The following is a 247,652-nucleotide window of genomic DNA, read 5'->3' as shown; positions in this document are numbered from 1 at the left end:
CCTTGCTCCGTACCTCTCCCTTCTCCTCACTTCCTGAGTCACTGGCTCCACCTCGAACACCACCCTGCATCTGACCACTTCTGGCCACCCCCAGTTCTGCCACCTGGTCCAGGGACCCTCAACTCAGCTGGACCACGGCCACAGCCTCCTGATAACTTCCTCACTTTATCCCTAAAGGCTTTCTTCACACACCGGACAATACTCTCCTTGTAACAAAGATCAGCTTGTTTAACACGCTCCCACCTGTTGGCTTAACACTCTCAAAGATTTTCCTTCACATTTAGAATATAAACTATACTCCTCCCTTTGGTCTACAGGGCCCTAAGCCATCTGGTCTCTGCCCAGCTTCACCTCTGTCACTTTCCCCTTTCCCCGCTACTCTTCAGTCGCACTGCCCTTTTTACTGCTCATCTAACACACCAAGCTCATTCTTGCCACAAGTCCTTTGCACTTTCTGTTTCATCTTCTGTTCACTGCCTGGCTCTTTCTCATCTTTCAGGTCAGCTCAAATGTCACGACCTTAGAGAGGTCTTTCCTGACAGCCCTGGGTAAAGGAGCCACCATCTCTGAAATTTGGTTTTGATATTAGCTTAATATCTCCATATTAATATTAGCTTAATATATGCTGACAAATGTCCATCTAGTCAAAGCTATGGTTTTTCCAGTAGTCATGTATGGATGTGAGAGTCAGACTATAAAGAAGGCTGAGTGCCAAAGAATTGATGCTTTTGAACTGTGGTGTTGGAAAAGACTCTTGAGAGCCCCTTGGAGAGCAAGGAGATCAAACCAGTCAGTCCTAAAGGAAATCAACCCTGTATTCATTGGCAGGACCGATGCTGAGGCTCCAGTACTTTGGCCACTTGATGCAAAGAGTTGACTCATTAGAAAAGACCCTGATGCTGAAGAAGTTTGAGGGCAGGAGGGGAAGGGGACGACAGAGGATGAGATGGTTGGATGGCACCATTGACTCAATGGACATGAGTCTGAGCAAATTCTGGGTGATAGTGAAGGACAGGGAAGCCTGGCGTGATGCAGTTCATGGGGTCACCAAGAGTTGGACATGACTTAGTGACTGAACAACAAATATCTCCATAGGGTATTATTTTGCTTACATATTTGTTTATTATAACCTGAATGTAAGTTTCATGAAGGTAGACACTTGTGTATCTTCCTGACTACTGCAGATCTTTTGCCTAGAGCAGTGCTCGGCATATAAGCAAGCCCTCAGCAAATATTTGTCGAGGAAATAAATGAGTGAAGGCTCAGAGAGGTCAAGTGACTTTCCAAAGTCACCCAGCCAGGAAGTACAAGAACTGGAGTTATAACCCAGACCTAATTCCTGGTCTAGACATTTGGGATTCAGCCCAACTGGGTGAGACCCAGTATAAATGTGGGGGATGTATTCAGGGCCTGTATTCAGGGATGAATACATTCAGGGATGTATTCAGCCACCCCAAAAGAGGTGGCTTTGGGGGCAAAATGGGGGAGTGCCCCAGTTCCTTCTTTTCTTTTGCTCATGGTGTTTCCATTGCCTGAAGTGCCTGCTGTTGCTCCAGGAGCCATCTGTTCTATGAAATGGACATCACAGCGCCCACATTATTTTACTGAGAAGGACCAGGACCTTCCAACTAGGAGGTCTTTCTGTGCTCACCAGCAAGGCTCCCCTTCCCTTGATCTCAGAGCTCTTGCTTTGCTTCCTCACCTATGAGCGATGGTCCACCGGGGATTGTGACAGCTATCCCTCACCTCCCAGAGGCCTGGTTTCATATGCAGGTTGGCCCACTAGCTTCCCAAGTGACCAAATGTTGCAGCAGCTATGTCTGGCAAAGTATTCCCCTCAAATATTGTCCCTTGCCTTATATCTACATAGCTAAGAGAGCCACTCAACGCTACCTCTTGGAGTACCAAAGTTCTCAGTTTTAGAAACAGCACAATTGTGATTGTCCTTTTTCTCTACCCTCCATTTTCAGTGAGTTTTCAAAAGCTGAGGCTATTAGGTGTTCGACTAATGAATGAACCCCCAGTGGATCTGCACAACACTCCTAGACAGCATGAAGCCTAAATTCTCCCATCTCCTGCCTGCCTGCATTAGGGGGTCAGAGCTTCAGGAGCCACCCAGCAGGGACTGCTCCCTGCAGATGTGGCTCCCTTTCTGGTCAAGGTCAAGGGACATGGTGCAATGTCATATTTAAAAGTGGGAACTCTCTGGCTTGAAGCGGTTCCTAACGGCCAAATTTGGGACAATTTGAGCATCAGAAGAAATAACAGTAAACATGGGTTATGACCTGCTGAACAAGAGAAGAATCCATGAGTCCATATAATACGAATAAATAAATAAAGAGAAGAGAAAGCTCCACCTTCAAGTAAAAAGAAAGATAGGGACTTCCCTGGTGGTCCAGTGGCTAAGATTCCACACTCAATGCTGGGGCCTATATTTGATCCCTGGTCAGGGAACTAAAGCCTACGTACATGCTGCAACTAAGAGTTCACATGCCACAACTTAAAAAAAATCCTATATGCTTCAACTAAAACCTGGCGTAGCCAAACAAATACATAAACAAAATATTAAAAAACAAAACACTGACGTGTTCAGAGGTAAGAGGCATCTGTCTGCAATTTACTGTCATATGGAGTGGGAGGGTGGATTATAGATAAAATGTGATAAAATATTAACAACTGAGGAATCTGGGTGAAGAGCATATAGAAATTAGATATTGTTCCTGCAATTTTTGTTTTAATTAAAAAAGTAGGATTTTGTTTCTTTGCTTGTTCTAAGTAGGGGCTAAGTAGGGGCTCTCAAGTCAGCCTACAAGCTCAAATCCCAGCCTCACCCCTCGCCCCTCCCCCCACAACTGAGTGACTTAACCACTCTCTGCCTCCTTTTTAAACTGGGTTCACTGTTGATAATAGTGCTTGCTCTGTGGCTTATGAAACAATTTATTGGGTTTGCCCTGAGAAGCATTGGGTGCAGTGCCTAGTACACAATAAGAGATCAGTAAATAAATACTGGGTTAGAGAGAGATGAGTCCTCCCGAGTCCCCTAGGACACTCCCTCTGAGAAACCTGCTTCTCCCCTAGATGAGTGATGCAAAGCCAGTGGGGACCCCACCCTGCCCGGAGACCCCTCCTCCTGTCAACAGGGAGGAACCTTGTGGCCTGTGCCCAGGGAGGGAGCCGCCCTTTGCCAGCAAGGTCCAGCAGACCTTCAACCGGCCCAGCTAGTCTCTGTTCACCTGCCTGAGGGTCCAAAATACCAAATAGCACTGCACCAGGTCCCGGCGGGGCCCTGGCCCACAGTGGGTGCTGTGCCTAATAGTGGTTGCTCAGTAACCAAGCTTGACCCAAGCCAGGGGCTGCAGCTCGGAACTCACCCCTGGCTGCCCCCAGAGTGGGGCATTCCTTCCTCCCAGCCTCAGTCTTTCCCACCTGCAGAGTGAGAGTGTAGAATCAGGTCAGTGGTTTTTCAACAACCTCAAACCACAGTGAACTTTCTTCAAATGAAATTTGACTCTGCAGTGTGTCCTGCCTTGTAAACCATCAGAAGCCAGGCTGCCACGGAGGAGACCTGGGCTGGTTTTAAGTTTTCCCTTCTTGGGTGTTTTCTGGAGACCCTTCTTGCCCTGAGATTTGATTTCCAGGCCCCCATGAGCTCCTGCCCCTGGACCCTCGGGCTTTCCCTGCTTTGATTTGCAGGGTGGCCCCATCAGTTGGGCCAGGTCCCACATTTCTCATGGATCCCTCTACCTGGTGGGAGTAATCATCAGAGGCATCCCTTTCAGCACCTTCAGGCACCTTATCTTGTCCCAGCTCCTCCACCCATCACATACACCATGTGTGCGTGTATGTATGCTCGGTCGCTCAGTTGTGTCCAACTCTTTGTGACTGCATGGACTGTAGCCCACCAGGCTCCTCTGTCCATGGAATTATCCTGGCAAGAATACTGGAGTGGATTGCCATTTCTTCCTCCAGAGGGTCTTCCTGACCTAGGGATCCAACCCAAGTCTCCTGCATCTCCCGCATTGGCAGGAGAATTCTTTACCACTGAGCCACCTGGGAAGCACCTCAGATGCCTTCTACCAGTTTCTTACTACTGCTTATCACTTCTTTTTCTTCTTCTTCTTAAAATATTTATTTGGCTGTGCCAGGTCTTAGTCGTGGCATTTGGAATCTAGTTCTGAACTGGGAACTAGTTCCCAGACCAGGGATCAAACCCTGGGCCCCCTTCATTGAGAGTGTGCAGTCTTAGCCACTGGACCCCCAGGGAAGTCCCATTGCTTATTACTTCTGACTCTACTTATGTCTATTATGTTTATGAAATGCTTCCTTTGAGCCAGACACTGTGCTAAATGCCTAAGACCTATTTATATAATATATATTTTCCCAGAGAATATCTCTTCTTCCACTGCTAAACAAACCAATCATCAAAAAAATTTTCTGTACTTTTATCACATTTTAGTGTCTTCATAACTTCAATGTCTCTTTCTTACAGTATCCTTCTCCAATGAGGTGGAATGTGATACAGAAATGATCAGCCCCATCAGGTTTATGGGTTCACCAAATGCCTTGGGAGTCCCCCCATTGCCGGGTATGGTGTGCCTGTTCCCCTTAACCCCCTCTCCCCATCTTAGAAGTTAGGTATTATCATTGCTATGTTGCAGGTGAGGAAATTGTTGTTGTTTTTTTTTTTTCCATTTATTTTTATTAGTTGGAGGCTAATTACTTTACATCATTACAGTAGTTTTTGTTATACATTGAAATGAATTAGCCATGGATTTACATGTATTCCCCGTCCCAGTCCCCCCTCCCACCTCCCTCTCCACCTGATCCCTCTGGGTCTTCCCAGTGCACCAGGCCCGAGCACTTGTCTCATGTACCCAACCTGGGCTGGTTATCTGTTTCACCCTAGATAATATACATGTTTCAATGCTGTTCTCTTGAAACATCCCACCCTCGCCTTCTCCCAGAGTCCACAAGTCTGTTCTATACATCTGAGTCTCTTTTTCTGTTTTGCATATAGGGTTATCGTTACCATCTTTCTAAAGTCCATATATATGTGTTAGTATACTGTAATGGTCTTTATCTTTCTGGCTTACTTCGCTCTGTATAATGGGCTCCAGTTTCATCCATCTCATTAGAACTGATTCAAATGAATTCTTTTTAATGGCTGAGTAATATTCCATGGTGTATATGTACCACAGCTTCCGCAGGTGAGGAAATTGAAACCCAGAGAGGTGAGGAAACTCGCCCACCATCACACTAGTCCCTGGCAAGAGGAGGACTTGAACTCGGGTTTATCTGACTCAGGGGCCATGCTCTCTGCTGTTGCCCCATCAGGAAAAACCCTGGGCTTTGCTGGAGAGAAATGAGCTATTGCACCTGGGCCACTCCTCCTGTGGGAGGAATCTTCCCCCTCTTTTTCCCTCCTACTTTTAAATCATAAGAAAACTGGGCGGCGGGGGGAGGCGTGACAGATGGTGTCCCTACACTGGGCTGCTGTCTGCGGGGGTCCTGGGTCTGGGCAACAGACTGCCTGTGTGTGCTTAGTTGCTCCGTCATGTCTGACTCCTTGCGAACCCATGGACCCCCCACCAGGCTGCTCTGTCCATGGAGATTCTCCAGGCAAGAATACTGAAGTGGGTTGCCATGCTCTCCTCCAGGGGGTCTTCCCAACCCAGGGATTGAACCTAGGTCTGCCACACTGCTGGCGGATTCTTTACCCTCTGAGACACTGGGAAAGACAACAAGGAGAAAAATGAATTAGAACAAATTCTATTTGTTGTCCTGTTTATGAGACATTTCCTCTGTGAATCTTTTATCTCACAAAACGCTATGAAGTGTCTTTCTTGTCCCCACTTCAAGAGATGGGAATACCAGACCATCTGATCTGTCTCCTGAGAAATCTGTATGCAGGTCAAGAAGCAACAGTTAGAACCGGACATGGAACAACGGCCTGGTTCCAAATTGGGACAGGAGTACATCAAGGCTGTATATTGTCACCCTGCTTATTTAACTTATATGCAGAGTATATCATTCGAAATGCCAGGCTGGATGAAGCACAGGCTGGAATCAAGATTGCAGGGAGAAATATCAATAACCTCAGATATGCAGATGACACCACTCTTTTTTTGGGGGGGGATTGTAAATGATCTTTATTATTATTATTATTATTTTGCTTTACAATATTGTATTGGTTTTGCCATACATTGACATGAATCCACCATGGGTGTACATGTGTTCCCCATCCTGAACCCCCCTCCCACCTCTGTCCCCATACCATCCCTCTGGGTCATCCCAATGCACCAGCCCCAAGCACCCTGTATCATGTGTCGAACCTGCACTGGCGATTCGTTACACATATGATAATATACATGTTTCAATGTCATTCTCCCAAATCATCCCACCCTCACCCTTTCCCACAGAGTCCAAAAGACTGTTCTATACATCTGTGTCTCTTTTGCTGTCTCGAATACAGGGTTATCATTACCATCTTTCTAAATTCCATATATATGCATTAGTATACTGTATTGGTGTTTTTCTTTCTGGCTTACTTCACTCTGTATAATAGGCTCCAGTTTCACCCACCTCATTAGAACTGATTCAAATGTATTCTTTTTAATGGCTGACTAATATTCCATCGTGTATATGTACCACAGCTTTCTTATCCATTCATCTGCTGATGGGCATCTAGGTTGCTTCCATGTCCTGGCTGTTATAAACAGTGCTGCGATGAACACTGGGGTACACATGTCTCTTTCAATTCTGGTTTCCTCGGTGTGTATGCCTGAGTGGGATTGCTGGGTCATATGGCAGTTCTATTCCCAGTTTTCTAAGGAATCTCCACACTGTTCTCCATAGTGGCTGTACTAGTTTGCATTCCCACCAACAGCACTCTTAAGGCAGAAACCGAAGAGGAACTAAAGAGCCTGTTGATGAAAGTGAAAGAGGAGAATAAAAACGTTGGCTTAAAACTCAACATTTAAAAGCTGAAGATCACGGCATTTGGTCCCATCACTTGGTGGCAAATAAATGGGGAAACAATGGAAAGAGTGACAGACTCTCTCCGTTGGAGCTCCAAAATCTCTGCAGGTGGTGACTGCAGCTATGCAATTAGAAGACGCTTGCTCCTTGGAAGAAAAGCTATGACTAACCTAGACAGCATATTAAAAAGCAGACATTACTTTACCAGCAAAGGTCTGTCTAGTCAAAGCTATGGCTTTTCCAGTAGTCATGTATGAATGTGAGAGTTGGACCATAAAGAAAGCTGAGTGCCCAAGAATTGATGCTTTTGAATTGTGGTGTTGGAGAAGACTCTTAAGAGTCCCTTGGGCTGCAAGGAGATCCTAAAGGAAATCAGTCCTGAATATTCATTGGAAGGACTGATGCTGAAGCTGAAGTTCCAATACTTTGGCCAGCTGATGGGAAGAACTGACTCACTGGAAAAGATCCTGATGCTGGGAAAGATTAGAGGTGGGAGGAGAAGGGGACAACAGAGGATGAGATGGTTGGATGGCATCAGTGACTTGATGGACATGAGTTTGAGCAAGCTCTCTGAGTTGGTGATGGACAGGGAAACCTGGTGTGCTGCAGTCCATGGGGGTCTGAAAGAGTTGGACACGACTGAGCGAGTGAACTGAACTGAATTTTCTACGCAAATGACATCGTCTTCTTTAAATTTACATTTCTCTGAATATGAATGAGCTTGGTTACATTCTTTTAGTCATCAGTTGGGTTTCTTCTCTGTGAACTGTCTATTCATGTACTTTGCAAACTGATACTTTTGGGCCCTCTCCCTCCCTCCATCATATTTTCCCTCTAAAACCTTTTCCCCCAACAGCTTCAACATACTTGCAAATGTGCCACTAGCAGCCTGAGTCCCCTCCATGCCCAGAGCTTGTAAACCCATAACCCTGGGCAGCTCCAGTTTGTCTTCTGCCCTTCTGCACCCCAGCTGCTCTGGGCTTCGGAGAGAAACAACTACTGTGAACACCCACAACAACAGTCTGCTTTAAGCTCATTCTCCAGACACAACCGGGTGCTTGGGGGCCCTAATCATCGCTCTCCCTTCTCCAATCCCCCCTCATCCTTGCCCCCACTGAGGAGGGGCAGGACCATCCTCGAGGCCAGCCTCAGCTCCCTACACTGTTTGTCCCCTCCCTCCCTGTCCTGGCACAAGCTGTCCCTCCTCTAGCTCCAAAGCCACTTCTTCTTTCTGGAGGCTCATGCTCACCCTCCACTCCTGTCTTCTCTCTCAGTCCTGACCACGTGGCCGTTATCTCTAACCGCCACCCCCCCCTCCCACTCGTCTACCACCCCAGCCCCACCTTTGCCTTTTCTTCCCTTTTATGGCTAAAAGTGAAGTCGTGTCTGACTCTTTGCGACCCCATGGACTGGGGCCTGCCAGGATCCTCCATCCATGGGATCCTCCGTCCAGGCAAGAATACTGGACTGGGTTGCTATTTCCTTCTCCAGGGTACCCTCCCAGTCCAGGGATCGAACCCGGGTCTCCTGCATTGTAGGGAGTTGCTTTACCATCTGAGTCACCGAGGAAGTCAAACTCTTATGGCCAAACCCTTGAGTTATCTTCAATCATTCCCTCTGAGCCCTCCCTTCCCTGCCCCTCCCAGCCTGAGTCCTGCCCCCACAGTCCTCTGAAGGGATCCTTGCTGAGGTCCCCACCACCTCTTTGTTGCTAAATCTCAGGGTCCATTTCCCTTCCTAATCTGTCTCGTCTTTCGGCAGCTCTGGACCTTGCTGCTTTCTCCTCTCCTCCTTTGGATACACACTGCCTCCTGCATTCCAAGGTGTGGGTTTCCCTCCTCCTTCTTCAGTCTGCATCCCTGGTTCCTCTCAACCTCTCAGTGATTGGTGATGCCCATGTTTCTTCTCCCAAGGGAATCTTATTCCTTTTCAAAAGTTCAGGCGGCATCTGTGCTGATGACTCCAAATCTCTCAGCGGCTCACCTCTTGTTTCTCAGGGGCCAGATCTGCTCAAACATCTGCACAGTAGGTGTGGATTTCCCCTCCTCTCTCCCTGAACAGCCAACGCCCACAGTCACAACGCCAGTCACTGTCCCCCTTCCATTCCAAGTGCACCCCCTGTATTTCTCAAACTGTCCAGTGATACCACCTTCCACTCAGTCACCCTAGAGAGGAGCCAGGCCACCATGCCTGTCTCCTCCCCCTCCCTCCCTCCCACAGCTAACCCATCACCAGGTCCCCGTGACGTGCTCTCATCTCCATAGCGCCCCTCTGTCTTCACTCTCTCCCCTCATCTGTGGCCTCAGTTCAAGTCACAGCAACTTTCTTCCTGGACGTTGGCAACAGCCTCCTGCCTGGTCTCCTTGCCTCCAGCACCTTCTAAACCTGCCTCCACACGGAAGATTAAAACCTAAGTTTGGTCAGGACACTCCTGCGCTCAGAAGCTCCCATGGCTCCCCACTGCCTTCAGAACAAAGTTCAGACTCTTCACAGATCTTCTAGGTCTGGTCTCTCGCCTCCCTTACCCGCTCAGCTCTCACCACCCTCTCTGAGCTTTTCTGTACCCCCACACTTCAGTTCTTGCAGACCCCTCAACAGGAAACCCCCTCCCCAGTTTCAGCTTGTCTTTCAATACCAGTCCACAGGTCGCCTTCTTCTTCCTCGAGCTTCCAGAATAACCCCCAGGGGGACTCAGGCTCCTGCACTCACAGGAGGGACGGCTGCCCGCATCTCCCTCTGTGACGGCGATTCTCCCTCCAAGTTGGTGTTCTCTGTGTGTGTGTGTGTGTTTCGGTTGCACCTTGTGGAATGTGGGAAACTTCTGCCTCAAGGCCTTTGCTCTTCCTCTTCCCTCCATCTAGAACATTCTCTCCTGGGTTATTACAGGGCTTGCTCCCTCATCTCCTTCAGGTTTTTTGTTATTTCTTTTTAAACATTCATTTATTTGACATTATTTACTTGGACATGAGTTTAAACAAGCTCCGGGAGTTCGTGATGGACAGGGAAGCCTGGAACACTGCAGTCCACGGGGTCACAAGGAGTCGGATACAGTCGAGCAACTGAACTGAACTATGTGGCTGCACTCATGTCTTAGCTGAGGCATGCAGGATCTAGTTCCCTGACCAGGGATCAAACCCAGGTCCCTTGCATTGGGAGCATTGAGTCTTAATCACTGGATCACCACAGAAATCCCTCCCTCAGGCTTTTATTTAAATGTTTCCTTTCTCAGTCAGGCCTTCCCTGACCACTCTTTTAAAACTTTTAATCCTCTCCGTCTCCCCTCCTTGCTTTTACCCCATAGCATTTGTCACCCTCTAACACACTGTATCTTTTCCCAACTCTTCAATTATAAAAATGTTCAAACACACAGAAAATGGAAGGAAAAGTACAAAGGCACTCATGTACAAACCCCAGATTCAACACACTAGATTTTTGGAAAGACGCTAATATCATGACACTTCACCCAAAGACTTTGGCCAAACACTCTTATGCCTGACTTCTGTAGCCTGATTACTGTCTATCTTTCCCCTGCAACTGTGCACACCGTGAGGGCAGGGATTTCAGTCTACTGTTTTCACTATGATTTCCTCAGCACCAAGAACACTGCCTGACACACAGTGGGTCCTCCTATAGTTTAGGGAAAGAAAAGTCAAGACAGGTCTTGATTCTAGATCTGCTTCTCACAGACATGCGACTGTAAATCATCTCCCTGCACAGAATCTTGGTTTGTCTGTCTAGAGATATTAGAATTATTTCTCAGGATTGTTGTGAGGATCAAACAAGTTAAAAGTGTAAAACTGCACTGCGAGCACGCTAGTTCATTTCAACCTGAGGGAGGGTACTTGGTTGACCCTTTGGGCTCTGGGGTGATTTTAGCTGCAGGGCCTAGACAGCCCCTCAGAGCAGCTCTTTGACTTGAACTGCTCTGATGCAAAATCTAGCAGAAACCCAAAGGGTTCCGTATTACTAGCCCCTCCGTTTCCACTGCTTGCTCACTCAGTGCTACCTACTAACTCCTATTCTTCATCTCTTGCTAAATCCACTCATTTAACAGTTTTCACCAGAAATACCTTATGGGAGGGGCACTCAATTTCATCAGGCATTGAACATATTGTATCATTTTCTTCTATTTATTACTTTCTTCTGACCCTATTTTATTAATTTCTTTAGTGGATCTTAGAGTGTTTCTGAAGATTGATCCAGGTGACTGATCTCTCTCCCTTTGCCTTTTCTGCATTTCAGATTCAGCTGTGTGTTTGTGTTGCCAAATCTGCCTTGTAGACTCACCTTGAGTACAGGAGCGTATTTGCTGAAGAATGGGACCCATCCTGTTGAACCTATGAGGTTTCTCAGGTCAGATTGCTCAGCAGTAGGTGGAACACCCAACCTTTTGCAAGCTCCCTGATAACCATCATTTTAACGTCAATTGTTTGAGGTGTGGAGGGCAAGATATTTTCATTGAGAATTCTGAGTCTCCTTCCCATTCTCTCAACTCAAAGCTGACACTTCTTAACAAAATTTTAATCTTTGTTTAAAAGAAGTTTCTTCACCTGTGAAAGTAGGAATAAGAGTAACTATATTCTCCAGATGGTAGATATGAAGTCCTGTTACTTTGTAACTGATAAAGCTCTGTACAAATAGTAGTTACTGTCCTTAGTCTTATTAACTGGTCTGCATTCTTAACTAAATGTTGTCCCCATGGCATTTGCAGCCCCCAGTCCAGGAACTAATATCTTGGGACAGACAGGCAGAAATATTTTTCTATTCACAGGAATGCCAAACAGCAATCACTTTTCCCAGGCCAACAGAGAGCAGTTTGGAGAATTTATCTAGATCTAGAGTTGGGGAATTGTTAAGGGAAGAAAACTTGTCCAACTAAGCCTGGCAGACTGGAGAGGAGACATGATCTATTCAGTCAGAAGCAGAACTGTGACTAAACTCCAGCCTCCTCCCTTCTTTTTAAAGCATTCGCAGCATTACTAATGATAACAACTGTCATTTATTGAAATCCCAGTATTGTGCAGGCACCCGGTCTTATTTATTTCTAGTCATCATAATAACCCTGTGCTTACTTCTCAGATGAGGAGTTCGCAGAGACCAAGTCATTTGCCCAGTTCAGTTCAGTTGCTCAGTCATGTCCAACTCTTTGCAACCCCATGGGTCCAACGCCAGGCTTCCCTGTCCATCACCAACTCACAGAGCTTGCTCAAATTCATGTCCATTCGAGTTGCTGATGCCATCCAACCATCTCATCCTCTGTTATCCCCTTCTTCTCCTACTTCAATCTTTCCCGACATCAGGGTCTTTTCCACTGAGTCAGTTCTTCACATCAGGTGACCAAAGTATTGGAGCTTCAGCTTCAGCATCAGTCCTTCCAATGAATATTCAGGACTGATTTCCTTTAGGATTAACTGGTTTGATCTCCTTGCAGTCCAAGGACTCTCAAGAGTCTTCTCCAACACCACAGTTCAAAAGCATCAATTCTTCCGCCCTCAGCTTTCTTTATGGTCCAACTCTCACATCCATTCATGACTACTGGAAAAACCATAGCTTTCACTAGACAGACCTTTGCTGGCAAAGTAATGTCTCTGCTTTCTAATATGCTGTCCGGGTTTATCATAGCTTTCATTTGCCCAAGTTTCTACTAAAAGCGCTGAGATATTTCCTGAGATTGTCTTGGGATAGGGCTGCCGGGAACAACCAAGGAACAATTTTTAAAGCATAACTACACCTAGGATTTTTTGCTTATACTAAAAAAAAATCATTTTTTGTTCAGCTGAAACCCAAATTTAATTCATTTGCTAAATTTGGCAACCTTAGCTTGTAGGAACACGGCAAAATCAAAGCAGTTTCCTGCTTGTTATGCCCTGCACATCTTTGCTGGTTTTATTTTTATCTTTACGAGCCGTACTTTAAGTCACGTTCAGCCTTCGTTTCAGGAGGTCGAGAACACTGAGACTCCGGCCCGACATTAACATGTCTGCCCCGGATTCGTCACGCGGACCTTTCTCCTCTCACAGCCGTGGCCACGCCCCGCCGCCGAGGATTGGCTCTAGCCCAAAGCCCGGCCTCCCTCGGCGATGGGAGCCCCTTCCATTGGGCAGTTATAAAACATGGCGGAGCCCAGCCCCCGCCTTACTCTCGCGAAGCACAGGCTTCAGTGATTGGCGGAGAGCAGCGGCCGGGTTGTCACGTGGCCTGGACCCGTCTGTTTGCGGAAGTGGAAGGAAGCCGAAGTGCTGAGTCAGCCGAGGTGAGTGACGGCGCTGGGAAGGCGGGGCCAGGGAGGGGGGGGCCCTTTCCCAAACCTCTACGCCCCAGACTCCTTGGGCTTCATCGGGACAGTCCTTCGGGCCCCCAGCTTGTTCACCGATCCTGAGGCCTGTCCTCCATTAACCCTGATTGCCCCCTCAGTGCCTCCAGCTTCCACCCTTTGATCCCCGACCGTCCCCAACTCCCATCCGGTGGCCGCTTCCGTCTCATCTCTTAACCTGTGTCCCCTCAGGGACTCAGGTCCGATCCTGGGTACCCCCTCCTCAGCGCGTCTTCCCTGGGCGTCTCTCCTCTATCCCTCACTTCCTGCTTGAGTCAGCCCCTTCCCTTCATCCCCCGACTCTGCGTCTCTTAGTGCTCCCGGCTTTCAGTTTGGTTCCCATTCATTGTCCGCAGTTTCCTTCCGTGCCTTTCTAAGTGCTCTCGATTTGTCCGCCTCAGTGTGTTCCTGCCCGATTCCCCACTTCACCTCTCTGCTGTGTCTGTCTCTCCGTGTTCTCTGTCATGCATCCGCTTTTCTGACCTCCTGCTTCTCCCTGCTTATCGTCTCCCATGTGCCTCCAGATTTCGTCGCTGCCTGCTTTCCCGCGTGCTCCATCCTCTCCACTAGCCTGTTACCCCAGAGTTCTCCCTGTCCCCCAAACCTCTGTCCACCCCCTGTGCCCACCGGTGACTTGGAAGCTGGTGACAGAAAGTGTGTGACCTTTGTGACCATGTGACTGCAACAGGCAGGCCAGTGGGTGTGGAACAGGGATCTGTGCCCTTTTTTTTTTTTTAATGCACTACTCACATGACCCCCAAAACAAATACTTTCCCTTCCCCTAAACTTCTGAGTCTTTCCCTCACCTGCCCTCTTACCCACCCAACAGGATGTCAGGCAGGTTTGGTTTGGCAACACAGATGCTCCACCCTGGAGCTGAATGCGGTGTTTTTGTTATTGTCCCTGCCTTAAAAATTTCCTGGAGTTGGTAGGCTGTTTCCTGTCTGAGTCTCAGTTGCCTCATCTGTGACAGGGGGATTGTATTTCTTGCGCTCCTAAACCTGCTATGAGGTTCAAAATTTGAGAAAATGTCGAAAGCAAAGCTTTGTAAACAGCATGGCATGGGTTTGCTGTTGTGTCATCAGCAGGAAAGGGGAAGGGATGAAATGAAAAATCAAGGAGGGAAAGACAAGTCTTTCATTTAGCATTTGGCAGATTTATTGACCATCGGCCATGAGTCGGGCTCTTTTACCATGTATTCATTCATTCCTCCTTGTTTAACAAATATTAGTGAACTGTTTACTGTATTCTAGGCTACCTTCTAGCCAATGTTATTCCCATTTAACATAATAAGAAAGGCAATTGAGCTGCCTGATTCACACTGATTGATGTGGTTGGAGCTGAAATTTGAATATAGTACTTTATATTAAACACCAGAGTCTGTGGGGTGATTGCTCTGCTCTGTAAGGGTCCCTACTGTTGTCTCAGTGCCCAGGGCACTTTTTCTCCCTTCTGTGGGCTACTTTCTTGTTAAATGACAGTCACCTCCAAAGGGAATTTCCTTCTCAGCAGAATGACATCACCAAGAGATAGAGGAAAGGGGAATTTAAATGTGTGTGTGTTTGCACATATATACTGGGTGTGTGTAGGGAGAAACTGGGAGCTGTGGTGAAGGGGAAACCTTGTGTTATGAGCTTCACTTTTTTTTTTTTAATTTTAATTTTTATTGGAGTATAGTTGATTTATGGGCTTCCCAGATGGCACTAGTGGTAAAGAACCCGCCTGCCAATGCAGGAGACAGAAGAAACACAGGTTTGATCCCTGGGTTGAGAAGATTCCCTGGTGGAGGGCATGGCATCCCACTCCCGTATTCCTTCCTGGAGAGTCCTATGGCCAAAGGAGCCTGGTGGGCTACAGTCCATAGGGTCACAAAGAGTCTGACACGACTGAAGTGACTTAGCATGCATGCATGTGTAGTTGATTAAAATGTGTTAGTTTCAAGTGTAAAGCAGAGTGAATCAGTTATATATATATATATATATATATATATATATATATATCTCCAGTCTTGTTTAAGAGTATTGAATAGAGTTCCCTCTGCTATGCAGTAGTCCTTATTGTCTGTTTTATATATAGTAGTGTGTATATATCAATGTCAGTCTCCCAGCTTATCCCTCCCCTCCCCTTAATCCTGGTAACTGTAAGTTTGTTTTCTACATCTGCGATCCTACCTCTGTCTTGTAGATAAGTTTATTTGTACCGCTCTTTTAAAGAAAATTCCACATATAAATGATATCATATGATATTTGTCTTTCTCTGTCTAACTTACTTCACTGAGTATACAGTCTCTAGGTCCATCTATGTTGCTGCAAACGGCTTTATTTTGTTCTTTTTTATGGTGGAGTAATAATATTCCGTTGTATATATATGTACCACATCTTCTTTTTCCATTCCTTCGTTGATGGACATTTAGGTTTCTTCCATGACCTGGCTATTGTAAATAGTGCTGTAATGAACACTGGGGTGCGTGTATCTTTTTGAATTATAGTTTTCTCCAGGTATGTGTCTAGGAGTGGGATTGCTGATCATATGGTAATTCTGTTTTTAGTTTTTTAAAGAAATACCATACCGTTCTCCCTAGTGGCTGCACCAGTTTACACTCCAGTCAACAATGTAGAAGGGTTCCCTTTTCTACATACATTTATTGTTTGTAGTTTTTTTGATGATAGCCATTCTGAATGGTGTGAGGTGGTACCTCCTTGTCATTTTGATTTGCATTTCTCTAATAATTAGTGCTGTTGAGAGGAGCTTCACTTTGGCGAGTGTGACTTATGAGAGCGTTGTAACTGTTCTGTGCCTTAAATGTTCTCTTCCCTGGTTTTGTCCATTCTCTTTTTTTTGCTGATCTCATTCAGTGGCATAGCTTTAAGTACTGTTTCTACTCTGACTCCAACTCCCAATTTATATCTCTAGCCCATTCCAGACATTTCCCCTAAATGATTGACACTTACATAGTTGCTACGTCAGTGTCTCAAACTTAGGCCTTTCAGGTACTTGGTATTTAGCTTCAGCTATCCATCCCCTCCCTGGTAGGTCAGTCGGTAAAGAATCTGCCTACAGTACAGGAGACCTGGGTTCAATCCCCACCCAGGTCGGGAAGATCCCTTGGAGAAGGAAATGGCAACCCACTCCAGTATTCTTGCCTGGAAAATCCCATTGACAGAGGAGCCTGGCAGGCTGCAGTCCATGGGGTCACAGGAGTTGGACCCAAGTTAGTGACTAAACCACCACCACCACCATCCATCCCCTTTGGGCTTTCCTGGTGGGGCTCAGTGATAAATAATCTGCCTGCCTGCCAGTGCAGGAGACATGGGTTTGATCCCTGGGTCAGGAAGATCTGGAGAAGGAAATGGCAACTTACTCCAGTATTTTTGCCTGGGAAATCCCATGGACAGAGGAGCCTGGCAGGCTACAGTTCATGAGGTTGCAAAAGAGTCTGACACAGCTGAGCGACTAAACAACAACAATCCATCCCCTTCATCCCGTCCCTCACCCTCCACCAAAATCTGTCCCTCTCACACACTTTCCCATCTTTGGGAAATGGCAGTATTCTTCTTTCAGTTGCTCTGCCTAAAACTGTAAGATGATCCTTACAGTTTTGTCTGTATTATCTATATTATCTCTGCATCCCGCATCCAGCCAGAGTTAATGTCACTCCTTTGCTCCAAGCCCTGTAACAGCTTCTCCTTTCACTGTACCTGCCTGGCTATCTGTTACCTCTTTGATCTTACTGACTTCCTTGCTATCCCTGGAACTCACCAGGCATGGTCCAGCCCCAGGGCCTTTGCACATTCTCTTCCCTCTGCCTGAAATACTCTTCACCTATATATCCATATGACTTTTGCTCCCATTTCTTTTAAGTCTTTATTCAGAGTCAAGTTCTTGGTGAGGATTGGTTAACCCTATCTAAAGTTTTAACCCCCACCTGGATGCATCCTATCTCCCTTCTCTCATTTATTTTTCTTCTTGACATCTAATCAGTATTCTGAATTCAGTATGTCTATATTTTGCCTATGTATCTTCTTCATTATGTTGTTGTTCAGTTGCTATGTTCGACTCTTTGCAACCCCTGCAGAGGACTGCAGCACATCAGGTTTCCCTGTCCATCACAGTCTCTCGGAGTTTGCTCAAACTCATGTCCATTGAGTCAGTGATGCCATCCAACCGTCTCGTCCTCTGTTGTCCCCCTCTCCTCTCTAAAAAGAAGTTCTCGGAGGGCAGGGATTGTGTCTGTTTTGTTCACTAGTGTGTTCTTGGTGTTGTAACAATGCCTACCACAGAATAGGTCCTCAGTAAATACAGGCAGAGTGAATCATAAGAGGGGTCACCCTGTACCGCGCCACCAGCCCAGAGACCTCCTGAGGTCCTGGGGGTTTCCGGTGCTGGGAGCTCCAGCAGCAGCTCTGGGCAGTTCACTTCTAGCTGTTTGCTGTGCAGCTAAACAGATTGGATGAAAAAGATACCTTTTCCATTCTGGAAAGGCCGTTTTGCTCTGGGTCTTATGAATGACAGCGCACTGTTCTGTGAGGACCTCAGCTTTTGGTGCACAGGGCTCTGCTCATCAAACCTTGTCCAGCCACGTTCCATTCAGGCTTTGTCCTGAAGGCAGCTCGAGGACTACGAGCTGGGGCTGTGGATTCCAAAGAACTGGGTTCAGATCCTGGAAAATTACATCACCTCCTTGCCTCAGCTTGCTGTGTGTGACCTGGGGAGAAGCATACCTTCTCTTATCAGTGTTTTGAGGAATGAAGATGCTCATTATCTTAAAATTTGGTGAGGTGTCTGATACTTGGCACTGGATGAAAGGGTGGGTGCTGGGTGCGAGGTGAGGGGAGCTAGCCCTCCGCTGTTCCTTGATGGCTTATGGAAGAGTTTGGAATGAGCTGGGGTCAGGGGGAGCATTTGGAGGGAGTTTTTTAAAAAAATATTTATGTATTTATTTGACTGTGTCAGGTCTTAGCTGCAGCAGGCAGGGTCTTTCTTTGCCATGCCTGGGCTCTCTAGGATGGTGCTTGGGTTTAGTTTGCTCTGAGGCATGTGGGATCTTCAGTTAGTCCCTCACCAGGGTTTGAACCCACAACCCTAATGTTGGAAGGTGGATTCTTCACACTGGACTGCCTGGGATGTCCTTAGAGGGACATTTTGTTTGGAGGCGGCCTCAGAGGTCCAGAGGCTCTGGTGGGAGGTGGAAATGACATTTGACCTGATGCCTGTCTTCATCCCGTCTTTCCTCGTGCACTAATTGAGCACCTGTGCACTGTGTGCGGGTCCTGAGTCCAAGGAAGAAGGTGTGAGTCCAGCTGCCAGGCAGCACCTCGCATTTCCTTTCCCTGGGCCTTGTTACCCGGTATGGCCAAACGGCGATCCTGATGGCACTACCCCTGTCTCATGGGTGTTTGCGACCTCCGAGGCAGCTAACAGAACGTGAAAAGCTCCTGCCAGCCATAAAGCGAGGTGGACCCAAGAGAGTACATGCCGTGGGCCAGCGTGTGGTGGTGCACTCGTGCTCTGGGAGGCGCAGATGGTGAGCGCTGCAGGAAGGAACTCCGTGGGGGTCAGGGCAGGTGGGGTGCTCTGATCTGACCCCGTGTTCTCGTACCATCCAGCCAGAGCAGGGCATGGGGGTGACATTGGCCACACAGGAGGCTGTCCTGTGCGAGTTGTTCCAATCACGGGACATCCTGTCATAAGCAGCCAGGACTCGCAAAGCCCAATTTCCAACTCAAGCAGTTCCGCATGTGCTTCCAGAAGCCCCCATGTGGCCAGTCCCGTGAGGTCAGCTTCCTGGCTGGGGCGCCTCTGGGCTCCTGGCACGTACCTCCCGGACCGCTGCCCTGCTTCTCTGGTCCAGCAGCAAGCTTGACGCATTTCCTTGCTTGGAGTATGAATGAGCTCAGCTTCAAACACCGAATTTTCCAGATGCAAGCCCAGCAGATGCCCTGTCAAGGTTCCCCTGGTGCCAGGGTGAGCTTCTGAAGGTTTCTATCGTGGTCAGAGTGGGTGAGGAGTGGGGTATGTGGTCTGTCACCACTGCGTGGGGAGAAGAGAGGATGGAGGGGTGCCACAGAGGGACTGGGCCCCCCCACCACACCTCCGACCTCCAGGTGGTTCATTCATTTCTTCTCATTCATCCACCAAACATTCATGAAATGCCCACTGTGAGGCAGGAACAGTATGCTAGGTGCTTGGATAAACCAATATAAAGCAGGGGATGGCCCCCCAGCCCGCAGATTCTCTATCACTATCCCAGGAGAAGTGGTCACTGGGCATGTACTGGGCAGGGTAGGGCACAGAGGAAGGTACCCGGGGCTGGGAGGAAGGGAGGCACCAGGTATGTTTCTTAGAGGAGGTGGAAGGTAAAGTGAGTCTTGAAGGTCTAGAAGGGGTTTATTCACTTGTCTGACAGCCCTGTCTTGAAAGTAGGCTCTGGGGCAGGTGAAGGTGAGGAGGGCAGTTCAGGTGGGGGTTGGGGATGTGGGTGGGAGGTTGAGATGAGGGGCTGCACGTGGGTCCCCCACACTTAGAGTGGCAACTGCTCCCCAGCCCAGCACCCGTCCCTGCAGCTGTACCAGAAAGAACCAGGGCTCTGGGGTCAGAGGTGGTGGGGACGGGAAGAAGGGGACAGAAATGAGGCCGGCCTGTTACGATCGGTCCAGGATGTGGCCCAGGGTGTTCATTTCCTCTCTTCCACCTCGTGATGACAGTGGCCACTGTTTGTGTGCCCACAGTGGCTGGCGTCCCACTTTCCCTCTGCTGTGTCATTTCATCCTCACGCCTACCCTGGAAGACTGGAGGAGGGCCAAGTCTGTCCTTTGTGGGGCCAGGCTGCTGACAGTGTGTGTAGGGGGGCACCCTTGCCACTGACCCTGGGACCCTGAGGACAGGGGCTCTCCTTGGGGATGGGGCATCTTCCCTCCATTAAGCGTGACCCCCATGGTGACTCCTCCTTAACCCAGGTGGGCCCTGGGTGCTGGGTGCTCCTGACGCCCCCACTCTCTTCACACCAGAAGCGAGCACTCCTGGTGCTCGGCCTGCCTTCTGGGAAGCTATGCAGCTGCTCTAAGCCAGGCCTGACCCCCACATTCCCTCCAGCTCCCCAGATGCAGGCTCCAGGGGCTCAGCCTATATTCCTACTTTCTTTAAAAAATATGACTCATTACCATTTGGAAAATAAAGGTGGGGGGGATTGCTCATAAACCTAATACTCTCAGCTGCCTTTAGTATTTTGGAATGTTTTCTATCAATTTTGTTTGTTTATTCTGCATAATTTTTACTCAGTTAAGTTATATCTTAACAAACTTTCTCTGGGCTGAGTCTTGTGCTACGGTTGAGTGTGTAGAAGTGAAAAGATCCAGTACCCACCCTTAAGAAACTCAGTCTCCAGAGCCTGCCCAGCTGGGCTTCCCTCCTCCACCTACTAGCTGTGTGACTTTGGGCCCGTTACTTTACCTCACTGTTTCTTGCTTGTCTCATGTGTAGAAAGAATGAGGATAACAATGGTAGCAATTTCATAGGTGCTGGTGCAGATGAAAACGATTAATATGTGCAGAGGTCTTGGAACGGGGCCAGAGGACAGAATGAGGTACACATGTGCTTGATGTGGTTTGTGTTATGAAGTGTTCCAGCTAGAAATGGAGACAAAAGATATTCTAGGTAGACTAAGCAGTGCAGACAGGCAAGATGGTGTGAAACAACACTGTTTTCTGGAATCATGGACAGTTTGGAGCCAACAGCAGGGACTGACAGGGAGAGGCTGCAGGGGGAGGCAGGGGCTTCGCAGGCCGAGCTTGCAGCCCTGAAGAGCACAGTGGGGTGGACTGAGCCTATGACAACACCACGTGCTTTTCCTGAGTTGTTATGATCTTCACAGCAGCAACTTTTACTGACCACATGGTGTCTCTAGGGTAAATGGGTCATAATTTACAATTCCCCTAATGCTGGATACTGAAATTGCTTCCATTTCTGTGTCAAAACAAAGATTGTTATAATGCACTGTGACGTGTGTGCTGTGTGTTCCGTTTTGGGGGATTCTTTTTTTGGAATCCAGTCCCCTTGGCTGTCTTTAGTGTCCCGCCCCGCTCCCCTGGCTGTAGGTGCCCCAGCTCCTCTGTCCTTTCGACTCCCAAGTGTGGAAGAAAGAAGGATCTTGACATAGGATAGGTCTAAGCATTCTCATGAGATGCTCATTTAATCCTTACAACATAGGAGAGGGGAGTGTTGTCCTTGTGTTAAAGGAGAAGAAACTGACTCACAGTCTGCTCACATATCTTAAAAGGAAAGACATTATAAAACTTTACAGTCTTTTCAAAGCTTTTTAATCATGTTCTGTAAGCCTCAGTTTCCTTATCTGTAAAAGAGGGGTGATGGAACTAAAGAGGGCTAGTGCTGAATATTTACTACCTGCCTGGTTCTATTATCCAAGACTGGGAGCTGACTGTGGCTCAGATCATGAACTCCTTATTGCCAAATTCAAACTTAAGTTGAAGAAAGTAGGGAAAACCACTAGACCATTCAGGTATGACCTAAATCAAATCCCTTATGATTATACAGTGGAAGTGACAAGTAGATTCAAAGGATTAGGTCTGATAGAGTGCCTGAAGAACTATGAACAGAGGTTCATGACATGGTACAGGAGACAGTGATCAGAACCAACCCCAAGAAAAATACAAAAAGGCAAAATGGTTGTCTGAGGAGGCCTTACAAATATCTGAGAAAAGAATAGAAGCAAAAGGCAAAGGAGAAAAGGAAAGATATATCCATTTGAATTCAGAGTTCCAAACAATAACAAGGAGAGATAAGAAAGCCTTCCTAAGTGATCAATGCAAAGAGATAGAAGAAAACAATAGAATGGAAAAGACTAGAGATCTCTTCAAGAAAATTAGAGATACCAAGGGAACATTTCATGCAAAGATGGGCATAATAAAGGACTGAAATAGTAAGGACCTAACAGAAGCTGAAGATATTAAGAAGAGGTGGCAAGAATACGTAAAAGAATTATACAAAAAGGATTTTAATGACCTAGATAACCATGATGGTGTGATCACTCACTTAGAGTCAGACATCCTGGAGTGCGAAGTCAAGTGGGTCTAAGGAAGCATCACTATGAACAAAGCTAGTGAAGGGGATGGGATTCCAGCTGAGCTATTTCAAATCCTAAAAGATGATGCTGTGAAAGTGCTGCACTTAATATGCTAGCAAATTTGAAAAACTCAGCAGTGGCCACAGGACTGGAAAAGGTCAGTTTTCATTCCAATCCCAAAGAAAGTCAATGCCAAAGAATGTTCAAAGTACTGCACAATTGTACTTATCTCACATGCTAGCAAAGTAATGCTCAAAATTCTTCAAGTGAGGCTTCAATGGTACGTGAACTGAGAATTGAGATGTTCAAGCTGGAATTAGAAGAGGCAGAGGAACCAGAGATCAAATTGTCAACATCTGTTGGATCATCAAAAAGCAATAGAGTTCCAGAAAAACATCTACTTCTGCTTCATTGACTATGCTAAAGCCTCTAACTGTGTGGATCACAACAAACTGGAAAATTCTCAAGGAGACAGGAATACCAGACCACCTGACCTGCATCCTGAGAAGTCTGTATACAGGTCAAGAAGAAACAGTTAGAATCTGTCATGGAACAAAGGACAGGTTCCAAATTGGGAAAGGAGTACGTCAAGGCTGCATATTGTCACCCTGTTTATTTAACTTATATGCAGAGTACATCATGCAAAATGCCGCGCTGGATGAAGCACAAGCTGGAATCGAAATTGCAGAGAGAAATGTCAATAACCTCAGATATGCAGATAACACCACCCTTAATGGCAGAAAGTGAAGAGGAGCTAAAGAGCCTCATAATGAAAGTGAAAGAGGAGAATGAAAAAGCTTGCTTAAAGCTCAACATTCAAAATACGAAGATCATGGCATCTGGTCCTACTACTTCATGGCAAATAGATGGGGAAACAATAGAAACTGTGACAGACTTTATTTTCTTGAGCTCCAAAATCACTGCAGATGGTGACTGCAGCCATGAAATTAAAAGACACTTACTCCTTGGAAGAAAAGCTATGACAAACCTAGATAGCACATTAAAAAGTAGAGACATTTCTTTGCCAACAAAGGTCTGTGTAGTCAAAGCTATGGTTTTTCCAGTAGTCATGTATGGATGTGAGAGTTAGATCATAAAGAAAGCTGAGTGCCGAAGAACTGATGCTTTTGAACTGTGGTGTTGGAGAAGACTCTTGAGAGTCCCTTGGACTGCAAGGAGATCAAACCAGTCAATCCTAAAGGAAATCAGTCCTGAATATTCATTGGAAGGACTGATGCTGAAGCTGAAGCTCCACCTGGTGTAAAGAACTGACTCACTGGAAAAAACCCTGATGCTGGGAAAGATTGGAGGTGGGAGGAGAAGGGGACAACAGAGGATAAGATGGTTGGATGGCATCAGTGACTCGATGGACATGAGTTTGAGCAAGCTCCGGGAGTTGGTGGTGGACAGGGAAACCTGGTATGCTGCAGTCCATGGGGTCCCGAAGAGTTGGACACGACTGAGCGACTGAACTGAGGTTCTATTATTAGGCCCAGTTGTGGTCCACGTGTTGTGGTTGAGGAAACTGACTTAGAGAGAGGTTGAGTAACTTACCCAGGGTCAGTGGTGAGGACAGGATCTGAATGCACTTTTGCTCCAGAGTTGTATTCTGTGCCTGGGCCATCTGCCTCAGATGGTTTGTGAGAATTAAGGGAGACTGCTAAGTGCTTACTTAGCTCAGGGCCTACTGCCTTGTAAGGGCTTAGTATCTCCTGATGTGGAGATTATTACTGACCCTACCTCCCTGTTTTGATGATTCTTTGTAGGCCTCTTACTCTTCCTATCATGCCTGCGGTCGGTCCTCCGTCCGTACACAGACCAGAGTGCCCACTCTCCTCCAGGACACCCACACTGTGTCCTGCATCTCACCCGCCCTTTGCCAGGTGTCGTCCTAGCACAGAGGCAGAAATTTGGTGGCACTGCCTGAGGAAGGTAGGGTGTTTTCTGGGAACGTAGGAAATAACATCTAATTCTGTCATCCAAACTGGGAACAATTTCCATGGCAGACAGTGTGACCCTGTGAGTATGAAACAGAATTTCCACGCAAACCTGTGCTACTCCTTCTGAGTCTTTATGGTCACGCTCATTTCTGAGGAGCGTGCTTTTGTGTTCTCTCAGAAGGCCAAGGGAAGCCTGAGACAGCAGGCATGGAAGGTTTTATTTTTTATTTTATTTTCTGGCCGCACCTGGTGGCATGCGGATCTTAACTACCCTGACCAGGGATCAAACCTGTGTCCCCTGAAGTGGAAGTGCTTAGTCCGACTGCAGGAAAGTCCCCACCGAAGATTTGAGACAAATGGCCCTGATGGAGTGTGAGGTGACCCTGGTCTCCTTGTGGCATCCAGTGGAGAGGTGACACTGGTTTTGTTTGTGGACTCAAAAGGAGTCACGCCAAGCTCTTTGAGTTCCCAAAAGTCGATTCCATACTTTGCAGAGTGAGAACCGCCCCGACCCCTTTTGCACAGGGAAGTGTCGCTGGTCACGTGTGTTCACGGCTGCCGCCTTCTGTGATCATGGCAGCCCTGCACCGCAGATGAGGAAACTGAGTCTCTGTTGGGGAAACTGGGTTGGGAGGCAGGACGGCACTGTTCGCTTGTGCACAGTGGCAGCTCTGGAACTTTCCATCAGCCCCCCTTCTGTCCCACTCAGTGCTGTTTCTCTTTCTTTCCCCCTCTTCTTTCCAGGTCCCTCCAGGCCCAGGATCCGGGGGACAGCACTGGTGGGGAGCCAGCGGGGTGCCGTGCAGGAAGCTGCCACACGTGGTGAGGTGGGCATGGGAGAGCGCGCCCGGCTGACCCGAGACTCCATTTTCTTCCAGACCGAGGGGGAAGGTGGTGGGGCCTCCCCACCGGCCCCCCAGAGGATGCAGTTCTTCGGCCGCCTGGTCAACACCCTCAGCAGCGTCACCAACTTGTTTGTGAACCCATTCCGGGTGAAGGAGGTGGCCGTTGAGGACTACCACTCACGCCGCCGGGTCCAAGAGGAAGGGCAGCTGATTCTGTTCCAGAACTCTCCCAACCGCACGTGGGACTGCATCCTGGTCAACCCCAGGAACCCCCAGAGTGGATTCCGGTGGGTAATGGTCAGTCGCCCCCTCCCCACCCCCACTTTGCTCCCTTGACTCCTTCCAGGTCTCAGCCTGGAGGTCCCCTGACCCACAGCAACTTCTTCCAGTCGACATCTGAGGGGTCTGTGATGGATGGGGTGGCCGCTCTTAGAAAGGAGGGAGGGACTTCTGGCCTGGATAACTTCTGGCCCATCAGGGTCCTGGCTGCAGGGACTGTGGCTGGAGCTGGATGACTCTTTCCTGCCCTGAGACTTGACCCACGTGGATGGAGGGAGGGAGGAAGGATGAGGAAGTGGAGAAAGTCACATAGGGAAAGGTCCAGGGAGCACCGGTAGTCCTGGGTCGTTAAGGCATAACTGTCCTTGTAGGGGCTGGTTGGCCGAGGTTTGTTGGGGGGAGCCTGGAAGGGGTGGACACCTGTACTTCTCAGGGTGTGCTGGGCCCCCTCCGTGGGCTAGGGGAAAAGGTAGGAAGCCAGGACAGGGCTGAGGGAACCGAGCAGATGCAGAGCTGGTTGAGAAAAGGGGAGAGGAAGAGGCCAAGGACCCAGAAGGCAAGGAACTTGGGGGAGCTTGGCAGACTGGCATCACGTTGGGCTGATGCTGATGGCCCTTCTTCATTGGTTTCACCTGGCAGGTTGTCTTATGATCCAGGGAGTGAGCTGGGAGGTGGGAAGTGGAGGTTAGAGGGTGGAATGCTGGAGCTGGGGTCTGGAAGAGCTGCAGAAATGGTGATGCTAAGGCCTGGGAGTGACCAGGAGTGAGGGCTGCGGCAAGGGCTTGCTGTGCCTGACCCTAGGCTTCTCACTGGGGGTTGTCATTGTGGTGGGGGTGGGGGTGCACCCCACTGCTCCGAACACCCTGCACTTTGTGGAGAGCAGGCTTGGGGTACTGGACTTCCTCTTCAAGGGGTCAAGATTCTGTCTTTTAAGTCTCCTCCTTTCCTTGCTGGAGGGCTTTGAACGATGGCCAAAGTACTTAAATGTGTGGGATGGGGCTGTCAGGACCCTGCTTCCAGGTGGAGGTGCTCCTATTCTATAGCTGCAGAGCTCCGGGGTAGGGGAGGGGGTTGGGGTCTTCTGAATCCTCAGGTTTTATTTCCAGAGGCCTGGGAGTCCTACAGCATCCCTATGGATGGAGAGCTGGATGCTGGCTGGTATAGATGCAACTCTGATAGCATTGAGTTATATTAGTGTGTGTGAGGCACTGGTCTGACTCTCAGCTCCTTTTACCCTCATGAACGTCCCCCAAGGCAGGGCTGTCACTGAGCCCTTCTTACAGAGGAGGAAACGCGGCTCGGAGAATTTAAGTAACTTGCTGAAGTCACGAAGCCGCTGGATAGCAGAGCCGGGCTTCAGACCCAGTCGTTCTAGCTCGACGACCCACCTCTTCCTTGCGGGCCCCTTCGCAGTGGGATGAGCTGGGGGGTGCGGGGTGCAGCTCCCCCGGGCCCATCCTGGGCCCCCAGCCTGGCATGTGGTCCAGGCGCCGCGCTCTTCTGGGGTGAGCCCTGTGGTGGTCACCTGCAGCACCGCTGTGTACATTGTGATAACGTCCACACTTCTCTTCCTGGTGCGAGTTAATCATTTGCTGCTGACATTGACTTGTGACATATGGCCCTTGATGAGCCCCACCAGCCTCCCACTGGTATCTCAGCAGAAGCAGGGCTGCACTTCCCTGGAATCCTGGGAGGAATTGATCAAAGCACATGTGACACATGACCTTCTCTTCTCAAAAGGGGACTGAGTTGTTTTTTTTTTTTCTTTCTAATTATTTATTTGGCTGCACTGTGTCTTAGTTGTGGCATTTGAACTCTTGATTGCTACATGTAGGATCTAGTTCCTTGACCAGTAATTGAACCCAGAATCCCTGCATTGGGAGCGTGAAGTCTTAGCCACTGGACCACCAAGGAAGGGGGTTGACTTTTGAGGCCCTCTGTGCTGGGGCTTTGCCTGGACACATACCCTGGAGTTTACCCATTCACTGTTTATCCAGCCCATAGCCTGTCTCCACCAAGGGCAGGTCTGTGCCCTCTAGGAGCTCAGGTAGTAGCCAGAAAATGTGAATTAGGACCCGCGTTCGGTGGACTGAATGTCCTAACAGGCTTGTGTGAGACTCGTGTTCCCTGCACAGACCTCATCTTGCTGTAATTTCTCTTTACCCTGGTGCTCTCCCCACACTCCTTGGCCCGCGACTCTTGGGCACCTGCTCTGTGAGCCTGTGCTTGCCCTTCTCTTCTCCCTCACCACTGTCTGAATTTCTGTCCGCTCCTCTTATTTTAGACAGCCCATCTGTCTCCGCCACCAGCCCGCAGAGCTCCAGAAGGACAGGGCCTGGGTCTGAGTCATTTCTGTTAATGCCCAGCTACTATCCAGTACTTGGCAGGTGTTTGAACTCTGGGGCTCTGTCCTCGGAGGTCCGCTGAACTACAACCATCAGTCTATGAAACTTGCTGTCTGTCTCCGAATGAAGGTTACCATAAGAACAACATTTAACACTGTAACCATCTCAGAGGAGGTGACGCAAAGTGTGCACGGTTTCAGTGTACATACCGTCCACCTTTCCCTGGGTTCTGTATATAAGCCTTGAAAAAAGAAATGGCAACCCACTCCAGTATTCTTGCCTGGAGAATCCCATGGCCAGAGGAGCCTGGCGGACTACATATAGTCCATGAGGTCGCAAGGAGTTGAACATGACTGAACAACTACACAGCAGTAAACTTTGGTTGACTGGATGGACCAACCCATGACCACTGAAGGTCAAAGTGTGCATGACAGGAGAGATGAGAAAGGCTTCTCTGGGGTGGTCAGGTTAGAGATGGCCTAGAGGGTGAGGAAGATTTCAACAGGAGAAGGCCTGAGAGCGCATCAGAGCAAAATCACCAAGGGAGAGAGGAGGGGGAGAGGAGGGAGAGAGTTAGAAACCCCTCTAACCCAATGGGGAGAAGCACATGGTGACCCACTCCAGTATTCTTGCCTGGAGAATCCCAGGGACAGAGGAGCCTGGTGGGCTGCCGTCTGTGGGGTCGCACAGAGTTGGACACGACTAAAGTGACTTAGCAGAAGCAGCAGCAGTAACCCAGTGGTTCTTGGCCATTTTTCCGTCCAGGACCCCCTTGAGAGTCTCAGGGTTCCCTGTCCCCCCTGCTAAATGCATACCCATGCACTTGCCTGCCATTTCCCAAATCATGGCCCCCCTGAAGCTTATCCACAGGCCCCTTCCACCAAAGCAGAGTCTTCCCCGCGCTGATGCCAGGGTGCTTTAGTCTGCAGGCTCAGTTTTAGAAGAGAGAAAAGACACAGCCCCACAGGTCTGCTAGATCCTCCCGTTTTCTATAGATCTTTCTTTCACCTCCTTGTTCTAACCTGGCCCTGACTTTACCCGAGGGCGCTGCTTTTCTGAAGGCCTCCCAAGAGTTTTCCCTCCCAGGTTCCCTCCCACTGGGCCTGGAGGTGGGGTCATGTCTTCTTCATCCCTCAGCCGTGAAGCACACCGCATCCTAGGTTAACAGCCACTCTCTTCCCTGACGGTAGGCATCTCCCCCAGATCCTCGAAGACGTGAGCCCCTGGCTCAGACCTCCCTTGCGCCATCACTGCTCCTGTCTTGACTCTTGGTGACTGTTTTCATTCACAGGGTGCCACTCCTCACACCCAGGGCTCTTGGTGCCTGACCTTTTCTGGTCCACATGGCCATTGCCTGAGCCCAGTCATCACCAGTAACAGCAGCTCTTTCATAGATACAAACCCCAAGCATCCCACTTTCTGACCTCTGCCTCCTGACTTTCCCGCTCCTTCCCTCTGGTACTCTGAATGCAAGGTGCCCACCCTGCAGATGGGGCAATGACCCTGCTGCCTTTTCACCGTCCCCACCCCTATTGTGAATTTCACTCCAGTTCAGTTGCCCAGTCGTGTCCAACTCTTTGCAACCCCATGGACTGCAGCACGTCAGGCTCCCTGTCCATTGCCAACTCCCGGAGTTTACTCAAACTCATGTCCATTGAGTCAGTGATGCCATCCAACCATCTCATCCTCTGTCATGCCATCCTCTGTTGTCCCCTTCTCCTCCCACCCTCAATCTTTCCCAGCATCAGAGTATTTTCAAATGAGTCAGTTCTTCACATCAGGTGGCCAAAGTATTGGAGTTTCAGCTTCAACGTCAGTCCTGCCAATGAACACTCAGGACTGATATCCTTTAGGATGGACTGGTTGGATCTCATTGCAGTCCAAGGGACCCAAGGTGTGGAGTCTTCTCCAACACCACAGTTCAAAAGCATCAATTCTTGGGCGCTCAGCTTTCTTTATAGTCCAACTCTCACATCCATACATGAATACTGGAAAAACCATAGCTTTGACTAGACGGACCTTTGTTGGCAAAGTAATGTCTCTGCTTTTTAATATGCTGTCTAGGTTGGTCATAACTTTCCTTCCAAGGATAAACATCTTTTAATTTCATGGCTGCAGTCACCATCTGCAGTGATTTTGGAGCCCCCCAAAATAAAGTCTGTCACTATTTCCCCTCTATTTGCCATGATCTTACTTTTCTGAATGTTCAGTTTTAAGCCAACTTTTTCACTCTCCTTGATCTTAGTTTTCTGAATGTTCAGTTTTAAGCCAACTTTATCACTCTCCTATTTCACTTTCGTCAACAGGCTCTTTAGTTCTTCTTCGCTTTCTGCTATAAGGTTTGTGTTATCTGCATATCTGAGGTTATTGATATTTCTCCTGGAAGTCTTGATTCCAGTTTGTGCTTCATCCAGCCTAGCGTTTCTCATGATGTACCCTGCATATACGTTAAATAAGCAGGGTGACAATATACAGCCTTGACATGCTCCTTTCCCAATTTGGAACCAGTCTGTTGTTCCATGTTCAGTTCTAACTGTTGCTTCCTGACCTGCATACAAATCTCTCAAGAGGCAGGTCAGGTGGTCTGGTATTCCTATCTCTTTCAGAATTTTCCAGAGTTTGTTGTGGTCCACAGAGTTAAAGGCTTTGGCGTAGTCAATAAAGCAGAAGTAGATATTTTCCCAAAACTCTCTTGCTTTTTTGTTGATCCAATGGATGTTGGCAATTTGATCTCTGGTTCCTCTGCCTTTTCTAAAACTGGCTTGAGCATCTGGAAGTTCACAGTTGATGTACTGTTGAAGCCTGGCTTGGAGATTTTTGAGCATTACTTTACTAGTGTCTGAGATGAGTGCAATTGTGCGGTAGTTTGAGCATTCTTTGGCATTGCCTTTCTTTGGGATTGGAGTGAAAACTGACCTTTTCCAGTCTTGTGGCCACTGCTGAGTTTTCCAAATTTCACTCCTTACCTAGTGTAAACTCCACAGCACATCACTGTCTTTACACACTTGCATACACTGCTTTCCTGTTGTCCTGTCTGTTCATCATGTTTACTTGGCAAAACCCCAACACAAGTTAATTCCAATTCTCCACCATGGCTGGAGGAACACCCCTCCATACTGACCGCTCTCACTTTCAGATCTCAGGGTGGATGGGCTGGATGCGAGCCTGTGCGTTTGGCAAGCCCACATGTAGGGACTTTCCTAGTGGTCCAGTGGTTAAGAATCTTCCTCGCATTGCAGAAGACACCGGTTCCATCCCTGGTCAGGATGCCATGAGATCACTAAGCCCCCATGCCACGACTAAGATCTAGTGCCTCCAAATTAATAAAGAATCTCTCTGGTTCTCTTGGAAGGCACATCTGGTCCTCCCTCCTCCACCTCCCTCCTCCACCTCCAGTCCCTCCTGTCCGTGCTCACTCTCCGCTGATGACCTGGCTTCTGTCTCACTAAGAAAGCAGAAACCAGGGGAAGAGGAGAAGAGCTCCCTCCACTCCGTCGACTCCAGCCTGTATCCACATCCAGACCCTTCCCCGTCGTGACTTGAGACACACCAGCCATGCGTCTGACCGAGGCCCTTCCCGCCTCCAGGTCATCGTCCCTTCTCATCCACGTCAGGACATCAGTTTACCAGTTCTTTCCTCTCTCTCCTACATAATTCCGTCCTCTTCACTAGATATTTCTTATTGCTGTACAAATAAGCTTTTAAAAAAATCTCCTTAACTCCACTTTCCCCCTCAGGCACAGCCTGCATTCAGGCAGTTTTCTTCTGTTTGACATATTTCACCATCATTTCCTCTCCTCCTGTTTATTCTCTTTGTTTTTTTATTTTCTGGGTTTTTTTTTTAAGTCTAGTTGATTTACAGTTTCAGGTTTATGACATAGTGGTTCAATATATTTATAGACTATAATCCATTTAAAGTTATTACAAAACAGTGACTTTATTTCCCTGTGCTGTATAATATATCCTTGTTTCCATCTATTTTATACGTAATTATTTTTTTAATATTTATTTATTTGGCCACACTAGGTCTTAATTGTGGCATAGGGGCTGAGTTGCCCTGTGGCATGTGGGATCTTAGTTCCCCAACCAGGGATGAAACCTGTGTCCACTGCATTGCAAGACAGATTCTTAACCACTGGACCACTGTGGAAGTCCCTAAATGTAGTTGTTTGTATCCCTTAATCCCCTTCCCCTATTTTGCCCCTCCTCTCTTCATGCTCCCCATTGGTAACCAATAGTTTGTTCTCTGCATCTGTAAATCTGTTTCTGTTTTGATACATACATTCATTTTATTTTTTAGATTCCATAGATAAGTGATAACATCTTGGCTTGTGTTTGTCTTTCTCCGTCTGACTTATCTCACTAAGCATAATACTTTATAGGTCCACCTTTGTTGCAAATGGCAGGATTTCATTCTTTTTTATGGCTGAGTAGTATTCCATTGTTCATCTGTTGATGCACATGTAGGTTTCTTCCATATCTTGGCAATTGTAAATAATGCTGCCGTGAGCATTGGTGCACATGTATCTCTTTGAATTAGTGCTTTCATTTTTTTTTTTGATATATACGCAGGAGTGATGGTTACTGAGGTATTTGTGACAAATCACACCACCCTTGTCAAGAAGGAGAGCACTGTGGCACCCTGGAAGACTTTCTTCCCCCCCACAAGGTGGTCATTAATCTGACTTTTGTAATTGCTTTTGTGTCTGGCTCCTTTGACCAGCATTTGTCTGGAGGTTTGTGTTTTGCACACTGCTGTGTCAGTCATTTTCAGTGCAGTGGAATCCCATTGTATAACTACAGCCTAACTTTATGTATGACCAACCTAGATAGCATATTAAAAAGCAGAGACATTACTTTGCCAACAAAGGTCCATCTGGTCAAGGCTATGGTTTTTCCAGTGGTCATGTGTGGATGTGAGAGTTGGACTGTGAAGAAAGCTGAGTGCTGAAAAATTGATGCTTTTGAACTGTGGTGTTGGAGAAGACTCTTGAGAGTCCCTTGGACTGCAAGGAGATCCAACCAGTCCATCCTGAAGGAGATCAGTCCTGGGTGTTCATTGGAAGGACTGATGCTGAAGCTGAAACTTCAATACTTTGGCCACCTCATGCGAAGAGTTGACTCATTGGAAAAGACCCTGATTCTGGGAGGGATTGGGGGCAGGAGGAGAAGGATATGACAGAGGATGAGATGGTTGGATGGCATCACTGACTCAATGGACATGAGTTTGAGTAAACTCCGGGAGTTTGTGATGGACAGGGAGGCCTGGTGTGCTGCGATTCATGGGGTCGCAAAGAGTCGGACACGACTGAGCGACTGAACTGAACTGAACTGAACTTTATGTATTTGTTGGTGTTATCAGATATTTGGGTTGTCTCTGGTTTTGGTGCATACATGCCTGTCTTTCTGCTGGGCATCTATCCAGGAATGGAATTGGTGGGTCAATGCAGTACATATTCTCAACGTCCATGAATAATGCCCATCTCATATCCTACCAGCAGCAAGTGAGATTTCCTGTTACATCACATCCTCTGATCCATTGGATCTGTACTAGTACGTAATTATGGTTTTAATTTGCCTTTTATTGATGACGTGCAGTTGAGCCCCTTCGATCGGGCAACTACCTGCTCAATTGTCTTGAACATTTAAAACATAAAGTTCTTTTCCTTATAGCATTTTGGCAGGGGTATTTTGTATGTCTGTATTTCAAGATTGTGTGGATTCTTTACCACTTGTGTGGATTAAGTGGTAAAGTATCTGCCCACCAATACAGGAGATGCAGGAGATGTGAGTTCGATCCTTGGGTCGGAAAGATTCCCTGAAGAAGGAAATGGCAACCCACTCCAGTATTCTTGTCTGGGAAATCCCATGGACACAGGAGCCTGGTGGGCTACAATCCATGGGGTCATAAGATTCGGATGTGTCTTAGTGACTAAGCAAGAGGATGAGCGTGATTCCAGATAACACACCCTAGAAAAATTACTAGAGCTAATCTATGAATTTAGTAAAGTTGCAGGATTCAAAAGTAATACCCAGATACACACTTTTGTTGGTTCCATGTGTTGTTCTGTTGCATTGTGAATGTTCCTTTTTATTCCCAGCTTTCTGAGAGCTTTCATTTTAATCATACAGTCTTATGAATCTGACTTTTTTCACTTAGCATAGTGCTTTTGCAATTCATGATTGAATGTTTTCTTCTTATTATTCCATTTTACCCATCTCTATTAGCTTGGAAATCTATACTCTATTATTATCTTTTAATGATATCTTTTGGGAGGTAGTTCTCCATGGGCCTTTTGTGTTTTTGTGCATCTTACAAGCAGAGACTCTGACTGCCTTTGTTCTACACTATCTTTACAAGGATGTTTGTCTCGTAAATAGCCATGGAAGATAGAGGCAGGGTCTTTTTCTAGAGCAAAGTGTAGGTTTGCTTACTCTTCTGTGTAATCAAGATAATATTTTCCTCCAGAGCAAAGCTTAGACAGATGTTCTCATTGATGATTTTTAACAGATTCAAGTTCCCTGCTCTCAGGGTTTCTCTCTTCTAAGGCAACATGAGCAGGTGTCACCTGACCCTCTTCTTGTCACCCTCTGGGAAATGGGTACCAGAGAATTGGCGCAAATGCTGATCCTCTGGCACAAATGCTATTGCTGTGAGTAATAAGTTGCCCTTTATCTTTGATCCAGGAATCTTGTGTCTTCTGCCAGCATCCATGAAACTGTGTCAGACAGACTTGTTAGTTTGCAACTAGGGTAAAATCTGAAACCCTTCACAGTTCTTGATAGAACCCTAGAGATTGTAACATACATCCTTGACCTTCAGTTCAGTTCAGTTCAGTTCAGTTGCTCAGTCGTGTCTGATTCTTTACGACCCCATGGACTGCAGCATGGTAATCCTCCCTGTCCATCACCAACTCCCGGAGTTTACTCAAACTCATGTCCATTGAGTCAGTGATGCCATCCAACCATCTCATCCTCTGTCATCCCCTTCTCCTCTCACCTCAACCTTTCCCAGCATCAGTGTCTTTTCAAAGGAGTCAGCTCTTCGCATCAGGTGGCCAAAGTATTGGAGATTCAGCTTCAACGTCAGTCCTGCCAATGAACACCCAGGACTAATTTCCTTTAGGATGGACTGGTTGGATCTCCTTGCAGTCCAAGGGACTCTCAAGAGTCTTCTCCAACACCACAGTTCAAAGCATCAATTCTTCTGCATTCAGCTTTCTTTATAGTCCAACTCTCATATCCATAAATGACCACTGGAAAGACCATAGCCTTGACTAGACGGACCTTTGTTGGCAAAATAATGTCTCTGCTTTTTAATATGCTGTCTAGGTTGGTCATAACTTTCCTTCCAAGGATAAGCGTCTTTTAATTTCAAGGCTGCAGTCACTATCTGCAGTGATTTTGGAGCCCCCAAAAATAAAGTCTGCCACTGTTTCCACTGTTTCTCCATCTATTTGCCATGAAGTGATAGGACAGGATGCCATGATCTTTGTTTTCTGAATGTTGAGCTTTAAGCCAACTTTTTCATTCTCCTCTTTCACTTTCATCAAGAGGCTATTTAGGTCTTTTTCACTTTCTGCCATAAGGGTCATCTGCTTATCTGAGGTTACTGATATTTCTCCCAGCAATCCTGACTCCAGCTTGTGCTTCATCCAGCCCAGCGTTTCTCATGATGTACTCTGCATATAAGTTAAATAAGAAGGGTGACAATATACAGCCTTGACATACTCCTTTTCCTATTTGGCAGTCTGTTTTTCCACGTCCAGTTCTAACTGTTGCTTCCTGACCTGCATACAAATTTCTCAAGAGGCAGGTCAAATGGTCTGATATTCCCCTCTCTTTCATAATTTTCCACAGTTTATTGTAGTCTACACAGTCAAAGGCTTTGGCATAGTCAATAAAGCAGAAATAGATGTTTTTTTGGAACTCTCTTGCTTTTTTGATGATCCTTGACCTTACAGAACTACAATTGATACTTTGACAGCTTCCAGAACAATAAAGGGGTCTTATAACCCTTTAATTCCATTTATCGCCCTTAAGACTTCTATGCCATCTATTCTTTTTATAGTATTTTAATTTAAATCCAATAAGACATTACACTGTCAGTATTTATTTAGATTCACTGCCATATTTACCATTTTTGTGGTGCTTAATTTTTTTTTTCCTGCCTCTTTGACCACCACCTAGGGTCAAGATCCTTCTACCTGAAAAGAATCCATTTATATTTCCTTTTGTTTGGGTCCACTAATGAAACAATCGACCTGTTTCCTTTTCTGTCTTTTTTTATCCTTTGTTTGATGAAATATTTTAATTTCAAATTCATACTTGAAATTTTTTTCTGGATGTGGGATTCTTAATGCAATTTATTTTCTTTTAATTCTTTAGGATGTCATCTCATTATCTCTGACTTCCATTGTTGAGCTTGTTGTTGAGCTTCATTGTTGAGTCTGATGCTTGCCTTCTAAAGACAGTTTTTTTCCTCTTTCCCTTTTTTACTGTTTTCTCTTTGCATTTTGTTTTTAGCAGCTGTAATGTGGCACATGTGTCAATTATTGCCACATTACAATATGTTGACCAATATATGTTACTCTCTGTTATTGCTATGCAACAGACTCCTCCAAAACTTAGTGGCTTAAAATAGTATGTTATTTAGCCCACAGATCTGTGAGTTGAGCACACCTTAGTTGGGAAAGGCTCAGTTTGATTCTATTGGGTTGGCCAAAAAGTATGTTTGAACCCAAATGAACTTTTTGGCCAACTCAGTACATGGTATTATCTGGGGTGACTTGACTGCATGATCCAGTTCTAAGATGACTGACAACTGGCAAGTTGGTGCTGGCTGTTGACTGGATTGGGAAGATCCCCTGGAAAAGGAAATGGCAACCCAGTCCAGTACTCTTGCCTGGAGAATCCCATGGACAGAGGAGCCTGGCGGGCTACAGTCCACGGGGTCGCAAAGAGTCAGACATGACTGAACGACTTCACTGTACTGTACTGTACTGTCGACTGGGAGTTCATTCAGCATTAAGGTTTCAAGGCCCAGAGTCATCCCCATAGGTGCTTCAGCTTCCCTGCAGTGTGGTGGTTGAGTTCCAAGAAAAAAGAGATAGAGGCTTCCAGTCTCTTAAAGCCTTGATCCAGAAACTAGGACAGCATAACTTCCACCATACTGTCTTGGTAAAACAGTTACAAAGCAAGATTAAAGGGTAAAAAGTGAAAGATAGTTGCTCAGTTGTGTCTGACTTTTTGCAGTCCCATGTACTATAGCTCACCAGGCTCCTCTGTCCGTGGAATTCCCCAGGCAAGAATACTGGAGTGGGTAGCCATTCCCTTCTCCAGGGGATCTTCCTGACCCCCAGGGGATCAAAACTGGGTCTCCTGCACTGCAGGCAGATCCTTTACCATCTGAACCACCAGGGAAGATTAAAGAATAAAGACATATACATTACCACTGCTCAGTGGCCCAGTGGGAGCAGTGTAAGTGTGAGTTTGGTGAGGGGGTAGATTAGTAATTTAGGATTTAGGATATTTTATATCCTATATATATAAGATATCTAAAATTGATGGAATAATGCTTTCCATCAGTTTTGGAAAGTTCATAGTCCTTAACTCTTCAAGTGTGGTTTCTGTACAGTTCTCTTTCTTTTTTAAAAAATTAAGTAACTAATTTTGGTTTTGGTTGCCCTGGGTCTTGCTGTGTGCAGGCTTTCTGTCATTGCAGAGGGTGGGTGCTACCCTCTGGTTGTGGCGAGTGGGCTTCTCATTGTGGTGGCTTCTCTTGTGGTCAGGTGTAGGTTCTAGTGCACGGGCTCCAGCAGTTGCAGCACAAAGGCTCAGTAGTTGCAATTCATGAGCTCTAGAGCAAAGGTTCAGTAACTGTCGCACATAGGCTTAGTCGCTCCGAAGCGCGTAGAACCTTCTCAGACCAGGGATTGAACCCATGTCCCCTGCATTGACAGGCAGATTCTTATCCACTGTAGCACCAGAAAAGTCCTATGTAATTCTTTTTCTATTCCATTTTTGTGGCTCCATCTATATGTGTGCTAGATCTTTTCATTTTATATTCTATGTGCTTAGTCACTCAGTCATGTCTGACTTTGTGGCCCCACAGACTGTAGCCTGCCAGGCTCCTCTGGTCATGGGGATTTATGTCTTTTATCTATTTTCCTGTATTTTCCAAGATTCTATCTCTCCTTGCTTTATTCTACATACTCTCTTCTGACCTATCTTCCTTTTCACTAATTTTCTATTCAGCCTTGTCCAGTCTGCTACTCTACCTAGCCATTGAGCTCTTAATTTTGGCTATTGTATTTGTCAGTTCTTCAATTTCCACTTGGTTGGTTCTTGTTTTTAATAGTTTAAGGTGATTTGCCAAAATTGTCTATTTTGTCCTCTTGAATATTATCACAGTTATTTTAACGTCTGTGTCAGATAGCTTCAGTGTTTGCAGCCCCACCCCCACCCCTACTTAGAGATCTATTTCTGTTGTATATTGTTTCTGTTGGTTTTCCTTCATATTTTCTTATCTCCTCATATGCCTGGTGAGTTTTGATTACATGCCGGGCCATGGGTATGCAGCAGTGCTTGTGAAAATATATGTGATGTTATTTTTTAAAAAAGAAAGAAAAGTAAATCCATGGCTGATTCATGTCAATGTATGACAAAAACCACTACAATATTGTAAAGTAATTAGCCTCCAACTAATAAAAATAAATGAAAAAAGAAAGAAAGAAAGAAAAGACAGGAAATCTTTTCAGATAAAAAGGAAGCACCACCTCCATGTAAGGGTGTGTGTGGGAGGAAGGAGAGTCCAGCTGGAGCAGGTCAGTCCACACCTGGAAGCAGGCAGGGACCTGTTTGAGGGGATGCAAGTCTTCGGATTCCATCAAGGGCACGGACTGAGGGCCTCTCCTGGCTGATTTTCATGTCTTCCTCCTCTGCCCTGCCTCCTCAGACTCTTCCAGCTGGAGATAGAGGCCGACGCCCTGGTGAACTTCCAGCAGTATTCTTCCCAGTTGCCACCCTTCTACGAGAGCTCCACCCACATCCTGCAAGCTGAGGTCCTGCAGCAGCTGACCGACCTCATACGCAACCACCCCAGCTGGTCGGTGGCCCACCTGGCGGTGGAGTTGGGCATCCGAGAGTGCTTCCATCACAGCCGCATCATCAGGTGGGCGGGGGACCTGACCAGGTTGGGTGGGAGGGCAGGACCCTGAAGACACTGGGCGTGGGGATGGGGAGTTCTCAGTCCTGCCTCAGTTCCCCTCCACAACATCAGAGGTGGCCCAGAACGTGTGACTTGAAAAGTGGGCAGCACTGCCTCTGGGTTGGAGTGGAGGAATGCTGACTGAAGTCAGAGAGAGCACTGTAACGTTTCTGGAGTGGCTACCAGGTGCCAGATCCCTGGTTGCTGTTTTCGACACACCATGAATCCTCTCGACATGCCCATGAGGTAGTGTCACGTCAGTGAGAGGTTATGTGTCTCGTAAGGTCACTCAGCTGACGAGGCTCCAGTTCCTTGGTGTCACCTTCCAAAGGCCTGGTTACCCTTCTAAAGCTGCAGCACTTTCATTGGTATATCCGTTCGGCCAACGCATATGTCAGTGGATAGCCCTGGTGAGGGCCCCGTGCCGGCCAGAGGGCTCCAAGCTTGCCATCCTGCCCTGAGGTGGCCACACCTCCAGTTTTCCGCCTCAGACAGCTTGCTTCCGCTCCCAGCCCCAAAGTTCAAAACCCTTCACTGTCCTTGACAGCTTAGCAGACTGTTCTCAGACATCATGATGTTTCATCTCACAATAGTTCTGTTTCCTAGGGCAGGCCTGGCAGGTTTTATTTTTTATAGTTTTTTATAGTTTTGCAGATAAGGTGATTGAAGCCTAGAAAAAGCTTGAGTGAATTGCCCATGGTTGGTGAGATTTCTGCCTTCTGCGATTCTTTCTACACCACCGCACTGCCCATTTCAGGCCGAGGTGGCCTTCAGGCACGTCCCTCATGCAGGTGTGCACAGTGAACTAAAAATGGAGGAGACGAGTGACATCAGATACAATAACACGGTGACTCAGCCCTGGGATTGAACCAGACGGCTGAGCAGGGCACGCAGGCTCGTGGACTCCTCGCCCACCTCCCTCGAGCGTGTCCTTGGCTTTCTTAGCACTCCGCCCACTTGGTGCCACGCCCCTCACCCCCCCAGCCCTCCCTCCCCTGCAGCTGTGCAAATAGCAAGGAGAATGAGGAGGGCTGCACGCCCCTGCACCTGGCCTGCCGCAAGGGCGACACCGAGATCCTGGTGGAGCTTGTGCAGTACTGCCACGCCCACATGGATGTCACCGACAACAGCGGAGAGACTGCCTTCCACTACGCGGTCCAGGGTGACAATTCCCAGGTGCTGCAGGTGAGCAGGTGTGGGGACAGGGCAACTGGTGCTGGCCACACCTTACTGTGCCCACGGCTGTTTTTGGGACCCTGGGCTCAGGTGTCACTGCCCCCACCTTGATCCTTGAGGCCCGAGCTCCTCCATGGTGGGTCTGCCCCCCATCCCACTCTTTCCTCTGCAAGCTTGTCACAGAGACACATCCTTGACCCCTTTGGTCCAATGACCCAGGGAAAGTCCTCCAGCCCAGCAAACTGAGCTCAAAGTCCAGACCCGCCCATCAGTTTAATTCAGTTTATCCCAAACACCCGCCATAGGCCTGACCCCTGGGCCGGGTGAATGCATTTCAGCTCCTGCCTCGAGGTGCCCATGGTCCAGCAGGACCTGGGGCTTAACTTTTTACAGGAACTCAAGCAAACAAAACTCCATTGGGCTGCTGTGGAATTTGTGCCAGAGAGACTCCTTCTGTTAAAGTTTTGATTAGCTGGGCAGAAAAATAAAAAATAAAAGTTGTGGGCAAGTAGATCAAGTGACGAAAAAGCTACCTTCTATATCAGAAGAGACAGAATACTGGGCTGTATTTTATTGCCTAGAATTAGAAGATTCTTCCAAAGGTTATATCCTCTCTGCCCTTGGCATTAGAATGGAACCACATTATTCCAGAAAATGTGTATTCCTGTCTTATGATTAGTGCTCTGAGGGAAGGGAATTCTGCACCCACTGTTGAACTTCACCCTTACTGAGACCCCACTGTGGGCCCAGCACAGTGCCACATGGAGCCTGGCTCCAAGCAGAGAGTGGGACACACTCTTATCAATACCTGTCCTTTATCGCTGGTCTTGTATCTGGCCCTGTAGTCTAATTAATTCTCTGTGGATAGGGGCTCTTGTCCTCTCCTCACCAAGGAGACAGAGGTTCAGTGAAGTTAAGAAATGTGCCCAGGGAGGCTCACAGAGCTGTGAGCAGCAGAACTGCCCTCGAGTCAGGCCTGGATACCAGCACCTCAGCTTCCCTGCTGGGTCCCCAACCTGTTCTCAGACCCAGCCAATCACAAGGGTCCACAGGGGTCATAATTAACCTCAGGGAGACAACTTTCAGCCACAACCAAGGAAATAAAATCCTTGCAGTTGTCTTGTGAATACTGGTATCTTGTTTTGTTTTCTTTTAGTTAAATCATACCTACACAGAGCAAAACAATATTCAGGCAGGATAGAAGGATATGCAGTGAAAAGCAAGTCTTCCTACCACCCAAACCCCCAGTGCCCATCCCAGATACAACCTGTTTTTAAGTTTCCTGATTGAGAAATTTTTCATGCATACCATAGGCAGGCCAGACCAATGCCCCAGCCAACACTGGCACAGCCGGCTTCTCCCTGCTCCTGGAGCCTCCTTTCTTTGTTGCTTCTCTTAAAGTTCTTGTCTGGGTTCTCACTGAGTCCAGCTTCCCTTTCCCTGAAACCCCAGAGGGGGACGGCCACGGTGGTGGGTGTTAGGGGAGGGACAGGTCGGGGGCCTCACTGTGTGTGACTCTCCTGCCCACCCCCGATCTTGCCATCAGCTCCTAGGGAAGAATGCGTCTGGCGGCCTGAACCAGGTGAACAACCAGGGGCTGACCCCACTGCACCTGGCCTGCCGGCTGGGGAAGCAGGAGATGGTCCGCGTGCTGCTGCTGTGCAACGCTCGCTGCAACATCATGGGACCCGGTGGCTACCCCATCCACACGGCCATGAAGTTCTCCCAGAAGGGGTGAGAGCCCGCCCTGCCCGGCACGGTCCGCTGGGCCTCTTGTCTGCAGGGCCAGCCCTTCCACTCAGGCAAACAGTGGCCCCCCTCATTAGACGGCGTCAGATCTGAGTGCCAGGAGCTGCCCTGGCACAAAGAAAGTATGAATATCTGATAAATGGGGAGTGGTGGTGGTGTGTGAATCTCAGTCTACCAACTCTCCCATGCAGGAAGGAATAGGACTTTCAAAGTTGTTCAATGATGCGCCTAAATTTCTGAACAGGAAACTCCCTCTACCAAACTGGAGAAAAACAATTTTAAACTTTTCAGGGGGGTCCCGTTTCCTGCTTCCCCAGGTGGTGCCCCAGTGCAGGAGGCCCCCCCTTACCTGACCTGGATCGTCTTTCATCCAAGCCCTTCAGTCTGATCTGCACAACACCTTCACGGCTGCAGGGCTCTATGGCTTCTGCGCCCAGCTGGAAGCCTAGGAATGTTTGGTATAGTGGCCCCAGGTCTCATCCACCTCATGTGTCCTTCCTTCCTGGCTGGTGGCATGGCTGAGATGCAGGTGCCAGGCCCTTGTCTTGGGTAGCTCTGGACCACTCTTTTTTTTTTTTTTTAAATAGAACTTAGCTGTTTTATTTATTTATGATTGTGCCATGTGGCTTGTGGGATCTTAGCTCCCCAACACGAGATTGAGTCTGCACCCCTTGCATTGGAAGCATGGAGTCTTAGCTGCCAGGGGAGTCCCTAGACCATTCATTCGTTCCTTTCTCCCCAGCCCTAGAAAGCCCTGTCTCAAGAAAATTCTCCACGATTGGTGTGTGTGTGTGTGGTGGATGTGGGGGGCTGGGGTAAAAGAGATGACTGTTTAAAAATCTTACCCAGCAGGTACAGTATCTAGAATGAACGAACGAGTGAGTGAGTCAGCTGGTCCCTTAGTTCCCGGGCACTGTGCTAAGCACTGGCCTTACAGAGATGGATGAGAGAAGCCCAGGACAGGGGACACAGAAGTTACACAGCACCTTCCAGTACCTTCCATCTACCTTGGTGCTAGATAAACATTGAGAAAGAACAGGGAGAGGCCCCCCTCGAGTGGAGGGCAGGCACTCTCACCCTCCTTCAGAGTTTTCCTCCCACTGGGGTTTGCACCCACCTCGCTGGCCTCTGAAGGATCTTGCTGTCCCCTCGAAGGTCTGGTCCAAGCTCAGCAAACCCTCCTTCCCTTGATTCTCAACTTGCACAGCCAAAACAAACTAGAACTTTCAGAAAGACCTGACCAAATGGTTGGAGACAATCCTAACACCCTCCTCCCGCCCCTTAGTCACCAGGTTACCAAGTTGCTGATCCAAATGGGCACATGTGATGGGTGATGCTCTCCCATACCCAAGGGCTGGCACGGCAGCCCCACTCCGGCTTGACTGTAGCCGCCCTACTGGCCCCAGGAACCTGCTTGTTCTAGGTTACTTCCAAGATACTGTCCAGGTTGCTCCCTCCTCCAACAGCTGCAGCCACATCCCAGGCCTCCCGTGTGGATCGTTGCACATAAGACAACACCAGTTGTCTCAGCCCTCAGTGTGCCCTGCACGCAGCCACATGCCCCTCAGGACCCCCAGGAGGCACATCCCTCTGCCACCACACGGCAGCCCCAGCAGTTGCACTCTGAGAATCACAAGTGTTAGGATTACTGGGACTGATTCCATCCCAACCCTAATCTGGAGGCCCCTCTGCTGTTGGCGTCAGCTCTGCTGAGCTTCATAGAGAGCTGGGTCTGTGAAGCTCCAGTTTCACTTCGCCTAATGTCTTCAAGGTTCATTAGTGTCATCGCAGGTGTTAAAATGCCCCTCCTTTTTAAGGCAGAGTAGTCCTCCGTAGTATTAATCTATCCCACACCCTGCCTACCGCCTCCTACAGGATGCAGCCCCTGCTTGAAACACCAGGGAGGTGGGGGAGGATGGAGGGTGGCCGTGTGCCAGGCGCAGGACCAGGTGCTGGAATATCTTTTATCCTTTAATCCTCCTTTATTCCTCATCCCATCCTGTTAGGACGGTTCCCATGTTGCAGACAGGCCGGCCACTTTTCAGAGGTCACCAGCAGGAAGCTGGGGCTTAACCTCAAGCCTGTCCAACACTGCAGCCAGCACCAATGAGAGAGATCATTGCTGACTGAAGTCATCAAGGAAGGCTTCCTGGAGGAGGGGGTTTGAGCTGTGCCTTGAGGGACTCGGGATACCATTGAAATGCCGTGACATGCATGCTGGCTGGTTTTGTTGCAACTCTGTTTGCAGGAGCTTTCCCTCACCATTTGATGAAGTCATGACCTCTTTCAATGTCAGATCGCCCCCGCCAGCCTTCTTCATTCCCACATGCCTTCTCTCTCCCCAGGTGTGCTGAAATGATTGTCAGCATGGACAGCAGCCAGATTCATAGCAAAGACCCTCGCTATGGAGCCAGCCCCCTCCACTGGGCCAAGAATGCAGAGGTAGGCAGGGTCTAAGGATGAGCTGGGTGGGCAGGGTTGAGGGTCCTGGAGCCCCTGGTTCCTTAGCTGCCAACAGGAAGGGGGTTCCTGAGAGGCCTGACACTCAGGGGATTGATCGCACAGTGGGCCCACCAGGCAGGTAAGCCTGAGGAGAGATGACATCCTGGTGTGTCCCCTCCGTGGTTTCCTCATGTGTGAACTGGGGGTCCATGGCCTACCTTTGGAGGTATTGTGAAGTCATCAAAGCAGTGCATGAGAAGATTTTCATAAATTGTCAAGTAGCTTGCAAATCGAAGATGGTGAATGGTGGTGGTGATGGTGGTGGCTGTAACTTCTTCAGAGAGCCTGGCCGAGCATCTCCTCTGAGGCCTGTCCCTGAGCCAGACTCTGACCCCCTGGGAGGGTGGAGGCCTCTGATCTCTCATCTCCAGGAAGCACAGCCCAGCAGTGCACTGGGTGCCCTCAAAGGCCATGGCCTGCTTGTAAATGTGACGGGCCAGGAGGAAGGAGCCTCCCAGCCACTGTGGGCCCCTTCATGCAGGAGCCAGACACCAAGTCAGGCCCTCCTAAAGGACTTTTGTTCACTCTGTGAGGTGGGAACTCGCATCCCCGTTTTCACAGCAGAGGAAACTGAGGTGCAGGGGGTGCAGTGGCCTTTCCCAGCTCAGACAGTGGGGACGAAGAAAGGCTGAGCTTTGGGCTCAGGTCTGTTGGGTTCCAAAGCCCAGGCCCCCCAGGACTGTTGGTGAGCAGGGGTGCATGTTGCCAAGGCGCAGAGAGGGGGTCCTACCTCTGCAGGGTCCCGGGCAGGGTCATAGGGAGTGGGGCTGTTCTGGGGCAGGGCCCAGAGGAAGCGTTGCAAGGAAGGACGGGGTCCTGTGAACTCCAGGAAAGGACTCAGAAGCCCCTTTCAAGTCACCACATCTTTAGCTTTTTGTCCCCCCGTTCCTGAGGGGTGTGGAAGGCAAGGTCTGGGGCCACCTGCCACCCGGGCTCTTCCTGCTGCTGGAGCTTTCCAGAGGCCCAAGGCCTGAGGAAGTGGCTGTGCCCAGGTGCCATCAGGTGCCACAGGCCACAGCCACTCTGGCTGCCCAGCTGACCGGGGCTGGGACTCTTGTCTCCATAGATGGCCCGCCTGCTGCTGAAACGGGGTTGTGATGTGAACAGCACCAGCTCCGCGGGGAACACAGCCCTGCACGTGGCCGTCATGCGCAACCGCTTCGACTGTGTCATGGCGCTGCTGACCCACGGGGCCAACGCCGACGCCCGAGGCGAGCACGGCAACACCCCGCTGCACCTGGCCATGTCGGTGAGCCCCAGGTTGGCTGCCCATGCGGCAGGGGTCAGGTCCCCCTCTGAGTCCAGAATAAAAATCCCTTCCTCTGCGCTCCGGGACCTCTCATTCCCATGCCTCCATGTGACATCTGGACACTGTGAGAGGGGAAAATACAGCTCTGGCTCCTGACTTTGGCCCTGGGCAACTCACGTCATCTCTGCCAGACTTGACTTCCTCATGTGGAGGATGGAGGTGTCAGTAACCCGCTTGGCAGAGGTGTTGAGTGGATTCAGTGGTAGACACCCTGTAACTCTATGAGGGATATCTAAGCAGCACATGTAACACCCAGCACAGAGTGAGCATCCCTAGGATGTTCGTTCTCATCCCGGCATCATCAGGGCAAACTTGATCTGCATGTTACTCTTATCTCCCTGGAAGGCTCTAAGCTTCTGGAAGGCAGGCCTACGTACACATCTTGGTGGCCCATGGCAGGCACTGGTCACCTTTGTTGGTTTATCATAGAACACAGTTTCTGCCCTTAAAGCGCCTGCAGTCTAGTTAGAAAACTACAGCATGAACATATTAAATGCAGGGGAGGGAGTGTTATTTGTTACAGATGTGTGTGTGTGTGTGCGTGCGTGTGTGTGTGTGTGTGTGTGTGTGTGTGTGTGTGATTGTACCCGTAATTCATAAACCATAGATACCCATAATTCTGTTCAACTTGTCTTAGAGTCATAGACTAGGAAATCTCTCTGGGACTCTAAAAGAAGTAGATTTAGGACAGATTCAAAGACATCCTGTTTTATACCAAAGGTCATAATTGTAGAGGGGATGTTGCCCAAGAGACTGAAACTGTAAATAGAACTGTGAACATTTTTAGAACTGAATGGGCCCTTTGAATTATGTAGTTGAACAGTTCTCAAACTTTTTGGTCTGTCTGATCCTTTTATACTCTTAAAAACTATTGAGAATCTCATACACTTTATTTGAATTTTATCTATCCATATTGACCATATTAAAAGTTACAAGTGAGGGATTTTCAAGATACTTATGAATTCATTTAAAAATAACAATGATTAGTTCTTCCCTGGTGGTCCAGTAGCTAAGCCTGTGCTCCCAAAGCAGGTTTGACCCTTGGTCAAGGAACTAGATCCCACATGCCACAACTAAAGATTCTGTATGCTGCAACAAAGATCAAAGATCCCGCATGCCACAACTAAGACCTGGTGCAGCCAAAGAAAAGAAAGAAAAATAATTTTTTTTACTTAAAAAAAAAAACAAGAATGATTTACCAAGCCTATGCTATTGTAAGTAACATATTTATGGAAAATCAACTTTATTTTCCAAAACAGAAAATAATAGAAACCAGTTGCTATTGTTTTATATTTTTGTGAATCGTTTTAATGCCTGGCTTCAGAGAAGGCCTGGATTTTCCCGTCTTCTGCTGCATTTATTCTGTTGTAGTATGTTGTTGAATGTGTTAAAAATATGAAGAAAATCTAGCCTCACATAGATGTATATATAGTTGGAAAGTATAGGTTAACTGTACCTTTTCAGATAATTGTGGATATTCTTTGTTGTTGTTCAGTCCCTAAGTCATGTCTGATTGTTTGTGACCCCATGGACTGCAACACACCAGGCTTCCCTGTCCTTCACTATCTCCCAGAGTTTGCTCAGATTCATGGTCTGCACCGAACTTGACAAGGGGTAGTTTCTGACAAGTTGAGCGCAGTGGACACTCTGAAGCCATTTCCTTGGACTTTTCACACTTTGTTGCAGTCAAATCTATTGGCATCTCTTGCACTTTGCATGGATCTTTTAACATATGCACGACTCTGTGTCATCTTTGGAAAATACTAGTTCACTGAGTATGCCCAGCTTCCAAATGTTGACTCTTTCATTTTACAGTCTCAACACCCCCACATTTGTAAATATCACCATGATTTCATTAGAACAGTTTCTAAATTTGGGGAAACCATTGAAGCTCATCATGGTGTATATCAGTTTTCTAGAATTCCAGTTTTTGTTTGAAAGCTTGAGTTTTATCACTGGCACAAAATACTGCCAGCTGTTTTTCTTGAAGTGACAACTCACTGCATTCATTTTTGAGAAAATGTCTCCTAGATACCCAAAGCTGAACAATTATAGTTTGCCTGCTAGTCGTTTCTCAAGTGAAAACAGTGTTTCATGAAAAACAGCTCACGACTCAGACAGTCACATGGGAATTTTCCTGAGACAACCGTCATACTTGGTTATGCCACAGACACGCCGTGTGCACACTCTCCATTTTATGACACTGAAAACACCAGTGTAGAAATGTAGTAAGATTAACATTTCTTAGTGCTTCATCAAGAGACTGGCTTTTTTTTTTTAATTTTTTGACCACACCTTGCAGCACGTGGGATCTTGGTTCCCTAACCAGGGGTTGAACCTGTGTCCCCTGAATTGGGAGTGCAGAGTCTTAACAATGGACCACCAGGGAAGTCCCCCGAAGCTGGCTTTTTAATGAATGAATTTACTTTTTACTTGAGCACGTGGCAGAGAAGAAAACCATGACAACAGTCAGTCTGTGGACACTGCTTTGCTTCATGCTTAAGGCACCACGAGTTTTATCCATAGTTGTTTTTACACCATGGGTACAAAAGTCAGCCATGGGACTTCCCTGGTGGTCCAGTGGCTAAGACTCCCGAGTTCCCAATACAGGGGACCCGGGGTTTGATCCCTGGTCAAGGAACTAGATCCCACATGCCGCAAATAATAGTGTGCGTGTTGTTGTTGTTTAGTTGCTAAATCGTGTCTGACTCTTTTGCGACCCCATGGATTGTAGCCCACCAGGCTTCTTTGTCCTTGGGATTTCCCAGGGGAGAACACTGGAGTGGATTGCCCTTTCCTTCTCCAAGTCTAGGGATTGAACTCACGTCTCTTGCATTAGCAGGTGGAGTCTTAGCTGAGCCACCTGGGAAACCTAAGAGTTTGCTTGTCACAACTGAAAAATCCCCCATGCCACAGCTAAGCCAAAAAGAAAACAAACAATTATATAAAAATCAGCAAACAGCATCTTGATATTTTTATGAAACAGTTCTAAGCTCTGGAGCCCTCTAAAGGGTCTCCATATTCATGGGGGGTCCACAGTTCCTACCTTGAGAAGTGCTAACCTAGGCCACTGCTTCCATACTTGCATCACCTGCATTCCATCTGCACAGTTTCTGGCAGATTCATGAACCACTTTTACAATTATGTACTTAATCATTGCTTTAAGTTGGCTTGCTTTTGCTGCTGCTGCTGCTTAGTCACTTGGAAAGAAAGTGAAGTGAAGTCACTCACTCGTGTCCGACTCTTTGCGACCCCATGGACTGTAGCCTACCAGGCTCCTCGGCCCATGGGATTTTCCAGGCAAGAATACTGGGGTGGGTTGCCATTTCCTTCTCCAGAGGATCTTCCCGACCCAGGGATCGAACCTGGGTCTCCCACATTGTAGGCAGATGCTTTACCACTGAGCTACCAGAGAAACCCTGGCTTGCTTTCAAACTTACTTAAACCGACACTTATTGGAGAAGGAAATGACAACCCACTCCAGTATTCTTGCCTGGAGAATCCCAGGGATGGAGGAGCCTGGTGGGCTGCTGTCTATGGGGCTGCACAGAGTCGGACACGGCTGAAGCGACTTAGCAGCAGCAGCAGCAAACCGATACTTGAAGGATCGGTTCTATTACCACCATAGGTGGTAAACCAGGGCCACAGATAAAAGGTAACCAAAGAAGGAATACATAACTAATAGTTAAAACATACACATTTACCTGTGCCCATATACCTTCTAATGGGGTGTGAACAGCCGTTTGGAAAACAGCATCCTAGACACACCTCTTCATGCTTAAGGCACGGGAATCCACCCCAAGAGGGAGACGTAAGCCCAGTGCTCAGGTCTCCTGGCAGCCGGCCTGTTGGTGTGTCCTGGGAACTGTGCCCAGCCATCCCCGCTGCCCCACCTCCAGACGTTCACTGCACATGCTCTGGGGAGGGGGCTGCCATCAGGGAAGACATGTGCTCAGTTTTCTCCTGACTCAGCCAGCCCCCCTGGACTCAATGGCAGGCCTTTCCTTGATCATGCTTTCCTGCTACTCTTACAAGCAATCAGCAGCTGACCTTTCAGTGTTCCCGTGTCCCTGGGGACACAGGTCATAGATGCATTGCTTCCTTTGAGAAGGAGCTGGCAGGCTAGGGGAGGGGGGTGTCATTCCAGGTTCTACCTGGGTTCTTAGATTCTCACCTATGGGGATACTCATAAGCCTATTTGTCACGGCACTGGCCTTCCAACTGTAGACTTTGCAATATGGGATTGACTGCGAGTGGAGGTCAGAAGGGTTTCAGTGTCTCTTCCCATCCTGGTGAAAGGCCCCCCAAGGTGATGGGTTGTGGGGTGAAGAGGCTGAGGTCCTTTCTCTCCACGTGTCACTGAGCTGTTGCCTATTCCCACCCCCCCTCACTCCATCCCCCAACAGAAAGACAACATAGAGATGATCAAGGCCCTCATCGTGTTTGGTGCAGAGGTGGACACCCCGAATGACTTTGGAGAAACCCCTGCGTTCATAGCCTCCAGGATCAGCAAACGTATGTGCTCTGCACTCTGGGACCAGAGTTGGAGGGGTGTGGGGGGGTTGCAGGGAGGAGGGAGTCCTAGCCATTAGGTGCCTGCATCCTGTCTACCCCCACCCCCAACTGTTCCCTGCAGGGAGCACCTCGGAGCACCTGGGAGGCCCCGAGGGGAAGCTTCTGGTTCCCAAGGACAGGGGCCCTGACCACTAGATTGAGGCCCTAGGGGGCTTGCCGAGTCAGTTCCCTCTTCCCTGTGACCCCCATGCCACCTCAGGGTCCCAAGACTGGGGGTGGGAGTGGGGAAGGCAGTGGGAGCAGCCTTCTTACCGCTCGTGGAGACTTCACTGATGGAATCACTTGTAAGGACAGCCTCGGGCTGGCGCGTTGCTGCCTGACACGTGTGCTCCCCCCCCCGCTTGTACACAGGCATGTGCATGGCACGCGTGCCCCTTGTACCCTGACATGTGCTGCCTGACATGTGTGCCCCCCTTGCACACTGGCACGGTGTATGCACTGCGTGCTCACTCAGTGAGCCTTGGCTTCTGGGCTGGAAAGAGCAGATCCTCCTTACCAGCCGCCTGGAGCCCTCTGGAAGGTTCTGGGGAGCTGTGGAGGTTGCTGTGGGTGATACTTCATAGTGTGTGCCAGCGAGCATGCATGCGTGCGCATGGTGCGTTTTCAGTGATCCCATCCGGTAGGTGGGAGTAGATACCCACTGGCTGTTCACCCCTGTTGAGCTCTAAAAGACTTGAGAATTGCTCAACATGGAGGTGGGAGTCCTGCTTTCTTGACTGGCATAGAAGGGAAAGGGGGGGTTCCTCAAACACCAGCCTTCGCATCCATGTTCCAAGTTCGAGACCCCAGAAGCTGCTTTGGGTGTAACAGACTAGAGTCCACATGCTGTGTCAGGGTGGGGTGGGCTCTAGGGCACCCCCAAGGTGCCACCCCTAGGTGGCCTGGGATAGGGGACCAGGTGCAGAAAGGTGGGACCTCTCATTTGCGTCCGGTCGGTTTCTGATCCTGTGCGATCTCCCCCTCCCCACACATGACAAGTCGTCACCAGGAAGGCGCTCCTCACTCTGCTGAGAACTGTGGGGGCCGACTACCGCTTCCCACTCACGCAAGGGCTCTCGATGGAGCAGTGCTCCGCGGCAGCTCCCTCCTTCTCCATGGAAAGATCTCATCCCCCACCGATCAGCTTAAACAACCTAGGTAGGCCTCACCCCTCCCATGCCCCCTCCTCTCCACCTGGTTCCCAGGTCCCTGGGTCAGGCAATGCCAAAAGAAAGAAACAGGGCTCAGGGAAGAGGTTGTTAAAGGAAGCAAGGGGCAATGGGCAGCATTTGTCAGCCTCGGGGGGCAGCCAGCAACTCATAGAGTCTGGAGACTGCTGGGGTCGCTGGCTAATGGCCTGTGGTCCGTTTCCTCTGACAGGGTTCCTTGGACACCTATAAGGTGGGCGCTTTGTTGACCTCTCTATGCCCTGGGAGCTCAGGTGGGCAGCGAGGAGTGCTCTTGGGGGCTCAGAGCTGTTGGGGGTTCTCTGGCTTCTCCCAGGAGCCTTTCTGCCATGCTGCTGCGTCTCCATCAGGCCCGGAGCCAGTGTGCGCCTCTTCCAGTCCCTTCAGTGACCTACTGGCCAGGCTATTAGCATGTGCCCCTGTGCATCCTCGGTATCCATGGAGACGGCCCCCAAGGAGGCGGAGACCTTCCCTGGGCTTCCTGTGGGCCTGGCCCACCCCGAACCCTGGATTGTTTAGGAGTGGGGGTTCCCTGAACAGGGCAGCCAGGGACCAATTCTTCGTAAGCCAGCACTATTCTTAAACTCTTGGGGAATCAGACACCAGCATCTTTAGACAGGATAGCCTGGCCAACCCTGAACTCAGGACAGGGCAGAGCAGGCAGCCACAGTTAGTCCCTCTGGCTCTGCATCTCTCCACCCTGCCCCTCTCCCCCCACCCCATCATTATCTCTCAATTTTACAGGCAATCAGTCACCCACGCCAGGCCGGATGGTGGGCCTGGGGCGCAGCATCAGATGGGTAATGTCCTGGGCCTAGAGGAGCCACAGGGACCGCTGTGCCCTGAGTTAGATGCAGCTCTAGTCCCTGTTCTCCTTTGTCTCAGCCACACGTCCCACTCCCTGGCGCTCTGTCCACCACCTCTCCCGGGCAGGCTTGCGCTTATCTCGTCCACTCTGGCCCCTTGCCCTGGTGAGGGGGAGATACATTGCCTGGCAGCCTGCTATCCTGCTTCGCTGCTTCTAAGACTCCACGCACAGTGGTGGGACGGGCCTGTCAGAATCCGGATGATGAGGTCCTGCAGGGCCAGGCTGCTTGTCAGGAGAGCAGCTAATGCATTCAGTGGGCGCGGGGTGGGCCTCGGACCCAGGCATAACATGCATGCTGCGGGTGAGGGCACCGCTCTGAGGCAGCTGAGGAAGTTTCCAGACTGGGGATCAGAACAAGAGATGTCTGGGAAGCAGTCAGGCTATCTCTGTTCCTTCAAGGAGTCAAACCCCAGGGAATGTCCTGACTCAGCCCTTTTGGCTAAATGAGCCTCATCTGTAAATCGGGGATAAGGATTCTGGAGAAGGTGGTTGTCCGCAGCACCGGCTGGCATGCATGAAGAAATGCTCTGAAGTGCTCACACAGCATGCAGGGCAGGGGTGCTTGTGCTCTGGGGCTCTGGGTGGAAAACAGGAAAATCGAGAGCTGGCTGGGCTGGGTGGGGGGCCATTCCTGGAGCAGTGGGCTCCCCTCCGCATTCCAAGCTCACTGCTCCCCAAGGGGCCAGTTGTATTCTTGGATGAAGAGCCCTTGCAGGGGGTGGGAGGCAGACGCTCCCGCCAGGGACAGATGGCTGAGGGCACAGCTCCAGGTTTGCCCCCAGGACCCGTGGAGTGGGGGCGGGGGACCAGCACCTGCTTGGCCCCTGCCCACCCTGCCCTGTGCCCCACAGAACTGCAGGACATCACGCAGATCTCCCGGGCCCGGAAGCCAGCCTTCATCCTGAGCTCCATGAGGGACGAGAAGAGGACGTGAGTGTTGGGGACGGGGCGAGGTCGGGGGAGGCACACATGTGTGAGGCCTCTGGCGGGGCCGCCCAGCGTGCTTGGGACTGTTGTTAGTCTGCATCTGGCTCTGGGAGGTGGCTCGCGCCCTCTGCAGTTCGCAGCAAAGAGACTGAGTCTTCAGAGAGCCTGGGTCCACTTCCATCAATCGCCCTGCAGGCTCCTGGTCACACGATGGAGCTGGCTGTGGCCCTGTCACTTCTCTCCTCGCCCCTGTCCTGGGTCGTCAGGGGATCTGGCCCAGATCTCCTCTGGAGAGAGCCCTCAGTGGCCTCAGTGCTGAGCCTGCTTCCCTCTGATTCCCCCCGCTCCCAACCCTACCTCCCTCCCAACCCTACCTCCCTCCAACAGCCAGTAGGGTGGGCTGGCGTCCCAAGCCCCTGCTGTCCACCCAGGCCCATTCTAGGAGGCAGCCCGGGGTGATGGGTGCAAACAGAGGCCTGGGCCCTGTCCCCGTAGACAGTCCCTGCTGACCTCGGTTGTCAGAACCCATGCCCGCCAGCTCGGCGAGTTCCCAGAACAAACATGCCTCCCTTCGGCTGTGCTCTCTCCACCCTTCCCTTTAATAATAGAGGTGGTTTATCTGTTAATCTGTTTTTGTTTTTATTTTTTTTACTATTCTGTGTTCCTAACAGCCTTCCTCGGGAGGCACTCATTAGTAACCTCGCTTGGCAGATGCAGAACGTGAGGGGAAGTCACTTGCTCGGGGTCACAGAGTTGGTGTCAGAGCAGCCCAGGGCTTCCGCAGTCCGTGCCCTTTCTGCCCCCCACGGGCTCTCTCCTGGCTGCACCCCGTGCCTGCCCCTGCAGAGAAAGCCCTTCCCTCCTGGAAGCAGAGGCAGCCCCGGCTCTCGGGACCGGGAGGCCATATCGGTGGTTCCGCCTCTCCTCCTCTGAAGGGTCGGCTTCCCCTCAGAAGCTGTAGCCCACTCGTTTCCTCAGCCACCCTGGAACGGGCACCCTGGGAGTGTGCCTGCTCTAGCAGCCTTCTCACGCTTCCCTCCTTGCACACCTACACACGCACACACACACCAGTGCAGGGGCTGAGGGGTTCCCGAGGGAAGACCAACAGGTCCCTTGCAGTGAGAGGAGGGAGGGTGCAGATGCTCCAGCAGGGCCAGGGGAGTCTGTCCAACCCTCAGAGCCTCCCCTTCCCCCAGAGGAGGAGTGAGGAGAGAGTCAGGACACGCCGTGGGGCCCTCCCCGCGCAGTCCGCAAGCCGCACAGCTTAGCCCTGCTTCCTCCGGGTTGATCCCGCTGTTGCCAGTCCTACATCTTCAGAAGGGTCTCTTGTCCATTTTTTCCAGTCTCCCTGGTCAGGGGCCCCACAGGCCTCCAGCGACAGCACAGCTTGCTCTACCACGTTCCAGGCTTGCTGCAAGGCTGGGCAGCTTGTCCAGGAAAAGACGAGGGACCCCGGAGGCGGGTGTCACAGGCTCTCACATTTACCAGCTGTGGGGGTTGGGACGGTTATGGACGCTTTACCAGGTCTTACCCACCCCCGCTGCCCTTACCTGCCTGGATCCTCTTCTCTCTTGCACCTCTGGTCTCCTGAAGTCCCGTCTTTACTCCTGTGCTGACTGTGTTGCCCACCCCCAGCCCCCACCCCCAGGCCCCAGTAGCACTTGAGCTCTGCGGGGCTTGGTCTCCAGGGCTCAAGCCGCTGCCAGGCAGGCACCTCAGCAGATGCTGGGCATATGCTCAGGGACACGGCCCGCAAAGTGCCGGCTGTAACGGGACCCTCTTCTCTCCCGCTGCTGTTCCCACCGCAGCCACGACCACCTGCTCTGCCTGGACGGAGGGGGCGTGAAAGGCCTCGTCATCATCCAGCTGCTCATCGCCATTGAGAAGGCCTCGGGCGTCGCCACCAAGGACCTCTTCGACTGGGTGGCGGGGACCAGCACGGGGGGCATCCTGGCCCTGGCCATCCTGCACAGTGAGGGCCGCCCCTGGGCCGCAGGGCGAGGCGGGGCAGGGCCGAGACCGCCCTCCGGTTTGGCTGAGTTTGTTTTCAGAGCTCTGCAGAGAAGGTCATGGGGGAGGGGGGCGACCCGAACGCCCTCTGTAGGGGGTGGGGGCGCAGAGGTTGTTGGGGTCTGAGGCTGGGAGGAGAAGGGCTGAGGGTGGGCCACGGTGATGGCCTCCCAGTGCAGAGGACAGAGCTGGTTCCCCTCCCTTTCATTGTTAGGAGCCACCTTGAGTCACAGACAAGGGGTAGGCCTTGTCTCAACTCACAGGATGTCTCCTTCGTGGAGCTGCTGTCTGGCTGCGCGATGCTGCCTATAGGGGGCCCTCTCAGAGCCAGCTACCACCCCACGGGAATTACCTCAGCCTCCCTGCCGGGGTCAGGTTCTAGGCCCTCCAACTCGTCCTCCAGACCTGAAGGCACCAGGAGAGGACCCTCCCCCTCCTTGGCATCTGCCAGGCCTGTGCTCGGCGCCATGGGGGCAGGACGGAGCACGCCTCACCTCAGGGAGCCCCCAGTCCCGTGGGGGATGCATGGGCATTAGGTGTTCACTGTGTGAGGAGGCTGTGGCCCGGCCGTCCAGGGTGTGGGGGGACAGGGGACATGGCCAGCCCAGGAGGTGGCCTAGAGCAGTGTCCACGGCGCTCCGGGAAGAGGAGGATTGTCAGGCAGCGGCTGCTGGGACCTCTCTTCCTGGCCTTTGGGGCCCCGTGTCCCTTCTCTGCCCAGAGGTCATGAGGTCTGGGGATGGAGCAGAGTGGGCACAGGCCCTCACTTCTCCACAGCCCCCCGCTTGCACACCCCTGGCCTGACTGAGGGGTGCTTAGCGGTTTACTTGTCCCATGAGGTGCAGCCTGCCCCTGGGACAGGGCCAGTCCTTCTATTCTGTGACAAATGGGGTGGATCTAGATTTATAAGCTTTCACACTTTCAGGGCCTGTCATTAAAGAAAAAAACACAAATTACGAATATAAAATTAAGTTCTGGGCCGTGGGGCCGCTGAAGGGGATTTCTGCCTGGCTGGGAAGCTGCAGAGGAGGGTCCCAGGGGCCTCGGCTCGGTCGGTGCCCCCTCGCACCCGCTGTTCCTGCGCCCAGGCCCCTGTCAGGGCAGCCCTCACGTCTTCTCCCCCGCTCCGCCCTCCTCGTTCCTAGGCAAGTCCATGGCCTACATGCGTGGTGTGTACTTTCGCATGAAGGATGAGGTTTTCCGGGGCTCTCGGCCCTACGAGTCGGGGCCCCTGGAGGAGTTCCTGAAGCGGGAGTTTGGAGAGCACACCAAGATGACGGACGTCAAGAAGCCCAAGTAAGCCTCCTGGGTGGGACCTAGGGGGCTTTGGTGCCAGCCATGCACCCCTTTTGGCCCTTCCTGGGGCAGAAGTCTCCCTGGCCTGGTCTGATTAAAGCTGAGCGGGGAGGGGTGGGGGCGGTGCTGGGGAACACAGGTGCAGAACACCCTCCACCCATGTCTGATGTTTTTCCATCCACACAGCACATCCCTGGGTCAGAGCGGGTTGATTCTTGTCCATCACACACATACTTGCTGAGCATGGCTCTGCATGTGTGTGTGTGTGTGTGTGTGTGTGTGTGTGTGTGTGAGATGTGGTGATGCAACCATCAGGTGGGAAGGTTTATGGTCTGATTGGGAGAGAAGTGACCTAAAAAATTGGCAACCACGCAAAGCACCATGTGCTTGAGAGCTTCCAGAAGCACCTGCAGTACCACCACTTCTTTGTAGTATTTATTTTCCACCCTGGAATTACTTGATTTTCTGCCTCATGCCTTGTTTGCCTTCCAGACTGTGAGCTCCCTGAACTAGGAATGTGACGGTCTTGTTTTTTGTAGCCCCAGCATCTAGCGCAATGGCTGCCTCAGAGCAGGCCCTGAAAAGTGTTCAGCAACTGAGTCTCTGTAGGACCAAGAGGGGGAACAAAGACTGCGGACAAAGTGGTCAGGGAGGGCTTCCTGGAGGAAGTGAGGTGTGAACAAGCTCTGGAGGATTAGGAGGATTTCTTTTCATAATAATGCTTTTTTTTTTTTCATTTAAGAATAATACATAGTCTTTTAAGAAAGTTTGGGAGATACAGAAAGTAAAAAGAAGAGGAAATATCTCATCCGTGATTTATTAACTGAAAGATAATGTTTTGAAAAATGTTTTTTATTTTATTCCTAGACATTTTTTTCTTTTTTATGGTGAAACAGAACATTTGGAAAAGTACATTAAACAGTTCCATGAATAAATCTAAAGCAGACACTGATGTTTGACCACCAGCAAAGTCCAAAAGCCCTTGTGCATTTGCCCTGCCCCTATCACAGCTCCCACTCCCCACCCCCCACGAGGGTAACCGCTATCTTGACTAGTGTGAACTGGATTTCCCAGATTTTCTATCTAGCTTTGGCACCCGATTGCAGCCCCCAGCATGGTTTCGGTCCTGCCTGTCTCTGGGTTTGGATGGAATCATTTTGCGTTTTATCCTTCCTTTCCTCAATGCCACGTTGGTCAGCCTGGTGCCTGCTGTTGGGTGAAGTTCTATGCCTCATTCATTCTCGTTGCTCATGTGACTACACACACCCCCACAGTTTATTTCTCCAAACACCTTTGATGGGCACCTGGGTTCTTTCCTATTTAGACCTCTTGAGTCTTCAGTGGACATTTTGGGCCTCGTTTTCTGACCCTGTGGAGCACATGCCTAGGAGTAGAGGTGCCAAGTCTTGGAGGAGGCATGGCCTCAACCCTTTGATTCTGCTCTGTGGTTTTTCAAAGTGTTGGTTTCTGTTTCTACTCCCCTTAGGCATGTTTGAGAGTTCCTGGTGCTCTACATGGGCTTTCCAGGTAAAGAAGCTGCTTGCCGATGCAGGAAGAGACTTGAGACTTGAGACCTAAGAGACTTGGGTTCGAAATTCTGGGTTGGGAAGATCCCCTGGAGGAGGACATGGCAACCCACTCCAGTATTCCTGTCTGGAGAATACCATGGACAGAGGAGCCTGGTGGGCTATAGTTCATAGGGTCGCAGAGTCAGACACGACTGAAGCGACTTAGCATGCATGCATGGTGCTCTGCATTCTTGCTAACAATGATGATTGTCAAAGCAGTTTAACTTTGTAATGTTTATATCTTTATAAACTGGGGGAGGGATATAAGATGCTGTCTATGTTGGTTTGAATTTTCACTTTTCTGATTAGTGAGGTTGAACACCTTTTCATATGTTTAAAGACCATCTGATTTCTTCTTTTGTAAAGTTTCAGTTCAAGTGTTTTACTCATTTTTGGCACAGTTGAGTTGAGTGATCTGGGGGTTATGAGGCTTCCTAATTATCTTTTTTATGTTTTGAAACCTAGGCCTTTGATTGATACATGGATTTGAAATTTCCCATTCTAGTCTTGTCTTTTCACTCTCCTTACAATGTTTTGTTGATCAACAGATGTTCTTAATGCAGTAGAATTTATAAATATTTTACTTTTTATAACTTGTGCTTTTCCTATCCATTCAATAACCCTTTCTAACTGGAAGCAGGAAATTTGTCTCCTGTGTCCAGTTGCAAAACTCCCTCATTCTGCCTTTTATCAATCAAAATCTTTTATTAACTTAGGTCTTTTAGCTACCTGGAATTGATTTTTGTATCAGGAGAGATCCAATTTCTTGTTTTTTCCACATGAACAGTTTCCCCAGTCTCATTAGTGAAAAGTCTGTCTTTCCCTCCATATTGCAGGCCTTGCATCCAAGCCAAGAGTCTGGGAACCTTCCTGGGTCTGTTTTTGAAATGAAGCCCTAATTCTACAGCAAGTTTATAGCAGGGCTTCCTACCTTGTCCTTCTTCAGGGCTATTCTTGGAGGCCCTTTAGAGAAGTGGTTAAGAGCTTGGACCCTGACATTTCCTTTTCTCAAAAATGGGAATAATATACTACCTGCTTCCCAGGGCTTTCATGAGAAGTAAAAACGTTATGTTTAAGAAAAGCACCTAGCATGTAGAAGTGCTGTGTAGGATACAGGTTACTTGTTGCTATTTGCACTTCCATAGAAACTGTATCAGTGGAATCAGACTGTCAAATTCTGCAGAAAAGCAAATCCTATTGGGATTTTTACTGTGATTACATTGAATCTGTTTGATTACTTTTTTTTTATTACTTTTTTATTGAAGTATATTTGGAGCTTCCCTGGTAGCTCAGATGGTAGAGAATCTGCCTGCAATGTGGGAGATCCAGGTTCAATTCCTGGGTCTGGAAGATCCCCCTGGAGATAGGAATGGCAGCCCACTCCAGTATTCTTGCCTAGAGAATCCCACAGACAGAGAAGCCTGGCAGGCTACAGTCCATGGGGTTGCCAAGAGTCAGGACTGAAAGACTACACTATTATTGCTACTAAACTTGATTTACAATGTTTCATTAGTTTCTGGTATACAGCCAAGTAATTCAGTTAACACACCCACCCACACATATTCTTTTCCATTATGCTTTATTTCAGGATATTGAATATAGTTCCCTGTGCTATACAGTTGGATCCTGTTGCTTATTTTAGATATAATAATTTGTTGTAAACTTATTTAGGGGAGAATTGACACATTAAAACACCAAGTCTTCCAATTAGAGAATATAGGAAAACATTCCATTTGTTTTTAGTTTCTTAGTACAGTTTTAAAATTTTATCTATAGCAATCTTACACATGTGTTATTCTTAGGTACCTGCATATATTTTGTGCTACTGTAAATTATGCATTTTTAAGCATTTAATTTTCTAATTGTGACTGGTATTTAGAAATACCATTTGTTTATTTTTTAAATTTTAATTGTGGTGAGATACATATAACATAAAATTAACTCTTAATCATTTTTTCCCTTTAACCACTTTTCAATTTAGTAGTGACAAGTATATTCATCTTGTCCTGCAGCTAATCTCCTGACCTCTTTCTTCTTGTAAAACTGAAACTCTGTACCCATTAAAGAGTAGCTCCCCATCCATCCCCTCCCCCAGCCCCGGTCAACTACCATTCTACTTTCTGTCTGCATGAGTTGACTGTTCTAAGTAGTCATGTAAGTGGGACCATATAGTGTCTGTCTTTTTAAAGCTGGCTTATTTCACTTAGCATAATATCTTTAAGGTTCATACGTATTACAGCATGTGACAAAATTTCCTTTTCTTTAAAGACTGAATAATATTTTATTGCATTTATAGACCACATTTTGTTTATCCATTCATCTTTTGATGGACATCTGGTTTGTTTCCATCTATTAGCTACTGTGAATAATGCTGCTGTGTGCCTGGGTGTGTGTGTGTGTGTGTGTGTGTGTGTGTGTGTGAAAGTTGCTCAGTCGTAACCATATCTATCTTTGCTTTCACTTCCTGGTGCCTTTTACAGAGAGGATTCTTATGGGCTTAAATCACTCAAATATGCTAACTTTTAAAAAGTATATATATATATAATATTTATTTATTTGTTTGGCTGCATTGGATCTTAGTTGTGGCACGCAGGATCTTTTTTTTTTTTAGTTACGGCATGCGAATTCTTAGTTGCGACATGTGGGATCTAATTCCCTGACTAGGGATCAAACCTGGGCCCCCTGCATTGGGAGAGCGAACGAGCCTTAGCCACTGGGCCACCAGGGAAGTGTCCCTATGCTCATATTTTGTTAGGATTTTTGTATCCATGTTCATGAGTAAGATTGACTTGTTTATCCCCATTTTTAGGTTGCAAGGTTTTGATTTCAAGGGAGTATCTCTCTCTTTTTTTTTTTTTTTTCCTGTTTTCCAGAAAAGTTCATATAACAGTGAGTTATTTCTTCCTTGACTATTTGGTAGAACTTACCAGTGAAGTCATCTAGTACTGGGGTTTGGTTGGTAGGAAAATTTTTAATGATGGAATCAATTTCTTTAATGTTTATAAAACTCTTCAGGGTTTCCAAATGTCTTTTTGAGTTAGTTTTGGTTAAGTTACGTTTTTCTAGGAATATGTTCATTTCATATACATCTTCAAATTTGTTGGCATAGAGTTGTTAAAAAATTCTCGTATTATCTTTAATGTCTGAAGCATGTTGTTATGGCCCTCTTCATTCCTGATGATTTACACCTCCACTTTTCATGTTGTCAGTCTTGCTACTACAAGCTTTTTAATTGGATTAGTATTTCAAAAAAGTAACTTTAGGCTATTTATTGGTTCTCTATTATATCTACATTTTCTGTTTCATTAATTTCTGTACGTATATTTATTCCTTCTTGTACTTTTTAAAGTCTATATGGCTGTTTTGGTTTTTTTTTTAACTTCTTGAAATAAATGTCTTGCTCATTGATTTTTCTGGCCTTTTTTTTTCTTGTACTATATAAGTATGCATGTTATATGTGTGTGTGTTTGTAAATCTAAACGTTTTCCTCCATAGAATTCCCTGGTGATCCAGTGGTTAGGGCTGTACACTTCCATTGCAGGGGGAATGGGTTCAATCCCTGGTTGGGGAACTAAGATCCCTTACGCTGTGCTGCACAGCCAAAAACCAAAAAAAAGAAATAAACATTTTCCTTCTTTAATTATATCCCATAAGTGCGTTTAGAATATGATTATTCAGTTCAAAATATTTTCTACTTTTCAGCATTATTCTTTAACCATTGTGATTATTATTAATAAATGGCATTTCTCAGTTTCTAAACTTAGAAATTTGCAAGTTATCTTTTTATTATTAATTGCTTTGTAGCCAGAGGACATGCTCTGTTTGATTTTGGTCCTTTAAAATTACTGAGACTTGATTTGTGGCCTTTTACAGTCAGCTTTTATAGATGTTCCATGAATAATTTAAAAGAATATGGATTCTTCATTTGTTGAATGCCAGTATCTATACATGTTGATTAAGTCATGCTGGCTAGGTACATTTATTTAAAAGTTTCAAATCTTCTGTATCTGTACTAATGTTTCTATCCACTTCTTCTGTCAGTTACTGAGAAAGATAAAGTCTTCCAGTCTGGGAATTTGTCTTTTGACTTCTCTGTCAATTTTTACATTAATATTTTGATACTGTATGATGAAGTACATATAAATTTAAACTTTTAGGAATCTTTCTGGTGATTGAAAGCAGCTTTCTTTATCTCTAAGAATGTTTTTTGCCTTAAAGTTTATTTTGCCTGATGGTAATACAGTTATATTAGCTCTCATGGTTATATTTGCATGCTATGTCTGTGCTCATGCTTTAAATCAGCCTTCTTGATCCATATGTTTTAGATGTCTTTCTTGAAAATAGCCTATATAGTTGAATTTGTTCTTTATCTTATCTGTGCGTTGTCTATTTATAGATTTTATTGCATAGTAATATATTTAAGTTATTTAATTAGTTGCCTGATTTAGCTGTTTTGTTTGACTGTCAGAACCTTCATATAGTTAATCTAACAGTTTATATTGTTGATCCATTTATATTGACATAATTACTCATATTTTGGGGTTGACATATGCCATCCTATTTTGTTCTGTGTTTCTTGCCTTCTTTTGGATTTACTGAATAGTTGTAATCATTACACTGCACCCCAACCCCAATAGTTTGAAATTTATGCACTTATTTCTGTTTTTTTTTCAGTGTGTAGTATAAAAGTCTAAATTTAATTGATACCGTTACCCACACCCTCAGATAATCAAGGATTTTTAAATGTTTTAATTCTATTTTCTTTCCCCTATCTTATTTATAGTGACTTTTCTGTATTTTAAATCTTTTTTTTTAATTTCACAAGATACTGTATTTTGAAGTTGATGTTTATATTTATCTAGTGGTGCACTCGTCAACTCGATCTCTTAGCAGGGGAAAAACCCTGGTTTGTATTGTTTGCCAATTCCCATGGTGAAAATACTCCCACTATGGCTGAATTCAAGCTACCAACATTTTAACAACCAGCCCATGAGATTTAGCAATAGGTTCTCACAAGCCAGTATGAGCTGGCCTCAGCACACCATTGGGTATGTATGTGTGTATGTATATGAGTATGCATATTTGTGTGTATATATGTGTATCACATCTTTGCTTTACAGTCTTTTCTGCAACCACCTTCCTTCTGCATAAAGTACATTCATTTGTTTTTCCCATAGAGATGGTCTGCTGGTAGTGAATTCTCCACTAGCAGAGTTGTTTGAAAATAGGTTCTTTTCATCCTCATCATTTAAAACTAATTTTATTTCACCCTCATCAATTGACATTCTTTCCTTTCTCTCTTATTCTTGTTGAGTATAGAATTCTAGGCTGGTGATTTTCTTGAAGAGCATGAAAGATAGCTTTCTATATCTTTTAGCATCCATTGTTGCACTTGTAAAGTCAATTTCAGTTTAGCTCTCACTCCTTTGAAAGTAAGTAGTCTTTTTCCTTTGGGTGCTTTTATTTATGTGTTTATTTGTTTTTGGTGCTCTGCAGTTGTACTATGCTGTATCTTGATATGAATTCCTTCTAATTTATCCTGCATTGGATTTCTTGGCCTTCTTGAATCTTTGGATTGCTGTCTTTCTTCGGTTCTGGAAGCCTGACTCTATCTGTTCAACCTTGCCTCTGCCTAAATTTCTCTTGCCTTTCCTTCTGGAACTCCAATGAAAAATGTTAGAGCTTTTCTGTCTTTCATGTCTTTTAACTTCTCCTATATATTCTTTCATTTTATCTGTGTTGGATTCTGGTTAATTTCTTCTTACCTATTTTCTTCTTACCTATTTTCCAATTCACTAATTCTCTCTTTAACATTATCTGATTTTCCATTTAAATCATTCAAGTATTTATTTATTTATTTAAATTTCTAGAAGTACTCTTTGGTTTATCTTCAAATCTTCTAGGTCATTACTTGTAGTTTTCTATTCTCTGAAAATATTATCAAGCTTGTCCTTGATGTCTTTCAACATTATAAGCATAGCTGATTTATAATCTTGTCTCAGGATTCAAATAACTGCTGTCTATATAAGTATGTTTTTCTGTCTGTGTTGGTTTATGCTTATTCTCATCCATGGTATTTTATTTCATGATGTTACCCCTCTTCATCATTTTTGAAACTGTGTGGTATTCCTTAATGTTGAGATATGATATGTGCAGATTCTATGGAGCTTAGAATGAGGGTATCTTCTTTCATGTTATATCTTCCAGGTACCCATGTACAGTACCATCTAGGGTCACTGTAACTAAATCCTTGGCATGAAGGTTTTGGAACTCCCCCCTCCCCCAGGTGGTGTGAATTTAGTCTACAGATCTGCAGAAGGATTAGTTTGTGGTCATACATTTTCAGGGATTTTTTTTCTCCTTCCTTTGTTCAATGCCAACTTTACTCACAGCTTCCAGGAGTGGGAAGGAGGCGGGTTTATTTTTGGTTTACCCTTATCCAAAGGTAAAGTGGGTAGTCCTTTGGGGTTACAATCTAATGTGGGGAGGGTCTTCCATTGCATCCCTAACCTTGGTGAACTCTGGATTTTGACTTCTGTCCATCTGGCTCAGTGAGACTATCAGCAGTTCAACTGAAGTTCAGATTGACAGTTTGGTGTCTGCCTTCAGGTCGAAGCTGGGTTTGTGCTCCTTTTACCTCTCTGGGTTCTAGCTTATCCTTAGTTTACCCTGGTCTTTCCTTTCTATTTTGTCAGATCATCTGTGCTTTTAAGATTTGTTTATTTTTTTATTTTTCCACCATTAGTTTTTTGTTCAGTGGGAGAAATGTTCAAATAACCCTTCCACAAGATTCTTCAAAGTGGAAAACTAATCTTATTTTCCTATGCAGAGTTTTTTTGTTCCCTTTTCTTTATATTTTTCGATGTAACAAATACATTTCAGTATTAGACTAAACTCCTTGGTAGCCATTTGAAACAGCTGCAGAACATTCCATTGTTTAGACACTCTCTCCTATTGTTTCCATGTAGACCATTCATTTTTCACTGTAATAAATTACACTGCATGAATAGCCTTAAACAAAAAGCTTTCATTGTAACTAAGATTATTCTTTCAGGCTAAATTTTCCAGAATGGAATTCCCAGATCAAAGAGCAAGGACATTTGTAAGGGTCTGAATACATACTAGTTTCCAGGGGGATTGTGTCAGTCTACACTCCCCTCAGTATTTAAGAATGTCTGTCTCTTGAGACAGTTAGGAGTCTTCTTTAATAGATTGTAGACTCACATGGCAGAACATTGATAAACTATCAGAGATGACACTCTGAAAATTCTCCCCTGACTCCAGTCTGGGAGTTTCAGCTCCCAAGCAGTCCCGTGCCCCGGAGGCAGCTCACTGTTACATGGGTCCTTCCAGAGTTACTGTCTGACCCTCTAGAGGTGAGAAGGGAGCAAATAGGTACATGGAGTCTTTTGGGGTTTGTTTTTTACAAATGGTGGCATATTACACATGGGCTTCCCAGGTGGTGCTAGTGGTAAAGAACCCGCCTGCCAGTGCAGGAGATGTGGGTTCGATCCCTGGGTTGGGAAGGTCCCCTGGAGAAGGGCATGGCAACCCACTCCAGTATTCTTGCCTGGAGAATCCCAGGGACAGGGGAGCCTGGCGGGCTGTAGTCCATGGGGATACAAAGAGTCGGACACAACTGAAGCCACTTAGCACACATGCACACACACACACACTGTCCTGAACCCTGCTTTTTCCACTTAAACACTCGGTGCTGACCACCGTTAGTACATGGAGCACTGCCTCAGCCGCTCTCCAGCAGCACGGACCCCCTGACCCCTTCTGCTGATGGACGTTCAGTTGTTTCCAGTCATTAGCTTTAAGGTCATTAATGGCCTAGTGTTTGCCCATCTCCCACATGTGTGGGAGCATCTTAGGATGGGTTCCCAGAAGCTGGAATGCTGGGTTTAAGGATTAGTGCATGGGCACTTTGGATAAGGATCGCCAAGGGTGGATTGTCAAGGATAGGTGGGTCGGTGGCTTCAGCATCCTGCTCCTTGTTTCTCCAGGGTGATGCTCACAGGGACGCTATCCGACCGGCAGCCAGCTGAACTCCATCTCTTCCGGAATTACGAGGCTCCAGAGTGTGTTCGGGAGCCTCGATTCAGCCAGAACACTAACCTCAAGCCTCCAATGCATCCCTCAGGTGAAAACCATGTTTGATGCATCTGTGGGAAGTGATTGGCCTCAGAGGCTGTGGGGTGGTGGGTGGGATTCGCAGCCTGGCTGCCAGGCACCCCCAGCCCACCACTGTCGTTGCCCTGGTTTGCCTTCCTGAGTGTATCAGCTGAGGGCAGGCAGAGCTGGGGAGCCATCAGGCTTCAGGCAGGCTGCACCCCACCTTCCACCAAGCATGGGCCGTCCATCCTGTTTCTAGAGTCCCCAGCCTCTCCATCTTCACACAGCATCATGTGTACATACACACAAACACACTCACACCCTGAGATCTGAAATGCAACATCTCTTGTGCCACTGAACCCCCTCCTCCCCCACCCCCAGAGCAGCTGGTGTGGCGGGCAGCCCGGAGCAGTGGGGCAGCCCCTACCTACTTCCGACCCAACGGGCGCTTCCTGGACGGTGGGCTGCTGGCCAACAACCCCACTCTGGACGCCATGACCGAGATCCATGAGTACAACCAGGACTTGATCCGTAAGGTGAGAGCCACCGCAGGTTGGGGGAGCTGGATGTGACCGCTCTTGGCAGTTTGTTTCTGCAAATCTTACTAAGGACTGATTCCTGGGAGAGCAAGTATCTTTTATTCATGCGATCATTCTTCCATGCCCTTGATGGCAATTTTATCTCACTCTTGAACCTGCTTGGTGTCTGCCCAAAGCACTGTGCTAAGAGGGATTCTGAGGTGCAGTCCAGACCAGGTGGTGAAGGGTGTTAATGATCAGTTAACAGCATCTGCTGTTTGTGGGGTGAACAGCATGCAGACTGGTCTGTCGGTCACAGGCCTAGCCACACTGCCCACCCTGGAGACACATGCTTGCCCTTGGGGCACTCATATTTAGGGAAAACAGTCCCTAAACAAGCACACGTCCATCCAAGTGTTTCAGATGCTTGTGACAGAGAATGGTGCAGGGCCCAGGAGCATCCCCCACCACCAGAGGCCTGGGGGCTCAGAAAGGTCTCGCGGAGGAAGAAAGCCCATCCCAAGGCCTTTGGGGAGGGGACAGTGCAGAGTCAGTGATCCGGAGGAAAAGAAGCGGCCCTGAGCCCAAGTAGCCTAGTGCAGAGGCGGGCAAGGCCCAAGCATGTTAGGAGAGGCAGTGTGGGGCCTGGCTCTGCCCATGCTTCACTTCAGCCTCTGCCTGGGGCTGCTGATAGAACCTGCCTGGGGGCTGTTGTGAGGCTTCCACGGGCTTTTATCTGCAAAGGGTTTAGGACAGTGCCTGTCCGTGAGTGTCCTATATCCCTACTGGCTGTGGTTGTCACTGCCTCCAGCACCAAGCCCCCGAGGCAGCCACAAGGTGCAGAGAGACGAGTGCCCTCTAGAGGCCAGATGAAGAAGGGCAGGGGGAGAGGGATTCACTGAGAGACTGTGAGATGGGGAAGGGTCCTCAGACGTCACCTGTCTTAGTGAATGAGGAGCCTGGGTAGGTGGGTCACCAAGGTCGCCCAGAAGATTGGCAGCAGAACTTGTTCCGAAGCGAAGGAGAAGCAAAGCAAAGGAGAAGCTGTGCTTCTGCCATCAGAGTTCTGTCCCCCGTCCTCTACCCCTGGGTGTCCCCATCCGTGGAAAGGTCCACCAAGGGGAAGGCCTGCTCTGACCTGTCCTGCTCCCACAGGGTCAGGACAGCAAGGTGAAGAAGCTGTCCCTTGTCGTCTCCTTGGGGACAGGGAGGTCCCCGCAGGTGCCTGTGACCTGTGTGGACGTCTTCCGACCCAGCAACCCCTGGGAACTGGCCAAGACTGTGTTTGGGGCCAAGGAGCTGGGCAGGATGGTGGTGGACTGTGTGAGTATGGCCTCTCCCCAGCCCACTCCCCTCGGGGTCTCAGCCCCAGGGTGAGGCTTCCAGTGGGAACCCTGGGTGTTGGGGAGATGGCAGGGCTCTGTGGACCCTCCTTAGCCAGCTCAGAGGAGGGGGGGTCCCCAGTACAGAGTCTCAGTGCTGGCAGGACCCTCGGTGACCACCTACAGCGGGGTGTTCAGTTATTGTTTAGCTGAGGATTCTTTCCTTCATGCATGGCCCATGTGGAAGCCCAAAATGTCAGATGGACAAAGGCTGAGGGGGCCGGGAGATGGAGACCTGTCCACTCAGCCCTTCCATGCTCACTGACCCTAAACTCTGCCGAGCCACCTGTCCTGGCCACAGCCCGTGCCCCTCTGATTGCGTAGCTGGGACAGGCTACATAGCACAGAGCAGGGGGATTTGTCCAAAGTCACCCTGCTGATGGGGAGCTAAGCCACCCTGGGACCTGCGGAGCCTGGGCAGGGGCTGTGGGTGCCGTGTGGGCTGAACACTCACAGGGGCCTCTTCTCACCAGTGCACGGATCCGGACGGGCGGGCCGTGGACCGGGCCCAGGCCTGGTGCGAGATGGTCGGCATCCAGTACTTCAGGTGAGGGCTCGGCCGGCCCCAGCCCCCAGCCCCGAGGCTGGACTGTCCCTTTCCCCGAGGGGCCACTATGTGTCCTAAGCCCACCCCAGTCCTAGCTCTCGTCCCCTGACCCGGGCCAAGTGTCCTGGGGTCATGACCCCTCCTCCTTTCCCCGGACAGATTGAACCCCCAGCTGGGGACGGACATCATGCTAGACGAGGTCAACGACACGGTGCTGGTCAACGCCCTCTGGGAGACTGAGGTCTACATCTACGAGCATCGGGAGCAGTTCCAGAAGCTCGTCCAGCTGCTGCTCTCGCCGTGAGGCTGCCAGGCCCCCAAATCCCCCTTCCAGCCCCCCCTCCCCCCCGCCACCATACTGCCGCTGGGCAGAGCTGGGCCCAGGCTGCTCTGGGTCCACAGGCCCGGCCTGGGGGAGCCGGGCTTCTGGCCTGAGGCTGGTCCTAAGGCCTCTCTCCACCTCGGTCCTTACCTCCTGGCATCTTGTGTCACTCCAGGCTTAGAAAGCCTCGAGCCTCACTCCGGCCACTCCCTGACCGGATGCTGCCGGTCATCCAAGGATGACCCTCGGGCCCCTTGCCCTGGCGGCTCAAACACTAAGGGCGCCAGGGCTGGTGCCCAGCACTGGCCTCCACAAGGGCCCCAGGCTCCTCCTGGTCCCTGGGGCTGCAGTGACCTCTTCCACCCTTGGCCCTCTCGCCTGGGGTGAGGCTCGAGAAGCGGGCCGTCACCGCCCCTTCAGGAGGGAGCCCCGGAGTGGGGTGTCCCATTCGACTTTGCCCCTCTGCACACCCCAGCCATCCTCTCGCTCAGAGACACCCCACCCACGAGCTCTCCACTGCTCTCAAAGGTCACTCCTGTGACTTCAGTTATTCCTCCTGCCTGGAAGTAGTTTATGTGTAGAGCGGGCTCCGGGAGACAGCCCCTAACTGTGAAATAAACGGTTTGATTCCCGTTGGCCTGTGTTGTGTGTGTGAGTGGTGTGAGTGCCCCCCACCCACCAGCCCCCGTCAGCCTTGACCGTCATCTGCCTGGGTCCATGCCGGACAGACGGAAGCTCTGTTTCCCAGGCTCCCCAGGGTGGGGACACCTCTTCCCTTTAAGTCTCCCCCAAACCGGCCTGAAGGGTGTCCAGAGGCGGCAGCCAGGCCCACCTGGCCCACAGTGGAGGGCAGGGGAGAGCCCCACTTGCTAGAAGAGGGGATGAGACCCAGAGAGGGCAAGGGGCTCAGGCACCGTCACACAGCCAGTGAGCAGCTGTGCCCTCAGGTCAGTGTGACTCCGGAGTTTGTGCCGCCCCGTCTCCAGCATGTGGAGGAAGCAGGGTGCATACGGCAGCAGAGGTGGGAGCCTCAGCCCTTGGGGTGCAAGTCTGAGGGGCTCGGGGAAGAGAAGGGGCTGAGAACAGTGACGAGATGTGGGTGTGTTCCACCCGCAGGGAGGGGCTGTCAGGGAGGGTCCGGGGTGGTCACTGCACAGCTTGAGCCCAATAGGGTGAGCACTGCCCAGTGTAGGCAGATGGGAGGGCGGGGGGCCCCCCATGACCAGGGATCCCTGCAGGCCCGCGCAAGGCTCTTCCTGGAGGCGGTGACCTGGGAGAGTGACCATCCACGCGTGCCCACTGGTCCGCAGCTCAGGGGTAAATAATTGAAGGGCAGGTCACATGAACCCACCCGCGTCACAGGATGCCTTCCCCGCTGGGTCTGGTTACACCCCAGATCGCATTCTGACATCCCTGGCTGGTGAATAATTAAGCTGTCACCTCCTCCTTGGCCGGCCCTCCCTCGCTGGGTCCCGCTCTGCTGCTTCCTTCGCTGCCCGCCAAGCCGTGGCCCTCGGAGGGTGCCGACCCCCAGTGCTCCCAGCCCTGCCAACACCTGCTCAGTGCCCGGGCACGCCCACTCCATGGCCCCCGAGATGGACCAGTTCTACAGATCCACCATGGCCATCTACAAGGTGAGTGTGTGGGCCGGGCCCCCTCCCAGGGCTCGAAGTTCAGCCTGCTCTGGAAGACAGAGGGTGAGCAGGGCGGCAGCTTGTTCTGGGAAAGAAGGCCCAGAACCAGCCTGGGCTGAGCTGTGGGCCTGGGGGTGGGGTCCCTTGGGGGCAGTTGGCCCTCCAGCCCCAACCTGAGCCTCCCAGAGCAGAGGTTCATCCCATGAGTGACAGGCCTGCTGAGATAGCACTCAACTGGAGCCCCCAATTCCCAAACACTGGATGCAGCAAGACAGGACCCAGGGTGGCCTTAGCTGGGAGCAGGGGACCCAAAGAGTCACCTGGACCCCCAGGGTGGAGGAGTCTCTCTGTCCCTTTCTGTCTGGGTCTCCCTATCTGTGCCTCTCTGTCTCTCTGGTTTCCGAGCCCCACACTCAAACTTCCTACCCCACTCCAGAGGGGTTGCTGCAGTCTCCATAGACATATATTGAGCACCTCTGGTGTATAGGACCCTTACAACCTGTAAACCTCACAAAACACCACCTGTGGAGTAGAAAATAATCACTCCATTTGACAGATAAGAAAAATGAGGCCAGAGAGGTGAAACACCTTGCTCAAAGACATCAAGGGAGGAAGAGGGCCTGCTGGGATTTGAATCAAGACCCAAGTCTTAAGTTCATCACCCAGGGCGCTCTCCACTGGCCGTGTGGCGGCCCACATGACCCGGCCGAAGCCTGGCTCCTGAGGGGCCCTTCTCTGAGCAGGGCAAGCTCTGCCCCTGCCCCAGAGGGCGGTCAGCAGCCCACAGGTCCTGAACTCAGGGCAGGTTGAGTCGTGCCCAGCTGGGTGTTGTGACAGACCGTAGGCTTCAGCCCAGTGGGAGGAGAACCTTCTAGGCGCAAGTGCCCACTGGCCAGGTGGTGAGCAGGAGATGGTCAAGGGGACGCTGGCCTGGATCCTGGCCTCTGAGGCCCTTGCAGCCAAAAGCCAGGATTCTGGGTGACTTCAGGGTTCTAAGCGGGCTCGCCCAAGTCAGGCTTCACTGGGGCTGGGGGGGACACCCTGATCCTGAGGCCCATCCTTCATTTGGTCTTCTGCTCCCCGCCTCCACCCTCCCTCCCCCTGCCCTCGGACTCCAGAGCATCCTGGAGCAGTTCAACCCCGCCCTGGAGAACCTGGTGTACCTGGGGAACAACTACCTCCGGGCCTTCCGCGGTGAGTGCCCGGCCCCACCCATGCGATCACACGTTGCACTGTAATCTTTGCACCCCATGAAGCCTTGTCCCTACACACTCCCATGCGTCACAGTCACCCTCACGCCCTGCAGCCAGAGACCCCTCACACACCTTCATGTGCCCCTTAGATGCTCCCAGAGATGCAGCGCCTGGCCCCGCAGGCTCACAGGACCTCAACCACACACACTTCTACATGTCACCCCACAGTGCCAGCTGTTGAGCCCACCGCCATACTCAGACCACCTCGGCACCCCTAGTCTGACACCCTGGCCAGCCCCCCATCCACCCACCTACAGCCAAATCTCGCCCCCTGACTCAGTGCCTGTGCAAACAGTTCCCGTCCCCACCATTTCCCAACATCCCCGCCCTACCCCCAGCACTAATCAGCAGAGGGTTGTGAGCTCTGAAGCAGATGGACAAGCCGGGGACACACCCAGGGCTGAGCGTCACCCAACCCCTCCCTGCTCTTTAGGACTTTAAAGTCCTCACACCAGCGACCTGAGCCCATGCCACCCCCACTTTGAGCCTCTACACCTGCGCCTCCTGACACCCCTGCCGACACCCGCCTTCTGACCGACATAGATGCCTGCACCCCCACCCACAGGGTCCTGCCCCCCAGGGAGAGCCCCCACCCCTGCTTCTCCTCTGGCCAACGCTACCTCTCCACACACACGTGCATGTGCGCGCGCGCACACACACACACACACACACACACACACGGCCCAGGCGCCCCCTCCCTCTTCCCCCCCCGCCCCCCCCCCCGCCCAGAGCCCCCCAAACTCTCCTGACTGAAGGAGAGCCCTCTAGAATGGGGGGTGGGGAGCACACAGTGGAGGAGCTGCGGCTGGACGCCTCCCCTTCTCCACGCAGCTCTGTCCGAGGCGGCCGAGGTGTACTTCAACGCCATCCAGAAGATTGGGGAGCAGGCCCTGCAGAGTTCCACCTCGCAGATTCTGGGTGAGGCATGCCCCTTCCCCTATCGCTCTGCTGACCTCTGGGGCCTGGGGGACACGCCTCACCGCCCCACCTCCCCACCAACCTCTTCGTGTGGTCCAGGCTCTGCCTCCTGGCGCCTCCCTTCAGGCCGAGGGCCTGCCTTGCCCCAGATTCGCGGGTCCCAGAGAGGGTTCCTTTTACAGCCTGGCTCTTCCAGGAAGTCCTCCCCAAAGACACGGGCCTGGCAGCCCAAGGGCCCAGTGCCCAGACTCTCCTTCTGGAACCCATGCCCCTCCTCACCCCTCCCCGCAGGAGTTCTCCAGGGTAGGACAGGTGCTGCCAGAGTCCCAGAGTCGTGTGGGAAATCCCTGGACTTTGGTCCCCAAACCCAGCTTGGGCAGGCCCTTCTGGTGGGAAGGGGGTGACGGGACAAGCCCCCCCCAGCTGAAGCCATGCCCCTCCGTGCCTCCAGGTGAGATCTTGGTGCAGATGTCCGACACCCAGCGGCACTTGAATTCTGACCTCGAGGTGGTGGTGAGTCTCAGACCCCGCGGCCCGGTGGGGTCACTCGGGAGAGTGGGCGGCGTTCTGTGGAGGACCAGGGCCCAACCTCCACGCCCTTTCTCAGAGAGGACTCTGGTAACATGACAGCCATGGCTGCCCTTGGGCGCCCCTGCCTGCGCCAGGCTCTGCCGGGCACGTTCACCTGCACATCAGCGATCTGGGAGGCAGGTGCATTTCCATCTCCATTTCACAGAGGAGGAAACTGAGTCAGGGATCTAGTCACTCACCCAAGATTCCACAGTGAGTGGAGGAGCCAGGAAGAGAAAGGTCGGTCACCCAGGTGCATCAGGCCCAGGGCTCTGCCCCTACCGGCCTCCCTAACCCCTCCCTCCACTCTCCCAGGGAGCAGCCAGTGATCTGACCTTATCACTCCTGGGAGAAAACGTTTCCACACCCCCGTGACCTGAGAACTACACTCAGCCACTTGTAAGGGATTCCTGGCCCTGCTGACCCAGCAGCCGCCCTGGTAACCCAGTCACAGCCCAGACCCTCCGAAGAGCTGCCCTCTTGCAGACACGGCCTGGTCTTCCCACCGCAGGCTGCTGTCACACCATTCTCCAGCTGAGGACCCACTCACCCCAACCCTTGCCAGCCAGCACTGTCGTCCCCTCCTCCAGGAAGTCTTTCCTGATACCTGGGCAAGTTCAGTCTCTCCTCCTCTGGACTCCAACAGATGCTTCTGTCTGTTCTTAGGCTTCCCTGACGGCTCAAGTAGTAAAGAATCCGCCTGCAAGGCAGGAGACGCAGGCTTGATCCCTGAGTTGGAAAGATCCCCTGGTGGAGGAAATGGCAACCCACTCCAGTATTCTTGCCTGGGAAATCCCAGGGACAGAGGAGCCTGGAGGGCTGCAGTCCATGGGGTTGCAAACAGTCAGACATGGCAGAGCGAGAACACACACACATCCGTTCTTAGCAAGTGGTGGTGAAGAAAACCAGCTCTGCACCACAGCACCTGGGTTCAAAGCCCAGCCTCGTTAGTTGCTGGCTTTGAGACCTCGGACAAGCTACTTAACCTCAGTGCCTCAGTTTATCTGTCTGTGAAATGGAGATAATAAAAACTGCCTTATAGCATTCTTAGGAGGATAAGTATTAATTATTGACGCTGGCACCTGTAGCCCTCTATGTACCTTAGCTATGATTAGAAGCAGGATTGACGCCCTGTCTTTGCCCCTGCCAAGACTGGGAGCTGTGCCAGGGCTGGGATGTGGTCTTCTCTGTAGCTCCAAGGCCTGGGATGGGGACCTGGCATTGAGCAGGGCTTCACTGCCTGGGAAGGAGAGAACAAGCTTTGAAAAGGGAGCAGGGTTGGACCAGAGGGAGAGGAGAAGAGAGGGCCTTCCAGGGGGTGCTGTGGGCTGAGCATGCGCAAAGCATGGCATCCGGCAGAAAAGAGTTGGGGATGGAGCTGGTGGAGAGGAGAGGTGGGTGTGGCTGGGTATGAAGGGCCTTGGGAAGCTCAGAAAGAAATTTCAACTAACCGTGACTGCATGGCTCCCAAATGTGTGTGTGGGAAAACACTGGACGTCCGGGTGCAATTTGGGGAACACCATAAAATACTCACCAGTTTGATAGCCGCGGCAAAATGGGGAAGAGTTTCACCAGCAGAAAACAAGCATCCATCTCCACTTGATAAAACCATATCCCTGGCCCATTTCCCAGATACTCTTGAGGCTTAGTGCTAAGCCTGTGTCATCTCCCGGGGCTTGGGCGGGGACTTACAGAGCACAGGCCACCCTGGCAGCCTGTGACTTCCTCTCCTTGTGTCTGATGGCTGTCATGTCACTCGTGGCACGCCTGGGCTGGATGGAGATGAGTGTCCCCCAGGCTCACTCTGTAAGGAGAGTTGCCCTCTTTGGGTACCAGTGTCTCGGCTGTGATAACAAGGCAGGGCCCTCGGCCAGAGCCACACTGGGCCCAACACACCAGAGGCCATCTCCCCTTCGGGCTCACTCATTTGACAACTATTCACCACCCTATGCCAGGCACTTCAATGGGCACTGCAGGGGATACAGCGGACAAAACCCCCTGCTCTCCCCAAGGGGGAGCCAGACAAAACCCAGGACAAATAAGTGAGCATATGTGTGATGGGTTAGATGCAAAATGCACTATGGAGGACAAGAGAACAGGGAAGGGAGTAGAAAGTATTGGAGGGATGTGATTTTTAACAGATATTCAAGACAACAACTCTAGAGAGGTGACTTTGAGAAGCGGCCTGAAGGAGGTAGGGAGTAAGCAGGGGACAACTGCGGGAAGTGTTCTAGGCAGAGGAGTCGGCACACAGGAAGGCTTGAAGAAGCCCGCATGGCTGGAGTGGAGGCATGGAGGGCCAGTGTGGAGATGACCCCTGGCTAACAGGGGCCAGGCCCTGTGGACGTTGTCAGGACTCTGGCCATGCCTGTGAGTGTGTTGAGCAAAGGAATGGCAGGATCTGGGCTGTTTGTTTTTTTTTTTTTAAACCAAAACTTTTTTTATTGTAAACTAAAATAACTCTTTGCTTCCAGTGCTGGGGGCATGGGTTTGATCCCTGGAACTAAGATCCTACATGGCTTGTGGCCAAAAAATAAAACAAAATACCGGCACAGAAAATGTCATGGAACAAATTCAAGCTCAGTGAATCATTATCAGGCAGATTGCCTTTGAAACTCCCACCCAGGTCAGGAACTTTGTCAGCCTCCCTGAAGCCCTTCCACAGGTCCCCGTCAAATCACAGGCCCTCTCTTCCTCCAAAAATGACCACTGTTCTGACACTGCCTTGTGTTTCTGCATAACTGATCACCCAGTCGTATGTACCCAGACACTAGAATTTGTCTTGCTCTCTCTCTTTTTTAAAATATGTTCTTGAGTCTCTTTTAATCTTGTGGTTCCTCCACCATCCCTTTCTTGTCCTTACAATTTATCCATCGAAGGACTTGGGGCCTTTTGACTTGGTTTTCTGAACAATCCTGGCGCAGCTCAGCTTGTTCCTTTGTTCCCTGGATCCAGAGGATGGCTCAGACTCAGGTTCCATCCATTTGGCATGACTAGAGAGGATGTGTTTTACTCCTTTGCAGTCATTATTTCACTGAAGTTGACAGTGTTCCCTCTTTGACCAGCAGCAGCCTCTTCAGTCTGGCACGTGAATTCTTTGGCACAACCCTCATGGTCTGACAGCTTCCTTGCTATCTAGCCTGACAAGATTGTTCTCATCTGGTACTTCTGCTGCTCTGCAAACAGAATCAGTCATCTCTCCATGAAGCCCTTTTAAAGAATTTTTTGCTTTTAGTGGGAAGTGATATTCAAGACCATTATCTACTCACTGGGGGTGTCCATTGCTACTGGGTTCATCACTGTTTCTAGACTTTTTCAGTGGCCAATGCTATACATAAAAACATATGTGTATATAATAGATAGGATACATATGCCTAGATACATACACAGATGCGTGCATATATAGATACATATATACATTTGTACAAACCACATATATATACACACGTATGTATATAAAGATAGAATTCTTCATAATTAATACTGATACTTCCAATGCAGATTTAGCACCAGGTTTTTAGTTAGCCTCTTCTTTATTCCACTGGCATCTCTTTTGTTCCACATCAAGAGTCCTGATAGTCAGGAATTCCCTGGCAGTCCATTGGTTAGGACTCCATGCTTTCATTGCCAAGGGTGTAGATTCAATCCCTGGTCAGAGAACTAAGATCCTGCAAGCTGCACAATGTGTCTCCCCCCGCACCCCCACAAAAGTCCTGATTCCCAAGCACTCAGAAAAAGAAGAAGAATATCCCACAGTTACCATTTGCTATATCATGTTACATATACACAACAGCCGCTGAATAATGATACTGATTCTACCACCACCAATATGATTTCTGAAAACAGTTAAAATCTGTTTTACATTTGCTCTCTGCAGCCTCCCGCCCCACTTTCAAAGGCATGCTCTGGAGACATTGTGGGTTCTGTTCCAGACCACTGCAAAAAAGCAAATGCCACAATAAAGTGAGTCACGTTTTTTGGTTTCCCAGTGCATGTAAAAGTTATGTTTGCACAACACTGTAGTCTATTAAGTGTGCAATAGTATTATGTCAAAAAACCCCACTGTACATACCTTAATTTAAAAGTACTTTGTTGCTAAAAATGTTAGCCATCATCTGAGCCTTCAGCAAGTCACAATTTTTTGTGAGAGTAACATCAAAGATCACTGATCATAGATCACCTTAACAGATTTTGACAATAAAGTTTGACCTATTGAGAGAATTACTAACATGTGACACAGAGACATGCAGTGAGTAGATGCTATTGGAAAGATGGTGCCAATAGGCTTGCTCGACATAAAGTTGCCATAAATCTTCAACATGTGAAAAGCACAGTATCTGCAGCTGTGTTCTGCCTACATTGTCAGAACCCAGAGCCACTACACCGTGCCTGCTCCCCTTTCACCCTGGCTGATCTTTGTTTACAAGTAGCTATGCTTTTAATATTCACCTCCAACCCCATGTCCATGTCTTGATTGCTGTTTTGGTCTTGTTCTCTGATTGTCCCCACAGGAAGAGCTCATGTGATCAATGTTCTGAGTTGTGACACTGAGATAATAGCTTGTTCTCTTTGTACTGGGGGAAGTCAGTTTTGCTGGATATAAAATCCTTGCCTCACATTCCTTCCTTCCTTCTCTCCTCTTTCACTCACTCCCTTCTTCCTCCCCTTTCTTTCTTTCTCCTTTTTCCTTTATCTTTCATCTTGAATGTTGCCACTGAAAAATAGTCTAATAATCTATATTCTCCACTGTAAATCATTTGCTTTTTTTGCCTTTGTTGTTCAGTCACTAAGTTGTGTCCAACTCTTTGCGAACCCGTGAACTGCAGCCTGCCAGGCTTCCCTGTCCTCCACTATCTCCCAGAGTTTGCTCAAACTCATGTCCATTGAGTCATGAATCATGAGCGATGCCATCCAACCATCTTTTTTGCCTTAGATGACCCCAATTTTTTTTCTTTTTCTTAAGTCTAGTTATTTTTCCAGAATATATCTTGATATTAGTCAGTCTGGGACAATATTCTTTGTTATGCGTACTCTTTCAATATGTAGTTTGTTATTTTTTTTCTTTAATTTCAGTTTTTTAGAAAATTTTTTGTTCTCTTTCTTTGCATTTCTTTCTCAGGGATTCTTGTTATCTGTATGTTATATTAATACCTTCGTAGTCTATCTTCAGTATTGGCCTCTTTCTCTTTCTGAATGGAGCCCAAATAATGTATGGATGAGACTGGAATTTTGGGGAAGGTCTGGGTAGGGATATCTATCTGGGAGTCAGCAGCCTGTGGACTGCACGGGTTCACCATGTAGACAGAGAAGGGAAGAGGCCCACAGCCTGAGCCCCAGGGCAACTCAACCTTCGGGGACCAGAGAGATGAGGGGGAATCAGAAAAAGATGGAGAAGAGCAGTCAGGGGGTGATGCAAGGGAAACAAGGATGGGGCGTGGGCTGCAAGCTGAGGGAGGAAGGTGTCTCAGGAAGAGGGCGTGTTCAGCCGTGTCTGATGATGATGACAGGAGAAGTTGGGTGCGTCCTTAAAATTGATCATGGGACTTAGCGATGTGGATGGTGATTTTGACAACACTCTTGTGGTGTAGTTGGTGGGGCCGTAGCCTGAAGGAGGGTGCTCAAGAGCAAATGGGAGGAGGAGAGTTGTGGTCAGCCCACACAGACAGTTCTTTGAAAGGGGTTTTTCCTGTTTTGATGGATGCAGTTACTGAACTACCTCGAAACATGGAACTTACAGTGCACGTTCGTGACAGCGGGTCTGCTCTCATCTTCTGTATGGAGGAGCTCACAGGACCTGCTAACGGAGCATATCCCATGGGGAGGGGAGCAGGGGACCGCACTCTCTGTTCCGATTTGCTGGGAATTCTCAGCCTGCGCTGGAGTAGGCGACTTCCTTGTTTCAGAAGTACCTGCTTAATTATAGGCAGCCCTCTGGTTCCCCAAGAGCAAGAGCTCAAAGGTCTCTTCAAGTATCAAACTTCTTATTAGATCCATTCTTTAGGAGCTTGATGACGACTTTCCTTTAACCCAGTGGTGCCAGCGCCCTGTCCAATTGAGGCATCCTGGGTCTGTGTCCTCTACACTCTCGGTGATCACAGCCAAGCCCTGGTCATGGGAAGAATTGCAATCCACCTGTCCTGCCCTAACACTCATTTCTGTGGTTTGACTCAGTTCCTACGTGGCTGGAAGCAGAAGGAGCCATATCCTATGACATGGGAGTGGCTTGTTCAGATGTGATGTCTCCTAGTTATGGAGGAGGGGAACAGGGCAAACAGAAATAAGAAGAAGGGGAAAGCCCCCAACTTGTCACTGCACTGACAGCAAGAGCCCTTTAAGCTGTATTTTAAGAACATTTTAAAAGAGCTCCTGCACCCAGGCCTCCCTGGGGAGAGCAAGGCTCCGAGCCTCCCAGGTCTAAGCTGGGAGCAGGTGTCACCGCCTCCCACGCTCCCCGTGGTGACAGCCCCACCGCCGCCTGTGTTGCCTCAGCATGCCAGCTCTGCAGTAATTAAGGTGTTGCCGGTGTGTCCTTTCTGTTGGTCTCGTGCATTTTTAATCTTTTCTGTGGCCTTTGTTGTGGTTCAAGCTCATCCCTCCAGCACCATTCATGGTCTCTATTAGTGCTCTGGTTGCCAGGGTTTCGAGGGTCGGCCCCAACCCTGCATCTTCCATAAGCCCTGTTTTTATATTGGGTGGTTTTGCCAGATGTGGGAATTTTCAGGAACAGACATCTCGTGTTTGAGCAGAAACCTTGAACTGGGATGTCCTGCGGGTACAGATCCGAAGTCTCCATTCCTTATTGCCTGGATCCAGCAAAAAAGGGCTCCTCTGGGGCAGAAACGGGGACTCAGAGCGGCCTGAAACACTCCCACCCCCAGCACACACACTGTGAGCCACAGTCAGGGATGTAAGGCCTGGCCAGCCCCAAGTAGGTCACACCCAAGCTCCCTTATAGACCGGTTAACAAGGTTTCAGAAACAATTGTGGAAGAAACACTGAAAAGTTTTCTAATTTGCTGGCCTTTCTGATTACCAGCATTCCTTTTCCCGAGGGACAGAGCTCCCACAGCACAGCCTGGGGACCCTTGGGGCGGGAGGCGGGATCCCCTGAGGGTTCCTGAGCAGGGCTTCTCCAGGGAAAGACGGGGCAGACGGAGAAGGCTGAGCAGAGGGGGAATGGTCCCCCAAGGTGGCAGTGGGCAGCCTGAGCCTGAGAGCAGAGGTGGCAGCTGGGAAGATTTAGGTGAAATGTCCCAACAACACTGAGTGACCCAGGGAGCGATGATGGGGGACAAAGGGGAACGTGCCAGCTGATCACCAAGGCCCACAGAATTAAAGTTCATTGGGTTCTAGAGCTGAACTATAGTGAGCATCTGGCCAAAGCTCTCCCATTACAGATGGGGAAACAGAGGCCCAGAGAGGGACAGCAACTCGTCCAAAGTTACAGGGCAAATTGGAGGAGGAACTAAAACTTCTAGAATGAAGCTCTTCTGAGCCTGAGCCCAATAGCCCTCCTGGTCTTCCTGATCACCCGGATGGTCAGCCAGCTCCTTCCCACCTGCCATGGGAACCTGCCACCCCTGTGAACAGTTGTGAGCACTTTCACTGGGCCAGGCCCAGCCCATGGTGCCAGGAATACAGAGACGGAACATACCTGTTTCCTGCTAGTCCCACAAATGGGGCTATGACCAGGGGCCCAGCAACAAATTCCATCCTGAGGCTGGAGGAATGAACAATGACCAATGATGTTGTACGCATTCTAGAAACAACATGAAAGAATAATGGCTTCTGCCTAAGGAGTCAGGAGGGCCTCCCAGCAGAGGGGGTAAGGAAGTTGGTATTTGAAGACTGGCAGGCATAATCAAGGCACAGCGAAACGGAAGGTATCAAGACATTTATGGAGGGTGTGTTTCAAGCTAGGTACTGCACTAAATATTTTGTATGTTTAACTGTTTAATCCTGCGTCCAACCAGGTCTCTTGTTTTACCCATTTCTGTGATGGTTGGTCAGGAGCCTGGTGTGTCAGGAGCACAGTGAGCAATGGAACACCGGGGCCAGGGGATGATCGGGTCGCCCTGATCAACCCCACCCTGCACTCGACACAGGTGCAGACATTCCATGGAGACCTGCTGCAGCACATGGAGAAGAACACCAAGCTGGACATGCAGTTCATCAAAGTGAGTCTGGCCACCCATCCTGGCCCCCCTAGCCCATCGCCAGCAGGACTGCCTCTCCCCATTTGACAGATGGGCGCACTGAGGCCAGTGCTGGGCACTGACTGGGCCCAGGATGTACACGTTCCCAGCTGAGCCCCCTGCCCCTGTCCAGCGCTCTGGCCCATAGGCCAGGTGCCTTGAGCCCTTGGACACGGGGGTCTCCCTCCTCTCTCCACCCCATCCAAGGACAGCCGCCAGCACTACGAGATGGAGTACCGCCACCGAGCCGCCAACCTAGAGAAGAGCATGTCCCAGCTGTGGCGGATGGAGCGCAAGAGGGACAAGAACGCACGGGAGATGAAGGTGCAGGGGCTAGGGACAACCCTGGGCTTCTCAGGGACCCCCGACACCCACCTGAGCTCCCCTACCCAGCACCGGCCCTACTCCAGGAGTGTGGTTTGCCCCACCCCATGTGGTGAGCACAGCTGGAGGGGTCAGCCGGCCCCTGGCAGGCATCCCTGGTCACAGGGACACCATCAACAGTGCTCCTTGCCTAGTCACTGTGTGGCCCTCCTCGCATTCCCTTGGCTTCCCCGCCTTCTCCTATTTCACTGGGAAAACCTGAGGTCCTCAGTCACGCTGCCCCTAGTCACAGTGCAAAGGCGTAACCCACCAGCAGCCCCGTCACTCTCCCCGCACACACGCCTCCTGCCCCCTGGCTAAGCCCAGCCCCTGCACCCTAGTCAGGGCCTGCGCCTGGCCTCCCTCTCTAAGACCTCATCTCCTCTCCTGCCTCCTCTCCTGGCTCCTTTACTAAGCTCATCTCTCTCCTCTTTGGAATCTTTTCTCCCAAGCAGGAGGTTATTAATCCATTAATTTGCATTTTCATTAAACCAACTTCCCTAGGCCTCACTTCTGGGCTCAGCCCTGTGCCCCGTTCTGGGGACAGAGGGGTGGCTCAGACACCAGCCTGACCTGGGAGAAGTGCCCTAGGGCTGGAGGGCAGGCAAAGCCCAGACTCACAGGAGAAGGCAGGCTCTGAAGGGAGGGTGGGGGCTGGGTGCTCAGGGGAGGCCTCCAGGAGGAGGTGGCTGGTTTGGGAAGGAGAGGGAGGCCTCAGACAGCTGGCACTTGGGGCTGGATGAGGGACCCACCCCCGGCCTCCAGCCAGAATTCCCTTTTCCCCAGGAGAGCGTGAACCGGCTGCACTCTCAGATGCAGGCCTTCGTGTCAGAGAGTCAGCGGGCGGCTGAACTGGAGGAGAAACGGCGCTACCGCTTCCTGGCCGAGAAGCACCTGCTACTTTCCAACACCTTCCTGCAGTTTTTTGGCCGGGTGAGCTGGGGCTGGGGAACCACTAATGGAACCTTCTAGGGGCTGTGCTCTCTGTGAGCTGGCAGTGCATTGGAATTCCCCTCCCTCCCTCCCCATCCCCTTCTTTCCTTCCACTCTGTAGATATTAGATATTTACTTTATTTATTCTTTTTCTTTATTTGTATCATCAGATAGTCATTCATTTATTGTCTTTTTTGTTTGTTTGTCTGCCACACTGCATGGTATGTAGGATCTTAGTTCCCCAACCAGGGATTGAACCCACGCCCCCTGCATTGGAAGCTTGGAGTCTTAGCCACTGGGACATCAGGGAAGTCCCGATTTCTTTGTGGTCTTGTTTAGTTTCTCTTTCCATTTCCTTGCATTCTTCTTTAGTCTTCCAAATACTGCACCCTGCCTGCAAATTCACGCAAGTGAGTCTGAGTCTTATTTTCTTATCTGGAAAAGAAGGGAAATAATCGCCCTTGCAGAAGGTTGGCACAAGGGTGGAGCTTGGCATAGGCAGGAGCCCAGTGGGATTAGGGCCTGCTGCCCCTGCTCTCTCCCCTCCAAAGATGAAAACAAAGGCTGCCATTCAGGAGACCCGACTCCTTGCAGTCAGCTGCCCCCAGCAGCCAGCAGCCAACTCCTGCCTCTCCACCTCAGCGTCCTCACCGTTCCAGGCCCTCTCTGAGTCTCTGTTTCTGAACCCAGGGGCCCTCTGGCGCTGAGCAGAGGTAGGAGACCTGAATGGATCCAGTGACTAATTTCCATTATTTATGTATTTATTTGGCTGCTCCGGGTCTTAGTTGGGGCCCGCGGAATCTTTAGTTGTGGCGTGTGAACTCTTAGTTGCAGCATGTGAGATCTATTAATAGTTCCCTGATCAAGGATTGCTTCCATCACTGGTGCTTCATTCACTGGTGACTGGCGATGGAAGTAAGGTCCGATGCTGTAGAGAGCAATATTGCATAGGAACCTGGAATGTTAGGTCCAAGAATCAAGGCAAATGCAGTTCAGTTCAGTTCAGTCATTCAGTCGTGTCTGACTCTTTGTGACCCCATGAACCGCAGCACGCCAGGCCTCCCTGTCCATTACCAACTCCCAGAGTCCACCCAAATCCATGTTGATCAAGTCGGTGATGCCATCCAACCATCTCATCCTCTGTTGTCCCCTTCTCCCTCTGCCCTCAATCTTTCCCAGGATCAGGGTCTTTTCCAATGAGTCAGCTCTTCACATCAAGTGGCCAAAGTACTGGAGTTTCAGCTTCAACATAGTCCTTCCAATGAATACCCAGGACTGATCTCCTTTAGGATGGACTGGTTGGCTCTCCTTGTAGTCCAAGGGACTCTCAAGAGTCTTCTCCAACACCACAGTTCAAAAGCATCAATTCTTCCGCGCTCAGCTTTCATTATAATCCAACTCTCACATCCATACATGACCACTAGAAAAAACATAGCCTTGACTAGACGGACCTTTGTTAGCAAAGTAATGTCTTTGCTTTTTAATATGCTGTTTAGGTTGATCATAACTTTCCTTCCAAGGAGTAAACATCTTTTCATTTCATGGCTGTAGTCACCATCTGCAGTGATTTTAGAGCCCAGAAAAATAAAGTCTGCCACTATTTCAACTGTTTCCCCATCTATTTGCCATGAAGTGATGGGACCGGATGCCATGATCTTAGTTTTCTGAATGTTGAGCTTTAAGCCAACTTTTTCACTCTCCTCTTTCACTTTCATCAAGAGGCTCTTTAGTTCTTCTTCACTTTCTGCCATAAGGGTGGTGTCATCTGCATATCTGAGGTTATTGATATTACTTCTGGCAATCTTGATTCCAGCTTCTGCTTCCTCCAGCCCAGTGTTTCTCATGATGCACTCTGCATATAAGTTAAATAAGCAGGGTGACAATATACAGCCTTGTATAGCCTTGTAGCTCAGTTGGTAAAGAATCTGTCTGGAATGCTGGAGACCTGGGTTTGATTCCTGGGTTGGGAAGATCATATAAAAGGAATCATACAATATTTGGCCCTTTGTGACTGACTTCTTTCACTAAGCATCATGTTTTTCAAGTTCTTCGGTGTTGGTGTTGTATCCATACACCATTCCATTTTATGCCAAATAGGATCCCATCATCTGGATATACCACATTTATTTATCCATTCATCAGTTGATGGACAGCTGGCTTGTTTCTGCAGTTTGGTTATTATGAATGATGCTGCTATGGGTATCCGTAGAAGTTTTTCTGTGGATGTATGTTTTCATTTCGTATGGGTATATAGGAGTGGAATTGCTGGGTCATATGGTAACTTTGTTTAAGGAACTCTGTTTGAGGAACTTCCGGACTCTTTTACCATTTTACATTCCTACCAGCAGTTTATGAGGTTTCTAATTTCTCTACATCCTTGCAAACACTTGTTGGCACTTTTTTAAAAAAAGATTTATTTATTTATTTTTGACTGTTCTGAGTCTTCACTGCTGCAGGCGGGCTTTCTCTAGTAGCAGTGAGTGGGGGCTACTCCTCATTGCAGCACACGGGCTTCTCTTTGGGTGGTTTATCTTGTTGCAGAGCATGGACGCTATGGTCTGTGGGATCTTCCCAGAGCAGGGATCAAACCTGTGTCCTACTGCACTGGCAGGCAGATTCTTAACCACTGGGCCACCAGGGAAGGCCCTGGGGCTTTTTGATTATAGCCATCCTAGTGAGTATGGAGTGGTATCTCATTGTGGTTTTGATTTGCACTTCCCTGATGGCTGATGACAGAGTATCTTTCACGTACTTGTTCAGTTCAGTTCAGTCGCTCAGTCGCGTCTGACTCTTTGTGATCCCATGGACTGCAGCATGCCAGGTTTCCCTGTCCATCGCCAACTCCTGGAGCTTGTTCAAACTCATGTCCACCAAGCTGGTGATGCTATCCAACCATCTCATCCTCTGTCATCCCCTTCTCCTCCTGCTTTCACTCTTTTCCAGCTTCAGGGTCTTTTCCAGGGAGTCAGTTCTTCACATCAGGTAGCCAAAGTATTGGAGTTTCAGCTTCAGCATCAATCCTTCCAATGAAAATTCAGGACTGATTTCCTTTAGGATAGACTGGTTGGATCACCTTGCAGTCCAAGGGACTCTCAAGAGTCTTCTCCAACACCACAGTTCTAAAGCATCAGTTATTCAGCACTCAGCTTTCTTTATAGTCCAACTCTCACATCCATAAATGACTACTGGAAAAACCATAGCCGTGACTAGATGGACCTTTGTTGGCAAAGTAATGTCTCTGCTTTTTAATATGCTGTCTAGGTTGGTCATAGCTTTTCTTCCAAGAAGCAAGCATCTTTTAATTTCATGGCTGCAGTTACCATCAGAAGTGATTTTGGAGCCCCCCCCCAAATAAAGTCTGTCACTGTTTCCACTGTTTCCCCATCTATTTGCCATGAGGTGATGGGACTGGATGCCACAATCTTCATTTTTTGGATGTTGAGTTTTAACCCAGCTTTTTCACTCTCCTCTTTTACTTCATCAAGAGACCCTTTAGTTCTTCTTTGTTTTCTGCCATAAGGGTGGTGTCATCTGCATATCTGAGGTTATTGATATTTCTCCCAGTGATCTTGATTCCAGCTTCTGCTTCCTCCAGCCCGGCATTTCTCGTGATGTACTCTGCATATAAGTTAAATAAGCAGGGTGACAATATACAGCCTTGATGCACTCCTTTTCCTATTTGGAACCAGTCTGTTGTTCCATGTCCAGTTCTAACTGTTGCTTCTTGACCTGCATACAGGTTTCTCAGGAGGCAGGTAAGGTGGTCTGGTTTTCGCATCTCTTGAAGAATTTTCCAGTTTGTTGTGATCTACACAGTCAAAGGCTTTGGCGTAATCAATAAAGCAGATGTTTTTCTGGAACTCTCTTGCTTTTTTGATGATCCAACCTACTTGTTGGCCATGTATGAATCTTCTTTGGAAGGAAACTCCTCTTTCTGCCTGTATCCTGAACAGTTAACTGCAGCATTAAGAGGAGAGCTGACCCCTCCATTGGCTGATTCCTGTTGAGTGATCATCTCTCAGGAGGAAGCAGTTGATTGAATGAACCAGACTTCCTGTAGGTGTGGCGGAATATGTAGCATGTTTTCTGAAGCAGCTGGGCTTTAGGACATACAAGATCTAACTCCTAAGACAGTTAACTATAAATACGTACCTGCTAAGTATTTTTATACGCAGGATTCACAAAATTTGAAAGAACTCTAAGTGCCAAAGCTCAATAAGGTGTCTTTCTCCTCTGTCTCCAGTGATCAATCCTTGCTTAGCCCAAGTCTAATCAATAACACGCTTTTATACCCTGGGTTTATTGCAGTTGTGCAAGTAGATCTCTAGGATAAGTACCTAGAAATGGGATTGGTGAGTCCAGGGATAGAAACATTGGCTATACCAATTTACATTTCCACCAGCAAGGGCGGAGATTCCGTTTCCTTGACAACAGTGATCTTCACTAATCAAAAAGGTAAAAATGGTATCTCAGTGTAGTTTTACATTACACTTGTCTTATAAGTGAGATTGACATCTTTTCATGTTTCAGAGCCATTTGATTTCCTTTACTGTGACAGGTCAGTATCTTTTCCTCCATTTTTTAATGAATTTATAGGAACTCTTGATGTGTTACTGAAACTAGGCCTTTCTTGGTGATGAGTTGCAAACATTTTTCCCAGTTTGTCATTGATCATTTGATTTTGCTTACTGTGAGTTTTGCCATGTTAACAAATTTTTTTTTTTTAGTTAGATTTACCAGTCTTTTATAGTATAGGGGAGTTGTCTCATACTTAGAATGGCTTTTGCACTCCGTTATGATTTTTTAAATTCTCCCATGGTCTCCTCTATGTTTCTTCCCAACCACTGACTAAACTGCCTAAATGCAGGGCTGAAGGGAGCCACTCAAGTTGAGTCTTGTCCAGGACAGGACTCTGAGAATCCCCTAGTACCCTGGCAGGTACTCTCAAATTGGACAAAAACCCTTCTTTATGGGAAGCAAACCCGTATGCTCTTGCTTTGCTTACTGAGTCCGAAACAAGTGTACAAAGGCCTTTGGCATTTTCTCTTCCTGTTGTTTTGCTAATTAATTATGCAAGGCAAAGAGGAGGTGGACACCTAGTGACCAACTGGACTAGTTGCTCCTGTGACGTGAGCTCTGTTTTGCTGCCTGAGATCAGATTTTCAGCAACTGGGCCAGCCTGAGGGAAGCAATCATTGAAAAGTACAGTCACAGGAAGCTTCCTCAGGACAGGCCACTCCATTGCTTACTGGATGCAAAACCTTGAGACAGTCATTAACTGCTCTCACCCTCAGCGTCTTCTTTTGTAATAATGACACCTACCTCCCAGGCCATTAGGAGAATCTAGTAAGATAATGGAGGTAAAGCCTTTAACCCAGGCCTGGCACAGAGCTGATGCTCAACAAAGGGAAGCTTGCTTTTTACTTTTTAAAATTTGGCCATTCCTGGTCTTAGTTGTGGCACATGGGATCTTTAGTTTTGCCGTGCGAACTCTTGGTTTGTGGTGTGTATGCTAAGTCGCTTCAGTCGTTTCCGACTCTTTGCGACCCTATGGACTGTACGCCAACCAGGCTCCTTGGTCCATGGGATTCTCCAGAAAAGAATACTGGAGTGTGTTGCCATGCCCTCCTCCAGGGGTTTTTCCAGACCTGGGGATCAAACCCAAGTCTCTTACATCTCCTGCACTGGCAGGTGGCTTTTTTACCACTAATGTCACTGGGAAAGCCCTTGGTTGCCACTGGTGGGATCTAGTTCCCTGACCAAAGGTGAACTCTGACCCCCTGTATTAGAAGCACAGAGTCTTAGCGACTGGACCACCAGGGAGGTCCCCAAAGAGAAGCTTTTGTTTTTCCTAAGGCAACAGTCCTGAACTTGGCCTTGAGGGAGCGAGTGTTTGAATAGAAAGTGGAGAGACATTTATAACTGGAGAGCAGGGTGCTCTGATTGTACCTAGGATGACCTGAGTGATCACACAGAGAGATCCATGCCACTGAAAGAAGTTGTATTACATATCACACTCCCCAAGAGAAACGGCCATGCCATGCCACACAGGGCCATGTTGGGGTAGCACCAGGGTTTGGTCAAGAGGCAGAAGGAGCCAAGGGAAAGTATGACTCAGAACCTTGATTATGTTTTCTGTGAGAAGGGATGGGTGAAGCAGAGTAGGCAAGTTTAGGACTAGATGATTTGAATGATTTCAGTGAGCTCTGGGCTATAGGAGTTGTCTCTAGTTGTCCAGTACCTGGCTTGCATGATCTAGGGCAGGGGAAATACTGGCTTGGTGTGTGAGTTAGAAGGAGGTAATTGAGGATACGGACTTTTTCATTTGTTTTTGTTTTTGTCACTGCATCACCCAGCACAGCAGATTTTAGTTCCCTGGACCAGGGATCTAACCAGCGCCCCCTGCAGTGGAAGTGTGGAGTCTTAACCACTGGACCCCCAGGGAAGTCCCAGGATGTGGGGTTTTGATTGGTTGATGAAAAGTGTGCTCAAATTGTTTACTATCTCTAGGAATTATCTAGCCCTGTGAGGGGCAGTCTTTTCAGAATTAGCAAGGCCCAGGATGTCAAAGCATTATCTGGCAACTCGCTCCAGTATCCTTGACTGGAAAATTCCATGGACAGAGAGCCTAGTGGGCTACAGTCCATGGGGTGGCAAAGAGTCAGACACAACTGAGTGATTGAGCACACACACACACACACACACACACACACAGAATGTCAAAGCATAAAATATAGAAAAATTAAAACATGATTAATAAACACAGCAGGTCTAACATTTAAAGCCCTCCCCAGTCCTGTGTTTTTATGGACTATGTGGTCAGCTGTTGAGTTTCTTGTCCTTAAAGGTATTCAAACAGAGTTAGATGCCCATGTATTGGGGATACTAAAAGAGAGATGCTTGCCGGAAAAACTATTTGAAAGGCTTCTTCTAGGCAACTACTCAAACTGGCTTACACGAAAGTGTTTATTAGTCACTGGGAAGTTCAAGGCTTTCAGGTATAGTTGCATCCAGGAGTACACAAGCTGTCATCAGAAATTTGCCACTCTGTTGCTTAGCTGAAGATTCCTCTGCCTTCACCCTATCTCTTGATATCTAGCAAACTCCATGAGGTGAGAGAATAAAAATTTCCAGATTATTCCAGGGTAAGCCCTGGGACTGGTTCTTTGGGCAGTTTTTGGGCAGGTGCCCATCCCTGACTCCATCTCTGTAGCCAGGAGGATGGAGCAAAAGTGAAAGTGAAGTCGCTCAGTGGTGTCCGACTCTTTGCGACCCCGTGGATTGTAGCCTACCAGGCTCCTCTGTCCATGGGATTTTCCAGGCAAGAATACTGGAGTGGGTTGCCACTTCCTTCTCCAGGAGATCTTTCCGACCCAGGGATGGAAGCTGGGTCTCCCGCATTGTAGGCAGACACTTACCGTCTGAGCCACCAGGGAAGTCTTGGAGCAACCCGAGTGGTCAAACCTGTACCGCTACCCCAGTATCGGATCGAGATGGAGCCCCACTCAAAGCACAGAGACTGAGAGAGGGGCCAGGGGAGGCTCCTCCCGGAAAACCGAAGCGCCTTCCGCAAAGGACCGGGAGGCCTGGACGGTGTGTGACCCCAAAGTGACCACAGCGATCTCTGGTTCCTTCCGGCTAGAAATTCCGGCCACCCTCAGCTTGCAGGGCCCGAGTTTCCAGGTCGAGGATGCCAATTTTCGGTCCCCTGGGCAGTCTGGGGGCTGGCTGCTCAGACCTCGCTGACCCTTGCGTACCCTCCTGGCCAGGCCCGGGGGATGCTCCAGAACCGCGTGCTGCTGTGGAAGGAACAGTCGGAGGCCAGCCGCAGCCCGTCGCGCGCCCACTCCCCGGGCCTGCTGGGCCCCGTACTGGGGCCGCCCTACCCTTCGGGCCGCCTGACGCCCACCCGCCTGGACATGGTGAGGCCTTGGGCGGCCCCGCCGCCGCCGTTCGCGCCCCCGCCGCCCCCGGCACCCTCCGCGGGACCCTGGGGCCTGAGGCCCGCCGCCTGGAGCCTCCGCCCCCCGAGGGTGCCGGTCTACTCAGCGCCCCTCCGCCGCTCCTTCCGCCCCAGCGTGGCCTCGGCGCCCCCGTGGTGGCTCGGCCGGCGGCCCGAGAACCCCTACGCCGACGCCTGGGACTGGGGGTGGGGGCTGGACTAGGGCGCCGCGGCCCCGCCCCTCCCCGCCGCACCCTCCCCTGCCCGTCTCCCCCTCGCAGCCCCAGAGGCCCCTGGGAGAGTTCGGCTCCCCCCGCAGCCGGCACGGCTCCGGCTCCTACGGCCCCGAGCCAGCCGAGGCGAGGTCCGCGTCCCAGCTGGAGCCAGACCACCGCCGGTCCCTGCCCCGGACGCCGTCCGCCTGTGAGTAGCCCCCGGAGCGCAGAGGGAGGGCCGGGGTCCCAGGCTGGGGCCCTGGGGCCAGGAAGAGGAACCGAGGTTGCGCTGCAGCAGCAGGGATCGAGGGTAGACGCCGGGGAGGACTTCCCACCCACGTGGCGCGGCGCTCTCCCGCCCCTCCGGCAGCCTCGCTCTACAGCAGCAGCACCCAGCGCTCGCGCTCCAACTCCTTCGGCGAGCGCCCGGGCGGCGGGGGCGGCGGCGGCGCCCGGAGAGTCCGCGCTTTGGTCTCGCACTCGGAGGGCGCCAACCACACGCTGCTGCGCTTCTCAGCCGGAGACGTCGTGGAGGTGCTGGTGCCGGAAGCCCAGAACGGCTGGCTCTATGGCAAGCTGGAGGGCTCATCCTCGTGAGTGGGAGCCCCGGGGCGCACGGTGGGTTGGACGGCGGACTGGATGGCCTGGGTTCCAGCTCCGTCTCAGTCTTCCAGGATGGCGGCTGTCCCTGGGGCCTCGGACAGCTCTCCCCTTTTCCCATCCCTCTCCTTGTCCCACCCTATTTTCCTCATCCCTTCTGCCAGAGAAGGAAGAACCTCTTTACCAAGTTCAGGGTGGTGGCCCTTGAGAGGATGGGACAGGAATGGGGAAGGGGAAGGTTCTCTCGCAATTGAAAACACTACCGAAACCATACTGCTTGGGCACCTATCGTGCCCCTCAAAGTGAGCCAAGCTCTGAGAAGAGACTAGACAGGGAGGTGGGCCAGGTGCAGGGGAGATGCTGGGACCTTGCAAGCTGAGTGTGCTCAGCCCCTTGCAGTCAGGTGCGGGGGAAATCCTTAGAGAACATGAATTGGGGCTGCTTTTGACACCACACAGTAGAAAAGGGGGAGGCGGGGCAGTACACTGCAGTCTTGCAAGCCTGGAGGAAAGCAGGGACCACTCTTTCTGCCAGAGAAAAGGGGGAAAGTGGGAGCTTGCTGCAGCCACGCAGTGCCCCGCCCCCTCACAGGGCTTTATGGGCAAGACTGTGTGGTGCCCAGGCCCACTCATGCTAAGGAGAGAGGAATGAATGAAGATAAGAAGAGGGGATGAATGAATGGAACATCCACAGAGGAGTCAGCAGGTGCATGTGAGGGTGCTTGCCACGTGGGTTAGTAGATGGTTACTGGATGAGGGTGGTGTGGGCAGGTGGATGCGTGTTCCTATGAGCAGATGGGCAGATGGAAGGGGGCACGGAAAGATGCACAGATGGGGGGGTACTAATTGGAGAGGTGTGTGAGTGGATTGACAGAGAGGTGGGCAGTGGGCAAGTGCTGATGGATGGGTGAGTGGATTGGCGGTCCTGGGGTGGTTGCCCTCATGGATGAGTGATGCATGGACAGGATGATTGTGTGGATAGATGGGTGGATGGCAGATGACCACATGGATCAGGAACGGAAGGAGGAGCCAATGGGTAGAGACCTCACCAAGAACACGAGGGGTGGAAAAGACACCTGCTTTGCAGGCCCACGTCAGAGGGCAGCAGGTTCCCATCCTGAAAGTTCCCTAAACAGGTGTGTAGCAAACCTCCTGGGGACCTAATTATAAAACCACCTAGAACAGTATATTAACGCATATATATGGAATTGAGAAAGATGGTAATGATGACCCTATATGTGAGACAGCAAAAGAGACACAGGTATAAAGAACAGACTTTTGGACTCTGTGGGATGGGATGATTTGAGAAAATAGCATTGAAACATGTGTATTACCATATGTGAAACAGATCACCAGTCCAAGTTCCGTGCATGAAACAGGAGCACTCAAAGCCGGTGCACTGGGACAACCCTGAGGGATGGGATGGGGAGGGAGGTGGGAGGGGGTTCAGGATGGGGACACATGTACACCCATGGCTGATTCATGTCAGTGTATGGCAAAAACCACTACAATACTGTAAAGTATTTAGCTTCCAATTAAAATAAGTTAATTAAAAAAAAATAAAGCCACCTAGATCAGAGGTCCCAAATCACAGTACTGGGACATCATTATTCTTTCCGTGATTCAGGTTAGGGAAAACAATGGCGGGTTTCATCAGTAGGCATATTATGGTGAAAACAGAAGTAAAACGTTCTGAAAATGGTTTTATTCTGTCAGTTTGAGTTGAAATAGCTTCCAGTTACCTTTAGGTTGAGAATGTTGTTGATCAGATTGGGGGGGGGGGCAGGCATCTGTGGTGGCTCTTTGGAGAATACTTTCCCACGTGTTCTGCAAAAATCTGATGGATTCTGTGGAATCTGAAAAGGCTAGGGAACATCGATCATAGTGTCTCTCCTTTGACCCTGGCTGGTCTGAAGGTGCAGTAATGAGCTTCCAATCAAAGACTCCACGGGCAGGGTGCCCGGAGTCACCGGAATCAGGGGGCCCAAGGTGGAGGGTTAGTAGCCAGGCACCCCTGGCTCCGGTGCTCCTTCCTCTGGGCTCCCACAGCTGCCTGCGGTCCCCCACCCCAGCCCAGCCCACCCTCTCCCCTGGGCATCACCCTTGTAATCATCTGTTTGTGGATCTGTCTCCCTGCCGGGCTGAGAGCCCCAGGGGAGCAGGGACTGTGTCTGGCTCTCCATGGGCCCTCGTATGTGGGTGCTCAGTGAGTAGGGAATGAAACTGCCACTCCATGTCCTCAGATACAATGCTTTCCTTCTCAGATCTCCAGTTCCCCCTCTCTAAGGCACCCCAGCCCTGGGTAGGATCCATGAGTCTGAATGGGTGGCTTTGAGTGACGGCAAAGACCTCCTTCAAAGGATGAAATGAATTACTCTTGGAGCCAGGCCTGGCACACAGCAGTGCCCAGTAATCGTCGACTCCTCTTAGAAGTGGTATTTTGATCACTGCTGCTGGGCCTTTTGCTTCCACCCCACAGGAGCGGCTGGTTCCCTGAGGCCTATGTGAAGCCTTTGGAAGAGCTGCCCATGAATCCTATGAACCCCTTGAACCCAGTGACCTCCATGAATCCCACAAACCCCTTGAACCCGGTGACCTCCATGAACCCCAGGAGCCCTGTGAATGAGCTGCCTTCTAGGTACCACTAGTCAGAGGTGGGGCAGGGGAAGGGGCTTCAGTGGCCAGGCGGGGTGGGGGGAGTGGCCACACCCACCAGGGAGGGCATCTCTGAGCTGTGGTCCTGAGTGGGCCCAGCCTCCTTTAGCCCCTGGAGAAAGGGCGCCCCCATCTCACTACAGGTTGAAGGTCATTGTGTCCATCCCTCTGCCTCCTCTCAGGACTGCCTTCAAGCCAAGAGTCCGCTTTCACCCAGGGGCAGGGGAAGAGGATGTAGGATGCTCAGGGGACCCAGTAGATGGGTTGGATGCAGCAGGGCCTGAACCCTGGCCCCCTTCTCTTCCCTCCTTTCTCTGGACTCAGGTCCTACCCGCTCCGGGGTAGCCACAGCCTTGATGACCTCTTGGACCGGCCAGGCAACTCCACAGCATCTTCAGACTACTGGGATGGCCAGTCCCGCTCCCGAACCCCAAGCCGGGTCCCGAGCCGCACCCCTAGCCCTGCACCTACACCCTTGCCTGGCAGCCGCCGAAGTAGCATGGGCAGCATGGGGGTGGCCAGTGATGTCAAGGTGGGCCCCCTCCAGCAGCCTGCTCTCAACCCGGGGGTGGTCCAGTGGGCAGGGAGACCAGGTAACCCTCCCTGCCCTGCCCCTGGCCGGCTGGAGGGGACCCTCCCAGCCCAGCCTCAGCCTGCCCATCTGTGCAGGGAGGGACAGAATGGGCTTCTTGAGTCTGGGGTGGAGGGTTGGGGGGAAAGATTCCTCTAGCAGAGGGGAGCCCCAGGGTCCTGATGGGAGCACTGGAAAAGCACCCTCTCTGGAGTGGTGTTAGTCTTGGGAGATAGCACTTGACCCAGAGGCTTCTCAAGTCTAACACCCACAGCATTTTGGGTTTTCAAATGCTTGACCTCATCTCGCAGGAGCTTGGCACTGCAGGGGCCTCTCTGGGCCAGTCCTCTGCCCTGCTGGAGTGGGGAGCTGGGTGGGGGCCTCGCTTGCTCCTTCCCCACCAAACCCGATCCTCCCTCCCCCTCACTGCAGAAACTCACATCCTGGGAGCAGCAACCCCCAGAGCTCTTCCCTCGGTGAGTCCCCTGAGCGAGCATCAGAGGAGGCCGGGCTTGGCAGAGGGCTGTGGGGGAGACATGGTGGGCCTGAGTGGAGGTGACCCCATGGGCACAGGAGGTAGGGGCGGATGCCTAGCTCAGATGCCCAGATGCCTCCCCTGGATCCCCAGCCAGTTGGGGACCTGGCCCCTCTCACTCCTTCCTCTCCCCACTGCCAGTGGTACGAACCCCTTTGCTACCGTCAAGCTGCGTCCCACCGTCACCAATGACCGCTCGGCGCCCCTCATCCACTGAGGCGCCTTCCTCCACCTGGAGTCTGAGATTGTCCCCGCTACCCACACCTGCCCAGGGGCTGCCCAGAGCTGGCGGCAGCGGAAGCAGCAGCAGTAGATCCAAGGAGCTGGGGCCCTGGTACCGGGGGGTGGCCATCCCTCCCCAAACCACACCCACACTAGGGTCTGGGCCCTTCAAATGAAAGCAGGCAGAATTGGGGGGCATAACCATTTCTTCCCCTCCAGGGACTCTGGACTCTCCCTGGGGGCCTACCTTGTGCCCCCTCAAACTCTTCCCCCTTCTCTGTCCCAGTGGGGAGAAGCCCCTTGCACACCCCCTATCCCACCCCATGTTTGTAAATGGTGAGAAATCACTTTTGTAAATGGTGAGAAATAAAGCAAGTGCGACATGGCAGCCGGCCTGGCAGCGTCTGATTTAGGGGACAGGCTGGGGCAGGTTGACTGTGATTAACCTAGACAGCATATCAAAAAGCCAAGACATTACTTTGCCAACAAAGGTTTGTCTAGTTAAGGCTATGGTTTTTCCGGTAGTCATGTATGGGTGTGAGAGTTGGACTGTAAAGAAAGCTGAGCACCGAAGAATTGATGCTTTTGAACTGTGTTGTTGGAGAAGGCTGTTGAGATCCAGGAGACAAGGAGATCCAAGCAGTCCATCCTAAAGGAAATCAGTCCTGGGTGTTCATTGGAAGGACTGATGCTGAAGCTGAAACTCCAATACTTTGGCACCTCATGCAAAGAGCTGACTCCTTGGAAAAGACCCTGATGCTGGAAAGATTGAAGGTGGGAGGAGAAGGGGACAGAACATGAGATGGTTGGATGCCACCATCAACTTGATGGACATGAGTTTGAGCAAGCTCTGGGAGTTGGTGATGGACAGGGAAGTCTGGCATGCTGCAGTCTGTGGGGTCGCAGAGTTTACGTGACTGAGTGACTGAAGTGAACTGGGGCAGGCTGGGATGGAGACCTCGCACTGGGAAGTCCAGAAGGTCCTAAAGGTGGTTGGTGGTTACCTGGGAGCCCTCACTTACTCCCAGCCCCTTACATCCCTCCTTTTAAGCAAGTCTTTTGTGCTCAGCCTCAGTCCTGTCCGACTTGGCGATCCCATGGACTGTAGCCCACCAGGCTCCTCTGTCTATGGGATTTCCCAGGCAAGAATACTGGAGTGGGTTGCCATTTCCTCCTCCAGGGGATCTTCCCGAACCAGGGATCGAAACTTTCTCCTCTATTGGCAGGCAGATTCTTTACCACTGAGCCACCAGCGAAGCCCAAGCAAGTCTTTAGGTCTGCCCTAACTCCTACAGGCTGCATTCCCCATCTCTACCCAGGCTCATTTCTGCTGTGGGTTCCCCAGAGAGGGAGGGTGGCAGCCGCTGAGGCCTGGGACCACCAGCAAGTCACCTTCCGGCACCCTGGGACACAGCACCCTTTGTTCTGGCCCCTCCCCACCCCCTCAAGTCCCAGGCTATCCAGCCTGGATTAGCCTTATCCTGGGGAAAGCCAAGGAGGCCCCTCCTGGAATGCGGCCTGGGGGTGGGGGGCAGGTGAGGAGTTGAGGTGATGGGGGCTGGCGGGGCTGCTCCAGGGCAGGGCTGCGCCCCTTGTACCACAAGGAGCCCCCAGGGCAGGCCCTGTGTGTCTTCTGCCCGAGGCTCCAGGAGATGGGGGGACCCACCCTGCACGGGCCTGGGACAGGGAGCCCCACCATGGAGGGCAGCCTGGCCCTGTGTGTTGGCTGCTGCCCTGTCCCTCTCCCCTCCCAGCTCCCAGCAGAAAGCCTCTTAGAGGGGGTGGGGGTGGGGGAGCACTAAGCCCCAGGCTTGGGGGAGCCAGCTGCCAGAGTCCAGCCAGTGGACTGATCTGCAGGAAGCCTGGGAGGCAGCCCCCACCTGGCTAGGCTTTCACGGGGGAGCCAGTGGGCTGGCCCCTTCCTGCAGGCCTCAGGAGATGTGAGGCCGGATACCCAAACCCACGGGACAGTTCAGGTAAGAGTGGGGGGAGGGCTGCTGGGACCACCTCTTGTCTTGGCCCTCAAGTGGCTGCACCTGTGGTGAGGGGCTGACGCAGGAAAAGCCAGAACTTGGTCCTGGGGTGGGGAGCAAAGTCCTGGACACCTTGGCATTACCCAAGGTCAGGAGGGAGATCCCAGCACAGAGGGGTTGCAGAAGGGAGGAAAGCTTCTGCCCCCAGGTTGGGCTGGTCCATCCAGAGCCCCCTCCCGGTCTGTTACAGGGGCACCTGGGGCTGTTGTGTGAACCCTTGGGTGGAGCTCCGGGGGTGTGGAAGGGATGTGGGGCTGCTAAGGGTTTGGAGGGAGAGGATCTTTCTTCCAGTACCCCCTCAAAGGTTCCCATGTGTCCAGTGGAGCCAGAGATCTGACCACCCCCCACCAAGATCCACGGTTGACCTGGGATGATCAGTCACCCATCTTACAGGTGGGAAAACTGAGGCTCAGTCAAGGGGAGGGGACTGACCCAAGTCACAGAGCAAATCCCTGACTAAGCTGGGATGAATTGGAACTCTGCTCCCTTGGCTTCTGAGACAGGCTGGTGTTGTTATAGCGTGCTTTGATTCTCCCTCCATGATGTTCTAAATGACAGTAGACATTCCCGATCACTGAGAAGAATTAAGAACATGCCCCAAGGCCAAGGAGGAAAATGAACTCCACCCATTTTGCAGCTGGCACTTCCACCGTGTTTGATCCTTTGTCCTGAGACCCTCACGTGTGCACACTGGGGTCCCCACATGCCTCCAGTCACACACCGGTGGTCGCCCTCTCCCACTCACCTGAACCCCTTCTCCTGACATTGCTAGGTCCTGAGGGACAAGGAGTGCCCTCCGGAGGGAGTCTTCCTGAGGTCAAGACTCAGGTGGGAATGACTCTATTACCTTCCCCTCATCCTTCATGTCCCTTGAAGGAGGGGAGGTTTGGGATGAGGTTCTACCTCGGTTTCTGCTCCTGGCTTCATTCCCTGAGCAGGGCTCACGTGGTACTCTGCTGCCTCAGTTTCCCCACCCTGGGTCTCCATCCCCCTTTCTTGTCTGGGCTACAGACGCTCGCCACTCCCTCTTGTACCCTCTCCCACCAGAGGCGGCAGCGATGGGCGCTAGCAGTCCCCGGCGGGGCCCCGGCCCTCCAGACGGGGGCTGGGGCTGGGCCGTGCTGAGTGCCTGCTTCGTGATCACGGGTTTCGCCTATGGCTTCCCCAAGGCCGTGAGCGTCTTCTTCCGCGCGCTTATGCGCGACTTCGGCGCGGGCTACAGCGACACAGCCTGGGTGTCCTCCATTATGCTGGCCATGCTGTATGGCACAGGTCAGCGCCCCCCTCGCGGACACCTCTCCTCTCCCCCAAGCCCAGGATTGAGGATCAGGATCAGGGACCAGGAGGCATCTGACCCAGGCCCCTCGGGGGGAGGGCATGGAAACCCCTGCCTTCCTGTGGAAGCTTTAGCACCAGAGAGGGGAGTAGCGGCCCCTGGTGGAGCCCGCCCCCAGGTGGCTGATCTGGCAAGCTTGGCCAGCTGGAAGGGCCCTTCCGTTTCTGTTAAAAGACCCACACCGGCCCATGTTACCGGTGGGGAAACTGAGATCTAAATAAGATTGCCAGTCTCAAAGCCCTAAACACCTGTGCGGGGTGGGGGTGAGAGGGCAGGGGGAGTTGCTGGAGTTATCCTAGCCAAGCCGCGTGGATGAAGGAGGTGAGGGGTGGGAGGGGGAAGCCTGGGGAGGAAGGCAGCTCATAAGGGAATGAAGCCCCTTCTGCTATTTCCGTTCCATGTTCTCAGGAGGGCAGGGGGCCTGTACAGGCTCCACCTGCTGTGTTCCCCCACAGGGCTCTCTTTGGCGTGTCCCAGCCAAGCTAAATGACTTTGGCCAAGCCCCTGTGCTCTCTGAATGAGGGGCGAGTGACCTCATCCCTTCAAGTCATCTCTCAAGGCTGGGAGGTACAAAGCCTGGAGTGTCTGGACCACACAGGGGTCCAGCCCGATTGGTGAGCCTGCTCTGCCCACAGGCCCGGTGTCCAGCATCCTCGTGACCCGCTTTGGATGTCGCCCGGTGATGCTGGTGGGTGGGCTGTTGGCCTCCGCCGGCATGATTCTAGCATCCTTCGCCACGCGCCTCCTGGAGCTATACCTGACAGCTGGGGTGCTCACAGGTGAGGGCGCCCACTGCTCCCCTCCTTGGGGATTGGGTTGTGGGTGGGATCAGGAGACCTTGCCACCAGACCTCCTTGTCCTCAGTTTCCTCATGAGGGCCGGTCCTCGTCCCTCGGCTCAGTTCACCCCATCCCTTGGTCTGTCCATCCTGGGGCGGGAGTGTGTGTTTGGGGGTGCTCGCCCCTGCTTCCCGCCGGGGGCTTGGCTGGGGGCGCCCTCAGAGAGCCCGGCACAGCACCGCCTCGCCCGCAGGCCTGGGTCTGGCCCTCAACTTCCAGCCGTCGCTCATCATGCTGGGGCTGTACTTCGAGCGGCGACGGCCTCTGGCCAACGGGCTGGCGGCGGCCGGCAGCCCGGTATTCCTGTCAGCGCTGTCGCCGCTCGGCCAGCAGCTGCTCGAGCACTTCGGCTGGCGCGGCGGCTTCCTGCTGCTCGGCGGCCTGCTGCTGAATTGCTGCGCGTGCGGCGCCGTCATGCGGCCGCCCCCGGGGCCCGGCCCGCGGCCGCGCAGGGACAGCGCGGGAGACGCGCCTGGCGAGGCAGAGGAGGAGGCGCCCTCTAGCGGTCGGACCCGCCGGCGCCTGCTGGACGTGACCGTGTGCGCCGACCGCGCCTTCGCGGTGTACGCCGTCACCAAGTTCCTGATGGCGCTCGGGCTCTTCGTGCCCGCCATCCTGTTGGTGAACTACGCCAAGGACGCGGGCGTGCCCGACTCCGAGGCTGCCTTCCTGCTCTCCATCGTGGGCTTCGTCGACATCGTGGCGCGGCCGGCGTGCGGCGCCCTGGCCGGCCTGGCGCGTCTGCGGCCGCACGTCGCCTACCTCTTCAGCCTGGCGCTGATGGCCAACGGGCTCACGGACCTGAGCAGCGCGCGGGCGCGCACCTACGGCGCCCTAGTCGCCTTCTGCATCGCCTTCGGCCTCTCCTATGGCATGGTGGGCGCCCTGCAGTTCGAGGTGCTCATGGCGGCTGTGGGTGCGCCCCGATTCCCCAGTGCCCTGGGCCTGGTCCTCCTCCTCGAGGCTGTGGCTGTGCTCATCGGACCGCCCTCTGCCGGTGCGCCCCGTCGGAGGAGAGGGTGGCCTAGTGCCCCGGGGTCCCAGGGAAGCCCTCCCACCCACCTTATCCTGGATGGAACATCCAGGACGAGGGAGGGGAAGGGACCCTTTGGGAGAGACTGCCCGGTTACACTCCCCTTCCCATGACCAGTTAGCCTCCCCTCCAAGAGGTACCACCTGCTCAGGGTAGGGCCGGAAAAGCCAGGAAGTGTGCCAGGAAGAACCCAACGTGGGTTGTCTCCAGCAGATGGCACAAAGGCCTTGTGAAGTACGGGTACTTATTCTCCTTCTGCAGAGAGGCACAGAGGCCAAGTTCAAGTTGCCAGTCCCAGAATCAGAGCCCAGCCCAGCCCAGTGCTTAATGCCCACACCTCTGAAACACTGTATCTGAGTGTTTAATCTCCCCAGCCTCCAGGGGTGACTGGAGTAGGGAGTGTCCTTGGGGAACTGGGAGCAGAGTTCACGGGGGGCAGGGCGCTGGTCTTCCCCTGTGCACACTGCCTGCTGGGTGCTCTACACGCACACGGGAAGCCATCGTGATGAAGCGGTAGGGTCAGGCTTCCTGCAGGGTGGGCATGAGCGTGGCCTTTCAGGGCAGGGCGGGACCCCACAGGAGAGGACACAGGCTGTGTCTGGGGGACACTGTTCCTATACAAGTAAGGCAGGAGCGAGGATCAGGAGGGTGGAGGTGGGAGACACTAGGGTCTTGCTGGGTGGTCAGGTTATCCCTGAAACAGCAGGAAGCCTGCCCGTGCGCAGGAGAGAGCTGAGGCCGCAGGCTCCAGGATGCAGCCGTGACAGGAGCCACCTTTGCTGGGGCCCAGGCTGCAGCTGAGACGGTCCGGGCTAGCTGAGCACCCTCATCAAACTTTGCCAACTCACCTGACCCAGTGGGGCCCACAAAGCTCCTAAAGCCATGTGAGCAGCCTCCGAGCCCACCACCAAAAGTTATAAAGCCAGCCAGAGGCTCAGAGACTCATCTTTCATTTTCTTGTGTGACCTGGGGTGGACCTAATAGGCAGAGAAGGTATTTGGGGTGAGAAGAAGTTGAGGAAAACCACACGACTGTGTGTGGGGTGGGCCTGACTGCTGGGCTGGGGTCAGGGAGGCAAGTTTAGGGTACTGCTCAGAGGGGCACAGGGTGGGCAGCCGGCTTGAGGACCACCAGGGAACCTCCTGAGGCCACTGAGGTGCGTACTGAGAGGGTCACAGCCTGCTGTGGACTGCCACAAGGAGGCCCCTGAGAGAGCAAGGCATCTGAGGAGCCACACGTTAGGGGAAATACTTGCAACTTAAAGATTTTCCTGAGGGAATTCCTTGGCAGTCTGGTGGTTAGGACTCTGTACTTTCACTATGGGGATCTGGGTTCAATCCCTGGTCAGGGAACTAGCATGCTGCAAGCCACGCAGTATGGCTGGGGGGATAAAAAAAGACTTTGCTGAGTATGAAAGTAACATGTGCCTGTGATAGAAAGCTTGGAAAATACAGAGATTAGGAGTAATCTCTCCACAAACCCTGCCTCCAGTCCCATGCTGATGATAGCTCTGTCTGAGTTACATGGGGCCCCCTGGGAGAGGGGGTGGCCTGGGAGGTTGGGAGAGAGCTGAACCAGGCCCCTGAAGACCAAGGCGGTTAGGTGGAGAAAGCAAGAGTTGGGGTCCCCAGGCTGAGCCCTTTACTTTCCCCACTCCCAGGTCAAATATCCCCAGCGGGGCCAGTTCCAGAGTTCATGTGGAGTCTGAATCTGGGGAACGGGAGGGCCCTTATAAAGCACTGCCTCACCTCAGGCACCATGTGCTCAGTCACTTCGGTTGTGTCCGACTCTTTTGCGATCCCATGGACTGTAGTCCACCAGGCTCCTCTGTCCACGGAATTTCCCGGGCAACAGTAATGGAGTGGGTTGCCATTTCCTTCTCCAGGGAATCTTCCTAACCCAGGGATCGAACCCATGTTTCCTGCATTGCAGGCAGATTCTTTACCCCTGAGCCACTGGGGAAATTTAGATCCAGGGAGGTGAAGTGGCAGTTTTAAGGTCTCAAATGGCGAACCCTCATGGATTTTTGCCATCTGTAAAATAGGAACAAAGACTGGGGCATGTGTGTGTGTGTGACCCGTGAGCCCCACCAGAGCACTGCGTGTGCGTGTGTGTGAAGGGTGGGCTCCCCTGCCTGCCCTCACCTCCCTGTCCGCCCTCCCTGCAGGCCGCCTGGTGGACGCACTCAAGAACTACGAGATCATCTTCTACCTGGCAGGCTCTGAGGTGGCCCTGGCGGGGATCTTCATGGCTGTGGCCACCAACTGTTGCCTGCGCCGCCCCAAGGACGGCCCGCCCAGCCCAGGCACTGAGGGCGGGGCCGGTGACGGGGAGGAGGCGGAGGCCGAAGTGGACTCTGACCTCCCGCCCGCGGGCACCGAGGAGCCCGGTGGCCTGGAGGCCGTGGAGGTGCCGAGCCCGGGCGCTGGGCCTTCGCAACCCGAGGTGAAGGTGGAGCCAGGGCTGGACTCTTGAGCCTCTGTAGCGCCGGGTGGCAGGGACTTCGGGAGTGGGGCTTCCCCTTCTCAGAGCCCCGATGGCCCCAACAGGGCCTGGCACACGGGAGGGGCGGGGGGGGGGGGGCGCTGTTCCTGGGGGGTCACCTCCGGGGCTCCATGAGGGGAGCTGCCACCCGCAACTGCCTGGGGCCCCTGGTCCCACCAGTGAGGCCGCTGTTGCACGGCCGGCGTGAACCTGAAATTCGTAAAACTGAGCTGACAACGAGTTCTGTTTCTGCATCTCTGGCTGCTCCCTGGGGTGGGGTGGGGTGGGGTGGGGCGGGGGGCCGGGAGGAAGTCCGAGAGGCTCTTCCCCAGGGCCTCTGATGGGAGCTGGCGGGCGTTGGGGACGGAATGGCAGAGGTGGAGGGTGGCAGCGGAAGGTGGCCCCGATCCCGGCCCCACTGTTTGGCGCTGTGCACCGAAGCCCCGCCGGCAGCAAGCACCTGCCGCTGAAGGGTCCCAGAGTGGCGGGCTGGGGCTGGATCGATCCAGGCTCCTCACAGTGTAGGTGAGCGTATGTGACTCCAGGACTCCATCTTGTGGTGGCGGCTGGGAGAGCTGGGGCTGCGGGTCGGGGGATGGCACCAACCTTGGCCCCCTCGCCTTTCTAGCGGATAAACTCGGGTTTCCTGGGGCCCTTGCTCTGGACATGTGTCCTTGTGGACACATGGCTGCTGGCCTCCCCTTCCCAGCCTCCTGGGAGTCCCAGAGAGCGCTCCTCGATGGCAGTTTTTTTTAAATTTGACTGCGGTTGGGTCTTATTCTCGTTGTGGCGCACCAGCTCTCTAGTGGAGCTTCAGGGACTTAGCAGTTGCGGGCTTCTGGGTTAGCTGTTCCGCAGCACAGTGGGATCTTAGTTCCCTGACCAGGGATTGAACCCCGGCTGTCTGCATCAGAAGGTGGATTCTTCACCACTGAACCACTAGGGAGGTTCCCCGTCAGTGGTAGGAAGTCCAGTGCGGGCAGCTCCAGGTCTCACCCTGGCTGGGAAGGTTTAGGGATGTGTTTTCTCTTACATGTTCACCCTCTTCCCACAAAGGGACACTTTTCTTCCCTCCCTCCAAATCAGGTGACCAGGGCCCATGACTCCATTCATCCACACACGCCCAGCCCCCTTGTGAGGCCTCCCCACTGGTCTCATTTTCCATCCACGCCCCGGGAAAGCCCCAGCAGATACCTGGCCGACTGACACTGCGTCTGCGGTGTCCCCCTGAGCCACTAGAGCACTGACTACATCTTATTTAATGAATAGAGCACTGACTGTGCCAGGCACCATTCTAAGCGCTTCACAAAGGCTAACTCATCCAGTCCTCCTAACGACCCGAGAGATAGGTACCCTCACTAGCCACACTCACAGATAGGGAAACTGAGGCCCGGGGGCTTAGGAGGTAGCTCACAGGAGCTGTGCCTGGAATCCAGGCTGCCAGCTCCAGTCTGAGCCCTTGGCCTCCCTGCTGGCTGCCTCTTCAGAGAGGTGATGCGGTCTGACGGTTCAAAGGGGGCACACGGAGTGACAGCTGACCCCTCTCTCCAAGCTCCCAATCCTGCCTGAGGATCCCACTGGCATCTCTGCCCGGGACCCACACACGCAAACCTAATAAGCAGGAAACCACCCCTTTCCTTGGCCACTGTGGGCCCTACCCACCTCTCACAGGCTCTTGCACCCCTCCCGTTCTCAGGACGAGTACAGATTTCATTGTCCAAACAGGGACACTCTGATGACAACAAGGACCACTATTAATAACCCCACTAGGATCACAGGTGTGGACCAAAGCTGTCCAGGAGAAGCAAAGATGTGGAGTGCTAGCGTGGCACTACCTGCTGGGTCCCTCCCCTTGGCCTTGGCAGAACAGGGCCTGGAATGGCCAGGCACCCTTAACGCTCTCCCCATTTGGGGCCTTGGGTCTGCCTGATCCAGTATCTGTCCCGTCTTTCCCCAAATAAAGGTTTAGTTCAAGCGGTGAAGGGTCACAGACGAGGGAGGATACAAAAGGCTCCACAGAGCAGAAAGCCTGGGAGGCAGTGGGGAAAGTGGAGTCTTCTGAACTTGATGGATCTGAGTCCAAATCTCACTTCTTCCCCACACACCATGGGGCCTTGAGCAAGCCTCTTCTCAGCCTCAGTTTTCCATCAGTACATGGGGACAGCAGTGCTCATCCAAAGAACTGCTGTGAGGAGTTAGTGCCGTAACGGCAATGTCGGTGAACCATGTTGCCCCCCTCCGTGATCAGGGAGGCAGGAGAGGGGCATCGAGGGGAGAGAGAGTCTGAGGCCACTGCAAACAGCCTGGCTCCATCTGGGTTTGTGTTTATTCAATACAGGCCCAGCGGCCAGGCCTCCCCAGGGAAGTGGCTGAGCCAGGGGAATAAAATAAATAAAGGCTGCGGAGGTGAGTGTGGACTGGGGTAGGGCCAGCCTAAGGAGAGGTGAAGGTACACATGAACGCTGGCCCCCAGCTCGGCTGGCCATCTGCGGGCCCCCCCGACTCCCGGCAGGCTCGGGGTGGGGCCAGCGGAGATGCCCACGAGCAATGAGTCCTGGAATCCTGCCACCTCCGACCCCTCTTCCTTTCTGCCCTCTTTCTCCTCCCTAAGGCAGGTCGGGAGACCAAGGTCTCTGGCTGGATGGGGAGCTGGGGGTGGGGGGTGAGGGGTGGAGGTGGCCAGGGCCCAGGGCCCAGGCCACGGCCCCGGAGCCCATCCTGGGCGGGCAACCCGGGTTCGCCGTGCAGGACAGAGCAGCCGGGAGGCACGCGCCCCAAGCCAGCAGGCCTTTATGTGCCGCACGCCCTGTCGTGTGGCTGCGTCCTCCCGCTCACCCTGCCCCCCGGACCCGCACCCCGAGGGGGCACTCAGGAGTTACACCAGCTCCCGCCCTTGTCCAGGGGCCCGGCAGCCCCTCTCGAATCCCTGGGCGGCTCCCCGGCAGCCGTGTCCTCCTCGTCTTCGTCCTCCTCGTCCTCGCCGTCCGTGAACTCGTCCTGGCTGAGGCCGTAGGCCAGCGTGGTGTGTGCCAGGTCCACCTCGATAGGGAAGACATCGGCGTCACGCAGCACCGCGTAGCAGTCGTTATAGTACTTGGACATGGTGGACACGAAGCGCTGCAGCTGGAACACGATGTCCTGGACTGGGGCAGGAGGGGCAGGCAGATGGCGCCGGTGGGCCAGGCTGCCTGCGCACGGGGCCTGATCGACCCTGCCACCCTTTGGCTTCCCTTTTATGCACCTCACTGCCCCCTGGCACCCTGGGAGAGGTCCAGGCCAGCCAGGGCTGCCCAGCCCTGCGCAGAACCCAGGCCTCCCCGCTCCCAGGTCAGGGAGTGGAAGAGAACTGCCGGGGCCGGGGTGGGTGTGGGGATGATGGGACTACACCCCATGGAGTCCACCCTGGCCAGGCTCTGGGAAGCTTCCATCTCAGGTCTGACTCAGAGCCAGTCTGCCATGGGCTGTCCCTGGGAGCTCGGGTGAGTGCTGGACCTCTTGGAAATGGGGAGGAGGATGGCATCGGGCTGGCCCGAGGCCGAGCATGGCCCGCAGCCCCTCACCATGTTTCTGGTCGAGCAGCTCCATCTTCTCCAGCACGTCCTTGCGCATCTGGGAGAAGCGAGCGCGGGCCTCCTGACGGCAGCGCAGGATCAGGCGGTACTCGTAGTTGCCTGTGCTCACGCGGTACAGGGGTTCCCCAAGGGCCTGGGCCCGGGGGAAGCACGTCAGGGACCCTGGGCAGGCGGGGGGTGGGGGTGGCGGCAGGGAGGCTGCAGAGAACCCGCCAGCTTGCAGCCCCCCCACCACACAGCACTTTTCAAAGCTGCCACTGTTCCCCGTTTCTGAGACGCCTGCAGTTGCTAGAAGTGCTTAGGGATGGCTTTGTGAAAAACAAAACAAAAAAACCCAGACTCTTGCCACATTAAATGAGTGTTGAGTCATAGAGGGACCCTGATATCAAAAATATTAAAAAGTAACAAGTAAAAAAAACCAGCCCTCAGGAGTGAGAGGAAAGGCATTCTTTTTTTCCTGCAGGAGCCTCACCAAGTCTGGTGGGCTGCTGGTCTGGGAGCAGGTGGTGGGGATGGCTCCACGGCAAAAATGGCCAGCCCTTGGGCGGCCTGCAGAGGCCAGGGAAGGGAGGGAAGGACAGCCCGCAGATCCCCCCCACCAACAGGAGCCGGGCCAAGCCCCCAGGCCTGTCCTGGGCGGGCCCGCCGCAGCCCGTGTCCCGGGCAGGCCCAGGACGCCTGGGGCCCTGTGAGCGGGCAGGGAGAGGCGTGTGCGCCCCGAGCCGCTCCGGCGCCAGGGCCGCGCCCCCGCCCCACTCACAATGCAGCTGTACTCCTCGTCGTCCATCTCCTTGACCTTCAGGCAGTAGGACTGTGGGACGCGTGAGGCCAGGCTGTCAGGGGGCTGCACCGCCTGCGTGCTCACCCTGACGGCCCCAGTTCCTCCCGTGCCACCCTGGAGCCCTCGGGCACCCAGAGGAGCAGCCGTGCCAGGCCTTGTGGGCCCTGCGCACCCTGAGCTGGAACGAGCTGAGACGCGTCAGGCAGAGGCTGGCCCCATGCTCGGGCTGGCCCTTGCCCTGGAGGCTCAAGGTGGTGAAGGCACTCATCTGGGATGATGGCAAGGGCCTGCGAGCCCAGACTTTACACTCAACTCCCAAGAGATGCTCTGGGCTAAAGGATTCCAGGATCCAAAGAACTTGAGGAAGCCCCTGAAGACCCATGTTACACACAGGTCTGTCAAAGGCTCTGACAAGTCCTGAAGCAAAGGATCTGGGCCTGCTCGGTAGAGTAATTTTCCTCAACTCCCCTGACACAGAATTATCATTTAAACATAAGACTCATGAACATCCACGTTATAACCAGTGACCTAGTCTGATCCATTGTTAAAAAAGTGACTGAAAAGAATTCCCATGGGGTCAGAGTGGGTCCCGAGTGAGGGCTCCACCCACCTCAGGGCTCCTCTGAAGAGTCAAGGCAGGGCCTAGGCTGCTGCCTGATCCCCGAGCACCTCCCGAGGCCCCTGGTCCCACGTCCGCAGTCAAGTGTCACCAAGGTCCTGGCCCTGACCTGCTGGCCGTCAAGCGGCTGACTCAGGGGGAACAAACCTCCAGGTGGGCTCTGACCGCAGCAGACCAGGCCCACCCCTCACCCCCCAACCAAGAGGCTGGGGCCCACTCACCAGGTACTCGAACTTCACATCCAGGTACTTCTTGATGGTGAGGCGAGTGTCCGGGATGGCTTTGTTGAGGTATGTGTTCAGGTCTGTCAGCATCTGGAAGGGGAGGTGGGGTGGACGCTTAGGCCCCCGTGGGCAAGGGCGGGTGAAGGCTGGCTAGGGTGACAAGGAATGGCACTGATGTGTCCACCCTTCTAGTGGACTCAGGTGTCAGAGCCGAAGGGCACTCGCAGACCGCCCTGTCCATTCCAAGGAGGAGAAGACAGCCCAGGCCAAGGGTGGAGCCAGGGCCAGAAACTAGCCTGGAGGTCAGTGCTGAGGCCGTGGAGGAGGAAGGACTCAACCGTGGTCAGCTGTAGCAGCCCACCCCCAAACCAGCCCCTAGATGCTGCGACACCAGAACAGGACACTCTCCGCTGGCCACACTGCCCCTCCCCGCTCACCTACGGACCCATGCACGCTCCATGTGACTTACCGGCTTGATGGTCTTCAGGAGCCGGATGCCAAACTTCTCGATACTGCGGTGGGCATCAGCGAATTTCACAAAAGCCTCACTCGCAGCAGGCTGGGGCTCCCGCACCCCGATCACAGAGAACACGTCCCCAAAGGCTGCGTGACAAGTTTGTCCTGAAGGCCGCCCCTACTTGACCCCTTAACGGAGAAGCCAGGGATTTGTTGGGGAGAAGCAAGGTGGGGGGCGTGGCAGGTCGGAGGTCGAGGTCCGCCAGTGGTCTACATCCCAGGGAGGTGGGTCTAAACCTTAAGAAATGTGGATCTACACCCCTAAGAGTTGGACCTGTATCCCCAAGGAAGGTGGGTCTACATCCAAGGAGCTGACCTCATTCCCTGAAGTGACTAGACCATGGGGGGAAGACTGGGTCAAAGCGGAGGAGGTAAAACCGTCTGGGAGCAGAGTACTGGTCTGGGAATCTGGTCCTAAGGTCAACCCTCCCCCGAAGGAGCCGGGTTACTGCTACTTCTACCTGGGCTTTGTTTTCCCAGCTGTAAGATGGGGTTAACTGAAGCTACCAGCCTTGTATAAAACACGACCAGGAACAAGCAAAGGGCTCGTACATTGTAAGCGGCAGTACAGACAGGACAGGGCCTGCACAAGGACCTTCTGTGCCCCACAGAAGCCTAGCGGTCAAGAGGCTCCCCGCTGGCCCCATTACCATCACACCCCCAAATCTGGCGTGAGGTCAGATGCTGCAGGGTCTGCCTGAGCCTGGGCAGCAGAAAGGCCCCGGAGCGGAGCTTGCCCTCACCCTCCCGGTGGAGGTGTAGGGAGGTGCTGAGCCCAGAGCGCAGGGTTTTTTCCAGGGTCACGCAGCAGGTTCAGGGCGTCCTTACCCCGGTGCGTCTGTGACAGCTCATAAAAGGCCCGGAGGAGATTCTTAGTGTGTTCCGTCATCCCTGTGGGAGAGACCCAAAACGAGAGGGACAGGGGCACACACTGGGGACCACACTGGCCCAGAACATGGCCTCCAAACCCCCACCCCACCCCTGAGGCCCACACCGTCCCTGAGGTTCACTTTTCTCACTAGGTTTACGTGTGCAGTTCTTTTTTACGGGCATGGTCACTTTTATAATCAGAAAAAGCATGTCTTTAGATTTTCTTCTTTTAAGAATTTTTAATGACTGTGGTCCTAGAATTGTGTGGGCTGGCTCCCTGCCCCCACTGCTGTCACGTTTAGAGTGGGGCTCCGGAGCTCCAGCCAGGGGAGAACCAGGGCCAGGTACTTCCCCTGCAGTGCCCACCCACCCAGGGCTGCTGGCCGGAGGGTGTGCCTGCCTACCTTTATACAGCTCAGCAGTCCGCTCCAGCTCCTCAAGCCTCTTGACGAGCCCATCTGTGGCGATCAGAGAGCCAGGGGTGAGGGGAGAGACCCAGGATCACTGGAGCCAGGCTTGGGAGGGGCAAGGTGGCCCCCAGAGGAGAACCAGGAACAGCATAGGGCAGGGTGCCAGGGATGGGGACTTGGCACCAGGGTCGGCTGGGCTCACGGGTGTTTTGTGACGAGTCTGGTACATCCAGACAAGGGGGGGGCAGCAGGGCGACCCTCAGGAGGCTCCTATGATAAGCACCACCCCAGGAGGCTGGGACACATGGAAGGGGCAGAAAGGTGACAAGGATGCAGGTGCTTCCAGACATGAGGAGTGAAAACCGGACTGGGCCCTCCCCAAGGCCATGCCCAAGGGTAGCTGCTCACGGCCGGTGGAAGGCAAGCCCCTGCCTAGCAGTCAAGGACCTGGCCAGGACTTCCAACACACACCCTGCCGATGGCCAAGAAGCAAGGCAGTCAGAGACAAGCGGGAGAGATGGGACGCATCGACATAAGTCTTAAGGCAGGCTCCAGGCAGCCCGCCACCACCAGGCAGCTTAGAAGGGAGAGCAATCTGGGAGGGGAGAGCGTGCACTGGGGCGGGCCTTGGTGACCATCTTCAATGGCTTCACAGGTGTTTATCCTGCACCCACTATGTGCCAGACCCTGTGTTGGGCCAGGGAATGACCTTGGTGAATGAAATCTGAGTGGTGCTTTCCAGGCTCCTGGTCTAGCGGTGACAGTGGCCAGGCCACGGCCAGCAGGGGCAATAAGGGCTGTCAGGTGAGGGATGGGGGCAGCTGCCGCACCTCCAGGGCTCACGATAGGAACAAGTGGATGGCCAGGGCCGGGGATGCATTCCAGATCAGGGTGGGGCAGGGCTCTGGCCAGCAGTGACCACCACTCTCCTCCATTCTGATAGGGGTGAGGCCATACCCACCTCCCCACCAGCAGCACGGGCAGCAAACGTGGGGCAGGGTCCATGTCGGTGGCTTCCTGGCCCAGAGCCTCCTAGGACAGGGCCTGGCCTTACTGAAGCCCTCTACCCAGCTCAGTCCTTTCTCCACATGAGCTTTTTGGGGCAGATTACTTCCCCCATCTTATAGGGACAACCAAGATTCAGAGAGGTAAAGCAACTTGCCTCAAGGCACACAGCGAGGGCTGTGCAGGCCAGGGTGCCCTCTGTCCCCCTCCCCAGTTTCCTGTGCTGACCTGGGCCAGGGTTTTCTGAGTGGAAGGAGAGGAAGAGGGTTGTAGAAGCCAGGTCTGGATTCTTAAATCTGGGCAGAGAAGGCAGTCATGTGTCAGGCTGTCAGGGAGGAAGGTTTGGGTTCTGGGGGTTGGTGTGGTGCACCTCAGAGGTCTTTAGGAGGCTTCAGCCACTGGGCTGGCCTCCAGGGCCCAGCTCCCCAGAGCCCTGGCACCCGGCCAGCCTGGCAGCGAAGGAGCCACGTAAGCGCCGTGCTGTTGTTTTTAGCTGGGTCATGGGACATCATGACAGCTTCAATTTTAGAAACCCTATTTAAGGCTGGGGAAATTGCAAGGTTTGGGGGGGAAAAAACACAACAACCAGTTCTAATTTCATCTCGACGCATGGTAACTACAGTAACAGGGATTTATAGGCACCAAGAAGCTGGAAATAGCAGCCGCCACTTTTGTACACCCTCTGGAACAAGCTCAGACCCCACCCCCGACGTCCCAGCCAATAAAGCCCAGTGCACCCAGCTGAGCCTACAATTTATATCAGTATTTATATCTGTCCCCACACGTACACAGCAGAGCTGCTGCTATTTATAAAGTCAGGCTGGTGACGGCAGGAGCGGGACTGAGTGTTTCACTGGTCCCCCCCGCCCTGGGGGGAGCGCGTGTGCACACGCATGGGTGGGTGTGAACGTGTGGGGAGACAGCGCGTGTGCACAGGCATGTGTGGGTGTGAATGTGCATGTACGCGGTTTTCCCTGCTGCGGGAGGAGAGCGCGCCACCTCCAGGTCTGAGCAGGAACTGCTGGGACGCGGGCAGCCGCACCACCTCCTGGAGAGAGGCAGGGGGCTGGGTAAGCAGCCGGGGAGCAGCTGGACGAGAGGGCACAGGGTGGAACTGGGGCTGGGGTGGGGGGAGGCCTGGCTGTGTGACAGCAGCTGGGGGGCAGTGGCGAAGGTACCAGCTTGGGGAGCTCGGCAGGAGACACCTCCTCCCACCATGAGTCTCTCATTTGTGACTTGGGCCTGTCTGAAGGCCGCTGGAGGACGGGGGGACATTGGCTGAAAAAGGCCTTCACTGTGCACTGTGGGCGCTCTGTGGGAGCTTGGAGAGGCCTCCAGGGAGACAAAGAGATGGTGAGTATCAGCCCCACCAGCAGAGGCCCGGCCCAGGCCAGCGGCACACACACAGGTCTGGAGGGCAGCCGTGGTGCCCCTTCCCCGGAGGTCTGGGCCTGAGTCCCCTGGGACCAGAGGTAGGGGGGTGGGAGGAGACTCACCATTGCACAGGATGGCCCGGCTCAGGCCCAGAGCATCCGCCGTCCCCGAGCTCATGTTCTCGACCAGCCGATGCTTCACCTTCTTCAGCACTGGGATCAGGTGAGAAAAGGACTTGTGATGTAGAGTCTGGGCCCCCGGGGCCAACCCTGTTTCATCACGACTCACTGGGAGCAACAGCAGGGGCCGAACTGGGGTTTGGGGTGGGGGTGACTATGAAGTAGGGAGGGTCCTGGCAGGGGGTGGGGGGGGTTCTGGGCTCCCTGCCCTTTTCACTCTCTACTTGACAGAGGTATTGGGAGCCTAGAAGGGATAAATATCTAAGGCGCTTAACTGAGGGTCTGGCACTCAAAGTGGCTATCGATTCCCACTGAGATCCAGAGCTGCCTAGGCCTGACAGTGGCCGACGGGCCCACCAGGGAGAACCCCCTCCTCCGTCTCTCCACACCCAGGAGCGGAAGCACTGTCCATGACAACTGGCCCCAGGCTCCAGACTCAGTTACTGCATATGTGGTCAAATAGTCTTTCCAATGGGAGACTAAAACCAAAGGGTTTTAGAGGAAGAACTTTCAGGACAGACTTGACCTGCTCTTAGCCTCTTTTCTTAAAAACCAGAAGGCAACTGTGGCCCAAGGGTGGAGGTGGGCCCCAGAGCCAAGAGATCTGGGTGGGCCTTCACCCAGGTGCACAGCCTCCCTGGGTCCCGGGCTCTGATATGCAATGAGGTGGCTGGTCCAGAGGACCTTGAAGCTACCATCCAGCTCCTGAGCCTGGAAGCTTCTACAGAACCAAGGCCCAGCCCCCTGAGCAGGAGATAATGTGTCCCAGGGCATGCTGTGGGCTGAAGGGCTGGCCTCTGCCCCAAACCTGAGGGCCAGTCCAGACCCTAAAGCTTTCTGGCAGCAGGTGGGCAGAAGAGGCCAGGGTTGAGTGGGGTGTGCACGTGGACAGGTGGTACCAGGCAGGGCTAGGTTGCCCTCCCCTTTCAGAGTGGTGAGGGACTTGGCCTGGTGAGCTGGAGGGCTGCCCTAGAAAGGATAAGCCTACGGCAGGAAGGCACCAGAGGAGGCGGTCAGGGGAGGTAGGGGAGTGAAACATTAGGCAGAGAGAAATCAGAGACAGGTTCCAGGGACCAGCTGCAAGGGGAGAACCTCTGGGTCCTCCCAGGGGCTTTGGATCGGCTTGGTCAGAAGGGTCAGAGGGCCTGCCACGTGACCACTGATGCACTGCCCCAAGGAGACAGAACGGGAGCCTGTGGAGCCCCTGGACGCCACTGCCCCGGCCCCGCTTACCGATGTCCAGGGACATGCCCTGCTTAGGGTCGGCCTGCAGCTTGTTGTAGTGGATGGTCACCTCCCCCTGGAACACAGGACAGCAGCGCTGTGAAGGGGCTCCTTCTCCTCTCTCTACCCACCAGGCCGCAGACAATCAGCAGGGACAGGGCAGACAGGGTCCCTGGGGTCACAGAGCTCACAGCCCAGTGGTCTGTGACATTGTGTGCCCCCGCCCTCCCCCATGCCACGGCCACATCGCAGACCTCTGCCGGGTCACTTCCCCTGTCGCCCCCTTCTCAGGAGTCCCGCCATTCACCCCACAAACACATCTGAGCACCTTCTCCGTGTTGGGTGCTTGGGGTGCTGGGGAGCAGGTACGAGGGCAGCCCCAGCACCCCAGAGCCAGAGTCCAGCAAGAGAGGCTGATGTGATTCGCAGAATTACACCAATCACAGTCCAGTGACTGGACGAGAAGTAGCCGGCCTCCCTCGAGAAGGCTGCCCTGACCACGTGAGGTCAGTCTCATGCTTGAAATCCTAAGACCCCTGAACTGGGGGCTGAATTCATTCAGATACAAAACAGGATTTCAAAACTGCATCCTGAAGGGAAACCAAAGTGAGCTGAGGCCGTGAGTCAGGGGTGGGTGCAAAAGGCTGCCTCGCTGGGTGCTCAGGCCCACTGTGGAGCGTGGCTATGGGGGAGGAAGGAGCACCAAGGCGGGACCAGATCTGGGCTCTGCTCCAGCCATGCAACCACAAGCAGCTCCTTCCCTCCCGCTGGGCACTGCTAAGACGGGTGCGCGGATCTCTGCCAAACGTCGGGGCTGGGGAGTCCCCAGGCAATGGCAAGGCCATGCACACCTGCCAAGAGTTCCTATTCTCATGGGTAATGTGAGAGGCTGGCGCAAGACAGGCTTGGGAGGACAAGGAGGGTTCTGGTGGCTAGAGACGGGGGGAATGAGAAAAGGGATCCAGAGGCAGGGCACACGCACCCCAGCTCTGTATCAGAATGAAACATGGCCCACCACCTCCCATGATGCGCTCCTCTGCCCAACAGGAAATGCCCAGGACAGTAAACTCCAGACCAGATGGAACAGAACAAAGGGGAGAAGGTGGAAGCCGTGGATCCGGGGCTAAGGTAAGAAAGACAGACCATCAGGGATGCTGGTAACAGGCCTTTAAGACACAGAGGGAGGGAAGGAAGTGAGGGGAGGGTTGGCTGGATGGGGTGAGGGAGCCCAAACACTCGACCAAGCTCAACGGGCAGCTGGGCGCTTGACTCTCAAGAGTATTAAATCATCCTGAGGCTTTGTGCCTTCTTCAGTTTTGGTTTCGCAAGAGCTACCAGCAGCAAAAATCTCCAAAAACATGGCAGAAGGGCTGCGCGCTTTTGGGCGCGGTGAGAGTGCTATCTGCCATTCAGGGAGAGGGGGGCTCTGCAGGGAAAGGCCTTGGCCTGCAGCAGGGCGGGGGAAGCAGGAAGCAGGCAGCATGCAGCCTGGTCTGCTGAACAGTACACCAGCAGCTGGACACGGAGCTGCCCTGGGGCCCAGAGGGGTCCCTGGGTGGATGTGTGAGCCCAGGAGGACCCACAGGACTGAAAGTTCCTCCAGGGAATGGCAGGTGGGGTGCCTTTTTCCCTCTTGCACCCTCTTGGGCCCAGCACGACTCAGAAGACATTTCCTGGGTGTCTACTGACCCAGGCAGGTTCACTGTGGACTTCTAGCTTCAGCTCCAGCCCTGACTGTGGACATGCTGGCTCGCCCCGAGGTGTGGTTCTGAGCTCCCCTGGGAGCTCGAGGGCAGGACCTTTGAGTCGTGGTGCCCACTTTCTCACCAGGGCCCAGCACAAGTCCTGGAATGTAATCAGCATCTCCCAAATGAGCCTGGGGAAAACTGAGGGAGCTAGGATGTGATAGACCCTGAGGCACAGAGGAGGGATCTGGGTAAGGGCCAGGCCCCCTGCAGGCCCGCTGGGGCCTCGGGCAGGCTGGAGGTTTCAGAAGGGCCAGTGTGCCCATTCCCGCAGCAGCCTTACCTTCACCTCCTGAATCATCTTGGCCACCTCCACCTTAGTTTTTCCTTTGATTGACCTGCCATTGACCCCCGTGATCTCATCGCCAGCTGCCACGGTGCCGTCCAGCGCAGCGGGCGTGTTGTCAAACACCTGTGGGTGTGGAAGGGGATAGGCGGGAGGAAAGGAAAGCTGGGAAGAAAGCTGGCAGCGGGCAGGCATTCCCTCCACCCTGACCAGCACCAGCCCTCTCCTGGTCTCTACTCTCTGTTCCTTACGTGGCGAGGAGAAGGGCAAGGAGAGAGAGCACCCCAACAGCCAGAAATGAATGACCCATGTTCTCGGGGGAAAGCGAAGGAGGACAGGAAGTAAATGTGACTGATGAGACATCCCTTTTCTGATATCAACTGCACCCAACCTTACACACCCACTGGAGGCTTTATTCCTCCAAAGTAATTTCTTTAGATTTTCCAACAACGCTGCTCGGGGCTGACTCAGAGCCCCAAAGCACTGCTGATCAATTCCTGCAACCTCACTGCAGTCCCCAAGGAGCAAGGGCCGCCCCCACATGAGCCCCTTCTCCCAAAGTTACCCCGTCCAGGGCGTCTGTGCTCACTGGCCCAATGTGGCTGAATGTGTTTGTTAAAAGGACACAGACAGGGGGAGATACTCAGGATGAGCAGGCGACAAAAGTGTGTGCTGTTGAGTCCCACAGCCCCATAGGCCCTGTGGGGCCCCAGAACGCCAGCAGCCAGGCTTACCTGGAGCCTGGAGCCTCAGGAGCCTGGAGAGGGGACCCCACCCAACAGCTCTCAGCAAAGGCCTCTCTCTCTGGGCACTGGGAGACTGGCTGACGCCCCACAGTGGAACCTACCAGCTGACTCTGCCACCACACAGAACTGTGAAACCTGTCGTGACTGAGGGCTCGCTCTTAGGTATAATGACGGGTGGGGAATACTGGGCCGTTGGAAAAGTGTCCTATGCGAAAAACACTGAAGCATTTAAACAGAAAAAAGAACCACAGGAAACAGGAACAAAGCAGGGACAATAATATGAAATATTATGAAAATAAATGGAATAATATGAAATATGTTTATATTTATATAATATGAAATATTTATATAATATTCTTATATAATATAAATATACTTCAGATATATTCATCTTATATATATATGAAAATAAAAAGAAAACTACAATTAACACACAGAGATCTGAAAAATAAGAACAGGACGATGTAAAAGGATCATTTCGAAAATAGAAAAGATCTCATAGAAACACAAAACATAATTGAAATGAAAATGCCAAAGGAACTTTGGAAACCAAGCAGAGTGAAGCAAAAAAGAGATGGTCAGAAAACAAGAAAGGGAATATTAAAAGATCAATGGAGGAAGCCCAGAGTTTAACCAACAGGAAGCCCAGAGTTTAACCAATAGGAAGCTCAGGGTTTAACCAACAGGAGTCCGAAAGAGGGAACAGAGAGCAGGACAGCATCAGGGATATTATGTGAGATGCAGAACAGAAAGACATGGGGTCTCCAATGAACCTGCCCCTTGAGGTTCCAGCACAATAGACAAGAGAAAGGATCATGCCAAGAGCCATTGTCATAATGCTTCAGAAAGCCAGGGACAAAAAGAAGTGCCCAAGAGTTTTGATGGACCAAGAATAAACACACTACTGCAAATAAAGGATCACAAATAAGATTGGCATCACTAGACAGACAACTATGCTGATGGCAAAAGACAGTGAAATGACACCAGCCAATTTCTAAATGAAAATCATTTTCAACCTTGAGGTTCGTTCTTGAATTTGACCCACTCAAGTGTTAATTGAAAGGAATATGGGAATAACAACAACAACAACAAAAACAGAATGAGACACTTACAGAGACACGAGTTCTCAAAAAATTTACTGCCCTAGCAGTCTTTCTCAGAAACCTACAGGAAACATGTTCCACCAACATGGGGGAAGTAAGCCAAGAAAGAGGGATCCTGGAGATGAGGGAATCCAACCCACCAGAGGGGAGGGAAGGGGTGGTTCAAAGAGGAAAGACCAGCGGTGGAAGACAGAAAGCTGATGGGAAATGTTTGAGGTAAATGTACTGAAAACACAAGGAGAATGCAAATGGAAAAAAAAAGAAAAAAAAAGAAATTACTTGTTTTAAAAAAAGAAGATTGAGTTAAGAAAAGAAACACAGGCTTCCTCAAAAAATTAAACACAGAGTTAGCATATGACCCAGAAATTCCGCTCCAGATTTATATCCAAAAGAAATGGAAACATATGTCCACACAGAAACTGGACATGAATGTTTATAGCAGTGTTATTCACAACAGCCAAAAGGTACAAACAACGCAAAGGTCCATGAACAGATGAATGGATAAACAAATGGTGGTCCATCCATTACAACGGGCTGCAACGTGAATGAACTTCAATGCGACATGATCACTCAAGGGCATGGGTGGTTGTCTGGGTGATGAGACAGTTCTGAAACCAGAGATGGTAGCTGCATTCCATGAGCACACTAAAATACCACTGAGTTGTTATAATTTTAAAACCATTGTTGTATGCTATGTGAATTTCACCACAATAAAAATATTTTTTGAAAAAGTACAAACACAGAAGACCATCAAGCTCGGTACGTAAAACCTTACTATGCTCTGAGCTCTGAGGTGGGAGGGCCTCTGTTTTCTTGCTTTCTTTGCTTTCCTTTGCTCTAGTGTCTGCAAAATACCCTAGCCAGGCCCTGAGAAAATATTTCCCAAACATGATACCTATTGCACTGACACAGACTGAACCAAAATTGACAAGATAACCATGCTAGAAAGATGGAGTGAGAGGAAACAGTGGTGTAGGAAGAAAGTTAAATTCTCCTCTCCTTGGCTAAGAGAAGCTGATAGATGTTTACAAGGGACAGATCAAGAAGTAACAGGATAAGCATCACTGAGAAAAATGGGACCTCTGACCTGAATCTACAGCTAAAAGGGTGGGAAGCAGTGTTGCTTCTGGGATTGGGGTGGAGGCAGGCCTGGGAAGGGGGAAGGGAGGCAAGATGGGGTTGAGCAGGGAATTGCTTATTTGACATCGGCCTTTTAGTACTCTTGACTTGTTGAAAGCAAGTCAGAGAGTCTTTGATTAAAAATAAAACTGAATTTTGAAAAAAAAATCAATTCGACTATTTATAATCATGGTTCATACTAAGGACAAACCTGGCCCTCAGCAGGGGACGGGGATGGAGGGGGAGGTGGCACAGGAGGCTGAACATGCAGATTTTGAGGAGGTCAGGCCTGGGGGAGGCCTCCCTAATACCTCCTGGGTCAGAGGAGGCCAAAAGGCTTGTAAAGGCCACATCCTGAGCGGACAAGACCAGATGCAAGAATCTCCATCTTCAAGGCCTTAGAAGTGACTCTTTTGCAAGATTCTAAGAAAGACTGATGTTTCTCATCTGCCACCAATGGCTACTTAGCTGAGAAGGTTAGAACAGAACAGAGTCCAGGTCCAGTTGATGTCTATGGGAGCAAGCTTCCTTCCAAGACTACAGAAAGATCACTGACTCTGACCAGCCCCACAGTAAAGAAGGCCAGTCCTCACTTGTGAGTCACAGTTGACAGAACATCACCAGGGAAGCTCCTGTGCAATAAGGACCACAAACTTGCCCAGTACTGCTGGCAGATCATCTGGGAGAGTGAACTGTCATAAATATAGAAACAACTAAAAAAAAAAAAAAAAGAAACAGCTGCCACTGAGGGAGTGCTGCTTAAGGGCCAGGAACTATGGGATGTCATTGTTGAGTTTACTCTTCACAGCAACCCAAAGATGCTCAGACCTATGTATTTTACATCCCCAATTTCCAGGTAACAAAACTGAGGCCCAGAAAGTTTAACAAGCTAATAGCAGGGAAGCTTGCATTTAAACTCAGGCCATTCATAGTCTTTTAGTCTTTCTACTATGCTTCACACTTGTGTTAGTACCAAAGGTTGACGGTTTTGTTGATTCATTGACAACATTGTTACTGCAAGTTCACTCTTTGCCAGGCATTGTACGAGGTGCTGACTGCAGTGAAAAAGCAAACTGGGATCCTGCCCTCATAGTGCAGAGAGTCTGGAAAAGTGGCTAGATACAGAATTAGTGAGCAAATCCAAGGGTACAGATGGTGGTAAGTGCTGAGAAGGAAAAACAGATTGAAATGACAGAAAAACAAAGGCGGACCTACTGAGAGGGGGTGTTCGGGGAAGCCCCTCAAAAGAATGAGAAGGAGCCAGCCTTACAGAGTGGAGGAATGAACCTTTGTCATGTCCAAGTAGGGAGGTGGTTTTCCCCCTCGAGCACCTCCCTCCCACCTCCAAAGCACTCAATACCTGAACAATATACAGGCAGGGACAGTACTGGGCTCCTCCTCCAATGCTGATCCCGATCAGGTTCTGAGCATCCTTCTGCAGGGTCACCTTCCCAGGCACAGTAGGGATTCCACTAGAAAGAGAAGCACGTGCAATTGAGTTTCCTGGAAGAAGGATGACTGCAGGGGATGGGGGTGGAGACAGGCTCTCCAAAACCCCCAAGAGCTTCCTAGTGCTGCACGTGCTAGAGAGGGAAGCACTTTCTCATTTGGCCAAAAAGGCAGCACTTTGTCATTTTCTGCTGGAACACCGCAGAGCTCTTGGATCCATGCTAATGGGGGAATCAAACCCCAAGTTGGCCATTTATCAGTTGTGGGTCTTGGATAAGCAAGTCACCCTCTCTGCATCTCAGTTTCCTCATTCATAAAATCATATAGATTTTTTAAAAAATGGCCACTTTAAAAGTACATGGAAGCCACTTAAAACCAACTCAATCAAGAGTAGGTACTCAAAAAAATAGGTCCCCCTTCCCCATTCTTCCTTCTCCCTCTAAGAATTGAGTCAGACTCTATCCTTGTCACCTTCTCAGCTACATAAATCATAGGCCACCACCTCCAGGAAGTCTTCTCCTGTTAAACTATGCATTACCCATCTCTCAATTGTTATACTCAATTACCTCTCAATTTTCACTATACATTAGCATTTATTTATGTTTTGTGGCAAATACTCTCATTTATTCTCTTATTCACTTGACAAACATTTGCTAGCAACCTACAGATGTTGAGCACCATCAGTGCTGAGGACACAGAAAGGCACTGCATTCAGTCCCTGCTCTGAGGGAGGATATATTCTAATAAGGAAACTAACTTAATTTTTGAAAATCTCTCCCACTAATCATTTATGTTGGGAAGGAAGGTATGCTTATGATATTCCTATTCATCCTTCAAAACCTAGCTCAATTTCCACCTCTTCTGTGAAAGAAAGAAAGAAAGTGAAGTTGCTCAGTCGTGTCCGACTCCTTGTGACCCCATGGACTGTAGCCTGCCAGGCTTCTCTGTCTATGGGATTCTCCAGGCAAGAATACTGGAGTGGACTGCCATTTCCTTCTCCAATTCTAACAAGAAGACTAACTTAATTTTTGAAAATCTGCCCCACTAATCATTTATGCTGCAAAGGAAGGTGTGTTTATGAAGTTCCTATTCATCCTTCACAACCTGGCTCAATTGCCACCTCTTCTGTGACGCCTTCCCTGAATACCCCAGCAGAGGCACTGCTCAGCTGGCTGGGTTTTCCCTGTAGCCATGTCATTCTCCATGAGGGCCCTTATGGCCCTGAATTGCAATTATCTATCAATATGTCCACAGCCCCCTACAGATGGTGAGCTCCTGTTAGGGCAGGATTCATTGCAGCTTCTAAGCTTACGCTGAGAAGCAAGGGTCTATGGAACTCGGAAGTCCAGGGATTTAGGGGGCTCTGGGGTTCCTGCACTCGTGGGGCTTGGGGTAACAACATACTCACAGTTTATCCTCCTCGATGTCATAATCCAAGTCTGCAAACATGGTTCCGAGAGTTTCAGTGGGCTGGCTAACTGCCCAGCTCGGCAGGGGAATGGGGAACTGGATCCGGAAGAGAAAAGAGGGCAGGGCTTAGGAAACCAAAATGCCGAAATGCCAACCCCAACTCCGGCTATCAGCGAGAGCCAGGCCCTCCTCCTCCCCTTCGGACGATGGGGGGCTGTCCCGGGGTGGGGGGTGGGTAGGTGATTCTTACTAGGTACAGAGGGGGACTCCAGGCCAGGGCGGGGGGCTCAGATCCCAGAGCCCGCCCCACGGGTCTCCAGGTCCTCGGGAGCTGCCTCTATCGCTCACCGGAAACGTCAGTCCCACAGACGGGTCCGGGCCAGGCTGGCACCTGAACCCACCTGCCGTTCCACCTGTCCGTGGCCGCGACTGTCGCGTCACTTCCGGCGGGACACGGAAGTCCCGCCCCCCTGCCCTGGGTATTTGCCCCGATCCCTGCAAGCAACCCTTCCCTCCCAGCCTCCCGGGGATCCCAGCACCAGGAAAGAGAATAAGTATTGACGGAAGCTCCCCCTTAGCATGAAACAGCGGAAAGGTCTGGAGAGGCCGACGGCGCTCAACCCCGCCCCTTGCCCTATGGCCGCCGCCATCTTGGTAAGGGCAGGGTTCTTCCCAGCTTCCTTAGCGGGACGCAGGGGACCAAGACGCCTGGCTGGTTGCCGTGGCAACGGAAGCATCCTCAGGCGGAGGGACCTCCAGCGAAGTTCAGTGGACTACAAACCTCAACAGGTTCCCTTTAACATTTTCAGCACCCCGTGGTAGGGTGCTGTGACTCCTCTACTAGAATGACTGTCCTGGCTGGAAGGATGCTTCGAGATGCCAGTCTAATCTGAGTTTTGCAAGTAAGGAAAAAAAAAAAAAGTGCCAGTAAGGGGAAGAGATTTTGTCCAGAGCCTCCCACAGTTGGAGTAAGATCCAGATCGACCCTGAGACACCTGCCCCCTAGTCCAGTGTCTTTCTAACACCTGCACGCCTGTGGTCAGTGGCTCTGCTATGGACAGGTTGGATTCCCTTCCTTCCCCTTTACACACCTCCTTTCTCCAAACACAAACTAAGAGCACCGGGGCAGATGCTTTCTGTGATATTTAGTAAAAGACTCCTCACACTCCCTCTCCTCCCTTAGTCCTGGGGAGCAGCATCCTTGGGGTCCCACTGAAGGTCACAGCCCTTACCTGAGGTTCTGGAAACGCCATCAGTGCTTCCCAGCCAACAAGTCCAAATCTCCTCTCCCCACCAACCTCTGCTGCAGTACTGTGTATAGTAAGTTCCCTGGAGGGGTCGGGACTCCCAGAGCCCCAGCCCTAGCATCTGCCTCATCCAGGAAGCATGGGACCAGGCCTGTCCAGATTCCTCCAGGGGCAGTGGAGGAAGGAGAGATGCAGAAGGGTGATTATCCACATATCCCATGGCCTGATGGGAGCCCCACCCTCTCCTTCGGGAGCTATCTGAGCGTTGGCAGTTGTGCAAAGTACCACAATAGCAATGACTTTTCCATGTACCCATGGCTCCACCATTAAGATCACTTTCACAGGATTTCACCTTGATCCTATGAGAGAAGAACAAGTACTGTCAGCCACATTGTGCAGGTAAAGAAACTGAGGCTGGGAGAGGCACTTCCCCTCGTCTCCCAGGTGGTTGGTAGCAGAGCTAGGGCTGGTATTTCCAAGTCCTATTTGCAGGCCAGAATTTCTATTCTAAAAATAGCAGTCCCCAAAGACAGATTATTTAACGTGGACTGTGGTTCTTCCACCTTACAGTAGCTCTAGCTCTTTCCCAGATGCTGCCATCTTGGAGCTAGGAGATCTTGGGTCAGTCACTACCTGACTCTGAGTTCAGGTATCTGTAGACTGGGGACAGTGGTTCTCCCAAAGGTACTTGTGAAGGTCAAGATAAAAAGGAGAAACAGGGACTTCCCTGGTGGTCCAGTGGCTAAGACTCTGCACTTCCAATACAGGGGACCTGGGTTCTATCCCTGGTCAGGGAACTAGATCCCACATGCCACAACTAAGACCCTATACAACCAAATAAATGAAAATATTTTTTTTTAAAGGAGAAACAGATGTGAGTACTTTGGAAACAATTCACCTGACAGATGTCACTCAAGTCTCTTGACTTCCCCCTACCCCCGGCCAACCCACTTCAGTCCCTTTTCCCAAGGGAGGACAAAATGCCCAGCCTCCTCTCTCTTCTTCCTTGACTTCCCTGTCTCCCAGGCCTAGCTCTAATCCACCTCTCACAGACTGCCTTACCAGAGAGTCCTGGCTCACAGATCTTGTCTCTTTTTCTGAGCCTCTGAAACAGTTGTTATTTGGATCAAACATAGTTATTTGGCAGTTAACTATGTATCATCTTGTTAAATCCCTTCATGGCTTCCCTGAGTCAATTCTATGTTGATTGACTTATCACATGTTTGTATTTTGCCTGGGGAGTTTTATTCCCCTTTAAAACTGGGGCTTAGGGCTCATGTCTTGACAAACCATAAACTTCTCTCCCTATCTCTCTCCTTCCTGAATTCCCTTTCTGTCCTGACTTTATAATCCCTGGCACACCCCCCCTTCCATAGGATGCCAGGAAGCCATCAACAGGCGTCACTGTGACAAACTTGAAAAAGAAAATCAGGGTGCTTTGTAACACATGTTCATGTGAAAATATGATGACTCACTTTATATTTGTCAGTGGGTGGTTCTCCTGGGTCTGACCACACAGCATGGGAACCTGTTCCAGCCAATTCACAGGGTCAGCTTGGGACCATGAATTCATTTGAAGGGAAAGAAAGTGTGAGTACCTTGTTCCATTGCCATAGTAAGCACTTCTTGTCTTTCCAGCTGGACAGGAAGTCCCTGGGGGCAGATCTTGTCCTTCTCTGTATCTCCCACAGAGCCTGGCATGGCACCTGGCTGCAGACGACGCGCTGTAATCGTAGCTGTGGTTTTTCATGAGATGGGATGTTCTTTGGGCCCTGCAGGAGAGGGCTGGGATGGGCAGGGAGGGAGAGTGATGATGAGGGCCTGAACCTGGATGGTGGCAGTGGCCAAGCTTCCTCCACAGGGCTGGAATCACCAGACTGAGTCTAGGCCCTGAATTTGAAATGTGTGTTTTTAACAAGAAGCAGCATCCACACACAGAGGCTTTACCACAGACCACAGCTCTCCCAGTCCAAGATGGTCCCAACTTAGATCCGAGCTCTCTGGTTTCAGAGCTTGGAGTTCTCAGGCACACCAACCTTTGGCTCTGAGACGCGATGCCTGGAGAATGGGGGTGATGACCACCCCCCTGAGATAGAAGCTATGAAGATGAAGATGAAACAGCAGAAATAAGCATGAAAATGCCTTAAGAGTGATTCACTTGGCACAGACATCAGAGGTTTTTATTGTTATTCCTCATTATGATCGTTTTGTCCAACTACTTCAGAGGGTTGCTCAGGCTCCTGCATCAGACTCGCCTGGGAAATATGTCATATGCAGGCTCCCAGGCTCTGTCCCCAGGGAAGGGGGGACCCTGAAGGTTGCATTTTCACAAAGTTTCGTAGGTGGCTTCAATGCCTCCTGCAGTTGAGGACCACCATGTCACAGGCTCAGAATGGACTGTGTCTGTGCATCCTCAGGGTGGATCTATTCAGCTACACCAATGATCCCTGCCCTGGGGGCCTTGCCATCTAGAGGGGTTTCTGCCCTGGCCAAAGGCCAGTGAAGGGTTCCTGGAAGAACTGACATCTTAGCTGAGTGCTGAAGGAGGTGGGACCCAGGTCGAGAAAAGCGGCAGAGTGACCCAGGCAGAGGACACAGCTGTTGCAGGCTATAGGGGGTACAAGGCACAGCCCCCATACTCAAAGAGTCACAGCGCGGCAGGGGGGACAGACAAGTGAGGGCAGCAACAGGCGTGAAGAGACCACCACCAAGTCCTGACCAGAGGGCGGGAGGAACTGCCCCTCCCTCTCCTGCTATTCCAGAGACCATCCAGGTAGGTGGGCGACCTCTGGCCCAGCCTTGCCCCGAAAGGTGTATGAATCTAGGCAAGTCCTCCCTGGGTCTGGGTCTCCTCCATGATTCTGTCTTTCGAGTTCTGAGCCTCAGATTCAATCCGGGAAAAGCCTACCCCCAACAACCCCATTGGAGGAGGAGAAAGGGACGACAGAGGAGGAAATGGTTAGATGGCATCACCGACTCGATGGACATGAGTTTGAACAAACTCCGGGAGTTGGTGATGGACAGGGAGGCCTGGCGAGCTGCAGTCCGTGGGGTCGCAAAGATTCGGACACGACTGAGCAACTGAACTGAACTGAACAACCTCGTATTCCTGGGGAAGTGCTGCCGCCAAGTGGCCACTGGGAGAAAAACTTCCTGGGGAACCAGAACCCCCATTCTACCATTCCTGTCAGTATCACTGCCCCGCCTAGCTCAGGGCTGGCTGGGGGGAGTCTTTGTAGTCTGTTGGGGACGGGTGCAGAGCTGTGCCCGACGTGCCCACTCCTCAGTGTTGCCATGGCCCCAGCTCCAAGGCCTGTCTCCTCACTGACTCACCGCTGGCATCATGGGCCCGTGGAAAGGTCAAGAAACCAAGGTGGGTGGATTTGGATTCAGTTCATCAGCAGCGTAGAGATTTAGAGGATGGGTTTTAAAAGCAAACAGATGATCGCAGTATTACTAATAGCCAACATATCTTGGGCATCTCCACATCAGGGGACAAGAAAAGCAAGGTCCTGCTCTGACAGAGCTCACGTGAGTGGGAGAGGCAGGCATGGGCCCCAGTGACATCACCTACTTCAGAGCGCGGAGTGGGTCCCCAAAATAAAAGGGGAGCCCAGTGTGAAGGGGCTTGACTGCGGACTCGTGGGAGCTGGTGGGTGGGCAGGACAGAGCGTTGGCTCCGCGGCAGCTGTGTAACCCTGGAAATGTCCCTTGACCTCTCTCAGCCTTAAAAAGGGTAAAATGTGTATCATAAGAGCCCAAGTGTTGATTTCAAATTTGAGTCCATGACCAAGACTCTCCCTGCCCAAACCCCTCCAAGGTCTTCCCGTCACAGAATAAACCTCTGGTCCTTACCTAGAGAGCTGCGTCTGGCTGCTTCTCCCTATTCACATTCTGTTCCAGAGCCTCTGGCGGCTTGTGTTCCTGGAACATGCTGGAATGTTTCCACCTCAGGGCCTTTACTCCTGTAGCTCCCTCTGTCTGGAACACTCTTCCCCCAGGTATGCTCACTCCCTCATTTCATCCATGTCTCTATGTCCTTGTTAGTTTCTCCAGGAAGCCGTCCAGGGACACCAGCTAAACCACAGCCCTTAGCTCTTCTCCTTCAGAACACCAGCTCGTCTCCCACCTGGACCGAGAGCACAGTTTGGCTCACCCAGTGTTTGCTTGTCGACTGGCTTCTTGTCTTTTTTCTCCAAGCTGCAAGTTCCTGGAGGGCAGGAACCTGGCCTGCTTAGGTCACACCTCTGTCACCAACGCTGAGCATGGTCTGGCATGTAGTACATTCAGTGAAGACCCGGTGAGTGAATGAATCACTGTGTCACCCAGAGCAGGAACCCAGAGACCAGGCCGTGGTCAGAGATCATAGAGGCCTCCGATTTCAGAATCAAGACCCCAGACTCTATCAGCCTGGCACTGGGGGGCCACAGGAACTAGCTGATGAGGGACAGAGCTGTTAGATCTGCGTGCTGGAGGGCACGGGCTACCAGCTGCGGCAGATCGAGGGAGCCAGGGAGGCCCGTCGTTGCGGGGAGAGGGGAGAGCCGGCATTGCCTCCCCCTCCTTGAGTCTGAAGCATGTGGGGGTGGGGATTGGGAAGCCGTCTGATGGGGGCCAGGGACGGGAAACCCTGGCATCCCCCCCAGGGACGGGAAACCCTCTCCCATCAGGGCAGCTGTGGGTGAGGAGGGAATCAGCGTTGCTCCAAGGCGTTTGCATCCTTCCAGAAGCCTTTCTCCAGCTTTGATGGCACCATGGCCTTCATTCCTTGGGTACCTCTCTCCTCTCCTCTCAGCTGCCTTCTCTAGTCGGCCGCCCCTGGCTAGAGGTAGGATGTGGGCTGCCACGGGGCCCCGAGTTCTCCCAGCCACCCCCAAAGCAGCTCTATTCCTGGCTCTTCTTGGCATGTAATGGGCTGACCCCTGACCTCCCCCCCCATCTCCCCCCCACCTAGTGCTCTGCCCCCCGGGTTAGGTCAGTGATGAAAGCTGGTGGGAGCCCCGAGGGGGCTGGGGGGGCAGACAGTGCCTGATTGTTCTCCACCCCTGGCAGCTCGGCCACGCTGGCTGCCAAGGGACTGACTTTTGCTCTGTCTCTCTCTTTCACCAGATCAGGGGTTCTCAGACTCAACAAGTGGGAAGTTAATTCCCATGCAGATCTGAGAACACCCCTAGAGGTGATAGAGATGATCAGGCCCCGCATGGGGGCGCAGGGTTCAGACACGGGGGCTGGGAGGACAGGTAGGACCCCACTTTGGGAAGAGCCTGGGACGTTAGGCATCCCTGGCCCTCGTGGAGTTCCCCAAGTGTGAAATGGCATCTCAGGATGCTAAGAGCAAAGCCAGCCCCACGGGAAGGTGTGGGGACAGCATGTGACACAGCTATGACTGTGTCTTCTCCCTCCTTGCCCCTCTGACCTGTTCTGCCCCGACCCCGCCCTCCGTTCCCATACGTGTCAGGCTCTCTGTTCTCTCCCATCAGTCTGGCTGGCTGTCTTGCACCAATAAACACCACATTGGCCAAATTGCTAGAGCTTTTCTAATAAGCCTGGCTAGTCAGCAAGCACCCCTGCCTTATTCTTCAGGAGTATCTCAGCTATTCTTAGTGCTTTGCCCTTTCTTACTGCTTTTATTTATTTTTTTTCTTACTGCTTTTAGAATCTGCCTGACAGGCACCACCAAACCCTGTTGGAGTTTGATCTGGACTGAATTGAATCTAGACATTAATTTGGGAAGAGCTGACAGTCTTAAGACATTGATTCTCCTTATGCAAGTTTGTGGCTGTCTCTCTGCATTTATTTCAGTTTCTTTTACTTTTTATTAAGTAAAATTTCAAGTGTACGAGATTAGAGAAAAAAAAAAGGATGAAGCTCTTTTTCATCCAGCACCAAGCTTTATCAGTTAAATCTTGCAGCTTCTGTATCTTCAGCCATAACCCTGTCCACTCCCATCCTCCCATTCATTTTTTTTCCAGCTACTCTTTGGGGGTCTTCATGAATGTCTTCCAGGAATGATTTTTTTTGGTCTCTTTTCCTTTAAAAATAATTATACATTGACTAGAAGTTGCAAAAATAGTATAGTTACCCCCATGGTGACATCTTACATAACCATGACACTTTATCAAAGCAGGAAATTGACACTGGTACCATCCACAGACCTTGTTAAGATTTCACTAATTTTCCTTGTATTCTTGTGTGTGCGCGCGTGTGTGTGTGTGTGTGTGTGTAGGTCCATGCAATTTCATCACCTTTGTGGATTCATGTAATCACCACCACGATCAAAATACAGAACACTGTCCCACAAGACCCCTCGTGTTACTCATTTATAGCAACACTTATATCCCCGCCCAACTCCTCCAGCCACTAATCTGTGTTCCATCTCTACATTGTCGTCATTTTGAGAACATCACAGTAATGACACCGCAACCTTTCGAGATAGGTTCCTTTCTTTCAATGTAATTCCCTTGAGCACCATCCAGATCATCACATGTATTGGCTGTTAATTCCTTTTTATTGCCAAGTAGTAGTCTGTGATATGGAGGTTCCAGTCTGTTTAACTATTCACTCACTGACAGGCATTTAGGTTCCTTCCAGTTTTTAATTATTATCAATAAAGTTGCTGTGTACAATCATGTACGTATGTTATTGTGCATGTGAATTTGGTGGGGGGGTGTTGTTTTAGGTTGTTTGTTTGTTTTGACTGTGCCATGTAGCATGTGAGATCTTAGTTTCCTGACCAAGGATCAAACCCGTCCCCCCTGCATTGGAAGTATGGAGTCAACCACTGGACCACCAAGGATATGAGTTTTTTCCTCTATAATAAATGCCCAGAAGTGGGTTATATGATTGATGGACATCATGTTTTTTAAAAAACTACCAAGCTATTTTCCAGGGTGGTTATACCTCAGTAACATTTTATGCTCTTCTCTGTAAATATTTTGTTATATTTCATTTTTGTTAATTATTGTTAAATGGAGGATTTTTTAAAATTATATTTTCTTTGCTCTGTTATTTACTTTTTTGTTGATATGATTTACACACAAAAAATTTCACCATTTTAAAGTGTATAATTCAGTATATAGTCACAAGGCTGCACAACCATCACCTCTATCAAATTCCTGAATATTTTCATTACCCTGAAAAGAAACCTGTATCTGTTAGCAGTCACTCCTCATATCCCATCCCTGGCAACTTAATCTACTTTCTGTTGCTATGGGTGTGCTTACTCCAGGCATTTCACATCAATGGAATCATTGGCCTTTTGTGTCTGGCTTCTTTCATTTAGCATCATGTTTTCAGGGTTCATCCATTCACATGTTGTAGCTGCAATTGATTTTTTATATTGATTTGATATAGGAATACCCTATCTCTAGCTCTGTGAAATCTTCTTCATAGTTCTAATAATTTACCTATGGATTATTTTTGATTCTCTATATAGACAATCATATCACCTGAAATAATGCCAGTTTTACTTTTCTTATCCAGTCCTTATAGTTTGTTGTATTTGTTTTTTCGTGTCTTACTGCCCCAGCTAGGACCTCAAGTACAATGTTGAATAGATGTGTGGATGAGGACCAACTTGTCCCTGATTTAGCGAATTTGTATCTGTTGCCCCTTTAAGAATTATGCTTGTGCTGCTTTTTGTAGGTAATTTTTATCAGTTTAAGGAAGTTCCTTTCTATCCTGAGTTTGCAAAGACATTTTTATTGAAAGTCGATGTTGAGATTTAGAGCCAGTGCTGAGATGATCATGAGTTTTCTCCCTTAATTTATTAGTGTGATGAATGAAATTATAGACTTTAAAACGTAAAACCAGCATTACCTTTCTAGGATAAACCAAATTCTTTTACGGGGTGTATATCCTTTTTATTCCATGCCGGATTTGTTTTGCTAATATCTTACTTAGGGCTCTCGCATTGAATTTCACAAGTGGGTCTGGTCTGTAACGTTTCCTTTGAATGTTCTGTGTAAATAGAAAGGAACCATCCCTGAGTGTAATGTGTGTCTCTTAGAATCTCTTGGACCCTGTCCCTGTCGCTCTCTCAGGGTCCCCCTCTGTCTCTCCCCAGACACGCCGGTGGGGAGTGCTCCCACGGGTCGCAGAAAACAGAGGTGCCACTTAAAGCTCACTTCCAGCCCAGAAGACAGAGCTGGGAACCTGGGGCCTCAAGCTTTGGGAGGGACACAGAGCTGAGATTCCCTAAACCAGCTGAGGGGTCTGTGTGCCTGGGCCCCCCATTGAAGAGAAAGGTTTAAGAGAAATCTTCCATGCCTTTCTCCACTGGGAGGAAGAAAGCCCTCCAGAGGAAGTGGCTGGAAGGGGGCAGGGGGCAGGGGTTAATGGTAGCATTGTGCTCAGGGCTGACGGATGGCTGGCTTGTCAGTGGCAGTGGTCCAGCCTTAGCAGCCCCAGGGAGATCCCCTCCCCCTCCCAGTCATCCTCTGAGGGAGGGGGCCCTGCTGGCCTTTGATAATGGCTGGGGGCCACCCTCCCTGCTGTGGGGTCACCGGGCCATTCTCTTTGGTGGGGCCTGGTCTGTGGAGGCCCAGAATGCACCCTCCACTCTGGCCCGACCATTAGGCGCTGCAGGTGGCAGGAGTGGGCGTCCTGCCCCAGGGCCCCTTGCCCTGCTGGGTCTCAGGCACCCAACACAGGCCATCCCGTGCCAACCCTGCCTGTTTTGTGGATGACTGGGTTTCAGAAGGGATCTGATGAAGTCCAACTCCCTGACATCTGGGACAGGGAAATGGAGCTATGACTTGTCAAGGCTCTCACGGGAGCAGGGGGATAACCAGTCCTAGGACTTTCTGCTCAAATGTCCCTGGATTGGGGCCAGGCTGACGCTGAGATGAATCAGACACAGTATGCCCTCAAGGGGCTCAGAGGCTGGGAAGAGGGGAGTCATGACGGGAACAGAGAAGTATAAGTGTGGTAAACGCAGCAAGCACCCTCTGGGTGCAGAAAATGGACCACTAGCCCAGCCAGGCGGTGAGGAAGGCCTCCAGGAAGAAATTATGCTGGAGGCTGATTTTCAAAGAGTGAGTAGAAGTTACACCAAAGAAGGCGGGGACAGCAGGGAAAGGCATCCCAGGCAGAGGGAACAACATGAGCAAAAGCACAGAGTAAACTGGTGGGTACGTGTGAGCCACAGCAGTTCAGCGCTAAGTAGGTAGGTCAGCAGGGCCAGGTTTTCTGGGGCCTCATGTGCCGCCTCAGATGGTTAGACTTGGCAGTGTGGGGAAGAGTTAAGAGCCAGGTTCTAATCCTGCCTTCTTTGCAACCACCTATCCTATGGTCATTCAACTCACTGAGCAGCAGTGTGACCTTGGGCAGATCTCTTCCTTTGGCATAGCCTCCAACAAACACACTCTGCCCTGGGCTGCCTGGTCCCCCTGAGGTTATCTAGCATCAATTTCAGGATGGACCAGAGGATGTCTATTTCTGCCGCAGCATCACTTGTCCACATCGGCCCTGGCTGGCCTGACGGGGACTTCCTGTTACAGGAAAAAAGCAACCCCCTCTCTGTTAGTGGGATTTTCTGTTACTTGTTCTCAAATGCTCCCCTGATTCAAGCTCGTTTTGTTGTTCAGTCACTAAGTTGTGTCCGACTCTTTGTGACCCCTTGAACTGCAGCATGCCAGGCTTCCCTGTCCTTCACCATCTCCCGGAGCTTGCTCAAACTCACGTCCGTTGAGTTGGTGATGCCATCCAACCATCTCATCCTCTGTTTCCTCTTTTTCTCCTGCCTTCAACCTTTCCCAGCATCAGAGTCTTTTCTAATTAAGTCGTTTCTTCATATCAGGTGCCCAACATATTGGAGCTTCAGCTTCAGCATCAATCCTTCCAATGAATATTCAGGGTTGATTTCCTTCAGGATTGACTGGTTTGATCTCCTTGCTAGCCAAGGGATCTTCAGCACCACTTTTTTGATGCTCAAAAGCATCAATTTTTCGGTACTAAGTTTTCCTTATGGTCCAAGTCTCACATCCATACATGACTACTGGAAAAACCATAGCTTTGACTATACAGACCACTGTTGGCAAAATGATGTCTCTGCTTTTTGATGCCTCAGACAGAAGAATAGAGAATATAAAATACACTCCAAGAACTTACACATCCACATAAACATTTTTCCAGAGAAATGAGACTTTTTCTTAAATGCAGGATACACTCTTTGTCTTTATTTCAAATAACTTTAAAACTTGAAAGTATTTAGTGTAGAAATTTGTAACGACAATAAAAGACAAGGTATTAAAAAATTTTTAATAACTCAAAATCCCACCAGCCAGAAATAAATAAGTCTAGAATTTTGGGGTGTTTTCTTTCCACTTTTTCCTTATATGTCTTTAAATGAAGAGCTCATAGCATTTAGTTTTTCCTTTCTTCTTTTTACTGATGTAATATACATGCACATATTGTTTGATATCCTGATTTTATATTACACCAAAAGCGTTTCCTATGTAATTACAATTTTTTGCTAAGCATCATATTTACTGGCTGCATCATATTCTGTCATAGGAAGTGCTACGATTTGTTTCAAGAAGCCCCAAGGGACTGCTGAACACTTGAGTTGGTGGCCAGTTGCAATAGACATCTGTGGGCAAGAGTCCTAATTTATGCTTAGTTTGTTTTAACAAAATGTCCTCGAAATGCAGCCTCCCCCTTGTCCCGAGGTATTCAGCAGTGACAGCCAAAGCAGCATCCACAGGTCCGGGGATCAGCCGCCTGGCAGTACCCTCAGCTGGCCTGTGGTTACATGGTGGCTCTGGGTCCTCCCTTGGCGCATGCGTGCATGCTCAGTCGTGTCCGACTCTGCGACCCTATAACTGTAGCCCGCCAGGCTCCTCTGTCCATGGGATTCTCCAGGCAAGAGAGTGAGTTGCCATGCCATCCTCCAGGGGATCTTCCCAACCTAGGGATTGAACCCATGTCTCTTGCATCTCCTGCATTGACAGGTGGGTTCTTTACCACAGACCCTCTTAACAAATGTTTAGATTTTTTCAACTGTTTCCCTTTCTTCCTCTATGCATATTTCTTCTCCTTTTTTAATATTTATTTATGTGACTGCACCGGGTCTTAGTTGTGGCATGCGGGATCTTTGATCTTCATTGTAGCATGTGGGATCTTTAGTTGTGGCATATGGGATCTAGTTCCTTGACCAGGGATTGAACCTGGGCCCCCCTGCATTGGGAGCACAGAGTCTTAGCCACCGGGCCGCTAGGGAATTCCTGCCCCTGCATGTTTCTAATGATCTTCTCTTATTCTGCTCTGATCTAGGAAATCAAAGCACTAAGGTATCACAATTGCACCAAAAAGGAGAAGAAATAGACACTGAGTGGGCCCATGAAGGGCTCCACAAGGAGAAGTGCCTGATGGTTGTGGGAGGACTCCAGCAAGACCCCTTTAGCCTCAGTCTCCTGAGAGAAAGACAGGTGCTCCACCTCCCTCGTGGGAGCCAGGCCCCACAGAGGTCCAGAGCCCAGGACTGGACCAGTCTCCCTGCATTGCAGAGACAAGGCCTGAGATCTAGGATAGGGGGTGAGGGGGTACAGCAGTACTGAATGAACCGCTGCACAGAAGGGGCATGCTGGCCTGCCCACAGCCACCACCTCTCCCGCTCTTCAGATACTGCATGCCCCGCTCACACCCATGGGACCCCTGGAGCCTCTCCACACATCTCCAGCAGTGGCTGGGACCACGGGTCAGTCACAGCCCTGGGCACCAGGGCAGTCTGGATCACCCCTTCTCAGTTGGGAGGCCTGGGCATCATCCTACTGGTGACTGCCATCAGTGTCAGGAGGGAAGGGCACCGCAGCACCCCAGCCTTCACTTGGCATCCTCTCGTCCTCCTGGTCTCCCAGCAGACATCGGAGCCCCCTTGTGGGAAGGCTAGGTGTGAGTCTTCAGGGTGAGCTGTTGACTGGGGCTCTCATTCCTCCAGGAAGACCCACCAAGGCATTTTCCTACCCCCAGCCCTCCGCAACCGCCACCCCAAAGTCAAGGGCAGCAAGCCTCCAAAAACTGCTGGTGGAAGGTCAGCTGCTTCCTAAAGTGGAGAAATCTCCATCCAGGGGCCTCGATGTCCAAGTCTAAAAGGATGCCGTGCTCCTATGGGATCTCCGCTCCCGGAAGGGCCTGTCCACCCGCAGGGCTGGGTCCCCCGCCAGTTTGGACCAGGTCACCTGGGAACCTGGACTGACTAACACCAAAGAATGTCCAGGTGTCACCCCCAGACCGCTGGGAGCAAATCAGCGCTGCAGACAGCATCCTTCCCCAGCTTCTCACCGTAACTGCCTCTGCCCCACGCCCGGGCTTCCCAGCACCTCTGTCCTCCTTCCAGCTCCCAAAGCTCCCCTGCCCCTCCAAGCCCTGCCTCCCCCTACTGCTGAGTGCCTTTTTCTCTCTCAATGTTTTTTTTGTATGTCACCGGATTTTCCTTTTGCAGTATAATTGCTTTGCAGTGTTATGTAAGTTTCTGCTGCGTAACAAAGTGAATCAGCTCTATGTATACATATATCCCCTCCCTCTTGAGCGTCCCTCCCACACCAAGCTGAGGTCTCTGTGCTAGTCAGCCAGTCCTCTCAGCTTTGGTGGTGGTTTAGTCGCTCAGTCGTGTCCGACTCTTGCGGCCCCATGGACTGTAGCCCTCCAGGCTCCTCTGTCCATGGGGTGTCCCAGGCAAGCATATTGGGGTTGGTTGCCATTTCCTTCTCCAGGGGATCTTCCCAACCCCGGAATCGAACCTAGGTCTCCTGCATTGCAGGCGGATTCTTTACTGACTGAGCCACCAAGGAAGCCTGCTTTATTAACATGTAATTCATGTACTGTATAATTCACATATTTAAAGTACACAATTCAATGTTTTTTAGTGTATTTATAGAGTTGTACAACCATCATCAGCACAGTCATTTCAGAACATTTTCATCACCCCCCAGAAATAAACCCTGTATCCTTCAGCCATCATTTTTCAATTCCCTAGCCCTAGGTAACCATAGTCTACTTTCTGTCTCTACAGATGTACATGCTCTGGACATTCTAGACTGAATTCTTGCCTGCTCCCCCTCTATAAAACAGGGCTGGTGATGGTTCCTCCTCATGGGGTTTGGTGAGAGAATTTAAATAACACCTGGACTTAGGATCATGTCTGGTGTAGAGTAAACGCTATATTAAGTCTACTGTCGACATCATCTCCAGGGCCTGGGCTCCTCCGCCCCCCACATGCCTTCCACTTGCCCTATAAGCTCATTTCACCCTCATCCAGACCCCCAGCCTAGACACCAGACTTCCCTGGCATCCCCACCCAGACACCCCGACAGCCTCTCAGACTGAGAGTTTCTTGCCTCCCCAAGCCTGCCTGGCCTTCCCATACTGTGTCCCAATCTCAGGAAATGGAATGACCATCCACCTGACCATCCAGACCAGACACGAGGGGCCCCCTCCCCCATGCCTGCCCCCCGACCCCCGCCACCTGGTCCATCAGTCTGACATCCCCACTCTCCCTCCCCTGGTGGTCACCCTGACCTTCCTACATCACCAGTTTAGTGGTCACGAGCTTGGCTCTGATGTCCAATGCTAGGCTTTGGTGTCCAATGCAGCTCTGTCTATCACTCACTGGCCGAGGAGCCCCAGGCAAGTCACCTCGCCTGCTGAGCATCAGATTCCTGGACAATAAAATTGTTGTTGTTCAGTTGCCAAGCTGTGTCTCCCTCTTTGCGACCCTGTAGACTGCAGCACGCCAGGCCTCTGTGTCCCTCGGTAGATGATAAAATAAAAATGTCCTATAAAAGAATGCTTTCGTCATTCGCTTGTCTTGAGGACTATATGAATAAAATACATGAAGAGCTTAAGTCCTTGATAAGCATTATTGTTGCTGTTACTATTACTCTCTGACCCCACTGCTCCTGACCCCTGTCCCCACCTGCATCTTGCCCACAGCACCTCCTGTGCTGGTCATGGCAGGCTGACCACGTGCCGGACACTGAGGAAGCCCTTGCATGCGCTGCTTTCTTTAACCATCACGACATTCCCAGGAGACAGATGCTGTTACCCTCATTTTACAAATAAGGAAACTGAGGCCCAAGGTCCCAAAGCTGGAGTCAACCACTGCCTCCAGTGGTAATCATGTTGGTAATCATGTATAGATGGAAAACATTTATCGAGACCCTACTGTGGGCCAGTTACTGAGCTGAGTCCTTGCTAAGCCACTTCAGTCGTGTCTGACTTTTACTACCCCATGGACTGTAGCCCTCCAGGCTCCTCTGTCCATGGGATTCTCCAGACAAGAATACTGGGGCGGGTTGCCATGCCCTCCTCCAGGGGATCTTCCCAACCCAGGGATCAAACCTGCGTCTCTTACGTCTCCTACATTGGCAGATGGGTTCTTTACCACTAACACCACCTGGGAAGCTCATTACTGAGCTGGGTGCTGGGAAAACAGTAATAAACCCAGCATAGACCCAGCCCATGAGATCTTCCTAGAACACAAATTGGACCCCTCTAAAATCCTTCCGTGACCACCCCACTGCCCTCAGGATGCAGTCCTTGTACCTTATCAGGGCACCTGGGTCTTCAGGAGCACTTCCTGCCTGCCCTCTGCAGCCCACACTGCCCCTCCCTTCTATCTAGCTCTCCCACTGTTCCTGCCCCCACCCTGATCCAGTGCACTGGCCTAGTGGGGCCTCCCCACCCTGACACCCACCACTCACCTTCTTCCCAGACTCATCCCCAACACCAGCTCCTTTCCCACCTTCTCCCTCAATTTCTTTGCCTGGTGAACTTTTATTCATCTGTTGAGACTCCATGCACGGTCACTTTCTCCAGGAAGCCTTCCGTCACCAACCTTCCAGCCTGGTGATGAGTTCCCAGGCCGGCTGTCTCCAGCATGCTGGCTCTTTACTGATTTGTCTCTCCTCCTGGATTGTGGTTTCTGGAGGGCAAACCTGGGGGCCTCTGTCATGCCCCATCCATCACCAAGTCAACTGATTTTACCAATCTCACCATGACCCAGAGGCCCCAGCCCAGCCCCGAGGTTACGTCTGAGGGCGCGCTGCTGGCACCGTACGCATGCTCCATGCGGAGTCACTTTGCTCTGTTTCATGTGACTATAAATGCTGGGACAGCGTGAAATGGAAGAATTGTTGAATGGAGCATCTGAGCACAATCTCCCCAGGGTTCTGGCTTCTGTGATTCCAGACAAGAGGACCAGGGCTGCCGGGATCCCCCCCAAGCCTCCAGGCCTCTCAAGGGGTGGGTGGGTTGCAGCCCTGGAGAGAGATGACCAGGGCTAGAATCACCTGGGTGAGCCCCAAGTCCTGACTGGGCAGCCTCTCTGTGTCTCAGTTTCCTCATCGGAAAAATAGCGACTTCAGCTCATCCCAGCCTGCCTTGCGGGGCTGTCAGGAGGAGACAGAGACTGTGTTCCCTGAGGGCAGGCTCTCCAGTACTGACTGGCTTCCTGACACTCCCATCTCAGACACATTCTGTTTCATTAAAAAAAAAAAAAAAAAAAAAATCCAGGAAACTTGGTTCTAGGCATTCTCTGGAGGCCCACACCCATCTCAATATTTCCCGACATGAGGGCTCTTTCTCAAGGAGGTTTTGGGAAGTGGGGCACATAGCTGGGTCCAGCTGAGCACCTGGTTGGGACACTCACCTGTGGAGCCTCAGTCTCCACCTCCGAAAGATGGGCCGTCACTCCCATCCCGAGGTTGCTGTGCTGATGAAGTGGGATGGTCCATGAGAAGGCGACTTGTCTCAGCGCAGGAAGGTGGCCTGGGGTGGAGGGCGGAGGGTCCCCCTCTCTGGGGACCGGACGTGCACCACAGGATATTACATCGCACCCCAGCCACCCCACATCCTGCCCCCGGCGGCCTCCCCGAAGCCGCATGGCCGCCCACAATATGGCCGCCATAGCCACCAGGCCCCGCGCCCGCTCTCAGGGCGCCAGGGGACGGAGGGCACCATGGCCAGGCCACGGTCACTCCTGGTGGCCCCGGGGGTGCAGCATGGGGCGGGAGGCGTGGTCAGGAGGGAGTGGGGTGGGTGGGTGGATGGGTGGGGGGCCGGGAAGAGCCAGGGAGAGGGGCAGGGAGGCGAACAAAAGGTCCCTTTGTGGAGCGGCCGGGAGAAGAGGAGCGCATTACCCAATGCCCAGAAGCCATGTTGGTAACAAGAGAACCATTCTCTGCCTCGCTTGGAAAACAACTTGGAGCAGAGAGAGACCGGGAGAGAGTTAACCCCATGGGCGCGGGGCACAGGGGCCCGCGGCCACCGTGGGAGGCGGGAGGGAGCGAGCGCCCACTGGGGACCTTTCGGGCCCGGAGCCCATGATTTCCTGTCTCCCAGGCCTGGTCTGCGGTCGGAGGATCCAGAGCCCCAACATGGCCGCTTGGCCGCGGCCCAGCAGCCTTTGGACAGGGGACTGGAGCCATGGCTTCTGCTGCCTGGGCCTGGCCAGACGTGTGACCTCCGCCTGCTCCCAGCTCCAGGGCCTGGCCCACCCCGAGGGCGCCCCCTTGCCCCCTGACTCCGAGTCCAAACTCTACCACTGCAGGTCCTAGGACTGGCCCTGGTTCCAGGGCCCCACGGCCTCCACAAGCCTCTCTTGGCTGACAGGCGGCAGAGTTGCTCCTCAGAAAGTCCCTTCCATCTTTGCACAGTTTCGCTGTTAAAGTTTTTCCTGAAACTTCATTAATTCTCTTTCATCCCTGTGCAGCCTCTACCCACCAGCACTGGTTCTCAGGCTCCTAGAGACCACGTCTGGTAGGAAGGGGAAGGATACCCGAAGAAGCAGCTGCTGTGTTTTGGGCCCCTCACACGCACTTCGGGGCCAGCCTGGCGGGAGTGAGCTGTGACCCTGTCTGCCGATGCCACTTGTTCTAAAAGCAGCTAACACAGGGCCACACGGAGGAGGCACCCCATGAATAAGCAGAAGAAAGAGGTCCTTCCTTCCTTGCATCCTTCCTTCCAGAAATACAGGCGGAGCCATGTGCCCAGCTCTGTCTTAGCTCTGGGACTCAGCAGTGGACCACACCACCCTGCCCCCAGGGAGCGGGCAATAAAAAAGCAAAGACACAAACTAATGGCAGGTGGCCACAAGCTTGATGGTGACGAATCTGGGCAAAGAGAGTGACAAGAGGGGTAACTTTAGAAATGGTGGTCGGCAGAGGCCCCCGCAAGGCTCTGCTCTTTCACAAAGATCTGGATGGAGAGAGGAGGAACATTTGGGCAGAGAATTTCCAGGCAGTGGGCACAGCATGTGCAGCAGTCCTGAGGGGGACTGTCCTGGGGAGTCTGGGAAGAGCCAGGAGGTCAGAGTGGCTGCAGCAGACACATCAGGGGGTCAGGTCATGGGGAAGGGTGGAGGAGCCCAGGCGCGTGGGTGCCTGCAGGAGCTTGGAGCAAGGTTTGTGTGGTCAGAATTCCATTTCAACAAGGACTCTTTGGCTGCCTTGTGGGGAATAAACTGCGGGGGTCAAGGGTGAGAACTGGAGACCTAACAGGACTTTTGTCATACCCCCCAACCCCTGTGTGCTCCCCTCCGTAGTACTCCTCCTCCCCAGCTTGCCCCCACCCTCCCACTGTAGGTGCAAGCATTCTCCGAGTAAATGTTGGCCCAGCACCTTCTAGTTGCTAAGAATTGGGTGTTTAGTCTTTGGGCCAGGCAGGACCCTAAAGAGAGCAAGGTTGCCTGCGGGGGTGGGGCGGTTCACAGTTGGAGGGGTCCCAGGCACCCAAAGGGGACCCACTGAAGGACAAGCCTTGCCTGTGGACCCCTGGTTAAAGGATGAAGCCTGGGCAGATTTTCAAGCTTCACAAAGGGCTCTCAGGACCCTCCTCCCCCAGCCCTACTGGGTTGTGACATCAGAAAACAGCCCAGAAACTCAGGGGCTCAGTGCCCTGCCTCCAACCTCAGGCAGGTCCCTGGCCTTCCAGAGCCTCAGTTTCCTCATCTGTAACACTGCATGGGCCTCGCAGTTCTGCTGAGTAGAGCTTAGCCCTCAGGGGGCAGAGACAGGCTCTGAGAGGTGAGTGATGGCCTTGGTCACCAGCTGGAAGGGGCAGTACCTGCTGACCCCTAACGCCAGCCCCTTCTCTGCGTGTTCCCGACACACCTGTGGGGCCTCAGCTCCGCCCCCTCTGAGGCCCGGAGCTGCGTGCTGGAGCAGGGCAGATGCTACGGAAAGCAGTGACAGTATCGAGGGGCTTCAGGTGGCAGAGGGGCCAGTGGGTAGGAGTGAAAGTGTTAGTCGCTCAGTTGTGTCCAATTCTTTGTGACCTCATGGACTGTAGTCCACCAGGCTCCTCTGTCCATGCGATTCTCCAGGCAAGAATACTGGAGTGGGTTGTCATTTCCTTCTCCAGGAAATCTTCCTGACCTAGGGATCGAACCCAGGTCTTCCGCATTGCAGGCAGATTCTTCACCGTCTGAACCATCAGTGGGTAGGACAGGGAGGCTGTGAGGCTCAGGAAGATGAAGCAGGACAGACTGGGGCGTTCCAACCGAACAGGAAGCACCCCAGCCCTGGTAGGCACCCTGGAAGGGTGAGAGAGAGGCCCCTTGTGATCCTGACTTCCCCCCACCCCCACCCCGACTGGCTGTAAGCAGCCTGGCCTCTCAAGCCTCTGCATCTTCATTTGTCAAACGGGCCACCTCCTCTCTGGTCCCAGAGGGTGGTGACGAGGACCAGATCAGTGGGAAGCTGGGTATGCAGGGAGCCGGCGGGGCTTTATACTGGGCTCCTGCCGGCTTCCAGGCTTGTGTACCCCTGACAGAATGATCTAACACAGTTGATTTGTGCAACAGGCAGGGCTGCAGATGAGAGAGGGAAAACAGGGGCAGGAGAGAGAGGGAATAGGGGAGGAAGGGGGGAGGGCCATGGCATGGAGCAGGGAGGGCTTCCTGGAGGAAGCAAGCTGTACGTATCATGGGGGATGGGAGGGTTTGCACAGGCCAGGAGGCGAGGGAGGGCTTGTAACAGAAGGGCTAGCACAAGTAAAGGCACAGAGAAGGGAACCAGCAGGGAGAACAGAAAAGAGAAGGGCAGAGCCCTTGTTAGCAAGGTGGCGTGGGGAGGCTGGGGTTGGGATCCTGGGAAGCCCAGAGCCTCCTAAGCCAGAGCTCTGAGATTCATCTCCACCCTTTCCAGCCTTGGGCTTAAAGCGCCTGATTTCCATCTCCGGCCTCTTCTGGAATCTTACTCTTCCTGTGGGGCACGCTCCCCATGTCTTTGCTGGCTGTTGAGAGCTATATGGCAAAAAGACTCCCTCTGGGAAGTCCTCCCTGAGCCCCAAGCCAGGTTGAGACTCCCTCCCCTGGAAGTAGTTCTTGCTGTCCCAATGGGAAGGAACTATTATTACATCCATTTTACAGAAGAGAAAACTCGGGCTCAGAGAGATATCCTCATGGCTCAGGGGTGAACGACTGGTGTCAGAGCTAAGATCCTAACGCTGCGAGAGGCCTGGCACCTGTGAACTCTTATGTTACCTCCCCCGCCCCACCCTGTGCTGGGCACCTTTTTCTCCTTGGATCCAGAGGAGGGCTGAAATTCAAGTGCTACCATGCCACCGGGAGGTGGCGGGGCGGATCCTGAAGCCGGGAGTGGCTGACCCCAGTGCTCCCACAACCGGTCTGAGAAGGTGCAGAGAGGCCCAGGATGTAGGGGTGAGTGAAAGGGGAGAAACCGGGCCTGAGGCCAGGGGCCACGGGCAGCCTTGGAAGGCAGGGAAGACAACCTATGGGGTCAGAGCCCAGGTGGCAGGGGGCCAATGGCCCGTAGCAAGGCAGCAGGAAGAAGGGGAGCTGGCCACAGGAGGAGGGGGAGAACTGGGAGATCTGGGGTCCCTGGTGCCTGGCCCTAGGCTGGTGCTGGGAGCAGGGGTCAGGCGGCGGTCGAGGGCACTCGCAGGCTGAGTGGAAAGAGCACTGGAGACGCTGCGGGTCACGCGGGAAGTCACCCAGCGCGGGCGCGGTGCCCGGGCCACGTCACACCCTCGCCGGGGCGGAAGCCTCGAGGCCCTTCCACGCGGCACTGTCGTCAGCCAGCGGAGTCACATGGGGGGCGGGCCGAGGGCCATGGCGCCTTCCGGTGGCCTCTCCGCCCCCGCCCCGCCCCTGGGGATCCTGCCACCGCTCTTGGAAAACAACTGAGGAAATCAAGTGGAAACACAAATCCGCCACCCCAGTCCCTCCCGCTCCCTTGGGCCTGGCCCCTGCCCCCCAGCACACCCTGGAATGGGGCTCAACACAAGAGGCCAGCCAGCCCAGCAAGGTTTGCCCTGGCAAGACCCAGTGGGCACGATCCTTGGCCCCGGGGCTCCCAGCATTCGGTCCTGTCTGCCCATCTAGTCCCGCAGAGGCTAGCCCTCCCCAGGAGGACCTGGGGCACTGAACTTGAGCCCCCCTCCCTCCCTCTCTCCCTCTCTCCCTCTCTTCCTCTCTCCCAACTACCTCTAGACTCTGGGATCCAGGGCCAAGAAATTCCCAGGCCTGACTCTGCCCTGGAGAAGCTGGTCACCTGGGCAAGTCCTTACCCGCTGTGGGCCTCAGTGGCCTCATCTGTCAAATGGGAGCAACAAGGCCTGCCCAGACCCACCTCACGGGCTGGAGAGAGAGACCCGGGCCTAGAGAAGGACAGTACTGTGTGAGCTATAAGGGGCCAGGCCCATGGATGGTCACTTTGATATTTTACAGAGAGGACTTGCCTCCCCGGCTTGGGAGTCAGCTCCATGCAGGGGGACATGAATTACAGGTGATGATAAGGGGTCCCTGCAGTTGCTTACCCCTGAACAGAGAAGAGCCCGGCACTGGCCCACCCCGTCCCTCTCAGCACCAGCCAGTCCCAACGCCTCCATCCCCTCCACGGACAGGGTGCTCGCCCCATCGGACACGGTCTTTCCTCAGCAGAAGTCTTCCTCGTCCTCCAAGACCCAGCTTAACGGTCCCTGCTCTTGGAAGCGTCCTGACTGCAGGGGGTCGAGCGGCACCCACGTCCCCTGGTACAGGATGAACACGTCAGGTGTGGCGTTAGCCATCTTAGCATCCCAGCAAGTGGGTGAGCTCTGTGCGGGTGGGGCCTGTGTCTTTACCACCCTGGAGTCCCTGCCCCACGCTCAGCGCTGGGCCTGACAGCGTCAACAAGTGTGAGTGAGCCGATGTGTGTGTGCACATGTGCGTGAGTGCCGGGAGAGCTGGTCAGGAGGTGACCTGTTCAGGAGAGGACAGGGAGGGGTCAAAGCTTACACGTGCATCTCCAGCCTCCACTCAGGGCTCCCTCTATTCCCAAGACCACGACCCCCCCAGTCTCCCCTGTGCCCACTCAGCCTGAGGGAGCATCTGGCTCCTTGCCGGCTGAGTCAAGGTCAGCTCATCCCCTGACGGGTCACAGGGGCGCGCTTCTAGGAGGAGCGTACTGGTGGTATTTCCGGAGCTCTGCTGGGCGTGATGGAAGGTGAGGGGACACTGGCCTGTTGAAAGTGGACGGAATCATCCAGACTTCAGACAGAGGGGACTAGACTATCAGGGAGGGGACAACGGATGTGAGCCGCGTTTTGAAGGAAAAACTGTCGTGGCTGATGATTAGCTGCGGGGGGATGAAGGGGCGGATGAGTCAAAAATGACTCTGAAGTTTCACGCCCGGGTCACTGGAGAACAGTGGGGCCATTGATGGGGGCGGGGAAGCAGGGCGGGGGGGTGCTGGTTTGGGGGCAGGATGGTGACTTGGGTCTGGGGCAGAGACGCCCAGCATTTGGGGCTGGAAGCAGCCTCAGAGACCATCCAGGTCCCACGTGAGGAGACGGAGGCTCTGGGAGGAGCAGTCACGTGGCCGGGACACTGCAGGGGTCGACGTCACGACCAAGGCTGGGACCGTCCCGGAGGCAAATCAGACCCAGTCCTCACCTTGGGAGACTGAGACCAGAGTCACTGTCCCCTGGGAGAGACAGACATGGGCATCACTGCAACCTGATTGATGGGGTGTCCATGAGGCAATGTGGGGATGCAGGGAGTGTGAGGGACGGGGGAGGAACCAAGGAACAGTCATAGCAGGGTTATCAGAAGTGGGGCCCCTGCCCAAAGTGCATCTCCTGTAATCGTGGCAACCGTCCCACAAGCTATGCAGACATACTGTTCCCATTTCACAGATAAAGTTGAGAAAACAGTGGCTGGTCCAGGGCCTCATGGGTCTGATGCTGCCCAAACTAGCACCCTTAAGGCCTGCTTCTTGGATGCAGTATTCTGGAACTGAGGCCTGATGGATGAGTGGGAGTTTTCCAAATGACAAAGAGGGAGGGGTGACATGGGGCAGAGGAATCAACATGTATCAAGGCCCGGAAGACTATCCATCCATCAAGAGGGCTTGAGGTGTTGGTCTGTAGCCCACCTTCATACCTCTCACCCAGGCCTCCTACCCTGATCCCACCCTGTCCCTAGGCCCCTCATTTTACAAGGCCCCACTTACCTACCCCACCCTTTGCCGGTGATTTGTCAGATGAATGAACCGGGGGTGGAGGGGTGGGGGTGTGGCCTGTCCCCTCTCCCCTGCTCCCAGGGCTTCACAGCTCAGTCCTGCCCTTTCTCCTCTTCCCCACGGCACCGTTTTCTCATCCCAGGAGTGATCCCACAAAAAATGAGTCAGCCCCATGGAGGCAGAGGTTGGCCTGAACCACTCAGCACATGAGCAGCTGAGCTAAGGCTCAAACCCGCAGGGCCTGGGGTCTCAGACCCTGGAAGAGCCCTCTGAGGTCTGGACAAACCAGGTCACTCTCCACACTTCTCCATCCCTGGGGTCCCCTCTGTGGTCACCCTGGTAGTGAACCAGGGAGGACTGGGCGCCAGAACCTATAAGGACAGCTTATAACTCAGGGTGCAGTCACGTGCTGCTGTCGGCTCGTGAGAGCCAATTGCTAAATCTTCTGGAATTTTCCAAGCCTGTTATGTCACCTTGGAAGCTTGAAATTGGCCCCAGTGAGAGTTTTACAATGTGAACATTGGCAGTCCACCCTGCTATGGCCACCCCCTCCCTGACAGAGCTGGTTGTTAAGCACTTACCAGCATACCACTGCCCAGGAGTCCCGCCTCCTGACTCCCCCGGAGGTTTCTGGGTTCTCTCAAGCACCCAGCCCAGGCTTGGGCTCTTGTGCTAAATCCAGTGGCATCTCCTGCTCACCACAGGGCTCTCCAGTCCCAGCATCAGCCAGTTTTTCCTGCTGCATCTTGGACTGCTCCCTTCCTGCCCCTGTGCTCCATTGGCGGGGAAAAAAAGGCTATTCTTCCTGAACAGGCCTTTGCTCATGCCATTTCCCACTCCTGGAATACACTTCCCTCATCTCTGCCTCTTGAATTCGTCCCTGCTCTGTCAGGTCTATTCTTCATTGGTGGTCAGTAAATATTCCTTGACTAAATAGAAAGGGGTGAATTGAAGCCTCTACGTCCAGGACTGAACTGGGGTCTTGGCAGAGCCTGGGGCTCTGGGAAACCCTGAATCCATTCCCCTGCCTCAGGATGGAAACACACCAAAATCCTGCCAATCCCAGCCATCTTGTGGTCTCTAGGGAGATAAGGTGTTAATGGAAGACAGACTGATAGCTGCCCTCAGGGGCGGCAAACGCAGGAATCAACTGAAACCACCAGGTTACCTGGAAACGAATCCCTTCATCCCGTGTTCAGCATTTGAACTCCTCTTTATCCTTCAAAGCCCAACTCACGTGCTACCTCTGCCTGGAGGTCTCGCCCAGATCATGGTCCTCCATTACCCCCTCGCCCCTTCGCTGTTATGACTGCACCCATGGCGCTGGGCAGTGCTTCTCTGCCTGTATGTCCATCATCCACTAGACCACAGCCAGTTGAAGCAGGATAGGCCTTAGGTGGCTCAGATGGTAAAGAATCTGCCTGCAATGCAGGAGATGCAGGTCTGACCCCTGGGTTGGGAAGATCCCTTAGAGAAGGGAATGGCAACCCACTCCAGTATTCTTGTCTGGGAAACCCCATGGGCAGAGGAGCCTGGCGGACTGCAGTCCATGGGGTCACAAAGAGTCAGACATGGCTGAACGACTAACACTTTCAGGCCTTATTTAAGGCTGAGTCCTCAGCCCGGTGCTCCACAGACCTAGGGTCTGCTTGGGAGATTTTTTGGTCCCACTGAGCAGCACGCAGGATCTTCCCACCAAGGATCAAACCTGTGCCCCTGGCAATGGAAGCGTGAAGGCCTAACCACTGGACCACCAGGGAAGTCTAGGAACTGCACACTGGATTGACTCCATCACTATTTTGGGCAAATCACCTCTTCTCCCCCAGGCCTCTGCTCCCCTGCCCCCAGTATGAATTCAACTTGAACGAGGTTAATCGTCAAGAACCCACCTCTCACATTCTAGGACTCTGAGACTATGCACCCCTCCCCATGAGTCTCTCCCCTTCTAGTCTCCTTCTCTAACTCCCCAGTGGGTGACACCCCTTCCCCAGCCGCCTTCACCTCTCCCCCAGACACCCCACAGCAGATGCACTGCTCAGGCCTGAGACCCCTGGACTCCATTTTTCCGGGTGCCCGTTCCCTCTGACTAGAGATTCCTCGGAAAGAGTAGAGGTCTCGAGCATCCGCAGGACAGAGGTGCAGCATCCATAAGTACCCATCAATGGACCGTGAGGGAGCAGCCAGGACTTGCAGGGCCCTTTGGCAAGCCTCAACATCCCTGTTCAGACTCGCCCAGAGCAGCCGGCCCCTCACACCCTAGCTCTCCCTGGAGCCCCAGGGGCTAACAGCCACATCCCAATCTCTGCCTGTTTTGCTCCGACTTTCATAGGGGGTGTGTGTACAGTAGTGTGGGGCAGGGGCAGGTAGATGGCAGCCCTTCCCTCCCCACCCCACGCAGAGGACTCAGGTGGCTGTGACGCTACTGTCCCCTCTCACTCTCTGCCCTGTCCTCACCTCCTGAGCACACCCAGAGGCAAATGCAAGAGCACACGCGTGCACGTGCACACACACAAATGCACTCAGGAGTTGTGAAGCTGCAGATCTGTCTCCCCGCGCCAGTGTCTGGAGAGGTGTCACTCGTGCCATCGGGCATGTTGACCGAGAGGGGACCAAATGGGATTGTTAGAAGGGGCTCTGAATCCCTTGTTGGTCCCTAAATCCAAGGACCAAAGGCTGTCTCTGCCCTCAGGCAGCCTTGTGCAGCCACAGCCACCCACCCCTACCCATCCCGGTCCTGACTCTTTGTCTAAGTCACCAAGCCACTCGCAGCTCTTTTGAGGCAACCCCCTGCAGCAGGACTCAGAGTCTCACCATCTCTTACAGGCGCCTGGAACAGACTCAGGGCCCAGGGATGGAGTCGGACGTGAAGGGAAAAGGCAGAGTGGGCCTGTCAGTCCAGAAAGCTCAAGGGAGCAGTGGCTCTCGGGTGATGCAGACGTGACAATTTGCAGCCCAGACTCTGATGTCTCCTCTTCCAGGAGCTGCATGATCTTTAGCTAAATCCTAAACCTCTCCGGATCTCAGTTTCCCCATCTGTGAACAGTGCTAGGTCACCGCTCCTTCCTTATTAAGTTGTCACGGCTGAACGAGTTCACAGATGTCTCCACATCAGGTGTCTGGTGAGCAGTAAGTGCTCAGGAAATATTAGTGATGCTGCTAGAAGTAGGGGGGATGGAGGGGTGGGCGGCCCTCCTTGCTCCTTTCCTGAGCACGGCCCCTGTGCGGGGTGCTGCGAAGACACCCACGGTCCTGCCTGCTGTGACCTCCTGAAGGTGGGGGAGGGTGCAGACTGGGAGAGAGCAGCTCCCAGGCCTCCGTGTGTACACATGGGCATCTGGCTCTGGGTGTGCTGGGGAGACAGCTGGGTCAGTTGAGGTGCCAGCCCTGATGGCAGAGGGTCAGGGGGCCAGAAAGAGAGGTGGGGCCTCAGAAGAGAGTGAGAAGAGGGAGTTCCAGGTGGAGGAGTGGCCTGAGCAAAGGTGATCCTGAAATCCAAGGGCTGAAGGCCTTGGTGATGAGGAACAGTGGTCCAGAGTGGGGAGGGTCATGCCGCAGAACCCACCAGCTCCAGGACCATCACCACCAGCACACGGCAGGGGGCTGCTCTCCGTCCTCTCTGCCCCCTTATGCATGAGGTCCCAGCCTCATGCAGGACGACGCGCCTGCTTTTCAAGCCTCTGCACCTTTGTTCGTGAAGCCCCCCACCCATCAGCTCACCTCCTCCAGACAGCATGTAAACTTAACCTGCTTCCCGGTAGTCACTGGGGTCTCTCTATCCCTCCCAGACAGGAACGCCCAAGACCTGCCCGCGGCGGGGATTCGGTACCAATCAGTTGCTACTGAATGAATGAACAAATCAACGAGTGAACAAAGGCGGTGACTGCCGCATCCCCCTACATGCTGGCGATTCACGGATGATGGACCCCATCACGCACCCTGTGACCTCAGGGCCCAAGCCGCAGGAACTCTGACACACACCGCACCAGGCCCTCACCACCCCAGCGAGCCACGTGGAAAGCTGCTCTCTCTCCGCCGGGCCCCCTCCCCATCCATCCTCCCACCCACGCACACTTTCCCTCTCGCCTGGGGCAGCTGGTGGGAGGGTGGGGGCTGGGGCGGGGCAGGGCCAGAGGGGCCTTGGTGGCGGCAGTGGGGGCAGGGGACTGGGGGAGGCTGGGAAAGTCCAGGCTCTCTCCTGGGGGGCGGTGGGCGGCGTGGCGAGGCGCTCCAAGGGATGAGGGAGGAGGGTCTCGGCCCGGTACAGCTGCGGTCCCCTCCCTAGCAGCCTGCACGGGTGCAGAAAGGCCTCTTTGTTCTCCGCCTTTAAAGGGTAAGAGAAACACTTATGCATGGCAAATTAGCCCAAAAATGTATTTCTCTAAAACACCCAATTGTCTCACCAGGCCTGCAGCTGCAGGGAAGTTCCAGGGAGCCGGGGAGGGGGTGTCTTTGGGGTGACCCTGAGGGACAGGGAGAGGTGGTGGGGAGAGGGGCCATCACTCCTTCCCGCCTCTGCTCTCAGAATCTCACAGTCGCAGGACACAGCTGGGGAGGGCCCAAGGGTCAGGGAGCCCTCCCCCCTTCAGTGGTACAGAGACAGACACTGAGGCCCAGGGAGGTGGCAGAGAAAGGGCTGATCCAGGACCCTGGGCTCTCGCATCTGTACCTACTGCTTGTCTGTGCTGGAGAGAAGGGGCTTCAGGGAAGGAACCCCAGGTCCCCAAGATCAACCAAGCCAGCTGCCCTAGGAATGAAAGAGAGAGAAAGAAACTGGGTGGTTCTGCTCGTAAGCTGCCCACTTGGGGCTTCAGTGCCCAGGAGGATGGCCAAGGGCATCCACCGAGCCCGCCTATTCCCCATCCTGGTGCATCTGAAGGCAGCATGCGTGGAGCAATGGGAGATTAAGACAGTGGCACCAGTCGGGAGTCTTCCAGCAAAGCCTTCCCAGGAGCAGGCAGGAGACATCGCTTCATCTGAACCAAATGCCCGTTTGGAGAAGGTTTGGGTCCCGCATTGATATCCCACTCAAGGCACATTCTTCAGGAGTTGGTTCTGTGTGGACCCCGGGAGCATCTGTGCCCCCAAAGGTGAATGAGAGACAGCTCTGTCCCCAAGGAGCTCCTGGCACCCCAGGGGAGACTAATGGGTAAACAAGCAACTAGCATGAAAGAGTCCTGTGTGGAGATAAGGTCCAAACCAAGCCCTAGGAACAAGGAGGAATGGGATTTTCAGGGCAGTCTCCCAAAAATGGCCCTAGGGCTGGGCCCTGAAAGATGACTTTGAGGCTGGGATAGGTGGACATTCCAGGCAGCAGAGACAGCACAAGGGCACAACTGCGACTCCTGAGACCACCACTTGACTAGGAGTCATTGATTTAAGAGAACTTATTGAGGACTTCCCTGGTGGTCTAGTGGCTAAGAATCCACCTGCCAACGCAGGGGACATGGGTTCAATCCCTAGTCCAGGAAGATCCCACATGACGCAGTGCAACTAAGCCTGTGAAACTATTGAGCCTGCGCATCCTGGAGCCTGTGCTCCTCAACAAGAAAAGCCAACACAAAGAGAATCTGCACACAACCAAGAGTAGCCCCAGCCTGTCACAACCGGGGAAAAGCCCAGCAGCAACGGAGGCCCAGCACAGCCAATAAATAATTTTTTTAAAAAGAGAGAATTTATTGAGCATCTCCTGAGTTCTAGCCCATGTAATTGGCACAGAGGAGAGAACATGATTCTGACCCTGGGGTTGGGGATCTTGCCAACTAGACAAAGTGAGTTTATGACAGAAGGAAAAAACCCTGAGCTGGCCATGAAAAGCGCATGAGGGTGCAGAGTTAGGGCCCAGCAGCTCCCGTGAGACTGCCAGCTCCCCAGCTGTTTGTGCATCTGTGAGATGCAGGGATGGTAACCACCCAGGATTACTGCCCCGAGGACATGGGGGAAGAGCCAAACCAAGTGACTGACACCCCAGAGTTTCTCAAAAAATGTTCTGCTGCCTCACCCCACGCCACCCCTGAGGAGTCTGGAAATGAGAGAGATGGGAGCAAGTTGGGGAGGGGAGATTGTGTGTGTGAGAGAGTGTTGTGCTCACATATGTGCGTGTGTATGAACGAGTGTGTTGATGTGCAAGTGTGCGAGTGTGTGTGTGACTGTGCACGTGTGTGCGTAGGAGTGAGGGGTGTTGTGAGTGTGTGCACGCACATGAAAGGGTGAGCTGTGCATGTGGGGGGGGCTGTGGTTGTGTGCAAGTGCACACGTGAGTTGAGAGCGGGAACAGGAGTGTGTGTGCATGTGTGTGTGTGTGTGGACACAAGATCATACCCAGGATGCTTCTTGGGGAAGGGAACGGAGCTAAGACTGAAAGGTCAGATGCTCAAAGTGGCCAAGCAGCTGGAAAACATTCTCTCATGGTGGCTGGAGGGACCAGAAAGGAGACCGGGCCCCTTGGGTGAGCAAGAGGCCACGAGGCGCCAAGAAGGGAGAGACTGGCTGTGAGCTGAGGCCTCTTCTCCACCAGGCCTCCCCGGTTCAAGGAGGACCAGCAGTCTTGGGTGGAGCTGTCTTACCTAGGCCTCCCTCCCATGCTTATCCAAGACTCTCCCCGGCTTCCTCTTCCCTCCAGGAGAAACCCAGGTTCTTGGAAGGGTCGACCACACCCTCCATGGTCTGATCCCGCCCTGCTCTTCCCACTTTTCAGCCAGGTCGATTCACCTGCCCTGTGCACTGGTTTCCTTTCTGGTCCCTCCAGCCACCCTCCTGCCACACTCTGAGCTTTGCCATCCCCCGGGGATCTGACTGAAGGCTCCTAGACACTCAGCAGCCAAGTGCTGGTCCTCCCCCGAGTCATCCCCGAGTCATCCCTTTCCCCGCCTTCCTGCATCCCTATAACTTTGCCTTGTGCTCCCACATACATCTGAGACCATCCTCATGGCATGCCGTAATTTACAAAACTGTGGTCCCTGGACTCAGAATCATGGGAAAACTTGTCCAAGAATCCTCTCTGTAAAAGGCGCCAGGAGTTGAAAACAGGGATTCAAATAGACATAGGTACCCCTGTGTCCATAGCAGCATTATTCACTATAGTCAAAAGATGGAAACAACCAAAGTGTCCATTGACAGATGAATGGATAAACAAAATGTGGTCTATACATACGATGGAATATCATTCAGTCTTAAAAACAAAGGAAATTCTCAAATGCTACAACATGGTGAACTTTGAAGATGGGGGGCTAAGTGAAAGAAGTCAGGCCCAAAATGGAAAGTAGTGTTACAGTCCACTCATATAAGATACATAGAACAGTTAAACTCATAGAGATAGAAAATAGAACAACTGTTATCAGGGGCTATGGGATGAATGGAGAATGGGAAATTATTGTCTAATGGGCAATAATTTCATCTTTCTGTTTAGAAGATGAAAAAGTTCTGGAGGTGGGTGGTGGTGATAGCTGTACAATAATATACACGTACTTCATGTACTTAAAGTGTACTTAAATATACTTAAAAATGATTAGCATGGTAAATTTTATGACACGTATAGTTTACCACTGAGGGGAAAAAGCACCAGGCAAAGAGTTTTTCGAGGAAGTTCTTTTTAGATTTTAAGTAATAGTTTTCTTAAAGGGAACGCCCCTACACTGTTGGTGGAAATGTAAATTGGTGCAGCCACTATGAATAACAGTATGGAGGTTTCTTTAAAAAGTAAAAAAAAAAAAAAAAAAGTAAAAATAGAATGCCGCAGTCTGGCTCCTGGGTTTATATTTGGAGAAAACCATAAGTTAAAAAGATACATGCACCCCCGTGTTCATTGCAGCACTATTTACAGTAGCCAAGACATGGAAGCAACCTAGATGTCCACAGACAGATGAATGGGTAAAGAAGATGGGGTATATGTAGGCAATGGAACATTACTCAGCCATAAAAAAGAATGAAATAATGCCATTCGCAGCAACATGACCTGGAGATGATCATCATTACTAAGATTTCATCATTACTAGATGAAATAAGTCAGACAGAGAAAGACAAGTATCATATGATACCACCCATATGTGGAATCTAAAGGAAATGATACAAATGAACTTGTTTACAAAATAGAAACAGACTCACAGAAATAGAAAACAAATTTACGGTTACCAAAGGGGAAAGGTGGGAGGGAGGGGTAAATGAGGAATTTGGGAGTAACAGATACACACTACTGTATGTAAAATAGATAATAACAAGGACCTACTGTACAGTACAGGGAGCTATACTCAATATTTTGTAATAACATATATGGGGAAAGAATCTGAAAAAGAATACCTATATATGCATATATATATATCTGAATCACTTTGCTGACCTAAAACTAACACAACATGGTAAATCAACTATACTTCAATAAAAAAATAAATGATATTTTTTAAATAGAAGGAAACAGTTTTCTTTTTGTGTAACCTGATAGGAATAATAGAAAAAGATGAACGGACATCACCCACTCCCTTCAGGCAAACGTGTTTCCTCCTTGGCGCCTCCGGCCCAGCACAGGGTATGGATGGCTCCAATGCACAGTAAAGTATGTTGATGACCAGTGACTTTGCTGACTATGTTCCCTTGACCCTCTGGGGTAACCACTCTGGATGCATCCTTCCCTCCCCACACCCCTCATTTCAGCCCAGGAATTTTCTGAGAGAGGTAGGGCACCTCAGGGAAACCCAAAATGACCCAGTGGCGTGCAGAAAGGTCAGCATTTGTTTCCATTTATATGTTTACTCTTATTCTTTGGAAACTTCCACTTTGTGTATGTTTCTATAGTAGTTGTTGTTTAGTCGCTAAGTTCTGTCTGACCCTCTGGGAGCCTATGGACTATAGCCCGCCAGATTCCTGTCTGTGGGATCTTCCAGGGAAGAATACTGGAGTGGGTTGGCATTTTCTTCTTCAGGGGACCTTCCCGACCCAGGGAATGAACCCAGGTCTCCTGCATTGGCAGGTGGATTCTTTACCACTGAGCCACCACAGAAGACTTTCTATAGTAGTATATGTACGTAATTTGTAAATAAATAAACAAACAATGCCTTTAGATCTGACTCAGGAACTGAACAGATTCTGAAAAATTCTTTGTGATATCTTTCACACCCCAAACCCAGAAACCATATGTATTTCAATAATGTCCTCAGTAATCAAACTTGGCCTCTGATTTTTTCCATGCAAACTCAGGACCCAAACAGATTTTGATAGTGAGGAGTATTTGTACAAATTTGTGACATTGTGCCCCTACATTCTTACTGAAAAGGATATACAATCAAAAGCATCAGGGACATCCCTGGAGGCCCAGTGGCTAAGACTCTACACCATCAAAGCAGGGGGCTCAGGTTCCATCCCTGGTCAGGGAACTGGATCCTACATGCTACAACTAGTGGTTTGAATGCCATAACTAAAAAAGATCCCATGGGCCACAACTAAGACCTGGTGCAGCCAAACAAATAAATAATATTTAAAAAAATTTTTTTTAATCAGAGAGAGCTGCTTGGACCATTGGAGGAGTGAAGTCTCATGGCCCCGTTTAAAGGATGGAAGAGGTGAGATTATAATTTTCCTAGGAGGCATCGATCCCAGGAGACAGATGCCATTATGCCCTTTTATAGATAATGAAACTGAGACTCAGGCTCATTCTTCAAGGTTACAAGGCTAGAAAACGTCAGTCAAGACTCAACCACCTGGATCTAATCCTCAGACTATACTATTCCGGTCGCAAAGAGTCAGACACAACTGAGCGACTGAACAACAACGTACTGTTCCAGAGTGCCTCCCAGCGAACCACGAGGAGGAGCTTGGCAAGCCCAGTTCCCTCTTTATCAGCAAGTTCTGGGCTTCTCCTCCACAACACACACACCCTGCCTGGCCAACTCCTCCTTATCTACACACCTGAATCAGGGTCAGGGTTGCCTCTGCCCAGGTGGGCCTTCCCTTTGCTGGCCTTAGTCCCCCGAGGTGGCAGTGGGCTCCCTGAGGACCCTCCACTGTGCCCTGGATGCTTGGCCGGGGGCCTGGCACTTCTGGTACACGATGGGGCTCAGTGAATAGTTGAGTGAAGGGTAGGAGTGACACATGCAAGCAGCCTTCTTGCTCAGCCACACGTGCGGGTGTGGGACTTGGGTCCCTTCGGACAACAACACTCTACAGGGACCCTGACCCCGAGGAAGGTCACTGTGTAGATGATCTTCGGATCAGAAAGAGACCCCAGGGGAATGGGGGGAAGTAGTGGGAAAGAGGGGCTAAGAAAAGGAGAAAACAAGAGTATGAGGGGGCAGAGACGTTCTGGGGCCCTCTTCCACTTGTTCCGCTTCTGAACATTGACAGCAAAACAGAACCAAGAGAACAGTGGGGGAGGGGGAGGGGCAAGCAGGAAACCTTCAGAAGCACCCGACCTTCTCAAAAGGCACTGAAGGGACTTCCCTGGTGGTCCAGTGGCTAAGACTCTGCACTCCCAATGAAGGGGGCCTGGGTTCGATCCCTGGTCAGCTAACTAGATCCCACACGCCACAACCTGACACAGTCAAATAAATTTTTTTCTTTAAAGACCCTGATGGTAGTGGGCCACATCCATACAGCAAGGGAAGGCCGTCCTGCTCCCTGACAATGGCCGGAGCTCAGCAGGGGCTCCCACTCTTTGCCCACCCTGTCCTCCCACATCACCCCTCTGCCTGCCTTGGACTGGCTATTCCGCTCGGCAGATTCTTGTAAATGGTGCCTGAGTGACCTAGGAGCTGCGTGGTCCACAGGGTGATAACCATGACCGGAGTCTCACTCCCCCACCAGCTCCTGAGGATGTTCTTGGCAAGGTCATGACTGTGTCTGAGAGGGCTGCGCCCAGAGTACCTCCTGCTACCAGGCAGTGGGTCACGGGCTCTCAGCTGATAGGTTGTCAAGGGTTCAGATGCCAGTCATGAGGGATGGCAGGACCCTCAGGGCATGCAGAGGCTGGGGGCTGAAGAAAGGGCACCAGCAGCTTGGGGACAGAGCGGGTGGAGAGGGTAGAGGACAGTGTCAACTGACTCTTCGTGGATGCCGCCCACAGCCATACGTGTATGCTAAGGACTGACGCTGAAACTGAAACTCCAATACTTTGGCCACCTGATTTGAAGAACTGACTCATTGGAAAAGACCCCAGTGCTGGGAAAGATCAAAGGTGGAGGAGAAGGGGACGACAGAGGATGAAATGGTTGGATGGCATCACCGACTCAATGGACATGGGTTTGAGTAAACTCTGGGAGTTGGTGATGGACAGGGAGGCCTGGCATGCTGCAGTCCATGGGGTCGGAAAGAGTCGGACATGACTAAGTTACTGAACTGAACTGAACTGAAGTCGCTTCAGTCATGTCCGACTCTTTGCGACCCCATGCACTATAACCCATCAGGCTCCCCTGTCCATGGGGATGCTCCAGGCAAGAATATAATATTGGAGTGGGTTGCTATGCCTGCCTCCAAGGGATCTTCCTGACCCAGGGATTGAACCTGAGTCTCTTACGTCTCCCGCATTGGCAGACGGGTTCTTTACCACTAGCACCACCTGGGAAGTCCACACAGCCATACTTGTGCACCCAAACACATGTGTGTTGTCACCATCACACTTTCAGACACAGGTACATCCATACACTCAGGCTCACAGGCACAAGTGTTTCCCCATCAAAGCCTTCCCAGCCCACACACAGACACACAAGCCTACACACGCATTCACGAATCATCAAGCAAGAAAGAAGGGCCAGACGCCCTTGAAATCACTCTTTCTCTCCTGTTCCACCCTCTTTCACCTCCACCCCACGCTGGCCATTCTTCTCCACATCAGCCAGGTTTCCCAACCACGATACCACCCCCAAGAATCTGTTGGAAATCCTGAGGGTGGTAGCCTGGTTCTCACACACCTGGTGAATCAGGATTTCACGTGCCCAGGTCATCTTGACCCTGACCTTGTATCTGATCCCTAGCCTCCTCTGCTCACATGCACCACACCCCGGTTTGCATGGGGAGATGTGTCTCCCTGCTGGGCTCTCATGGCACACCCTGGTGCCTCCAACTCTGGTGACGGCTCCCAGAGATTGGAGTTGGCCATGAAAACCTTGGTGAGCTGAGCCATAGGGAATAAGATGCAAAACATGCATGTACAGGGGACTTCCCTGGTGGACTCGTGGTTAAGACTTCACCCTTCTACTGCAGGGAATGTGGGTGAGACCCCTGGTCCGGGAACTAAGATCCCACAAACTATGCTGTGCAACCCCAAAAAAATTAAATTAAAAAAAAAATGCATTTTCAGGAGTTCAACCCCAAAGAATGTCACCTAGTAGTCAAAACACAGCCTCCATCCAAGTCCTGACCCATATCACAACTGAGCCTTGACCTCAAACCAGCCACAGATGGAGCCTTGACTCCAGTTAGAGACTGTCCATCAAACCTGGCTGATACCCTGAAACTTGACCCTGGTCTCCTGTGCCTACGGCCTGACCCTGACTCTGACCACAACCTGAGGCCAGACCCTAAACCAAAAATGAAAGCTAAAAAGCCTTGATCTTGGCCACAGTCTGGATCCTGATCCTGACACCCAACACAAACACTTTCCTAGCTCACAGCCTGAGCCCTAATGGCAGACTGAGCCATGACTCTAACTCTAAAATCAACTATTTCACTGTCTATAAACTGAGCGCTGTTCCAAAGCACAATGACCCTGATCTTGACCCCAGTGAACCCTTATCTTGGCCCAAGGTTGAGTTCTGATCTTGACCCCAGACAGAGCCCTTACCCTCTCCCAGAATGAACTCTTACCCCAGTGACAGCCTCAGCCTTGACCCTGGCCCCAGACTGAGTGCTAATCCTGACTGCAGCCTGACTCTGATCCTGACTGAAGCCCAAGGCCTCCTCCTGAGCCAGTCCTCTCAGAAAACTCGGCCTCTGTTCACAGAGGACTGGCCCCACCTTCCTCTCCCAAGTTCAGGAAACCATAGCTGAAGCCTAGGAAGACCTGCAGAACTTTCCACGAGAGCCACATGACAGCCTTTGCCACATGCCAGGAGGTGGGGTCTATCCTCATTTCACAGGTGAGGAAACCAGTTCTCACCGAGGCTTAACTTGGTCCGCGTGGTTCCAATGAATAGACAGGAAGTGAAAGGCAGACACTATAGGGAGACATTTCAGAAAGCATTTCCCAAACTTCTGGGCTGGGCAAGGAGAGAATGAGCTGCATGCGGAGGCCTGAGCGCCATGTCACCGGAGGCGTGCCAACAGAGGCGGGGGACTTGTTGGCTGGTGCTACAAGAGGCCTATAGGAAGTGGAGGGCCCCGCAGCCCCGAGATGTCAAGGAGGCTTCACGCCTCATTCAAGAGCTTCCTCCAACCCTGATGGCCACACCTGGAAAGCCTCTAGAATCCTACAATCTCAGGAGGGAGAGACCCAGCCCCACCAGATGGGACCAGAGCCCCACCCTCCCCTGCTCAACTCCTCTGACCAGCCCTTTACGCTGTCTGGACCAGGCATAGACGGGAGACAAGGCCCACCTCGCCAAGCTGGCCATCGGGCACTGTCACTCCGTTCCAGACAGGCTCTCTGTCCCAGTGTGAGTCCCCGCTCCGCCCCAGGCTCAGAAATACACACCCAGGACTGGGAGGACATATGCCACCGTTTTCAAAATGCCCGAGCAACCTTGCCCTCCGCTCATCCTCCTTTTGTCGACTCGGGACATAAAGACCAGAGAGGCTGAGCAGCCTTCCTTGGGTGGCACAGCCAGGCAGGGGCACGTCAGGATGCAGACCCCAGACCCTGGCACCTGCCCCACTCACACGGCCCCACAGCTGCCCCAGCGGGGTTGGAGGATGGTGGGGGGACCTGGTGCCAGGCAGGCAGAGGCTGGGATGGGGGGCTGGATGGCCCCTTGTGCCGCTGCCCCCCCAGGCATCCCGGCCTGGCTCCATCCACCGGCCGCCCAGCTGCCCGCACATCCGCCCAAGCCCAGACATCAATCCACACCAGGGCCCTCGCTCCCTCTTTCTTTTCTGCCCTCCTCTTCCCTCCCCAACTCACATCTTTTTTTTTTTTCCCCTCCTCTCTCTCTTCCAACATGTCATTACAGTAGAAACAAAAAGTGTCGGGACAATGCGGGCATTGACGAAGGCCCCCTCGCAGCCCCCTCCCCCCACGGTGCGTGCCAGCACTCTTTCCACCCGCCCAGGGCTGGAACCGCTGCCAAAGGAGCCCTGCTAATAAACAAGAGGAACCAGATAAACCAGGAACACAATAGAGGGATTTGTTGCACTTAGAATGGTGGGAACAATGTCAACGTCGCGCGCAGCTGCTTCTAAGCCCCCACCCCACCAAGTCCTGCCAAGCAGCCCCCTTGTCCCCCATCCCCTCTGATTTATGAAAGGTCAGAGGGCATCATGGCTAAAGGGCCCCTTCCTCGCATCCCTCATTAACCCTTCGGACACAATGATCCCTTCTCTGGGAGGTGGTGAGTGGGGGGCGTGTGTCATGCACAACACTTCCTGGAGCTGCCTGGCCATGGTGCAGAGGGAGGAGGAGCAGGCTCCAAGATGCCTTCAGGCCACGGGCTTCATCTGGAGCCACAGCCTTATTGATGGAGGCCTTCTTCTTAGTGACCCCCAGAGGTGTGACCAGAGCTGCAACTGTATCTACAAGATGGTGACGCAGGCTGCTTCCTGAGCCGTGCTTTCACGGCAAAAGATTTGTTCTCCAGTGTCCTAGTGGGTGCTGAGCCCCTCCCCAGATGTTGGGGTGTGAGGATAAGCCAGACATAGTTCCTAATTTGGGAAAGCACAGGTCGATGGGTGTGGGGGAGCCCAGGGAAGTGGGGCTCACTGCTGGTCACAGCAGGTAGTAGGGAGGAAAATCAGGGGAGAGTTCTGGCAGGAGGTAATGTTTGAGCTGAGGAGGCAGCACCAGAAAGACAGACAGTCCCCAAAAGGGGTCAGGAATCACATATCCTGCTCCACCACTTGACCACAACGTCTTCATTAGCAACTTGGAGACAAGAAAAATACCTACCTCGAAGGATACTTGGAAAGACAAACTAATACAAATAAGGTACTTAGAAAAGAGCCTGGCATGTAGTTAAATTTCAATAGGTGTGGCCATTATTATTACAGTTGATGGTGGTGATGGTGTGGTGCTCACAGCCACCCTGAGCTTCATAACATGGTCCCATAGATGGGCAGATGAGGCTGGGACTCCCCTTGGATCATAGCTGGTACTTACAGACCCAGGATTCCAACCCAAATTTCCATACTCCAATCCCAGGAATCCTGCTTACTCAACAGCTTTGGGATGGACACTCAAATTAGGAATCTGGGATTATGGGACAGAAAAGTGCTTAATGACCTATTTGGGAGTTAATCTCAAAATGAACTTCAGCCTGTCTTCCCTCAATAAAAAGAAAAAATTACATGGAATCCTCTTAGTCCCTTCACATTTAAGCCCAATCTGGAAGAAGGAAGCTGCATAGGAAAGTCTCCTGTTCACCCACCTCTCACCTCCGCTAAGCAGGGGTCTCTTGATAACACTCTGACCATTCCTGCCCCCCCACAAACCATCCCCACCACCCCTGCTGGGGCCCCAGGCTCCTTCTGTGGGCGTTGACTATTCCTCCAGCAGAAGAAAGCCTTATTCATAATAATCACTAAACACCAATCCTTTAGGAAATCACATTAGCTCTACCTTCTAAACATATCCAGAATGCCCATTCTCACTTCTATTCTACATTGTACTGGAAGAGCTAGCCAGTGCAATAAAGCAAGAAGATGAAATAAAAAGCATATAGCTTGGAAGAAGCAACACTATCTTTATTCATAGGCTACAGAATCATCTCTATAGAAAATCCTAAATAATCTACAGAAAAAGCCTACTATAAAAAGTTATGGAGTTAAGCAAGGTTGCAAAATACATCAATATACAAAAAAAATCAACTGTATTTTTATATACCATTAAAACAGTAGAAGTTTCAAGATTTTCCATTTAAAATAAAACTATAAAATATGAAATAGGGATAAATTCATATTATAAATTCATGATATAATAACACTTAAGAAGTAGAGAAGACCTGACCTAAGGAACTTCATACAATGGTGTTTTCACTAGACACTGTAAAGCGAGAGAAAAAAGGAGCTGTGTATAAATACTATATATTAGTTGGTGAATTTGTTTTTTACAAGGCATGGGTTAGTAATTCTGAGGCTGTTTTATATGTACATTGTTTGAACAAATAGATAAATATACTATAGATAATAAGAGCTCTATTTCTCTCTGTTAGAGAAACAAATTACAAATAAGTAATAGGGAAAGTCTAGAATAAACTCTGCTGTGCGTGAAAGTGAAAGTTGCTCAGTAGTGTCCGACTCTTTGCAACCCCATAGACTATAAAGTCTGTGGAATTCTCCAGGCCAGAATACTGAAGCCTTTCCCTTCTCCAGAGGATCTTCCCAACCCAGGGATGGACCCCAGGTCTCCCATCCAGGTCATGCTGGAAGTAAAGCTTAATTTCCATCTCCTAACTGTCAGCCAGACTTACTGACTCACTTCTAATAGAGTATGAAAAGGGAAAACAGTATCCTTATAATGGAAGAGCCTGGCAAACACAACTTAAACCAAGGAGTCAAAGTTAACGTCACCATTAACAAAGCCATATCAATATCATGTTATCCTTAATATGAGGGGCTTTTCAGATGGTGCTAGTGGTAAAGAAATTACCTGCCAATGCAAGAGATATAAGAGATGAGGGTTTGATCACTGGGTCAAAAAGATCCTCTTGGAGAAGGACATGGAAACCCACTCCAGCATTCTTGCCTGGAGAATGCCATGGACAGAGGAGTCTGGGGGGCTACAGTCCATGGGGTCACAAAGAGTCGGACACAACAGAAGTGACTTAGCATGCACATACACCTAATATGATGTGATGAGAAGGGGACTGCCCCCTGTAGTGTTTTTCCCCAAAATTCATACTTTCAGATTAATAACAAGAAAATATCAGAAATAACCAAATTGAGGGATATTCTACAGAATGTCTGACCAGTATTGTTCAAAAATGTTGAGGTCATGAAAGGAAAGATTCCTGAGAAATTGTCACAAATGGGAGAGGACTAAGGAGACATGACAATTAAATGCGATGTGGGATCCTGACCTGGATCTTGGAACAAAAACAGGCATTAGAGGAAACTGGATGAAGGATACACAGGGGCTCTTTGTAGTGTCTTTACAACTCTTCTGTAAGTCTAAAATTATTTCAAACTAAAAAGTTTTTTAATCATATCATTTAATATAGCATAAAACACAAAATGCTTAGGGATAAATTGGACAAAATGTGAAATCTATAAAACATTGTCAGGAGAAATTAGAGAAGACATAGATGGAGAAATATAACACATTCCTGGATTAAAAGTCTCAATATTATTGCGATATCATTTCCCCCAAAAACTGCTCTATAGATTTAATCAAATCCTAGTAAAAATCCCAACAAGCTATTTTGGAGAAATTAACAAGCTGATTCTAAAATTTATATGGAAATTCAAAGAATCTAAATAGTCAAAACAATTTATAAAAGAACAAAGTCAGAAGAATTATACTGCCTGATCTCAAGACTTATTATAAGGCTACAATAGTCAAGACACTGTGGTATTAGCATAAAGAAAAACATGAATAGGAAAAATAGAGAGCTCAAGAACAGACGCACACATATGGTCAATTGATTTTCAACAAAGGTGCACAATCAAGACGAATCATCAGGGAAAGGAGAGTCTTTTCTACAAATGGTACTCAAACAATTGAATAGCCATTTGCAGAAGAAAAACAAAAACCTCAATACCTCCAAACAGATCACTGTAAAACTTCTAGAAGAGAATATAGGAGAAAATCTTGGGGACCCTAGTCAGGCAAAGATTTCCTAGGTACAATGTTAAATGCACAACCCATAAGAAAAAAAATGATAAATTGGATTTCTTCAAAACTTAAAAATTTTGTTCATCTAAAGACATCTTCACAGGCCAAAAACTTGGAGAAAAATATTTGCAAGTTGTATACTAACAAAGAACTGTAATCAGAATAAATGAAGAGCACTCCAAACTCAATAATAAGAAAATAAACCCCATTTTTAAAATGGGCAAAAGATTTGAAGAGACACTTCACCAAAGAAGATATGCAGGTGGCAAATAAGTACATGAAAAGAAGTTCATGATTCGTCACTAGGGAAATGCAAATTAAAGTCACTACACATTTACTAGATGGTTAAAATCATCATTTGAAAAACTGACCAGAGGGACTTCCCTGGTGGTCTAGTGGCTAAGACTCCCATGCTCCCAGGGCAGGGGGCCCAGGTTCAATTCTTGGGCAAGGAACTAGATCCGAAATGCCTCAACTAAGACCTGGCGTGGCCAATAAATAAATATTTTTTTCAAAAAAACTGACCAGGGACTTCCCTGTTGGTCCAGTGGTTAAGAATCTGCCTTCCAAGGCAGGGGATGCAGGTTTGATCCAAAGCAGAGGATGCAAGTCAGGAAACTAAGATCCCACATGTCTCAGAGCAACTAAGCTTCATGCCACAACCAAAGTGCCCAGGCACTCTAGAGCCTGTGATCTGCAACTAGAGAAACCCCACCTGCATTGCAATGAAGACCCGGAGCAGCCAACTTTTTAAAATTTTTTAATTAAAAAAAAAAAAAAGACTGATCATACCAAGTCTGTGGAGGAAGTCAAACTCTCATACTCTGCCAGGGAGAATGTAAAATGGTACAACCACCTGGGAAAATGATTTGCTGGCTTCTTAAAAAGTTAAATATACACCTTGCACACAACCCAGACATTCCACTCCCAGTATTTACCTACTAGAAATGGAAACATATGTACACAATGACTTTACATGAATGTTCACAGTAGCTTTATTTGTAATAGGCAAAATCTGGAAACAGCTCAAACGTCCATCAACAGGTGAACGGATAAACAAATTGTGGTCTATCCATACAATGGAATATTCTTCAGTGATAAAAAGGATAAGCTGTCGATATACACAGTGACATGGATAAACTCAAAACAATTAAGTTGAGTGAATGAAGCCAAGACAAAAAAAAAAAAGAGCACATACTGTATGATCCCATTTACATACAACTCTAAAAAATAAAAATTAATCTACAGGTACAGAAGCAGATCAGGGTTGCCTGGGGATGGGGTGGAAGTGGAGGAAAGGATGACCAAGGGACAGGAGGAAAGTTTCGTGGGTGATGAATATATTATCTTCTTTCTTTCAAAGGACAGGACAGAATTTTATTTTGCTACGTCAGCTCTTTACGGCACGAGGGCTCATCCCTGCAGCACTCGGGCTTAGTTACTGGGCAGAAGGAGCAGTCAGGACACAGGCCCTAAGGTGGGGAGTGCGCCTGAGCACCGGAGGGACAGGAGCAGCGAGTGAGGAGGTCTGAGACCCGCCCGAGGAGCCAGGCAGAAGCAGGAGACCAGTGAGGAAGCCGCTGAGGTAAGTCAGAGGACATGTGGTGGACCCAGTGAGGCTGACCAGGGATCAGACCTAGTCCCACTGCATTGGAAGGCAAGACCCCAAATATGTTATTTTCTTGACCGTGGTGATGGTTTGACGTGTGTGTATGGATGTGTCAAAACTCATCAAAGTGCACATTTCAAAAACATGCAGTTTATTGTATGTTAGTCGCTCAGCAGTGTCTGACTCTTTGCAATCCCATGGACTGTAGCCCACCAGGCTTCTCTGTCCATGAGATTCTCCAGGCAAGAATACTGGAGTGGGTTGCCATGCCCTCCTCTAGGGGATCTTTCCAACCCAGGGATCGAACCCAGGTCTCTCATTGCAGGTGGATTCTTTACCATCTGAGCCACCAAGGAAGCCCATTGTATGTTAACTACACCTCAATAAAGATGTTAAAACACAGTAATTTTTAAAAAGGAAAAACAAACACAGCCAGGAATCTGCCTGTCCTCTGAATTACCTGTGCCCTGACTGCTCCTTCTGTCTGGAATGTTCTTTCCAGAGACCCCTATGCTCAACTACCCCGGAAACCTCAGGTCTTCACTTAGTGAGGCCTGCCTTAATGGCCCTGCTTAAAGCTGTGGGCCATCCTTCCCCCTACTTGTGACACCCCTTTCACCTTATCACACCATATAGAATTCACTTATTTGGGGCTTTGTTTCCCTTGATTGGAGTTTGTATTTTTTTTACAGTTCCCTGATTTAATCTGAGGATCCCGAGTAGGTGTTCCATAGATGTTTGTTAAAGGAATGTTTATTGCATTCCAGGAGTTCTAAGTGCTTTTCATAGATCATAGTGACCTCCAGAAGTGGTGCTATATATTTCCCACTTTACAGATGGGAAAACTGAAGGGAGGTGAAGCATGCCCAGAGTTTCTCCAGAGCCTTGCAGGTAAGCCGGTGCTCTGCCACCTCCTACCCAGTGGCCGGCTCACCAGGTCACAGCTGTCCTGACAGCTACAACCCGATTCCTCCCAACCACGGCAGTCCAGGCCCTGCCCCCACCCCAGTTCCAGAGGTTGAACCAGATCTTATAACAACAATCAGAACCCTTCCTGGTTTCCTCTTGGTCTTCTCTCTGCCTCGGTCCAAGAGGAACGTGAGGGAGAGTAGAAGGGTCCAGAAAATATAAACCACTTGGGACTTCCCTGGTGGTCTAGGAGTCAAGATTTTGTGCTTCTACTGCAGTGGGCGGGAGCTTGATCCCTGGTCGGGGAACGAAGATCCCGTATGCCTCGTGGCATGGCAAATAAATAAGGAAATAAATAATTTCAAGCTCTTTATAAGATTAAAACAACAACAACAAATGTCTTCGATAGAAAGGGGGCAGGGCCCTGCAGGTAAGTGGGCAGCACGCAGGCCACACTCCGAGTGGGGCTCCATCCTGCCCACGAGTCACGGGGAGCCGACAGGGCTGTAATTCTCCAAGTCCTCAGGACAGAAACTGGCCTTGGCTAGAACTAGTTTCCCTCTGCCCCTCATTCAGGCAGTCGTGTGTTCACGCTTCGCTATTCAGCAAGTATTTACAGGCCCTGTGTGCACGGTCCCTGGAAGGAGCAGAGGGCCTCGGGCCCAGCTTCTTGGGAACCAGAGGACCCATGGAGGCAGCTCTGCCCTTTGCCCCCCCACATGGACCCCCAGGAGGCATCATCCCCACCCTCATCTTGGGGTTGTGGGAGCAGGGTTGGGAGGCACTGGGGGTGCCCCACAGTTTGAGCTGGGTCTGACCCCCTCCTCTGACCCCCAGGTTCTCCGGCTTCCTCCTTCTCTCTCCCTGGCTCCTGCACCTCTCCCACCTCATCTGAGCCCCGGGCCTTCCTCTTTCCGGCTCATCCTCACGGGTCAGGACTCCAGTCCCTGCAGCTGGGTGCCCCTCCTGCCTGGCAGCCACCCTGCCCGCTTCTCAGGGTCTTCCCTGTCCCTGCACCTGCTCCCCTCTACCTGCCACCCCCTTGGGAGGTGCCCCCCACCCAGGTGCAGTCCAGGACAGGTGCTGGAAGGGGTCGGAGGGGGGTGGCCTGCCGAAGACATGGTCCCTGCTGTGATATTGCTCCAAGCGGGGTCCCGGGGTGCCTGGCGCTGGGTGCTGGACCTCAAGTCAGGAGTCAAGCTCAAGGACTCAAGTTGCTGCTCCCCACTGGTGACCTCAGACATATCCTTGGCCCTCTCTGAACTGCTCTGTTTAATTCAGTGAAAAATGGAGCGTTGTGACTGGTAAAATCCAAGTTCCTTCCAGATTTTTCGAGCCTTCGGTCTTCCCCTAAGACCTTTGGGCTGCTTGCCTCCATTCTCAGCGCTCCAGCAGCCCTTCCCCCGGCCACTCCTGTAGAAACCGGGTGCCCCACCTGGCACTGTGATCAGCTCTGCGTGTGAATATGCTCGTGCCCCATGGGCCCTGGAAGTGGCTGCTTAGAAATTCCCGGACTGCCCTCAGTACAAGGCCCTGAGACAGCGGGTGCCCACTCATGACAATCTTTTATTTTTAATGCTGGACTTATCTCCTTCAGTCACAACAATCCTGTGTAGTTCTTATGAGTCTCTTTCATTAAAAATGAAGATTTGGGGACTTCCCTGGTGGTCCAGTGGCTAAGGCTGTGCACTCCCAATGCAGGCGGCCGGGTTCGATCCCTGGTCTGAGAACCAGATCCTGCATGCCACAACTAAGACCCAATGCAGTCAAATAAATAAATTACTTTAAAAAAATTTTTTTAATGAAGATTTAGGGACTTCCCTGGTGGTCCAGTGGTTAAGAATCTGCCTTCCAATGCAGGGGACACAGGTTCGATCCCTGGGCAGGGAGCTAAAATCCTACATGCCGCAGTGCAGCTAAACCAGCCCACCACAACTAGAGAGAAGCCCAGGCCCGAGCTACAGAGCCCGTGCACTGCAATGAAAGATCCTGAGTGATGCAACTAAGAGTCAATGCAGTCAAGTAAGTAAATAAATATTTTAAATGAAGATTTGAAACTTTAAGGGACTTGGTAACACATCCAACAAGTATCAGAATCAGGATTCCAACTCAGTTCTATTGGCCTCTGGAGTTCAAACGTTTAAATATCTATAGTACATATTTGTTCGCTGATGGTGAAGGCATACCAAGAAAACACAGATTGCATTAAAAAGAATTCATTTGAATCAGTTCTAATGAGATGGATGAAACTGGAGCCCATTATACAGAGTGAAGTAAGCCAGAAAGATAAAGACCAATACAGTATACTAACGCATATATATGGAATTTAGAAAGGTGGTAATGATAACCCTATATGCAAAACAGAAAAAGAGACACTGATGTACAGAACAGACTTTTGGACTCTGTGGGAGAAGGCGAGGGTGGGATGTTTCGAGAGAACAGCATCGAAACATGTATATTATCTAGGGTGAAGCAGATCACCAGCCCAGGCTGGATGCATGAGACAAGTGCTTGGGCCTGGTGTACTGGGAAGACCCAGAGGGAGGTGGGAGGGGGGATTGGGATGGGGAATATATGTAAATCCATGGCTGATTCATGTCAATGTATGACAAAAACCACTACAATATTGTAAAGTAATTAGCCTCCAACTAATAAAAATAAATGGAAAAAAAAAAGAAAACACAGATGACCAGGGCTTACAACCTTATGATCTGACTAAGTTAAATTTAGGTCAAAGACCATTAAAAAACGATGAGAAAGTAGACTTTAAAAAGCTAAAACTAAAACACAAAGATATAAAAATATAAATATTTATGCATCAAATAACACAGTGTCAACATCTATAAAGTGGAAACTATAGAAGATTCAAGGAGAAATTCAAGTATGCTAAGAATAAGGGAGAATTCCCTGGCAGATCCAATTAAGACTCCCCACTTCCATTGCAGTGGGCACAGGTTTGACCCCTGGTAGGGGAATTAAAATCCCAAGTGCAATGCAGCCAAAAAATAATTTACAAATTAAATTAAAAAGTAAAGTGACAGGGTAAATGTGTGTTAAAAAAACAGACAAAAAAAAGTATAAGGAACTTGACCCAGCTTCTCTCAGTCCCTGACAGATGCAGTGAGTAAAAAGTTGTTTTTCTAGAACAGCTTGCTGTCCATGAAGCTGATGGAAACCCAAACACTCAGAGCCACACGGTACAGAGATGAACCCCAAACATCGACCTTGTCCTCCACCTAAAGACAAGCCCATCTACTGTGCACTGAACTGCTCAGGCAGACAAACACACAGGAAAGTTCAGATGTACACTTAGTTGCACACACACAGGGATAAAAGTTTAGAAACATTTATACCAAATTGTTACCACTCTCCAAAGGATGGAATTAAGAGTAAGTTTTACTTTCTTGTTTTTGCTTCTCTATATTTTCTAGTTTGTCTGTATATCATTTACATGTGGGCTTTTTTTTTTTGACATTTTAAAAAAAGGAGGGCACATAGGACTATGGTTAGTTGAAGGATCACACAATGCAGATTTCCATTAAGAGAAGTCCGCCTCCTCTTAAGGGGATTCAGCCAGGAGATACACCATGAAAATGTCAGACTCACAGAAGTCTCAGCAGATGTTGGTACGCCACCTGTTTCCAGCATCTTTCACTCCAATCACTGCCTGATTACTTCCCAAATCTCTCCTCTTCTTCTCTCCCCATCTTGACCCTGCCCAGCACAAGTCCTCATCTCTCACTGGGATTAACACCTCAGCTTTCCAACTGGCCTTCCTGCCTCTATTCTCCTCTAGCACCTCCCTCGCCTCCACACAGCATGCATCTTTCATGATGCTTTGAGAGTGAACTTTAAAAAACACTCTGGGGACTTCTCTGATGGTCTGGTGATTAAGAATCTGCCTGCCAATGTAGGGGGCATGGGTTTGATCCCTGGTCCAGGAACTGAGATCCCATATGCTGTAGGGCAACTAAACCCATGGGCCACAATTATTTAGCCCAAGCACTGCAACTATTGAGCCTGCGTACGCCAACTACTGAAGCCCATGTGCCCTAGAGCCCGTGCTCTGTAACGAGAGAAGCCACCGCAATAAGAAGCCCCCGCACCATAACTAGGGAAGGCCTGTGCACAGCACCAAAGACCCAACACAGCCCATGACCATGTCACCACCCCTTCTCCTTCCTAAACCTTCTCTTTGGCTCCCCAATGTCCTCAAGATAGTGTCCTGTCAACCTTCTTGGTGTCACTCTGGACCTTCGCTTGTTCTCCATACCCTAAAACCAAAACATCTTGCTCTTCTCCCAAATTCTTCACATGCTTCCTTTGTACCTTTGCTTATGCAGCTCCTTCAATTACCATCAGGCTGCTTTTCCCTCTGTTCAACCCCTCCTCTCTCTCTCAGGTTTGCCCCAAATATCACTTCCACTGAGAAGCCGTCCTTGATTGCCCCCAGACAATCAGACAGCTCCCTTTGCTGAGCACCCTCAATTCCTGGTGTGTAGAATTATTTCATCAGACCCTCATAGGTACCAGACTGATCCCACAGCATAATCAAACACATTAAAATGGACTCATGTTACATACTAAATATCATCATTTGGCTTTAAACAAGTTTTTAAAGGATGCTTGTAATTCTTCATTTGAAATTTTGATTAATTTCCCCATTTTTTGTTCCTTTACATACTTTGAAGCTAGTGATTTTTTTCTTTAGCTCTCAAACACTTTATGGGTCAATAAAAAGCCTTCCAGGGCCTTCCCTGGCCATCCAGTGGTTAAGACTCCGCACTGCCAATCAGGGGGCGTGGGTTTGAGCCCTGGTCAGGGAACTAGGATGCCCACACTGCAGAGTGCAGCAAAGAAAAACTGGAAAGAAAAAAGCCTTTCCTCCCAAAAGTTAAGATGATTCCCGTGGTGCTGTTACCCCGCCCAGTGCTGCCCATGTATTGGGTGCAGTGAACTAGGTGTTTATCTACCTATGTCCTCCTTAGGACCATGAACCTCAGCGTCAACACAGTGCCTAATTTCTCTCTGTATGGCCTGCAGCCAGCCAGTACAGAGCAGGCACTCAGGCACTGTCCATAGAATGGGTAAATTCATGAATTCCCCTAAAAATCTATCTTTCGTCTCTATGAATCTAAGACAACGCAACTTGCATTTACTTCTGTACCTGTCAACTGCATTTTTATAACATATTTCTGTAATTTATATCCATTCTCCCCAAAGACCTCTGTTCACATCACACTGTGTGAGTGTCCAGCGTGCATGCTCTTGAAAACCTGCACATGTTACCTCTCTGGAGCCTCAGGATGACTCTGTGACATAGATCCTATTATCCCCATCTGACAGATAAAGAAAATGAGGCTCAGAGCAGGGAGCTCGTTTGCAAGTAGGAGCTCGCAGAGTGAGGCCATGAACTCAGGACTGTCTGACTCGCTGTTCTCAACCTCCCTCCCCACCCCTCCCTCGTTGGGCACAGGGTCCACTATCACTCCTCACTCACTCTACGTCCATCACTGTGCTTCCAGGCAAGCTGCAGACCTTGCCTCCACCTATATATTCCATCCTGCCACTAGAGAGGTTGTCCCAACCATCACCCGCTTCCATCCCATAGACCTTTCCTGAGTACCATGAGCTGAGCACCAGGCTGAGAACTAGAACTAAAATAATGAATGCCATTAGCACTCAGCACCATGCCTAATGCTCAGGAAAGGTTTATGGGATTGAATGAGTGGTGGTCAAGGAGCTGTGAGCTCCTCAAGGGCAGGGACTGAGCCCAGAGCAGAGAGACCTCGTCTGCCTGCCTTCCCTTTGAGGATGTTGGAGAATGTCACCTTCAAACACCGGGCCCACCTCCCAGGCTGGGCAGGGAACGCCTGGGCTGCCCCCTCTGCTCTACCAGTCTGTAGACTGGTCCAGCAGCCTCTGGACCCTAGGCCACTACACGGGGTTTGCAGAAGAGCACAGAGACAGGCCTGCCCACCTGCTGCCCTCCTCCCTGGACCTCTAGGCCAGCTCCTGAGAACCTCCCCGATATGGAGCACTTTACAGTTTGCAAAAGGCTCCCCCTCCTTTCTTTCAGTTGACCCTCTCTCCATCCCAGCTAGGGGTAAAGGAATTTTCCAGGCCCCCTTGGCTCCTCAAGGCAGAGTTGGGGCCAGGACCCAGGAGTCCAGACTCGAACCCAACACAGAGGGGCCTGGGAGTTCAGTTCAACTCTCAATCCCTCAGAAAGACCTCTTTCTTGAACCTCCATTTCCCACCTCTACCATAAGAGGATCCAACCGGACAACTTCTAAGATCCCTTCAGCTTCAACATGCCCAGAGGCTACCACGGTGAGGAGGCTGGCCCTGTTACAGAGGAGAGACAGAGGCCCAGAGCTTTCCAGAGCTCCCACGGCAGCCGCACACTCTGTCCCCGCACCTGGCTATCAGGCGGAGAGGAACCAAGTCCCAGCAGGACCCGCAGGGTGAGTCACCAGGTGTGGAAATGATGCTGGCACCAGGAGGCTTGGGGGCTGGGAATCTCACCCCCACCGAAACCACAGCCCAGGAGCGGTGACCATGGGACTCCTAAGACTCACCCGAGAAGATGCACGCAGCCTGCCTGGACTGGATTTCAGCCAAGGGCAGTGGATGTCGCCCAGACCGCCAAAAACAGTGATAATCACAATACAAACAGCAACAGCTCTCAGCAGCCTCCGTTGTGTCAGGCACTATACACCTGTCACCTCCTCTCACTTCACAGCAAAGCTTTCAGGTGAGTGTTCCAGGACCCCATTTACAGATGAGACCCCCCCCTCCAGGCTCAAGAGACTAAGGAGCTCTGCCCCCGTCACACAAGGAGGAAGCAGATCCCCTGCTCTGACGGCCCCAAAGCCCACAGCTGCTGCCCAGTGGCCTGGGAGGCGCTCAGTGGGGTGGGGTCAGAGCACTGGGCTGAGAGGGACGTGACCCAGGGGGCAGGTGGTGTCTCCTTGGGCCTCAGCCTGCAGGTCTGCTAAACCAGGGGTCTGACCTGGAGCTGCCCCAAGGCCCTTCCTCGGGCTGTGACATTCAGGACGTCTCAGAGGCCTGCAGGCCCACGGGCCACGGGCTGAGGCTGACACAGAGCAGGGAGGCTGTGGCCTTGTGGTGACTTAAGTGCCCCGGTGCCCGCCACAAGCACGCGGCCAAAGGTGCCTGCTGTCACCAGGCAGGAATGTGTCTGAAGGGGACCCGGAGCCGGGCCACAGGACCCCAGGCCGGCACTCCACGGCACCGGCCTCGGGGCTGTTCCCAGACGGAACGCCACACCAGGGACCCTCAGGCGGGCGCGGGCGTGGACCAGGGACACCCGGAGAGCAGGCCCGAAGGCCCGCCCTGACAGGCCCACGGCCCGGGCTGAGCTCCAGGGCTCGAGGGAGACAGTCACGTGGGGGTACAGGGTACTGCCATTCTGGGAGAGAGGGAAGACAGAAGGAGGAGACCCTTGGCGAGGGAAGGTGGAGCGGGGTGGAGGGGCGGGGAGGTCTTCAGGCTGAGGGGCACATCTGTAACGAAAAGCAGGACTTCATCTTAGGGCGGCGGACCCTCCCGCCAGGACTGGCTCCGGTTCCCAGCCGGACCCTGCTGCCCTTCCTCTGACATCTCTGCCTCAGGCCTCATCTCCACCACCCCCCCACCCACCCACCCCAACTCCTTTACTCTCTCTCTCTCCCTTGCATTCCTCTGGGAGCCGATCAGGGCTTGAATGACACCCCAGATGACTCTTTGCTATTAATTCCCACACACAGAAAGGGCCCCTTGTTCTCCTCTCCCGGAGGAATCGCCGTGGCCAAAGCCATCCCAAGAGTCTCTGACTTAACCCTTCTCCTGGCCGCTCCTCTCTGCATGTCCCCACACCCAGGGCCAAGGGGCCGGCAGGGGGTGGGGTGCAGAGAGGATGTCGAGGAGAAACAGGGGCTCCTGGAGAGACATCCCCATGATGGGAGAGCAGGGCCACCGCAAACTTTCTGGGGGAGACTGACCCCAGCCCCTTGCCTGAGGGCTCTTGCCAGACCCTGGTGGCCAGAAGGCCTTTCCACCGAAGTGTGGGAGGTCCAGGGTCTACAGTCTCCCTCCCCCCACCCCGCCTGCCGGGGCCAGCCTGACGTCCCTAGTCCCCAGAGAGGCTCCTTCAAGGGGCAGCTGGAAGGCATGGGCCCTTGGTCCCACCCCGGCCTCGAGGGGGTTAACAGCACTGGAGGCCAGACGCCACCTGTCCTGGCAGGTCACTGAGGAGAGACAAGAGGTGCCCGTGGCCTCTTTTGATCCTCCGAGCCTGGAGGACAGGGAGGAACTGGTCTGTTGAGTCAAAACCCACCATCTCTTCCTTCCCTGTTCCTACCCTACCCCCACACCTACCAGTTTAGACAATGAGAGTGGGAAACACTGCACCAGCCATCGAGCCTAGCCCTCACTGCTCAGATGGGGAAACTAAGGCCCAGAGGGAGGAGAGCATGGTCCTATCCCTCTGCAAGTCCATGGCACAGCCTTGTCCCCAAGTCCCTGGTTTCTGGACCAAGACACTGTTCCCTTCCCCATTCCCCTCCATTTCCACCTTCCACCTTCCCACTGCCATTGTCCCAATTCCATGGGCCTGCTGCGTGACTTTGAGCAAATCAGCTTGACTCTCTGAGCGCTGAAAAACTAACACACAAAGGGATCCAAACACCAGCTCTGCTACAAGTATCTGCAACCTTCACCTCTTGCCCCAGGATCAGGTACAAATCCTTGGGTCTGACTCAGTGAGGACGGCTCCAGGAAGGCCTGAACTCATCAACTCATCCTCCAGCCCCATCTCCTGCCAGTCCCCCTCCCAGCTCAGTGTGGCTGGGGGGAAGGGAGACGGGCCCTAGACCTGGAAACAGGAAGAGGGAGACAGTCCTAGCACAGGCCTGAGGGAGCAGCAAAGGGCCCAGGGCATGGGGGTGGACCAGGCAAGGTGGCGTGGAGCCAGGTGGGGAGGACCCTGAAGGTCGGGACAGGAAGCCTCGCACCCTCAGCCTCAAGAGCTGCTCTGTACAAATCTCCGCCTAAGTTGCTTCTCCCCATCTTTCTCATTTTCCCAGGGCCCTCCACCCACTGGCAACACCTCCTCCCCCCGCCGCCCCCCACACACTTCCTGGTACAAAGGGACAGGGCAGGTGAGGGATGGTGGGGGAAGATGAGAAACAGACAGAGACAGAGAAAGATGAGAGTCTGAGAGCCAGGCTGGGTGCTGGAGAGAGAGAGTCGTCCAATTGAGGTCAGACAAGATGCCAGCGGGACAAAGAAGGCCAGAAAGGCAAGAACACTGAGACAGAACCACCAACTTCGGGGTCAAAATGACGGAGCCTCCCAGAGATGGGGCCTGCAGATGGAAAGAAAAAAAGCTGAAGTAATGGAGGAAGAGAAGGAAATACAGGCAGATTGTAGTGTTAGAGAAGACTCTGGAGAGTCCCTTGGACAGCTAGGAGATCCAACCAGTCCATCCTAAAGGAAATCAGTCCTGAATATTCATTGGAAGGACAGATGCTGAAGCTGAAACTCCAATACTTTGGCCACATGATGCGAAGAACTGACTCATTGGAAAAGATCCTGATGCTTGGAAAGATGAAAGTCAGGAGAAGGGGACAACAGAGGATGAGATGGTTGGATGGCATCACCTACTCAATGGACATAAGTTTGAGTAAGCTCTGGGAGTTGGTGATGGACAGGAGGGCTGGTGTGCTGCAGTCCATTGGGTCTACAAGAGTTGGACACGACTGAGCTACTGAACTGAACTGAAATGAATGGAGGGAGAGAAGGAAATCCAGGCAGACAGAAAAACAGGGCCGTGGATGAGGCAGTAACAGAAGAGAAAAAGGGAAAAAGCTAAGATCATGAGGAAACAGAGGGGCTGGGGGGCGGGGAGATGGCCGCACTGCTCAGGCCCCTCCTCGGCTCCTCTGCATTTCCCGCAGGTCTACCTCCAGTGCTCCAGCGCCACACAGGAGGACTCAGCCCTTCGCTTCAGAGGGCCCAAGGCATGCCTGCTCAGGACACAGCAGGGAGGAAGGCACCATGGAAGTCCAGGGGCCCAGCCTTCCCAAGAGGCAGGAGCTTTGAGGCTGAGGATGGGGCCTCCGAGACCCTCTATTCTAATAGTTCCCCCACCAGCTGTAGCACAATCACAGTGGGTGCTTTGAAAAAGAAATCCCACCCAAATCTACAGCTCAAATTAGGACCTGGGAATCAGTACTTAGAACAAACTCGCCGATGCGCTTTGGGCCACACTGACAGATGTGGGCAAGGCTGGTGGTCAGAGCTGGGCTGTGCCCCACCCAAGGTCACACCGCAGTTCCCTGCAGAGCCGGACCTCACAGTGAGGCCGCTCATGTCCCAGCCCAGGGGCCGGAGGGTGGTCCACACGGTGCCAGGCACGCAGGAAGGGCTCCCTTTCCCTCCGTCCTTCTACTCTCAGGGCCCTGGATCCAGCTTTCCAGGAGCAGCCAGGGCAGTCGAAGAGCCAGAAATCAAATGGGGAGGGGGAAGGAAGGCTTTGGGCCAGACTGGGGTTTCTCTCCCCCATTTCCCCACCCCCATCCCCCTAGTGCCAAGGCCTGGGGCTGCCAGCTCCAGCCAGAGATGGGGGTGGAGGGTGGGGCAGGAGGGAGGAGGGGAAGACCCAGGGCTTCCTGTCCCCCCTCACACACACACACCCCTGGTTTTTTCCCTCAGCCTCCTTGGGCTCAGGGCTGGGTCCCCTGGGGCGGTGGTGTCTGAAGTTGACAGAGCTGCCCTGTCCTTCCTGCCTGCTGGGGGAAGGGGTGGAGCTGGCGGGGGAACTGGCTCAGATGCCCCGTCCCCTCCTCCCATGCCCTAGGTCCTCAGGGGCTTGGTGTCCTACTATCCCTCACAGTCTATCCCTGATAAATCCATCCCTGATAGATAGGTGTCTAGACTATCCAGCCTACCCCTCCAGGTGCCCGGCATTCCAAAAGGAGGAAGAGCACTGGACTGGAATCAAGACACCTGCCTGCATCATTCGAGAGACCCTGGGCAAGTCTCCAGCTCTGATCCTCGGCCTCCCTCCTCTCCTCTAATCCTCCCCGCTTCCTGTCTTCTCCATGAGGCTGTGTGTGTTCATTCATTCATTCACTCATCAGGCACCTCTGGTGTGCTTGGCACTCAGCTGATCCCCAGAGGTTCCTGAAGCTGACATCCTGGTGGGAGGAGAAACAATACTGGGAATTTCCTGGAGATCTGGTGGTTAGGGCTCCTTGCTCTCACTGCAGAGGGCCCAGGTTCGATCCCTGGTTGGGGAACTAAAAATCCCACAAACCACACAGGGCAGACAAAAAAAAAAGACTAATCCCACAATAAATATATAATTGTAAGTTGTCGTGAATGGTATTAAGGAAAAGGCTTGAGGGGTTGTCAAGGAGAATAGCGGACCCTGGAGGATTGGGGCAGGGACTCTGCAGACTTTAGATTGAGCCCAAAGGAGAAACCAGCAAGGTGACAGCGGAAGTGAGTTCAGTGGAGGAAGAGCATTTGTGGGGACTCGGAGGCCCAAGTTGAGGGAGGTTGAGGGTGGACACTCTGGCTGGAGTCTCGGGGTGAGAGTGGGGCAGGTCATGCCAGACCAGGCTAAAGATTTGGGATTTTGACTAAGAGCCATGAGAAAAAAATACTCATTTGATCTGTCTGTAATCTGAGATTTTATTTCCCTATGTGCATGTGTGTCTGCGGCATTTGTGTGTTTTAGAACAAATGAGTGAGGGACTTCCCTGGTGGTCCGATGGCTAAGACTCCACGCTCCCAATGCAGGGGGCCCAGGTTTGAACCTTGATCACGGAATTAGATCCAACATGCTGCAACTAAGGGTTTGAATGCTACAACTAAAGATCCCAAGGGCCGAAACTAAGTCCCAGCACAGCCTAATAAATACATTAAAATAAATATTTTTAAAAAAACAATTATTCATTAAAAAAAAATAAGTAAATTGGGATTCCTCAAAATTTTTTTTAAAAAATTAAAAAGAACAAATGAATGAACTACTGACTATGGAGAGTGAACCATGGGTCCTGCCCCCAAAGGGCTAACAGGATGCTGTGACTAGACCAGTGGACCGGTTCTCTGGGGAAAGGAGAAGCAGGGCAGGGCTCTCAGTGGATTCTCTCCCTGGTCGATGAGATTCAATTAGCACACTCTGAGCACCCACTGTGAGCTCACATGCCCAGCCCTTAGCAGCTGCCTCAGGGGGAAAAAAAAAACAGATGTGGGCATTTTCCTATACAACCCCCATATCCCTGAATGTAAATCTGAAAGTCCCCCCAGAGATCTTAGAGGCCAGCTCTCTCATTGGACAGAAGAAGCAATGAGAGCGCCCAGAGAGAGTGACTGACCTGCCCCCGGTCAGACTGGGCGGAGTTGGGAGCAGCTTCTCCCACAGCACCTGCCAAAGGTGCTGAGGTATAAGGCTTCTGCTCAGGGTTCTAGTCCCAAACAGGAGACTTTCAAACTCTGAATTCTCAACCTGCCACCTGGATACAAAACCCCCATGCCTGGCAGCCTTAAGGATATACTATACTTCCTGCTTGAATCAATGCACCCCAGGGCTGTGCCAAGCCCTTTGCTCTTATTGCAGTAAGTGCAACCCTTGACCCTAGGAAGGGAAGAGTTTCCTCAGTGCGTTATAGCCAAGGCATTATTCCACCCAGCGTGCCTGTGAAACTGCTGGACATGAACTGGCAGTGGAGATAGGACCAGAGAAGGCAAGGACCATGCCTGCCTTTGGTCCCAAGCGCTGCGCGAAGTGCCTGCCCTTCCCCGTTTCTCTCGTTTTTCCATTCCCATGAGGCTGGGAATGCTACGCGCCTCCGGCGGCTTTCCTGGTGGCTCAGATGGTAAAGAGTCTGCCTGCAATGCGGGAGACCTGGGTTCGATCCCAGAGTTGGGAAGATCCCCTGGTTTACAGAAGTAGAAATTGAGGCACAGGAAGATCATGTGACTGGTCTGATCCCACTGCTGGTTAGCAGTGGATTTGAACTCTGGTCTCTTTGGTTCTGAGTCTCAATCTCACTGGGCTTTCCTGGTGGCTCAGCAGTAAAGACTCCGCCTGCAATGCAGGAGACATAGGAGATGCGGGTTTGATCCCCGGGTCAAGAAGATCTCCTGGTTAGAAAATAGCAGCCCACTCCAGTATTCTTGCCTGGGAAATCCCATGCACAGAGGAGCCTGGTGGGCTACAGTCCATGGGGTTGCAAAGAATTGGACGTGACTAAGAATTGTGAGCGACTAAGCACACACGTACGCTCACACTCATCATCACTCAGCTCCCTTTCTCATTACAAAGTGACATCAACAAAGAAGAAGGCAATCTTATCATGGGGAGGCCCCTTTGAGCACACACACAAACACTAAAATCCCACTGGCTCACCCATTTTCACTTCCAGGGGACAGAGATAAACTCGCCAGATGAGGGATGCATTCACAGCGCCGACCTCCAATGGGCATCTGGCTCCATTCACACCCAGTCCAGTCTCCTGCTCTTTGGCAGCCTCAGCCCTGGACCTGGCCAATGCCCTGGATGACAGAATGAAATGACAGGGACTCTGGAATGGGAAGACCTAGCTATTCCAGTCACCTTCTAAACTGGGAAACCTGGATAAGCCCCTCCCCTCAAGCTGTCCAGAGCGTCAGCCCCCTCCAGGGACAACACCAAGGGTCCCACGTGATAAGGCCACCCTCAGTGCCCCCAACACGTGTCCTTTCTTTCCTCCATCATCACCACTCTCTTCAGCCTCACGCAAACCTGCACCACATCTTCTAATAGGTGTGTGGGAAAGTCCGCACGAGTGAACAACTCCCAGCTTGTTCACAAGCTCCCTGAACACAAGCTGAGTGCTCACCCCACTTTATCACGCCACTGACAGCAGAGAGTGGGTCCTCAGGAAACCTGGGGCCAAAAGTCCTGAGAGAGTCATCAAGTTCCAAGACCAGACAGTCTTGTGATCTCGGCCAACCACTTCCCTTTCTGCTTTCATTCAATGGGATGACGATCCTGCCGATGGGAGGACATCTGACAACTGCACTCGGGCAGGACAAGAAGCAGGGACTCCTAGAAAACCCAAGGTCAACTGACAGCCACCCTCTGAGGCAGAGCCCGAGATGCTAATAACAATAGCGGCCATTTACTGAGCCCCGTCAGGTGCCAGGCACTGTCCTAAGTGTTTACATACATTAACTGGTTTAATCCTCACCCTGACCTGGAACGAAACCGATTCAGAGACAGTAAGTCATTTGCCAAGGACACACTGCTAGTAAGTGGGGGCGGGGAGGGGCAAGATTCGAACTCACAGCTGCCTGACTCAAGAGCACCACACCAGTGCTCCCGTGTCTGTTCATCAAGTCATCACTTGCATCACTCTGCACCTCTGTCACCAGGCATCCTGGAGGAAAGTAAGAAAGCTTCAGCCCACAGGTCCACACCCCGCAGGAACGATGTCCTGCTGGCAAGGTGACCAAGGCAGGACACAGGGGAGGCTCCAGGCCTTGGCCAACAGGCAAGGTGCTGTGTGGGCAGGACTTGGCCTGCTGGGTTCAGGTCACACGGGGGGATGGCGGGGGTGCGGGGGGTGGGGGGGCGGAGAGTAGATACTGCGGCAGCTTAGGTCCAATGCAGGGTCAGGGAGACAGGGGGTGGTGGAGCTCTGTGGGATTGAGGACTGTGCCCTAAGGGGTGCCCAGGCTCCTCACGGGGGTATCTCCACCTTCTTCTTGACTCTTAGGAGAAAGGAAGGAAGAGAGAAAAGGCCCAGAGTCAGAGGAAAGGACTTAGGAAAATGAATGAATGAATCAATCTCCATCTCCTCTGCAAGGAGAAGGGTGAGGAGGAAGAGGAGTTGGGGTAAGCATTTTAAACAAAGTTCCAACTCTTTATTATAGCAGTTAGAGCTTTTCACACCCTCAAAGGCCCTGCCTCTCTACAAAGAAAAAGTGGAAAGCAGTGTTTCCCCAACTCGGTTGCCCACAAAACTTGTCTTTTCGAGAGAAGTTGATCAATGCCCGAGGAACACAGAGCACCCTGAGGCACCACCTTGGAAACGCTGGGTCAGGCATTGGCCTCTGGTTTTGAAATATAATCATGGGCTACTGAATCTGGAAATGGCCTCGGAGATAAGATAGCTGCCCCCACATTCTGTAGGTGGGGAAACTGAGGCCTGGGGAGGGAAGAAAGTGGCCGAGGCAACCCTGAGCCCCCCAGCCCTGCTGGGATTGACTGCTCCACCCCGGCTTGGCCATGGAGGACCTCGGCCTTGCCCGGGTCCTGGGTTTCTGTGCAGGTCTCTCTCATCAGACTCTGAGCTCCTCAAAGCCAGGTCTGGCCTCCACCACCACCTCCCTACCCCAGCTCCTGGCCCAGCGCCCTGCACAGAGGGTATGTTCACAAAAGTTCACCGCAGCGTGAGAGGTTCGGGGAGACATCAGGAAGGGCTTTCCGGCAGCTGGGTTTGGATGACAGGAACGAGCAGCTCCGAGGGCTTCTAAGAAGAGGGCAGAGGCCAGCTGCCCCGAGGCAGCCCTGGGCACTGGCCCCAGCTTCCTTGTTCCCGGAGTGGGCGGGCTTGGGAGGGCAAGGAGGACACAGGCCCCAGGAGCTGCCTTCCTGGCCCAGGTCCGCGACCCTCAGCTTGGACCAAAAACAGGGACTGGCGAGAACCCTTGTCAGGACAGGCCTGGAATGCTGTCCTCCCCTCCGCCACCCCCACCCGCACTTAGGCCTCCACCTCCAGGTAGCCGCTCCGGTCCACCCCAGCCTTCCCCATCTTTTTCTCTCAACTTGGGTGACATGTCCACTCAGGGAAGATTCCCTGAAGTTATGCTGGGGCCTGGAGGGGCCGAGACCAAGAGGAAGGCATGGCCCTGCCCTCAGGGGGGCCTCCCAGGAGGAGGTGGAGATCGGCCTGGATGTCAGGCTGTGCAGTGAGGGGGTGAGGCAGCTACGGAGCCATTACCCTCTCCTCCACGGGCAAGCAATACAGGAAAAGAATTCCAAGCGAGGCGTGTCCTGAAGAGAGGGCCTCTGAGCTGGGCTGCCAGCAGCGACGAGGGGGAGGGAAAGTACAGAGCCAGTGCAAAGGCCTTGAGGAGGGGTGGGGGGTGCAGGCGGCAAGAAGCTATGCCTGGGGTCTGGTGGTGGCAGAGCAGAGTGATCAGAGGTTGGGCTGGGAGGAAAACTGAGGATACCAGGCTGGGCCCTCCCATCATTAGCTGCGTGAGCTTGGGCTCATCCCTGCACATCTTTGAGCCTCAGTTTCCTTCCCAGAGGAGAATAAGGATGGCACCTGAGTAGGGAGAGCTGTTGAGACTCCCAGGACAGGGGTGCTCAGGATGGGGCCAGCCCAGGGGCTCTGGAAGTGTGGTCTTCACTGTCCAGGGGCCACCGGCAGGGGAAGCCCACCCATGAAGCACTTGTCACACCGCCCTGGTCTGACTCTGGGACTCAACAGGCAGATTACAAACTTCTGACTCTAATCCACGGTTGCTGCTCTGTAAACACCTGTGCACCTGAATTGAAGTCAGCAGCACCCCCACCTCCCGGTCTCTAAACTATTTTTTCTAATTATCATTTATTGAGCACTTACTCTGCACCTTGGACAGCAAGGAGATCAAACCAGCCAATCCTAAATGATTAACCCTGAATATTCATTGGGAGGACTGATGCTGAAGCTGAAACTCCAATACTTTGGCCACCTGATGTGAAGAGCTAACTCGTTGGAAAAGACCCTGATGGTGGGAAAGATTGAAAGCAGGAGGAAAAGGGGATGACAGAGGATGAGATAGTTGGATGGCATCACCGACTTGATGGACATGAGTTTGAGCAAGCTCCAGGAGATGGTGATGGACAGGGAAGCCTGGTGTGCTGCAGTTCATGGGGTCACAAAGAGTCGGACATGACAGAGCGACTCAACAACAACTCTGCACCAAACATTCAGAGTGTGTGTATTCTTTTTGTTTGTTTTTTATTTTGTCCGTGCAGCGTGGCTTATGGGATCTTAGTTCCCCAAACAGGGTTCAAACCCAAGACTTCAGCCATGAAATAGCCAAGTTCTAACCACTGGACCTGCGTACTTTTTTTTAAACACTTTTTCTATTTCTTTAATTTTGTATCTATAAAAGATGAATATTCACAAAGCTTAACTGTAACAATCATTTCCTGATGTATGTAAGTCAAATTATTATGCTACACACCTTAAACTTATACAGTGCTGTGTGTCAATTAGATCTCAGTAAATCTGGAAGAAAAATTCAAAAAAAATATGAACATTTAACCTTTTCAAAAACTTCTGTGCCTGTGTATTCTTATTTAATTCTCCCAACCACTTGGGATATAGTGATATATAAAATGCTCAACATCTTATACAAGCAAAAACCAAGCCTGACAGGTTAACAACATAATCTGCCCAAGGCCATATGGATACGAGTGGCAGGGTTTCCTGACTCCAACACCAGTGTTCTTTCCACTGTACCCGAACCTGGAAGAACATGTCTGATCAGAGGTCAGACCTCCCACCTCCCGCCTCCCTCCCCACCATACACTCTCCCAGACTAAGCTTCTGTCTGTGAGTATTGTACCCTTGACCCTGACCTGTGCCCCTCAGCCCTCCCCCTTCCCAATGCACAGCCCCTCCCCCGCCACACCCAACAACTCCGCGAACACCCCAGGGTCACTGCGGCTCTGGCCTGCAGCTCAGGTGTCCAAAGCCCAGCCCCTTCCCTTCTCCCAGGAGACCTTGGGTTCTGCAGGGGGTCACCACAGCCTCAGGGTTCCACAGACCCCAGTCAGGGAGAGCAAGGCCTCCCAGGGCTCTGCAAAAAGCAAGCACGTCTGGACCCCGTGCCCAGAAATTCAGAATGAGCCAGTCTGTAGGGGACCCAGGTTTCAGGGTTTCTTTAAGATGCCACAGTGACCCTAAAGTGCAGCAAGATTTAGAAGCGATGCTCGATGCTCCAGGCGATTGCTGGGAGCTGGTGGGAAAGTGAAAGCAGGGCCCAGGCCTGAGGAAGGAGGGAGAGGACAACCTGAACCCCGTGGGTCTCACCCTCATGGTGCCTGGAGGTGCTGAAGGGCCTTCCTGCCTGGCCCTGGCTCAGCCGAACAGCAGATTTCCCCATCACATCTGGGGATCTGGGAGGCGGGTGGGGGGATGTAACCAATGCCCCAGGGGACAGATGAGGGACTGGGACCTTCCACAAAGCGGGAACAGTGCCCGCCAGAAGATGGCTCGGGAGCTAACGGGTTAAGGGTCACAGCCAACCCAAAGCAGCTCCACCAGGCAGAGTCATCAGTGGGCTTTACGTCTGATGGACAGAATTTCATTTGCTCTCCTCCTCTCAGGGGCCCATCTCAGGAGTAAATCTGGGACCGGCTCCACAGAACCCAGATTGGATCCCAGAAAAACCCTGCCGGTACCGAAAGGCCTCCGCCCAGGGAAGGCATCCTGAACCTTACCATTATACCCTCCCTTCTGGGGAGAGAGAACAGGCCCCAGAGTTCCCCAGCACCACACCTCTCCCAGGATGGGTATACGGGGGATTGTGGGGCAGGGTGTGGTAAGGGGTCACCAGCATTCCTGGGGGAGGGTCAGGAATGAGAGGGCAAGGACCCCTCCCATCCCCAGCGGGGAAAGGAGCAGAAGGGGGCGCTGGCCACCAGGCTGGTTCTGCCAAGGACAGAGGCCCCGTGTCCTCATCGTCCTCCTCCAGAAACCCTCCCCCTCTCCAAAACCCCTGCTCTCCAGGGATGAATACGAGGCCTGCACCTTCCCCTGCAGGGGCCTGCAACAGATGGAGGGGATCAAGACTTGCCAGCATGGTGGGCAGTGTGTTCACAGCACCCACAGCCCTGGGCATCTGACAGCACTCCCCCCCCCCCCGCCCCGCACCCCTGCTAGCCCACCTTCCTCACCCAGCACCTCTCAGCAGAGAGCCCAGCACAGCACTTGGAAACAGGAAGAGAGGGAGAGAGACAGAGACAGAGGGAGGGGAAGAGAGGAGACTCTTCTGTCCAGCCTGGCTTCTCTGCAGACCCAGGGCACCCACCGCCATCCCCACCCCCATCCTGGCACAGCTGGGCCAAGGGGTGGGGGGGTAAGGGAGGAGGCAGGGAGTCGTGGGACCCCACACCTGGCTTCTTACCCTCCGTAACCACCCCTCCCCGCCCCAGGGTGGGGGTCTCAGGCCGAGTCACGGATGCCACAGACACCACACCTCCTCAAGAGGAGGAACCAAGGGCTGGAAGGATGAGCAGGGACCCACCGGGATCGAGCGATGCCAGGCAGGCAGGCGGCGGGCGGGCCGCAGTGGGTGTCGGAGACTGCCGCGGGCAGCCGGACACGACCGACTGGATGCTCGTCCCTCCGTCCCTCTGTCCATCCAGGGCGGCTCCTCTCTGGGCGGCTCTGAGGCCGGGCGGGCGCTGTTAAAAAGCTTTTTATGTGTGTGTGTGTTAATCACATGATTGCCGTTCACCTGTATTTCGAACAAAGACAGCTCACTGTTTCAAGGCCCCGAACAAGATCTGGGCACAGGGAAGAGAAGGGAGGCGGGGGGAGGAGGGTTGGCAGCGCCGGGGGTGGCGTCGAGGAAAACTGGGGGGAGATTGTCCAAGGCCGGCGAGCGAGAGAAAGAGAAAACCCTTATCAAACTCCTAATTCACTGGGCTCCGAGGCCCCAGACACACTGGCCCGATTGTCTGGTTGGTTGTGTGTGTGAGCATGTGTGTGTGTGTGTGTTTCAGTGTCCGCTCCCCCCACCCCCAACATGCCTTCGCCTCGTGTGACTACCTCATTGTGTCCCATTACCCACCCCCTCCAACACCCTTGGCCTTTCCCAAGCATGAGGCCTTGCCTGGACCCCCTTTCCAGCCCCGCTCCAGACGCGACTCTCTTGGGCTGGGCCCGGGGCCTCGCCCAGCCGCTGAGGAGCTCAGAACCATCCATGGTCATCATTGCAGCCCCAGCTCCATCCATCCTCCTCACACACCCTCACCTCTGCCTCAGCACCCACCTTTTGAGAAGAGAGAGGGGCTGTGGTCTCAGAGGCCTGAGAAAGCCTTAGGTGATGGGCAGGACAGAAAAATGAAGGAGTCACCCTGCTGGGGGGAGTGGGGTTGAGGGGAGAAGTGGGCAGAGAGGAAGAAGAGGCAGGGCCACTCCTCACCCTTTCTCGGGGTGGGGGAGTGGGGGGTGTCTTGACAACCAGGACTGGGACTCCCCCTACCAGGGTGGAGGGAGTTGGGTCCCAGGAAATGGGGCCCCAGGAGATTTTCAGACCTACTTGAAGAGGATCCCAGCCCAGCGCGGGCCCAGCCTCCCTCACACTTCAGTCTGTCTCTCTTGAACCAGCCCAGGCCTTGTGGTGCAGGGTGTCCGGTGAGAGGAGACTGGGGGTGAAGCCTGGGCATCTGCACTGGGCAGGGGGTATCTAGCTGCGCCCCGCTTCACCAGGTATGGACATGTAATCTTCCTCTCTCCTGTTGTCCAGGAAAGAGGACAGCCTGGGTGGGGGGTAGGAGGTGGGGTGAGACAGGCTGGCACTCAATAAGAGGTCTTAAGTGAAGCAACCAGTGCCACCCCCCACCATATGACAGAACCGTCACCTGCCTTCTCCTCTGCCAGCTGCCCATTCCGACACCTGAGACAGAGATTGGGGGTCCCAGGTGGGCCCAATTTTCCCCCAAGGGATACGTTGTGACCCTGCCCACCTGCCTCCACAGGCTTTCCCGGCCTGACCACCCCCACTCCGACACCTTCCCAGGATGGGCCTGGGGGCAGCCAGCAGCGCAGGGAGCTGGGGTGGGGGGGCCTGGCGGAGGAGCCCAGAGTGTTGGGGATGAAGGAAAGCGCTGGAGGCTCCACCTTCTGCCCTTCCCTCCCTCCCTCCCCTCCCCCTCCCCCTCTCCCCCCTCCTTCCTTCCCCAGCCCTCGGCGGCAGCTCAGCGCTCAGTCAGTCTCAGGCTGTCCGGCCAGGGTGGTTGGTGGTGAGGATTCAGGCTCCGTCCTGACAAGGCCCGTGGCCTGAGGCTCCGGGGCCCCCAGCCCCTCCCAATCAGCCCACCAGCGTCCCCCACCCCCGGCCCCCGAGCTGGACCGCACACCTTGGGACACGGTTTTCCACTTCCTCAGGACGAGCCCTAGACTGGAGGACAGGTCCGAGGAGGTGAGTGAGTGCGCAGCCCGCTCCTCCCTTCCCAGGGCCCAGGCCTGGGACCCCGCGGAGGGGCGTGGGGCGGAGAGAAGCTGACACCGGCGTCTGCCCCCAGCCCAGTTCCTCTTCTAGTCCCCCGTCGGGGGTCAGGCGGAAGGGAAAAAGGGAAAGGTGAGCGAAAAGGTGGGAAATTCCAGGAGCCAGGATTAGAGCAGAAGAAAGAGTCCGTTTTTCTTCCTTTCCATCAACAAACCTCCACCCAAGAGGAGGTTTTTTTTTTTTTAAGAAAAAAACCGAACCCGAACCCACCCACAGAAAGAGGCGGTTGGGACCAGGTGGGGGGAAGACATGGAGGCGGGAGCTAAGAGGCCGAGCCCAGGCCTGGCATGTGCGCGGGCCCCAGGGGCTGCGGTGGGTTTAGGGGCAGCCGGCCGGTCCCACCTTAGGGCTGTGCCTGAGTCGCGTGCCGGGCCGCCGTCGGGGCTGCGCGCACGCCGCCCATCGCGCCCTCCTTCCCGTCGTCCAGGTGAGCGTTGGACTCTTCGCCAGGACCCCGGCGGCGGGCCCCGGGGAGGCGGCCGAGGCGGCGGCGGCCGGGGGCGACATGGCAGAGGAGCAGGACCTGTCCGAGGTGGAGCTGAGCCCTGTGGGCTCCGAGGAGCCGCGCTGCCTGTCCCCGGGGAGCGCGCCCTCGCTGGGGCCCGACGGCGGCGGCGGCGGCGGCTCGGGCCTGCGAGCTAGCCCGGGGCCCGGCGAGCTGGGCAAGGTCAAGAAGGAACAGCAGGACGGCGAGGCGGACGATGACAAGTTCCCCGTGTGCATCCGCGAGGCCGTCAGCCAGGTGCTCAGCGGCTACGACTGGACTCTCGTGCCCATGCCGGTGCGCGTCAACGGCGCCAGCAAGAGCAAGCCGCACGTCAAGCGGCCCATGAACGCCTTCATGGTGTGGGCGCAGGCGGCGCGCAGGAAGCTGGCCGACCAGTACCCGCACCTGCACAACGCCGAGCTCAGCAAGACGCTGGGCAAGCTCTGGAGGTGAGCGCCCCCGACCCGCCTCCGGGGAGCTCCCGCCAGGCCCTCTACCCGCGGGTGGAATGGGGCGAAGCGCTCACGGCCTGGGCCCTTCTCCTGGGGCAGCCGCCTCCTCGATGGGACTAGACGGCAAGCTGAGGGATCGGGCCCGCCCTTCCCCCAGTACCCCCTTGGGGTTGCTCTCCCACCGATCTCCAGCGGCCTAGGCCCCGCTCCCCAGCCAGGGCACCGGGCTGGAAGGCGCCCCCTCGCGGTTGGAATTCTGCCGATGGCAGGAGCTGGGGCCTGGGCTTCTGAGGAGTGGGCAAGAGTGAAGGTGGAGGGGAGAGAAGGCTGGTGGAAGCATCCACACCATAGTTGTGCACTAACCCCATTCCCGCAGGTGCCACTCAAGGGTGCGACTGCCCCCGGGTCAAGGGGGATGCGAGGGAAACGTCTGGGAAAGAACTGAAGGCCTGGCTGGAGAGGCAGGGAAACTGAGGCAGCCAGGTGGAGAACTGCAGGGCTGAGATGGGGGCAGACAAGGAATTCAGGTCCGGGTCTTTGAAAGGGTGAGGGATGGAGGCCAAGCAGGCCGCTGCAGGTCCCTGTCCTACCCCAACCTCCTCCTCTGCACCCTTCTGAGCACCCCTCCTTCAGGCCCAGGGCTTCTTCATCCCCCAGCGAAGGGGACGTGTGGAGAGGAGACTCCCCCTCCCACCGGGTCCCAGAGCTGCCAGGCTGGTCTCTTCCCCTCCCTCCCTCTCCCAGTCCAGGCGCCATCTTCCTTTCCAGGGCCCCACCCAGGATTGAGTAACCTCCTACCCCTCCAGCCCTGGAGCTGAGAGCCCTGGCCAGGAGGAACGGCTGGCCCCTTTCCTACCCCGGGTCCCTCAGAGTCCCAGGTTCTCTGGAAGCAGCTCAAACTTTGGGGGAAAAACATGCCCCTGAGAAGGCAGTCGGCCTCACCTCTGGTCTGGGGTTTAGGCTGTTCCCTTGGGAGTACATTGTTGACCAAGGCAACGCCACCCCCTCAAGAAGTCCTGGGCAGCTCAGAAAGAGAACAGGGGTTCCAGAAGGTGAAAGTCTGCAGAGGTTACCTGATTCCCCACTGGACTGTCCACGAGATAGGGCCAGGAAGGCAGAGGAGCTGCCCAGGCCATGTAACAGCTGGTGGCGGAGCCAGGGCCAGAACCAGGTCCCCTGACGCTTCAGCCAGTGGTCTTCCCACACACCATCCTCGGTGACAGAAGTGGGTCACCCCTACCCTCTACGACACAGTCCAGACGTTGTGGGGTGAGGGCAGAGGAGAGCAGGAATGAGGAGCATCCGAGCTGCAGAGAGTGTCAGGGGAGCCTGCCACCCCTCCCCTTGCCGGCCCCAACACAGTGGACCTTGGCCTAGAAGGCCAAAGGCTTAAGGTGGTGGAAGGAGAAGGAAAACCCCCAAGAGACCGAGAGGAATTCACATCCAGCCCCTTGGGCCTGGCCCTGGCCATGTGTTTGCTAAAGGCCTGGTGCTTCTTCCCCACCCCCCTCAGCACTCGGCTCACCCCAGCAGGCCGTGGTCAAGCTGCTGCATGGACTCAGAGGGTCTAGCCTTGCACAGGAGCAGAGGTCGAAGCCAGCTCCTCTGCCCAAGGTTCATCCACATCGTGGCAGGGTTTAGCCCAAGCCAGGACCCTTGGTGCCGTGGGGCAGAGACCGAGGGAGGCAGGAGGGAGGGAGGCAGACAGGCAGACAGAACAGGCCTTGTGGACCATGAGCAGACCACAGTGTAAGCCCAGTGAGAGCATCAAGGCAAGGATGGACAGCCCCCTGCCCACCGCTCCCCCACGCTGTTGCCAAGGATTTAAGGTTGGACCCTCCATCGTCCCTGTCTGTCCCTGTTCCCCCAGCCCAGAATCCCAGGTTGGGCTCCTCAAAGGGACTTGTTCCTGACCACCCCTCACCTCACGCTGTGTGCACAGGGGCCCAAGGTGACCCCCAGGGACCAACCTGAGTGGGGGGCGGGGAGCAGGCGGGAAACCAGGAAAGCAGGCACTGCTTACTCAGGACCCAACCCCAGCCGTGGGAGGGTGACCAGACAGTGACAAGGATCAAAGGCTACGCCAACAGGGGGTGGGCTACCTGGATCCTGGGTGGGGACCCTGGGAGACCTCTGAACTGGGTTAGGCTAGCCCGCCTCTCCAGGGGCTTCTCCTGAAATCTGCACCCCCACCCCCACCCCCCACACCGGCTTGTGAATCTCAGGCTATCAAGAAGGGGGATGGCTAGCTGGGCAGAACTGGCAATCAGGGGCTGTATACATGAAAAGAGAAAGACATGCAGACAGATTGTATGGGACGCTGGAAAGGGGTCGATCAGACACACCAGCGTCCAGATCCTGGCTTGCAAGTGGCTAGGGGAGTGTGCCAACCACTGACCTTCAGTGCCCGCCCAGGAAAGTCCTGTTAGATGTTGATCCCATGGTCCTGGGGGAGGCGGTGTATTGATTGACCCACCTGGGGAGAATAATTAGAGCCAAGAGACAGAAAAGGTGGGGTCACAGGCTGGAACCTCCCTGGACCCTCAGGTGAGCCCCCACGGGAGCAGGTAGAGCGGCGGAGCCAGTGTGCCCCACCGTGGAGGCGCCCCCCTCCAGTTGGGGATTCCAGTTTGGGTGGGGAATCAGCCCACCGCCCCCGCTCCCCATTCCAGACCTTGGAGACCCAGAGGTGAAGAGCAACCCAGGTTTGTAGTTAGAGCTGTGGTGACCGAGGGCTGGCACTGGAGTTAAGGTGAGATTTGGAATTGGGTTTCTGTGGTAGGGGAGGACGGGTTTGGGGTCAGGAAAGAGCCTGAACAGAGCTGAAACTGAAGGTCTGGGTGCAACTGGGGTTGGGTTTGGGGGTGAGATTGGTGTTGGGCTCAAGTTAGGACTGGGGTTGGGGCTGGCAGACCCCACCCTCACCTCCCCTGGGTAGGTTTCTCTCCAAGTTAGGGCACTGCTGGGAACTAGCGCTGGGAGGCGCCAATGAGTGCAAGCTGGAGTCTTCCCTCTCTTCTAGCCTGTGCCCCCCACTCCCACTCCGTGCCCCCTGCCATTTTCTTGTGGATTCACATCTGGTTGCCAGTGGGCAGAGGGCACAGGGAAGGTTTAGGGTGGGAGAGGGAGTGCAGGGTCCCCTGCCATCCTGGGAGCCTCTGTGCCGGGGCCACGGCTGGTTGAGGTGCCCCCACTTGCCACCTCCCCTCCTCACAAGGCACCCACCTTTGGGCCTGCCCCACCTACCCTGGGCTGGCTGGGGGCGGGGGAGAGGGCGCAGCTGGGGTCAGAAAGGCTGCATCCCACTCCCAACCCCCGATGGTCTGGGGTCCCCATCCCATCACTCAGCTAGAGGGGCCCTTGGAGAGAGCTGGGCTGGGCTGGGCTGGGCTGGGCCGTGGCCCGGGGGGAGGGCAGCCGAGCAGGCTAAGCTGGAGAGGAATGCCGCTGCCCGCTAGGAGGTGCCTGGTATGACCACCCCCTCCCATCCTGGGCAGGGAGGGCCCCGCCTTCTCCTGACTGGGTGAAGAGGGCACCCACGGGGGAGGGGTGCAGCTGGAGAGAGAGGCCCTTTGGGTTAAAGGACAGAGCTGCTCCTGGAGAGTCCCTTATGTCTGGGGCTCCGGGAATCTGTTTCTTCCCCTGAGTCCCTCTTCGAGGCATCCTTCCTGCCCTCCTCACCAGGGGCACCCCAGCCCTGAACTCCCCTGACCCCAGCCCTGGCTGGAATCAGGTGGGTGGGTGTACGGTCTGCAAGGGCTGCATTCCACTGGCTGGGCTCAGACTGGGGAGAGGGTCTCAATGCCCCCGTCCAGGGTCTTGAAGACAGGAGCTTCCTTTATCTTCTGTGTCTCCCTGGACAAGGAGATACAATCGCCCCGTGAGGTGGGGGTCCGTACGTAGTGAGGGGCACAGGCATCCTGCCCGCCTCGGCCCCACCATGCTGGAATTCACAAAAATGACTCCAGAGTTGAGGGGTTCCACCGCAGGTCCTCTGGCCCACCACCCCACAGGCAGCATTAGAGTTGTACCTGTTTCTCAAGGTGCCGCCCCCCACCCCCCCCAGTCCCCAGGTCCCTTGCACAGTGCTTCACAGCCATTAGCTTGGCCACTCCCACACCTAGAAGTAGGTATTATCCTCGTTCTATAGGTGAAGAAACTAAAGCTCAGAGAAGTGACTTGCCCACGGTCACATAGCTGGGAAGTAGCAGACACTGGGCTCTTCCTCCTGTTTGCACACCTCCAGTCCCAGGGAGTTCACCCCCTAACGAGGCAGCCGGCTCCACTTGCAGACGGCTTTGAAGAAAGAGTTTTTGGTGGCTCAGAGGGTAAGGCGTCTGCCTACAATGTGGGAGAGCCGGGTGCAATCCCTGGGTTGGGAAGATCTCCTGGAGAAGGAAATGGCAACCCACTCCAGTATTCTGGCCTGGAAAATCCTGTGGATGGAGGAGCCTGGTAGGCTACAGTCCATGAGGTCGCAAAGAGTCGGACACAACTGAGCGACTTCACTTTTCAAACTGAAGGAAGCTCTGTGCCTCTTGTAAGCTCTATTCTAACCCCATCCTCAGGGACTGCCTGGAGCGGCAGGGTGGTTCTTTGCTCACACGCCAGTCCCTGAGAGGTTTGGGGGCAGAGATGGCTGCCCTCTGAGGCTCTGGTGCCTTGGGCTCACATCCTCCAGTCCCTAGACCAGACAGCGCGACTCCCAATGGGACCCTGCCCGCCAGTCTCCCCCAGCCCCCCCGGGGCCTCATTTCTTCCAGGGCAGGCACTCATGGTGGACCCTCTGCTGTCTCCCCACCCCAACCACCCCACCCCAGGCTGCTGAACGAGAGCGACAAGCGCCCCTTCATTGAGGAGGCCGAGCGGCTGCGGATGCAGCACAAGAAGGACCACCCAGACTACAAGTACCAGCCGCGGAGACGGAAGAATGGGAAGGCGGCCCAGGGAGAGTCGGAGTGCCCAGGCGGGGAGGCTGAGCAGGGCGGGGCGGCCGCCATTCAGGCCCATTACAAGAGCGCCCACCTGGACCACCGGCACCCGGGCGAGGGCTCCCCGATGTCAGACGGAAACCCTGAGCACCCCTCGGGTGAGCCTGGGGCTGGGAGGAGGCTGTGGGCGGCGGGGAGAGGCAAAGGCTGGAGCAGGACTTGAGACCGGAGGCTCTGGGAAGGGCTGGCTGGGCTGTCGTGGCCCAGCTGGGCTTCAGGGGCCCACTGACAGTTCAGAGGGGGCTCGGTGTCGGGGGAGGCGGCTGGGCAAGAGGGCTCTGGCCAGGACTGCTAGGAGGGGGCACTGGTTCGGGGTGAAGAGACCCGTGAAGGAGGCCAATGAAGGCCAGTTACACCAGAGAAAGGTGGGACAGGACGATTCTGAGAGACGGGAGGGCAGACGGAGGAGAGCGCGTTGCCTCTCCCCCACCTCCCAGTCTGACGGGGGACACACGGCGTGTGACGTTGAGCACATGGCACAGAGGAGCCAGACGCAGGGCCTCCTGTTTCATTCTCATCGGTGATGAGCGCAGCTAACGTTAATTGAGCACTTACTGTGTGCCAGTCACTGTGCTACTTGCTTTATGTATGTTCACTCATTCAGTCCGTCTAAACTGATGAGGCAGCCACACTGCCGCTCAGACGTCAACTGTGTGGCAAATCACTCTCATGCTACAGAGTAGACTCTACAGAAAGCTGAGGGTAACTTGCCATGTAGCTGAGGGCTCCAGGGTCTCTGCTGACACTGTGTTTGTAGCATACAGAGCACCATGCTTGGGGCCAGGCACATGGCAAGTGCCAGTGAGCAGAGCTCTGCCTTCAGAAGACACACTCCGAGTCCTCCTCTGTGCCAGACCTGGAAGCAGACACCAGGCGTCCAAACGAGACGCCATGGTCCCTGGAGCCTCCTGTCGCCTCCCGTGGCCCGTGGTTGCTCAGGAGCCCACATCCCTCCTATAGAGGGATGAGCAGTGATGAAAACACGTGAATTAAGTACAGGAAGAATCAAGGGCACGTGAAGCCCGTGCAAGACCCAGAGGGGGCATGACGTGTAGGGAGGAGTCACCCCCCCGTCCACCCAGTCAGTCTCCAAAAATATCCAGCTGCCCACCAGACTCTGGTCAAGGAAAGCTTCCAGAAGGGGGCCATGTCCTCAGCTGCTTGGTATCATCTCTGTTTTACTGATAAGGAAACTGATAAGAGAAGATAGGGGGTCTGCCCAGGGTCACACAGTAAGTGACAGAGCAAGAATTCAAACTCAGAGTCCAGATCTTTTCAGCACAGGATTCAGCACTGCCTCTGGTCTGATGGAGGAGCCACAGGCTTGCCCTCAAGGAGCGCCTAGCTTGCTAGACCATGAACATGTTCTCTGTCCGAAGGGATGTCCCGTCCAGCCATCCCTCCCTCACACTCCTTTGGAGATTCGGGGGTATACACACACCAGAAGACCCTGGTCCGTGTACAGAACCAGCTCACTCCATTACTGTGGGCCTGGCTTTCTCTTCCCCATAAACAGCCCAGCTACTCCTCCCCGAGCCCTTCCCCACGTCCCCAGGGCAGGGCGAGCGGCTTCCTCCGCTGGTCTCCTGAGCCCCTCACCCATCCTCACCACAGCACCTGTGATGCTGCCCTCCAGCCCTGGGTGGGTCCCTGGATCCCCCCCCAAGACCAGGAGCTTGTGCAGACAGGAACCATTTGACTTGTTTTGTATTCCCCTATGCCTGGCAACCGTGCCTGGCACTTAGTGGTGCCCCCTAAGTGTTTGCTGAATGAACCTGGGAAGGGGCAAATGGGCAGATGAAGGAACGGGGTAGCACAGGTCACTCACCTCGGTACTTTCCTGGATGGGCAGGGAGAAGGCAACTGGAGGGATAGTGGGGCCGTGCGGTGCGTGATGGGAGCTGAGAGCGTGGTTGAGGGCGCTGGATGGGAGGGAAGGTTTCCTTGAATAAAGGGCACTTGAGGTGGCCTTAGGCAGAGGGATGGGGTTGGAGGTGACGCATCACCCTTCAGGGCCCGGGGTGGCAGAGGTGTACAGACGACCCAGCCAATGTGATAAAGGCCAGAGAGGTGAGCAGGGCGGGCAACCAGCAGAGGCTGAGTGTGCTTAAGAGACAGCGGGCGAGCCAGGCCTACGGGCCAGACCCCATCAGGCTGCACAGCTGAGGAGCGCCGGGGGGGCAGCCGACTTCAGCTGGTGTGAGGAAGCACCTTCCAATGGGGAAAATGGAAACTTGCTCAAAATGAAGCAGGCCTCTCCGGGAGGGGGTGGGGGCGAGAGAGGGTAGTCCTATCCTGGTAGGAGAAAAGATGCATTCCTAGGACTGGGGAATTTCATAAATGATTGGACATCAACCCAAGATCATTACATAGCCAAATGCCACCGCAGGCCCCCTGAACATGTTAAAACGAACAAGGCCATGCCGTGATGGATCCTCAGCCTCCTGGAGGTATCGCGTCTGAAAGTGAACCATCAGCCACTGACCTCTGTTCCTGCTTCCTCTCTCTCTTTCTCTCCCTCTGTCTCCCTTCACCCTCTAGGCCAGAGCCATGGCCCACCCACCCCTCCGACCACCCCAAAGACAGAGCTGCAGTCGGGCAAGGCAGACCCCAAGCGGGATGGGCGCTCCCTGGGGGAGGGCGGGAAGCCTCACATCGACTTCGGCAACGTGGACATCGGTGAGATCAGCCATGAGGTAATGTCCAACATGGAGACCTTCGACGTGGCCGAGTTGGACCAGTACCTGCCGCCCAACGGGCACCCGGGCCACGTGGGCAGCTACTCGGCAGCTGGCTACGGGCTGGGCAGTGCCCTGGCTGTGGCCAGTGGACACTCTGCCTGGATCTCCAAGCCTCCAGGCGTGGCTCTGCCCACTGTCTCGCCGCCTGGCGTGGACGCCAAAGCTCAGGTGAAGACGGAGACCGCGGGGCCCCAGGGACCCCCGCACTATACCGACCAGCCGTCCACCTCGCAGATCGCCTACACCTCCCTCAGCCTGCCCCACTACGGCTCCGCCTTCCCCTCCATCTCCCGCCCCCAGTTTGACTACTCTGACCATCAGCCCTCAGGACCCTATTACGGCCACTCGGGCCAGACCTCTGGCCTCTACTCGGCCTTCTCCTACATGGGGCCCTCGCAGCGGCCCCTCTACACGGCCATCTCTGACCCCAGCCCCTCGGGGCCCCAGTCCCACAGTCCCACACACTGGGAGCAGCCGGTATATACGACGCTGTCCCGGCCATAGAAGGGGGCCCCACACCCCTGTCACCTCCCGTCTCGCCCTGCCCTTTCCCCCAGCCCTCGCGCCCTCTTCCTCGCCCATCTCAGGCCCGGTGGCGGCAGAGGAGGCTGCAGAGGCTGACAGCTGAGGGGAAGGCCTTCTGTCTGGCTCACTGCCTTTGATGACCCCACCCCGTCCTACCCAGGCTCCGGCCCAGGCACAGCCCTGGGCTACTCGGCTGGGCAGAGGAGAAGGAGGTAGCTTGTTGCCCCTAAACCGAAAAATGAGGGGCTGTACCTTCCCCCCCAGGAATGACCCTCGATCCCAGGATCTGAGCAGGCCCCGCCTACCCTCCTCTGGGAGGGTGAAGCACCCAGGGTCGGTCGGATGGGAATCAGAGGCCTGACCACCCCTGTCCTGTGTTTCCTCTTCTGCGAGGAATAGGGGGTCTGACCTAACCCGTGAAGCCAGGCCACGTGTCTGAAGAGCAGGGCCAACCAGAAACCTGCGTCAGGGACTGCGGCGGGCTCCGTCTGCCCCTCGGTGGGCTGAGAACAGCTTTGAAACGCCTCGAGGGAGTGGGGGTGGGATGGGGTCTCAGAGGGAGGTCTCCTCAACCCTTCAGTGCCCCCCTCCCCTCCTGAACACAGGAAGGAATTGGCACAGAGGCCCTCAGATCCATTTCGGTGCCAGTAACCTCGTTCTTTGTCTGATGGAGCAAAGGGCCAGGTCCCACTCCAGGACAACCTCCCGACTTTGAGGCACACCCAGGACGTGAGCAGGCCGGGACCCCAGGAAAGGATTCGGAGACAATTCACAGAGCCTTCCTCCCGGCTCCCACCAGCCCCCCGCCCCCCAACCTCACCAGGCTCTGTGGTCCTTGAGCTCTCAGCCCCAACTCCTTGGGCTTCCCAGAGAGTTAGAGCTGCTCAGGCCCAAACCCTCGGCTCCAAGGGGAGACCCAGGGCCCAGCACCCTGGTTGCTGGCAGCAGGCTGAAGACACTAAACTCCTGACATGTACATGCTGCCCTGGCCTTTTGCCCTTTGCCTCCCAGTGGTATTTGAATAAAGTATGTAGCTCTCTTCTGCCCCCATTTTCCTATTCTGCAGCCCTCCACCCCCAAGTCCACATGTAACTCATTACTGCCCCCCCCTTATTTATCTCAGTAGCTCCCTCTATCCCCCTCCCCTCTGCTAGGTACTCCAGCCCCTATTAACTCTGCATTAAACATTCCACATAATAAAATTAAAGGTTCCGGTTACCTGCTTGGTGGGCCTGACCTGGTCTCTTATCCCTGCACCCTGCTTTTTCAAATGCTTTCTGGAAGTAGCTAGAGGGTAGAATGCAAAGGACAGATAATCCAAAGGTCCCCTCTCTCTTGCCCAGTGCAGTAGCTCAGGACAGCTGGCATCACAGTGGGGTCAGCGGGTGCTCAGAACTGAGGCCTCAGACTGGAGCTCTGCCCCCAGCCCAGCGGTGTCCACACTGCAGGTGGGCCACTTGCTGGCTCAGCTGGAACTCAGCATGAGTGCCTTCCAAGCAGCCCATTCTCACCCAGCAGAGAAGGGGCCTTGCAAAGACTTCAAGGAACAAGTATGTGAAAGGTAGATCAGGTCTGAGGTCTTGCTGTCTGCAGTCAGTAGGCCTGGTCCTTTAGGATGGGTGAGTGGGCCTTCTCTCACTGTAACTTCCACTTGCCACCTCCCCCAGCAACACAAACACACACAGATCCACACCAGGATCTAGCAGCTGCCCATGTCTAAGTATAAACTAGGATGGCAGACATACCATCTAATCCTTTGGGGCTTCCCCCGCAAAAGCTCTTTGCTCAGCAGAATTCCAACCTGCACTCTGGGACCTGGGGCTCCTCCACCTCAGGGACAGGGGAAATCTTTTCTCTACGCTCCATCAATGGACAGCTCTGATGGCTGAAGTCTCCCCTTCCACCCAGTTCATAGAGACACTAATAGCTCCCATGTACTGGGTGCTTCCTGGCCGAGTGCTTTAGATCCTTCTGGCCTATGAGGGAGTGAGCCCAATCGTTATCCCCATTTCCCGGACACCGGACTTGACACTTTGAGAGGTGGGTGCTAAGAAGTGCTGGTACAGAATCTGAAGCCAGCTGACTCCAAACCTTGCACCTTTAACGATCGTCTCTTCCACCTGCCCTATTTCCACTTGTAATCTGAGGCCGTGCTTCCTTCACGGCTCCAGACCAGCATCCCTAGATCCAGTGTCCATTTCTTCTATCTGTGGGCTCCAGCCCCTCACCTCCTAGTCAGGACCTCGGGTGGGGGAGGGGGCACCAAGAACTAGCCCAGTTCTCCAGGGCGGCCAGACCGCCACCTGGAAGCTGTGTCCTGCAAACTCTTCAGGCCACTTCGCCAGAACCGCTGGCTCCCATGAAGCGTAGTGGTGACTACAAATCCTTCCTCTTGTAGATAAAACCTGCAGCCACGTTGGACTGCCCTGATCTGTATACAAGCGGTTTTCTGCTGCTTGGCTGTCGTTGTATTGTAGATAAATGCAGGATTTTTGTACTGGTCTTGAACAGATTTCATCTTTTTGCATTTGACCATTTCCCCACCTGTGTTAGATCCTTTGAATTCTGAGTCCAATTTATAGCTCTCCCGAGCTTCATGTTTGAAACTCAAATATCCTCATTCAGGTTACTAATGAAAAAAGATTGGAATGAGGGACAGACCCTGTGTCCACCACCGAAAACCTCTCCATTCTATCATCTATACTTGGAAAGCTGTCCAGACAATTCTGAATCTAATTATATCACCATGAAGTACCTGCTTCTCTATCACAGCCACACAGACTGCCTAATGCCTTGCTCAAATCAAGGTTCCCTGTATCTGTGGCATTCCTCCAACCTACCAGGCTGGTAACCATTGGAAAAAAGAAAATTGGGTTCACTTGGTGATATCCTTAGAAACCCTATGCTAGCTCCAGAATCTTTTTATTATCCAAGTGTTTTCAAATATGCAATAGCCTATTCTAGAATTTCATTAGGGGGTCAATCAGGTGCTCCTACTTCTTACAACCTCCCTTTTCCTCTATTGAGTAGCAGGACATTAGTCCATTTCTAGCCTGTCCAGTGTTCCCTATGTGCTCCTGTGTTCTCTGGGATTGTGGACGTGGAGCGGGCAGGGCAGGTGGGAGGCGCTACATCAAAAAGATGAAATCACCACCTGCATGACCTCAACGAGACTGGAGAGTCACTGGGGACACGGGAGAAGAGGGAACGGCCCGCAGAAGTCAGAAGACATGGCTTGTGCTCATTCCTCAGACCTGAGATTCCGATGAGCTCGGGGCCTCAGTCAAGTAGTGGCTCCACAGTAAACAGAGAAGGGACAGGTGTATCTGGAGAGGGTCGAGGAGATGGTGCCCTGGCCAGGCCAGCTGAGTAGCGAGGGCCTGACTCTGTGAAAGCGGAGAATGGAGGGGGCAGGTGGGAGGGTAAACACCCCTTTCTCCATCTCTCCTCTACACCCTATCCCCTAAGGGTTAACCCCCTCCCTCCCCCAGTCCCTCTCTCCTCCGCCACCCCAGCCCCATCTCCCTTTAATCACATCTGATACTGAGCGGCCCAGCAGGAACAAAGAGACCATTTAGAGAAACGGGGCCGAGAAAGTGACCCCCGCACTCTGGGGCGGCCGCCTGGATGCCAGCACAAAGGCGGCATTTCAGAGCTGAAATTTCAGCACCCAACTTGATTAAAGGATTCCACAGGCTTGGAGGAGGGTGGAAGGGGGTGCGAAGTCCACTGCTCCCTGAATTAACCCTTCTCCAGAGCAGCCAACACCCCTCCCATGCCTGGGGATGCTCATCACTTCCACCCTGTCCAGGGTGCACCCGCCCCAGGGGCCTCACCACTTGCAGAGGTCAGGCAGGCCTGGCTCTTCCTCTTCCTGGAAGTGGGGGCTGGCAGCAGACTGAAGGTCAAGGCTGGAATATTCAGGGAGATGGGTTTCCTTCCCATCCCTATTGGTGTCAGTATATATATCCTCTCCTTGTTGTCTGCCCCCGCAGCCCAAGGGAGGGAAGAACTAGTGTGATCAACTGGATTTAATGTCACGCCTTGAACCCAGAAGCCCTGCTGCCCGGCCCACCATCACCCCAGCACCCATCCAAGTGAAGGCCCTGGAGGGATCAGGGTCTCCACACAGAAGGGAAAGGAGAGGGTATGGGTGTGGCAGACCAGATGGGTGGGTCATCCGGCGTATGGGGAGTGGTCTGACAGGTGGGGAATGGGAGGGGTGGTGCGGCTGGGATGGGCAGGTGTTCGGCCCTTGCTCCAGCTGCTGACTTGCCCAGTAGGGCTCTCTCGGGGAGGGCAGGAGATCACTGCATCCCCAAGCTTCCTGCTGGGGGCACTGGCTCCTGAAAGGGGATCCGAGCCCATGATAAGAGGCTCGAGGCAGGTCCTTAGGAAAACAATGGGTGGCTTGATGAGACCTGCTCTGTGATACTCCTGAGAAGGGAGAAGCCCCTGCAGCCAGTCCCCACTGGAAAGGAAATTGGGGGTTTCCGTGGCAACCAGTTCCCTGGGCACAAAGGCTCGTCTGTCTGCTGGGAAGGCAGCCGAGGTGTCTCCTGCAGCAGCCTCTGCTCTGGTGGACTGCTAGATGGAGGGGGGGACGCGGGGGAGCCCAGGGGGTCAGGGCCCTGGTGCTTCTTAAAGAGCTGATGGTCCCAGGGCCACTGGGATGGGCACAGCCTCCAGGCAGCAGGGCAGTAACAGTGAAGATGGAGGTGGGCCTCACAGGCAGCAGGAGGCAGAGGGGGTTGAAAGTTGAAGAATTTACTATTTACACGTATAAAGACTATAAAAAGACTATGAGACAAGCCACGGGCAGAGGCCCAGTCCGGAGGCTGACTCCAGCTCAGTCGGTGATGATGAGCTCGTCAACACCCCAGTCTTCGTAGCTCCCGTCAGGCAGGTAGCGGCGAATGATGATGGGGATCTTCCGGGCCCTGTGACCAGGGAGAGATAGAGGTATGTGAGGATGTGACCCCGGCTCTGCAGCAGAGGGACAGCAGGTGCAGAAGGCAAGGGAGGAGAAGCCTCAGGAGCATCCTCTTGAGACCATGGATGTACTTTGTAGGAAAGGACTTTCAGCCAAAAAAAAAAAAAGTCCCTGATTCTCTGAGTGTGGGACCAAAATCTACAAAGGGCCTGCCATCCCACAGCTGAAGGGTGAGGCAGAAAGCAGAGGGATGTTGGTAAGGCCAACTGCAGCAGGAAAAGGGGTGCTGGGACAGACAGGGACGGTCCATGTCTCGTCAGGGTCCTCCCCTCCCCCTTTGCCTGTCCCCTCCTCCCCCTTGAAGGGCTGACTCCCAAACTAAGGGTCTACAGGAACAAGGCCACACGTCCCCAGCAGGGAAGTGGGGCAGGGTGTGCAGCAGAGCGCCCAGCGGATACCCCCGGGCTCTGCAACCATGAACCAGCATCTGGGTGACTTACTTGAGCTCCTTCATGGCGATCAGTAAGGGATCTGTCTCCCCCTCCAGCTCCACCATCACGGGGGCACACATCCTGCAGGTGTAAGGACAGGTGTGGGGAGATTACACACACAGGAAGAGGGCCCAGCATGAAGCTGGGGAGAGTTTCACGAACAGGAGCAGATCAGCACCCCAGAGCCCACCTGGAGAGGGCAGCGAGAGGGGACACCTCCCCCAAGTGGCAGGTGCGGAGCAGTGGTTCAGGGGTGCTGACAGCGAGGGCACTCGAGTGACAGCCAGTAGACTGGGCTTCAACTGGGCCTCAAAGACCCTGAATCTTTCTCCCAATCTCAGCATCCTCATTTGAAAATGAAGACAAAAAGCCCTGCCCTACACAACAAGAATGCTAAAACAGTACTGGCTAATAAGCAGACTCACTAAGTGCCATAGCTGCTCTCCACCCTCCATGTAGATTATTTCATTTGTAGTAAATACTACCGGAGAAGGCAATGGCACCCCACTCCAGTCCTGGAAAACCCCATGGACGGAGGAGCCTGGCAGGCTCCAGTCCACGGGGTCGCAAAGAATAGGACACGACTGAAGCGGCTTAGCAGCAGCAGCAGTTAGTACTACTGCTACTTCCGTTTTACTGAGGCACAGGGAGGTCAGTAATTTCCCCAAGGTCACACAGCCAGTGAATGGCAGAACAAGATTTGAACCCTGAAGACTCCCCTCTACTGTGCTGTAACACCTCCCATTAAAAACCTGGTGATCCACAAACTGAAACCAGGTACTGTGAATGGGACAAGCATGCGCTTTCATTAGTGCGTCGGGTGACATTCATCACGTCCACTCCCCCGGCCAAGGACCTTCCCCAGGGCCCATCAGACTCCTGAGCCCACGGCCACAGCAGAATATTCCACACAAAGGACCCACATGTGCAAGAGCTCACCCTCTGACCACTCTACTCAACCCCCAGCCCTGCCTCAGGGCCTAGCTCACCTCATTTTCCTTCTCTGTCTTGGCAACACCCCCTGCGAGGGTCCTGCTCCTCCAGCCTTGACACAAGGTCTGTGGTCAGGCTCTCACCTGTTTACCTCTCCTCCTTGATACCCCATGGCCATCAGGCAGGCAGAACCTCATCTGGCCCCCGCTTACCTTTGCAGTACTTTCTCATGCTACCTGCCTCTATTCACCCCACATTCCAGCCATACCAAACCCCTACAGTTTCCTAGACAGGCCCTGTTGTTTTCCTTCTGTATCCTCACGTGAGTGCTTCCTCTTCTTATAGGCCTGTGAGAGGCTTAGATGTCTCCACCCTGAAAAGCACATGCTGAAGCCTTAGGGCCCTGACTCATTTTACACACACTTCTTTCAACACCACTGTCACTAAACTGTGACTACCCATCTGAAGGTTTCCAAATGAGATCTGCTGGTCCAGGACCCCAAGTTCTATTCTAGTGCAACACTTGGCCCACAGCAGAGGGTCTAAAAACAGACAGACCAGTTCCAGGCCCATCTCCTCTAGGAAGTCACCCTTACTGATTCCAACTCAAGTTTACACTAATGGACCCCAAACCTGATGATCATCCAGGAGAGCATGCTAAAAATACAGGTTTCCAGGTCCTCCCCCAGACCCGCTGAATAAATTCTCTACTGAAGGAGCCTGAGAACCTACATTAGCAAAGCTCCCCTGGTGATTCAGATAACCAGCCAGTCCGAGAGCCACCAGTTTACAATAAATGATCTACTAATTCTATTGCTAAATATTCTGATGTCTGTTACTCCCCGAAGCCTGAAAATTCCCCAAGCGCAGAAACTGAGTTTTTAACTTTTTCTATATCTTCTCTCAATAATTATTTAAACTTCCCTAATATTTAATGTTTTAAAGAATGTGGCAAAATGCTTTCCCTGACATGCATATGCCTTCTTTCTTTCAAGACATGAATAATTCAAGAATAGTCGTTCATCCAGCCCTACTACATGCACAGGAAATCTGAGAGTGTGCCCTCAAAGTCTCCACCAGGGGTTCCAAGGGGCAACCTTCCTTGGGAAGCAGCCAAGGGGTCGCAAAGAGTCAGCCAGACTCAGCGGCTGAGCAAAGCACAGCGCAGTTGCAACCATTCAGCCACCAGATGGGGCTAATGAGCTGGAGTGAGACTTCATCCACAAATATCCAAGAAAACATGGTTCAGCATCTACTCCTAAGTGCAGGATTGCAGGCCCATAACTCAAGACAAGCTCCAGCCCTGACTGTCCAAGGGCTTACAGCAGCTGGAAAACCACCAGACAGCAACTGAGCTCTTAATCTGAAGGAGTGCTACAGCCCAACAAGGTTGGACAAGAGTCTTACCTCCAAAGGAAAGCAGGATGCTGGGCCTTGCATGGAATGCCTGCTCCAGACTGTCCACCAAACGCACGCCCATCTTCTAAATGTCACTCAAGGGACCAGTGACATGTTTTCCAGTCTTGTGCCCCAAGCTACTTGCCATTCCTCCACCACAAACCACACATGCCCGCCTCCACTTTCCTAGTGCTGTTTCTGGCACCGAGGATACCTTCAGGACGACATCACTTTATTCCCTTCTCTCCTTTTTTGTTTCTCTTTTAAAGCATCAATCTCGTCTGCCTTGGGTTCTGGGTGTTTAGAAGAAGTCCCTCTTCCCTACTAGTCAGTAAACATCCAGAGGATTAGGGAATTGTGTCTTTAATCCCTTTATATCTCCAAAAGGCACAAGCACAATATCTTATATGATGCTGAAAGACTTTAACTTGCATACAGTCTATTTGCTTAAAAAACAGTTTATGAATTATTCTTTTTGCTGGGTCGTGTTCAGCAGACATATTCATGTTCATATTCATATTCATACCACCCAACCAGCACTCTGTAAGGATGGAAATGTCCTCTAACTGTGCCACCTATCACGGTAGCCACAAGGGCTACTGAGCACATGAAATGTGACTAAGGAGATAGAAACACTGGACTCCTATCTAGTTTTACCTAATTTAAATGGCCAAATGTAGCCAGCAGTGACCATACCTGTGGTGCAGGCCTAGAGGGTCCTGACCCCAGCAACTGAAATCACCATACGGAGTGCGGCTCTCAACTCACCCAGACCAGCAAGGGGTGCAAGCAGGCCGGCAGGAGGTCTACCGCTGCCGATCAAGTGAAGAACAACGGTTTCCTGCCCCAATAAAACCCTCCACTGAGTGGTCACCTTCACTCCACAGATAAAAGTCCAGTGCTGTTTGAAAACTTGGGCAGGGGGTGGGGGTGCACAGATTGAGCATCATCGCTCCCCTAGCATACGTATTGCCCCACAACTCCGTGGCCCCAACTTTTCTTTCGAGCCTGTTTCCCACTCCTCTCTTCTCGAAGCACCCCTCCTCCAGGTGTCCACCATTTCTCCCAGCAGCTGGTAAGAAGTCTGAGACAGGGCTCCTTTCCTCAGCCTCCTGTTTCCCTGGGGAGGATGTGCCACGAGAGCAACAGGAACACATCTGCTCTCTGCGTCCTCCCACTTAACTCTCGCCAGAACAGAGGAGGAGCTCATTTGACAGGGGAGCCTGGTGGGGAAAGCCAGCACCTGTGGCCCAGCCTCTTCAAGAGCTCCTGCTTCCTCAAAGCCACCTGCCCTCAGGGGGGCTGCTTTGGGGTCTGTTCTGTACAAGGCCCCCGCCCCCGCAGACACGGCCTCTGACGCCTGCAATGCCTGTGGCTGACGGGTAGACATGCGGGCATTGCACATTTTGACCTGACCTGACTTGTCTCCTGGCTGGCTCCTGAATCATGTTGTTCTTCAACAAGTTCCCAACTTGGGAGAGAAAGGAAGGGCTGCTAATTTCAAACCCCCACACCCCCAACCACTGTTCTGTGCTTCCACGTTCCCAGCGCGGCCTCGATGTGGAGGGCTCTCTCACTCCTCTGGGCTGGCCCCAGTCTACTTGAGTCAAGAACCACCTTAAGCCCAGTGAGAGTTGCTGCAGCACCCGCAACTAACGAGCCCACAAGGGTCTAGGTCTGATCTTATTTCATTTATTTTCGCTTCCCCACCTGACAGGCAATCATCACGCTCTGTATTCTTACTGTTACTCGTCTACTGCTTATGTCTTGTTCCCCCAATGGACCACAAAACTCCCTGAGGACAGGGGTCTAGCACAGTGCCTGGCACACAGGAGCAGCACCGCCTTTGTTTAGCCTGTGAGAAAGGGAAGGGTCTGTTGTCAGGCTGGGCCATGACCAACAGCTTGGAGGTTCCCTGTGGCCTGATCAAAGGACAATATGGTGTGGGAGCTCATACTCACGCAATCTGAAGGGCTCGGGTGCCCAGCACGCGGGCTCGTTCATACTTGGTCATATATGGTGTGGTGATTCGTTTCTGGTTGGCCTGCGGTCGCTCTCCAGAAGGGAGAATCTCAACGTTCTCCTGGCCCTCCTGGACACCAAGGCAGAAAAGAGGGAAAAATCTCAGGATGCATTACTGGGGGTGAGGGGCAGGATGACGACAACAGTGATTGTAAGCACCTCCACACTATTGCTCGCTACATGCCAGTGACCATGCAACTGCCTTATTAACACCCCACTCAATCCTCACAAAAACTTTATGAAGTGGGGATTACAATGCTCATTTTAGAGGGTTGGACAGTCAGCTAACTTGGCCAAAGTCTCAGAGCTAGTGAAAGAGGAATCGTGATCAGGAGTCCAAAGCCAGCCGCCTCATCCAGAAGGAAGAGTTGGCTCCATACAAAGAAGTCCTTGAGCATAGACAACCTTACCCGAAGCAGGAAGAGGAACAAGCACCCCATCTTTAAATATGTATATATTTAATAATCACTTATTAGGCATCTGTCATGTGCCAGACATGATAAAGGTGCTGAGATGGAGAGAGTTTCTGCTCTCAAAGACTTCAAAGTCCAGCAAAAAGACAAGAGTAAACAAAACACCAAGTGCTATGAAAGTGTGCCAGCGTGCCACAAACTACACAAGAAAGTGAGGGACATCTACCTCATCCTGGGGGTTAGGAATACAGTCCAGAGATGAGACCTGGGCTAGTCTAGAAGGATGAGTATGAGTTGCCAAGCTAACAAGGAAGGAAAGGCAGAGCGTTCCAGGCAGGCTGAATTGCATATGTGCAAAGACACAGGAGGGAGAGAACGTACTCAGCCTGTACGCCTAATTGTGGGGTATGATTAGCACAAAAGGTACAGACAGGGTTATAGACAGGAGAATAAATTCTGTAATATAAAATTAAGTCAACAAATATTTACTGAGTGCTTACTATATGTCAGATAGCATTCTAAGTGCTTGACACAGAGCAGTAAGACAGATAAGTTCTTTCTCCCATAGAGTTTTACTATATAATACAGTGAAAGTGAAATTCACTCAATCGTGTCCAACTCCTTGTGAGCCCCCATGGACTATACAGTCCGTGGAATTCTCCAGGCCAGAATACTGGAATGGGCAGCCATTTCGTTCTCCAGGGGATCTTCCCAACCCAGGGATCGAACCCAGGCAGGTCTCCTGCATTGCAGGTGGATTCTTCACCAACTGAGCCACCATGGAAGACCAAGAATACTGGAGTGGGTAGCCTATCCATTCTCCAGCGGATCTTCCTGACCCAGGAATACAGTGAGATGAACAATAAATAAAATTAGTAGTCAAATGTGCAGTATAAAAACAGAGAGAAAAGACAGAGAGTGTCCGAGTGTTGATGTTGGAGGAAGGGACAAATGCAGTGATTTGAGATAGAATGGTCAGGGAAGGCCTCACTGAGGTGATATTTAACACAGACCTGAAGGAGGCTGAGGAGCAGACTGTGTGCATATCTAAGGGAAAAGGAAGAGGGGACAGCACAGTCAAAGGTCCTGAGCTGGAACTTCCCTGGCAGGGACAGGGACACCGAGAAGAGAGAAGGTCACAGAGGGAGCAGGTGGTCGGATCATGGAGGACGTTATGCATGTTTTTGGCTTTTATTCAGAATGAGATGAGAAGCGACCAGATACAGGTTCTGAGCAGAGGAGAGATAGAGTGACTTTAGATTTAAAAGGATCACTCTGGATACCCTGTTGAGAATATTTTGTAGAGGGTAAGGGCCGAAGCAGAGAGAACACTGAGGAAGACCAATAGTAACCAATCATGTGGGTAGGAGAAGTCAACTCTGGCAGCAGAAAACAAACAGTAGACTCAAGGCAGGAAAACCGTTAACAAGTTTCTACAGTAATGCGGGTGAAAACCAATGAGGATCTAAACCAGGCTGAGGCACTAGGAATAGAGAAACAGGAACAGGACTCAACTACATGGAGGAGGCAGAGTCAACAGGAGAGAGATGGAAAGGGATCAGAAGGATAGAGAAGAAAGTTTCTGACTCAGTGAACAGGTAACCTCAGAGTGCCAGGCAGACAGGAAAACCCAAACAAAAACAGGGCCTTCACCTTACCAACCTAAAAAACAATCAAGGGATCCCTCTCTCCAGAAGACACAAAGCACTTCTTCCTCCACCAGTCACACAGCACAGAAAACCCTATTTTATCTACAACGCCAGTAACTCATCCACCAAGCTGCTCAAGCCAGAAACACAGGAGTCATTCCTGTCATGTCCCACTTTCTCAGCCCCACATCCAATCCACCAAGATCTCTCAAATCTGTTTTCTCATCACAGACACTACCAGCACCTAAGTGCAAGTTACAGACGTCACCTGGACTGAACCCTAATTGGGCTTTCTTTGACTCTTGCTCCTCCCAACTCATTCCTCACTGGATCATGCCACTCCCCAGCTCCCCAAAACTTGTCAGCAGCTTCCCACTACCCCTAGGCTACAAAATCTTGCCTGATCTTGGCCCTCACCTCTCCAGCCTTATCTCAGGTCACTCTCCCCCTTGCTCTTTATTTAGCCTCACCCTGCTGAGCTCCTGGTACATAATAAACATTCAACACATGTCTGCACAATGAATGAAAGGGCTATTTCAACTCTGAGTCAACTAACTGCCCCAGAAGCCATGCTCTGTGGTCCAAGAGGACAAAAGCCTTTGGGCCAACCCTGTAGGACTCCTCCACTACCCAGGACTAGATCTCTCCTCATTCGAACTGGCAGCACCCTGACCACAAACCGGAGGCAGAGGCATGCGATTGGCCATCACTGGTGGGGCTATCTGGCAGCTTGGGCTGCAGAGAGGGGAGCCCAAGGCTCAGTACTGACCTCCTCGGCATTCTCCAAGTCATCGAGTCCTTCATCTTCCTCCACGTCATCAAAGTCGTCTCCATCAAAACTGCACAAGTGTAAGAAGCCCGTTAGTTAGAGCATCACTTACTAGAATCAAAGTGGGCAGAGATCTGAGTCTCATGTGATACGTAGGAGGCTCTCAATAAATATCCACCTAACCAGTGAATCATCCAATAAGTTAGTCATCTGACGTCCTCATCTTAACCATGGGCCTCTTCTAGAAAGAGACCCCAGCTGAAGAGCACAGACTATACCTAATACATCTCAATATTTGGTACTGACATAGAGCCCGACTCAGTGGAAGTTTGCTGAAAGGTACTTTTTTCACTGATCCTCTCTGGACCCTCGAGCCGGGGCCTTTTCCGCGCCCAGCCTCTGGCCGGGTCTATGCTCCCAGTTCCCAGCCTTTCCCTTCTCCGGCTCTGCGGGCCCCCTCAGCACCCCTAGTCCCCTCAACCCCTGGCTCAACTTCCTTCGACCCTGGCTCCCGCTTCATCCGCCCCTTCTGAGTCTTCGCAAAAGTCACTTAGCTCCCTCACTCACTTGTCCTCGTTGTCTGACATGACGCCCGCGCAGCAGCCACAGTTCCGCGACTCAGACCCGCGCGGAGACCGGCGAACTGCGTACCTCCGTCTCGCGCGCTGCCAAGCGTACTCTGCGCCTGCGCCGTGACCTAGAGGTAATCACTTCCGGGAGGCAGGCGGGGCGAGAAATACGCACATGCGCGGAGCAGTTTGTCTGCGTTACCATGGTAGCCGGAGCCGCTAGCTGCAGGCTCTAGTGGCTGAGATCTCAAAAGTATTTCTGCGAGGGCCCAGGAGCGGCTGCTGCTTCAGAGCCTTGATTACGACCTCCGGAGCCCAGCCGCCGCTCTCTGTGGGGAGAGAGGCCACCCAGCCGGGGTCTTACTTTAGGGTGAGGTTTCCCCTTTGGGCGTATCACACACGGGCACGGCTGCCCTCACGCCCCTTTCCTCCCGAGGGGGCTTCCCTGCCACAGGCGCCAGGTCCGGATGAGGTCTCTGTTTGCGTGTGTATATCTGCCAGTGGATCTTCAAGGTGGAAGGATCGGGCACTGTCGCGATGTTGACAGGCGGCATCACGATTCTTTTGCGACCCGACACCCGCTCCCAAACTTTGGGTGGTGTTGAGGGTGTGAGAAGAGATTGGATCTGGGAGACAGGGAATGTTTCGTTGGGTTTTTCCCTCTTCAGATCCCTCCCATGGCTTCCCAGGAGAGTGTGGAGACGGTGACTAAAGGAACAGGGTTCTGGCGCTGTCCCAAGCTGACCACTTACACCCCAGGGACCTGCGAACTGCTCAGAGGTCAGTGCATTAAAGGGCACAAGAAGAGCGGTTGTCACAGTTACCCTGTTTCTCAGTTCTCCCCTACATTACTTATGGCTTAGTAATTGTATTTTCATTTTACAGATAAGAAGCCTGGAGTTCAGAACGGTTCAGGGGTCTGGGTCCTACAACTTGGAAGTGACTCAAAGTCAAAGAACTAAGAATTTCAGAGTAGTTAACTCCCATGAGCCCCTTAGATCACACTTTCAGTTTCTCCAGGGAAGACTTATTTCCTCCCCACCCATCATCACCACAGTGGAACCGTTATGTGTCTGCACACTACCAAATACCTTTTCCTTCACTGGGCTTAGTGCAACCTGTAATCAGATACCTAGTGTGTTCCACTGAATTAACGTTGAATTAACATTCAATTCATGAACTCCATCAGGGCATGATGCCTGTTTTGGCTCACATTTGTAGCTCCAGTCCCTGGCACATGCTTAATGAATACTTGTTCATTCACTCATTCATTCAAAATGAATTCATTCAAAACAAAAAATGTTTTAAAGCCCACTGTGTGCTTGAGACATTGTCCCAGGTGCTGAAAACACAGCAATAAAGAAAAGAAATAAGGAAAAATTCTTGTTCCCTTGGAGCTAATATTCTAGTAGGAAAGTAACAAATAATAAGTAAGGTATATAGAACTTAGATGGTGATGAGTGGTATAGGGGAAAAAAAATGTAGAAAAGAAAGGGAGTTCCCTCGTGGTCCAGTGTTTAGGACTCAGTATTTTCACTGCCGGGAGACCCAGGTTCAATCCCTGTTCAAGGAACTCAAATCCCACAAGCTAAGTACTCAGGTAGCCAGAATGGGAGCAGGAGGTGATACAATATTAAATTTAAGTGGGGTGAGATGAAGGCATCTGCTTGCAGCCCAGGAAGCCTCACTGAAGTGCTTTGTCTTGCAGTGATGATGAAGGAATCCAAACTGACTAACTTCCAACAGCGCCACATCATGGACACCATTAAACGTAAGAGGCTGACCAGAGAGGTTTCCGGGGGAAAGGAATTCTGGGTCACATTGTAATGCTTTCTCCATGTTGAGGAGTAGGGAACCTAATTTTAAACATACACACACACAAAACAAAATTTGAATAGTATTTCTGACCCTTGCTCTCAGGGAATTGACCTTGCAGGGTCTTGGTCTTTGCTTCTTCCCAAGACATGGGTCCCAGCCCATGAGCCACTCCTGCAATCCGGCTCTAGCCGGCCTTCCCAATAGGGCACCAGCCCATTTGAGACTTCCTGCCCAGTCAGACAGTCCAAACGCTGTCAAGTCTGCAATCTCTCCCACCCTCTTACACACATACCATATGAGCACTCCAGACGAGAGTCCTGTGTGTGTCTCATGCATGGTTTTATTCATTCATAGCTTAGCTAGCAGAAACTCGATTAATGGCAGGCTTCCAACATAGAAAAACTATGCAAAACCTTTCCACACTTCACCTCTGACCACACACTATATTATTTATTTTTAAGGAAAACAAAAAACTGAATGTACATGGGCATGGTAACAAGGTGCCCTCTAAGATCTTTTTTTTTTTTTTTTACAAACAAAGCAATCTTTTATTAAACCATTTTTACTTTTATTTTTGCAAGTACAATTATTTAACCTGAAGCATTGAATATGATTTAACTCTAATCATTTGATCTGGCCTCTTGTTACAAAATGGGGTTTTATGTATCTTTTTATTTTACCCTCAAAAACTTACAGTTTAGGGAAACTGCTCATTGTGGAAGAAATAGAGTCAGATATTTGACTAGTACTATGCACATTAGAGTGCTCCCCTGATAGCTCAGCTGGTAAAGAGTCTACCTGCAATTGCAGGCGATCCCAGTTCAATTCCAGGGTTCGAAAGATCTCCTGGAGAAGGGATAGGCTACCCATTCCAGCATTCTTGGGCTTCTCTGGTGGCTCAGCTTGTACCTTCTAAGATCTTGAAAACAACCTTGCTTTCTGAGATTTAACTGAATCAGCTTTTAGGGGATCAGAACAGAGATCTGTAAAGTTACCTTTAAGAGGATACCAGAAGGTTCAAGCCTGCCAAGTTTCACTCAAATCTACCAATAGCTATTGCCTTTCAGGAAAGAAGGTGCCTATCAGGAGGCATCTGGTCAACCACAGAAACTGGAATGGGAGAGTCAGAGAGACAAAGACTGACTGCCCAGCACTGACTGGGGGAGGGAGGCTCCATCAGGTCAGTTCAGAAGTCAGATCTCCTTCCTCTTTGTGGACAAGGACAACTCAGGCTGCCAGAGCCTAATACCACAACGCAGCTGAGTCACATAACTCAATCTCCACACTCAAGTCATCTACTAATCATTTGATGTCCCCTACAGATCCCCTGGAGAAGGGAATGGCAACCCACTCCAGTACTCTTGCCTAGAGAATCCCATGGACAGAGGAGCCTGGTGGGCTATAGTCCATGGGTCCCATAGAGTCAGACATGACTGAGCAACTAACCCTTTCTTCCTTCCTTACAACATGACAATAAAGAGAATGTGCTAGAAATTCCATTAAAAGTAAATACCTGGAGACCAAGGATTGAGCCTGCCTTGTTCACCACTGTACCTTGACTCCTAGTGAAAGTGAAGTCGCTCAGTTGTGTCCTACTCTTTGCAATCCCATGGACTGTAGCCTATCAGGCTCCTCCATCCATGGGATTTTCCAGGCAAGAGTACTGGAGTGGGTTGCCATTTCCTTCTCCAGGAGATCATCCTGACCCAGGGATTGAACCCGGGTCTCCTGCGTTGTAGGCAGACCCCTTACCATCTGAGCCACCAGAGAAGTCCTTGACTCTGAGGTGCTCAATATTTATTGACAAACTAATTGTATTAGTGGTTAGGTCAACACAAGTAACCAGTTTGCCTGGCAGTTTTTTTCTCCTTAGACATTTTCTCTTTAAAATATTGCCTCCAAGCCTTGGTATTGAGTGTACTTTCTTCTCCTAGATTCCCCTCTCTTCTCTCTTCTTAACCAAGTCCTACTTGTTTGTTTGAGGCTTAGTTTAAATTCTTTTACAAGCCACAAATTCCTCTCCTTCACCTGAACTCCCAGAATTGCTTGGCTCTAATTATTTGCTGAGACTGAGCCAAAAGAAAAGGTGGCATTTAGCATTGGACAGGTAGAAATAGCAGAGAGAGTATGAGGAACATTCTGGAAAGCACAGCATCTCTTCAGAGAAGAGAGAGAAAAACCATGGTTGGCCCTAGATAGAGGGCATGAGAAAGGAAAGGCAGTGGGAAACAATGGCAGCTCCATCCTTCTGGTTCGTCTGGGCAGACGCATCAGAGTCATCCTGTCCCCTCTTTCCCTTTCTCCGAGACCCCACATCCAACCCACCAGCAGTCCTGTCTGCTTGACCTTCAAACCATATCCTGACTGTGATTATTTCTGCCCTTGATCCCCGTGCGTGCGTGCTCAGTCGCTTCAATCTTGTCTGACTTTTTGTGACACCATGGACTGTAGCCTGCCAGGCTCCTCTGTCCATGGGATTCTCCAGGCAAGAACACTGGAGTGGGTAGCCATACTCTCCTCCAGGGTATCTTCCAGACCCAAGGATCAAACCCGTGTCATTTATGTCTCCTGCATTGGCAGGCAGGTTCTTTACCACTAGCACCACCTGGGAAGCCCTTGACCCCCAACTCTGTATTTTCTTTTCTTGTTTTTTTTTTTTTGCTTGTGCATCTTGAGGGATCTTAGTTCCCAGACCAGGGATCAAACCTGTGGTTCCTGCAGTGGAAGCAGGGACCACCAGGAAATTCCCAATGCTGTATTTTCAATGGCAGCTAAAGGGGTGACTCCTCTGCTCAGAACCCTCAATGGCTTCCCACCTCACACACAATAAAAGCCAGTCTTTCCAGAGGCCTATGAGGCCCCGCCCGTCTCATGCCCTCCCTGACCTCTCACCTCTACTCCCACGCCACCCCACCCCTGGCTCAGTCCATTCCTGGCACCCCAGCCTCCTGTCTGTTCTCAGATGCTCTGGGAACATTCCCACCTCAGGACTTGACCCATCCTGCCTAGAATGCTCTTCCCTAAAATATCACCTTGGCTGGCCTCTTACCACTTATGGGTCTTTTCTCAAATGTCACTGTGTCGGTGAGGCCTTCCCCGGCTGCCCTATTTATAACCGTGAACCCTGCTCTGATACACCCTGTGGCCCATCCCTGCACTGCAACCATAGCCATACTGTCAGCATCGCCGCTGTTACCACCGTCTAAACCCAGATGGGAGCACTGTGAGGGCAGGGCTTCGTCTGACCTCTCTACCCCGTGTCCGGGCCTGGCTCAGAGTGCATGCTCGATACTCCCTGCTGGGTGATGACAGAGACGGCTGGAAAGGGACGGGAGGTAGACAGGATCCAAGTCAAAACAGGTTGGAGGGCGTTCCCTGGCAGTCCGGGGATCTGGACTGCTGGTTAGGCTGCTGTTAGGACACTGAGCTTTCACTGCCGAGGGCGCAGTTTCAGTCCCTGGTCAGGGAGCTAAGATCTGCGTGGGCACGGCCAAAAGAATAAAGACGTTTTAGATAAATGGGAGTGATTTGGAAAGATGTTCATGGTAGATTGTTAATTCAGTTCAGTTGCTCAGTTGTGTCAGACTCCTTGCGACCCCATGGAAGATTGTTAGTCTATTACTGAATAGAATGCAGTGTGATCCAATCTTTGAAAAATGAATCGTATACATGCCCATATATCTTTGAACATGATTATGTAAGTATCAAAAAGAATGGGCTGAGACCACCAAATTGTTACCACCACTCCTTGTAGAGGGGAGGGTATGGAGGGGAGATGGGAAGACTCTTCCATTCCGTTTGACTTATTTTAACAGGTAGGGACCACTTAGATGGGCCCCCTGACCCTGACCCTTCCCTCCCCAGGAGGAGACACTCTCCCCCTGCAGTGCAGCCCAACTTCCAGCCAGAGGGTCTTGCCTTCCAAGCAGCCAAGCTCAGCCATCTACCTGCCTCCCATCCTGGCTGCCCGGTCCCACCTCCGGCCTGCCAGGAGGTGCCAAGCCAACGGGGCCTACAGCCGGGAGCAGTTCAAGCCTCAGGCCACCCGTGAGTAAGCGGCCTCGACCACAGCCCCTCTTCTACCCTCCGAGGGGGGTTGAGGGGGGCAGGGAGACGAACAGCCCACAGGGTGCTGCGCAGGCGGCTAATCAAATTCTCAGGCTGTTTACACCAGTGCTCTCCAACCTCCGCACCTGTTAGCTTGGAGGCATTCAGGGTGTGTGGGAAACCAGTTAGCTGGTTACTTTGTATACATTTTCCCAGAATTCTCTTTAACAGTTAACTGGTTTCCCCCCACCTCTGATGAATCTTTGGAGGTCAGGTGTCACAGCTGTTGCTCTCTCAAGCTCACATGGGGCCTGGAACCCCGGGTTCCTCTGTGCCCTAGCCTGTTTCAGAGAGCGATTACATCCCCCGCTTTCCACTTGGCACCTGATGTGACTCTTGGCCCCTCCACACGGCCTCCCCATCCGGGCTATACTGCACAGTCATTGAGTTTCCTTAGCCTTGCTCTGCACCCAGGCAGTCTGTGGGGTTTGTTTTTTTTTTAATAATTTTATTTATTTATTTTTGGCTGTGCTGGGTCTTCGTGCTGGCTTTTCTCTAGTGCAGGCAAGCAGCGGGCTAGTCTCTAGCAGCAGCGGGCAGGCTTCTCGTTGTGGTGGCTTCTCCTGAGGAGCACCTGGGCTTCAGGAGGTGCGGCTCCCAGGCTCTGAAGCACAGGTTCAGTAGCTGTGATGCACGGGCTTAGTTGCTCCATGCCATGTGGGAGCTTCCCAGATCAGGGATCGAACCCCATGGCTCCTGCATTTAAGAATCTGCCTGCAATGCAGGAGAGCTGGGTTTGACTCCTGGGTCGGGAAGATCCCCTGGAGAAGGAAATGGCAATCCACTCCAGTGTTCTTGCCTGAAAAATCCCGTGGACAGAGGAGCCTGGCGGGCTACAGTCCATGGGGTCACAAGAGTTGGACACGACTTCCTGACTAAACCACCACATTTACCGCTGAGCCACCAGGGAAGCCCCGTGTGTGGGTTCCGATGAAGCTCTCTTCTGGGTCCTTCCAACACCTTCCGGCCTACTGTGACTTGACCAGTGCAGAGGCGGCCCAGGGTAGGAGGTGCTGGGTTTGCAGAAGCCCTACCATGTTCCCAGGCACCCTGGAGTGAGCATGCTCCAGGAATTGGGGGTGCCCTGCCCACCTTACCTAGGCCACTTCTGGGCCCGACAGGGGATCTGGAGAAGGAGAAGCGAAGACTCCAGAATATCTTTGCCACCGGGAAGAAGCCAGAGGAACGGAAAAGAAAGCCCCCTCCCGTGCGACAGGAGGACCCAGCCCCCGAGCTGGACCGCTTTGAAGAACGTGAGTCCTTGTGGGGCCAGCTACGCTGGGGAGGGGAAGGGGGAGTGTGTGTGGAAGAGCCCCGGGAGCAGGGGAAGGGGGATCCCTGAGGGCCATCGAGTGAGAAACGGACCACAGGACTGCTCCCCGTTCCCAAGAGAGGCTACCTGCCGCCCCACCATCCCTCCCAGGAGCACGGGGGCCCCTGTTGTCCTGTGCACGGACGGCCCTCTCCCTGTCCAGTGGTGAAGGAAGTTCAGGAGAGGAAAGAATTCCTGGCTGACATGGAGGCCCTGGGGCAGGGCAGACAGTATCGCGGGATCATCCTTACTGAAATCTCCCAGGTAGGAAAAGCACCAGGGAAGGTGGACGGGACGTGGGTGCGGGGGACGAGACGTGAGCCGAAGTGAGGCTCCACTCGGGCTGTTTCGGGGGTCCCGCTCTAGCCTCACATCCGCCCTGACACCCAGCTTTCCCCAATGCCCTTTGCAGAAACTACAGGAAATGGAAGACATTGACCACAAGAGGAGTGAGGAACTTAGGAAAGCTCTTGCCACCACTTAACCTTCCACTCGCCCCTGCTCCCCACCCCAAGGAGGGCGGGGGAGCCCACCCCCTTGCCAAGCCGGGTCACCCCCAGGTCAGTCTACCCACTCTGCCCTTCAGCCATGGAAATGGTTGTATAGCACTGCCCCCACCTACGGTACCCTGGACACAGCACCCTAGAAAATGGACCACATCTCAGAAAATGAGCTGATTCTCCTCCAGACTCTGCCCAGGGTCAGCTGAGCCTCTGAGACCAGTCACAGATCCAGACACCCACACACACACACATACACACACACGCACGCACGTGCACACACACAGTGAAAGCAAGTCCAGGTCTTAACCACCTTGGGTATGTGTCTAAGGGTGTCCAGTAGGGCCTCTTCCCAACGCTTCGCCCACTGTGTGTCCCTGTGTCCCACACATTAGGTTTTCTGAACTTAGTAATGAATATGATTCCTTTCTTCCTACCCGTCTTAGGACCTACTTGTTTGACTTCTTACAGCCTTGGACAAATATTTAACCACTATGATTAACTGGCTAATAAAACACATTTACTGTAGGTCATTACACACACCATTTTGTTTTCAGAGGGATAAGGCTTATTTGTTCAAGGAGTTAGCATTTTTCAAGCCCAGTTGGTTTCTAGCTGTTTTTTTCCAGTAAAAATGGAACCAAGGCTCCGGGAGCAGCCCATGGGCAGGTGCTATGCCAGGCGACGATGTCGCTCCTGGCTGATTCCCTCAGTAAACACCGGCGATGGTTCATCATCCCTGGTGAAAACCAGGTCTCACCCAGAGACTCCAAACAGAGGCATTTAACCAACAAGTGGCCTCCTCGGGATTCAAAGTTAGCTTTCGGTCTTTCCACCACCAAACCCACAACCCATAGAAAGAAACCCAAAGGGATGGATGCATCCAGACTGAAGGAGCCCTGCTCCAGAGATCCACCCCCAGCCCGTGTGTCTGAGCCTGCCCGCCATATCTCCAGCAGCTCGCCTGTGAGGCCTGGGTGCTGAGATGTACAGCCACAGGAGCTGCGTCCCAGGCCTGGCACACAGCATGCAGCAGTCCCCACAACTCTGACAACCACAGGCCTTACGCTCTCCAGTATCCTGTCATTTTCCCATCCCCATAAATCAAAGTATTTCAGAAATTTCAACCAAGCCTCCCACTTGGAGGGATTCATATAATCCTCTCAGGCCACATGACCCCAGTTGGGGTTTGCAGAATAAATATAGTCCTGCAGCCGCAAACAAATAGAGAGGACCAGCTCAAGGGCTGGGGCTCTGGAACATTCCATGGGAAGCCTGCGTCCACACTCCCTCAAGAACCCCAGGGCTCAGGGCGCAACCTGAGGAGGACAGTCATCCTCTACCTCGAAGGCCGCAGCATGTGGCCCAGAGGCAGCAAACCAGAGAACCCAGGACCGAGTCAGCCCACTCTGACACGGTAGCACGTACCCTTGATTTCAATTCAACTCAGTTTTACAAAGTACACACACGCTCCACTGGATTTCCAGTTTCTTTTGAAAAATGCAAAGATCTGGCCCCACTGGGCCCACATCCCACAGGCTACAGTTGACTTGGGTGAGGGACAGCCTCCCCCTAGTTGCGGTGTATCCACCCCAGTTTACCCCAGTCCCCACCACCCAGGTGTCCTGACGCCAAGACAGCCTGCCGGGGCCGCCCCGCAGGACGCGCCCAGCCTGGGTTCACGCGTGTCACCTGCCTGGCCCCTGAAAAGCGCTGGAGCTGGTGAGCCCAGCTGCAGGTCAACAGGCCCATCAGGAAGGAGACGCTCGGAGGCGGCACTGGTCCCTACAGAGGAAGGCATCCTGCCCAGGGGCAGGGAGAGAGGGCCAGGGGCCCCCGGCGGTGGACAGCCCCTCCACGCCTTCCTGGGCCAGCGGAGATGCCAGCCAAGAGGCACGGCGGAGGCAGGGAAGAAGGTAGGCCTGGCAAGGGGAGGGAGGCCCAGGGCTGCAAGGCACTGGCAGCGAGGTGGTCTCTGTTTATTGTCGGTGAGGAAAACCCTCTCAAGTTAATACAGTGTGATCTTTCCCCAGAGGCGTGCTGAGGGAAGGGCCCTAGAGGCACCCTGCAAATAGCTTATAGCAACGGTGCTTTGCCCCAAGAGCTGCTGGGCTCGTCCCCTGGGGCGAAGGTGCTGGTCCCCATCGGCTCCTCCCCTCCCACAGCCGTCCCGGGACGTGAGCGGCCATCAGTCCTTCGGAGGCGACGAAGTTGGGAGGGAACAGACAACAGGCGCGTGTGAGGAGACAGGCTGGCGCTGACCCCCCGGGAGTGGATCCGCCGCACCCCAGCCCTGGGGTGGCGGGGAGAGTCTACAGGAGGGGCCGGGGCCACGGTGTGTGGGGAAGGGCCAGGGTTAGCACCTACGGGCAGCACGCCCGCCTCCCCCGCGGCCCTCCCTCGGGGGTTCAGCTCCCGGGCACCCCACCCGCCCCAGCACCCTGTCCCGGGCAGGGAGACTTCCTGCGGAATGAGCGGAGGTGAGGGAAGCACCTCCTAGGACTTCGAGGAACAAAGGGAGGGGTCTGTCCATCAGGCCCCTTCGGGTCTTGAGGACATAGTAACTACCTCCAACTTTAATTAAGAGACTTCATAAATAGAGCTCCTGAGTGCGGAGAAAGAGAGGCAGGGCCGCCTGCCCCGACAGGAAGACAGGGACTCAGACCCAGGATGGGGTGGGGGCAGGAAGGGCCCGGTGCGGCCGAGCCTGGCTTGCCAGGCTGCCCAGAGGGCAGGAGCCCCAGGCCAGAGGGCCCAGACCTCAGTGGGTGGACAGACCCTCCACTCCCCTCTGCACATGGTATAGGCGCGAAGCGGGACCAAGGGCAGGGAAACCCTGCTCGCTCCTGGGGTCAGTCACAGCATCTGGAGTCAGGAGAGCCAGGCTGGGGGCTCAGAGGAGAGAGAAAAACTGTTTGGCCCAGACCAGCCAGAGGACCCTGAGGAGGGAGAGGCCATCATCCAGAGGCTCCCTCCCCTAAGTCATCTTTCCTCTCAACTGATCCTGAAGGGACACAGAAGCCCCCCCTCCCGCCCCGCAGAGCGCAGCCAGTGGGGGGTGGTGTCCTGGCTGGCAGTCCGCGCCATTAGCTCCTGTCTCCGGGGCACTTGCTCTTGGTATCACGCTTGTTTCCTAGCAGCTTCAGCACCTTCATGGTCTTAAACTTGCCCTTCTTCTTGCCCTCGGGCTCAGCCTCCTTCTGGAACTCTGCAGAAGGGAAAGGGTGGTCGATTGGGGCAGGCCAGGGGATGGCAGTGACGGCCGGGGGGCAGCAGTGATGGCTGGGGGGGGCAGCAGTGACAGCCGGGGGGCGGCAGTGACAGCGGGGAGTGGCAGTGATGGCTGGGGGGGCTGCAGTGACAGCGGGGGGTGGGGGAGGGCGGCAATGTCGGCGGGGAGTGGCAGCCAACAGTCTCGGCCCACCACCACCACCACCACCACCACCACCATGTCGCCTGGAACCGTGGACATGTCCCTTCATCCTTTTGCATCTCCAGTTCTTCACCTCCAGGAAAGGACCCCACCCCTTCCCAGCATTTCGGCAGGGATCGGGAGATGAGCACTCATGAAGGCAGTGGGGGAGCCCTAGAGCACGGCTGACATTTTATCTCTAAAAGCTTCGATTCCCCTGCAGCTCTGTGGCTTACAACACAAACACTGACTGTCAGAGCTAGAAGAAACCGCAGAAATCATCTGGCCCAGTCCCTCACTTATTATGGACAAGGAAAATGTGAGTTTGAAACAGATTACCACCAACCGAGCTCTTTGTGGGTGCCAGGGCCTGGCTAAGTGCTTTATACACGTTATCTCAGTCATCCTCAGCACCTACCCAGAAGGTGGGTGCCTCTGTCACCCCCATCCTGCAGACAAGGAGAGTCAGGCCTGGAGGGGTGAGAGGCGCTGGCGCAAAGCCACCCAGCTGGGACGCGTCAGAGCTGGGACCAGAATCCAGTCTAACTGGAGCCCAGACGGAACCGCAAAGCCACAAAATGAGTCACTGGGGGAACCAAGATTAGGCCCAGGCCTCCTGACTCCCAGTCCAGTGCTCTCTCAACGATTCTGGGCACTATCTTCTCCAAGGGTGAGGGGGACTGCTCTTTGAGCCCACAAGACCCCTCCTGAACCAACTGTGGATCTCAAGGAGGAACGCACAACTCAAGGCAGACATGCCCTGGGAAATGGCCCCATGTGTCACCAACCTCCCTGTTGGTACCACGGCATCCCACACCCATCTTCCTGGCCATAGGTTGGCCTGCCTTGCTACACATGGCCTTCTTGGCAAAAGAAAGGCTTGTACACACTGTCCCTGTGGGTGCCCCTTCCAACTCTGTATTCAACCGGCCCTCCCACCCTGCAGGAGTTCAAACGGGTCAGAGCCCCAGGAAGGACCTCACCTTTCTTCTTGATCATGGCCTCCAACATCTTATCTTCCTCTTCCTCCCTGAAATGAGACAGGGAAGCTGAGTGTCCCACAGGAGGAAGGGCCAGATAATCTCTCAGGCCCCTCCAGACTCTGAGTCCACACAGGCTGAGCACGGGGGAGCTGGGATGGTTGGCAGTGAAGGTCTCATTCCCAAGAAAGCCCCGGGAACCCTGCCCCCAGCCACGTCACCTCTGCCGGTCCTCGTCCAGGCAGTTGATGATGGCGTTGCGCTGCTCGATGAGGGTCACGAGCTCTTGCATCAGCACCTTCTCTCGGCCCCGGTCCTCCTCTGTCCAGTCCTTTTCTGCTCAAGGAGAAACGTCGGGGACATGAGGCCCAGGAAGTGAGGAACCAACGCCTAAGTGCTAAGGGTGGCTGCAGACCAGCACCACGCTGGAGAGCATGAGGACAAGGAGGAGCCCAGATGGGTGGGGATTCCAGTTTTTGGAGAAATGAAGGTTGTTGCAGAAGAGACCAAGAATACCAGCCTGCCTACCAAAGACACTCTCCCGGGGGGCTCCGAGAGGACCAGTACAACACAGGCTCTGAGAACAGAGACCAGCATGGGCCAAAGAGTTTTCTGTTTATGTTCACGCATTCATGCAACCAATGTTCACTAGGTGGCTCTTGGGGGAGGCAGGATTCAGGCTGGGCCTGCTGAGAGTTCCCAATGGCGGGCTGGCCAGAGTCGGGAGATAACAGGGAACCCCGGGGTCCTCGTACAGCAGAAGCAATGTGACCCAAGAGGCACACTCGGACATCCATCTAATGCCATGAAGGAGGGTGGACTAGAAGGGACCCTGGGGGTTGGGAGACCTGCCAGGAAATGTCCCTGATATCTCAAACACCTGCTGCCCTCCCCCCTCAGTCTCCTGATTTCAAGAACCCAGGCCATCCCACAGAACCACACCCTCAGAGACCCACCTGCTCCTTGGTATTCCTCTGACCCAGCCCACAGACTTCCAGGGGACGAATGCCCCCACATTTGACCTTCCCGCTACAACATCTGCCACTACAGGCCTCCTCATCTCCTAATAACATCCTGAGACCCCTCAGCCATGCCCCAACCCCGCACCGCCGCCTCTTGCCAAAACTGGACCAATGGCCCAGCATAGTTCCAGGGACAATGTGGGTTTCAGAGTCATCACCCCAGTTCAAAGCCTACTCTGCTGTTTCTCGAATCTGGGGCCTGGATAAGTTATGTCCGCAACCTACATGGGGGAAAACTGAGGCTCAGGGAAGCTAAGTCTTTGACCAGTGTCACACAGCAAGGGTGGAGCCAGTGCCTATTTCCTGGCAGCCCCAGGTCCCCAAGCTACAGCCCTTACAGTGTCTTACAGATCTCCAGCCCACCAGGGGCCTTTAAACAGGTATCACCCTCCAAAGGCGACAGTCAGGACAGGAAGACAAGCCCAGGATGCACTGCCATCTCACACAGGACTGGAGAATAACATAAAAGACCAGGGCCAGGCTGGCCTGGAGAAAAGAGGTGCGGGCCCCTCTCTGGCCACAAGGTGTCGCTGCGGCTCCTCGGAGTGGTGGCCACGCCCCAGCCTCCGGAGATTTGGGAGTGACTCATAGAGGGCAGTGGAGGGCTGGGACGTTCTGTGACTTCCCCAGGGGCATTCCTGACTCTGGGTCTCATCCAGCCTCCCAAGCTGCCCGGTCAAGGGGAAAGCAGGGCGGCCATCCCAGCCAGGAGGAGGGGCTGCGTGTGTGCGGGCACACGGCCAAGTCAGAGACTCGGAAGGAAGCCTGGCTCTACCACCAAGGGGCGAGACTCAACCTCTCTGGCTCTCCATTTCCTCATCTGTTCAATGGGAAACAACGATTCCTAACCACCTGGGCCAGAGGAAGTGGTCAAAAGCCCTGGCTCCTGCCTCTGGACGCGCCACAGTCCTGCCGTCTCTCTCAGCCCACAGCTGTGCTTACCCCACGTCATGGAGAGACCCCAACTCGGTCACATAGTAAGCATCAGCCCCCCTCCAAGGGCACAGCGCATTTCCACATCCCATCTCCTGGTCCTGAGAACACCCACCCAGGTGGGCACCTCTGTTCCTGTGTCACACACGGAGCCAGAGACCGTGCCAAGCCTGGGGTGCACAGCTAACACACATCCTAAGGACACCAGCAAGTTCCCGCAGCACACAGGACACCGTGGCTCCACGCCCAGCCCCTCCCCCTGCCCTCCTCCATCCTCAGCACACCCCATCCCTCCCTCCCAGAGTCGCTCTGAGCCACACCGTGCAGGGGGGCCTCCCCACACCAGCAGAGTCCTGCCACGCTCTGACCTAACGGCCATGAGCCCAGAGCTGCCCCAGGACAGACACATGCTCTCCATCATTCATCGAGGCAGCCTGGGGCCCTGGAGACTGACCCCCCCCCAACCCTACACCCCAGGACCTACCCACCCACACCTTCCAGGGGAGAAGGGGGCCAAAAAGGTCAGTCTGCTCCTGGCCTTGGGGTGCTCTCTGCAGGTCTGTCATCCGACACACAGATGTCACAGCCCCACATGGGTCCCCTCTCCCGTCTTGAGTCTATTAATCCCCTATTAGGACCCAGACAGCACCTCCCGCCATGTCCTCTGGCCCTGCTCCCACAGACTGCCCAGGCCTCCCCATCAGGGCTCTGTCCGTCCTTCCCCAGGCCACTCCTCTGTGTCACCAGGCCCCAGGGCTGGTGACCCGGGACGGGGCGTGGCCGCTGTCACCTGGCTTGTTGAGAAGGCACCGGAGCTCGTACTCCACGTCGGCCTGCCGCTGCTCCAGGTTCTGCTGCTTGAAGCTGGAAGGTGGGAAGAAGGTGACTGTTAGTTCTGCCCTGGCTGCCTGCCCTGCCCTGAGCTGATGCGGGAAGAAGGTGAAGATTCTCAGTCCTGAGTTCTGTGGATTCAGAGTCAGGGGGAGCCGGGCAGGGACAGAGGGGAGGCAGGACTCACACGTAGATGAGCTCAGACTCCCGCCGAACCAACAGATGCTTCTCGTGGATGAGCTTGAACCAGTCCACCAGCATGTCATCCTCACGGCCTTCTGCAAGCCAGATGCTCACTGAGGCCAGGGCTGATGACAGTCCCCATCCTCGAAGGAGCCATGGCGGCCCCTACCCTGGGGAAGAGGCTTCCCCCACCCGAGTCCCCCCACCACCGCCAAGCCCCCCACAGCCCCCACACCATTCACTCCACCACGCAGCTTCTCCTCCAGCAGGACCCCACGGTGTTCCAGGGCATCCAGTTGGCGCTCAATGGTGTCTATTTCTCCGTGGATATCCTCCTCGGGGATGTACTGGTCGGACTGGACCTGCCCAACAGCGCCCAGTCACCTGCGGTCAGCCTGCCCTCCCACCTGTCTGCTGCCAGGAGCTTCCCTCTGGCCAGCGCTGGCCTCCCAGGCTCTGTCCCACACCCCATGCCCTGGGTCCCAGAGCCATCAGGCATGCCCAGAGGGCGACACAACTTTCTGCTCCTCTTGGCAACTTCCTTCACTCCTCTGCCACTCCAGAAAGGACACCATAATATGAGAAAGTGACCCAAAGGATAGAGAAACCTAGAACACTCTATAAGCTGTTTAAGTAGAAGTATGTCATGGGAACGCTTTGATCCTTAAACTATTATTAGTAACAATCTAAATGCATCACCCAGTGCTTTTGGTCAGAGCAGCTGATCTGCTCCAAATTCCCCCTGGCTGCAAGTCAGATCTCCCAGCTGGGCCTCCCAAGCACGCCCCCTTTCCCACATCTCAGGGAAGCTGCCCCGACGGACCACCCTGTCGCAGGGTGCAACAGGAAGCCTGAGGCCGCCAAGGGAAGGGGCCCGAGCCCAGGCAGCCAGGTATCTGGGGCTCCCAGCAGATACCTTGCGTTTGATGAGCGGGAAGCCATGTCCTGGGGCAGGCGGTCTCGCTGGCTTCGAGCCCTTGGTGGCCTTCTTTACACTTGGGGATGCTGTAGGTGATGGCTTCCGGTTAAATGGATTCTCCTTGCAGGAGGACTAAAGGCAGGGAAACATAACAGAAGATATTAATAAGTCAGGAAGGGGCAGTAGGACCCTGGGAGCTCTATCACATGGGACCATGGAAAGAAGGGCGGGTGGGAATCAGGCAGAGAATCTCCCAGCATCCCGTCTGAGGCACCCAGTCATTCAACAAAGACTTCTACTTCCCAGAGCCTCTCATGTGCAGCTGCCACACTGGATACTTGTCTAAATGCTCGTCCAATTCTCACAACCACTCCACAAAGTGGGTCATGTCTGCCCACTTTACAGGTGAGTAAACTCAAGTTTTGAGGGGTCAAGTAACTGGCTCAAGGTCACACTCTTCCCAAGGGCCCAAGCTGGAGTGTGACTTGGTCTGTTTCAGGCTGGGCAGCCCTCCAGCGCAGGGGACAGTGGTCAGGACGTGCAGTTTAGGGCAGGACGAAGCAACAGTAACTCACCCAGGCCTCATAAATACCCCTTTCCCAGCAGGGATTACAGGGCTCAGCGCCTTGCCTGGGGTTGCCCAGCCAGGAAGTGCAAAAGCAGGATCCCGCTTTCAGTAGAGGGAGGCAGCCCCTGCCCCGCCCAGGAAAGGCCCCCATCCTGCGCTGCCCGCCCTGGGAAGATCTCTGTCCTCTCTGAGGCCAGCAGAGCGGGCAGGCCCAGCAGGAGAACAGACCCTGCCAGCCACGAGGGCAGTGCCAGCATCTTCCCACCACCTCCCCCAGCTCATCGGAAACAGGGGTCACTGAGGCCATGGAGTGCTCCCAGGAGTGCTGACCTGGCTTTCCAAGAGCCGGGGGAGAGGCGTGGAGCGGAGGGCGTCTCACCCCACCTGTGCCAGCCGCTCAGGTGGGAGAGGGGGAGTTCTTTGAGGCTGGAAGTTGCTCTGGGAGCTGACGCAGGAGTCCAGGTGTGGCCAGGAGACAGTCTGGTCCCCACAGGGCAGCACCCGCCCAAGGGCCTTGTCTCCTGCCCTCACTGTCTCAGATTCCCCCCGAATCCTAGGGTGAGGGTAAGGGATGGGGCACCCCAGAAGGAAGCCCCCTTGGGGCTCGGCCCTCACCCTCCACAATCACACCTGGAGCAGCTCAACAGGGTCAGAAAGCCCAAAGGCCCTGTGTCCCTCAAGGGTTCTCAGCCATAGAACTCCTTCAAACCAACCTTTCACACACCCCAGGGCAGGAAACAGGCAGTTGCCTGTAAGGGGGGACGGGGTGGATTCAAAATCAGCTCTATCCTCCACTTCCACAGCAAGGAACCTGGGACCCCTCAGAGCATCCACAGGCCCAGAGAAAAGGAAGGACTTTGTCCAGGTCACACTGCAGGTGGTGACAGTCGGACTGAGGGCGGCCACCCAGGCCAGAGAAGGTTAAATGACATTTGCAAGGTGCACACACCAACAGCTCAGGCTCCTCTGCAGACTCATCCCCTGTCAGGCTGGTCAGACCAGGACTACAGCCGGCCTGGAGCCACCCTCCGCCCCCGGACCCTCAGAGGACTGCAGAGTGAGGGAGAAAGTGCAGGATCAGAACCTGGTGGTGGACTTCCCCGGTGGTCCAGTGGTTAAGAATCCGTTTACCAATGCAGGGGACTCGGGTTCGATCCCTGGTCCAGGAAGATTCCACATGCCTCGGAGCAACTGAGCCTGGGCACCACAACCACTGAAGCCCACACTCTGGGGCCCGCGTGCTGCAACTCCTGAAGCCCATGCGCCTAGAGCCTGCGCTCGGCCACAAGAGAAGCCACCACAGTGAGAAGCCGGCACATGGCAACAAAGAGGAGCCCCCGTGCCTGCAACCAGAGACAGACTGCGCGCAGCAAAGAAGACCCAACACAACCAAAACTAGTTCGTAATTTTTTTAAAAAAGAACCTGGTGGCTCCGGAACTGCCCCAGTGGCTCAGCAGCTACGACTCTGCAGGGGGGCCCAGGCGTGATCTTTGGTCAGAGAACTCGATCCCACATGAAGCAACTAAGAGTTTGCATGGCGCAACTAAAGATCCCACGTGCCGCAGCTAAGACCTGGCACAGCCAAATAAAAAAAAAAAAAGAAGCTGGTGGCACAAAGGGACTCTGGTCCTTTAATTAAAAAAAAAAACAAAAAAAAACCTGGTGGTGCCAAGTGACTCCAGTCCTTTAATAAATCTTAAAAAAAAAAGGAAAAGAGCCTGGTGGCGCAAAGGAGAGACCTCTTGGTGAACTAGGCGCCCAGAGGAGTGTCCTGCCCCCGGTAACCCCTGGTTCTTGGTGGGGCCCTGAGAAACAAGTATTCCACCAGTCACAAAGGTCATCTGGAAAACAAGCTGCTGGGAGTGGGTGCCCACTGCAGCCCCCAGAGGGGACGGAGTGTGGGGCCGGCCTGGGAGGGGGCCTGGGGAAGGGAGCGGCAGCCAGGGCTGTCTGTACCCCCGCAGTGGCCACAACAGAAGCACCCAGTAAAGCTGTTTCCTGGGCGCTCTACCTGTTGAGAGCTGACCCCTCCTCTACAAGTCTACCCCACAACAAACCACACAAGGCAGTCATCGCCGTACCCCACCCTCCACTTGGCTGTGAGCACCTGGTGACAAGGACCACCACAGCCATCGCCCCAGGAGCCCAGGCCAGCCCGTGCACACAGGAGCGACGCAGTGTACAGCATCAGCCCTGTTCTACAGGAGGGGAGACTGAGATCTCTGCAGAGGAACACGACCCCAAGAAGGGCGCCATCCCCTCCCCTCTGTGCTCTACCCCAGGTGGAAGGACAATCGTCTAGGCCTGTCTCCCTGAGCAGACGGGGAGCCCCTGGAGGGCAAGGACAGGGCCTCAACACTGCTGTGCCAGAACCTGTCACAAATAGGGCTTCAGTGAACGGAAGGCGGACGGAGGATGTGGGTGAGTGGTGGCTGCCGTGTGGTCTCAAACGGGCACGTGCGTGGGCTCAGCAAGTAAATAAAAGCTGGTTGCCTCAAGACATGGAAGGTCGGGCAAGTGGACAGGTGAACAGATGGATAGGCAGTCTGGCCAGCGGATGAAAGGATGTTGAGAGGGAGCTGTACCTCAATGCATGGAGTGATGAAGGGCCAGATGGGCAGAGTCAAGGTCACCCCACAAGTCAGGGCCAGCAACAATGGAAGGCTCTGGACATTCCTGCCCCGAGATCAGGCCCACGTCCACTAGACAGGACAGCAGACACTCACCTTTACCTGGAGCTGTGGGGACGAGGTTCCAGGGGAAGGCGCAGGGCTCTTGTCTCCACCCAGTGCGAGGGGCGTGGGGGCAGTGCCACTGCAGGGCTTGGCTGGCGGGGGACCCGGGCTGCCCCTGGTATTGGGGGCAAGCCCAGGGCTGGCTTGAGGCGTCTGGTCCACGCTGGGCTCCACCAGCTCCCCGGAGGAGGACAGGGAGGAGTTGGCAGAGAGGCTGGCAGAGGTCCCAGGGGTGCCAGGGGCGTGGACGGCAGGCTCTGAGGAGCTCTTGGGCACTACAGGTGGTTCCAGGAGCTCCCCACTGGGGGGCTGGCTGGAGCTCTCGGACGACAGGCTTTCCACGCTGAGGGCTGGTGACGGGGTAGCCGAGGGCGGCTCCGAGCGGGACAGGCGGGAGGCGTGGAGCGCTGCACAAACCAAACCGCGAATGGGTGCCGAGCGAGGGGGCAGAGACAGGCCCTCTGGCCTCGCCTGACACTTCACTCTTGACAGAACTGCAGGTGGCCCAGGAAACCCAAGTCCTCCACATCCAGGCAGGCAGGCAGGAGCCTCCAGGATAGCAAAGGTGGGACAGGACCAAGGTCACTGGCAGACTGATCACCCAAATTCGTCCCACACACTCTGGGCTCTGGCCTAGGCCTCGTGGTGCGGCTGTAGCCCTGGTTTCCTTATGGCTCTTGCTTCCTCCTCTAGTGTGGCTGCAGCCTCCACTTCCCCTCCCATGTCTGATCTGACCCAAAGAAAGCCCAATTGAAAAGGCGAAAGCAGAGGTGGAGGGAAAACAACAGGGGAGGAGGAGCGGGCAGCTCTACTGGTGGCCGGTTCCCAGCCAGGCACTGCCCTGCGCCACTTTCAGCCTCATGGATGACAGACTTGGATGAAGCCATGCTTTAAAGTATCATCTGTGCTTTCCAGGTGAGACGACAGACTCGGAGAAAAGGGCTGGGATTGGACCCAGCTGTGTCTGACTCAGAGCTCATTCCATTGGCTGCCTCCCCCATCCACCCACCACCTCCAATCAGCTGACCCGCCACACTCAGCTGGAGGGTCCCAGGGCCCTAGTGGGGGCTGGGGGGACCTGGACCACTTGAGCACTGGCCTCCCGTCATCTCTAGCATGCTCTCGGCCCCACTGTCTGAGGGGCTCCCACTGAGGTCTCCGAGGCAGCTGGAGCCCCGCCGTGATGGAAGGGGACCGGGCACTGGGCCCGAGAAGACTGCAGGACGGTGAGAGGGAGGGCCGGGCGGAGGGAGGCACAGCGCCCGGGACCCGGCCCACCACCTCCATCTTCCGGGGAGACTGAGGACGCACACAGGGGACCAGCTGCTCAGTCACGAGCGCCCGCGTCACACAGGCGGGTCAGAGCCTCAGGCACCTGGAACTGGAGGACAGTGACTGGACTGGCAGGACTGGAGCTAACCCTGTCACTCGCCTTCCCCAAGCCTGACTCTGTGTTAATAAGCACATCAATGGATCACACATTTAATCCTCACAACCGTCCTGCAGGTGGGTTATGAAGGGTTGAGAGTAGAGTCGAGAGCCTGGGTTCAAATTCTGCCTCCACTGCTTAAGTGCTGGGAGGCTGTGAGCAAATCACTTATCCTCTCTGTGCCTCAGCTTCCTCACCTGCAAAATAGAGTACGCTATCTCCCCGCGGGTTTGCTCTGATTAACTGAGAGCACACACAGCACCTGACCTGGAGGGGGGTCCCGCGGCAGCCCTGCCCTTCCCGGGCCCTGGGCTCACCCAACCCCAGGGTCCCAGCTCTCCGGGGAGCCCCCAGGAACAGCACTCACCGAGGGGGGATGTGCTGGGTGCTCGGGGGGCGGGGCGCTTCTTCGTCTTGGGGCTGCTCGTGGGGGTGATGCCGTACCAGGGGTGCAGCGACTTGGGTGTGGACTCCGGTGGGGTCGGGGCAGGGCCGGGGGCTGGGCTGGGTGCAGCGGGGGCCTCCTCCTCCTCCTCAAACGGGTTGTACGGCTTGGGCTCCGGGCCCTGTGGGGCCGCTTCGTCCACACCCCCATTCTCCACCTGCCTGCCTTCCTGGCCTGGCAGCAGCCCGGGACTACTGCTCGGAGGCAGGGGGGCTGGCTTCTTCTTTGGCTCTGCCTGCACCAGTGTGATCCACGGCGGGTCTTTCCTGGGGGCTGGTGTCCTGGATGGAGGCCAAGAAGAGGTAGAACACATAAGCAGGCAAGGAGGGGCAGCGTCCTTCTCTCCGCAGACAGTGTGTCCCACAGCGGGTGGGTAAGACACAGCACCCTTCCCCTCTCCCACCCCAGCCCGGTGGGGCCCATCTGGGCCCAAAGCCCAAATGGAAAGCAGCGGGGCGCGTCTCTCTTCCCCTCCCTCTGCCTCTCTTTGTCTCTCTCCGCCCTCCGCCACCCCTCCCAGGGACCATATAGGGAAAGCACAGCTCTCAAAGAAGAGCTGGAAATCGAGGTTCCTCGCCTGTGACGTGGGGTTCCAGGGGGTGGAGGCTCTGAGTCTGGCATACAGTGGAGTTTGCTGGGTCTTTCTATACTCTGCTACTGATTTTTAAAACTACTCTAGGAGGCCTAGGCCTCCCACACTCCAGAGGCAGCGGAGGCTTGGGGAGATTAAGGGACCCCCGAGGCAGCCCGCTACCAGGCCCTGCTGCCCCAGGGAGAGGGGTCCCGCCGAGCCACACAGGAAGGGGGTGTGGCCACAGGCTCCCGCCCACCAGCGAGGAGCCCCGCCCCTTCTTGGGAGGGGGCGCTGGTGGGTCACATGGCCTTATTGCCAACCCAGACCCCTGGGGGTACTCCCTTCCCCGCCCCCTCATCAGGGCCCTGAAAGCCCCTCGGAGCCGGCATACCTCTCTGACAGCTTGGGGGTCCCTCTGGGCTTGGGGACGGGGGGTTCTTGCAGCTTCCCTAGGTGGGAAAGGAGAGTGAGACAGACCTTCATGGGCGGCTGTGAGCCAGGTGGTGCAGTGGAGCAGTCAGGGAGCCAATCCCAGTGCCTGCCTCACCTAGGGGTGCCCTTCCATCCCACCTGGCGGGTCGTGGACTCCAGGTGGCCATGGCAATCTCCCCTGCACCCTTGCACCTCCCCAGTCCAGTGCTCGGGGAGATTAGATAAAACACCAAAGGTAACAGGTAGAGAAGGTCAAAGCCACAAGGCCAGGACACCTGGAGACCACCACTCCCCCACCCCGTGCATTTCAGTTAAGGAGGGGGAGCACAAATGCCCCTCTGACACTTTCCCAAAGTGGACAGGAAATACTGTCTCAACTCAGCGCGAGGTCACCTCCTCCTGAAAGCCTCCCCTGACTCCCCAGTGTCCTCTGTGAGTTCCACAGTGGCCTCTGCTTCTGTTTGTTTGTTTTTTCAGGAATGTTCTGACTCTTTATTCCTTCATGTAAATTTAGAATCAACTTGTCAATTTCCTCAAAAGAAAAAAGGCTACCAAAAACCTCAAACTTAAACAAAAGGGTAAAATATAACATGAAGTGGAACAGGATTACACAGTGCATGCTACTTTTTAAAATAAAGTATACAATCTGTGGCATTGAGTACATTCATCTTATACTTGTGTAATTCTTTTAATATTTTCTCATTAGAAAGTGAAGTCGCTCAGTCATGTCTGACTCTTTGCGATCCCATGGACTGTAGCCTACCATGCTCCTCCGTCCATGGAATTTTCCAGGCAAGAGTACTGGAGTGGGTTGCCATTTCCTTCTCCAGAGGCTCTTCCCAACCCAGGGATCGAACCCGGGTCTCCCACATTGTAGGCAGACGCCTTACCGTCTGAGCCTATATTACCTGAAAATAATGTTTTATTTCTTTCTCATTCTTTTTACTGGTGTTTTCCAGCTGACTAGGACCTCCAGTACAACGAGGGACAGAAGTACTGACATTGGGCACTGTCATCCCAAGTCCCAGACATTCCTTTCTCCTGTCTCCTGCTCCTTCCTAGTCCCTGGACCCTTCATCAGTGAAATCACTGGTATCCTGAATGCTCCCTTCACATTCTTGTGCTAACAACCTGACTGTCCCCTGAAGACACAGCTTTCCCTGCAACCTCTCAAGTCAGGCTGTGTTTTCTCCCATGACCCTAGTATCACTGAGAGTGGGGACGGGCCAGGGTCCTCCTTGCCACCCACCATTGCTTCTTTCTGTGCATCCCCCTTTGTCAAGTTTCAGCTCTGAATCTCCTGTCATTGGATCATACCACCACCCACTACCCCTTATTACTGCTGCGGTTTAGTCACTAAGTCGTGTCCGACTCTGTGACACCATGGACTGTAGCCTGCCAGTCTCCTCTGCCCTGGGATTTCCCAGGCGGGAGTACTGGAGTGGGCTGCCATTTCCTTCGCCATGCTCCTCCGTCTTAATAGACTTCTTACATTCTACTGAAATCCTTGTGTCTGCCTGTCTCTCCCTTGAGACCAGCAGCGCCTCTGAGGCACAAATAGGTCTGAACGCCCAGCTCAGGAACCAGTCTCCACGAGCGCGGAACAGAACAAGCCCCAGAGGGAGGAAACCAGGGAGCCTCCCTCCCCCAGGCCTCTCCCGATAAGAGCTGCCCAGCACGTCTCGGGTTGCAAAGAACCTTGTTCCTGTGAGCTCATGAAGCCCAGGGAGGTCACGTGGGAAGATTTTACGGGGTGGGGTGGTGAGGCAGAGATCTCTACTGCAGGGCAGGAGGTCAGGCTGGGGAGCACCCTAGGGTACACCTGACCAGGGACACAGCTTCCCCCGCCCCCTAGCCCCCGAGCAGTCCCTGCCAGACACCCAGATGTAGACAAACACGCAGGCTGGGCGTGGGGGGAGGTCACCTGAGTGTGGACACAGAGTCCCAGACACATCCCATGCCCCCAGCACGGAGAACAGAGCGTGCACAGAGGGGCCTCAGTAACAACTTGCTGCATGAATTAATAACCTCAGTGCCACAGCCGTCCCCAGCACATCCACCACACACAGGCACAGACAGCGTGCCCTGCGCATACTCCCTGGCACAGGTACGTTTAAATTCCAGGCACACCCCAGGGAGCCCCCAGCCCCAACAGGACGCCCGCTCACCGTTCACCAGGACGCTGCCGCCTCCCTGCTCCAAATTCTCCTGCTGCAGACTGGACCGGGGCCGGGGCGTGGGGGGCGTCGGCGCTGTGCTCTCGGAGGCCTTCCTGGGGGCGGGTGTGGGGCGGCTGGCCGGCGGGCTGGCCAGCTCCTGTGGTCTTCCGGGAACCCGGGGCTTGGCGGGGACCTGGGGTCGGCCCTCGGGGCTGGCCTTGGGCACGTCCACCTCGGCCCCTGCAGTCGCCTTCGGGCTGGGGCTGCCCCCCTCCACCTCCTTGGCTTCTTCTGTAGGTTGCTGCGGCTTTGGCTGTGGCGGGGTTCCAGGCCGGGCCCCTGACCGCCCACTGGCGCCCAGTCTGGCACAGTGCTCTGCACATACGAAGGTGCCCTCCTCTGGCCCATTCCTGTAAGCTCCGGGGAGCAGGGTGCTGGAACACCGCCGACACCTGCCAGGCAGAAGAGGGGTGGGCTCGGGGGGGTCAACTTAGCCAGCCCAGGGTGCTGGCTACCCCTTCTCCAGCAGCCAAAGCTGTACCTTCCCCTCCTCCTGGCTGCCAGCCCGGACCCTGTCTCAATACACATAACTTGCCAGCGGAAAAGGAAAATGGTAACTGTCAGAATCATAGTAGAACAATAAAACCACGTGAAAGCAACACCATAAGTTGTGAAACATGCCTTCAGTTTCTGCTGCAAGAGGAAGCAAAGGTTCCCCCCTCAAGGTTCCATCCAGTATGCAAGTCACCACTCATTACTGGCTCAAAAAATCAACTTAGTGGTTTGCAACCAAGCAGGTTTGTTTTGTTTTTCTATGAAATAGGATAAAGTACAATGTATCAGAGTGTATCACACTTCTGTTATGAACCTGATTCCGGGAGTGTATCTATTTATGCAAATTTGATTTCATGGATGTACCTACAACTGGTCACGGTGTCAAATGTGCCTTACTGGTGGTTACCATAAAAAGATTTTAAAACACTGTCCTGACAGCCAGACATGACAACGTCAATGCAGTGGTTCCTTTTCTCCAAGATTTTGGCCCTCATGACACCTCATTTCTGCAATCAGGTGCCTGGGTTTCAGGTCCAGCCACTACACCTGAATGTGCGTGCATGTGCACATGCGTGCGCGCGCACACACACACACATACCCCCATAGCTGAATACTTGCTATAACTCCCATTCACTGGTTTTCATTGACTGTTCAGTTTTCTTCACTGATTTTTTTTTTTATAACATGTAAAACGTTTCCATACATTCTCTAAGCTATTTATATATTCCCTGCCTCTTACTCAAGTTTCTTTAAACGGTCACTTCCCCGGGGAACCACATATTCAAAGCAAGTTGTTACTATAATTTTTTTAACTGCTTTCTTTTTAGAAAACACAAATGCAAAATAAAAAGGAAGAAAAATCTAAAAGTAAAATAAAAATTTAAAAAGTGCTTTCTTTTCTCCAAGCTTTTAAAGCATATCCTGCACCTTGATCATCATCAGGTACTTAGTCTCAAAGAGCTCTGGCCCCGTTTCTGTCTCTATTTCTGGGACTGAGCCAATAATGTTCTCCCCTCACTAGTTCGTTTGTTCCTCAGTAAAACAGGGATAAGAAAGATGCTCCAACACAAAGAGCCTCCCAAGGGGCCTGGCACCCCGTGGTGCTGAATCTAGGGGTGCTCCCTCCCCCACCCACTCACCGGAAGCAGTGTCGGTGGTACAGCTTGCCGTCGGCCAGGTAACGCTGCACCAGGTGCACATGCTGCTGGCAGGCGGCACACGTGCTGCTGGGGGTCCGGTGGGAGCCCTGCTTCGACAGGCTGCCCGGGGAGCACTCCTCACCCTGCAGGGAACGGGGTGGGGTCAGGGTCACCAGCCCTTTGGTTCAAGAACATTCCCCGTTTCCCTGCTCTCTTGTGGCCGTCCCCCAAGCGTGCACAGTGCTAACCGCTCTATCAGAGCCCTGGAGGGGCAGAGGATGAAAGACTCACTGAGGAAGACCCCTGAGGAAGCCCAAAAAGGGAAAGACTTGCTCAAGCTCACTGAGTCAGGATGGAAACAAAAAAATCCTGGTTTCCAGTTTCTGGGGCTCTCTCTGCAAGAAGGCACCTTCTGGCTGTATAAGCCTTTCTCCAATCCCTGCAGGTGAACCTTCCCTGACAGGTTACTGTCCTCCAAGGCCCACCTCGACTGCTTTCTGTCTCCCCAACCAGAGCCAAGTAGATTTAAGTCTGTTTCTCAGCTTCTAAGCACCGTGACCTTGAGCAAGCTGCTTCCATCCCTGGGCCCTGGGTCTGCACCTGCCGAATGGAATTCTATGACCCTCCAGTCTCAGCCCCATGCATGCTCACTGGACACCCACCCTGGGCCAGGCTCTCTGCCCCTCAGGAGCTCCTCCGGCAAGGAGCAGATGGGAGCAGGTGGGGAAAGCCCTTTGCATACTGGGAAGCGCTGTCCAGATGTGAAAGGCTGGGGTCACACCATGAGATCTTGGAACTGACAGCGTGATCCCCACTTCCCAGCTTAGAGATCATGGACAAGTGGCCAAACCTCTCGGGGCTTCAGTTTCCTTCCCAGTACATCAGGACACATAATACCCGCCTCCCAGTGTTATTGAGAGGAGTAAGCGGAATCAGGTTAGGAGGTTGACAGTTCGGTCTCATGAGAATCAAGGGGAGAATCTGCTGCATTGTATGTGTGAGTCTTGCCAGTCCCATGATGGAGGGTCAGTGCCCTGGATGCTCTATGCCTCTCCTGGGTCTGCTGTCCCCTACCCCTGCCCCCTGCCCTGGCCAATGAACCTCTACTTCCAAAGCCAGGGGGAAAGGGACTGAGAACACCCGCTGAAGCCGGCAGTGGCAGCTGTCCCCTCACCTCACCCACCCCCCACTCCTCCAGAAACTGCCTACCTGAGCCCTGTCTCCCGGGTCCACGGGAGTAGATGCTTCGGATGGTGGGGAAGACAGTGCCAGGCCCTTTCTGGGTGATGAGACACCGGCTGCTGAGACACCAGAAAGGGGCCCTGAGGCAGCTGGAGACTCTGGAGGCCCAACCTGGCCTGAGCTTTGGGCTCCCCAGGGTGAACCACCCGAGGCAGTGGGACCAGGCTCCCACTTCACACAGACACAGGGGATGCCTCCACTGCCAAGCTAAGTGCGGAGGGCAAGGTACCCAACCACGCCGGGCCTCCAGACAGTGGGATGGTGAGTCCCACCACCCAGAGCAGTGTGAATAGCAAGGCACAAGGACAATCACAGGACCAGTGGTGCCCAGTACATGAAAGGGCGGTGGCTTCCTTCCCACCAGGCTTAGTGGGTGAAGGAAAGGAGAGGAGAGGAACCACATGATGCCAGCCCGAAGCTTCAGGAAGACGGGTCAGCTCCCTGGGGCTCCTGAGGAGCCGCCCTGCCCGTGCCCTGGTGGCCAGTTGCAGCCCTGAACCCTGCCTGCGTGCCCTCCAACCAGAGGAAACCCAGCCCTTACCCCACCCACCTCCTCCAAGGCTGCCCGGTCATTACTTCAGCAAACCTCCACTGAGCACCTACTCTGTACCTAGGGATTAAACTAACCCCCCCCCCCAAATTCAGAGAACTGCATATAAAAAGGAAAAAAAGTCAATGCTGCTATATGATAATTCTTAAAAATAAAACCCAGGGAATTTCCTGGTGGTCCCGTGGTTAGGACTCTGCGCTTCCACTGCACAGGGCACAAAATCCATCCCTGGTTGGGGAAATAAGATCCTGCAAGCTGTCAACTAAAAACAAAGTCCAAATTCCTTACTGGGGTCACAATCCATTAACAGACCCTGAAATCAACTGAGTGGACTGCAACCAGCATATTGTAAAGATGAATTAGAAGAAAATATCCGCAGGCATCTCGTATTGTAAGGGGAGAATCATTTCCTGAAACTTGTTTCAGTGACATATGTGTACATGAACATGGATTATAATGGGAAACACATTTCTCACCATGAGTCATGGTCAAAAATTTGGGGCCCACTCTATTCCCCACTGTACCCCCTACTGTCCTCACCTCCTCCTTCCCCCTCACTCCCCTGGAGCACACAGGCCCCTTGCTGCTCCCTTTCCCGGAATATTCATCTCCAGATCTTCACACAGCCTCCTTCTCCTCCTTATTCAAGGCTTAACTCAACTGTCACCTCCTCAGAGAGGCCCTCCCTGACTACTCACCAAAAATAGCCACTTCCTCCTCTCATTGCTTTTTATACCATTACCTTATTTTGTTTCCTTATCCGGCTCATCTGAAATTACATTCACTACTTTGTTCTCTCTCTCCCTCGCCCATCCTTTAGACTGCAAGCTCTGAGTCTGTGTCATTCTCAGCTCTCTCCCTATCACCTTGCACAGGGCCTGGCACACAGTAGAAGCGAAAGAAATATTTATTAAATGAATGAATAAGTGCCAGGTGCTGGAGTCAGGCAGCTGTGGACTCAACAGAGATGGTCTACAGGGGAAAGAAGAGTAATTGAGATACTGTGACCAGAGTCTTATACGTTCACCCTGGGGAATGGAGCTACAAGAGCACCTGGAGTACATCAGGGCGGGCTGCTTGGAAGAGGCAACATGTGGAGATGAGAGGATGAGTAGGAAAGAATGTGCCAGGGCATGGGAGGCGGGGAACAGGGACTAGAGGATCACCAAGAGGAAAGACTTTAGCAGTAAAGGAATGTGATCTATTCAGAGAATAAGAAACTCAGTATGACTACAACCCGGCGCAGTGAGTGGCCTAAGCTAACTGGGGAGAGGCCCTCAGGAGCCCAACTAAGAAACTGGGCTTCATCCTGATGACACCACCCTTGTCACCCTGGGGTGGGGTGGCGGTGGGTACCCCTCCTCTGATTCCCTCAGCCACTGGGCTTCCTTCCCTCACACACTGGTTCCAGATTCCACGGCGGCTCCTGGAGGTCAGGGGTCAGCTGATGTGCCCAAGGTCACCAGCCCCCACAGAGCTCCCGCATGAGATGAACAGGCAGCATGGCACAGTGGTGTCTCAGCCACGGCCAGCTTCCCAAGGTACCCAGTGCAGAGACAGTCAAGCCTGGGCAAAATTACCCTTGAAGTCCCTCCCCTGGCCCAGAGAGTACAGAACACGACCATCTGGGGGAGGCTAAATGCCAGCTTCGCCTCCAGGGCTGGAACAACTCCCTGCGCCTCCTCTGGTTGAGCAGCAGGTGGGATAAAAATGGTCTGCATTTAGGGGCCAAGTTGCATGGAAAGCACAAGCTGTGCCTTTAGTAACAAGAAATCCCCGCAGGCCCACAGGGTGCTCTCGCCCAGGCACAGCACGGGGAGCTGGGTCACCTGAGTGACCGCACCCCCAGGATGCCTGCTGAGGACCCGGGAACAAAGTGGGCACCATCAAAATAGTATTACCAAGGGTCCTCCCCGCCCGCCCACCAGCCCCACAGAGTCCCAGGAGGTGGCCCTTCAGAGAAAAGCTTAGTAGAGGGAGACTGGGGTTCCACCACCAGGAACACTCCAGGAGAAAAGACTGAACTGTGATTCTAGGTGAGCAAGCTAAACTCTAACCAATGGATAAAAATAATAATAATAATAGTAACCCTGGGTCCTAAAGAAGGGCCAGACACAGGTTCAAGCTTCCTCGCTTACTCCCAACAACCCTGTGAGGTGGGCGCTGTTCTTTTCTTTTTTTTTATTATTTACTTATTTGTCTGTGCTAGGTCCCAGGTGGCTCAGTGGGTAAGGAATCTACCTGCAATGCAGGAGACATGAGTTTTATCCCTGGATCAGGAAGATCCCCTGGAGGAGGAAATGGCAACCCAATCCAATATTCTTATCTGGAGGATTCCATGGACAGAGGAGCCTGGTAGGCTACAGTCCATGGGGTCGAAAAGAACTGGATATGACTAAAGCGACTGAGCACACACACATGGATCTTAGCTGTGGTACACGGGATCTTTAGTTGGTGACATGCAAACTCTTAGCTGTGGGATCTAGTTTCCTGCCCAGGGATTGAACACAGGCCCCCCGCATTGGGAGTGTAGAGTCGTGGCCACTGAAGGGAAGTCCCCTGGGCGCTATTCTGTCCTCACTGCAAAGGGGACCCTAAGCTGAAAGGTGACCCTGTGACCCATGGTCACCCAGACAGGAAAAGGCACCATGCTGCCTCTCATCAAAGACTCAGCAGTTGAGAAATACTTTCATTTTGATCTCTAGTCAAATACACATAATGTTATTTGTTCAATTATATATTAATCCCTAGCATTACGGGAAAGATGGGGAGTAAGAGAGTATTTTAATTTTTAAATTGTTACGCTTTTTTCTATGTTCTAAATTTTCTACAGTAAGCAGGTGTTACTCCAAACAAACATCAAAAAAAAAAAACCCTGACTTCTTTTTTTTAAGAGATGGGATAAGATTGTCCACATGGAGAGCAGAGGCAGGAGGAAGGAATGACATGGCAGGGCCCACAGGACCCGTGACAGCCGTGACGCAGCGCAGGAGTCAGGACACCGGGATTCGGTTTTGCGGCTGTGTGGCCTTGAGTTCCTTGCTTCCCCTCTCTGAGCCCATGTCCTCTCGACAGAAGGTTAGGGTCTAGGAGAGTCTTGCATGGGGACTCCCTAGGCAGAAGGTTCAGTAGCCAGCTGACTCAAGGCAGAGAAACACCCTTGTATCCCTCACCCCTATTCCCTTACCCCACCTCCCACAATCCCCCAGCTTCTCAGTTCTCAGGCCTTGAAGGTCACTGCTGGGAAACATGAAGCCAAATAGCCCCACAGGATCACTGCCTGGCTGGAGAGAAAAAAACCCAGGGAAGTGTCTGTAAACAGGAAGTGAGTATAGGAGCCAGAGAGGTGAACTCCCAGACACCGGATAAACTCACCCTGCGTTGTCTCCTCTGACACTATAGTTTTGTTTTGTTTTTTACTTTTTTGCCAAGACCACATACATGGCTTGCAGGATCTTAATTCCCTGACCCGGGATCGAACCTAAGCCTCCAGCAGTGGAAACTTGGGGTCCTAACCACTGGCCTGCAGGGGAAGTCCCTCTTCTGCCATTATTTTGCCCAGCGACTAGTTCACGTGTTTGTGGTCTGTCTCCCACACCTGAGTTCCTTGAGGGCAGTGACCTTCACAGCTGCAATCCCTGGGGTCCCAGCCCAGTGTTATTTTGCTCATAAATATTTCAGTGAGTGGATGAATGATGTGGTGAATGAATGATGGGCTGCCTGCCTGCACCCTGTCTGCAGCTCAGAAAACAGGTGACACACCCCCTGGGCCCCGCCCCTAAGGATGGCACCCTCTCACCTGGGCCGGAGCCGGCAAAGTGGTTGTAATACTGGGACACGTAGGTCATGATGCTGAGGCAATCAGGGACACTCATGGAGACCATGTCATTGGGATCCAGGAGGGCAGGGATGCCCAGCTCCTTCTCGGCCACTTCAAAGGCCTGGGGTGGGGGCAGATGTCAGGGTGGGGGAAGGTTGGGGGTGGGGGTGGGGGGAAAAGGGGTGGGGATGGGGGCAGGTGTTGGGGAGGGAGAAGGTTGGGCAGGGTGGGGCACAGAAGCAGCCACAGCAGGAAGAGGAAGAGAAGGCAGTGTTAGGGGGTGCCACGCTGCATAGGCCCAGCCTCATTCTGCGGGATGAGGGGGCCAGGGCAGGGGTGACTGGGCTCCCTGAAGCTCTGGCCCCACACTGTGACCTGGAGGTGGGAAAGGGCTGGTTTTCCAGGCACAAGCCGGCCAGAGGGGAGCAGGGGGTGGGGAGAGGAGCAGTCAGGGCCCCGGGGCAGGACAGCTGCTCCAGAAACTCCTCCATCGGTTCCTGTCCTGCAAGACCCCTGCTCTCCCATACACACACCCCCCATCCACAGCACACAGCCTCATCGTGGGCTCCCATCTGTCTGGGGGACTCACCAAACGGTTATTCTCGAAGACATTGTCCTTGGAAAGTGAATCAAAATCTCTGCAAGAGGCAAGGGGTTGGGGGGAGGGGGAGCATTGAGCAGTGGGCAGGGCCATGCGTGTAGAGTAACCAGTGGAGATGATCTTATCCCAACCAGCCTGGGCCTCAGCAGGGTTCAGGGAGGCATCCGTGGGCTGTCAAGGAGGAAACTGAGGTAGCAAGCACAGGCTAAAAGAGTTGGGGTGGCCAGGTGGGAGAGGCTAAGAGCTCATTGTCCCAGGAGGCCTCCAAGTAGAGGCTGGAAACCCACGCAGAATGGGCGGGGCTGAAAAAGTCCCAGCTTCAAGTTTATCCCCCAAGAAGGCATGTCCTGACTCAGTGGCAAACGTAAAATCTAAGACCAAGTCCAAGGCTGGTCACGAGAGGCACATCCATGGATTGCTGACCTCACTCTGTGCCCTGGGCTGAGCTCCCACCTTCAATTTGTTTTCAGCTCTACTTGGCAGGTATTCGCCCCACTTTACAGATGGGGATACTGAGGTCCAGGGAGAGGAAGCCACTGTGAGAAACTGCATTTCTCGTCCTTCCACTGCAGGTCACAAACCTGGAGAAGCCATCCCAGCTTCCTGAATCCCTAACCCAGCCCGAAGAGGAATGTTGTTTTAATGGGGCCAGGAATAGAACAAGTCTGAACCAGCCTGGAAATGGTACATTCTCCAGAGATGCTGGCACTAAACGGCTGGCTGACCCAGCTGGGCCACTCCTGGGGGCACCATCCTTAGAAGAGTAGAGAAGGGTGTCCTAGTTTCTTAGCTGGGACAGGTGAGAAGTGGCAGGGTCTGCCAGGGGACCCTGGCTGTGGGTGTACCCCCTCCCCACCTGCCTGCTCCAGCTGCTGGAGCGGCTGAAACCAGCGGAGGAGGCCCAGCCTGCTTGCTCAGCAGCCTCCTGGGTCTTGTCCTTCTATGGCTGAAAACTGCAGCCTGACTGCTTGAGAGATGTGGGCCCAGAGGCCGGAGCAGACCAGCGCGGCCTCCCAAGTCTGGATCCCAGGCCCTGCTCTTCCAGGCCAGGCCTTGTGACCTGGGGTGAGTCAACAGTCCTTGCGGCCTTTGTGTTCCCATCTGCAAATTGGGGGAAGCTTCATACACCTCCCAGGTTGGTGGGGAGGACCAAGCTGGGTAGAGGCAGACCTTGCAGACACAAGAGAGCCCTCCTCCTCCTGCTCACCTGCAGGCAGAGTCCAAGGTGCCGTGAACCCTGGGCCAAGACAGGAGGGGGTCACTTGCAAACTGTCCCAAGGCCCCAGGGTCGGGTGGACTGGGGAGGTGGAGGGGGCCGTGTATGCACTTCAGCTCCGTTTCCCACCTCTGGCCAGGCTGCTTCCTCCTCCCCTCAACTGGGTCCCTAATTCCTCCCCCTGCTCTGCCACTGACTCAGAGTGTGACCCTGAGCAAGCTACACACAACCTCTCTAAACCTTGGGGTGAGGGTTAGGGTTAGGATTGTGACACCACCCCAGCTCCCAACAAAAGCCTGTTCTGAGACCAAATGAGACAAAAGCAACTTGTCTGGGCCCTGGACTGCAGTCTCCCCAGCAGTGTTCCTACAAGGCTGGGGTCACATTTTTGTTCACCCTGTGCACCCAACATCCTCCACACTGTCTGGAACTTAGTAGGCGCTCCATAAATGTCTACTGAATGCATATATACTGGGAACAGTGTGAAAACTGTAAAGGTCCCCACGATGCTACAATTTTTCCTCTGCTTCTTCTCCCTCCCCCACGTTGGTCCCTAATCAGTGCCTAGGGTTGGGAAGTCTATTTTCTGAGAATTTTCGAAGGCCTGGGAAGTTCTATTTGACCATGGGGGAGATGAGGAGCACAAAAATGAAACCCACATGGTCCTTTAACCCTGCAAGGGAGCTTAAAGATACCTGAATTGGGAAAGGGGGAATGGGCCAGCCCCCTCGACCACCCCCAGTAGAGGCCTGGGCCCACCGCTCCAGCAGCCTGAACCACTTAAGAAGATAGTGCTTGCCCTCACCCCTACCCCAGCCCTATTCTCACGGAGACCTTCCCCTACCCATCACTGAGGTCCCCTCTATGCCTCACGTAGGACCTGGGCCTCAAGTTTTTATCCTGTGCAATGGCTGGCAGCCCAGATGCTGGCCAGCCTTGCACATGAATGATCGAACCCGATTCCAGATCTCTTCTCAAGAGGGAAGCCCCCCTCTGCTCCACACCAATGCCACGTCCCTCCCTGTGGCCCCACCCACCCTCCTTGGCCTGCAGGAGGCCCTAAGCACTCTGGCCCAGCCACATGTCCTGGTTTTCCCCGCCCTGTGCTATGGGCTCCAACAGCGCTGCCTGTATCTCTGCTCACGATATCCTCTCTGCCTGGAAGGCCCTTCCCTGACCCGGGTCCTGTGATCTCCTTGAAGATGAGGTGACCAGGCCGCCCCAGCCTGGCCCTCTGACACAGCACTTCCCAGGTGGAGTTCTCAGCACTGCTTGCTTATACATCTATCACCCCCACAGGCCATAGGAGACTGTGTAGGGTTTGTCTCTTGGTTGATTGGAAGCTATTTCCATTACCAGGTTCAGTGCCCAGCACAGAGTATAACTCTGCAGACACTTTTGGGAATAAATGAAGGAATAAGACACTTGCATCATCCCTTCCTGCCTAATAACACTACTTACAATCACTAATGTTAAGTGAATGTTCATCATCTTATTTAATCCTCACAACAATCCTGGGAGGTTAGATCTTATTGTCAAACCCACTTTACAGGTGAGGAAACTGATGCCCAATGGGATCTACTAGTTTTCCCCACCTAGGACACGGAGGAGCTGACCGCAAACCAAGCAGCCTGCATTTTGTGGCTGGTAGGCTCAGGTCCATGATGTAGCTTAGCTTGACACTTGAGTCCTTTCACACACTGGCCCTGCCTCACCACCTGCCCTCCAGCCAAAACAGAAGACCCCTGCAGGCCTGCACTCCAATTTGTGGGTCCAGTCTGGGTGTCCTTCTTCTCCATCCTTCAAGCCCTGGCTCCTAAGCCCCTTTACCCCATGTCACTTGCTCCATGGCAGATAGTGGCCCACCTCCATCTCCACCCCATCTTGTTCACTTCTGCACCCATACCCTCTCCTCCAGGGCCCACCCCAGGGCCTGACCACCACCCACAGACACCGTACCACATGGTACAGAATAAACTAAGTGCATCTACACTATCGAATCCTTGAGGCCATCCTTCCCTTCCTTCTTTCCTTCATCAAAGCCTCCCGAGTGCTGTCTTTGGGGAGCACAGGTCTGAAGGTGGACAGACACACAAAAGGTTCTAGACCCTGCCAGGAAAGCCCCATCCGAGGGGCTGTAAGCAAGACGGGCAAGGACCATGACTCTTGTCCCCAATTTGCAGATGAGACCAGAAGTACAAGGAACAGCAGGTGCCAGATAAGCATGTAGTGTTCTATGAATGAATGAATGGAAGAGGTTCTAGGGCCCCAGAGGGAGCTGAAACCCCAAGTCAACTGCCCTAGGGGGTCTGGATAAAATCTCCCATGGAGCCTGGGAACTGGGCAGCCGGGAGCAAGAAGGGGCCATTTCACACCCTGAAGCAGCCATTTAGGGCTGTAGGTCCAACCTTAGGAGACTTTATTCATCCTCCCTGCCCCACGGAGGCCACCAGGGTCATGGGGCACACACCTGGGAGGCAGGGCTGTGTCCTACTTGGGGGAGGGGTGTTCCATCCATTCATCTGACCTCTGCTAAGGTAGGGACTCCTCTGTGCCAGGCACTGTGCTACTGCCCTGGAGAAGAGATGGCCCAGGGGAACCAAAGCAAGTGGGCCCCACGGCAACCTCAATGCCGAACGGGTAGTGGGCTGCTCAGAGCTCCTGTTTGAGTTTAGTCTAAGAAACGCCCAGGGTCCCGGAGGAGGGCGCGGGTGCCTTCTCAAAGAGTCAAAGCCTCGGGGGCTTCGGCGTCCCGTTGGCGGAAATCAGAGCCCTGTGGGCGGGGCCAGGCCCCCGGTAGAGGGACCAGCACGCGGGGCGGGTTCAGTGTTCCAGTGGGCGGGTCAGGGGCCAAGTGGGGGAGGGGTGTCCTGGATCCGAGGGTCTCAGCGCCCCGCGAGGCGCGGGGGGCCCGCCGAAGGGTGGGCGTCTCGGCCTCTTGGGGCGGCGTCTGCCACCGCCCCGGCTCCGCGTCACTGAGGGGGGCGGGAGGCCCCCAGCAACGAGCCCGCGCCGCCCTGCGCCCCGGCCGCCCGCCCTCCCGGCACTCACAGCAGGTCGGGCCGGTGCCGGTGCAGGATGGCGCAGAAGGCCAGGCCGTCCCGGAAGGAGCTGCTAAGGTCGCGGATGTCCACGCCGCGGTAGCCCTCGCACTGGCGGCGGCACCAGGCCAGCAGCGCGCCCCGCGGCCCCGCCATGAGCCGCGCGGGGCTCGGGCCCGGGGACTTCACCCGCAGGCTCGGCTCGGGCCGGTTTCCGGCTGCGGCTGCGGCTCGGCTCTGCCCCGGCGCCGCTAGGAGCTCGGGGCGCGACCCGCGGGCGGCGGGCACTAAGGCGGGGAGGAGGCGGGGCCGCGGCCTGGGAGTCCTCGCTCGGGCTCTCGGCGCAGGGTCCTGGCTCGGCTGCCAGCTGCCCGCCCGGACCTGCCCGAGCAGCCGCCGCCCGCGTGGCCCGGCCCGGCCGGCGGCCGCCGCCTACTCACAGCCGTTCGCTCCCCTCGCTGTGGGCCGGCCCCGGGCGTCCCGCTGATCTCGGTCCCCGCCCGCCAGCCGCCGCCGCCAGGGAGCGGGGAGGGGGCGGTGGCCTGGCGCCCCACCCAGCGGCGGCTCCGCCCTCCAGACGCGGACCCCCCCCCCCACACACACACACACACGGGCCAGCACCCCGCCGCCCCTCTCCTTGGCGATCCCGGTCACCCGCCCCTCACCGTAGATCCCTCCCCCCCGCCCTTAAAGAGCTCTGAGATGGCCCCTGAACCCCTCACCCACCGCAAACTAGCCCCTCCCCACAATGACTTCTTCCATCTCCACCACGCTGCCCACTGGGAACTCTCTTCTTCCCATCCTGAGTGCTTCCCACTCTTTGGCCTAAGAACCTACAAATCTCTCACATTCCCCTAGCCTGAATTTGGGGGAAGGCATTCCCCCCACCTCAAGTCAATCAGGCAGTTCCCCTGCAGACCCCAAAGCACCCCCAGATGACCACCAGCCTCGTTCACTGTGTCCCACCACTCCAAAGCACCCTTGACTTCGAGGTAGTTCTACCACCTCCCCCTCCTCCCCAGAGCCTGAGCGGAAGACTCCACCCCCCCCACCCCCATCACTGCTGTCAATCCAGTTGTCTACTCAGTGATGATGTACTGAGCCTCACAATGGGTCCTGCAGAGTTTTCCTCGCCCCCTGTGTAGGCTCAGGGGTCTCACCCGTCCCCAATGGGGCATCCTGATTGGAGTGAGGGAGGTTTGGGGTCCCATGGGAAGGACCTATGGGAAGCAGGCCCTTGTCTGGTGGGGCCTTGGGTGTCTGGCCTTGAAACCTCTGAAGCCTCATTCTCCTGCTCCCCCATCAAGACCTGGGTCCACCCTCCCCAGAAGCCTCTAATGACCTCCAGG

General features: G+C 52.8%; 8 protein-coding genes and 3 long non-coding RNA genes across 37 annotated transcripts; 6 read left to right on the top strand and 5 right to left on the bottom strand.

The window, feature by feature from the left end:
- The first annotated feature begins 12,951 nt into the window (after positions 1–12,951).
- Positions 12,952–69,657, top strand: PLA2G6 (phospholipase A2 group VI). 5 transcript variants are annotated; one of them, XM_070453315.1, is made up of 18 exons: positions 12,960–13,231; positions 25,055–25,089; positions 25,189–25,442; positions 38,737–38,952; positions 39,990–40,173; positions 41,711–41,898; positions 44,259–44,355; positions 45,482–45,664; positions 50,131–50,239; positions 51,278–51,436; positions 53,185–53,263; positions 55,069–55,232; positions 56,416–56,566; positions 66,144–66,280; positions 66,634–66,788; positions 67,926–68,093; positions 68,626–68,699; positions 68,859–69,657. In XM_070453315.1, the coding sequence occupies exons 3-18, from the start codon at positions 25,234–25,236 to the stop codon at positions 69,001–69,003; spliced, it is 2,418 nt and encodes an 805-aa protein (XP_070309416.1). In that variant the 5' UTR covers positions 12,960–13,231; positions 25,055–25,089; positions 25,189–25,233; the 3' UTR covers positions 69,004–69,657. The 5 variants fall into 5 exon arrangements, with proteins under 5 accessions (XP_070309418.1, XP_070309416.1, XP_070309415.1 ...); XM_070453314.1 differs by lacking the exon at positions 25,055–25,089 and having other exon boundaries at positions 12,961–13,231; XM_070453313.1 differs by having other exon boundaries at positions 12,961–13,231; positions 25,055–25,442.
- A 947-nt stretch (positions 69,658–70,604) lies between these two features.
- Positions 70,605–96,013, top strand: BAIAP2L2 (BAR/IMD domain containing adaptor protein 2 like 2). Its single transcript, XM_020896429.2, has 14 exons — positions 70,605–70,655; positions 71,774–71,849; positions 72,740–72,826; positions 73,278–73,339; positions 81,501–81,572; positions 81,798–81,914; positions 82,740–82,886; positions 90,656–90,808; positions 91,110–91,251; positions 91,414–91,636; positions 94,122–94,280; positions 94,622–94,829; positions 95,301–95,344; positions 95,545–96,013. Exons 1-14 carry the CDS (start codon positions 70,605–70,607, stop codon positions 95,618–95,620), a joined length of 1,617 nt encoding a protein of 538 aa, XP_020752088.1. The 3' UTR covers positions 95,621–96,013.
- A 2,703-nt stretch (positions 96,014–98,716) lies between these two features.
- On the top strand, positions 98,717–103,426 carry SLC16A8 (solute carrier family 16 member 8). The gene is made up of 4 exons (XM_020896424.2): positions 98,717–98,930; positions 99,630–99,773; positions 100,027–100,830; positions 103,034–103,426. The coding sequence occupies exons 1-4, from the start codon at positions 98,717–98,719 to the stop codon at positions 103,339–103,341; spliced, it is 1,470 nt and encodes a 489-aa protein (XP_020752083.2). The 3' UTR covers positions 103,342–103,426.
- Positions 103,427–106,123: 2,697 nt separating this feature from the next.
- PICK1 (protein interacting with PRKCA 1) lies at positions 106,124–122,595 on the bottom strand. Of its 2 annotated transcripts, none has more exons than XM_020896483.2 (13): positions 122,331–122,595; positions 121,981–122,078; positions 120,484–120,595; positions 116,153–116,281; positions 114,134–114,200; positions 112,844–112,933; positions 110,337–110,390; positions 109,891–109,953; positions 109,016–109,149; positions 108,544–108,636; positions 107,683–107,733; positions 106,911–107,055; positions 106,124–106,493 (listed from the first exon to the last, which is right to left on the bottom strand). In XM_020896483.2, the coding sequence occupies exons 2-13, from the start codon at positions 122,019–122,021 to the stop codon at positions 106,219–106,221; spliced, it is 1,254 nt and encodes a 417-aa protein (XP_020752142.1). In that variant the 5' UTR covers positions 122,022–122,078; positions 122,331–122,595; the 3' UTR covers positions 106,124–106,218. The 2 variants fall into 2 exon arrangements, with proteins under 2 accessions (XP_020752142.1, XP_020752141.1); XM_020896482.2 differs by having other exon boundaries at positions 122,233–122,594.
- Positions 112,179–118,300, top strand: LOC139030556 (uncharacterized). Its single transcript, XR_011482922.1, has 2 exons — positions 112,179–112,700; positions 115,172–118,300. It is a non-coding gene; the product is annotated as an uncharacterized lncRNA (long non-coding RNA).
- A 10,873-nt stretch (positions 122,596–133,468) lies between the features above and the next one.
- Positions 133,469–138,057, bottom strand: LOC139030555 (uncharacterized). The gene is made up of 2 exons (XR_011482921.1): positions 137,973–138,057; positions 133,469–137,004 (listed from the first exon to the last, which is right to left on the bottom strand). It is a non-coding gene; the product is annotated as an uncharacterized lncRNA (long non-coding RNA).
- Position 138,058: 1 nt separating this feature from the next.
- Positions 138,059–185,577, bottom strand: LOC110138981 (uncharacterized). 14 transcript variants are annotated; one of them, XR_011482910.1, is made up of 4 exons: positions 185,418–185,577; positions 183,351–183,394; positions 138,879–146,460; positions 138,059–138,705 (listed from the first exon to the last, which is right to left on the bottom strand). It is a non-coding gene; the product is annotated as an uncharacterized lncRNA (long non-coding RNA). The 14 variants fall into 14 exon arrangements; XR_011482913.1 differs by lacking the exon at positions 183,351–183,394 and having other exon boundaries at positions 138,879–141,761; positions 143,077–146,460; XR_011482917.1 differs by lacking the exon at positions 183,351–183,394 and having other exon boundaries at positions 138,879–143,371; positions 143,759–146,460.
- Positions 185,578–187,094: 1,517 nt separating this feature from the next.
- On the top strand, positions 187,095–197,825 carry SOX10 (SRY-box transcription factor 10). Its single transcript, XM_070453311.1, has 4 exons — positions 187,095–187,319; positions 187,834–188,342; positions 193,166–193,434; positions 195,878–197,825. The coding sequence occupies exons 2-4, from the start codon at positions 187,912–187,914 to the stop codon at positions 196,579–196,581; spliced, it is 1,404 nt and encodes a 467-aa protein (XP_070309412.1). The 5' UTR covers positions 187,095–187,319; positions 187,834–187,911; the 3' UTR covers positions 196,582–197,825.
- Positions 197,826–200,618: 2,793 nt separating this feature from the next.
- POLR2F (RNA polymerase II, I and III subunit F) lies at positions 200,619–209,898 on the bottom strand. The gene is made up of 5 exons (XM_020896485.2): positions 209,778–209,898; positions 209,211–209,280; positions 206,319–206,449; positions 202,036–202,107; positions 200,619–201,542 (listed from the first exon to the last, which is right to left on the bottom strand). Exons 1-5 carry the CDS (start codon positions 209,795–209,797, stop codon positions 201,452–201,454), a joined length of 384 nt encoding a protein of 127 aa, XP_020752144.1. The 5' UTR covers positions 209,798–209,898; the 3' UTR covers positions 200,619–201,451.
- A 25-nt stretch (positions 209,899–209,923) lies between these two features.
- Positions 209,924–218,044, top strand: C23H22orf23 (chromosome 23 C22orf23 homolog). Of its 6 annotated transcripts, none has more exons than XM_020896491.2 (8): positions 209,924–210,149; positions 210,448–210,559; positions 211,488–211,550; positions 212,665–212,777; positions 215,462–215,644; positions 216,826–216,957; positions 217,128–217,280; positions 217,429–218,044. In XM_020896491.2, exons 2-8 carry the CDS (start codon positions 210,457–210,459, stop codon positions 217,498–217,500), a joined length of 819 nt encoding a protein of 272 aa, XP_020752150.2. In that variant the 5' UTR covers positions 209,924–210,149; positions 210,448–210,456; the 3' UTR covers positions 217,501–218,044. The 6 variants fall into 6 exon arrangements, 4 of the variants coding, with proteins under 4 accessions (XP_020752150.2, XP_020752149.2, XP_070309413.1 ...); XM_020896490.2 differs by having other exon boundaries at positions 217,095–217,280; XR_002314344.2 differs by lacking the exon at positions 212,665–212,777 and having other exon boundaries at positions 217,095–217,280; positions 217,429–217,515.
- A 948-nt stretch (positions 218,045–218,992) lies between these two features.
- Positions 218,993–246,822, bottom strand: MICALL1 (MICAL like 1). Of its 4 annotated transcripts, none has more exons than XM_070453309.1 (16): positions 246,314–246,822; positions 242,035–242,083; positions 241,425–241,566; positions 237,043–237,134; positions 235,834–235,976; positions 234,149–234,591; positions 231,940–231,997; positions 230,897–231,255; positions 229,092–229,507; positions 225,794–225,928; positions 225,113–225,239; positions 224,882–224,972; positions 224,654–224,727; positions 222,130–222,244; positions 221,912–221,958; positions 218,993–220,724 (listed from the first exon to the last, which is right to left on the bottom strand). In XM_070453309.1, the coding sequence occupies exons 1-16, from the start codon at positions 246,457–246,459 to the stop codon at positions 220,603–220,605; spliced, it is 2,559 nt and encodes an 852-aa protein (XP_070309410.1). In that variant the 5' UTR covers positions 246,460–246,822; the 3' UTR covers positions 218,993–220,602. The 4 variants fall into 4 exon arrangements, with proteins under 4 accessions (XP_070309410.1, XP_020752145.2, XP_020752146.2 ...); XM_020896486.2 differs by having other exon boundaries at positions 237,043–237,131; positions 246,314–246,821; XM_020896487.2 differs by lacking the exon at positions 246,314–246,822 and adding an exon at positions 245,733–246,178.
- Positions 246,823–247,652: the final 830 nt, after the last annotated feature.

This window comes from Odocoileus virginianus, chromosome 23 (genome assembly GCF_023699985.2).
Source record: "Odocoileus virginianus isolate 20LAN1187 ecotype Illinois chromosome 23, Ovbor_1.2, whole genome shotgun sequence".
NCBI lineage: Eukaryota > Metazoa > Chordata > Mammalia > Artiodactyla > Cervidae > Odocoileus > Odocoileus virginianus.
This window is presented reverse-complemented; position numbering and strand designations above follow the sequence as displayed.

Coding starts and splice junctions, on each gene's coding strand:
- SLC16A8 (XM_020896424.2), top strand. CDS start 98,717: ATGGGCGCTAGCAGTCCCCGGCGGGGCCCCGGCCCTCCAGACGGGGGC. Junction 99,774..100,026: donor GACAGCTGGGGTGCTCACAG/GTGAGGGCGCCC, acceptor CCTCGCCCGCAG/GCCTGGGTCTGGCCCTCAAC. Junction 100,831..103,033: donor CATCGGACCGCCCTCTGCCG/GTGCGCCCCGTC, acceptor CCCTCCCTGCAG/GCCGCCTGGTGGACGCACTC.
- POLR2F (XM_020896485.2), bottom strand. CDS start 209,797: ATGTCAGACAACGAGGACAA. Junction 209,281..209,777: donor ATGTCAGACAACGAGGACAA/GTGAGTGAGGGA, acceptor ACACTTGTGCAG/TTTTGATGGAGACGACTTTG. Junction 202,108..206,318: donor ACCCGAGCCCTTCAGATTGC/GTGAGTATGAGC, acceptor TTACACCTGCAG/GATGTGTGCCCCCGTGATGG.
- SOX10 (XM_070453311.1), top strand. CDS start 187,912: ATGGCAGAGGAGCAGGACCTGTCCGAGGTGGAGCTGAGCCCTGTGGGC. Junction 188,343..193,165: donor ACGCTGGGCAAGCTCTGGAG/GTGAGCGCCCCC, acceptor ACCCCACCCCAG/GCTGCTGAACGAGAGCGACA. Junction 193,435..195,877: donor AAACCCTGAGCACCCCTCGG/GTGAGCCTGGGG, acceptor TTCACCCTCTAG/GCCAGAGCCATGGCCCACCC.
- PICK1 (XM_020896483.2), bottom strand. CDS start 122,021: ATGTTTGCAGACTTGGATTATGACATCGAGGAGGATAAACT. Junction 116,282..120,483: donor CCTGCCTGTATATTGTTCAG/GTATTGAGTGCT, acceptor CCACACCCACAG/GTGTTTGACAACACGCCCGC. Junction 107,056..107,682: donor ACGAGGAGTACAGCTGCATT/GTGAGTGGGGCG, acceptor CCCCGGGCCCAG/GCCCTTGGGGAACCCCTGTA.
- BAIAP2L2 (XM_020896429.2), top strand. CDS start 70,605: ATGGCCCCCGAGATGGACCAGTTCTACAGATCCACCATGGCCATCTAC. Junction 91,637..94,121: donor AAGCTGGAGGGCTCATCCTC/GTGAGTGGGAGC, acceptor TCCACCCCACAG/GAGCGGCTGGTTCCCTGAGG. Junction 94,830..95,300: donor GGGTGGCCAGTGATGTCAAG/GTGGGCCCCCTC, acceptor CCCTCACTGCAG/AAACTCACATCCTGGGAGCA.
- PLA2G6 (XM_070453313.1), top strand. CDS start 25,144: ATGGGAGAGCGCGCCCGGCTGACCCGAGACTCCATTTTCTTCCAGACC. Junction 25,443..38,736: donor AACCCCCAGAGTGGATTCCG/GTGGGTAATGGT, acceptor CTGCCTCCTCAG/ACTCTTCCAGCTGGAGATAG. Junction 68,700..68,858: donor GTCGGCATCCAGTACTTCAG/GTGAGGGCTCGG, acceptor TTCCCCGGACAG/ATTGAACCCCCAGCTGGGGA.
- MICALL1 (XM_070453309.1), bottom strand. CDS start 246,459: ATGGCGGGGCCGCGGGGCGCGCTGCTGGCCTGGTGCCGCCGCCAGTGC. Junction 231,256..231,939: donor ACCCCCAAGCTGTCAGAGAG/GTATGCCGGCTC, acceptor GCCTCCATCCAG/GACACCAGCCCCCAGGAAAG. Junction 222,245..224,653: donor GTGCCTTCTCAACAAGCCAG/GTGACAGCGGCC, acceptor CTCCTTGAGCAG/AAAAGGACTGGACAGAGGAG.
- C23H22orf23 (XM_020896490.2), top strand. CDS start 210,457: ATGGCTTCCCAGGAGAGTGTGGAGACGGTGACTAAAGGAACAGGGTTC. Junction 211,551..212,664: donor CATCATGGACACCATTAAAC/GTAAGAGGCTGA, acceptor ATTGCCTTTCAG/GAAAGAAGGTGCCTATCAGG. Junction 212,778..215,461: donor GGGGAGGGAGGCTCCATCAG/GTCAGTTCAGAA, acceptor TTCCCTCCCCAG/GAGGAGACACTCTCCCCCTG.